Source organism: Rhinolophus ferrumequinum, chromosome 14 (assembly GCF_004115265.2).
Source record: "Rhinolophus ferrumequinum isolate MPI-CBG mRhiFer1 chromosome 14, mRhiFer1_v1.p, whole genome shotgun sequence".
Taxonomy (NCBI): Eukaryota; Metazoa; Chordata; class Mammalia; order Chiroptera; family Rhinolophidae; genus Rhinolophus; species Rhinolophus ferrumequinum.
The window spans coordinates 67,884,969-68,173,326 of NC_046297.1; the positions used below are offsets into that span (position 1 = coordinate 67,884,969).

The 288,358-nt window shown below is 46.2% G+C and overlaps 2 protein-coding genes across 5 annotated transcripts; one reads left to right on the plus strand and one right to left on the minus strand.

Annotated features, from left to right (window-relative positions):
• Nucleotides 1–11,754: 11,754 nt before the first annotated feature.
• Nucleotides 11,755–236,755, minus strand: ZFAT (zinc finger and AT-hook domain containing). 4 transcript variants are annotated; one of them, XM_033126444.1, is made up of 16 exons: nucleotides 236,467–236,755; nucleotides 139,929–140,105; nucleotides 125,830–126,081; nucleotides 114,071–114,256; nucleotides 112,026–112,176; nucleotides 106,193–107,634; nucleotides 105,120–105,352; nucleotides 91,893–91,980; nucleotides 90,047–90,196; nucleotides 88,041–88,214; nucleotides 71,672–71,760; nucleotides 53,076–53,214; nucleotides 42,955–43,073; nucleotides 38,671–38,797; nucleotides 35,845–35,975; nucleotides 11,755–12,693 (listed from the first exon to the last, which is right to left on the minus strand). In XM_033126444.1, exons 2-16 carry the CDS (start codon nucleotides 140,086–140,088, stop codon nucleotides 12,454–12,456), a joined length of 3,681 nt encoding a protein of 1,226 aa, XP_032982335.1. In that variant the 5' UTR covers nucleotides 140,089–140,105; nucleotides 236,467–236,755; the 3' UTR covers nucleotides 11,755–12,453. The 4 variants fall into 4 exon arrangements, with proteins under 4 accessions (XP_032982335.1, XP_032982336.1, XP_032982337.1 ...); XM_033126445.1 differs by lacking the exon at nucleotides 236,467–236,755 and adding an exon at nucleotides 160,708–160,902; XM_033126446.1 differs by lacking the exon at nucleotides 236,467–236,755 and adding an exon at nucleotides 154,118–154,628.
• Nucleotides 159,426–160,961, plus strand: LOC117033927 (uncharacterized). Its single transcript, XM_033126448.1, has 2 exons — nucleotides 159,426–159,579; nucleotides 160,213–160,961. The coding sequence occupies exons 1-2, from the start codon at nucleotides 159,464–159,466 to the stop codon at nucleotides 160,937–160,939; spliced, it is 843 nt and encodes a 280-aa protein (XP_032982339.1). The 5' UTR covers nucleotides 159,426–159,463; the 3' UTR covers nucleotides 160,940–160,961.
• Nucleotides 236,756–288,358: the final 51,603 nt, after the last annotated feature.

Sequence of the window (288,358 nt, forward strand, 5' to 3'; positions counted from 1 at the left end):
CCGCACGGGGCCTCCCCTTTCTCTTCCATCAAACAGGGATTATAATCCTAGCCCCTCCTCCTCTCTCCTCGGGCTGTTATCCGGACTCAGTGGGGTTGGTTGTGCAGGTGGCTTGCTGGTCACAGAGCTAAATGACAGCTCTCACAATGAATGAGCCTATTTTGCTTTTAAAATCACGGAGGGCAGAACATGTTTAGAAGAATATTTTTAAAAGAATTCAAAGCCAGGGTGGGAGCAGGAGAATTCAAACTTGTTCTGATCTTCAAAGCATGTGAATCTGAGTTTTCTGCGTTGGGAACATTTCAAAGCTTCCTGGAATCTATCTTCATTTGGTGCCCAAGCACTGAGGAAAGATGATAAACGGGCCTGCAGCCAGAGTCAATTAACAAGCCATTGGATGTGGAGGACATTTCTCAGAAAACGCAGGGTTCTCCCCTGGTCCTGTGTGTGTGTGTGTGTGTTGTCTGTGTGGTATGTACATGTCTGTGTGTGGTGTATGTGGTGTGTGTGTGTGTGTGGTGTGTGTTTATGATGTGTGTGGTGTGTGCAGTACTTGTGTTGTCGTGTGAGAGACCTCCCTCCCTAGCTGGGAAAGCATGAGGGCCTTTTGGAGCCACTCTATGTTGTCACCTGTTAAATGGAGATGATGTCCATGTGACAATGAGTGACCTCAAGCAGCAGCTGGGTGGCCCTGAGCAGAGCACAGCCTGGGGTCAAAGTTCACATTCATTCCACTCTGATGGGAGCTGGGGGTGGAGGGGCCCCACGGGGGCAGGGGTCAGACTGACGGAGCTCAAGATGAATAACACAGAGCCCGTATTTCAGGAGGACCTTCCTCAGCCCCTCCAGGAGGAGCGGCTGAACCAAATGAACCCCCATCCCAGCTGAGCCAGGAAACAGTAATTGCTTTTGCAAGCTCCAGAAAGATCATCCAACTTAATTAAGATTGGCCCATCCTGGGAACATCCATCATCTGTGGGTGGGGCATGCAGGGGGAGGAGGGACAGAGGCCCAGAGGGGGCGTGGCCACTGCGCAGAGCAAGACCTTCCCCCTCAACCCCCAACCAATGGATCTGCTGTTCCTGGGGGTGAGGCCTCGCGTGTCCAGGGAGCCCAGCAGCCTCTTAATTAATCCACAGAGAGCGCCCTGGCCTCTGCATCACCCTCTGCTGTCAATCACTCAGTCCTAATTTCCCAGCAATTTAATCACCGCAGCTTTCCCTGTACTGTAATGGCTCATTTTCCTCAGAGCAGCCTTTAGAAGGGGCCACTACAGCTGATCTGACTGCCGTAGTTTCCCTATCAGAACAGAAAGGAGCCGATGGGGTGACTCAGACACTGCCCACCCCAATCCCTTACGCACAGCGAGGAATCGAGGCCCAGGGAGAAGACGGCACAGCCTTGGGGTCCGACAGCTACCAAGCCATGCACTTCCAGCCCCCTCCATCACCTCCATCAGGGACTGTCATCTTCAACCAGCGACCCCAGTTTATTCAACGACCCTCGCCCTGCGCACCCAGCCATCTGGCACAGGGGTCAGTAAATTATGGTCTGCCACTCAACTTTGTAAATGAAGTTGTGGCACCGTGACCATACTTCTCCATTATGGACTATCTTTGTTTGCTTTCAGGTGACGGTGGCAGAGTTGAAGCACTGCGACAGGAACCGTGTGGCCCCCAGGCCTGAAATAGCCATCTGTTCTTTACAAGAAACGTGTGCCGACCCCTGCAGAGCTGCGGAAACCCCTTATTCCATCAGGAACACAGAGAGCCCAGGACCACAATCTATCCCAGAGCAAACAGAGCAGTGGCGACTGTCAAGTGCTGAGTACACACTGTGTGACAAGGACACCAGGTGACAGCTTTTAGAATACTGCCACAATTAGTGCTTGCATGCACCCTGCAGGGCTGAGAACACCCCCACTTACGGAGGACCTACCTGAAGCTCAGAGAGCCGAAGGAACTGCCTGAGGCCCCACTCCGCCACCTTCCCTCTGGGTGCCAGGTTCCCCCACACCGAGCTGCTGCCTCCCTTCCCCAGGTGTGTGCCAGAGTTCACGACAGCTGGATGGGACCTCACAGGTCCTCCAGCCCCAACCACCTCATCATAGGGTAGGGAAGCTGAGGCCCAGACAGCACAAAAGACCACCAGGGTCACTCAATCTGTGGCAGGGATGGGGGAAGAGCCCACGGCTCCTGGCTCCCTACAGAATGTTCCGTCCATCCCGGCAGGATGAGCACCTGCTCTGAGCCAGGTGAGGCATTAGGCAGCTAACAGATCACCTCTCCATCTACACGATAGCCATGGGCTGAGTCTCATCATCCCCACTTATCAGAGGGAGATAACTGAGGCACAGAAATAGAAAGGGAGGTATCCCAGGGCACACGCCAATAGCCAAGGTACAAATACTAGTTCTCCTGAATCCGAAGTCTGGTTTCTCCCACTGCCCCAGGCTGCCCAGTGAACTGGAGCTGTCACTAAAGCAGAGAAGGGCCACCCCTCTGCTCTTCAGGGCAGTCAGTGAGTCTTCTGCGCACCTGCACCAACCCCTGGACAGTCAGTACCTTGGGTCACCGGGAGGCTCCTAGCTCCCCCTGCTGGTGCATGGTTGCCACAGCGCCTTTTCTCAGTTTCTCTAGTTAAAAACCTACTCTGGACCCACCACGTTCACTTCCACAGAGGCCCTGCACTTACAGGTTGCAAGGAGACTCCAAAGGCTTCCGCACAATCGCGATGCAGAGATGCATGCAGTGGTAGAGGAAAGCCGGAAAAGGAGGGCTCTGCAGCTCGGCGCACATGCCTTCCAATTCCTGCCTGGCCACCCGGGGCTCTGAACTCCAGCAAAACGTACGTGTTCCTCTCAGAGCAACGTGACCTCTGGGAACCACGATTCCACACTCAGGAAACGGGTGGCCACAGGTCATCTGTGAGCATTGGGTCAAGTATGCAGAGTACCCAGCAGAGTGCTGACTCCATGCAGTTCCAACTGTGCGGAAACAATTCCAGCAGATGTATGACATTTTAGAGACGCTGAAAGCACTGTGTTTATTACCGAAGGAGACCATTAGTGTGGAGTGTGGACCCATCATGAGAAGGAAGTTCCCTGAGGAGGGCAGCCACCTCCGCCCGGCACGTGCTCAGCCCGGTTTAGAAATGGCTCTTTGTTTCCTTTTGTTCATGTGTTGTTTTCCTGATTTCATTTAGTTGACTGTGTTTTCTTCTAGCTCGCTGAGCTTCTTTAAGATGATAATTTCAAATTCATTGTCAAGGAGTCTGTGGGTCTCCATTTCTTTAAGGTCAGTTCCTGGGCTTCATCAGTTCCTTCCGTGGTGCCATGTTCCCCCTCCTTCTCGTTGTTTGTAGCCTTGCGTTGGTGTCTGCATTTGAAGGAGCGGATGTCCTTTCCAGTCTTTACCAACGGGTCTCAGCAGGTACTGACCTTCTCCTGCCTGGTCCCGGGGCCCAGGGGGCCGCCTCCAGAGGCTGGGCAGGGCTGGAGCTGGGACATGGGGCTCCTTCCGGGTCTCCAACCACGTCCACGGTCAGTGGGCCTGTTACCAGAGGCTCTCCCAGGTCCCTCGGCAGATGGGACTGGTAACAGACGAGTCCACAGGGGGACAGGGCTGCTTTCGGGTCTGCAGCCGATCCCACCCCAGCCAGCGGGCCTGCCGCCGAGGCCTGGGCCTGCCTTCTCAGAGCGGCCCCCTGGTCTTGGGTTCCACTGGGGTCTCATGACCTCCTACCTGGGTCCCAAGGCTCCCACAGAGGCACTTCTGTCACGGATGGCTGCCAACTTGTTTCTGTGGAAGGATGAGGGCTGGGGCCCCTGATGCCACCATCTGACTTACATCACTCCCCAGAAACGGCTCTTGTGCCAGCGTTGCCATGCTGCGGGCTGCTCTGTGTCTCTCGTCCTGTCAGTGCGTTTACAGGTATTTCTCATTTTCCGCCCCCTTCCCTAAGAGGTCAGCACTAACCTCCTCGGTTTAGGGACTTACCACCGAAGGGCAGGCAGGGCCACCAGGAAGAACTGAGGGAACAAATGGCTTCCACTTTGCAAACAGTGCGCGAGCAGCTTTACTTACTGCAAACACGGCACTTCAGCCCCCGGCTCGAGGTCTTGGTGGGCCAGGCGCAGACTTGCGCCTCTGCCGTTCCAAGGCTAAGCGTTCCCTCCTTCTACAGGCCGTTGGGTCTCCCAGCGCTGGGGGCACCCGATGTCTGAATCACTGGAGAGAGGACTGAGCGGATGACATGACGTGGACATGACCACTGCTCGCTTCTCCCGGCACCACCCCCCCAACAGAGCCCCACAGTGGGACAGGCTTGTGGCTTTGTAATGACCCATTCACAGGTGTCTCTTCTGCCCCCTTCCGATCAAAGGTCTGGGTGGGAAGGTCATGCAGGGTGTCATGCGGGGTCTCGGCTCCTGCTCCCCGCATTAGAACGCAGGACATGGTGAGGCCAAAAAGGAACACCCATGGAGCCACAGATAGGAGAGTCACACCACTATATTCTCGCTGGCTGCTGGGTTGGAGACACAGGAAGCAGGAGCCACACTATCCGCAACCTGCCGTCCACTTCTCAGTCAACCAACCAACCCCTTGCTAACTGCAATCCGCGCCTGCTAGCTCAGCCCCGGCAGTTATTTCAGTGGCTAATGGCTAATTGGTAACAGCTGATGGCCAACTAGTCACAGCTGATGGCCATCTACTACCCGAGCCAGCACCTTTCCATGTGAACCGAGAGCCTGGAAACTGCTCTCTGGGACTCTGTCCCCACAGGTCAGCAGCAGCCAAGGATGAAGGCTGACATCAGAGGACAGAGCAACAGGGCGACGCTGTCCCCAGAACTGTGGTGAAAATCCAGCCCCTTAGGACACTCACCGCACCCGTGGGGCACAGCACTAGTGTTTCCCAGGCTCACTTGCTCTGTGCGATTGGATGAGTCCCTTCCCCTCCCTGGGTCTCCATTTGCTGTTTGTCTCTGTGAAGCCTCTTCTGCGCTGGGATCCTGGGCCTGGTTTTGTAGTCTCTGCTCTGCACTCACGTCACCCTTTTGCTGTCCCTCCTGATTACTGCACTGGGGACTCACCTCCAACCCCTCTCCACCTCTGGGCCCTTCTGGTAGCAAGCAATCCACCCTCCTCCTCTGCCTTTCACATGTTCAACATGGTTACTTTAGAAAAAACATGACGACGATCATCGTAAGGATTGTAATAATGAACCTCAGTTGGATCCTTGAGCTCTGCCAGAAAATGGACACACTCCTCACCTTCGTCTCATGACGACTCAATGAGGAAGGTGCTATTATGAGCTCCATTGTAGAGATGGAAAAACTGAGGCTCCGGGAGAATGTCACGAACCAGCCAGGAAGTGATGGACCCATGACTCCAACCCAGGATTCTGCCCTCCACACAGCATAGGTTCAGCTGCTCACAATACCCACACTTCGTCACGGAGTGCCAGCTGAAAGGTTTATAGAGAACTCCAGACTGGGCAGACTCTATTGATTATGACAGTCAATATGCTGAGACCTACAAGGGACAGAAACCAGGCAAGCAGCCCTCCCTCTAGAGCCTGCAGAATCTGTCTTTCTAGGCTCATCTCCGTCCAGATGCCTGGGTAGGACACACGTGACAGAAGTACCCATCACAAGGAGTTCTGCCACCAGTCCTTCCCTTATTAGTTTCTCCTGGTCATCACCAGCCCCCTGACGGTTGGGCTGCTGCCTGGGACCTCTCTCCATCACCCTCAGGCCTGGTTCTGGGATGGTCAGAAAAGACATGCTGAATGGAAGGACCAAAGCCGAGCGCCGGGGGAGGCAGCGGATGCCCCGGGCACTTGGGCCTGATGTGGCCTTCTTCTCGATGGACCTGCCTTTTCCCTGTTGTCTGTTTGGTGATAGTTAATATACCAAACCATCACTGCCTTCTTAGCCTGCAGGAAGTGTGACAACTGTTATCTACCACAAACCACCGAAGCCTTAAATTGCAGCAGGAAAGGTGACAGTGATAGATTAGCATTTTTTAAATCAAACCCAAATGTGTCTCAGTCATGGCTAAGAGAAGGGCCGAGTTGACTTGAAAGCAATTTACTTGGAAAATTTTGTGATGCATGGTAAATTAAGTCCCCCTCAGCACAGTTGTTTTTCTTTTCTTTTTTTTCCTCCAGCAAAGTATTAGTCCACTTAATTGATTCCCGACTACTTCCTGCTATGACTTCAAACCATTACCACTGGGAGGAGATTGATGTGAACCTGGATTTCATCCAAGGTCAGGATGGACAGTTCACTTTGAAATTTTAAAAGCGGTGGGATGGGGAGATGGATTTGTAAGCACACAGTCTTTTCTCCAGCCTTGAAAAATGGAACCAAAGAACAAGGGGAAAATCATCAGTGACAACAGCTAATACATTTTAAAAACGTATTACAAGAAAAATTAATTTGCTAAATTGGCCCTATAGATACAGGTTGTGAAATAAGTCACTGTCTCCTCAAAAATGCAAAACTCAGGAGCAACTAAGGCAGCGCACACTGGCCCTGCATGGCCACGTGGAGGGTCACGGCCTCCTTATGGAGACTGTCCCCAGAGGCCAGAGCTGTCCCTCCACCCCTGACACTGTGCCGAGCACATCACAGACGTCATCTTGGTGATTCTCACTACTTCTGGGGCTATTTTATAACCTTGCCAAGGTCTCGTCATCTAGACAACGGGTGAGAGCAGCCACCCCTCCCAGTGCCGTCCTGGGACCAGCGGCAGAAGCCTCGATGACGCAGTAAGCTGTTTATACCTGGCAGTTGCCTTCTCTCATCATTCCCGTCTGTGCCACGGGGAGGTGACATCACTTTCCAAGGTTACACAAGTGCCCAGAGGTGGAGTCAGGCTCGGGTCTGTCTTGCCTCTGCTCCTAATTCAAAGCCTGACCTTCTCATCCTTTGTGAACAGATGGCAGCCTGGGAGGCGAGTCAACGTGGCAGCAAGGCTGGTGTGAGGGCTGTCCACATAACACTAGCCGAAGGGGCACCTGAGGGACGGAGCCTGGGGCCTTCATCAAGGACCAGGCCAGTGAGCGCTGTGCGTGGCTCCCGCCCCAGCCCCACCAGGCTGGTCCCCATCTCTGACCTGGAGCTGGACTCCGTCTTGGACCCTGGGCTGGCCCTGGGTCTGCTGTCTTCCTGCTCACACTTGCTCTTGCCTTGCGGCCACACAGTTCCTAGGCTTTCGCTCCATGGAGTGGAAATCGGCACACTGCTTCTACTCCTTCCACCTCCCTGGAATTTCACCTTGCCCTTGTTCTGCCTTTCTGATGTCAGGGCGGGCAGAGGAGTGGCAGCGCAGCATAGGGAACCGCATGTGGGATTCTAGTCCCAGACAGCACTCTCTGGCCTCAGGTGCCACCCAATGCTAGTTACTCACTGAGCCTGTTTTCTCCGGTGTAAAGGGGGAGAAGAGTTGGCAGAGGACACTTTGGTTATGAGTGCAGATCTTTCTGGGGCTCAAATTCTTGCTCTGCTACTTCCTGTGTGACCTTGAGCGAGCCTCTTAACCTCTCTCTGCTAATGTTCTCCATCGATAAACTCTAATGACAGCACCTAACTTGCTGGGTTGCTGTGAGCATGAAACGAGAACAGTCGTACCCCTGGCACAGAGTAAGCACTACAGAACTGCCAGCGGGCCAATCTTAAGACACAGGTGGACGGGAAGATTAAAGAGCCTCGCCTGGGACCTGGAACGCAGTGGCACGTAGCACACGTTATGAAACAGGAAGGCGGGAGCGCAGTCAGACTTTCAGCACCACCCTCACTTCCAGAACAAAATACAAGGTAGATCAAAAAGAAGCTGAGAAACACGGCCCAGGGGGGGCTAATTGCCCTAATGTACCATGTGGCTCAGAAAAGCCACCCCTCCCCCAGCGGCCCCTGCCAGTTTAGCATTAGCTCCCCAGGAAAAAAACCTTAGAGAACCAGACCCCCTGCCCTGCTCCACCCAAACAACTGCGGGGGGCCTGTAACATGGACAATTTGATTTTCTGTGTTTCCAGTGATTCGGAGGGAGGGGGGTGGGTGTGGGGTGGAATGCAAAAATAAACTGTCTGCTGCACAGCGTTTGCTGTGAGCAAATGGTCCCCAGAAACAATCCCTTCAGGGGACGTGCGAAGGGCGAGATGATTTAATGACTGTGATGGAAACAGTCTGGATATAAAAGAACACTGTGGATGGTATTAAATGGCAAAATTATTTCCCCCGTCTCTCCCTCTCTTCCTTCCTTCCATTTCTAGCACCATCTTAGGTCTCACCATCAGGTGCCATGCCTCCCTCCTCTGGGGCCGTCTCTCCTGGCCAGATACCCCAGGCACCAGAGGGTCCGGCGGCAAGAGTCATGGGTAGGAGTGCAAGTTGCGAAGTCAGACAGCCCGCGTCTCAATTCTGGTTTTACCTCTTACTAGCTGCAGACTCTGGTCAAATTTCTTAACTTCCTGACTGACCCGTTTCCCTCTCAGTTAGATGAGGATAAGCTAGAACTTACCTGCAGGCTTGGCGTGGAAGTCAATGATACGCTGCCTGGGGAGTGTTTAGCACAGTGCTGGGCGCGTCCACATGCATTCTTAGCCTTAATGACTTGTGTTAACCAAAAGGTTGCAGCCAACACAAGTCCCCAATCTGGGGGTGGGGGGCGGTAAAAGGAGAAGCTTTTCTCAGGTAAACAGTTTGCAAACCTGGGAAACACAGATCCCAACTGAAACGAGAAGGTGCGTTCTTCTGAGACAAACGGGAGGCTCACTTATAGAGAGAAAGTGCCTGCCCTGGACCCTGATTGGTCCATTTCTATGCAAATGAGGAATCCCAGTTTGTACAGTTTGATTGGTGCAAATAGCAGTGTTCTGATTGGTCAGAATTGCATGTCCTGCTTGGTCATTATGGAGCCACTTTGATTGGTTGGTAAAGATGCAAATAAGGATATAGCTGTGCGGCTCTGATTGGATGAGGCAAGTCTCAGACCATTGGTCAAAATACGATTCCAGGAACACCTTTATAAGGTTCAGCGCAGCCAGCAGGAACTCAGTGCAGGAGGCTGGGCAGCTCAGTCTGTGGCTTTTCCCTAATAGGCAGTGTGCAAGGGAGTCCTCTGTGAACAATGGCTGCTGGCCTGATTATGAATTTGGGCCATTCACCAGCCGTCCTTCTTGGCACGTATAGTCCTTCTCCAGGTCAACACTTGCCATTTCCTGGAGGTCATGTCAGCTGAAACCGTGTGTCACGCTGCCCCTTTTCTACCTGGCCCCGAGGTGGCGGCATGCCTTCTGCGGGACTCCGTTTGAGATGTGCTAGTGTACCCGCTCTGTGCCGGCAGCCATTTCCACTTGGCCTTCCTTCACAGGTTCAGTCCTCTACCCTGTGACCTGGTGGTGAATTTTTGGAGGCTTGGGACCAGGTTTATGGGTAAGTTGTGTCCCCAGTTCCTAGCCCAGTGTCTGGCCACTGGAGGTAGTGCGTTATTTTTTGCTGCATCAACGAGTGATTGCAAACTAGGCACTGCAATGGGCCCGGAAGTGGGAAGACAGCTGAGGGCAATGCAGTTGCAGGGATCGGCAACACTGGACACACAGGCGAGCAAATGACATACATCCCTGCTCAAGCTACCATTTGTCCTGGGACTCGCCTAGGAACCCACTGTGAATAACAGGAAAGAAAATTAACATGTATTGTGCTCCTGCTATGTGCAATACAGCATGCTGGGTGCTTTGCATATGCCATCATAGTTAATGCTTAAAACAGACTACGCAAATGGGGTGAAATTATTTACCCCATTTTATAGATGAAACTGATATTCATAAAAGAGTCACAGTGAATTATAAATGTGGAATCAGGATTCAAACCGAAGCCCTTCTCACCTCCCAAGCATAAGGCCCTGTGACCTGCTCTGGCACATACAAAGCCACTTCTTCACATCTATGTTCCACTTGAAATGTGCACAGAGATTTCAGATACCTCAGGAAATACCCAGCATGTCCACCATGAACACCAGCCCAGTGCAGTTACCACTCTTCACGGGCACTTTATAAATTAGAACAAGACCTTTTCAGGATTTCAGGGGCACCGATGACGAAAAGAAGAGGCCCATGTTGGATATGCATCTCAAATAATCAGGTCCAGGTTTGGAGGCGATCAGCATGCAGGACTGACCAAGCCCTGAAGTCAGCCAGACTCTAAGCGACAAGGACAGTTGTGCAGACAGTCGAGAACTGCTGGGTGGGCACCTGCTCCTCAGTGTCATGTGACCCCATCAGTTCTGGCCCAAAGCCCAGGGTCAGGGGACCTACAAAGGGCAGGCTGCTGCCCTCCAGCTTCACTCACAGCACTGAGCACGTTCAACAAGTCTTTTCCTATTGTGTGTTCACGTCCTGTCTCTCCCACTAGATAGTGACCTGTTTGAGGGATATTCATGTTTGTGCCCCTCAAGCCTAAGACTACAAACAATAATTGATATTTATAGAATGTGGCTCAGGTACTCTGCTAATGACTTCACGGGCTTGGCTTTTTTATCAGACCCATTTCAGAGATGAGTCAGTTCAGACAGGCATAGTAATTGCCAAAGTGACTCAGAGACGAAGTGACAGATGGGTTTGAGCCCAGGTTCTCTGCTCCATCATCTCAGCACGGCCCACCCTAATGCATGGAGTCACCTTTCTGGAATACTGCTCTGCCCTTCACACCCTGAGTCTATCAAATGGCCACCAATTCCCCAGGGTTTACTGAATACAATCAATGTCCATCATCTCTCATCTCTGTTCTTCCAGATTCTGGCTTCTGGCTCATCTCCCTCTTTCTTCTTAGAGCTACCCACTAGCTAATGGAATGCTCATGGCTCACAGTCCGTCCCCGTACTGTCCTGCACCCAGGGGTCAGCTCCACTGTCACTCTTCTTTGGAATTCCCTTCCCTCTCCCCTGACCCCAACCCCCACAAGTGCCAAGCCTATCTAGTTTACAAAGCAGGATCACAGGCCACCTCCAGCATGAAGCTCTCCCCAACCCATCCCAAGTGGGAAGTATCTTTTCTTCCTGGATTAAGGCAAACAGCTGCTTTCCTCCTTGTATTAGAACAGCTGTCGGGCCCTGCTGGGACGTGGGGCAGGTCAGTAATAGGGAGGGTAAAGGGCATGGGGCTGTGGACCCACCCTCGTCAGCAGGAGCAACTACCACTCTGTGTGTTTGCACTTCTGCCGACATATCTGCGTAAGATTTCATTTGAACAAAGGGTCCCCAGACAAAACAAATCTTGACCTCAGTGAGTCGGATGGTAGGTGACGATGTCAAGTGATCCCAGGACCGGACCAGGTGCAGCAGGACTCCCCTCGATGCCCCCACAGCGCTCTGCACAGAGCAGGGGCTCAACATGGTGTGGTGCTTATCAGGAGACCTGATTGAACCTTAGTCAAACAACAGTGTGTGATGAAGCCTTCTGATTGTCAGTACCAAGGGTAAAAGGGGAAAGGACGAGTGCTGCCACGTCTCAGCTGGCAGCAAATCAAACGCTGGCACAGGAAATGAAAGGTAAGATCACTAATCTCAAACAGGGGCCCCAAAGCAAATCCAAATGCTTTAGAGGGAGAAAAAGCGTCATCACCAGTATTCCATGGGCCTTGGGTCTCAGATGGAGTGGTTCTGGGTGGGACCCAAATCCAAGATCTCGACTCAGGAAGGGGACACGTACACCATCCAACCTAAGAGAGCAACCAAAGTACTCAGGCAAGTACTGATTTTATTCTATCCACCTCACATCCTTAGAACGGGAGGTGAATAGTAAAAAGTGCATTTTTTAAAAAAGCAAAAGAATGCCAAGACTGTAAGCTGAGACCTCACCTCGGATAGGAGTGGAAGAGTCATCACATTGTGGTTACTTCGTGATAAGAAGCGCCCTTGATACCTGAGGCAGGTAGAACTTTGTAGATACAGCCTAGACCCACTCCCGCTTCCCCCAGGAGGTGAGTCAAACACCATAAGGCCACTTCCTCTGTGATGGCTTTCTCCCTTTTACCAGGCTGCACGGCAGTCCCGGATGAAGATTTGGCACCTCCATGGGGTCAAGGCAATGGGGATGTGATTCAGGGAAGATGCTGATGGGGACCAGGGGCTTCTGAATCTTAAAGGGGCAATGGGGTGTGGGCCGTGTTGGAAGAATCGATGCGAACGTCTTTCCAGAAGCAATGATACAGGGGGAGGGTGTGTATATGTTTGTGCTAGGGACGCGGGTCCTGTATTGCTGGTGATGCCAATTGCCTTGCCCACCTGAGGTAGGACAAGGAGAGCCCCCGCTGGGGGCTGGGGCAGTGAGTGCAGAGAAGAGCATCACAGAAAGAGCACCATTCTGCAGCCTCCCAGCCGCGGGACCCTGGGTGCCCTGCAGAGCCTGGCAGCCCTGCCCCAGGGCTCTGTCCCACAGCGCATGTCCTCTAGAGCTCCTGAGCTGGCTGCCCCACGGCCTGCTCCTCCATGGGCTGCATGGCTTCCTGCACGTACACGATGAACTCTGACGCCTCCCCGCCCTGGGTGTACACGGTCACCGTCTCGATGCCCTCCACGTCATCGGAGGACACGACCAAGTGGTGCTGCTCGGCCAGCTCCACGGATGCCTGCTGGAGGGTCTCCTGAATCATGACCGTGTGGTTGGAGCTGGGCTCCTCGTCGGTGACCTGTGGGAGGGCAAGAGAAAGGTCACACAGGTCCTGTTTCTGGGTCCAGCCGTGACAACAGAATCACCACTACTGCCTATAGCGCATCTAGGACATTCCAAGGGCATATAATTCTCTCCACAATGCTCCATGCTCGCTCTCACTCCCAGTTTATAGACGCAGAGAGTGACGCTCAGTGCTGCAAAGCAACACGGCCACGGGGCCCAGCTGTGGCTAACGGTGGAAGCCAAGTTCAAACCCAGAGTCTAAGCTCTTCTCTTGATGCCAGGCTGCCTCCTTGAGGTGCAGAGGTTGACAAGGGTATCGGGTGGGAAGGCATCGCAGGAGTTTAGTGCAACTGTGTTGTCGGTTAGGTGGGGGCTCCCCAAGTTCAGAGCCGGTCCATTCGGTGGTGAGAAAGCGACTAGGTTCATCCTGCGTTATCTGTCTTCACCCCACTGTGCGAGCTCCACTCTCTGTATGAAGATCAACATCACCCAGGGAAGGAGTAGACACCCTGCAGGGCCAACGCCCCCCAGGCTGCTGTACATCAGCACTAATTCCTTAACCCTGGGGGGTGGGGGGGGGCTGCTGAGGGACACTCCCTGCCACAGGGCTGGCTGCAGAGGGCATCTGTTAGCGGAGCAGACCTGCTCAATTCTACAGCCAGGCCTTTCTCTGTAGCTCCAAGCAGGAGCTTGGAGAAAAGTCAAAAGGCCTGGAATTGTTTCCCTAGGGAGTGAGAATCCTTAGATGTATGGCGGATGTCAGAGAGATCCAGACTTCCCAAGGGGAGTCCGAATGCAAAATAGAAAGAACACGTGCTTCGTCCTGCACGAAGCAGGGTTCGAATAGAGGCTCCACCACTATTAGCTGTGAGGCTTAGGCCAGACACTTTCCCTACAACCCTCAGTTTTCTCATCTGTAAGGCAGGGACTAAAACGCGCACTTCAGGAGATGGCTGGGAGAACTGAAGGACATTCTGTATGCACAGCAGGTGCTTAACAACATCACTGCCCTTCCCACGCCTTCAATCACTCAGCAATGCTTTTTCCTACGCGAAAGGTACAGTAGAATGTCAGTTACTCATTCATTCTAGCAAACCTGTGTCATTTCATCAGATCCCAGCAGACTGAGCTCCAGAGCTATGCCAGGCAGGGACCTCACTGTCCTGGATAGCTCTTTTCCCAGAGTCAAGCTGGATGCCTGGCACACAGCACACACTCAATACTTGTTGACTAACGGTCCACTAGGTGCCAGATGCCATGACAGGTGCACAGGGGAAAACCAGAGTCTGGTGGGGCACACACAAGCAGAGGGCACTGCACTGTGAAGAGCTGTGATGTCCCCACAGAGAGGGTGGCAGTGCAGGGAGTCAGCAAAGGCCCCTGGAGGAGGAGTGAGGCTGGGGCTCCCGGCAGAGAGGGCAGGAGGAGCAACAACTCCCAGGAGAGATGGGGGATGCCAGGTCTGCCCAGGCAGCTCCTATGCATGACACTTCTGACTCCTCCCAGCGCGTGTCTGGAGTCAGGGCGTGGGGGGCATTCCTCCTCCCTGCCTGACCTTCTGTGACATGTCATGACTCCATGCTGTCTCTGGGGATGGCCCGACTGGCTCTGAGGGGGTCACACTCTGACGCCATAACTGTACAATTCCTCGTGAGCAGGAAGGGCTGTGTCCGCCGGGAGGCGTCGTGTTTAATTCAGAGAGAAAAATGGAAAACGCATCTCTGGGGTGGACTCTCTACAGAGTTATAGATTGGAAGGAACTTTCAATTTGGCTGACAGAATTCACCAGAAGCTAGAGAGCTATTCTGGTGGAAATTATTAATACGTGTGGCCTGATTTGTTTTTCTAAAGTGAATCGAGACCTCTTCTTTCTTCTTTTACTGCCTGTTTCAATTTCATTTAAATGGGGAAATGTACTGTGAACTAAGACTTTACAAGTAAATATTGATTTATTTCACTCTGAAAGCAAGTCCCTGACACAAGGTTGGGGACTGGGGAGGGAAGACACAGCAAACGCTGTCCTCCTAACTGTCAGTAATTTCCACCCTAAAGAAAACGTGAGGGGACACAGGTGCTTTATGCTGAGGTCCCGGGATGAAACACACCTATTGCACTGCAGGTAAATAGATACTGTGACGAAAATGGTGAGATCAACCACTACATGAGCTTTGAGACGGGCTGTTGGGTATGAGGCCATTATGTGGATGCAGTGACTGCCACCAGAGCTGGAGCCTACAAGGAGGAAGAAGTTACTAACAGAAAATTTCCGCTGGCTACACATCCCTGTCCTTGTATACAACTCTACCACGAGTGCCCGAGTACTGACGAGGGCCCAAACCACTACCCTGGCCCACGCCTTTGATGAGCAGGGGCTGCAGCTTCCTGTTGCCATGACAGCAGAGTTCAGTGCAGGCCCAGGAGGAAACCTGAGGCCCCGAGATGACTGAGACCTGGCCACTGCCTGCAGTTGCGAGGAGGAAGAAGGCGAAAACCAGGAGACGTACCATGCTGAAATAAAGGTGAACGCTGTGCGACTGTACTGCCCTGGGCCTGGGGCTGGCACTCATGCAAGGCAGTGCTGTCTGCAGATGGTGGGGAAAGGCAATGCAGGCAGAGAGAAGACACTGAGCAGAGAGCAGGCGTGTGCCCACAGCCCCGCCCTGCTGGCAGCCAGCCCCCCACCCCCATCAACAGAGTTACATCTTCGCCTTTCCAGAAGGCGCTGTGCTGTCAGACATCGCTGAGCCGGCCTCAGCTTTACTCACTGCTTCAGGAACACCCTACTGGGACCATTTCCGAGCCCTCCCCCAGGGTCCAGGCTTCCCCACTGCTCACTATCGGCCCACCCACTATGCCTGGAGGGCTCCTGGGTCTCTATCCCCGACTTCTTCTCGAGACCCCTCATTTGTACCAAGGCTTTGGCTCTTGGCTGAGCTGCAGACCACACACCGCTCTGCAATGGCACATTCATACGGGATGCCTGCCAAACGTGCCTCAGTCACAGGAGGGAGCGAATGTTGGGGAAGAAGTGGCAGGTGAGGCCTGACATGAAGTTCACAGTCAGATCTTGAGCCTTGATCACTGGCTGAGAGACGGAGACTGGATTTTACAGGGGAAGACACAGAAAGGTTTCAAAGGAGGGCCCTGCGACATCCAATCTGTGGCCCTCCGTGGATGGAAATTTGCCTGACGTGAGAAGTTATGCCTTTCTGAACATTATTACACTTCTCTCACTAACCCTCGAAGTATTTACATTTATTTGCCCATGTTACTTTCCTAAGTAATAAATGTATTTAAACATAATCCTTTCTCCAGTTCTCTTGTCAGATTTCAGCTCCAGCATTCTGTCCACTAGAATCACCGTCAAGTTCATCATCCACTGCTAACGTGGCCCTTTGTGGGTTAGGGGTAGCAGACAGCATTTAGCATACCACAGGAAAGCACAGCCATTGTCATCTCAACTCACAGAACGTCATGAGCACCTAGGAGGGGCAGGGCTTCACGACACCGGGCCTGGGAGACATAATGAATCCAAGGCAGGAGCTCCCCTGAGGAGGCAGCTAGGTGTGCACAAGGTGAGCATGTATGTACGCAGGTGAGTGTGCATCTGTGCATGTATCTGAATGTCTACATGTGTATGTACAGGTATATGGGCACGGGTGTGTGTGCGTGCATACACACAGGTGAACGTATGTGTGTACGTGTACATACATGCAGGAGCCTGGGCACGGGTGTACATGTGTGTGCGTGTGTGTGCATACATGCAGGTGTGAGCCATGAGCATGTGTGTGTACGGGCACGTGGATGGGTATCGTGTGGCTTATGTATGTATCTAAGCTGTGCCTGGACCACTACCTCTTTCTCTGTCCTTCTTGACACTTCCTGTCTGTATTTTGTGATACATGGAAAAACGCTTGTGTTTATATAAGGGAAAGAAAGCAGAACACAACTGCACAAGCCATCCTGTGCGTCTGCCGCACTCAGCGCAAACCCCACTGTGTCCGCGGCCCCTGCCCGCTCCCCATGCTCAGTGCACCCCAAGGCCTCCGTGTTCCTCTCCCATGCTTTCCCACCTTCGGGCTCTTCACGTCACTTCGCCTGCTCAGAGCGCCCAGCCCAAGACGTCACTTTAAAGCTCCTTCATTTCCTCAGGCTCCTGCTTCGGAGTCGCCTCCCCCAAGAGGCCTTCTCAGACCAGACCAGCAGGAACAGCTACCTCGGGCCCCCTCTGGCCCTCTCCTGCTCTCTGCTCCCTTTGCAGCACTGTCACCACCTAAAATTATATCATCTATTTATCTGTGAGCTCGTGAAGGCAGGGACCTGGACCGTTTTTTGCCACTTGATTTCCAATCCCTGTGATGTGACTTGGCGGAGGGGAGTATCTAGCAACAACCTGTTGAACGAATGAAGTTCTGAATCATATCTGCGCTGGAAGAGAGGAACTCAGCACTACCTACTTGGGTTTGTCTACATGGTGTAGAACGTGGGTCTTTTTTTTTTCTTCCTTCTTTCTACTTTTTCTGTTTTCTAAAATGTTTCAATAATATAGTCCTTTAATAATTGGGGAAACTGAAGAGAAAAGACAGGAAAAAGAAATGTGAAGAAGGGAAGTGCAGAGTTAGGGGAAGGGTGCAGTGGGGAGGGGGTGTGTGGGGAGGAAAGGGTCATTTTCAACCGTTCTGGGATGCCTTCTCGGGCCTTCCAAATGCCATGAGAACGAAGGGTGTTTTGGTGGAGAAAACCTTTTCCCTCATAAGCACAGGACAGCTGCCAGCAATGGGCTGGGCATAGAGCAGGTCCTGGAAGCAGTGCTGAGGGAAACTGAACTCTCCAGAAGCAGCCTGCAGGTGGGGAGGTAAGCCGGGGGCTGGCACTCAGCTTAAGCCTCCACAGGAGAGGAGGGAAGAGGGCCAAACCCAGGATTTTCCTTCTGTATTCAGCACCGGCAGGAATAACGGGAAGTCACATTACAGAGCGAATGCAACAAACTCCTCTCGGAACAGCTGCAGACATCGGATCAAGGTCAATTTTCTGAGGAAGACTTCAGGTCTGATTTCTGAAGGCACCTCGCAGCCTCAGACGCTGCGTGCTGGGTCCTCAGCCATGCCCCTAATGAAGGCGCGCACAGGCAGGCTGGTGAAGGTTTACTGGGGCTCACGGTGGCTGAGGAGCCAGAACACGGACAGAAAACACGCTTCAGAACCGGGAACAGATCTGAAGGGCTGGTTCTGGCTCTGGGCTGCTTGACAGGAAAGGTGTCAGGTCCTCAGCTGCAGGGAGGGACGTGCAGTTACAAAACATCAGCACTCGCTTTGCAAGGCAGAGAGTGGCCTCTGCATTGGGGCACCTCTCAATGGCCAGCCATTGATGGAATACGCCATCTCTGACAAACCACCCACTCCCATTGCTCATTCGCTGAGTTCCCATGTACTTCCCATGACTTCTCAGCTCTCTTCTGTGTCCCTGAGAATTTAATACACATCAGACACTCTGGTGGAGGTTGGGAACAGAACTGCGAGCTCCACACCACACACACTCCCTATCCAGAAAGCCTGCTGTCTAGTGCGTAAGGTGGACCCAGACACCTCTGGAAACCCAGGGTGGGATGGGGCGAGTGGGGGACGGGCGATGGTCAGGGACAGTCTCCAGAACATGACCCTGAACACCAGGATTTCCAGGAGTCAGAAAAATGCAAACATTATCTAAGGTCCATTCCAAGGCAGAAATTCTCAGACTCCACGATGTGGTAAGAATTAGTGGGCTGCAGACAAAAACCCAAATACAATCAAACAAGGAGAATGAAAAAGAACACTGCAGTTGATTCTTTCCGGTGAAACAGTCCCCTGTGGGTGATTAAGCTCTGGGGAAGGAGCCTGTTTTTCCAGAAACTAGGGTTTCACTCACTTAAATTATACACAAGCAAGGGCTTCGTCTAGCATCCTCGATGGCAGATCCATTTTACAAAGTTAATAAGCAAGCACGCTGACTTTCATGACGCTAGGTTAGGTGTGGTGTTGTATATGTAGGAAACAAAGGGAAATAGGAAGAGTATTTATTAGAGGAAAGAAAAGGTATAAATAAGTGTAGTTTATAAAAAAAGCATCATAAATCCCCAACTCTAGAAATACATATGTATATGCAGGACCAAAAAAAAAAAAAACGGGAAGAAACTTGTGGGAATATCAAAAGATATTCACAGGCAGGAAGAAACCATTTACGCGTCAATGAAGATTTAAAGCCTTTTAAAAAGGAAAGAACGTGTGGGAAGTGAGGAAGGCTGTGATTCATCTTTCATGGGAAGGAAGGCAGCAGCAGGCCTCCCTTCCACCGTATTTTTCTCTTGGTTGTTAGGACAGCAGATGCTTTTTCTCTTCTGAAACGACTGATCCCTCAAACAGTCCAAAGCCCAACTGCAAAGACCGCTCACTAACCAGTCACTGCCCATCCCATGTGTGCGTCCTGGCTTTCTGAGACACTGCAGGGTCCAGCTGGCCAGCACATGGCAACGCCGGTCTTCCACCCCAGGGCCCCGGGGAGCCCTCCTGCCCAGACTGGACCTGCCCACCAGGTTCCCCGCCTGCAGGGAACAGGCTGTGAGAGGGGCCTGGAGACAGGAAGAGAGGCGCCTCCTACTGGCCCACAGCCGTCCCTGGATGAGGACCAAAGGCTTCCCTGCTGGCCTAACTGGCTCATTAGGCAGATGGGGGTTGGAGACAGACGTCTGGGCAGCAGACAGTGGGTGCACACGGCTAGCTGCTCCTGTTCTTCAGCAGTCTAAGCACAGATTAGCGTGGTCTCCATGATCATCTCACCGAGGGAGAAAAGAATCCTTCGCTTGTAAATTGTCGTAAAATGAGACGGGCGACGTGGTGTCTTAGGGCAAGTGAGAACTATGGTGACGGGGGACCGGGGCCTGGCGCAGGGCGGGTGGTAGCACGTGGTGCCACCCCCTCCAGGGGCAGGTGTCCGATGCCCGTCCCCAGTGCTTAGCACAGTCCCCTCAGGACCACGTCCACAGGCCACCGGGCTTACGGCAGACGCTCAATACACATGTGACGGCTGATTCTAACGCGTACCCAAGAGATATGTGAACACTGAACGCAAACAGCCCCAGGGCGTGTGCACACTGACAGGGGAGGTAGCTCCTTACTGCCTGGGGACACCCTTTGGTATTTAGACAAGTTTCTCGTGCATCATGCTTTGCTTTCTTGACCTTGAAGCACACATATGCGGACTTTTTATTTAGTGCCAGGCATTGCGTGGGGCTCTGCTTCACGGTCCGACACCTGGTCCGGGGGGTAGGCTTCTGCTCGCCAGCGGCACCCCCACCTGGCAGCCCCTCGGTAGACGGGCAGCGCTTTCCCACGTTCTTCTCACTGAAATCCCCCCGCTGTGGTTTGACACCATTGGCCCTACATGCACTCAGGAGAAACCCCCTCCGCCCTCTGGATTTTCACAGAATCCCTGGAAGTAGCCATGCCTGCAGGCTCCAGCCCTTCTCAGTGCCAAGCACTGTCAGCCTGGCAGGCTGGTGCTTGACGAAGACGTGGGGACGGGACGGATCTCTGCCACCCTTGCCTTGCCATCCAGGCACCCCCCTCTTTGCACTGGGGAAGCACTTGGCTTCTTTCCACCCTGATGTAGACTCTTTGCCTCCTGATTCAACAATCTGTCTCCACAGCAGTGCCTCTCCCTGTCGTTCACACTGGAGAGCTGCGGCCTCCACAAGGCCGAGTGACAAGGAAAACAGAGCTGGCAGCAGCCACAGTGTCCCTCCCCAGACCTCTCTAGAGCCATAGCCATCACCCAAGGAAGAAAGGAGCACCGAACTGCCAGGATGGAGCACTTCCAGGCTCTGCTTAAAGCACATTTATCAAATCAAACCATCACCCATTTCAATCACTCATCAAACTTATCCAGTAAGTTTGTCAGCAGCACAGCAGGTCTAAGGCCAGGAAAGGGAAGTGTCCATCCTACTCTCGTGGGTCTGACTCTCGATCCTACTCAGCGCCATCCCAGCCCTGACTTTGCTCCCCTGGCGTGGACGTGCACGGCCTAAGATCCGGAGCTGAAACTCCACGGGGACACCACTGCCTGCTCGTCAGGACCACACGCCCATACTTCTGGGCTGTCTGTACTTCACTCTCACGGTAGGAAGATCTGCCAGCTTTGACTCTGGTGTGTCCTCCCTTTGGCCTGCTCTCAGTGACCCTTCTTACTGAGAGCCACTCACTCAATTGCCCTTTACTTGGGACAAGTGACAAGCATCAGCTCTCCCAACTCAGCCTCCCCAGGGCCTTCTCTAGGGAATTACTCAGAATGCTTCGACAACCCGGGACTGCAGGGTTAAGTCATTTCCAGCCACAAGCATGTCAGTTTATATAATGCAACCATGCGTTTGCCTGTCTGGAACAAGCAAAAAGCTTGTCTGAAACCTGAAAGAGACTGAGAGACTTTAGCCAGCAAGGGGGTACTGCAGAGAAGGGACGGTCAGCTACAACCCTCCTGCCCGGGCCGTGACATGGACCAGGGAATGGGTCCCCAAGCAAACAGCAACACACTCAACAGTATCACAACGCCAATAAAGTGGGGTTCTGCAAGTTGCACCAACCAAGCTGCAGCTTCGTGGGGCATAATAGGAAAAGCAGGGCTTAGAAAAATGAAAAGGAAAGAGAAGCAAAGTGATAGACTAACATCTTCAGTTTAGCTAAACGTATTGTATCTGAAAGAATTCAGAATGGAAGAGGGAAAAATCTTTATTCTCTGTCTTTCAGACCATTCCTTTCTCATAGGCACAGATATATCATGGACCTTATTTTTACTTTTAAAATTTCACAAAGAAATGGAATTTTCATTCACTACTACGGAATAAGAGGGCTCTGAAAGTAATAATAGCTAAGAAAGAGGACGCGATTCTGAACATCAGTCATCAGAAACCATGCCAGAGACAGAAACCTCTGAGAGAAGTTTTAGTTAAGACGAAGAAAAAGAAAAGATTCAAATGGCCAAGGGAGAACTAACGAAAGCTTCCAAAGGACAAGAGTTGGCATTAAGTGACAAAGGAGAGGGACCCATTGCCAAGACCCTGCATGACTTTTTGTCTCCAGATTTATATGCTGAGGTCACCTTCAGTGACAACAGAACAAACGTTCTATAAGGAGTGTGAAGTATGAAAATATTTCAAGACGCTACCTGTGTGTATAATTAGGAGCTTGATATAATTAAAGTTGGCAGGGTCCCAGGATCAAATAAAGGGCACCACCGAGTTCTTTAGGCACGAGCCAAACCTAATTCACCAAAACGTGCAGTTGAAAACCGGTTATCATAGTAACAAGGGCTATGATGAGGGGAAAAATAGCAAAGAAAGGGGTCAGGAGACTTCAGATTTATGGAGAGATCAAAAGGACTGGGCACAGAAAGATAAAAGGTATCTTCTCTGGATTTTAGAAATCCATCCAGTTACTAACGGAGAATGTAGTGTGACATCATCTGAGGGTTAGGAAGCAGGGTGGGTGCATACGCTCTCCTCCCTGCGACAGGCAACGGATTTGCTCGCCTACGAAAGACATATGTGATTCCCTCGCATGGGCCTTCCAAAGGCATTTGAATCCATCATGACTATAATTACGCTATACTGTCAGCCGGCACGGAACGGATGTGACATTCCCTTCACACCATGAGGAATAACAGAAGATACAAGCAGTTATGGAGGCTACAGACTGCAGTTACTATCAATTCTTTAAACATATATACGTTCTTAATCTTGTAGGAAAAATCACAACAACGGCAAAACCACCATAATGGGAAAGCGGAATAAACGACACGACTGACCCTGCTAGGGGTTCATTATGGTGTAAAAGAATAAAGATCTGCTATTGCGATGTCTCACACACTCCCACGCCAAGGATCTGAAGACAAAGGAGGTTCAGAAGGGGAGGGGGGAAGAGAGAGAGAAGTGGGCGTGGCTCTCCGATTCCTTTGAAGTCAGGGAGGTTTGTTTACAGTATGAGTAAACTTCTCTGTGGGGAGAAGAAAAGGACAACTCCACCAACTCACTAGTTACTGGAGCTAAAAGGGATCAGAGCACAGGGAGAGCTTCCCTGCACCCCGTTTGTGGATAGGAGAAGCGGGGGGAGCTCAGCTCAGTTCCGCTTGGGGACAGTGCAGATGCAAGAATCTTCTCTACCATGATCTTAAAAGGATTACAAGAACATCTTCTGTCAGGCCGCTTGTTGTTTAATGACCAATTAATAGAATGGAATAATTGTTATCAAAAAACTAATGAAAATGCATTTTGAAGCCTCACATAAATCCCTTTCTAGATCCCTCTCCCCATTATTTTGCCACAGGTCTCATGAACGTTTAGCTTCTGCCCCCAGTGGGGAGGAAGCTGATTCCGGGCGCTTCCTGTGAATCACAGAGGGCGAGGCCTCTCCAGGGCCAGAGAAGTGCCTTCTGCACAGCGGCTTCTCCCCTCCAGATGCCCTTGTACACACGCATGGTTTGAAAAGGTTGCAGGGGCCAGATTACTCAGGGTCTTAAATTAAAAACAGGACAGGCTGGACCTGGACTTGCTTGCAAATAGACAACTGGTATACCTGGTCGGCCATAAACGTAGACTGCATTGCCTTATAAAAACAATGAACTGCAAATAACACACAGCAACTCCAGTGCTGGCTGGCAACCGCTATCAAATGGCCGCTCAGACTAAGTGCTCCACGCTGAGCCCAGAAGGAGGCTCTGCCTGGCTCCTCTCCCCCGACACGTCCTCAACTTCACCCTCCAGGGCCAGCCACCACAGGGGACCAGCCCCAAGATGGCAAAGGGCTTGGTGAGCAGCTGGGAGAGGCGGGTTTCTTTTGGCAAAGCAGTAATTTCTGTTTGTTTGTTTTGAGGATAGAAAAGGAACACAGTTTAAACCTGACAAGCTCAGGAGACTGAAAACAACCACGTAAGATGGCGTGAGCATAAAAATTCATAACTAAGGAGGGGCATGGCGGGAAGTCACATCTTTAGCCTGAAGCTTCCTTCATAAAGTTAATCTTCACTTTAAGGGGGCCTGTCTATTGTCGTTTTGCACCTAAGGTGACATCCTTGGAATGTCAGTAATCCTTTTTCCGGACCAGAGCAGGAAAGTACAGAATCCCTCGTTAGTATGCTTGTCTCTTGATTACCATTGCTATGTACTGTAAAAAGCGAACTATTAACTATCCTGCACCACCTACGTGTTTCCCCAAGAATAAGACCTAGCCAGACCATCAGCTCTAATGTGTCTTTTGGAGCAAAAATTAATATAAGACCTGGTCTTATGTTAGATAAGACCGGGTCTCATATTATAGTAAAGTAAGACTGGGTCTTATATTAATTTTTGCTGCACAAGATGCATTAGAGCTGATGATCCGCGTAGGTCTTATTTTTGGGGAAACAGGGTATGTAAAAGAAGTACCTGTGTCTCCAATTTACTTTTATCCAATCTCTGAAGACTTCCCCGCTTTGCTTCCTCCCTTCCCCTTAATCTACCACCAATGGATTTCATGTAACCCTCCTCCTTTGATTCTATGTATCAAATAAGCTGCAAACAGTCATTTCACGGAGCATTTTCTCAATCCGTTGAGATTTTGCTTCCAGGCAATTGTCGCCAGTTTGGCTCAAACAAACTCTTAAAAGCTTTCTCATAGACTGGATGTTTTTCGTCGCCAGTTTTAATCATCAGTTACAGCAAGCAGGCAGAGCACTTGGGATCTGGAACAAGATTATGGCAGCATAATTCTGCACCATGCCAAGCCAAGAGTCAGCATGGGAGACGTGGGAAGGTGCCTGCAGGTCTGAGGTTATCCAAATTGCTCCTTCCTGGTGCGCTCCTGCCACTGGGGCACTGGCTGACAGCTTGGAAGCATCCAGTACATGCAGGGAAAACAATGAACAGAAGAGTGACAATCCTAGGGTACACTGCAGAGAACCAAGAATGGGGACACGGATTCAGGCCATGCCGACAGAGTATTGCCAATCATTGTCACTTCTGAAATAGTCAATCCACGGGAGATGGTACAGTAAGAATGACTCCCACCTCTGCCGGGAGCCCTGCACCCACCCAACACCCAGCACCCCTCCAAGATTCTATTTAGGCACCTGGGCATCGAGGAAGCCCTCCCTGCCCAGCACCTGCCCCCACCCCAGGACCAGGTTCAAGGTGGGCCACCCTCTGGTGCTCCCACAGAGCTCTTGGGGCACTCACTGGCTGACCATCCTGAAGCATTCATCACTTCAGTTTGGAACTGCCATTTTGGGTGCGCATTTTTCACACCTCTTGCCTGGTTCTCCTTGTCCTGGTTTTCCATTTCCCCTCTTTACTTCCTTATTTATGATATGTACGCGCATTAGCTATCTCCCTCAATTAGAATGTGGACTCCTCAACTGTACCTCTCTGGGCTCTGTTCACCGCAATATGCCACGTGCCGTTCTCAGCCCCTGGCGGGTAGACCAGCTCAGGGGGTGTTTACTGAGTGAAAGAATAAATCATTTCCCTTGATAGACTATTCGTCTCTTGAGAGCAGGACGTCTCTTAACCCTAAAGCCCAGCTTGGGAGGCAGAAGGATGCCCTCCTGATCCCCAAAGATGTACATTTCCTAATCCCTGAAACCTGAGGATGTTCCATTGCTGACAAGGGGGGCTTTGTCAGTGTGATTACATGGAGCAGATCCTGAGATGGGCGAGCACCCTGGATTCGCCAGGTGGGCGCAGTGGAAGCACGGGGCTCCTTAGCAGAGGGAGGCAAGAGGCTCAGACTCAGAGAAGACCATGTGGCACTAAGAGCAGAGCCCAGACTGCTGGGCTGAGAGAAGAGCTGGGCCTGCAGTTGCTGGCTTTGCAGATGGCGGAAGGGGACTAGGAGTAAAGGAATGTCCGAAGCCTCTGGAAGCTACAGAAGGCAAGAAAGGAATCCTCCCCAAAAGGATTGCAGCTGTCGACGCCTTGATTTTAGCCCAGTGAAATCCACTCAGACTTCTGACCTCCAGAATTGTAAGATAATAAATGTGTGTTGTTTTAAGCCACTAAGTTGGTGGTGATTTGTTGCAGCTGCCATAGGCAACGGATGGTCCTACAGACTGAACAGAGTGCGGTGCAGTGAATGTCTGCTAAATGAATTCTGCAAATTACTAAATAAAATGAGACTTTCACTACCTAAAATAAATTTTAATCCATAAAAACAGCAAAGAGTGATTTCAGCCACGAGCCAATGATTACAGCAGTTGGTATTATTTCCTTTAAGTCTTTCCTTTCCTTTAAATAATAAATTTTGAATCGGAGATGCTTATGAGGTATATCCTATGTTGGTAGGTCTTACATTTAACCTACTTAGGCAGTTTCATTAATCAAATAATACATTTCCTCCTCATAAGAGATTTAACAAAAAGAAAAAATATATATTTAATGAAAACCACCGGGTCTTAACAAACGCATGATTACTCGCATTCAAAGTTCTCATGTGTTTCCTTCAGCCAGGCTGGTGAGGTACATACAAGAGCTCTGCGTTCTGAACATTTCAGAATGCTCCATCCCCACGAACCTCCTTTTAATGCTGACACTTGAGAAAAGAGAGAAGTGACAGGAAATCATTGAGGACACGTTTCTGTGTCCAACTGCAAGTTTAAATGGTCTGAATTCTGAGCCAAATCTTTTCCAGGGCTCATTAGAAAAGAAGAAGAAAACAACCTAAGAAACCGTTTTTTTTTTCTACCCCCTCAGCCTACCCACCAGGTCTGCCATTATTTTCATCCCAGAAACCGAAAACCTGAAAAGACTAGCGATTAATCCCTTTCAAATGTCATTGAAAAACTTTGAAGCTTGAGATTCTTTTCAATGTACATTAATAAATCATGAAAAAATAAAAGTATTAACAGCATACAACTATTTGTTTATTTGGGAAAGAAATCTTGAATTTTTTTTTTAACATCCAGAACCAATTCACGTACAACCTAGAATTTGTTTTTTGTCCTGTGGAAATATGTATTTATCAGGAAACTTTAAAAAGATCTCAACAAGGCTATCCAATTGTAATTTTAAAGTGTTTTCTGCAATACACAGCATGTACTTTCTGACAAGGTGTTCTTGCTTTTTTCTTGACAGAATATAATTTACAGGATATAACTGGGGAATCAAAATAGGAAACCCACAGCATCTTCGACCCTGTTCAATAAACACTGACTCAGCAACCACCATGTGTGACATGTTGAGCTGAGAAAGACAAAGTCCCTGACGTCAAGGGGTTCTCCGCATGGTGAAAGGCAAGGGTTAGTTTCCCCACAAGTGTGCCCAAGTTCCCATTAAGTGACTTCAGCACTCTTATACAGATATAATTCCTCTACTGCAAAACCCTAATCCAGAGTTTAGTTAAAAGGAAAAAAAACAAAACAAAACAGGCAACACATTTTCTCTAATAAAAAACAGCTATGGTTCAATTTCAATAATAGGGCCAGTGAAATCAGAGGCTGTCCTTTCACCCAAGAGAGCCGGACACGTTGCCACAGGTGTGGGCATTGGATGTCTCCCCCGGCGTTCTCCCATCCATCATTTACCAACAGGCTCAGTGAGCGAGGTGCTGGGCCAGGCAGACAGGACAATGTCTAGGCCACACGTTCTCAGGGAACATTTCCAAATACAGTTAATCTCTTAGCCATGTGTTTTCAATGAGCCTGAAGCTTCTCTGAAGGGTTCCACTGTTTTCTGCTACTGCAAACGTGTCGTACGTGTTCACGCTCGTTGCCCCGGATGCGTATCTGCTTTACCCCTTGTCCGCGCTGTCAGTCTAATGCTTTGAAGCACCTCTAAGCTGTACCCTAAACTCGCACCCTCACGTCTCACTGCATTGCCTGCGGTACTCAATAAGCCATGGCCCTCAGTAGCAGCAAATCAATCCAGTTCCTAGAAAGAAGATGCAAATCACAATCGGTAGCACCTTCCTGCGATGCTCAAAAGGATTTGGTGCATCGGGAACATCCAATGCTCTCCTGATACCTTCCCAAGTAGGCCCCGCCTGAAGTGCCAGGTCTAGCTCAGGTGCCACATGTCATGATGCAAAGAAAGAGTTTCAGAAGAGATGGACAAGATAATCTGAAGACTACAATCTAGTGAACACGAAGAAAAGCTGCAAGAGTGTTTAGCTTGGAAGTGGATGAATCTGTCCCAAGCAGAGCGGAACCACGGGCTGTTGCAGACTGAAACATCGAACTCCTACTGTCAGACTTCAGTGCAGGGTCTCCTTCAGAGAAACCATCTAACAGAGGAGGGTTTCTAGGATACACAGTCCAAACATTCATCTAGCTGTGCTAAGTCTTCTCTATGGATCAAGAAATCCGGAGTTGAACCAGAACTCCTCACAGAATTACTTAACCTGAATTTCATGCTCTGCACCGTGCTCTGGGCACACTTAGGGGGACAGTTGTGAAGACAGCACAGGGACGCCTACCTCTGATTCGTCAGAGACAGGTCGATAGGGCCAGACAGATCACTCAGGGGTCTCTATGTGAGAGCCACATTAAGAAACATCTGTATTTGTTACTGCCACGAAGCCTTTTGCTGACAATGATTTCGTGTTTCCTTCTTGTTTTGCTGTAAAATTCAGTACCAAATTTACACTTGAGCTTGGATAGTTCTAATAACACGCACCTCTTGAAGTCTCCGCTCAAACGTCAGAAATCTGTCCCCCAAACCCTTTATAAAATAGCCCCCACCCCTCCCCATTTCCTCCTTTCACTTTTCTCCACTGCACTGGTTCATCATTTGACAATCTTTTTGTCTTACTTGTTTATTTGTGTTTTATCTTTTTCCCCACTAGAGAGTAACAACCTCCATGGCAGATATTAGTTCTCGCCTGGACCCAGGAGACACTGCCTGACAAGAGTAGGTACTTACTAAATACTTACCGACTGAAGGACTAAAATAATGGATAACTATGTAAAACTCTATGATTTAGATTTCAACTTCCTCGATAAACTCAACCTTTATTCTGAATTATATACCCTGGGTCTATCCTGGTTCTGATATGCTTACTATGTTTTTATTCTTTTAAGTATTTGTGTAAGCCAGTCTAAATCTTTTTGTAAAATGAAGGAGGAAATAGGAGAGACATAAGTATAGACAGGGAAAAAAGGATGATCTAATTATCAAACACACTGCATTTTAACAGCTAGTAGAGAATAGAAAAAGAGGAAAGGAACCGAACAGTGTAACAATTGAGTAATCTTTATTCAAACATTGATTATTTTCATCCTTATCAGTTCAGTCATCCCATGTGGATTTGATCAGGGTGACATTTGATATTAAAAGGCCAGGCCACTGGGAACCCTCCCGGCTCCTCTGACTGTGCCCACAGCTCCCAGTGGTCCCACTCACGGGTGCTGTAGGCACCAAGGGTGCTTTTCACCACAGATATGTCCAAATGTGTTCACATCGTGCTCACTGGCACTCTGGGCTCCTTTCAAAGGAAATGAATGAGAAGTGTCCAGAATTTTCAAAACTATATTACAACTCTCCCCTAAAACACACCTCTACATATGGAGCTCTTGAAAATACAATTCTGAACACCTGGATGATGTCATAAAAATGGCGGCGTGAGGTGAGCCTCTGAAAACCTCCTCTGGAATTTACAACAAATCGAACAAGTATAACTCCACAAAGGACTCCCCGCACAGCAGATAGGCAAGAGGAAGAGGCTCATTTCTGAATTCACCTAAAGGTGGGCAAATCCAGCAAGCAGGGGAGGAGGGAAGGGAGAAGTGCGGAGACGGAGCCGTACAGGTCCAGGACACAGACCAGAGGTCCGAGCTCGCTGCATCCCAGAGCCACCGCAGCTGCGGGAGAGGGAAGAACTCGGACTGCTAGGGCTCCGCTTATGGCCCACAGGGCTGAAACGACAGCATATAACACGGCTGAACCCAACGTTCACGGCAGAGACCTCGGAGCAAAGACTGAGGGAAGAAGGCTGAAAACGGTGGTTTAAGCCCTCACTGCCGAGCAGAGAACGGAAGCCTTAGGCACTGAGACTAGCCACCCCCTCCCTATCCTCCCAGAGCTCCCCTGTCCCCACCTGCCCAATGCTAGAAGCGGAACAGTAGCAGTGTCAGATCAAAAGAACAGAATATTTGCAGTTCTGAGAACCATGGGCTGCAGACACAGATTCGCAGCCCAACTAGTTGCAGCAAACGGAGGGAGCTGTGGAAGCAGGACTGGCTGTGGCGGTGGTCGCTGTCATTGCTCTGGGCCACCTCCCACAACCCACCCTGCCCCTGTCCCCACCTATCTGGGCAGATCCCTGCGGGAGTAAACAGAACTGCTGAAACATATGGGCTCTAAATCTGGTGCAGGAAGAGCTTTGGAACTTCAAAAGCTCTGTGCATACCCACACGGACACTACGCCCTGTGACCCAGGAGAACTGTTAACAGAGGAGAAGCCCATCTTCCAGTGAATCCCATTGTGTGAGATGCCGGAATAGAGAAAATATAACACTACAGTGTGAGAAAGAAAAAAAGGCTGCAGTCGGAGAGAAAATAAAACATTCTACCAACATCTACTGGGAAACTAAAGAAAGACCTCTTTCTATCAACCCGTTGCAGAACCCACTCCTATAGATGTCTGGGAAGATAAATAATAAATCAGTAATTGCCATGAATAACCAAGGTAACAAGACAGCTCAGGAAGAAAATGAAAAGTCTCCAGAAAATGAACTTAAAGATATGGAAATATGTGACTTAAATGACAGAGAATTCAAGATTGCAGTTCTCAAAAAACTCAACGAGATGCAAGAAAACACAGACAGGCAGTTTAATGAACTCAGAAACACAATCAAAAAACAAAATGAACATTTTACCAATGAGATTGAAATTTTAAAATAGAACCAAATAGAATTTCTGGAGATTAAGAACTCAATAAAAGAAATGAAGAATGAAATAGCCAGCTTAGGTAGTAGAGTTGACCAGATGGAGGAAAGAATCAGTGACATCAAAGATAGAAATCTGGAAATGACACGGATGGAAGAAGAAAGAGACTTGAGACTTAAAAGAAATGAAAGAACTCTACAAGAACTTTCTAACTCCATCAGAAAGAGCAATATTAAGAATAATGGGCATACCCGAAGGAGAAGAAAGAGACTAGGGAAAAGAGAGTATATTCAAATAGTGGACGAGAACTTCCCAAACTTGTGGAAAGAACTGGATCCCTGAATCTAAGAAGTAAATAGAACACCTAATTACCTCAACCCCAACAGGCCTTCTCCAAGGCACATTGTATTGAAGCTGTCCAAAATTAACGACGAAGAAAGAATCCTCAAGGCAGCCAGGGAAAGAAGACGGTAACCCACAAAGGAAACCCCATTAGAATATCATCAGACTTTTCAGCAGAAACTCTACAAGCCAGGACGGAGTGGACTCAAATATTCAAACTATTGAAAGAGAGAAATTATGAGCCAAGAATAATATATCCAGCAAAGATATCCTTTAGATATGAAGGAGGAATAAAGACCTTTCCAGACACTCAGAAGCTGAGGGAATTTTCTAACATACGACCTGCACTACAAGAAATACTGAACGAGGCTATTCGACCAGCATCAATAGGGATAATCTGCGGCAACCAAAACATAAAAGGGGGGAGAGTAAAGGCCTGAACCAGAATATGAGAATGGAGAAACTAAGCATGCTGAAGAAAATGGAAACTCTATATATGAAACATTCTTTTACATGAACTTAATAGTAACCACTAAAAAAAAAAACCCAGAACTGAAATATATAATGTAATAAAAGAAGAAACAGAGGGAAAAATCATGGAATACCACCACACAGAAATAATAACTGACAACAACAAAAAGGCAAAGAAACAATGGAGACATAGTCTTACCAGAAAACCAAAGATATAATGATAGGAAATCCTCACATATCAATAATCACCCTAAATGTAAATAGACTGAACTCACCAATAAAAAGGCACAGAGTAGCAGATTGGATCAAAAAACTAAACCCAACCATATGCTGCCTCCAAGAGACACACCTCAGCTACAAGGACAAATATAGACTCAAAGTGAAAGGGTGGAAATTGACACTCCAAGCAAATGTTATCCAGAGAAAATCAGGTGTTCCCGTACTGATATCAGAGGAAAGCAGACTTCAGGATAAAAAAGGTAACAAGACATAAAGATGGGCATTTCATAATGATAAAGGAGACTATACAACAAAAAAATATAACAGTCATCAATATTTATGCCCCCAATCAGGGAGCGCAGAAATATACCAAGCAATGACTAACAGAACTAAATGGAGAATTTGATCAAAACACCATTATAGTAGGAGACCTAAATACATCATTGACAGCTATGGATAGATTATCCAAACATAAATAAATAAAGAAATAGCAGCCCTAAATGACACATTAAATAAGATGGACATAATTGACATATATAGAGCACTTCATCCTAAAACATCAGATTACACACTCTTTTCTAGTGTACATGGAACATTCTCAAGGCTAGATCATATATTGGGACGTAAAACTAGCCTTACCAAATTGAAGAAGATTGAAATCATACCAAGCGTATTCTCTGATCACAAAGCTTTGAAATTGGATATCAAATGCAAAAAGAAAGCAGGGGAAACCACAAATATGTGGAGATTACACAACATACTTTTAGAGAATGACCAGGTCAAAGAAGAAATAAGAGGAGAGATCAAAAGATACATAAAACAAATGAGAATGAAAATACATCTTACTAAAATTTTTGGGATGCAGCGAAAGCAGTTTTAAGAGGGAAATTTATATCATTACAGGTCTATCTCAAGAAACAAGAAAAATCCCAGATAAATAAGCATACATTGCACCTTCAAATGAACTAGAAAAAGAACAAATAAAGCCCAAGATCAGCAGAAGAAAGGAAGTAATAAAAATAAGAGCAGAGCTAAATGAAATGGAGAACACAAAGACACTAGAAAAAATTAATGTGACAAATAGCTGGTTCTTTGAAAAGATTAATAAAATTGAGAAACCCTTGGCTAGAGTAAGATAAAAAGAGAAAATACTCTAATAAACAAAATCAGAAATGAAAGAAGGGAAGTTATCACGGATGCCACAGAAATACAAAGGATCATCCAAGAATACTATGAAGGACTATATGCCACCAAATTCGATAACTTAGAAGAAATGGACAAGTTCTTAGAAACATATAGCCTTTCTAGGCTGAATCATGAAGAACTGGAAAATCTAAATAGACCAATCACCAGTAAGGAAATTGAATCAGTCATCCGAAACCTTCCCAAAAGCAAAAGTGTGGGACCAGATGGCTTCACAAGTGAATTCTAGCAAACCTTCAAAGAGGATCTAATACCAATCCTGCTCAAACTCTTCCAAAAAAATGAAAAAGAGACAGTACTCCCTCACTCATTTTATGAGGCCAACATCACCCTGAAAACAAAACCTGGTAAGGACAACACAAAGAAAGAAAACTACAGACCAGTATCTCTGATGAATACAGATGCAAAAATTCTAAACTAAATTCTAGCAAATTGAATGTAACAATGCATTAAAAAGATTATTCATCACGACCAAGTGGGGTTCATCCCCGGGGCACAAGGATGGTTCAACATCCGCAAATCCATCAATGTGATACATCACATAAACAAAATAAACGACAAAAATCATATGATTATATCAACTGATGCAGAAAAAGCATTTGACAAGATACAACATCCATTTATGATTAAAACATTTAATAAAATAGGTATAGAAGGAAAATACCTTAACATAATAAAGGGCATATATGACAAACCCTCAGCTAATCTCATAATTAATGGTGAAAAACTGAAGTCCTTTGTTCTACGTTCAGGAACACGACAGGGCTGTCCCCTATCACCTCTGCTTTTCAACATAGTGTTAGAAGTCCTCACCAGAGCAATCAGGCAAGAGAAAGAAATAAAAGGCATTCAAATTGGGAAGGAAGAAGTTAAACTGTCACTCTTTGCAGATGACATGATGCTATATATAGAAAACCCTAAAGACTCCACCCAAAAGCTGATGGAAACAATAAACGAATAAAGTAAAGTTGCCGGCTACAAAATCAATGTACAAAAGTCCATTGATTTCCTATATACTAACAATGAAATCTCAGAAGAAGAAATTAAAAAAAAACAATTCCTTTTGCAATTGCAACAAAAAGAATAAAATACCTAGGAATAAACTTAACCAAGGATGTGAAAGACCTATATGCTGAAAACTATAAGACATTTTTGAAAGAAATTGAAGAAGACACAAAGAAATGGAAAGACATTCCGTGCTCATGGATTGGAAGAATCAACATAGTTAAAATGGCCATATTACCCAAAGCAATATACAGATTGAATGCAGTCCCCATCAAAATCCCAATGGCATTTTTTAAAGAAATAGAATAATAATTCATTAGATTTGTATGGAACCACGAAAGACCCTGAATAGCCAAAGCAATCCTAAGAAAAAAGAACAAAGCTGGAGGTATCACACTCCCTGACTTTAGCTTGTACTACAGGACAACAATAATCAAAACAGCATAATATTGGCAGAAAAACAGACACACAAACCAATGGAATAGAATTGAGAACCCAGAAATAAAACCACATAAATATGGACAGATAATTTTCGACAAAGAAGCCAAAAACATACAATGGAGAAAAGACCACTTCTTCAATAAATGGTGCTGGGAGAATTGGAAAGCCACATGCAAAAGAATGAAAATAGACTGCTGTCTGTCACCATGTACCAAAATTAATTCAAAATGGATCAAAGACCTAAGCATAAGACATGAAACAATAAACTGCACAGAAAAAAACATAGGTACTAAACTCATGGACCTTGGGTTCAAAGAGCATTTTATGAATTTGACTGCAAAGGCAAGGGAAATAAAAGCTAAAATAAATGAATGGGATTATATCAAACTTAAAAGCTTCTGCACCGCACAAGAAACCATCGACAAAATAAAGAGGCAACAAACTGAATGGGAGAAGATTTTTGCAAACAGTGCCTCCGATAAGGGGCCAATAGCCAAAATATACAAGGAACTCACGCAACTCAACAACAAAAAACAACAACAAACAACCCAATTGAAAAATGAGCAGAAAACCTGAAGAGATGTTTCTCCAAAGAGGACATACAAATGGCAAATAGACATATGAAAAAATGCTCAACATCACTAATCATCAGAGAAATGCAAATAAAAACCACAATGAGATATCAGCTCACCCCAGTCAGAATGGCTATCATCAACAAGACAAATAGTAACAAGTGTCGGAGAGGCTGTGGAGAAAAAGGAACCCTCATACACTGTTGGTGGGAATGCAGACTGGTGCAGCCGCTATGGAAGGCAGTGTGGAGGTTCCTGAAAAAATTACGAATAGAATTACCATATGACCCAGCAATCCCTCTCATGGGTATCTACCCAAAAAATCTGAAAACAGTTATCCATAAAGACACGTGTGCTCCAATGTTCATTGCAGCTTTATTTACGGTGGCCAAGACATGGAAATAACCAAAATGTCCTTCGATAGATGAATGAATAAAGAAGTTGTGGTATATATACACAATGGAATACTATTCGGCAGTAAGAAAAGATGATATAGGAATATTTGTGAAAACATGGATGGATCTTGAGAGTATAATGCTAAGCAAAGTAAGTCAGACAGAAAAAGCAGAGAACCATATGATTTCACTGATATGTGGTATATAAACCAAAAACAACAAAAGAACAAGATAAACAAATGAGAAACAAAAACTCATAGACACAGACAGTAGTTTAGTGGTTACCAGAGGGTAAGGGGGGTGGGGGATGGGAGATGAGGGTAAAGGGGATCAAATATATGGTGATGGAAGGAGAACTGACTCTGGGTGGTGAACACACAATGGGATTTATAGATGATGTAATACAGAATTGTATACCTGAAATCTATGTAACTTCACTAACAATTGTCACCCAGTAAACTTAGAAAAGAAAATACAATTCCACAATAATCAGAGGTAGAATCAGAAACGCACGAGACTAGAACAACTGCATTCCAAATTCTAATTTGGGAGGTAAATTAAAGCCACGGGAGAAGGAGAGAAAGAGGGTGAGTGGCAGTGAGACGAGGTGATATTTAGGGGGTGTGGGGGGTCATTACCTGTTTCACCACGGTCACCGTCCCTGGCGCCATGGCAACCACTGAGGCAACTGCAGCGGCGTCGTGGGTCTCGGCACCCAGCTCAATGATCTGCTGGAGGATGTTTACAGCTGTAGGGTCAAGTCGGTCACCTGACGAGGAAGAAGCAAACAGGAGACCATCAGGGCCACTGGGCTGACGGTCACTAAACGTGAAGCCAGCCCGCAGGAGAGGCCACTCTGGGGTGGCGCCTTCTCAGCCATCACTTATTTCGACATCAGAAATCGTGTGTGCAGTTACTTTATCACTGACAAAGCACTTTCTACAAGAGCAATTCAAAACTCTAAACAACCCTGTGAGATGACACTGTAGTATCATCCGCATTTCACAGATCAGTTAACTCTGCACGTAGATTAGTCTCTTCCACCAAGAGACATGGCTTGGGTCACTGGGTCAGGCACAGCACAAAGCCCGAGCTCAAGCCCAGAGGTTCTGAATCCAAACTTGGTGACACAAGAGTGCCTCTCAGAAGAGAACCCGACAAGTAGCCAACACGTTTAAGCTGCAAAGGGAGCTTCCGTTGGGCACACACGTGGTAGGTGTGCCAATAAATTACACAAGTGATAAGCAAACATCCAACGATGTCTCAATGATCAAATCCAGGGGCTTTCCAATTCCAAACGTGTTAAAGCTTGGGGTTCTATTCTAATCATCTCAGAGGACTGGAACCCATATTATCAGGGCAGCTATTGGCTATTCCCTGCCTGCTCTCACCATCTGCTTGACCATCTGCAAGCCTCCTGAACACGGAACTCTGACCCTGGTCATGCATTCACTAAATGGGAAATGCTAGCATGTTATGAAGTCTCCGCCAGTGTGTGCACCCGCACGGACATGCTTTCTGTGGGCCACATTTCAATGTGAGTCAATTAATAAGAGATGAGAGGAGGCAAACGCAATGTGTTCTACAAAGAAGGTAGGATGTGGCACGTGGCTGAGGGAATGCCATCAGTGACTTGTAAACATTCCCAATGCACCCCCCCAAAAACCCCCCCAATACATATACTCTCTCTCTCTTCATCTCTCTCTTTCTCTGTGTCTCTCTTTCTCTAAAGGGAGGTATTTCAACTGTTCCTTGCAGCCAACCACTCTCAACGTCCAAAGACTGAATAAAACATTTACCTTAAGGACTTACCGAGATAAGGTTTAATCCCTCACCCAGTTACTCCCTCCATGACCAATTTATCAAGCCTAAGCGTCAGCCAGGGACGAGGTTCCCAGTGGGAACAGACAAAGATCTGACACTATCTCCCTCCAGGGCTTGCCGGCTACCAAGATAGATTTGTAAGCAAATTATTTATGGCATCTGGACGGTTCCATATCGGAAAGGCAATTTGGGGGACCCTGTACAAGAGTCAGGTGGGTTCCCGGCAGGTGACATGCAATCTGAATCCTGAATATGAAGAAGAGTCTGCTAGAAAACAATGCTGTGGGAGGAGGTGGGGACAGACCACATCGCAGAGGGCACTGGAGTGTGTACGGGTGGGGAGTACACCCCGTGCTGAGAATGGCAGGGTCTGGTGGGAGAGAGCAGGGCTCAGAGCTGGGGTCGCCCAGGACCCAGAGCCGATGGGCCTGACCGCGCGCGCGCGCATGTGTGTGTGTGTGTGTGTGTGTGTGTGTGTGTGCCGGGATGAATACACACAGGCTGCCTCTGCAGGCCTGAGCAATCCACAAAATCACTGAATGTGATGGAAGGAATGGAATTCAGTCAAGGCCACAGCTCTGGGAACTGCATTCCACAGCCGGGCCTCGACTGTCCCAGCAGCAGAGCCTGCTACCCTGCCGGGCTGCAAAGCAGAGACCCTGCCTCCAGAATTCCCCCAAGTTCAGAGGGCTACGCACAGCCCTGCTCCTTCATCTTCCCTAAAGAGACCGGCCCACAGGAGTTTTCTGCACATGTTTCTTACAAATCTGGGATTTAGGGATTCGAGAACTGGCCCCAAACGGTGATGTCCTAACTGCTATCTCCTGTCACCATTTAATGGTTTCCTCTTTGGCCCCCTTCCCTATCCTCTGCCCCCACCATACTAACAGGGTTGTGGTCCGTTACATTAACTTGGGTTCTGTTCATATTCTGAAAAGAATGTTAAGAAAATGTTTTCTAAGCATAATGCTCGAATCACCAGTAGGCTAGCACAGTGGTTTGTTTTTGAAAATTGATCTGACATTTGAAAATGATGACATTTGACATAAAAATCCTAATGTGGAGCTTTTTAGAAGATGTGGGAGGCAGGCAGTCCTGGGCCCGCGGCTCTGCAAGGTGCCACTGGCTAGGCAAGCAGCTGTGCCGTCAGTCTCGGCCGTGCCACACAGCCTGGCCCCTGCTGACCCTGGAACAAGCCCCCTGGAGTAGAGGACCATGAGGGAGCATGGGGTGGGGACAACGCCACAAGGAAGTCAGGAAACCTAGATGTCAGGACCAGCTCCAACACCCAAAGTGGTGCCTCTCAGCCAAGCACTTCCAATAAAGCGACCTCCTGCGTCTGTGAGAACAGCAAGCCCTGCCGTTCTCAGACTGTTCTGAGGATTGGCCGTGGTGACGTGGGGGCCCTGCCATGAAGCCCTCCTGTGCCGTGGCACGGCTCTGTTTGCTGTGGCTCTGTTTCAAGAGGCACAGGCCTCCACACCTGGCCACAGACCATGTCTGCAGTCTGAACGCCGGGGAAAGAATTTGGAAGTAGATGAACTGAAGGACAACGGATGGATACCCTTCCTTCCCCAAAGCACTCGTTCTGTCACAGACGGTTGGGAGGTGCCAAAGGCAGACAGGACACGCCCTCTCACCACTCTCGGAGGTGTATCTCAGGTCCTGCAGTGCGGCCACGGCTGCCTGTGTCCCCTGAACGTCCTCTTCAGTTTCTGTGACGTGCAGGTACTGGGTGGGAGACTCCTCGGTGGTTTCTGTTGCTGGCTAAGGAAAAACATGATACCTAAGCGACCTTCTGGAAGACCAACTGTTACCCAGATATCCCAGCATGATATAGGAAGACAAAACAAATGCTCACACGCAACGCTTTGCAACATCTCATTTACCTGGCACCCTGAGAAATCAGCTGCTCCAATAAAACCGTATTTCCCAAAGAGAAAACTCATTGCGAATACCCAGCTTTGGTGGAAAGCTTCCTGCTACACATTCTTGCCTTAGGGAACAGCCTATGCTGCTCAGAATTAGGGATTAGACATACTCAGAGAATGTACTCCTCTAATGGCTCCCTGGTCTCCTCTCCCTGCCATCAGCACGGCCTCTAATCTTCCCTGTGCCCGGGGCTCATGCCATGTGGGAGGCAGAGGACAGCATGGCAGTGGTGATAGTGGAAGGAAGAAGATGGGTAGTTACAGAACATACATGACGCTTGTAGCACAGGTCCTGGCACACAGTAAGGGCCCAGTAAATCTTAGCCATTCATGACATTCTTATTTTTATATGAAGAATAGGAGAAACAAGACTGAACACAGGAAACATATCTGTGCAAACTTTCTGATATACAGATAGGATGACTTGTCCCATTTACTCTGAATTTTTAAGGCTTGCGTTTTTTAACCTTTCATTTTGTTTTTATTATTGTCTAACATATTTCCATGGCTTCAGAGTCAAATCTGCACAGCTGGGTATACTAGGAGAAGTTCAGTGTCTATTCTTAGCCCCTCCCTCTTGTTGTCTCCCTACCTTTTCCACATATAATGCCCCCTTTTGTTATAATCGTTTTATTTTGAAATATTTTTAGACTGCCATTTAGTTGCAAAGATAATTCAGAGAACCCCCATATACCTTTCACCCAGCTCACCCTTGTGTTAACATCTGATGCAACCATGGAATAACGCTCTATTACGGTACTATACTATTAACTAAACTACAGGTTTTATCCAGATTCCACTGGTTCTTTCACTGGTGTCTTTTTTCCTTTTCCTTTTCCTTTTCCTTTTCCACTTCAGGATTTAGTCCTCACATCTCTGTAGGCTCCTCCAACCAGTGACAGTTCTTCAGCCTTTCCTTGTTTTTTGTGACCTTGACACTTTTGAGGAGCACTGGTCAGGTATTGGACCACACACATTATGATCGCTAAGTGACCTTCTAGAAGATCAAGTGTTACCCATTTAGATTATGTCTGGTGGTTTCTCAAGATTAGATGGAGGCTGAGGATTTTTTGGAAGCGTACGGTGAGGTGAAGTAACCCTCTCATGATGTCAGGTGGTATGTGACGTCACTATGACTTATTATAGGGAAGGCTGACGTCCAGTCACGTGGTTATAGTGCTGTCTGCCAGGTGCCTCTACTCTACTGTGAGGTTACTACTTTTCCCTCTGTAATTAAAATATTTGGGGAGGACATTTTGAGGCTATATAAATATTCTGTTTCGCCTTAACCTTTTGCCTACTAATTTTAGCATTCATTGATGATCTTGCCTGCTACAATTTTTACCGTGGTGTTCTAGTGTTCATTTTCTAGTCCGCTTGTTCCTTCTACATTTATTAATTAAGGAGAGATCTTCTGTAGGGAAAGCCATGCCTTCCCCTCCATTTATTTATTTATTCGGTCATTTATTTATATCTGTACGGACTCACAGATATTTATTTTATTCTTTGAGTTATAGTCCAACACTATCATTATTTATTTTGTTCTTCAAATTGTTCCAGCTCTGGTCATTGGGAATTCTTTTGGTTGTTTCATGTCTTGTGTATCTTTTTGACATGACTCCAGCTTTTTTTGCTTTTGTTTTTGTTTTTAAGCACGTTGTTACTTTCTAGGACCATAAAATACAACAGGACCATCTTACATATTTTCTGCTTCAGCCCTTGAATCAACCACTTTGCCAAGGGGCCCTGGTTCCTTTTACTGAAGAATCCTATTAGAAACCAAGAACTGGGCATTAGGTGCACTCATTGTCACTGGGGTATCACTGCTTCCAGGCCCTGAGCACAAAAACCTAAGAAATACGTGCAAGTATACTATGCATACATGTGTATCTAGAATTAAATCTGCATCTATCTATTATTGGTGTAGACATAAACACAAACACACACACACACACATAGCCTATCTAGAGACATATAATATGTGCCTTGTGCAGACACTTTTTTTCATTTTTGTCAGTATAACCTTGGGGTACTTTTCTAATGGTGGGATTGTTATGTTAATAAAGAAATGCATATGTAATTTTACTAGTTATTGCTAAATTCCCCTTCATAGAGGTTGCAACATGTTGCATTCCCACCAGCAATGTATGAGAGGGCAGCCTCTCCAAGAGAGATAATGTCAAACGTTTGGATTCTTGCCAGTCTAATAGGTAAGAAATGCTATCTCTGTCTAGTTTTAATTAACATTTATTATGTGTGAGGTTGATCATGCTTACAGATATTCAAGGGCGTTTGCATTTCTCTTTTTACGAACCTTTCTTATCTCTTGCTCATTTTCCTACTGGGCCGTTGAGCTTTTTCATCACTATTTTTAGAAGCCTTTTATAATGTAAAGATATTCATCCTTTTCCCATGATATGACTGAAAATACTTTTTTTTTTTTGTCATTTGTCTCCATAAGCTCTTTTCTATAACACTTCAAAAAATTTTTTCATGTAGTCAATTTATTTCAATCTTTTCTCTTACTGAATCTGGATTTTGAGTTATAGTTAGGCAAGGTCCCCACAGTCTCAATTTATAAACGAATTCACTTATGTCTTCTCTTGGTATTTGTAAAATATCTCTGTTTTTCCATTTAAATCTCTGCTCCTTTTGCTCTAGGCTCTCTATCTAAGCTACTGATTATGGTATATTGATGCTTTGATCTGCTTGTTATTATGTAGAGTTTTTCATTCACTCTTTTGGATTTTGCAAAAACGTGATCCTGTCATCTGCAGATACAGACACTGTATTTCTTCTCTTTCAAATCATATTATGTCTCTAGTTATTTTGCCTTGTCTCACACGCAAGCTGATGCCACCCACGTGACATTCCAGAGCAGCGCCCTGCCTTCTTCCCGATGTCAGTGAGAAACCCTCCAGTGTTGCCCCAGGAAGTAAGATGCTGGCTTTTGGGCTGAGACACATATATTTTGGTTTTCATCTTAAAGATATACTCATCAAATTCCACTTTACTGACTGTTGTTAATCAATGGATGCTGAATTTCATCAAATGCCTTTCTTGCCTCTATGAAGATGGTTGTTTCATTTTTGTCCCTAGTTCTATTATTATGGTGGATCATATCAACAGATTCCCTCCTACTGAGCCACTCTTCCCTTACATTCTGGAACCATCCTCACATTGTCATGAGGTACGATTTTTTTCCAGGTATTGCTGGATTTGTTTCAAAGCCCATACTCTTAACCACTGAATGGTCTGATGGCTCTGAAAGTCTTTAGATAAGTGATTCTCCACTGGGGGTGATTTTGACTCTTGGGGAACACTGTGATATTTCTGGTTTTCACAACTGGGGACACTAGTGGTATCTAGTGGTTAGAGGTCAAGGACCCTACTGAACATCCTAAAGCGCATAGGACAGCCCGCTACCAAAAGGAATCATCCAGAAGATAATTTCAGTGGTGCTCAGGAAGAGATGTCCTGGCTTAGGCAAACTGTAACCACTGGTATTTCAAAAAAGAGATGCTACTGGCTTTTACTATACAGATGTGTTTTCAGCTAGGTGACTGGTCCCAAGGCCGGAGGGAAAAACAAAGATGATAGGTAGGAGCACATGGCTTCAGGGGAGGGAGAACTGGGGCCCTTCCCTGTTGCCCTGGTGAGGACAGATAATACACGCCTGGCCTTGCATTCTTTCAGATACAATATCTGAAACTCCAGATTTGTGGTTAACAGAAGTGAAAATGTCAATGAGACCCATACAGACAGTCACAAAACAGCTCAAACACAACCCAGAGTAAGAAATCGCATGCATGGCCCAGACCTCCCCCCGTCCTACCCCTCAGCTATGACACGTGATTTGGAAAGCTTTCTCAGTTTCCCAACCAGAAAACCCGAAGCTCTGAGGAGCAGCTCCCCGAGACCTGCACCCGGGCATGCCTGCTCTGCGTGCATGTTGAGAAACGTCAAGGGGAACGCCATGCTCTAGAACGTTACCTCCCACTTGGGCTCGCCTTCATTCTCCACCAGCTTCAGGCCGTGTTTGTTCTTCAAGTGCCTATTGAACTCCCACTTGGTGCCATATACGAAGCTGCACACAGGGCACTTCAGGCCCCCTGAAAGCACAGACAGAGGCAGAAAGAAGCGTTGAGAGCACACGGAGGGGCAGCGCTTCCGCCCTCCATCCAAATGCTGCAAATTGAAAGAGCCCATGTTTCACACTCACTCGAACTTACCTTAGGATTGGAACAGAACAGCAATGGTTTCTGTTTTTCAGGGCAGGGATTTTAAAACAATGTATCCCCCCCACACACACACTTACTGAATGAGCATTTGCAGAGAGCTTAATTCTGCCAGCCCTCCACATCCGTGGGTTCCCCATCTGTAGATTCAACCAATCGCAAATTGAAAATATAAAAAAAATAAATAAAGTTACGTTGTTGCTGACATGCGCTATGTCGTTAGGCCCAGGATGTCCGTGTCTGTACTGCACACGAACGCTTCTTTTTCTTGTCATTATTCCCTAAACACTACAACTATTGACACGGCATTTACATTGTATTATTAGGTAGTATAGGCAGTCTAGAGAAGATCTAAGACACATGGGAGGACGTGTGTGGGTGACATGCAAACGCTATGCCATTTTACAGAAAGGACGTGCGAGTCTGCGGATTCTGGTATCCGAGGGGGGTCCTGGAACCACTCCCTGAGGACACCTACAGGTGAGTGCATACACTTCGTATTTTGAGGACCAGAGAGAAACAAGATGAGTCACATAATTCCCTGGGCTGATGGGATAAGTGGAATGCGCTGTGTAATGAACTAACATATATTTTAAACTGAATGCTCAGACACGATTACAGAAGACGTTTTTAAAAAGCCCCTCAAGTTTCCACAGTCTCTCTGGGCACGAGTACCACCCCACTGAGCACCGTGGTCCTGAGGTCTCCACCACCTTCCCACCCTCCTGCTTCCCTGCTCTCCTCGTCGGGCCCTCTGACTCTGTCCCTCTGCTGGCTCCTGGTCAGCCCCAGGCCAGGACCCCCAGTTGGGTGGTCAGCCATTCTGCTCCAGGCTCCTCTTCCTGCGCCCAATTCCTCGGGGACTCATCACACTTTACAGAGCACCTGTAAGCTGGTGACTATCCCATTTGTATCTCCAGTCCAGACCTCTGCCCCGAATTCCAGTCGGAGGTGCCAGTCCCGCAGGTGGTGTGCCCTCCCACGGTCACTCAAACGACCAAACATCCCACTGCCTCCCTCCCATGGCCCACCCAGCCCAGGCCACTGTCACCTTTTGCCCAGTTGGGAGCGACTGGCTCCTAAGCCCATTGGTAGCCACTACTGGTCCTCCGCTGTGGGTCTATTCTCCACCCACTACACAGACTGGTCTTGTAAAATCATAAACTACATCCTATCCTCCCTAGCTGAGTGGCTTTCCATCACACCTAGAATAAAACCCCAGGTCTGTACTATGGCCTGCGGCCCGTGTGACCTGAGCCCTGCCTCCCTCTCGGCCTCTGCCTCTGCCCCCACCCCGTTCTCTCCTTTCTCTGACCAGGCTCACTTCCCTCTCAGGACACCTGCTTAAAACCCTTCCCCCACCATCTCCATTTGCCCCTCTCCTCCTCACTAGGGTCTCAACTCAAGCGTCACCTCTTCAGAAAGCCTTCTCTGACACTCCTAGCTAAGGCAACCCCCCCAAACACACAGAGCCCCCAAACCTCTCTATAGGAGTTACCAATTGTGTATTTGCCATGGCACTGAGCGGTACCTGAAACTGCATGATGTATCATTCGCATAACATTTACTGACTGTCTTCCTTTCTACAATGGCACCTTCACGACAGCGGGGACTTTGCCCAGCTTTTTCACTGCTCAGGTCCCAGCTCCTGCATCTAGTAGGTCTTTAATCAAGTGCCTTGAGTCATTGACTCTGGACCTCAGCAAACCCTCTTCTTTCTGCCAGTCTTTCTCCAGCCAAGCCCCACTCTCCTCTGTATCTCTGCCCTTTCCCTCTGCACTCGCCTTTCCCCTCAGCAAATAAATATGTTCAGTCTCATCCAAGCAGGAAAAACGCCATTTTCCTGTCTAGGTATAGCCCTATCTTTCTGCTTTCCTTTGCAGCCAGGATTCTGGGAAGATGCTCTGTGCCCAAGGGTTCACAAGATACTGGCACCACTCGCTCCTTCTGAGATGGACAACGGGCTGGAAGGCAAGGGGAGGAAGACCAGTTTTCACTAAATAGTCTCCTCAATCTTTTAAATTCTATTCCACGTGGATAGAATTGCCTATTCAAAAAATAGTGAAATGAAGATTATAAATCTAAACCAGAAAAGTAATATGCAGCCATCCCTTCCTTGCCTTTCTTCATTACTTAGGCAGGTGGTTCTCAACCAGGGGTGATTTTGCCACTCAGATGGGCTATTTGGCATTATTTGGAGAAAATTGTGGTGGCCATAACTAGGTAGGGCTGCTGGCCTCTGGTGGATAGAGGCCAGGGACGCTGTAAACCATCCTGTGATGCACAGGGCAGCCCCCCAACAGAATGACATGTCCCTAAATGTAGGTAGAGTTGAGGCTGAGAAACCCTGCAAGCTTACGTCACAGCAAATGGCGTCCTGCTCCCAGCCACTGTCCGGGCCCTGTGCGTGTCAAGACCCACTGACTTCCTCAGGGGTGAATCCAGTGCACACTTGCATTCTATCGACTACTGGTACCAGTACCACCACCACCAACAACAACAACAACAAACACATCTGCCACTTTCGGGCAGCTGCCCCGTATCCGACACCTCACACATTACGTCACGCGTGCTTCATGCGTCACAGCTCTGTGAGAGAGGCATGACCAGCGGTTCACACAGAGGCTCGGGATGGTCAAGGAACCCTTCTGAGGTCACTCAGCAAAGCCCAGAACTGAGTCCCAGTCTGGCTAACTCGAGGGCCTCCATCCTGGACCCCTGTGTGACTTCTGTGCTTTATAGGACAATGCTGACCACATTCTCCAGCCAAATCTCTTCCTCTCAAACTTCTCTTTCCTGGTTTTTCCACCAACCGTCCCTCTGATTCAAATTCCTGTAAAGGCGCCTCGTCCTCTGTCTGGAGCTCCAAAGCCTCATAAATACTCAGGCTCTTCTGTATCCTTGATGTGATATCCAAAAATATCTGTTTTCTCCAACATCACTAAGGAACGTAGACTCAGGCAGTGGAAGAACTGAGCTGAACGCTGAGTGTCGCAGGCTGCCATACTTATTTCTGGCTCGCTGGGGCACGAAGGAGGGAGTACAAAAGTCCTGTCCTGCTCACGAGGTTGTCCTGACAAAGAATGTAAGAACCAGACAAAACTCATGGGGATGCATCACACAATTTAGTGTTCCAGATGCAGTGATGACATGCCCCATATCCTAAATCACTTCCACGTCAGCGTTGTTCCGTAGTTGGGGTTTCTCATCTATCATCTGAGGTGATGGGTGGCTGACTCCCCAAAGAATCACTAGCAGAAATGGAAGCCAAGCCAGATGGTGACAGCACACCCTCTAGTGATTTCAGCCTACTGCTTTACAGCTTCCGGCCCCTGGGAAGGCCCAGGAGAGCACAGGGGGTCTGACAGAGACAGGGGACAGAGTCAGCAGAAAGACTAGCAACAGACACCACATTCTAAATTTCGAGAATATTCTACAGAAAAGGCAGCTCAAATAGATGCTACTTTCAGAAACTTTAACACTCTGCACCCTGTCTTTTAGGCAAAACCAAATAGGCTCGTTCTTTCTTGGCCAGAGGATAATGAGACTTACTTTTCAGCCAGTTTTGCTATTATCTAGTAATCATCTAAAAATGGTGTATTTTCCTAAGATCACCTTTTAAACCCCCCCCAAATGTACGATTCTTTTCTTTTTTCTTTTTTTTTTTTTTTTTTGCTGAAACTGATGCCACTTCAATAAAGAGTGACTATGAGGCAATGAACAAAAGCAAAGTATCTAAGGCTAAACTTAGGCTTCAACATGAAATTAAAGATTCCTTCTCGGGTACTGTCCAATGGAAACTAACTTAGGGAGGACAACATCCTTCTATCATGTTTAAACTAAAATTAATATGCCCCCAACATTAATTAAACCTTCAGCCTTTGCCATAGTGATACTAATTCAAGCACAACAAATGGAAATATGTAATCTAGACCAAATGTATAACTGCCAGTTAACTGACATCCCAGAAATTAATTTTTATTTCAGTTCATTAAATTCAGAGGCAATGCACAGTAAAAGGTCAGGAGGAAACGTGGTGAATTTACTTGCAGCATTGATATGGCATGCACACCTTAAAAACTGCAAACCCCCAAATCGTAATTTCCTCATAAGGAATGATGACCCAGGCCAAGGAACGGAATTTCAGGAGCAATTTAAAAAATCAATCATGACCATCCTTTGCTCTTTTTTGAAATGCAATATATTCTGGAGGAGTTGCAGGCATTAAAGTATTCGCATTCCTTTGTGGTGGCTGACATTCTTGAAAATTCAATTTCATATTCAATAATTTATCTCCCGGAAGAGCACGGAACACTGGATTGAGCCGTCAGAAGGCCTGAACTTGGCGCTTGCTCACGTGACCCAGAACACGTCCTTAAACTCTCAGGTGAAAACGCTAAAGTTCATCAAAACGCACTGCAGTGAGCCGAAGGGGCCACTGAACACGTCCTGATGCCTGCAGCATGAGAATACGTTACCTTACCTGGCAGAAGCAACTTCGAAGATGTGATCCAGTTAAGGATCTGGAGATGGGAGGTTATTCTAGATTATGCGGGTGGTTCCGGTGTAATCACAGGGTCCTTATAAGAAGGAGGCAGGAGAAAAGGTCATGGTGACGGGACGTGAGAAAGAGGCTACTGGCCACTGCTGGCTTTGCAGATGGTGGAAGCAGATCGGGCAAAGGGATATGGACAGCCTCTAGAAACTGGAAAAGGCAAGACAACGGATTCTCCCCTAGAGACTCCAGAAAGAGCACGGATTTGTTAGCAAACTTGACTTGAACCTGTAAAGCCCATCTTGGACTTCACACCTTCGGAACTGAAAGACAATAAATTGGTGGTGTTTTTAAACCGCCATCAAGCTGTGGTCATTTGTTACAGCAGCAATAGGAAACTAGTCCAGGTACTATAGGACAATGGGAACAAAAGTGATGGAATTACCAAAGGAAACAGGATTCAGAGCAAGTTCATTTTACTGTATTGACGACTGAAATACAGTGTGGGCCTCTGTCGGCATTCTCACCTCCTGTGGTCTCTGGTATCAGCTCCTACCCAAGGGTCTGGCCAGAGCATCACCTGAGGACCAGGAAAATGCATTCTGGGTGGTCATCAGGTTGCATCACACGCAAGCACTGAAGGAGAGGGTTCCTGGTGACATGGCACACTCCTAGATCATACCTGGCCATGGGACATGAGACTATCTGAACCCCTGTCTTAAACCCCAGCCCTCCTTCCCACGAGCTCCCCAAGAAAACACAGCGTAAGGGAAAATACAGCAGAGGAAAAACCAAGTGCATTTTGTTATTAGCCAGACTGATGTCCCGAACACCAATGAAGGCAACTTCAACACAGGCTAAACAAGTTCTCCTCCATCCTTCCTGGTCCCCTCACACATCCCCACCAAATCCCGAGGTCTGAGATTCTCTGGACACCCACGGGAAAACACAGGAACGAGATCCTAAAGACAGCCTTGGGTCAGATAAGCCGCTAAACTTGAAGACAAAGAAATAAGAGAAAGTAAACAGCACCTTGAGTGTGTGAGATCTTTCAACGCATTATCACATGACCACTACCGACCTAGAATAGGACCGTGACTCTTTGTCCTCCTCCTCTCTAACAAGTGTGACCTAGAGACAAACTCAGGGACATCAGCCCTTAAGTGGTAAGGAAGCAGACTCCGAATCCAGAACTGGGTCTGGCTGGGGCCCCTGCTCACTCTGTGGCCTGGGCCGGTATTTGTCCTCCCTGCGCTTCCTCATTTTAAAATAGGAATGACGATGCCAACCTCACGGGGCCTTTGTGAGAGAGAAATTAACATCAAACATAACAACCCATAACAAGGCAGCGTGACAGTCCATCACCAGAAGCATCGACCAATAATGCATGGAATCTGGGCCCGAAGAACAATTTTAAAATAAAAATGTCCGAAAATCAAATAGGTGACTTTGGGTTAACTTATAGTTTCTGGATTTTCTTCTATACGATTTTCCCTGAATCTGGTGGGAAAAACTAAAATATGAATATATTATACATTCAAAGTACTTATGTACACATATGTATATGCTTCTAATAACAGTAGCTCGAAGTAACAGAAAGATTTTAGTGGATGCCAAACACTATCTTCTCCTTGACCCACCTCCCTCTCACTGCTTCTCTTTTTACAATTACCTACCCCCATCTCCATGACCCTCTAAAACTGGGGGCCTGAGAGAAAGGTCAACACTTGGGAGAAGCCTCTAAGTCTCCCGTTAAGAACAACATGGGTGCTGCTGGAAGGAAGGCATGCTTTCTGTAACAGAGTCTGAACACGGGGCATGGAGGAGGTGCCCAGCCTTCATCTCCAAGCTAGGCAGTAATAACAATAAATGCCACCAGAGCCTAGGGCCTCGCCAGGAACATCAGGCACTCAAGAGCTATGTGGTGAAGAAGGCATATGGGAATACACGTGGTAGTACATTTGAGCCATTTATCAAGTACTTACTACGTTTACTTAGTAAGTACTTAATAAATGAGATCTTAGAGAATACTGAGAACTTAGAGAATAGCTTCTAGACTTTACAACTAGTCAGACGAATGCCACTCATCTTTAAAGATGGGCAATCTGGCGTTTACGGAAGTGACTGGTCCAAGGGCCACAGTGTTCAGAGACCTCGATTCCAGGCCCATCTGACTCCAACCCAGATCTGGGGCCAATAACCTGGAGTGACCTGGAGGAGTGTTTTGAGGTCACTGGAAAATGACCAGCTTGCTAAGTCCCATCTTTACCCCGCTGTGAGCTTCAGGAGAGAGCTAATAACCTTTGAAGCTTAGCTCCATAGCCTCTTGTTGATTTAGGGACCCTGACCTTGAGCTAGCTTAACCAGGCATATATTAAGGGGAGGAAAGGGACAGGCCCACTGAAGCAATACAAAATGAAAATGTGTTATTAGTGTGCGAAACGCTTCGAATCCATATTAATGAACAAGTGATGGGCCGAGAGGAATAAACAATCTGCCTTCAAATATCTGACGTACAGAATACAAGCAGGGAATAGAACATTTACAAGCATTCAGTACAAGTCTAATTAGCAAAAAGTACCAGCGTTCTGAGAGAACTGGTGCATCCTGAAGGGGCCCGCTGGCGGCCGCTGGCAATGTCACCCCTGTGCCCTCAGGCCAGGAGGTGTGCTAGAGCCGGTTGGAACCAGCTCACGAGCTAGCTGTGCACTTATCTTCCCAGTTCAGTGACATCACGTTGGGAGCTTAAAATTGCCCACTGTGGAAGTATTTACACCACAGAAATTGGCAAATGCTACAAATCAGGCCTCCTACCTCTCCCCGGGACAGCTGGTCAACAGCACACTACAGGTCAGTGCCTGAGCAGCCCCCATTCCGGGGGCCTTCTGGAACATGCTGAAAATACCCCAAATTCTGGAAAACACCATGGTCCCTTCCCTCAGAAACCTACGAAGAACAGAAGTGTCTGACTGGGGAATGTCTCAGCCTTTCAGGCCTTCTTCCCCAGCTCCCACTTCACCCTTCCCAAACCTCTGAGCACAGTGGGCAGGAGATTCTTCTCCAAAAGTTGATGGCTTTGCCTGGGTCACAGCGTGACACCGTTTAAACATAGCTGATGGACACAGAATCCTCGCCCTTGGTTTAAAAAGGCTGTAACACCATTTTGAGAACACCACACTTTACTCGTGGTTTCTTACTATGTTATCATCTGAACATATATTTCTCTATATCATAACAAGAAATTATGAGGTCCTGTGAAGACATTTTTGAGGAATGAGGAGAAGGGGAACATAAAACCAAACGGGGATGGGGAGAATTACCTGAAATTAATCAAGAGAAAATGGAAAGTTCTCATGGTGCCAAATGACCCAGCATTTCCAAACATGGCAATTTTACCCAGTCCTATCTTCTCGCTCCAATCTCCTTCATTCTCCCAGACATAAGAACAGGGTGAGCTACGCGCTCTTGACATTTCTAAGCTGCGCTCATCTTCACCCAGCTACCTGATTTCAGAGACAGTTCTCCCACCAAAACACAATGTCTCTCAAGAGCCAAGAGACACTTAGTTGTTTTTATTTCAACTTAAGATTATATATCTATATATGTACGCATGTGTGCATGTATGTATATTAAAAAGGCCAAATATACCCCTGCAGAGATTAGAAATAAAACCCAGGCCCTGTCAAGAAATGCCAACTGATTATACAGAGTCCTAGAAAATTAACTGGAAACTTAGGGCATGAAACAGTTTGACCTCAGCACATTTTTTTGCAAGGCAACAAGGGAAGTTTGGAGGCACCAAGGAATCAATAATGGTTCATCCATCAGATGCCCACACCTGTCCCAACAGCCACAGTAAACGTCTATTTCCTGTCCATCCAACCCACGGGTGTAGAGGATGTTAAACAAATCTCTAGCTCTCTACTCCAGCTATTTACTGTGACTCTAAAGCATCTGTTCTCTCCTCTCTGACTCTTGGATTGGGAGGGAGGTAGGGGAAAGAGGGTTGTCAAAAACGATGCAATGGCTCTAGAGGTCTTAGGTATTTTCATTAAAAATACACAGAAGAAAGGAATGATAATGTATTGAGTGCCAGACACTCAAGTGTTCTCTCTGTCATCACGTGAGATGGCAGCTGTGAACTCCATCCTTGGGTGAAGGGCCTGAGGCGAACAGGTTCAGTGACCTGTCTAAGTGCACAGCTAAGGGACAACACAGACCCAACCCCACCCCACCGTCCCGCTTCCCAGGGCCACGAAACTGCCACTGAGGCAAACAGGAGGCACACACTCCCTGTTACCCCAGATGGATGGCTTTCAAATTATCCTGGGGTGTTTTTTTTAATGCTGTTCATCCACTTCTGTCCATCAGCCCTGTCACTGGAAGTGCTGAAGGACACAGTCAATTCATTCGTTTTACATTGAGAGACACTTTGTGGTGATTCCAGCAAGCGGAGCTTCACATTGCGTGGGAAAACTGTGCATCCCAGAGTTTGCAACCCCATAGCTTTGTTAACCGAGGGCAGATTTCTAAAAACGTCTTCGGCTTCAAATAGATACAGCATTCAGGAAAAGAGGAGCAACTGACAGTCTGTGTAGTGCAATCATTTGTTAGTTGAGTCACCGAAGTGCAGATATAAATTCGACAGCCTCTCTCTGCATGGCAGTAGCACTTGTGCTAAACCCTCTCCAGTGGGAATACGTGATCACTTATTGCAAAAAAGAAACAAAAATCCCCCAAACTTTTCAATGTTAGAGGTTTTCATCCATTCCTGAGTTTAAATGTTCTAAATGGTTTTTCCTTTTCAGTGTGAATAAGAAATCTGAGCACTCACATAAACATTTTTGGATCATCTAAAGAAGCTCACCTATAAATATGTTTACCATAGCATTATTTATAATTGCAATAAAGAAACATCTGGAAACCCTGCAACATTCAACAACAGGTGGATGGGTAGATAACATGAGGTACTGCCACTGGATACTGCGTTACAAAAAGCCCTGAGAAATTATAATCAGGGAAACAACATGTCATCAATGTTAAGAACAGAAAGTAAGCCACAGACGCCCATGTATGCAAAATGTGCGAGTATGCGTGGACAAAGCACAGAGGGCAATACTGGTAAACGAATGCCCGGGGGAGGGTGGTGAAATCTGTGGGTAAATTAACACTTTTTTCATTTTAGATGTGCATTAAGGTCGCTCTAACATTACCCTAAGACATGCCAAAGGATCACGAGGAGGACGGCATAGCAATGTTGATGAAGACTCAACACTAAACGTTCCGGGATTCGGACTGAACTGTCATACGTCACGGCTCTTCCCACGGGGGACAGGGCCTGGCGGGGAGGGAGCAGGCCCCCAGGGCAGCACGTGGCCTACCTTGCTGCAGGAGCGTGTCAGCTGCCAGCTCCCCGGAGCCCACGTTGGCGTACTCCTCGTTGGGGTGCTTCCTGTTGTAGTGCCGCTTCAGGGAGCCGGATATGTTGCACGAGTAATGGCAGTGGGCGCAGCGGAAAGGCTGCAGGGAAAGGAGGAACGGTTAGGGAAAGGTGAGACAGCGGAGATCAAGCACCCGAGGAAAAGGAAGAGGCACAGCTCCCCCCAAATGTCCTCCTTCACCGCTCTCCCATCTGTGCATGTCGGAAACCCCGGAAGCCCGCGATGGGCAGGTCCATCCCCTTGGGGTTCATTCCCCTTGGGGTTCATTCCCCTTGGGGTACACTCGAAGGAGAATGTGACTTTGGGATGTTGAATCCTGCCTCTGTGGAACCAACCAGTGACTGGGCAAGGTGCGCTCAGACCAGGAGGGGTCTCTGCTAAATTTGGTTGCTTTTCTTCCTTCTTTATTTTTAGTTTTTTGGCCAATCCAGAATTTATATTTCTTGCTTAAGAGTAACAAAAGAGCAAATACCATAATCACTCTTTTTTTTTTAAGTGAGTGCCTTCAAACTAGCTCCTCTTTCAATTAATTCCCTGCTGTACTTGCCTCTTCAACTAAACGATTTCCTCCACAGTATTTACTTGCAAGAACCTGTATATACACAAGTGCCAACCCATCGCTCTGCCCGCTATTAGGGAAAACCGCCTGCTCAAATCCATTTCCAACCCCGACCTGGGCAAGACAAGGCACTTTCAGGATAAGGACACAAAGAGGTCATGCAGCCTTGCGTGTCACCTGGCACTGCTTCGGGGCACTCATAGGAGTGGCTGAGACGAGCCCAGTGAGACCCGGTCAGCGGCTGGGTGATGGACAGACATCCGGGTCCCCGCCGTTTCCCACACTCTTGCTCCGGGTTGGGACAGTATCAAAGCGTCCCCCCGAACCATGCGCTGTACCACTTGACAGCAGAGGGCTACAGAAACCCCAGCTTTGCACTCAGGGCCCGTTGGGTAATACAAGCACCTTCCTGGCCACGGGAATGGGAGAGTGTGGAGCAGCCGGAACAGCGCAGGGGACCCAGATGGGGCAAGTTTAACCAACAGCCGGCACTGGCCGACAACGCACCCTCAGACAGGTGGGGAGGCTTCTCTGAGCCCTGAATTTCTCATCAGTAAAGTGGAGATACTAACACTACCTTGCAAGGTTGTTGTGAGAATTAAGATGCCGCAGAAACTGGCATTGATTGTTTTTATTAGCAATTTTATACAACTCACACTGTGCCTGCGGGTGCTGACATACCACTGTGTCTATTAAGACCTCAAAACCACCTCGACTCTTCAACGGTCCAGTTCCTTAGTCTTTCAGCACTATTACCCAGAAGACCTAAACCAGCAACAGGGGGTCTGCGCAAGTGCCGTGCCCCAAGTAGGGGAAAGGTCTTCTCTCTGAAGCTTTCCTCGGCCCCTCTTGCAATGGCTTCTTCAAGTCTACAGATGTGCTAAAGCCTTCCCATTAAAAGAGGGAGAAACAGGGTGGGGAAGAGGGAAGGAGGGAAGAAACGGGAAGGAAAAAACTTCTACCTCACCGCCCTTGCTGAGGTCACGGCATGGGCCCCAGCCCACCTCACCCTCCGGAAGAGCAGCTCCTGCCCACGGCCCTCCCATTTGCACCTCCCTTTCTCAGGCCTCCCAAATCGCCTAGACACGCCACTCCTACAGGTACAGGCAGCACTCCCTCCTCAGACATCATACCTCCCTCCCCTCTCCTTTAGTTGGCTGCCACCTCCCACTGGCATCTGTGACACGGTGACACTGCTATCGCCAGGTGCTCCTAATGCTCTGAACTTTCTCAGTCTCTTTACTACATCCCCTTCCCAGGCCTAATGGTGAACGCTGGCTTTCTCCACAGTTCTATTCTTGGGCCCGTTTTGTTCTACACACAGTTCTATTCTTGGGCCCGTGGTTCCAGTGAGCCTTTTCACACTGGTGATTGCTGGGTCTACATATGCAGCTACGATTTTTTCTGAACCACAGAAAGAAATGTTCGTCTTCCAGGTAGCTACAGGGAAGTTCTAGAGGCACCTCATAGTAAACACACACAATTTCAGACTCGCTATCTTTCTACAAAATCAGCTAATCACCCAAAGACAAACTTGACTGTCATCCTAGACTTCTTCTTCTCTCTTACTATCCAATGAATTATGGAGTCTGGCCCAGGTGTCCTCAAAAACCTTTCCAGAATTAACCTCTGTGTCGGCTAGTCCAGCACAGAGAAAGATGCTACATTGGCAATGACCCAGAAGGGTAATTCTCAGAGAGAGACACGGGGAAGTTAGTCTGCTGAGCCACCCTGCCCTGAAACGCTCCAGGGACGCCTGCCTAGGTCAGGAGATGCATCGTGCTACAGTGCACGCGCTACACTCGGTCCTTCACCTAAGAGAACACTGTGGTTTTAGCCCACAGAGGTTTATTAAACAAAAGGGCCTGGAACAAAGGCAAAAATCAGTCAGGCTCCCTCATCTAGCCACTGAGCAGAGAATAAGAGGTCTAACATGCCAATATGTGATTATCTGCAAAGTTAAAGGCCAAAACATAGTCATGTTTTCATCTCTAAATAAGCAAATATCATGCATCTATTTTTGGAACGTTAGTATTTGCACAAAAAGAATCAAAAAGAACAACTGAAAATGCTCTACTGCCAGTGCTGAGTGGTGGGGGAGGCGGGCACAGAGTCAGGACGGGACAATTAGAGTGAGAAATTGTCCTACAAACCTAACTTCAGGCTCGAGTGCCACTTTCACCTTCTTGTGGCAAAGCAGATAGATTGCTTCATCAGAGTCTGAACTCCTTTTATTCCCCGTGCCCTCTCCTTGGTAGAATTGCTAATGAGAAGAAAAACTACCAAAACGTGAGCAGAAGCAAAAAATGTTCAGGTGTGCCCAAATGAGAAATCCTTTTCTGAGCTGGCGATTTCTGTGAAAATCTTCAATGCTGCGAGTTGGGAGGGATGCTTTTAAAGACTCACTTTGACCAGCCTTCCTCGCACGAGGAGACGTTTTCCTGTGCCCTCCGACAACCTATGAGCTTAGCCTCTGTCAGGTGCGGGAGGTCAAACCCCCACCGCCCTTGCATTGTTCGACAGCTCTGGGGGTTGGGACCACACGCCTCCTTGGCACTTTCCTTCATTGGCCTTGGCTTCTACCCCTTATGTCAATCATAACCTTTTAGATTAAGTCAATCAGCACCTAACTTCTACTCGGGATCCTCTCTCCATTTACTGTGGTAACCTAGGTAACCTAGGCAGGGAGGGAATTCTGCTGGGGCTGTGGCAGGTGAGGGAGAGCGGACTGCACCCCCACACCCACGGCCAGCTATGAATTCTGACTGCAGGACCGAACTTGCAACTCCTGAGATTTCTTCTCTGAAGCCTGTACTTCCTGATACCCTCCTCCGAGCCAGGCACCGTTCTCTCACCCTGGGGACACAGTGACAGGTGAGAGCGATCTGCGATTCTCTGCATCCTGACGAGTTTCTGGTCTTAGGTATCAAATGCAAAGATTAAATGCTATCTAAGCAAATTAAACCATAAAACTCAGTTTCTAAGTCAGATACTCGCAGAGAGTAAATGACACTTGATCTCAAAAGGGACGTGATTTATTGTGAGCTTTTGGAATTATTAACCAAAGTAATGTGATCTAACATAATAATTACTACTATTCCAGCTAACATTTGCTAATAGCTATGCCAGATAGTTGCAAGTGTCTTATACGGATTAATTCCTGTAAGTCTCCTAACAACCTCATGTGGTAGGTACAATTATTATCCCTATTTTACAGACAAGGAGAATGAGGTACAGAATGGTGAGGGAATTTGCCCAGTCTCCCAGGCTGACCATTTGCACCACATTTGGGGGCCCGGGCCCGGCCAGCAAGAAAGAGATGATTCGACTTCCCTTCACCATTATTTCCTGAGCATCGAGCTCCCCTGGAAGCCCCGCCTCGGGGTGGTTTGGTATTCTTTGATTTCCTAGACTTAAGGCAGCCCAGGTCTAATTATCAACTTCCAAAAATGAGAAACACCACAATGCGCTAGGAGAAATGTCGGCAGATCCTGGACGGCTGAGATGAGGCAGTGACGGGTGGAAGTTGACAAGACGAGGGTGCGTAGCAGCCAGACCACAATGGGACATGTGCTGTGTCAGGAAAGTGACTTTAGGCAATGCCAGTCTCTGGCAGGTGTTGGGCGGCGGGGGGGTGGCACTCCAGTTTCACATTTAGAAATATCGCTCTGGGAATGAATGGAGGGTGGATCTGAAAGGAACAAGACTGAAGGCAGGGAACCCATTACCTAGGTGTTCCGGAGGTATAGACGAGAAATACAGAGGGCCCAAAATGAGAGAGGGGAACAAACAACAGAGAAGGTTTAAGAGAGAGGGAGGAGGTCAAGTCAGCCAGGCTTGATGGCTGAGATGCTGTGGGAGCCTCCAGGACGACTCTGAGCTTTCCGCACAGGTGCCAGACATTCCCCGAGCTGTGCAGGAAGTTCTACGGACAAGGAGAGAGAGGGAGGGCGTGAGGACAGAACTCTGGACACCCAGGAGGGCGGTCCAAAAAGCATGGGAGATGTGAGTGTAAAACTCAGAGGAACATTCTGGGCTTTCGATACAGATGTGAGCACCAGCAACTAGCAGATAAGACGGAACACACCCACTGCAAGAAAACGTGAGTGCCCAGAAAAGCAGCATTAAAACGGCACCCTGGGATATGGGGACAGGGAACGAAGATGAGCTCATGAAGAAGGACAAGAAAGGGTGACAGCAAATAGAAGAATCTGGGTGTCTGAAGTCACAGAATCTAGGGAATAATATCCCTCACGAATGGCAGTCAAGTTCACTAAGAAATCCAATAAGGCCTAACGCGTGTCCATTCAGCCTGGCCATTAGGGAGGTGGACACCAGTTGGCTTACTGAGAAGAGTTTCGGTAACAGGATAAGAACAAAAGCCAGGTCAAGGAGGGAAGGCAAGGGACAGGAGCTGGATTTGGGGGCACATTTCAATGATGTTTCAATAATGCAAAAGATGCATCTTTTTCAAAAGGCGCATCAACGGATCTTTCTCAGAAGACGCAGTGAATGCCGTCAACTCGAGCGGAAAGAAAAGTGCAGTTGAACTTGTTGAGGCTGAATCTTTAAATTCTCAGACTTAGGTCACGAAAATTATAAGTATAAATTATACTTTTTCACAATTTGAGGATTTATTGTCCTGGCTCTTCAAACAAAAAGAAAACAGAAGAGGAAGGAAAGTCCTGTCTCACATGTGAAATGGGGTTCTGTAAAACTTGATTAGAAGACATCTCACTACAGTAAAGAGGGGCTAAGCCAATTTCCTATCAGCATCAAGAAAGGGACTTAGAGCAACGTTTCCAAACAGATGAGAAGCTGGAGATGAGGTAATGATGTCTAAGGTCATGACATTGGTGACCAGTTACAAAGCACAGGATGGCTTTTGGTAGAAAAGAGAGGGTACCCTGCTGCCTCCCATTCACAGCGAGCAGGAAGGCTCTTGCCTGGTAAGACTTGAGTCTCGTGTACAACCAAGTGTGGCCTGATGGCCATGCAGCTACATCCAAAGGCTCAGAGGCCAAAATGGGGGCCTGCCCCTCTGTGTTGGGCCTGCTGCTCTCTGCAGAAGGTAGAAAAGGAACATGACAAGAAAGAAGGTTCTGGATGTCTAGTGACATAAAACCTATGGCCACAGGTCACCATTTCATAACTGTAGTTTAACAGCACAGTTGATGGGGAGAGAGGGAGAGAGAGAAAGAGAGAGAGAGAGAGAGAGAGAGAGAGAGAGAGAAACAGAGAAACAGAGGGAGAGAGAGAGAAGACAAAGCACAAGTCTCATTGATATCCAGGTTGCTTTGGACCCGAAATGCAGGAAAAAGCTAAATGATTGTTACAACCTGTATTACTCATTATACCACACATTCCCGTATATACACAATATTCTGGATGTGCATTCTATCTCACAATAAGAAAAATAAAATAAGAAAAAGATGAGTAAATGGGTAAATATGAGACACAAAAAGCCATCTTCCCAAGGCTCTTATGAGAATTACAGATGACTTAACATAAAATGCCCAGAATGACACATAGCGCCCAACAAGTGGTAGCCATTATCAATAACACGGACCATAACAGGTATACCCTGCCATGCAAAGTGCTCTTTAGGTTTATTTTCTTTCACCTGTGTGATGAATTGACACTGATACTAGGATAGTATTCTAGCATATCTACCATCACGCAAAATGTCCAAAAAGAAGACGGCCGGAGGAGTGGCTCTCTAAAGACCCAGTGACAGGCCTGGAAAAAATATTAACTATAACGCTGGCATAGCCAGACTTAAATCAAGTTACACAGGTGGAGAGACGGTCTGGATTCTGCCAGTGCTTCCCCGGGGCTCTGCCTTAGGACAACTTGTAAGATTTATGACAGCCCCACTGTAGCCCAGAGAACTCAACAGGAAGATGGAGGCTTTTCATGAACGTCTGAGGCAACCATCAATTTCCTAAAACGCAAGCTAGCACCGAGTCACCCTGAGGAGGATGCAGTTGGACTAGGGGGACATGGGACGCCCAATTCCTGAGAACTTCTAACGTGGGGCTCTCCTCCTGCCCAGACTGAATTCAGTTACAGCGGAGACTCAGGAAGCAATTTCGTCGAATCCGGGCCTGGAAAGAACAGGCTGACATGAGTGAGAGTGTAACTGAGGTCTTAGCTGGGTTTTATTTCTAAAAAGAAAACTCAATTAGAACAGCTGCTTCCCACCATCTGCCCCGGGGAGCTCTGTGGCCCAGGACGCTTCTCAGACCTCGGAGTGGCAGTGGTTGCAGGGCTCAGAGGCCTGGGCTCAGTTGGCGTTAGTCCACTGCGTAACAGGTGTGCGACTCTGGCTCGTGTGCTCATTTGATCGTGTGCTCATTTGATCGTGTCTTCATTTTACCACAAGGAGTAGTGACGATGTAGGTGGCGCAGTCTGCAGAGATAATGCCCCTCAGATGATACCGTTGACTGTTGAGCCACAGGAACTCGGGGCAAATCGCCTCATTTAGAAGTAAAGAAAGAATGGTATCCCTCCTTGCCTAAATACTTGCACGTGGGATTTGAGAATGTCCACGTTTCCATTTTCAGCAATAGAGGAAGACCCCCTCAAAGACGGGGACCAGAATGCACCATGCGGGTGACAGTGGTCCCCGAGTTCCCAGGACACGCCTCACAACCGCAGGGAGGAGGTACCAGTTCTCACCTTACAACTTCACAGAAGGGGATGCCAAGGCCCTGGGGGCTAAGAAGCTGGCTGAAGGTCACGCCGTCGGTCACCAGCCACAGCCGGCTGTGAACGAAGGTCTGTCTGACCCCAAAGCCCATGTGCCACTGTCCTCGGCTGCCGGTGCTCTGACCGCAAGGCCCACTGCTGACCAGCACCGCGTCAGCCATGACCCGCTGCTGCTGGATTAGATGGACGATTTCTGCAGTTTTCCTTGCCATGATGCATTTTCGGCTTTGCAAATGACTACGTGTTTCCAATCACAGGATGAACAAGTTGGTACCGCTTTCCTGGTAGTGTTTCCAGCACATAAAGTTTTGGGAGCACAAACTACTCCCTTTTTCTCCCCCTGGCCTCCCTACTCCTTCCTCAGGGACCTGGCTCTGCACAGCCCCCCCAAATCACCCGCGACGTACGGCTACCGCCAAAACCCGATTAGCACTGCTGCCGAACTGAAGGTCCATTGTCCCATGTTTCCATAGGTTTCCAAAGCACACACCGGAAAAAGATTACAAACGCTCACTCTGACAGGGAGGGAAATCTCCACTGAGATTTCCTGAACATTATGTAATAATGAAGCAAGGCTTACTGCACCCGGCATAAGAAAACAACACACTTACAGATATTAAATCTGCTCTTTGTGAAGAGAACAGCTCCCGACGGGCTGCCCTGGGCCTCCCCAGGCTGCAGAGCCCGACTCGCAGCAGCGGTCAACAGCACTGGGTGAGTTTAAAGAATCCCATGACCTTGGGACCAAGCTTCATTGCCCAGGGCCGAACCCCTCACTTCTAAAGCAATTTCATGTGTTTTATCTCGTTCGAACCTCGCTGCCCCTTGCTACTATGAGGGAAGGGGCGCGCTGAGAGCTCAAGGTGAACTGAGGACAGAGTGAGGACCAAGCAGGGCCCGATAACAAAAAGCTGGGGATCCCGCGCCCTTGTGGCTACAAGCTGTCGAAGGAGCTCCGAGTGCCACCTCCACCTAGATGTCTTCCGTGATGACCCTATTACACTAAAGTCCTACAGAATCTATTCACTTACTCATTCGGCCACTCACCAAATTTTTTTTTTTTTTTTTTAATTTTTAGTGGGGAATATTGGAGTATGTTTCTCCAGGGACCATCAGCTCCATGTCGTTGTCCTTCAATCTAGTTGTGAAGGGCGCAGCTCAGCTCCAAGTCCAGTTGCTGTTTTCAATCTTTAGTTGCAGGGGGCGCAGCCCTCCATCCCATGTGGGAATTGAACCGGCACCCTTGTCGTTGAGAGCTCGCGCTCTAACCACCTGAGCCATCCAGCCGCCCGTACCAAATATTTCTTAAGTGCTGCCTATGTACTTAGAATAGGACAAAACTAAAACAAAATGCCGCACACAGCTTATCTTCTAGCATCATAAGCAAGTAAATAATATGTCAGATGTTGTCAAACATCACCCACAAAAAACAAAGCATTTGAACGACGACCAGAAGGAGGTGAGAGATGGCGTGGCTTTCTGGGAGCAGACAGGAGCGAGAGGAGGGAAGCACAGGTGCGAAGCCCCGCGAGGAGAGGGCCCGGATGCGCTGTGCCTGTGGCCGCCGTGCGATGGGAGGACTGAGGGCGAGGCCACGAGGGAGCCAGGCCCAGCGGGCCAGCGGAGAGCCACCTGCAGGGCTGGCCTTTGACCCCGATGCGATCGGACGCCATACGGGTGGCCAGCCTCTGTGGGGTCCATGATGTTGTTGTTTTTCTACTTCTGGATTCTCGGATGACCAATCTTTCCCAAGGTGTTTCACAAAACCCGAGTGTGGGAAGGCACGTGGGGGGAAAGCGAGGAGGGGCGTCTGTGGTCACATGGGGTTAAGGATCACTGCATTCTGTCCCCCCCACACAGCTCCTCCCAGCCTCCCAGGGAACAGTGTCTAAGGGACGATCTGGAACACTGCCGTCTGCCATGCTCCATCACCCCCAGGGAGGAAGACGCGGGCTCCCCGAGTTCAGGCGCCGTGACCAACAGGCTGGCACCGCTGTGGACTTGCCCCTGTGGCTGAGGGAAGACTGGCAACTACAGTCTCACAAAACCAACCACGCAAAAACAAAAGCCCTGATTAGCTGTCTGCCGGCTTAACCTCCGTACGCAGTGGTCAAGGTGGCCATCAGAAAGTTCTTTTCCACTCAGAGAAATGTCATCACATTGCATCTCTGAACTGCCAAGTCCCACTACCCACAGGGTGATCCAGCAAAGCAAAGGGCCCTTTTGAAATGTTCTGGATGATGACGTGGGCTGGTAGACTGAAATGTTTCACAGATACACGGAGCACATCCTCACGGCCTGCTCTGGGAGTCATTCCAGCAGAACCACACGCCGGCCCCTGACCGTGCAACAGGAGAAACACAGGGCAGGTCAACCACTGAAGACCTGATCCCTAGACTGGCAAGGGAGCCTCAAAAAGAAACATCTGCACACTGATAAGAAAAAGGACCAAGACTGTATATTATAAGCAATGCAGCAAAGCACATAAGGGAAATCCCTAAGGAGCAGACGTGTCTGAGATACCGGCTCCCTCACATCCTTCTCCGGTCTGAGCGCAGTGGTAAGTACGAGCTACACACATGTGGAACCGTGCTGGTGGGGGTGCTAAACTGCCCCACGCTGACACACAACAAAGAACCTAACGATGCACAGACAGTCACAGGGAACACACGTGGGGGGAAAGAAACAGAGGCAGAAGCAAAGACACACACCAGAAAGGAAAACACCCATGTCCCAAGGAACGGCAGGGGCAAGTGGACGTCTGTGGGCTCACGTTCCTGAGGGGCAGCCTTTAGCAAGGTCTGTCTGCACCAAAGATTTCAAAGCAATGCTGTCGTGCGAATGTGACAATCACCCCTGCCCTTGTTCCCCCGGCACACAATCCAGGTGGACTGTGCACCCCACACTGTGGTCTGCAATCTGGGTCTCTGTCACAGCCACGCTGCACCGTCTGTGCAGGAGGCTTGCGATTTTTTCGGCCCTATTCAGAATTTATGAGCCTGAGGGCACGAGGTTGGGATGTCGTTCCAGGATCAGCCATGACAGGGACAAAACCAAGACTGGGGCTAAAGATCCAAGAGAAATAGCCTGATCTTCATATCGTTCAACGAGCACAAAGCCATCTCTGTTGTAAAATAAGGCCAGAGACAAATTAAACAATCTGAAAGAATAAAAGTTCTAAAACCATGGGGTACCCCAAGTTCAAATATGGCTGTGTTGAGGCCATTATCTCATCACAATAAATAACAGTACATCAATTCCGTACTAATTGCTTTTCGTGCCAGAGCTCAGAAGACTCTTCAGCGCTCTCTGATTATTGATTTTTTTGTAATCGCTTGTGCTGTCAAAAACGCAATATTTCCAGAGAATATACCGCACACTATTAGACAGACAGGATTTTAATTTAACATGAGTCAATCCAATTCCCCCCATTTTTTCCCCCCAGAAGTGCCTTAAAAATCTAACATACAAGGAAGCTGAATATGGCATAAGAGGTTTTCAGCAAAGATATTTCAAGTTCAAAACAATTTTAGAAATGGTCCCTTTGACCACACCCTCCTGCCACGGCCCTTCTTTCTCCTCACACATGTACATGTGCTTCAAGGAAAACAAAACAAAAGTGTAAACTCAAATACATTACTTTCATGTAAATTAAGAAGTGAAAAGCAAAACAAACATCCCCAACAGAAACCCCACACTTTTCTTTTTACCCCCTTTGCCGACGGTTCAGTGATTTCCACTCAACACAGAAAAATGTTCTGGCCACTCAGTTTACATTCAGTCAGCACTTTGCTTAAAGATTTTGCTTGAGTTTTGATAGCTAAACAATATAACTGCAGGCTTATGTAATGAAAGCACTGAGAGAAAAAAAGGCCAAGGGGACAAAAATGTCCCTCTGCTTGGCTTGGTAATGAGAATGTGATGCACAGAGAGTAGCTTTGTCTCCAAACAAGGATCAAAATCCCAGCCCCACTGCTGACTAACTGCGCCATCCTCGTGTATGTTACTAAACTGGACTCTGGGTCTCATCTTCCTCATCTGTAAAATGGGAAGATCAATACTTTCACGATAGGGTTTTTGAGGGAAAAATAAGGTATCATACCTACAACACCCGCTGTGATGCCTAACAAACACATGGGCATCCTAAAAGGGACCATCCATCAGTCTCCGTTATTCGGACACTAAATACTTTTAAACATCCAACCTTGTGGTGGAATTTTCTGATGGAAAGTGAAAACTATCTCCTGGATAAGAGAAGTTGTAGTAGAAATAAAGCCTTGATGCCATGGAACGATGCCAGATGCCTCAGCATTCTCAGGGGTACTGACAATCTCAGACTGAGGATGAACTTGAACTGTTGATACAAGTGTGGTTCCCAAAATGCTGTGCGTTAGAGAACATTTCCGTCCTTTCAGTCCCTTGCTCACCAAGTTTAGACTGGCGATGAGGACTGAATTCCATGCACAGCCACACCCTGGCTGACCTCATCCAAACACCATCTTTGTCCAGTTTAGCATCTAAGCCCCTGACGTACAGCCTGAGCTCAGCTGCCTGGTGTCGTCGGCATATAACAGTCGTTTCAGCTTCACACGGACACATGGTATGAACGCCCTGGGGACCCGTTGCAGTGTCTGGAATGCAACAAGGGATTACACTAACTCCCCTTGATTTGGGGATATAAGTCAACCAGAGAACTTTCTGGTTACTATAGGTTTTAAAAGCTATAGGATTTACATGATCGGATAATATTATATTAACCCACTTAAAACATGGCTTTTACAAAATGACAGAGTTGAAATAGGTGGTCTGCTGGGATCCAACAGTACGTAGCACATAACTTTCTTGTAACACTTAACATACGTGCTGCTATTTTTATGACTTGTGAGCCTGGCGGAAAAGGCCTGGCTCTATCCCGACATCCCTGCTCCCCCGCCCCCCGCCCTGCGCATGGTGCACACAGGGGGTGCACAGAAAAGGTATGTTGAAGGAATGAGTGAGCATTTCACGTTTTGCATCAAACATGCAGCTGAAAACTTAGTACTTTATTTACACTTACGTTATCTCTTTAAAATCAAAATGTCAAATTGCAGTATCATGTACTCCATACAGAATACTTAGGAAAAGTCTGTCGATAACAAAATCAACGATTGAAATCTCCCTTACTTCCCACTAGTTTTGTGCAAGTACTTCAGCTGAGCAAACTTCAATCTGACAACAGGCGATACACTCCTCAGGCTTCGTGCTATAAATTTCTGAGGATTGGACTGGCTCGAGGCACATATCACACATAAATTAAATTCAACAGTGTCTTTTCAAGATGATGACCTAGCTGGCTCCCCTTTAAGAATGCGCTCTTCTATTCCTACAAGGTTTGTGACTACAGGGCAGAAGACCAGCACTCGCCTTCTGAGAGCTAAGTCTGAGGTATGATCAGAGCTATTTGTTGAACGAGCCCCGGCTTTGTTTCAGAAATAAAGACATAAGAAGGCAGGTTCAGCATTAACTCACTCGGAACAGTCTCCAAAATACACAGATTTTGAAAACTGCTGATTTCAGACTAAATTTTGTGTCTGTTTGTTTTTTGCAGACTTACACAGTCATACACCCAGTTTTTTTCTTGCTTCCCAGAAGTCAGAACCATTTTGGTGCTCTAGGAGCCTCACGGAGCAGAGCCCCAAAAAGCAAACTCCCTCCAGCACTGGGGGCCCTGTGACATGTCTCAAGACTAAGCAGAAAACCGGTGGAAAGCAGTGACAAGGAGAGAACGACATGGGGTCTGGGTCAGCCCCCTCGTACAGGGAAAGGAGATTCTGTGAACGCATGCATGAGCTGGTCTAGCAGTCACTGTTAGAAGAAGGGGGTTCATGAAGAACTGTGTATGGGAAATGTCCCTTGTGAAAGGTTCTCTGTGTTAAGTGACACAGGTATGTGGTCAGGCACACATACCTTTAGAAGAATGTGCCAAATCTGTGGCATTAGGTTTCTATGATTCCTTTAACAAACAGAACATATCACAGACACCGGCCATTTTAAACACAGACATGCTAAAGAGGATGACACTACACAGATATGCCAATCTTTTCATGAAAAGAGAAAGGAAGAAAGTGGGATGGAGTTCGGACAGAACCAACGTTTGAGAACTATGTGCCGAGCCCTCTTCTAGGGACTTACACTCAGAGCCTATATAGTGACAAGAGGTACTGCTTTGTCCTCATGGTACAGAAAAGTCACAGAGGTTACATGACTGGCTCAAGACCACACAGGTAATAAGTGGCCAGGTGGGATTCTAAGGTAGTCTGACCACTGAACCACAGTGTATAGTGTCAGGAAAGGAAGGGTTTGTGCTCTAAGATAAGGGTTCAAGCCACACTGTTATTTCTCTCACTGACACACTTCCAAGGGCCCGTGCATCGCCCAGGCCTTCCCTGCCCTGCCACGAGCAATGCTGCGTGGAGGAAAATCCCACAGAGAGTTGGCAGAGCCCCTGGTGACTCCGTCCACTTAGATCACAGGTGACAGCAGCAGTCGGCTGCCTCACTCACCCTCCTTGCTCCTTACTTCCCGCAAAGTTTCTGAGTGCGTCCGGGGCAGGTGGGAGAGGGTCACACAGGCATTTCCTGGGCCCCCGCTTTGTGCAGACGCTGTGTTAGACACTGCGTGGGATGTTGCATTTAGTCGTGGCGTCTTTGCAGGCTCCTTTTGGATGTGACCGTTTCTCAGACTTTTTGTACTTTCGATGACGTTAGCAGTTTTGAAGAACGCCGATAAGGTATTTTACAGAATGTCCCTCATTTGAGATTCGTTGACTTTTTAACTATAATGGTGGATACATGGCATTATACATTTGTCAAATCCCACAGAACGTCCACCAAGAGTGACCCCTAATGTCCACTATGTGCTTTGGGTGATTATGATGTGCCCATATAGGTTCATCGATGATAACGAATATACCACTTGGGTGGGGGTATTGCAAATACACAAAGTGCTCTATGGGAGGGGTAGGCGGAGGATGGGAACTCTGTGTACTTTCTTCTCAATTTTGCTGTGAACCTAGACTACCTTAAAAATAGTTTACTGATGCGAGAGAGAGAGAGAGAGAGAGAGAGAGAGAGAGAGAGAGAGAGAGAGAGAGGTGAGACTGGTGAAATCCACATAAGGATGTAGTTTATCATTGGGGGAAGGTGGGTGCTAGGTACACAGGACTGCTCTGTGAACTTTTTGTGAGGCACAAATTCTTTTAAAATAAACATTTTAAAAAAATAAAGTCATTTTTATTCCTCTGAAAGAGACTGGTACTGAATCAACCAGCCCTATCACTGAAAACACTTCTGTCAACAGAGTCATGGGTTTCTATGAGCTTCTCAGAGATGAACTTGCTCAGGGTGCTTCCTGCTACTGATCACACTGCCCACCCCACGGTGTGTGGGCTTGTTTAGCAGGAAGGCAAAGAGGGGAACAGCTAGACTGGAAGCAGAGGCCTCGTTTGGCTTGCAGATGCCTGCCTCCTGCCCGAGCATCGTTTCTGGGCTTCTTTAAGGCTGATCCTGTCAGCCCCACTCTGGGGAACGCATTTTAATTACAGCTGCAAGTAGCACCTAGAACACCTTCACTACTTGTGCATTCTCAGTGGTTTGAGGGGCTTCTCCCAGTGTTTTAAAGGCCTTTAGATTTTTTAGGATGACACGGAAATGCTTTCAGCATGAAGATAGCCACGGTAGGGTTACTGATAGCAGCAAAAACTGGGAAGGACCCAAATGCCCAATTACGAAAGGAACGGTTAATTACACTATGATACGCATCACCCGTAAGCAGACACTTAAAGTCCCGTGTTTCCCCAAAAATAAGACCCAGCCGGACAATCAGCTCTAATGCGTCTTTTGGAGCAAAAATTAATATAAGACCCGGTCTTATTTTACTACACCATAACATAACATGACATAACATGACATGACATGACATGACATAACATAACATAACACCGGGTGTTATATTAATTTTTACTCCAAAAAACACATTACAGCTGACTGTCTGGCTAGATCTTATTTTCGGGGAAACACGGTAGCTAAGAAATACATTTTCATGAAATGTGAAAAGGCCTATAAAACAATGATACATAATAAAAGGCAGTATTTATAATGCCTAAAGCACGTGGGCTCTCCAGCCCTGCCTCTGACTGGGAGGTCACTCTGTCGAACTCACAAGTCAAGTATTCTTGGCAAACCATCTGGCCACTCATCTAAACCACATTCTCCAACTGAACTTCAGCAATGGTAATGCTGACATTTTAACCTCCATCAAAAAATGCTCATTTATAGTATGACCACAACCGTTTCTAAAAAAATAATATATCCAAAAATCCTACAAGGAAAGGGACCAAAAAGCATTTGCCAAAACACATTTAGTGAACACATGTTGACTTTATGTTTAAAATATGTAAATACAAACATGTAATTTTAAAAGACAGTCTGAGAGTTTACCCTTATTACAGTGTTTCCTAAAAAAAAAAAATTATATACTATAAATTATACATCTAGATCTAGAAAAGCAAATTGGTTTCATCTTGCAAGCCAACGGAATAGAATAGTAGTGTCGGCCTGAAGATTCTGAGGCCTCATGTAGGATTAGTAAGACAGAGGGTTGATTTCTTAATGATGTCTGTCATTGGTATGAGAAAGGAGTGTAGGAATATACATACATACTATGTATTTTCTGATTTGGATGAAAATTTTCTACCACAGAGTAGATGTGAAAAAGGAAGAAAAAAGAGTGGGGCCATGCAGTAGGCAGAATGATATCCCCCCCCCCCCCCCCAGTGTCCGTGTGCTAATCCCTGGATCGCTCCAGGGCAAAAAGGTGGAATGAAGGTTATCGGTCACGTGACTGCAAGAGAAGGACATGATCCTGGGTTTTCCAAATGGGCCACTGTAATCACAAGAGTCCTGACACATGGGAGAGGGAGGCAGAAGGAAGTGAGAGAAGGAGATAGACGAGGGATGCTATGTGGCTGGCTCTGGAGAAAGAGGAAGGAGCCATGAGGCAAGGAATGCAAGTGGCCTCTAGAAGCTAGAAAAGGCCGGGGAATGGACTTTGTCCTCAAGCCTCCAGAAAGAACACAGCCCTGACTGTAACTCAGAACCCTGTCGGAATTCTGAAGCACAGACTAGAAGACAATAGACTTGTGTTGTTTTAAGCTACTAAGTTGGGGGTAATTCGTTACAGCAGTGATGGAAAACACAGGGTACGGGCAAAGCGAAAAGGAAAAGAGTAATCTGCTGTGAGAATGAAGGTGGTTGGCAGGAATCCACTTCATTTTGCTTTGTCAGCCCCACTACGTAAACTAACTGGTACGAGAAGAGTACCCTAACGTATAGGCTGAGAGGCCACGGTTTGATGTACTGGTTCACACTCAGGCCTGACTCTCCTTCCCAGCCGGGGCACCGCTCAGTAGGGAAGAAGCCTTAAATCCACAGGAGACTGTGGGATCCCAGCCAAGACCCAAGGTCCAGCTTAGCTCAGCAGCACCTGAGGCCCCACAGGGGATGGTGACTGTGTCACGGCAGGAAGAAGTTGAGAACGACACGTGAGAGTGATGCCTGAAACCCAACGCTCCCCAAATCCATTTCCGCTGCCCATAAACCTGATTCCACAAACCTCAGGGAGAAAACAGTGAGGAGTGCAGAGCAGACAGACTGCTCAGCGTGTCTGGTCAGGAAAGGAAAACGTTCCACACTGAAAACCAAGGAACGGATGAGAAAGCAGGTTGTAATCCTGGAATAGAGAGGACGATAATGAACCTAACTAGTCCAGTTTCTCAGTTATAAAGTGAGAACTGACTTCACTCTTTTTCTCTAGCACCACAAATGCACCAGGCTAAGAAAATCTGGGGTCTCCCAAAGAAACATATCTGTCAGTTTGAAATGTGAAAGAAGTGTGAGTATGTACAAAATACGCAAACGCTGAAGAACCTCCCCCATTAAGACACTGCGACACTCCCACGGATGACCTGTGGCTCTTATCTAAGAAACTCATGCTCGGGGCAGATGGTAAAGCAGCTACATAAGCAACAGGTACAACAGCCTCAGTGTTTCCAGCTCCCCCTTTCTGCCCAAATGAATAACTGAGAAGACGTGGGAGGAAGAGGTCAGGCCGAGGGCTCGGAGACAGAGCCCAGGTTCTCTCTCCTTCACTTCCTGGACAGTTAAACACGTAAGCCCGGACCGCCTCTGAGCCCCCTGGTTCCTTAACGACAAGAGGAAAAATCATGAGAACTCATCTATCGCAAGGCTGTTCCGAGCATCAGATGAGCTTGTCAATGAGGACGGTCCTTGTCACCTTAGAAGTGGTGACAACACAGGATGGTCAGTATTACCACATCGACTGAACGCTGTGAATGTGGGATGGCAAAAAGACAAACAGGTGGCCAGTGAACGTCTCTGAGGTTCAGGTTCTTCGTGTGTCCAATAGGGACGGTAAGAGCTTCTCTGGGGGACAGTAGAGGGGTGTGAGGTTCCCGGCACAGTGTGGGCACCTAGCAGATGCTCAATTAACACAACCTCTGAAAGTGACCAGTGGTCCCTTCCACCTTCCACCTTTCTCTGGGAGCTACGGTGGGCATAATTTCAACGAACATTTTAGAGCATCCTGTTTCCATGCCCACGTGCATATGCCAACGGCAGCAGCAGCAGTATCCCCTCGAAGGGTCAGCTTGCCACGTGCTAGGCAGAACTGTTTCTAAAACAAGTTCACTGGACTACAGTTCTTATTGTCAATACCTGCAGCACAAGCAGAGGCCAAGTGGATACTACCCCGTGCATTAAAAAAACACCAACTGGAGGTATTCAAACAACACGAAAGCCACCACCTCCCGTGGGCACTCTGTAAGCACCATGTCCAGCTCTTACCACAGCCTGCCAGGTGGGCACCCTCACACCTGCTGTATCAGGGGACTTACCTGAGGCGCTCGGGATCTGAAAGCACACACCTGTCCTTTCAGCCCGCACTCTCTCTTGCACATCACTCCAGTTTTTGATGGTAAGAGCGTGTCTTCCCCTAGTCTGCATCCTCTCACGCGCTGTTCCCGGACTTGGGTTCCAGAGCACAGAGAAACGCTACCCTCCTCACAGGAGCCCAAGGCGTAGCTCGCATATCCCAAGTGCACTGGCTAAGGGGGCCTGAAGGTGAGCGGGCACCAGCGGCAATGAGGAGATCTCCTTGCCTTCCCTCTGAAAGCCCGTGCACTCCCACACCGCACGCGTGTCCCCTTACCTTGAAGGAGGCGTGCTGCTCCATGTGCCGCAGCAGCTGGGGCTTCTGGGCCGCCGTGTAGTCACACACCGTGCACTTGAACTGCTTCCCTGGAAAGAAGGGGAGTGTTGTCACGCTAACAGCTCCTGCCTGGGAATGCAGTACCAGGCGGGGAGCCAGGTACACGAAAATGCCCCCGCCATCTGGAAGTCCAGAATCTCAGAGGGGAACTGGCAAGTGGGGGGCAGACACAGGGCAGCACACTCGGTCCACCAAGGTGGGAATGGAATGGAGTTCGCCGTGGAGGGAGAGAACAGCCAGCCAGCTCCGACTGGGGAGGTCCCAGGAGCAGTGACACTCAGGCCGGCTCCTAAAGGAAGAGGTCAGGTGTGTCCAGCTGACTAAGGGAGGAGCACAGAGGGCAGGACAGCATGAGTGGGGGCCCCGGAGTGGTCAGGAGAGTGGAGCAGCTGGGTCTTCCTTCTGGTATGTAAAGGATGAGGTCTGCAGAGCGCTGAGAGCTGGCCCCGCAGAGGCCATGGGACCAGAATAGCAAGGACTGGAGCCTCTCACTAGGAGTGTGGGCACTGAGAGCAGGGCCGTCTACATGTGCCATCCGCCTGTGGGCAAGATCCGTGTTTCAGAGCTCCTAACTCAGGTAGGGGTGCAAAAGGCAGATTTGAGGGGATGACAGAACAAAAACTACAGTGAAATGAAAAACATCACTCTTTTAAGAGGATTAATGTCTTAGCAATGTGTAAACAATAGGATGAACAGGTACACGTCAACACAAATTAATGAATATACAGGGAACGTTTCTCACCCTATGATTAGCGTTAAGAAAAACCTCAGCTTGCAATAATACAAACAAGTATAACCCCATATAAATATGACCTACTTTTCACAGCAGGAAGTTGTCCATCAAGCAGCGTCGAATGGTACAAGCCTGCTCAGGGAACCACGACCACAGCCACTGCACGTGGTACCACAGAAACACTGATCCCGTCTGGGGACCTCTCGCAGTTTTCTGTCTCACACAAGCTGGGTGAGAAAGTTGTCTGCCTCTGCAGCCTCCGCTTTCCCTTCCTATGTGCTCTGGAACCCAGAGACATCTGGCCGATGCCACCAGCTCCCCCAGAAACCTGTTCTCACCACAGTAACCAAGGAGCTGCGTGATGCCAAGTCACTGGTGGATTTCAGTGCTTATTTTACTGGACTCTACGGCACCAGGCCATCTGCTCCTCTGAATTCCACCACTACTGCCTCCCAGGGCCTCTCTGACCACTCGTTCTGAGAATCCTCGGGGCGTTCTCTCCCACCGACTGTCCTTTGTTCCAGTCTGCACTCCTCCTCTTCTCCTTCTGCAAGCATCCTTTTATATAACTGACCTGACCCCCGTGGGGCTTTTGCAAACCATTGGTGCCCAATTCTGCATCTTCTGCTCGGATCCCCTCCCTGAACCTGAGACTGGAGTAGCCAACTGTCTGTTGTACTGCCTGTCTCATTGTCCCAAATGTCCTAAATTGGACTCACTGTCTTACCCACCACAGGGGTGCCACCTCCAGCCTCCCCAGTTTGTCTCTTACCTGATCACTCAAGTTAGAGACCTGGTAGCTTTCCTCATCCTTCCATGGCCCTAACTGGACTCAGCTTATTTTGTTCAGCATCTGATTTCCTCTCCTAAATATTTCTCTATGCCTCTCTGTTTCTAATATCGCCACCACTGTCTTAGTTCCTCCTCACTTCTTTCCTGAACAATGGCAAAGACCCCTGAACTGGTTTCCTTGCCTCCAAGTAACCTCCCACCCACCCATCCACCCATCCATCCACCCAAAACACACACAGACACCCACAGACACACACGCACACAGACACCCACAGACACACACATAGACACACACGCACGCTGACGCATAAACTCTTCCACAGCCCTTTCTGAATAGCACACTAATGATTCCAACTGCAGAAGGAAGTCGAGGCTCCAGAGCCCAGCACAGGTGGGATCCAGAACTGGAAGTAACTGTCGTCACCTGACCCCTCCCTCTGACTTCCTGTTGTGTCTTCCTATCCTGACATGAGGCTCCATAACACAGGGTGACACGGATTCTGGGACCATTCTGCTTTGCCTTTGCTGACATCTCCCATCCTGGGTCGAACGACCTCGCAGCATACGAGGTCTGACAATCATCGTAAGTTCGCAAACTTGTTGCACCGATGTTGCTAACTTTTTTTGATATGAGAGGGATTATTCATTACGAATTTGTACCAACTGGACAAACAGTTAACCAAGTTTACCATTTGGAAGTGCTGAAAAGGCTGCGTGAAAAAGTTAGACGACCTCAACTTTTCGCCAACAATTCATGGCTCTTACATCACGACAATGCACCAGCTCACACGACACTGTCTATGAGGGAGTTTTTAGCCAGTAAACAAATAACTGTATTGGAACACCCTCCCTACTCACCTGATCTGGACCCCAATGACTTTTTTCTTTACCTGAAGATAAAGGAAATATTGAAAGGAAGACACTTTGATGACATTCAGGACATCAAGCGTAATACAATGACAGCTCTGATGGACATTCCAGAAAAAGAGTTCCAAAATTGCTTTGAAGGGTGGACTATAACTGGAGTTGGTGCCCAGTTTCCCAAGGGGAGTACTTCGAAGGTGACCATAGTGATATTCAGCAATGAGGTGTGTAGCACTTTTTCTAGGATGACTTTGCGAAGTCAACTGTCGACCTCGTAGAGCCGTTCTTCACTTCAAACCAAACTCAAACTGAACGTCTCCGGGAAACTGGGCTGACAGCCAGACCCTTTGCTTGCTCCCCCACACAATCCCCACACACCTCTGTACATGCATGGTCACTACCTACGCACAGGCCTGGGGGCTGCCGTCGGCAGGGACCATCTTGGCATCCCCAGCAGCTGAGTCCAGGGCACATATTGAACATATTCCATGCATTTTATTAAACTGAACTGAAACAAAAGGGAAATTTTGAACAGCTTACGAGAACGACACTTTTAATAGGAACAGCAAGAAGAAACAACAGTATAAACATATTATACTATAACTGTAACTGTCAGCCCAGGTGAACGAGTCCCCAAATTCTAGGTTTTACTAATTCTGCAAGTCCAAAGTGTGGGGGAAACTTTTTCACATGGAAGGTAGACAGGTCACAATTAGAGAGGAATTACCACTTTTCTTAAATACAGTATCATCTTTTTCCAGACCTAAGGGTATACATTTCTACCCGTCTTCCATATTACCTCAGCCACCCATACGTCTCCACTGATTCATGACTTGCATTAATATATCATTATTGAGCCAGGCAGCCTGAGCCAAACGGTGTCTGAGGTCCCCACCGCCACAGTGCGGGGAGAAAGCTGACAAGACCGTTCTCCGAGTTGATAGCATTTTTACTCATTACCAATACACTTGGATCAAACAGCAAAAGAGTGCAACTGCAAAAAAGACGCTCTGAAATGAATAAATGGAATCGCCTTGTTTGACACCAAGAATCAGCCTTTTATGATTATCTTTCTGAGTCTCTGCAAAAAACAAGGAAAGAAGGCAACTCCTAAAAGCCAACTCTTACTGAGGAATCAAAGCCCAGACAATAAATATTACAAATATTTTCGGGAACCACTGACAGCCCCTACACCAAACAGGCTGGGGAAAGCACCTGACATATTCTTTTGCTGCCTAATTTGAATAATGCAATGTAGATTCATGACTAATCATAAAAGAGCAATGCTTTGAGATGATCAGATGGTTTTCTATCAAGATATTTCTGAGAATTACAGGGAGAGTTGACTGGGAAACCTAGTATTTACTTGATGTTAGAGTAACTTCAAAGGGTTTGCAGATAAACATCAAATGGCTGTATCTGGATGCGAATCATGCAGCATCCCAGGAAAAGAAAAGAATGGTTACAAAGGAAAAGAAGAGGTTGATTTTTGAAACAATTCATTTTCCACACAACACACCTGGCCGGCTCACCTCCTGAGTGACTGGCCATCAGCAGCTATGCTAACACTTGATGTCTGATTTCACCACTGCACCCCAAAGCCTGGGGACGCAGGAGCTGCCCCCCCTCTTACACATGAGATTCTAGCATCACAAATCTGAGCAACTTTCCAAGTTAGGATGTGGCCGGTGGCAGAGCCCATTTGGACCCCAAAGCCCTCGTTCATAGTCACATAACTATTCTTTCAGCTAATAAGGGCACAACACAATTTCCCCAAAGGGAACAAAGAATTTTTACCAGCAATGGGCATATCTGTACCACTCACACATACAGGTTTGTCACACAGCATGGTGGCCCATTAGAAAGGGCCACTCAAGAAGGGTCGGTAGTGGGGGAGTGCATTCCCTTTCTGGGTTTCTCTAGCTCACCCTGAGTGATCCTGGGCTCTTTCTTCTCTGCTACTCAGTGGCCCCATTAGAAAAATGGGGAGGTAACCCCTGCCTGCTACAAGGATGGACTGAGACACTGTGTAGCAAGCATGTGAAAAGTCCCCTGAGAGATGAGACAGGGTATATACGGTGACCTGGCACGGGACCCGTCTCCACCACAGCCACTCGGGAGAGCTGGGCAGTGCCCCCAACTCCCGTCACGCTGACCTCCCTGACACCAGGTGAGACAATCCACGGATAGGCCTAATTAAGCCAGCCTAAGATAATACACCTTAAACAGACAATAAAAACAGACTGAGAGAAACGTTTGTCAATATAATATCAATGAGTTTAAAGAAGGCCCCTCTCGTCCTGCCCCCAGCAACCGCTCTGGCCTTCTCTCTGCCCAGAGCAAAGCTTGGAAACCCTACAGTGGCTGGCAGGACCCTGCGGGGTGAGGCTCCCTGTTACGTCTCTGAGCTCACGCGCTATCTTCCCCCTCCGTTCCACGTACACAGTTCGCCCACCCCACCTCCAGGCCTCCGTGCTTGCTGTTCCCGAGGCCTGGGTTACCCTTCCCACATTCCCCCAGGCTCGCTGGCTCACTTCCCTCAAATCCTCATTCGAATGTCACCTTCTTACTGAATTCTCCCACAACCACCCCATTTAATTTAAAATGACAGTCCCCATCCCACTTTACGGATGCATTTTTGGCATTCCTCGGCTTGTAATATTTTATATTGAAACGGAATCATTTCATGTTCATATTTTGATTTTCCTATCTCAATTTTCTCAATACTTGAGAAATTTTCGTGTCTCATGTATAACACACCACATATTTTCCTGATATACGCGTATCTTGTTTATCATTTAGCTTCACGACAGTGGCTTCACTTTCGTTGCTAGTTCTATTGTCCACCATTGGATCCAAAGTGCCTAACTGTCCACTGGCTCATGGATTCACCTTTGGTTGGTCCATTCGGCACCCTCCCTGGGCTGTGGGTGCTTTGGGGACAGGGACAGCACACTTCCCATTCCACGTCCCGGTGCTTGGAAGTGGCCTCATGTGGGTTATGGGACGAGCGATGAGTTACAGGAGGGCCCCAACCGGATGTCTGCTCGGCCCCGCTTCTTCTCCCTCCCCAGTCACCGCAATCACACAGGGCACCCTGAGCCTTGGTCGTGGTGGACAAGTGACCCAAGCTGAGCCAGGAGCTGAACTTCCTGGGTATGAAGCATGTAGCTCGGAAGCTGCCAGTAATACAGTACTTTCACTCTGTGGAGGTAACAAGTCAAGAAGCCAATCTGCAGGAGAGCCTGGGGGAGAGCACAGCAGAGAGACAGACAGGACATCAGAACAAAGGAAGGAGAAGGACAAAGGTGAGTGACACGGCCGTCACCTGGCTGGCTGGGCTCATTCACGAAGGGCCACTCGCTTGGGGACCACGCTTAACCCCCCAGCACAGGAGGGAACAGATAGCAGAGCCCCTGCCTCATGGAGCGCAGTGCCTAAATGGATAAGAAGCAAGCACACAGTAAACAAGGAGCTACAAAGGAGACCGACGGGGAGCCCTGGAGGAGGATGAGGGGGCTGGCCGGGGCGTGCTCACGGGGCTGGACTGTTCTGGCAGCCTCTGTGAGGAGGTGATGGTCAAGCTAAGATGGACGGATGAGAAGGACCCGGCCACGGGAAGACCATGAGTTTCTACAAGATCTCCTGGCACTTTTATAACAAATGCACCTTTTCTGTTTTGGCGACCTCTCCTGAGTTTCTGTCAGCTACAACCAGAAGAATCCCAACCAAGAGCGCTGCTGCACCAATCACTGAATGTGGGAATGCAACATGCCAAGACGCCAGAAAGCAGACAAATAAACAAAGGACCCAGACAAATAATTCATCAGGAGAGGATTAAACAGAGTTAATTACTAAAAAGAAGTCCAATGTCAGCAAACACTGAAATACAGACCACTACGAACCACTCAAGGTTACGAACGCTCTATGCAGTTAACTCAGGTAAGCCATTTAATCCTTACAATGCTGTTCAATGTGGTGAGTAATCAAATAACTAGATATCCATTACACAAGAAACTGAACATTTTTAATAACGTGAAGTGCAACCAATGAAAGAGTTAAGCTGGAACATTTTCCCACTTCTGCTACAACGTTTTTGAAAAGTAAGCTGGCAGTGCAAAGCACGCTGCAAACCACTGAAACAAAACAGCCATCTCACTCCTGGAAATATGCCCTAAGAAATTAATTCAAAAGAAGGAAAAGTTTATATGCAAGAAAGGGCTTCTGCGACATAAATTATTATAATGGGAAAAGGAAAGAACATAATACATTGTCTAAAAATAAGGGAATGGTTATGTAACTCATGGATTACCACCTTAATGGGACCTTATACAACTCTTAAATGTATCATCCATGGCCTCTAGAGCAACAAAAAACTAATTATAACATTAATTTTTAAGGCTATAAGGATCATATTTATACTTTAATCACAACTAGGTAACCATTCCATACGAACATGAATAAAGATTGAAAAGAGTTTTAAAAAGAATGATTTTTTTTTTTGTTTGGTAATAGAATTGAATTGTGTGCACACTTGAAGGAAGGGGTTAGATTTTTGTGACTGTTGTTTTAATGTTTACTGTGCAGCAGAAAGGCATTTCAGATAAATTAGCATCTGCCTCGGGATGTTTCATCCCATCCGCTATTACACACCGTGCAGAAGACAGCTCTTTCAACACAGGACCATAAAATGATATCAAAGGTTCCTGAGCTTGAAGTTCAAAAGAGTTCATAGTCTTTTAAAAACACCACCTTGGCCTTGACAAGCTGTAGGCTAATTTATGGTGCTTTTTCTGACCAGATATCTTTGCCCCTCTTCTTCAAAAACAAACAATTAGTGGCCTAATTTTGTGGATAATCTCAGGGGTGGTCATTTCTTGTCTTCTGAGGCAGGATTTAACCTTTGTCAATAGTCAGAAGTCATTTTGAGCCAAGTCTTGGCAAGCACAAGGACAAAAGAAAGCTGAGTCATACACTGCTTTCTGGAGAAACACCTTTTGAAGAAAGCGCTCCGAGCTTACTGCAAAAACACAGTGGAAAAGAGTGAAAAAAGCTGATTGCAGGAACAAAGCCTTACCAGTTATAAACTACAGAAATTAGAACCTCAAGTTACTTATGAAATCCTTCTTATTTGCCCCCGAAGCCCAGATGTTCAAGGTCAAAATCATAACCACCTAGGTGAATGTCACACATACAATGCCAACGGAAAGAAGGCAGACACAAAAAAGTACGTACGTATTATATGAATCAGATTACAGGAAGTTCAAAGACAAACAAGGCCAAGATACGGTGTTGGAAGTTTCCGTAGTAGCTGCCTTGAGGAGAGGGGAATCATGGGGAAGGTGGGGGGAGGAGGACGTCTGGGGGGCTGGCAATGTCTGCATCTTGTCCTTGGATGTGGTCCCATGGGTATGCTTCCTTTGCGGTAATCCACTGAGCTGTACTCTTAACAATTACGCAATATTTTGTACGTGTGTGATACTTTAATTTTAAAAAGGTAAGGAAAAAAAAGAAAATGACGCAAGAACAAAACATGAGGCTGCCTTCCCCAGAAGGAGCTTTGGAACTGGCATCCAGTTAGTTCAAGAGAGAAAAGATGTGCCAGGCAGTTCAAAGCTTGAGGATGGCAGGGCAGTGTGCGGATGAGGCTGATGTGGAGATACAGTAAGCGTGATATCACCTCCCCCTGTGATTTCAGTCGGGCACCTTTCGGAGTGCCAGGCTTGCTGGGGAGTTCCACCGCAGATACCAGGGCTGGCTTTAGAAACACAGTATTTCACCGCCAGCTCTCATTTCCCTCAGAACTATGTGATCTGGCACAACTCCCCTTCAAAGATGGGGGTTTGGGGGTGGGGCAGTCATCTCCAGGACTTCTGTTCATCCCTCAAAAGGTGGGGTCCCACCTTTGCAGAGTCTTTCTCCATTTCAAGTGTCCTTTGGAAGAAGACTGTTTGTCTGTCTAATGTGAGCTCTTCAGCCAGCATTTCAAGGACAACCGGCTGATGGAACAAAGCTGACTTCTGACCTGTGACACACGGGCTAGACCTGGCCACAGGATGTTAGCTGAACTCAAGGAAAGGGAAGCACGGAGTGTGGAGTCCGGTCACCGCGAGCTGTGCCCTTTCCCTGGGTCTTACTCAGGTAGAAAAGTACTCCGCTTGTCCTGTTAGGACAGAGGGGGCAGGATTTGAAGGTAGGGAGGAGAAAAGAAGGAGCAGAAATCCTTGTTATTGCGCCGTGGGTTAGACAAAGAGAGGTGCCTCTAAACCAAGAAGGTGTAGAATTTCTTCTGGCTGCAGAGTGGGGGAGGGGGAAAGGTGAATGTGCCAGAGCAGGGAGCCAGTGCCTCACCTGCCAGGCTAAGGCCCCTGTGCCCAGGCAGGAAGTGCTCCTGGGCAGACGGGCAGCCATGGCTTCTCACTTGCTGGCAGCCGTGGGGACTCACTCTCGGGTCCACGAAGCCTCACGCCTGGTGAACAGCGCTGAGAAATTACACAGCCCCTGTTGTTTCCCTTTGTTTCTTGCTACACTGTCGTCTGCTCCATGAGCTCCCCTGACGATGGTTCCAGCTGCTTCCTTACTTTAAACAGAGTTCTATATAGAACTAAGGAGGAATGGAAGGGTCCAAAAATCTTGCACCATCACATGAAAACAAAACCGTCACCTTTGTCTTCCCGTGTTTGGATGTCATCCGAACACACAGAAAATTGATGGAAAATTCCTTCCGATTTAAAGCAACTTGTTGGAAATACCTGTTAAATGAAACTGTTCCCGCCAAATGAAACTTTATGTGTACCTCGAACTTGAAGGAGAACTAACATACTTAGAGAAACAGATTTCCACAAATCCATTATTAGTAATAACATCCAGAGGCATAAAAGTGAAAATGCCTTCTTACGACGGTTTACCTAGTCTCACTGAAAGAGGTGGTGTTTCGCATAAGTAAATTTTTCAGAAAACTGACTCTACCCTTTCCAACTCTGATACTCTTTAAATATTGACTGTTTTACTGTGCCTTCCTGATGAGAGAATATTTGAGTAACGTGATCGTGCCTGAATGACGCAGATGAAGTAGATTCATCACTACAAATCTCCATTCTCATACTGTGTTTTTGCGAGTTTTTGGACCACGAGAACACTGACCGCTGGGAATAGGTACATCTACCCAGCACTTAGAAGGAACCGATACACTTACTCTATGAACCAGATTAATCTTCCCACAAACCCACTGTGTCAGGCCGATAATGCCCTCCACAAAAGATGTCCAGGTGTACTCGCTCAGAATCTGTCAGTGCTACCTTATATGGCAAAAGGGGGTTTGCAGAGATGATCAAATTAAGGATCTTAAGATGGGAAATTATCCTGGATTATTCAGATATCTTTGAGAGAAACAGGCGGGTCAGAGTCAGACAAGAGATGTAATGAAAAAGTACAGGGTCAGAAAGAGATTGGATGACACTAGACTGCTGGTTTTGAGGACGAAGGAAGGGGCTTATAGCCAAAGGACAACGGCAGCCTTACAAAAACATATTGTCCCCTAGGGCCTCCAGGAGGGCACCCCTGCTGACATCTGGATCTTAGACATCTCATCTCCAGAGATGTCGGGAATCAATCTGTGGCAGTCAGTTACAGCAACCACAGGAAATGTCACACATAGAGGTGACAGAGTGCCTGCTCCAGGCTCTACAGGCAGGAAGTGGCTCCAACCTGCATCTGCCCTCCTGAGCCCACAGTTTTACCCATTCTGCCTCTCTGCCTTTCCCTGTAGCCCACATAGAGTGTTGCCACCTGCTGTGCAGGAAGGGCCCTGCAGGAAGCACAGCTGGCACCCTGCAGAACACAAACCTTCCCAGCTCCAGCACCTGGGGGGATTTAGGCAATGGCAAATCAGAACAGAAACAGCTACAGCAACAAAAACACAGTTGAAGAAGCAGCTGTACTTTACAGGCTGAACTGCGAGCGACCGCAGACTTAGAGACTGATGATTGCCTGTGATTTGTACATCAGTTTGGAAACTGCAAGGATTGGATCAGCATGAGACAGGGAAAGAAACAAAAGGCAACACCGAGGCAGGTAAAAAAAACCAGGACAGAGCAGGCATCAGAATTAGATTCCAGAACCCGCGCCCCGTGTTCACAGCTGAGCCCGGGGGTGTTTTACATAACTGAGCTCTATTCAATAGTTCAACCTGTACATTAGTCTAAGCTCACTGTTCCGTAAGCTGAAAGGTTCACTTCACAGCATGGGTTCAGTTATTCCCAGTGGATCTTATGGTTTATAAAAACCTGAGAAAAAGAGCCTCAGGTAGCTGCACAGATAAAAAGGCAGCCTGGGCCCTGACATCTGCCCTCCCCTCTCCTGCCCACCGCCCAGACAACAGCCCGTAAAGATAAGCCATAGAAACCTGCCATGATCACACGGCGGACCCCACTCAGACCCCCAGCCCCTTAACCTTTTCTCCAGGGGAGAGCTGGAGGAAGGATAAGAGACAAGGATGCACAGAGAGACCAGTGTCCCTGAACCCTAGTAAATGAACTTGGTAAGAAGAACCAGCTGGTTGCTCGGGTACCATTTTCTAGTAACTTCCTGGTCCTAGAGGGTATGTTTTTAGAAGCAGAGACCACGGACTACGGGTACTGCTTTACCTTGAGTGATTCTGCTTTCTAGAGGAAAGAAGGAAGAAAAAACTCCACGCTTACTCTCCTAGAATATTTCAATGTGCAGCCATGGGGTCTCTTTCTATAAACTGAAGCGGGGAAAGAAACAGTACTTCAACCACTCAGACCTAATTTATACACTCAGCTCTCTGCTTGTCTAATTATTACACACATAAGGGTGCTTGAAGCTTGGATAATTCCTCTTGGTAAAATTTACCAGAAAACTTCTTATTGCAAGTGTATGAGGGTAGTTACATTATGGGGTGGGGGTACCCGATGGAACTGGCACTGAACTTGAAAGAGCCTTTTATTTCATGATGAGATTGATTATATAACATAAAGCCATGGTACCATTTAACCTTTCCCATTTCTACAGGTGAGCAAAATCAGGTATAAACCTCTAGACCTGCTTTAAAAGTCAAAAAGGGGAAATGTGATATAGAGCACGGTTTTTCGACTTAAATTCTTGCATACGGTCAGCATGCATGCGAAGGGTTTCACTGGGCCCCTTATAGATCGATGTCTCTCTTTGCACGTATTGACTAGCAAAGCTTCTTTAACGGAAACCTTCACCCAACTGACCTACCCCTTCTAAGGCACAGAAATGAGCTCCTTTGGGAAACAGGAGTGAATAAACAGGGGTGCACCCTTTACAGAAGCCAATACGTGTGAAAAATTAGATTCACAAGCAGGTAAAGGAGAGGGTAATTACGCAGTTCCTTTTTATTCCATTAAAAGTTGCCCAAGATTTGTTTAATAGTGAGTTCCTCTACCGCATTTTAAAATATCGAGTTCACAAGCATTTGGTTTACTGTAACTATCTGGGAGATGAGGCGGGTAACATACTTGGCACTTTTTGAGTGCTACTATATCCCAACCACTTTATGCAGCGCACTTTACTTTTTTTTTTCACTCATTCAATCAACTAAAATTCAATCAACAAACACCTTCTATAAATCAAGCACAGTTTTAGGTGCTGGAGATACAAAACAAAGAAAGAAGTCACAAATCCCTGCGTGTGGAGCTTACAGTCTAGTGGAAGATGCAGAAAATCACTAATGAGGAAATTATATTGCACATTAGAGAAAGGTCTAAGGAGAAACAGTAGGGAAATTAGGAGAGAGTATGAAGTAATTGGCGGGGGAGTCCTAACTGCAGAGCCAAAACAGTGATAAATAAGGAAACTATAGAGTATGTGAGAGAAAGATAAGCCCAGAAGGAAAACATAAGAAACACTGGGAGTTTGGGCGATTTGGTGGGTGTGAGATGTTATAACACACAGTCGCGAGGGAAGGCCATCCTGCGGAAGGGACCCTGAGTAAAGATCTGAAGCCATGAACCCAGTGTCCACTAAGGTATCTGGGGGGAGAACATGCCAGGCAGAGGGAGGGCAAGTGCCCTGAGATGGGCCTACACCTGGCAGGTCTGAGGAAAGGCAGGAGACTAATAATGTCTGCAGAGGTGAGAGTCAGGCAGAGTGGGGCGTCAGACAGGTCCCAGGAAGGAGGTGGGCTGGTCCTCTGCCATTTGTGGCCACTGTTTGAGAATGGGCTGTGGGGACAAGGGCAGGGCGTTAGGAGGCTGGAAGCTTGTACAAAAACCATGCTGCCAGGGTGCTGAGAAGGGGCAGAATTCTGGATCACGGTGAAGGGAGAACACACAGGGTTTGCTAATGGCCCACATGTGGGATGAACAAGACAGTCAAGAAGGACCCGAAGTTTTTGACCAGAGCAACTGAAAAGGAGCTGCCACTGACTGAGCTGGGGCACAGAAGGGCGTGGCCAACGACAGCTTATCGGCCAAATCCGGCCTGCTGCCTGCTTTTGTACAGCTAGGAGTTAAGCACAGCTTCCCCAGGTGTGTAAAAACCAAACAAAAACCAACAAAAAAACAAAGAAGAATATGCAGCAGATACCTCATGTGGCACTCAAAACCTGACACGTTTACTCTCTTTTTACAGAGCTTGCCAACCGACCCCTGGTTTGGGGAAAACCAGGAGCTCAGTGCTGCACGTGTGAAGTCTGAGGTGCCTCCTAGACATCCCGGTGCAGACGCTGAGTGGGCAGTGGTAGAAGCAGGGCTTGGAACGTAGGGGAGAGGGCAGGGCTGGGAATAGAAGTGGGGACGCTGTCTGTACAAATGGTGAAAGCTGTGGACTGCAGAGGTCACTTAGGGTGTGAGTCTAGAAAGAACGTCCACACACTGGGCCCTGTAGCCTTCTAAGATGTAGAGCTCAGAGCTAAGAAGGATCCAGAAAGAGTCTGAGAAGGAGCAGCAGAAAGCAGGGGAGCCCAGGTGAGCAGGGGTGCATCTTCTGTCATCCGATCCTCAAATCCATTAGGCCAGGGTAGTGTAATTCTCCCCATTTTACTGATGAGGAAACTGAGGCTCAGCAAAGTAGTCTGACCAAAGACACCCTCCTAGGCGGTGGCAGGCAAGACTCAAACCCAGGCCTCCCTAGTTCTACCTACTGTGGAATAATCTGTTGAATTGTTACTGATACAAAAAATACACTCAAAACCAATCATTTTCAGGATGGCTCTAAAGTAATGTTTGCTTTTAAATAAAGAGCTAATTCTTTGGTTACAGGCTAGAGTTCCCTGAAGGCTATCACTATTGCAGGCACACTTCCCCAATGACGTCAAAGCATGTTTCAGATGTCACATGGCTCACAAGGCCACCCACTGGAGTGGACGAGGGGGTGTATGTCCTTCTTTTATGGAAGGGAAGATATTTTTCTTACCTTGACCAAACAGTTCCAAAGATTATCCAAAGGAATAATAATTAAATGAGAAGAACTAAGAGATGCCCATAAAAACAAAAAGAAAAAAAGAGTAATATATGTGTTATCATAGTACAATTTTAGTTATTAAAACAGTATCTCATAAAACAATGCACTAGAACAAAGATATTAAAACAGACCCAAATCTCAGAAAAGACCCAAGATCTTGAAAACTTCTGGCATTTCAAAAATAAATTGGAAAGGATTGATTTTGCTATAAATATGCTGGGTCAATTGGTGACTGCTTAAAACAAAGATTCCGACCACACACCATACACCAAAATACCTTTCAAGACTATTGCATTTCATAAATGTTATGAAACCATAAAATAAGACTTAAGGAAAATACAAAAGAATTTCCCCTTCAGGTGGGGAAGGTTTCTTTGAATATGGAGAAATCATGGAGGGAAAAAAAAGCAAACAAAAAGATAAATTTATACATGTGAAGATATTTAATTTCTGTACCTAAAAAGATACTGTAAACAAAATGTAAAAGCAAATGGTAAGCTGGAAGAAATATTTGCAAATTACGACAAAGCATTGAGATCCAAAGAGCTTTTAGGAATCAACAAGATAATATATGCATACTATGACAAATGAATAAGAGATGGAACCAAACCTTTGTCAAAGCTTTCTTAAAATTAAAAAGGAAAGAATAGCCGAAAGCTACACAACAGATCATCTGTGGAGTCAGAACAGAACGAGTGGTCTATGATCCAGGACTCCACTTACCAAGTTGGTTTTGAGAAAACATGAGACTCTGCTAAGCGTCGAAGGAGAAATATAAATGAGTCCTAGCAGGGTGGGGAAGAAGTGATCTCAGAGTCGGACCAGATGAAGCCACGTTGGCAGCTCTACTTCCCCTACACCCACGTCTGAGACTCACAGAGTATTAAGACTAAAATAAAAGAGACCCGAGAAATGTTACGACCTCGTGTCCTTCTTTTGCAGCATAACAAAGAAAAAAAAAATCAGTAAGGTTTATTGTTTGCGGAGGTACAGAATCCATAAATAATTCCATGACTCATTGCTTCCATTACTCAGGATATGACTGCTTTACTATCACTGATTTTAACTGTTTTGAATATGGATATTTTTATTATTATTATTATTATTTTTTACAGCATGCTGCTGAAATTTGAAGAGTTACGGCTCTGGTTTCTGCTTGACATTAGTCAAGCCTCGGCTCCTAATTCTGCCGAATCCCCGCTAACCATTCGGCCTCTGCACTGAGCCCTGCGAGGCCCAACCAAATTCTTGCCCAGATCCTTCCAATGCACATACAAAGGACGGACTCCCCAGAACATTCTTAAAACAAAGGGAGGGCCTAAGGGCTTTATCATCCTCTAAGATCTGAAATCAAAAAATCTTTGTAGAAATCATTTGGATATTTATAATGAACTCCAATCCTTGTATCTAATTCTGCTAAAATAACAATATACTTATAAACATAGTTTCTTAATCTCATTACATAGAGAGCGTTCACCAGTTCCTCACACAATCGGCTTTTAGAGGAAAATACAAAATGTTAAAGGTCTTTTATGGTTTAGCTGCCTGTCTTCCTAAAATAAATCTTCCTTCCTTCCCTCTACCCATCCCCCTCAAGGTGACCTTTCTGGCCACCGCGACCTCTGCCTGCAGCCCCTTCCACCCACCTCCCGAGCCCCTGCGCTCCCACCCACGGCAGCACCTATCGTTACCACAGCAGCGTGTCCCTTTCCTCCCAGCAGACTACAAACTCCTGGAAGGCAGGAACTGCTCCTTAGTGACCCTGTACCCCTACAAACTACCTGCACAGCTGGCGCATAGTAAGAACTCAATCACTGGTTCTTAGTAAATGAATGAAATCAAGTCCACTTAAGTACACTTGATCAAGGTCAAATCTGCCCCAACATTGTTTGTATTTTAGACTCAGCCCCATTTTGGACTGAACATGGAAACCCTGACAAAGCTTGGACGACAGGAAACGCTAGGTTAGGTGTGATCAAGGTCCTCAGGCTCACGTGGGGAAGGAGGGTTGAAGAGGATCAAAACTTCTAGAATGAAAAATCAAGGCCTCCTGAGGATGCCTCATTCCCTGAACAATCCCACAGCCACCGCTCATTGTACGCATGTGCGCACACACTCACATACACATATCCACACACTCTCTCATGCACGCTGTCATACACAAACACACTCTCTCACACATACTCTCACACACATTCTCTCTCACACATTCTCTCTCACACTCGCACACACTCTCTCACACACACTCACACACAGTGTTTCCCGAGCGCTGGGGGAGTCGGCCTGGCTCCAGCACTGAGCACAGGGCACTGAGGAAGCAGGAGAGGTATCCACTGCCCTTTCAGAAGAGAACTTCTAAAAGACACACACCCTCTCCTGCCTCCAGGCACATCGGCAGTTTCTGCAGCACTTGGAGTGGACTTCAAACCACACTTTCAGAGGGAAAAACTCACTTCGGAGCCATTTACTCACCATCAGCAGTGTGAAGGAGCTTGTGACTTTTCAACGTCCCTTTTGACTTGAATTTCTTGCCACACATGTCACACAAGTGGGTTTTCTCCGTGCTGTGACGGTTCATGTGAGCCTTCAGATTACTCTTGCTGCGAGTTGCATACTCACACAAAGAACATTTGAAGGGTTTCACACCTACCAGAGGAGAGAAAAACAACATATATAGACACACACACACACACACACACACACACACACACCCATTTTGAATAAAGCAGGGCCCCGGCTCGTCCCTAAATGCACACGCCTGCCCACGCCACGCTCTTACCCAGGCTGTTCCTTCCGACGGAGCTGCCCTCTCCTGGGTCTGCCAGGGCTCCACTCTGCAGCCTGCTCTGACTTTCCCCAGGACATGTCCTGGCTTCCCTACCACGGTGCCCAATCCTGCAAGTCTGCACGAGCTGTGCTGCTCCCAGCACATCACCACAGTGACGTGTGCTCACCGGCCTGTCCCCTCGGGCTGGGACCCTCGCGGGCACAGACCCTCAGCAGTGTACTGGGCAGACGTTCATTCAATTCAACTGAACTGACAAACTGAACAAAATGAAAGGAATCAAGGGCCTTCCCAAAAATCAATGAGCTCAGGCATATTTTACGCATAAAATCAGCAGAGCCTTACAACACTAGTTGTTGTCGGGTAGTGACTAGGATTCGGGGGGCATTTGGCATTCAGCTGCCCTTCCTTCACTCAACAACCATCGCCTGAGGGCCTGCTCCGTACTCAACACCGAGGGCTGGCTTAAAGCTGAGCAGCCTGGGCTCCTGCCTGCTCTGTCCAGAGGGAAATGCAGAGGACCACAAAGGCCACTGCCACCTGGTGTGACCTGCTGTGGGAGGAGGGGGAGTTGTGCCTGAACCTGAGAACAGGGGTGTAACAGACAAATCGTGCTGTGCTGGCATCTTCACTCCTTATGCACACTCCCTAGGACTTTGCAGTCGAGGACGGCAGGCTTGAACAAGGCTGCGGGATGAGCCCAGGGGCACAGAGCTGGGGTGCAAGCGTGCTGGTCCCTGCAAAAGTATCTCTCAGACGTGGCTTTGATCTCAGCTCCGTCTGCCTCGGCTGGGTTCCCACTCCCTCCCACTGTCCTCTTTACTGAACTTAGTCTCTGCCTTCCTAACGGTTCCTTCCCTGGGGCCTAAACATAGGGCATCTTGACCCCATTTGTAGAAAAGCCTCAGTCTTTCCTCCGGCTCTAGGGCCGCCTTGTCTTCCTGCCCCTGGAAGTCCAGGTCCTTAACTTGCAGGAAGGGACCTGTCAGGTGTCTACAAGGGCTCTCCCCAACCCCAAGGGCCCCAAGGCGCAGGGCCTCATCCCCAGGAGAGCCAAGTCCTTCCCTAGAGTGAGAAAACAAACCTGGTGGCCTGCTGTCTCCAACAGTATGCTGACCTCCCACTTCCCAAAGTCCCAGAAACTGCACCCCAACCCTTCCCTTCACAGGCAAGCACCCCAAAAGCACAGATTCCATTCCTCCTTCCACTACTTCATCTGCACACAGCCCTTCCACCTTCTGGATTCTTCCTCCACGAGAATAACTGCGCTCCACACAACCAGTATCAGAGGCCTCTGCCGTCCCCCTCTCCTTCCTTCATTCACACCAACACCTGCTCAGCACCTGCCATGCTCAGTGTACTGTGGCGGGCACCAGCTACTGCCATGACTGACGCGGGGCTGTTTCTATTCTCCTGAAGCTCGCGTTTTAGCACAGGACTCACGGTGATTTATTTCGCTCCAGCTGCAACAAGAGCTATGAAGAATTGCACACCCCCGATCACTGCAATTGCAACTAAATAAGTAATGATTTAAATCACTGAACGTTGCGGGGGGATGGGCACACTTCTCAGTGTGCTGAATAAATTCTAACTGCAGGAGACTTGAAGGCATGCTTCCTCCTACTGCACTGCCACAGGAAGCACGCAAGCACAAAACTCAAAGGGCGCTGCAGTCGGAAAGATGACAACTCACCTTCATGAGCCCAAATATGACGCTGCAGGTCAGAGCCATTCTTCATGAAATAGAAATCACAATACGGGCACTTCATGGCTCTCTTTCCAATTAGCCCTTTCAGCTGAACCCTCCTCCCGAGCACCTCGGAGATGGTACTCATGGAGACCTCTAGAAGACAAGCAGGATGAGCATGAGAAGCAGCCAAAACACCTCGGTTCAAGTTCAATGTTAATGAACCTCATGATAGCACCCGAACGCACTGGTCAATCCTAGAAGCCCAGAGGTGGCAAATCAAGGAGGTGCCTCCTGGTGTCACATGACAGGATTTTTGCCTAAAAAGGTAATCCAGAATCTAAGAGTCTCAGATCTAAATACCCATTTACATAAAATGTGAGGGCTAGAGAAACGGTCTCATGAGGCAATAGTCAGGCAAATGCAGAATGTGAAACCGTTTATAGGAAAAGCAACCGTTTCTCCAATAAATCAATGTCACGGGGGAAAAAAGCCAGGGCAGGGGTGTCCTATGAGAATACAAGAAGCTTAAGCGACATAATAGCTAAAAGCATAACGCTTGGTTGGACCCTGATTCACACAAGCCAACTGTAATAAAAAATCTTGTGTCAATTGGGGAAATTTTAAATGGACTAATATTAGGTTGTAAAAAGGGATTACTGTGAATTCTGTTGGTTTTAATGGTAATATGATGGTTACGAGGACAAAAATCCTTATTAGTTAAAGATGCATTTTGAAGGTTGTTTTTTTTTTTTTTATATGTTGAAATAACATGATGTCTGGGATATACTTTTTAAAAAATATTCTAGAAAACAAAGTTTAGGGGGACTGATACAGGAAACAATTTTGGCAAAATGTAGACAACTGAGGAAGCTGAGTGGTGGATTCATGGGAGTCCCACCCCAAGGACGTTGGGGGGCAGCGGGGAGAGTGCCAATCACTACGCCCCAAGGGGGACCGTGTTGGCCCGAAAGTAAGACCCAGCCGGACCATCAGCTCTACTGCGTCTTTTGGAGCAAAAATTAATATAAGACCCGGTCTTATTTTAATATAAAACCAGGTATAAATATAATATAATATAATATAATATAATATAATATAATATAATATAATATAATACTGGGTCTTATATAATGTAAGACTGGGTCTTATATTAATTTTTGCTCCAAAAGACGCATTAGAGCTGATGGTCCGCCTTAGGTCTTATTTTCGGGGAAACACGGTATGTGTGCCATTATGGGGGCATAGGAGGGGCCCTCCCCCAGACTGGGGCAACCAAAGCTTCCCCAAGGGCAGGGCTCTGAGAGAGAACTTAATAAATAAACAGGAATTAACAGGAAGAATGAAGATGTGCCCCCGGCAGTGAGAACTGAATGTGCCCCACGCAGCTCGAGTCTCACACATCTGAGTGGCATGGGGTTGAAAGACCAAAGGTGATGGTCATGCCAACTCAGTGAGGTTCCTTAGCCTGGGAGCGGGCCCACGGCCCTCATAAACCACCATGCTGGGCAACACAAACTTCTGGAAGGGCCGGCATAGTCACCTGGGGTGGGATCTGTTTCACACCAACACTGGAAGTGGCCCAAGTGCAAGTATTTGAAGTTCAGATTAAAGAGGGGAGGGGACTCATGAGACTGCAGGGAGATGTATTTGAAGACCAGGTAAAAGGATAAAATGAAGTAAATAATTACATAAACGCCCAGCTTTAAATCAACATAATTGTTTCCCTTGAATTGACTGATATCTTCAGCTCTCTTTATTTCCATTAGTGCAGGTGATATGTAAGTCTATCTTTTAAAATAAACATAAGGATGTAAACATTAATATCCCACTCTAAACGTTATAACCTTACCGGGATGGTTCGTCTTGATATGTGACTTTATCAACCGGTCTTCTGAAAAAGACTTTTCACACACAGGACAAGAGTAACTCCTTTTGTCCTTAACAGAAAGAGAGCATAATCAGTTGGCTCCTCTGTTTTAACCCAGGCTCTGTGGACACATCACCACCACCACCATCACCGTCTCCACCACCACCGCCATCACCACCATCCAAGCCAGACGCGCAGTGCACCTTTCCAAGAATGTGACATGCAGCCTGCTCCTGGCCCCACACAGCCTGGCAAGCTCAAGAGTGGGAGGGGAATGGCATCACCGCCATTTCAGAGGGAGGGATGGACATAGAGATTCCGGTCCTGCATCTGGTGCCCGGCTGGTACCCGGCAGGGCTCGGCCGAGTCGGCCGCACAGACCAGCTCTGCTCCCAGCGCATAGCATGTCCTCCAGCACTTAATGCTTGGTGTGCATGGGGCTGATAGAAGATATTCTACTGAGATTCACGAACACTCTCGATGGACAGACATTATTATGCTGATGTTACAGATTAAGAAAATGAGGCCAAGTGCTATGAGCCCTGTTTTTGAGAGGAAGAATGAGTGTTGGAACCAATGTACGGATGCTCACCTGGGCTCCTGGACCACCCCAGGCCGTGTCCCTCACGCTCATTCTGCACAGCCGCTAGGCTCACCAAGCCGGCTAAGGCACAACACTCTCAGTTAGGGACACGCTTCTGTGAATGATCAATGGCCTCTGCTCATCCACCTTTTCTCTCAGAGCTCACTTTAGGGCTGTTTCACATGACAATTTTCCCAGAGGGTGGGTGTCATGGGTTGAACTGTGTCCCCCCCCAATTCCTCTGTGGCAGTCCTAAGCTCTAATGCCTCAGACCTTATTTGGAAACAGGGTCACTGCAGATGTAATTCTTTAAGACGAGGTCATCAGGGCAGGCTCTAATCCAGTATGACTGGTGTGCTCATAAAAAGGGGGAATTTGGACACAGACATGAACCTAGGGAGAGTGCCACGTGAAGACGAAGGCAGAGGGACGGGTGACACATGTACAAACCAAGGAATGCAAAAGACTGCCAGCAAGCAGAGTCCTGGAACACATTCCCCCTCACGGCCCTCAGAAGAAGCCACATTGCCACCATCTTGAACTTGGGACTCCTCGACTCCAGACCCGGGAGACGGTAACTAACTGTTGTGTGAGCCACTCGGCGTGTGGAGCTTTGTTATGGCAGCCTGAGAAGCTAACACAGTGCTTGAGCCGAGGAAGGAAAAAGGACAGCAGCTGGACGCCACCTTGTACTTCAGAAGGTGGAGTGAGAGGCGATCAGTCACCGGACAATAATAGAAGGCTGTGCTTCATTCATTATGGGCTTCATTCTGGCTCTCGACCTCGGCGTCCCCAGCAGGGAAGACAACCCAGTGAGGCGGCATCAGCGCACGCGCGTTGAGCAGAGAAACACCGGCACCCCCACAACAAGCCTCCAAAGTGTGACCGGTACTAACAAGCTTCACACACCCACAGCTTACAGAGCGCCAAAACCCAGTGGTCAGTGAGGACGCTGGGCGTCCCGATGGACCACAGACAAAAGCAAGACATGCAGGAGCCATGACTGCAAGGAAATGTGTTGAGCCGTGTGTGTCCTGGACGATGTAAACACAGTCTATCCCCCTTGGGTTTACAGGGGGACCGATTCCCGCCATTTAAGCCATTTAATGGCATCCACTGTGAGCGCTCCATGACACAAGTGTCTTCCGTGTGTTGGTAAATGAATGCAATCCTCACAGCCACCCCAAGTGCAGCCTATTCACACCACCGATAACAACAACAATAGCCACCATATCTTAAGAAGTCACTGCAAGCACAGCATTGTGCCAAGTACTTCACACGGCCCAACACACGGTGTTTAAGAGATTGCCAAGGTCACAGCACCAGAGAGGAGAGCTGGACATCCAAACGAGACCTCTGAACTCCACAGCACTTGCTCCTTTGAGATAGTGACCAGGACTAGAGACTCGGGGCTCACAGTCCCTGTGTTCAAATCCCGGTTTCACCACTTACCAGCTGGGACAACTTGGGGCAAGTGACTTAACATGTTAGTGTCTTAGTTTCTTCAAAATGGCAATAAAAACTGCCTCCTTGATAGGATTGCTAGGAGGATAAAGGAGACTGAAAACTCGTAAACTAGACATGCAGTTTCCAGTGCGGCATGTAAGAAGTTTGGAAGGCCCCACTCCATCCTAACAACAAATGGAAATTTGAACAAACTAAAAATGTAACAATTCTTCTTAGATCCATAAGAGACGTGGTCATAGGACAAACCACTGTCCCCCAAGTTAGACAGATATACAGGTAAAAACAGAAAACTACAACTTACTGGGGCAAAAATCCACAAGCAGAAACCTCCCTGAGAACCAGTAAAACTGTGAGAGCTAAAAATTCCAGGGGACCCAGTCGTAGGAGGACCCCCAAACTTTTGTGAGTTTTACCTTCAGGAGCTCAACCCTATTTCCACAGTCAATATCAGGGAAAAATTCTCTCTTGTTTCTGGCAGGGAGAGGGGAAAGGAACCATTTTGAAATACACCAGAACATTCTGGTCTTCTTAACAAGGCCTGCCGTCAGGGGAAACAGGAAAACCAGCAAATTGAAATGAATAGAAATCATACAATGTCTCCTGGCAGACCACAACGGATTAAACTAGAAATCAAAAACAGAAAGATAGCTGGAATATCCCAAAACGTACACAGATCAAATACCCCCTTTTTAAATAACACATGAATCAAAGGAAAAAAAAAAAATCCCAAGAAAACTTTTTGAACTAAAAATATTTTGAACTAAATAAAAATGAAAACAACTTATCGAAATCCGTAGAAAGCAATGAAAGCTGTGCTTAGGGGAAATTTATAGGATTGGAGGCATATATTACAAAAGAAAATCTAAAATTGATCATCTAAGCTTCCACCTTCGGAAAGTAGAAAAAGAAGAGTAAATTAAATCCAAAGTAGACAGAAGAAATAAAAATTAGAACAGAAATCAATGAAATTGAAAATAGAAAATCAACAGAACCAAACGCTGGTTCTTTGAAAAGATCGATAAAATGATTAAGACTCTAGCCAGGCTAACTAATTTAAAAAAGGGAAAAAGAAAAAGAGAGAGAGAGAGAGAGAGAGAGAGAGAGAGAGAGAGAGAAAAGAAAGGACACAAGGACACAAATTGATAACACCAAAAATAAAAGGGGGCATACTACAAATGCCATGGACATTGAAAGGATAGTAAAAGAAAACGATGAACAACTCTTTGTCCACAAATTTGACAACGTAGGTTAAACAGACCAATTACTTAACAGACACAGTCTGCCAAAACTCCCACAAAAAGAAATAGACAATGTGAATAGGCCTGTATCTACTAAAGAAATTGAAGCAACAATTAATAACCTTCCAAAATAAACAGCACAACACCCAGATGGGTTCACCAGTGAATTCTACCAAACAATTAAGGAAGAAATTATCCCAGTTCTTTATAAAAGCAAAAGGAACACTTCCTAACTCATTCTATGAGGCCAGCATTACCCTAATACCAAAAACAGACAAAGACATTACAAGAAAAAAAAATTACAGGCCAATATTTCTAATGAACAAAGATGCAAAACTCCTCAACAAAAATATTAGCACATTGAGCCCAACGATGTATACAAAGAACTATACACCACAACCAAGTAGGACTTATCTATCCCAGGTATGCAAGGCTGATTTAGCATTCTAAAATCAATTAATGTAATCCATCACATCAACAGGCTAAAAAAAAAATAAAAACAATAAAAAATAATCACATGATCATATCAATAGAGGCAGAAAAAGAATTTGGCAAAAATCCAACACCAATTCATGATCAACAATTTCAGTAAACTAGGAACAAAGGGGAACTTCCTCAATCTGATAAAGAGTATCTACAAAAATAACTACAAATCACATCATACTTAATGGTGACAAACTAGAAGCTTCCCCACTAAGATTAGAAACAAAGCAGTGTCCCCTCCCCGTACTCATTTTAAACATCACAGTGGCAGTCCTAGCTTATGTAATAAGACAAGAAAACAAAATAAAAGAGATACTGATTGAGAGAGATATAACTGTCTTTGTTTGCAGATGACATGATTATCCATGTAGAAATTCTGACAGAATTAACCACAATACTCCTGGAACTAATAAGTGATTATAGCAAGGTTACAGGAAACAAGATTAATATACAAAAGTCAACTACTGCCTACATACCAGCAATGAATAAGTGGAATTTGAAATTTAAAACACAATGCAATTTACATTAGCACTCCACAAAATAAAATAGGTATAACTCTAACAAAATATGTATAAGCTCTATATGAGAAACACTACAAAACTCTAATGAAAAAAAATCAAATGTGAACTAAATAAGTGGAGAGCTATTCCATGTTCAAAGATAGGAAGACTCAATACTGTCAAGATGTCAGTTCTTCACAATTTGATCTCAGATTCAAGCAATCCCAATCAAAATCCCAGCAAGTTATTTTGTGGGTATTAATTATAAAGTTTACATAGAGAGGCAAAAAAAGAAACCCAGAATAACAAGCACAGTATTGGAGAACAAAGTTAGAGGACTGACACCACTGAACTTCAAGATTTACTATAAAGCTACAGGGAAAACAGTGGGTATTGGTGAAAGAATAGACAAAGAGATCAATAGAACAGAAAAAAAGTCCAGAAATAGACCCACTTAAATACAGTCAACTGATCTTTGACACAGGAGCAAACACTATACAATGGAACAAAAGTAGTTTTCCCAACAAATGGTACCGGAACCACTGGACAGCCACGTGCAAAAAATGAATTTAGACACAGACCTTACACCCTTCATGAATATTAACTCATAATGGATTGTACACCTAAATATAAACTGCAAAAGTATAAAACTCCTAGAACACATCAGAGAAAACCTAGCTGACCTTGAGCATGGTGATGACTTTTTAGATATAACACCAAAGGTGTTATCCACAAAAGAAAAAATTGATAAGTAGGGCTTCACTAAAACTAAAAAGTTATGCTCTGCAAAAGACACTCTCAAGAAAATTGGGGGGGAAAGCCATAGACAGAGAGAAAATGTTTGCAAAAGATATATCTGATAAAGGACTGTTATCCAAAATACACAAAGAACACTTAAAACTCAGTAGGGGGAAAAAAAAAACAAGGAAAAAAAAAACAACTAATATGCCAAAAACCTAAACAGACACCTCACCAAATAAAATAAACAGATGGTAAGTAAGCATGTGAAAAGATGATCCCCATCATGTCATCAGGGAAATGTAAATTCAAATAACAATGAGACACTACTACACACCTATTAGAATGACCCAAACCCAGAAAACTGACACCACCAAATGCTACAGAGGATGTGGAGCAACAGGAACTCTATTCATTGTTGGTGGGAATGCAAAATGGTACAGCCACTTTGGAAGACAGTTTGACAATTTCTCACAAAACTAAACATATCCATATCATTAAATCCAGCAACTGCTCCTTGGTATTTACCCAAATAAATGGAAAACTTATGTCCACAAACAAACAGAAAAACAACTTGCACATAGACGTCTGCAACAGCTTTATTCAGAATTGCCAAAACTTGGAAGCAACTAAAATGCCCTTCAGTAAATGAATAGATACATTGGGTCTATCGAGACAAAGGGATATGATTCAGTACTAAGAAGAAATAAGCTATCAAGTCACAAAAATATGTGGAAAAAACTTAAATACACATTACTAAGGGAAAGCAACCAATCTGAAAAGGCTACATACTATATGATTCCAACTGTATTATATTCTGGAAAGGGCAGAATGATGAAGACAGTAAAAGAATCCATAGTGGCCAGGGTGCAAGGGGGTGGGAGGGATGAACTGGCAGAACACAGAGGATGTTCAGGGCAGTGAAACTACTCAGTGTGATACTATAATGATGGATGCATGTCCTTCACATTTGCCCAGACAATGGACAGCACCAAATAACGGACAACACAATGGGCACCACCAAGAGTGAGGCCTAATGCACACCTGTGGACTCGGGTGTCAGTGGCCATGTCCACGTAGGTGCATCGATCGTGAGTAAGATACCACTGAGGTGTAGGTGTCAACAGTGGGGAGGGTGTGCACGTGTGTGGACAGAGCGTATGTGGGAAATCTCTGTACTCCGTGCTCAATTGCGCAGCAAACCTAAAAGGGCTCTAAAAAATGAAGTTTATTGACAGAAACACACCTAAAGTGCTTGGAAGAGAGTGAGTATGAAATCTGAAAGGCTTTGCTGCTGTGGTCTTAGCACTGTTGTTATACAACTCAGCCTCAGCTAAGACCTCTCTGGGCCAACGCCCCTGGGGACCTCCAAAAGGGCATCTGAATGCACACTCTTTCAGATTCCTATGTGGAGTCCTTGCTGTTACTGTTATAGAATGTCTCCTGAGCCTGGTAGTCCCGAGAGCACTTAGGAAAAGGGTACTTTATATTTAAAAACAGAAACAAAACAGAAGTCCCTCTGCACAACCAAACAGTGCGGATGCGTTTGCCACCAAAAACCTGGGTTCCAAGCAGCGCCTGCCAAGCTCACGTGCCCACGGGGTCCAGGCCCTGTGAAGCTGTCCTGAGCTTTCCACCCAGCCAATGTCCTTATGTCCGCCCAGACTACATCACGGCTCGAGGCTTCTTGGCACGCTCCTGTCACTGTCCTTCCCCTTCCCTTGACCCTTCCAGTCACCCCAGCACTCCCACACCCTTACACAGGAAGCGTGGGCCAGGCGAGCATCCTAGAAGGGAGGTCTGTAACCACCCGCGGCTGTCGCCAGTGCCCTGGTCATCAGAGTTGACGGAGGCTCTCAGAAAGGCTTTGAAAGAGGTTACGGTGATCTCCCTGAGCCGTTGCTATTGGATTTTTTTTTTCTCTTACTCTGATAGCCTGAAAGCAATTTACCTCAGAGCTTATCAGGGCCCCCTACTTCTTGATGCCTTTGAAGACCATCAGAAGGACACAGGCAGTGGGAAGGGTGGTGGGAGAGGGGTGCGCTCTTCGGACTCATTTCTTTCTTTGCCAAAACCTCAGTTTTGTACCGGACATGAAAACCCAAACCGACAAAGCAAACTTAGAAGGAGTGGTGGTTAAAAGCATTGCTGGCAGAGGCACAGAGTGCGAGGTCCACGGAGTTAATGATGGTAACAGAGCCCAGCCCTGGGGGTTTGTTTGCTCCAAGGGAAATGGCCTTCAAAGCAACACAGGATGTGAAAAGAAGGGAGGCCGTGGTCAAGGTTTGGGGGTCAGACACAGCGCCAGGACTGATGCTGAGTCCAGCTTTCCGCTCTGGGCAAACCTTGCCTTGGTCTACACCTCTGTGCCATCAGGTGTATGAACTGTGGGCTAAGTAAGTACACCTGAAACTGTCTGATAGGCACTTAAGCTACAAGGTGGGAGGTTCCACTCTGAACAGTTTCTCAGAAATAAAAGGCCACGCTATCCTCTGTGGGCTCACTCCTTCATTCCTCCAACCTTCCAGGGCCCCAGTTTAGTGCCAGGGTTTGCACTGGGGACAAAAGTGTGAGACACTGGCCCAGCCCTCGAGGGGCTCACGAGCTGGGCCCGAAAGAGAAATGCGAGCACACAGAGTTCAATAAACACTGCGGACATGCGGCAAGTAGGGCAGAGACAGGAGAGATGGCGCTTAGACTGTGACTGATGGAACAGTTAGAAAAGAGTCAGAAACTTTGCTTTCTACTGACAGCAGTTGTGTTTTGCCAGGCCGAGCCCCTGCAGTTCTGGACCTCGGGCTTACTAATGGGATGCTGTTTTGTACACAGGAAGCTCTGGTCACCCAAGGTCTCCGGCGCTGTGGATAAACACCCAACAGGGCAACACAGGAACAAAGTGGTCTGTGATCAAGTAAGAAAAGGCCACGCTCTTGTGGCTCCGGGAAAGGAAAAACCTTACGCGCAACCACTTCAGTTCAATAACATTTCCCTCTACTTTAAAAAAAAATAATACTGACTAAGTCATTTATTTCCAGAAAGATACTTTCTCTGCATTTGGTTGGCAATCTAAGATTTTAGCTTACTTCCAGTCAGTGCACGTAAGATTTTTAGAATATGTGGACCTCTGTCGCCCAAACAGACTATGTCCTTCTCAAAGACAGGAGCCAGCACCGATTTTAAACCTTTGTCGGGAGACCAGCAGAGCCTGGCTGGACACACACCGTTGCTATTCCTCCTCCTCCTCCTACGTTACGTATGTGGCTCCTAAGAAGGGCGAGCGTTGGTGGGCTGGCCTCTCCCCACCTGCCTGGGCCTGTGCCGTGTTGCTGACAAAGGCCACCTCACTGAGTTCCCACCGCAAGCCTGGGGGCGAGGACTGTTATCCCCCTTTACAGATCAGGGGCCAAAGAGCTTAGGTAGTGAAGCCACACCACTGACCGGTGGAGTGGCAGAGTCGGAATGTGACACCGAAACGTGCCCACTGCCCAGCTCGTTCCTGCTACACCGTCCTTCATGCGGGTTCCCTGTGAGGTCTGCTGGGAAGGAACGTAAGCCAGAGGGAAAGGGAACAGACTGACACATCCACCATATGGTCCACTTCCAGGTATTTCAAAAGTCTGTGTCAGGAGAAACTTATTTGAGTAACAAATTCCCAGGTCCCCCCTCAAATCACAATGATAGTATGAGCTCAGGAATATCATCCATAACAATGACTCCCGTGGGATTCTGACTCAGGACGTCACAAATTACATCACCTGGGTCAGTGACTTACAAACTTATTTAATGGGACCCACAGGTCACCTATTTGACATCCCCAGCCAGCACATGCATGTACACACATGGACACATAAGCATACGAAACACGGAAGAAAGGTCTCAGAAAACAATACTTACCCTTGGTATAGGTGAACGAGGCTGATAATTTCTATTTTATTCTGTTCCATTTCGTTTCTAAGATACACTATTAGTTGTAGTCCACTCAACTGATTTTACAACATTCTAATGGATCAAGGGACTAAGAAAACACTCACCTACGTGTCCTATACGTATGTCTAACTTAACCCTAAGAGGTAGGAGAAAGTACGTTATCTGCATTTTACAGATGAAAAAAGTGAGATACCAGAAGGCTAACAAATTTCCCCCAGATCACAGGGGTGGATACAGGGTCTGAACTCCAGCACGCCAGAACCCACAGTCCCCTCTCACTGTACAAATACCGTGTTCTCTCTGGCCTCTCCTTCACAAAGTTTGCACGCTGCTGTAAAAAGTGGGCTTGCTCCGGAAATGTCACTGACAAACTCCCTTGATTAGGTCCCCACATTTCCTTAATTGCAGTACAGCCTTCACTATAAGTCACTCCATCTAGTTGCTGAAGGGGCCGGGGGAGGTGGTGAGAAGAAACTATACTCAGCGGGTACACACTTTCCAACCATTAGGCATTACCTCAGCTAAAAATGGTTTCTCAGGGTCACAGAAATAGGAGCTTAGCTAACTCATCCCAGAGTCCTATCCCCACTGGAATGGACTGGAGGCAGGGCCATTTGGGGTGGGGGGTGGGGGTTTTATTTTAAATTTCCTTAGTTTTGCATTACATGCGACTCCATGTTGAAAACGGGTAAGAGCCCAACCAGACTCAACACTCCGGGCCCCATCTCCCTGCATCACAGGCATGGAAACCAAGCCCCATTCTGGCTCAAGGATTGGCTCCACGTTAGAACAGCACCACTTCCCCTTTCCTGGACGGTGACATCCATATGGCACCTTTCTGTCACAACGCTCATTCACGCTACCTCGCCTCCACCCTGCGGGCTACTATTCATTCCACTATTCCGTGAGAAATGTCCAGGACAGGCAAATCCATTGAGAGAAAGCAGATTAGTGGTTGCCTGAGGCTGGGAGAAAGGGAAAGTAAGCGATGAGAGCTAACGGAAGATCTTGTGTCATCATTTCCTTGGTACCTTTGGCTTCATTATAGAAATAATTTACAGGCTGAAAAGGCAAATGTTTTCTGAACTCAAAACACTGAAACCTGTCTTCATAAATGATGCTATCTACTACACTGGAATTACAGGCCTCCTGCTTCATGGAAAAGGATTAGTTATTCAGCACCCTGATGTAAATATGAAAGGCTTGCTTTGGTTTGTACCCCCTCCTCGGTTGGAAATTTCCTCCCTGCCTCTTCCTTTGGCCAAATCCAATTCATCCAGCTTAGGACTCCTCCTCCAGGCAGCCCCCTTCCCCGTGACCCGGCCAGTGTGTCCAGGTCAGTGTGTCTTTGCCTTGCTCACCCTCCCTCACGGCCATATTGCCATCCCTGTCCACTTGTTTATCCCCAACAAAACAAAGTGCCCCTCGAGGGCAGGACCGGGTCTTAACTCCTGTTGGAAATCCCAACGCCCGGCAGAAATGGATGCCTCGGACCTGTGTCCACGAGCTTCACAAGCAGCAGAAGCACATTCACCTTTAAAAAGTGTTTCAAATGGAAGTACGCACATATCAGCAAGGGAAAAGACAAATTCAACTTTACCAGCGTCGAAGGAAGCGGGAGTGTTGACGGGAATCAGAATAACCTCGTTTGTAAGGTCAACGCAGTCACGCTCCCTTATTCCCGCTCTTCTCTCGCGGTGACTTTCAGACACGTTTATTACTGCAGCGTAAGGCACCACACAGAACGTGTCAACACAGTCCCTGCTCTCAGAGGACAAAGTCTACCCCCGCCGCGCTCCTTTGAGTGACATACAAGTGACCAAGAGACCTGCCAAAAGTAGCGTGGCCGAGATTCGTGACCGACCACCACGAAGTGGGCAGGGTGGGGCCGTGACAAGAGCATGGATCACGGAGAACCCCATGGGCTTGAGTTCCGTCTCTGCCCCTTACCAACGTGTGGCCGGGGGCACCTTCCGATGACTCCCATAGAAGACACCTAATCTGCCCAGTGCGGGAGCAGTGCCCACATCCTAGAAGGGGCACAATTATTCAGTAAGGTCGCACGAGGGCCTGTACCCAGGATGACACCAGCAAAAGCTACTTCCCTTCCCCCAGGACACACTTCCTGGGATGGCTTCTCAAATGTCAGCACTGAAGAGAGGGTCTCTTTGAAGAAGATTCATAACCACAGGAAGTTGAAGAGAAAGGCTTCCTGAAATGCCATTTACCAAGAAAAACAAAAGCATATGAGGCTGGAGCTGACGCTCCCCTGTTGACCCTGAGCCCCATGCATCCCTGAGACACACGATGGGGATGGAAAATACAGGCCGTCCCAGGTCACAAAGCTATTACAGCTTCCTTGCTTGTGTCAGTCTTCAGTCTGTGTTTCCAAATGTCTAACTCCAGAGCAACAAGTCCCAAATGCCAAGCGGAATAATTACTAACAGTAATAATAACAGTCACCAGCATACAAAGCTCACTCCATGCCAGGCACTGTTCTGAGGCATTTGCGCATCTTCCCTCACTTCATCCTCACCTGAGGATGGGTCAACCGAGGCCCAGGGCAGTTAAATGGCTCGTCTTGAGGCTAACTGCATGGTAAACGGGAGGCAGTCTGGTTCCTGGTCTTAACAGCTACACGCCAAGGCTGCCCCGAGAACGAACCCTGGCCTCGCGCTGCCTCACTCCCCCTTGACGTCATGTGAGTTCCCGGCAAAGTCACAGCTGTGAACTTCCGCCACCTCAGGTTTCCCTGCCCTAAGAGAATACTGGAAGCAATGCCCCCCTGACCACAACTCTGTGAGGAAACAGGAACGTGTACTAGGTGGCATCAGAGGCGTGCAATCATGGTACACGGTCAACCTCACCAGCACTGAGCCAAGTTCGTTATCTAGAGCATTCCACTTTAACCTCCCAATAACTCTAGATCCGTGTCCATACACAAATACGTGTGTGTGTATCTGTTCTGTGTTATAGTATACAACATATACTATGGCATATAGTATATAATGTATGTGCACATGTGTACATGTGTGTACTAGACTTACCGAGGGGATCACTTCGTAAATTATATAAATGTTTAACCATTATGCTGTACATGAGAAACTAATATATACTGAATGTCAACTGTAATTGGAAAAAAGTCTATTACAAATATACATGTGTATACATATGTGTATACCTGTCTGTGCATATCTGTGTATGTATGAGTGTGTATGTGTGCGCATAAAACACATACACACTTTTTTATATATATTCGCATTTCTTACAGAAGGCTACCGAGTCTCAGAAAGGACAAGTGACTTGCCCAACGTCACATAGCCTGTATAGTAAGCGCTCAAGCAGGTATTTGAATGCAGATATCTAACCCCAAGTACATGTTCTGACCTTCTCATGAAACCTGAAACATCTTGACCTCACCCCTGGTGACAGACGGCTACGGTGTTAGTGCTTTTCATGCCAGAGAACAGTGGCATAAACTTCCAATGTCTGAAGGCTGTGCTGCCAGTGGCATAAAAAGGAACACAACTGAAACAGAACCACACCTGGGGCCAGCTGTGCCTCCTTGATGACATCAAGAAGTCTTAAGTCCCTCTCAGGTGTCAGCCTCTGCAGTTAGATTAGGATTTGCAAAAATAGACATTCATTCATTGTGTTACCAGACCTACCACCAAAGAATTAAACAAATTTTACCATCGTGAATATTAACAGCACCTTGAACGAACACGTCACTTTTTTTCTTAATAAAAGTGCTTCACAGATAATTCTCACAGCTTCCTACAAATAACACAATTGTTTGACAATCCTGGGTGTCAACATTTACTGTGCTCTTACTGTGAAGCAAACACTGTGCCTAACACGTTACAGGCATTACCTAATTTAACCTGTCAGCAACTTTTAGTGGCAGCTGTCACTATTATTATCCCTGTTATTAATAATTCTTTAAACCATAATCGAAGACACCCTTGTTTTATTTCTATTCTGTACAACATTCTTCTGCAGACTTTCTCTGATGCTGAAAAATTTGCATAGAAAGCCACTTTGTTCAATCTAATTTTTCTTCCAACATCCGTGAGACTCTCCCTGTGAAAGGAACCCCGCGGTGAAGTCTCCTGTAAGGCAAAGAGCCTGTTTTGTGAGAAGACCCCTCCGGTTTCCGGGTTGGACACGCGCACCCTGGATGGACATGAAGCATGGACACCGCCGTCTGCGTAAAAGTGAGAAAGCCATGAGCACCCAGGGGGCACGAGCTGCCATCCGGGCTTCTACTTACCAGCTCTGTGTGAACTTTAAGATGGGCCTGCAGCTTATATTTATCTGGAGTCGAGTAGTCACAGCCGTCAGTGGGACACTTCAGCAAGATGTTACTGTGTTTCTGAATTACATGGCGTTTAAGGCAGTTTTTGGTGATGGAAGAATAATGACACTGGGAGCAATAATACAGATGTTCCCGGGTGTGGGTGCGGACATGCATATCAAAATGCACTTGGTACCAAAAAAGTTTGCCTAAAAAAATATTTTCACGTGAGAACAAGGAAGTTTCTTTTCTATTGAATCTGATTTTTTTCTTTAAATTATTATGACTTTGTAACGACTATATTTATCTCCCTCTACTGCTGGTCCGGGTCACCCTTCACACTTTCCACAACATGTCTGTCTGGAAATTACTTTTCAGAGGTGGGAGACTGCAAATATTAAGGGTGCTACTATTTTTGCCTGATGTCGGAGCTGGGAGAGGAGGAAACAATTGTTTATTGAGGGCCGATCATGGTGTCAAATACTACTATGCACATGCATAAATCAGAGAGTCTCTGAACTCTACTGACACCTGGGACACCGGGCCCAGAGCTGGGCCTCCTGCTTCCTGCGCTGCCAGCTCTCCAGGAGACTCAGAGGCCATGCGTGCACTAGGGCTGGAAGGTTCTATCCGGGGCCTCCCTACAAGGAGCTGCAGCCACTTTGGTAACCTCTCCGCTCACCTAGAACACGGCCACAACTTAAAGCTCTACTTTAAACATGTCATGTGCCAGAAAAGACTGTTCTTGGTTAAAGTTCTGGCAGAGGCCGTGGGCTAAACCTCTGCATGCACGCCCGACCGAGCCCAACGGTCCGCTGTCCCGTCTCCCCAGCTGCCTTTACAAAGACCTCAAATGCTAACATTCAACACGAGCGTCCACCCATAGCTCTCTAAAAATGGAGGCTAGCTCGGTAGCTCGTTTAGAAGCTGTTCTGTGCAAAGAGACATGAGCTCAAATCAAACATGAGGTGACCCAAAGCAAGGCGGGGATGGATGGCCTGTGGGAATGAGGGCCCATCGGCTGCGTGCCCCGTGCTGCCTCTCCTTACCACAGTATTCACACTCCAGGTCTCCATACACCTTCCGGATCCTCTCGCACAAGCCCGTGTCCATTCGCCTCTTCTGTAAACTGTCCAGGATCCTCATGAACGCACTCATGCTGGCCCGGTGCTCGGGGGCAGCTGTGCACGAGTCAGGCTGGTCCAGGGCCACGTCCCTCCCACCGGCTACCGGAGGCAGGTCTGAGGCCTCATCTGGGTTTGACCTGAGACACCCTCTGGGATCTGATCCATCAGACGGCAGGGCAGCCGTCTTCGGCCCTTCCCCTGGGGAACCCTGGGTCTCTTGGTTTGCGCTGGGGCTTCTAGCCTTGGGTAGCAGCAGCTTAACTGCTTCGCCCTGAGTTTGGGCAGAGCCTCCGTGCTGGGTGTCCAGGGTCTTCTCGGGGTCAGCGTGAGTCTCAGCAGAGGAGATATCGTTTCTCATCAGAAGCTCACCAGAAACTACTGCATGCGAATGGGGGTCCGAAGCAACTTCCGCAGCTCCCAGATCACAGGAGGGCAGGGTGGCGCTCTCGGCCTGGGGGGTGGCCACGAGCACCGGCGGGGCAGGCACCGCCACGGGGGCCTCTGGCCCCTTCCGTCCCTCCTCAGACTGGGCCTCCCCAGGGCAGGCCACCTCCTTCCGAGCATTCACCCCCTGGAACACAAATTCCTCTTCCGCCAGCTGTAGCTGGCTCCCCAAGGCTTCTTGCTGGATGTCCCCCCCAGGCTCCAGAAGGCAGAAGCTCTGGTTGATGGAGCTGGTGAAGACCACGGCCTCCTGGGTGGCCCCGTGTGCCTCCTTGATGTGGGAGCGCAGCCTGATGGAGCTGACAAACTTCTTCAGGCATATGGCGCAGACATACACAAATGGGTGCTTCCGGACATGCAGCTCCAGTGCCTGGTACTTGGTGGCCCCGTGACCGCAGAGCTCGCAGGCAAAGGGCCACTTGTCACCGTGAACCAGCATGTGGCGGTCGCGGTCCAGCTCGTTCTTGAACTTGCGCTCACAGATGTGGCAGTCGTAGAGCAGCTGCCGCTTGCCCTCCCTCGTCAGCAGGCGGAGCTCGTCCAGGGCCTCCTGGACCTTCTTGTCCTGTGGGTCGTGCACGTCCCGGATGTGCCTGATGAGGTTCTTGACGTCCGAGTACTTCTTCTTGCAGAAGCGGCAGTGCTGCTTGATCTTCTTGTGCACGCGTTCCACGTGCACCTTCAGGTGGCCCTTGCTCAGGCAGGTGAACGAGCAGTCGTCGCAGCAGAACTTCTCGCCGGTGTGCTTGCGCAGGTGCACGTTCAGGTTGGCCTTGATGGCGCTGGCGTAGCTGCAGTGGGAGCAGGCGTACGGCTTCTCGTTGGTGTGGATCCTCAGGTGAGCCTGCAGGGAGTGCTTGAACTTGAAGACCTTGTTGCAGTACTCGCAGGTGAAGATCTTGAGCTGGGTGGGTCCTAGCCTGGGAACAGAGGACAGCAGCGTTACAGCCGGAGACCGCACGGGCCCAGGGGCCTCACACGCCATCCTACAGGGTCGACACCAAAGGTCCCGACCTCAGCGGAGGGGGACTGAGGACGGATGTGCGCATTCGCTCACTGGCACACAGGACCAGAGGCCCCGGCACGGACCAGCACACACACAGAGGGAAGGGTGGTCCCTGCTCCTCGGGGCCTCACAGTCTGGGGGAGAGAAGGCGGGTCAGCACACAGCTGCGCCGGTGTGCTAAGTGTCGACAGGAGGATGTGAGATCTCGGAAAAGACAGAGACGTCTAACCTGGATTCAGGTGACTGGGAAAACTTGCTGAAGAAGAGACGTCTGATCACAGAACAAGGAAGAGGGAGCAGGAGGAGGAAGGGGGAAGAGGGGTGTGACATTCACCACGTACACGACAGCCACATTCCAAAGCCAACCGGAATGTATTCCGGGGTGTTTTAACGGCACCAGGCTTAATGGAACGCACTCGGTCTGCTCTGTGAGACTATATACAATCTGCTCAGGTTTGCTCCACAGCTTCAGTAATCCAGACTCGCCTATTCATTCAACCAGCCATCAGGGGTGACAGCCTTCCTTTGCCTTTGCTACAAGTTTGCATGTGAGGACCACCCATTAAGTGAAAGACTCTGGGCCTTTCTCCACGGCCTCACTTCTTCCCAGGATAAGTAAATTGACACATCTGATCAATGGGTCTGGAACAGATCCAGCCGTCCCGAGCTGAGCTCGCCTCTCCCTTCCTGGTGAGGAGGCATCTGCCCGTGGACAGCATGTGGCCCGGTAAGCTCTCAGTTAAGTGGGCATCTGTGGGCCTGAACAGCAATGGTGCAGGACTGCGGTGGGCTGCACTACACTCTTTTGTCCCACAGCTCTATCAGTAATAAGAGCTGAAGTTTCAATCTCTGTCTTCCTCCTCCTCCATCACGACTGGTTTTGAACTCAGGCAGGGTAAAGAAGATTGCTGTTCAGGTGCCATTTATTAACCTCATGCATCGTTTATTAATAAATGATCGCTATTTATTAACACTTGCCAAGTGTTTCAGGCACCATGTTAGATTCCGTGTTTGTGATGGAGAATAAAAGCACGGTCTGCCTCATGAACCCTTTCTCTTTCAATGTGGCCGTGGGTATGCTGAATGAGATGGTAGAAATAATAGCTAACAATTATTGAGTACTTAGCATACACCAAGCCCTATTTAATCCCAACTCTATTATTATACCCATTTTACAGATAACAAAACTGAGTATTTGCCCAAGGTCACACAATTAGTAAGTGGGGAAGCCAGATATGAACCCGAGCAGAATGTCTGCCTCCATAGCCTGCACATTCCTCCTCAACCTCTAAATTGCCTGAAACCACTGTTCATAACAACCTCCTCCCCATTGGGACTGTACACATGGAGAAGGCCCCCGGATGGGGCTTCCATTGCTGTTGGAACAGTCACCCCTTGTTTCTAAAATCAATGAATGACACACTGAAGTGCTATGACATGCACTGGAGACAGGAATTGGCAGATGAGCCAAAGAGGCGGGGGAGGCTTCCTCCTGCCCATCACTACTCCCTCTGGACCGTGTGTCAAGTCTCCAAGGAAGTCCTCAGGATAACTACCGACCACATGGTACTGTTAATCAGATACCATTAACCTGTACCCACTATATAACTGCAAAGTCTGTCTTCATGGAACTTTCCATACAACTATGTTTACCACAGGTTGCCTTGTTCTTAAATTAAAAATATTTAAATGGATTGCAGTCCATAAACACTGCAGGGTACAATTCACACAATGTAATTAAAATATTCAAATGTGAAAGTTATGGCTATGCCTGCATGCTACACCCAAGGCTAATTTAAGGAAACTCATTTGGATCTTTCTCAAATGCTGACGCTATCTAGAAGGCGATAAATTGTACTGGCACAAAGGACACCAAAGAAAGAAACCCTGGATTCGTACTGCTCATTTAAAAAACACATCACGGTATTTCCTTCTCTGGTGCAAGATCTCCATGGTCTCAGGAGAATCTTTTGCTGTGGTGTGCGTGTGTGTTATACACAATTACCTGATAAAGGCCTTAGTGCCTTATTTCCATCAAACAGAAGGAATCTGGTGAAGACGCCAAGCAGCCTGTATATGACAAGTGTAACCCACTGACTGGGAACTGGTGCACAGCTGCAAAGTCCCACGATTCCTTTAGATTCTTTTACTCGAATGTTCCCTATTCAGTGAGAGAGGCACTGTCACCCACTGCATTCTAGGAAGCAATCAGGCAATCAGTTTACAAGGCCAGACCCCTTGATTCAGTCATTCCAATTCTGGGACTCTATTTGAAAAAAACGAATACAAAATGTGAATGAAGGTACTCATTGCACAATGTCTCACAACAGCTGAGAGCGGGAAGCTGTCTGAAGTTCCCAACATAGGGACCTACTTGGCACATTTATTATTTTTTTTCACTCATTCATTCATTCAAAAAAGTATTCCAGGCAGTGGGGATATGATAGCGGCAAAAACAAATACAACTCGTGCTCTCTAAAGCACACCTCCTCGAGAAATGATTGGCTAGCGCAATAGCCATAAAAATGAGCAGATAAAGACCATCAGCTCCCCGCTGTGATGGCAAAAGGCAAGGTGCTCTGAGTCCAGGGGACAGGGCAGGCCGCCCTGAGGGCTGGACATTGGAGTCAATGGCAGAAGGATGACCCAACGGAGGGGAGGCAGCCAGGGTGAGGAAGAAGCACCTGCAAGGAGAGATCAAGGAAGTGAAAAGGGCCCAGATGGCTGACGCAGAAGCTGGAGCCCAGAGAACCAGACAGTGTACAGGAGGGAGGTCGAGGGGAGAGCTGGCAGCCCTGAAGGCTCAGTGGCCAAATTCTCCTAAGGACAACGTCAGGCCTTAAAGGGTACAATCAAATGGGTGTTTTACAAAGGTCTCATTGGCTGCAGTGCCCAGAGTCGAGGAGGTTATAGCACATCCTCATGATGTTACAGCATGTAGCTGAAGAACAGGGTGTGTGCGTAACAGCAGGATCAAAGGGAAATTACTATAATGTGGTTAATATGAAAGGCAAGATACAAACTCACACATAAAATATAAACTCAATTTTATAAAATATAGGGACTGAAGAAAGGCTGGAAGGAAATACATTAATAATATCAACAGCGGTTATCTTAGGGCAATGGAATTACAAATGATTTTTTTATAGTTTTTCTGGGCTCCCAAAATTTCTTACAAAATAAATCTGTACCACATTTGTGCGAGAACCTAATTGATATAACCTAATTGACATATTGCTATAACCTAAAAGTTTGAATCTATAGTTTACAAAGCAAAATCGTCATGCAAAGAAGTCTTTCTCGTAACTATTTTATAGCGGATACTGTTATATAGTAATAGAATGCATGACAATAGGAATACAGCCTAGATCTGCTCATTAAACATCAAGCATAGTTATCTGTAATGAGAATAGCATTTAGTTGAACCTGTCCCCAACAGACCCTGAAATACGAAGATAATTAGCTAAGGTCTACAAATCAACTTGAGTTGAGAACAGAACGATCTTCAGATTTAATGCCATTACAGTTTTGCCGAAGGAATCAGTATTTTTACAACTTCATCAATAAATTCAGTTGCTCACATTTGCAAGAAAGAACAGTGGACTGAGGCTACAAATTAATGAAGCAACCCACATGATATTACATTATAGTTTAACAGGAGCACAGCACGCGCCAGACACTTTCCATATCTTTTGACATTTATTCTCACCACTAAACTAAGTCAGATTCTGCTGTACAATCTTGTGCTTGGTATAACAAAGGCCTGGAGGCAAACTCCTGTGTGTCAACTCACAGTAGAGTGACAGCTTCATCCGGGCAGTGGTCCTGTCTGTCCTGTTCTGTCTCATATCCCCAGTGCCTGACACACAACAGGTGTTTAATCTGCCGTGCTGAACGCTAGTAGAACAGTATAGAGTCAAGCCAGGTCTAACTAGCACTAAAGTTTATTCTCTCCCCAAAACACCTCATTTCCCCTCTTCCAGAAACAGAGGGGATCCACTGGTGATGGGTGTTTGCTTTGATTTTCCTCTCAGCTTGGAAGGTGTTTGCAGAGCTCAGGGGATCTGTGCTCATCTAGCTCATCGTGCACATATCATAGCTGAGACAGAACCTGGGGAACGTGTGCAGAACACGCACAGTGGGTCATGAACAGGCCATAATGGAGGGGTTGATTCTTAGGTCAAGAAACCAGTGCCCTTTACAAAGCAGAGTCCTGATAAACGAAGGTGCTGATCCTCACGCCCTCAGGGGTTGGGTCACTGGAGCCCCGTCTCTGTCTGCAGTCACACACAATGGACACTTTACCTGCTGGACTTCATGGGCTGCTCATATGGAGTCTGCTGAATGGCATACTCCTGGTACCCTCTCCGAGGTGCCAGGTCGGCCAAGGTGGCCTCGGGGTTTGCGGCTCCTGTTTCTGGGGGGCCAGCCTCCACTGGAATAATCTTGGTGGCACCTGAGAGGAGGCACAATGCACTGTGTTAGAGGCACCATGAGTGGCCCTGACCCCACCCAGTGGAGGGAGCTGAGCCTGGAAGGTGTACTTCTTTACTGTGTGTCACCCATGCAAGATAGTAGTTTTCTTTCAGTTTGCACATTTAACGTGTGTGTGTGTGTGTGTGTGTGTGTGTGTGTGTACGTGGAAGGGAAGAGGCAAGTTTTCTAATAATCTATCAAAATGTCCCTAGGTTTATCTCTGCTTGATCTATTTATTTTTTTTAAATATCATATAGATACATACATATGTATACCTGCAAGGTTTTACATGGGGCCACATGTATCAAACTTTGCATAAATGTCAAACGGCATCAAGGCAGTGTGCCCTAGTGGGATCCACTAACCAAGGGTGAACAGGCACTGAGCTGCCTGGAGTCCAGTCCCAAATAAGACACGACCCCACCATCTCTGGGCCTCTGCTTCCCACCTAGGAAATGAAGGGTTTGCAGGGGAAGACCCAAGGTCACCTTCACTTGTGCAATTCTATGATGTGAAATGATCAAAGACCTTGTACAGCAGCGGGCACTGCATGCATACGTGTACGTATGTGTGCACATACACACACGTATGTGTCAAGTGCATTAAAGAAGAGGCTCCAATCTGCCCTTTGCTTCCGGAATAGCACAGGAAATTAATTATACTTTTCAACTCCCACTTACAGAAATCTCAAAATACTGCCATCAATTTTTAAGAAATTATTCTAGAAACATCCTCAAAAGATGGCTGAGTACAGGAACCTCTGTTCTGTGACTTTCATTTCCACGAATAATACTACTCTGAAGTAGGTAGGGTAGGGCAGACAAAGTGACTTTCCAGAAAGTTCTCCAGGTCACATAATTATATGTGGATAATTCTCTATGTATGACCTTACTCAGCACTGAAGTATAAAGAGGGATTTATTCAGTGTTTTCACTCCAAATAACGAGTTACTACTGGCATCAAAAATACATGCTTAAAAGACTGTAGCTGGTTGTAAAATCCTAAACTTGATTTTTTAATTTTATTTGAGACCCTTCACCCCAAATGGATGGGGAAAAAATTATTACACTGTGGAATCTATTGTCATAAACTGCTTTTAGTCTAAAGGTTCCCTTCCTGGAAGAGACCTTTTTAAAAAAAGCAGTATAAGATATCCACTTGCTATTTTATATGAAATGAAAGGGAGAGAGAAATTTCCAGCATTACAAATAAATATTTGATGAACCCACTACAAATGCAAAAGAGAAATCAGACAGAGGGAATTTATTAATTAGTGTGGGTCTTGGAGAGGTACCCGACTTAGTCTGTCTGAGTAGGTCTGTCTCACACTTGGGACGGCCCTCCTGAGCGCAGTGAGGGGGACGGAGGGCATCCAGGAGACGGGCTGGGTGAGGGGAGCAAAGGAAAGAAACCCCCTCCCTGGCCGCTGCTCCTGAGTGGCCACTGGAATGGCAGGGGGAGAGGCAGCAGAGGGAGCAGCCCTCCCTACCTCCTCTCTGCACATTATTTCCTGCAGCCCCGGGTAGTAACAGGTCTGCCACAGTCCCAGATTAGTGGGTATATAAATGCAGAGCTCATCAGTGAGCAAGCTGCCTGGATCACGGGGCCCAAGCTGTCAGGCTGCCCCTGGTACAGCCTTGCCAAGAGTCCCATTTTGGGGGCAGCCCGTTAGCTCAGGTGGTTAGAGCGCAGTGCTCTTAACAACAAGGTTACCAATTCGATCCCCACATGCGCCACTGTGAGCTGTGCCCTCCACAACTAGATTGAGACAACTACTCGACTTGGAGGTGATGGGTCCTGGAAAAACACACTTAAAATAAATAAAAAGTTTAAAAAAAGAATCTCATTTGGTCACTTCCCGCTTTTGAGGTCACCTGGAATAGCTTCGTGTGCAGTTAAAACCACACTTATGATGGGTTTCTTCGCTCCGGAAATCTGCCCGGCCTCCTTTCCTGAGATCTTCTGGACTTTCTCTGTTCTCTGTGTCCGCGGTCTCCTCGGGGCCTTGTCTCGATCTTCTTCCTTAAACTTCTTTTCCAGTTCAAGGTCAGATTCGTTACCTGAGAAGCAAATGCCAAGATGTATAAAATACCCTTTTATAGCAGTGACAGACTTGGAGAGCGCACATAACCCTTTTATGGGGCAGTAAAGGAAACGGACAGGTGTGACATGGGCATCGATCCACAGTGCACCACAGGCCACTGCCCTGGCTTGGACAGCGTCTCCGGTTCTTCAGTCTTTCATTCGATTCGGTAAATATTTGTTGCACCCCTTCCACCTAGGCCAACCCCAAGGCACTTGGGACACACTGTTCATAAAGCAGGCATAGCCCCTCGTCTTGTTTTCATGAACCCCACCATTCTTTAGCGTCTTTAATAAACAACACTGCACAGAAGATAAAGTCTCCAAGATTTACAGCCTAAGAGGAAACCATTCATGTACTTGGCTCACAATTAGTAGGCACGGTCCTTGTGCCAGGCATGGTGGACATACAGACTGATAGGCACACACTCAGACTCTGCCCCTGAAAGCCCTGTAGTCTGCTGGCAGACAGACGTGCAAACGGGCATTCAAGGGCAGCCCTTAGTGTGCCGAATGAACCGAGAAGGGCTTTGGGACAATTACAGGAAGGCGTGGACGATTCTACACAAGAGGTCAGAAAACACTTTCCGGGGAGGCAACCCTTCCGTTAACTATAGAAAACAGGCGTTTGTGATGCTGTGGTTGGGAGCTGTGGGGAACAGGTAATGCCAAAGACGCATGGACAGAGGAGCGGGGGTGGTATAAATGGCAGCATTCCATTAGCAGAAAGGACGGCACAGATAAGGAGCACACGTTAGCCAAGTGTCCTGTGCAGCTAACTACACGAAGAAGCAGAGAAGCAGAAATAAATAAAAGCTAGGTCCTAGAGGGCCTGGAACACCATGAGAAGTCTGGAATCTTCCTTTAGATCTTCCTTCGGTGAGTGCCAGGGGTGAAACTCCAGTGCTCATGGAGACCAGTCAAGTAGCACGAGTGAATAATGCTGGCCGAGTGGGGCTCAGATGACAGGGCACAGGCCCCAGCTCCAGGCAGAGCTGCCCTGCCAGCTCATGGAGCACAGCCACCAAATACTTTGACTGTTCAAAGGGAGACTGGAAACCCAGATTTTTACATGAATCTGATTTTTCAGGGTTGACTCTAACCTAAAATTTCTTAAAACTGGGGAGCCAAACAAGACATGTGTGAGGCCACATGTGACCTGCCTGTGCCCTGCTATTCCAAAGGCAGTGGTAAGCCACTGAAGCATTGTGGGTGGTGGGAGAGGGAGGCTAGACTAAATTTGTGTTTTAAATCTGTACCATCCCTGGCAGAATGAATAGGACAGGTTCAAAAGACACACAAACACACTAAAGAATGGATATGTCAGCCACAGAACAACAGCTAACTTCACATGCTGAACTTGGCATTAGCTGCAGGGGTAAGAAGTGTTTTGGTATCAAAGTGAAGACTAAAGGAGCCAGAGCTCTTGGATGCATGCTATTCGAGTCCTAAGCAAGAAGGAAATAAAGGGAAGGAACAGGTCTCTTCCTTAGACTCACAGCCACAGCCCCGACATAACTTGCCCAAGAATCACTTCTTTGGAACTTTATGACGAGTAGACAGGAACCATTCCATGAAGCCCTGTATGAGAGATGTGTGTGAGGTGGGTGGATGGTTGTCAGATGGGCACACAGACAGGTGGACAGTGGGTGCTAGGAAAGAGCTAGAATTATCAGCGAGCTGAAGTCGGAACCACACAGTAATCAGGCAGAAGCCAGAGAAATGGGAGAAACCAAAGGGAGACAGCCTGGGGCAACTGGGTACCTCCATGCTTCCCAATTCCAGTCTGCCGACAGCCAGACCCACACATCAATGTACTAACAGACGCCTGAAGGGGAGAGAAGAAACGGAGTGCACACCTTCCCAGGAAGGCGTGCTGGCTGAAGGAAAGCTCTCTCCAGATGAGGCACGGGACGAACCTATCTAATGCAGACTGGTCAAAACAGACACTCGCATTTTCTATGTTCTGCAAATGAAAGTCCTTTGGTGCTTGTTCCCGTAATCCAGGTGCTTGGAACATTTTTAGACCTGGTGGGAACAGTCTTACAGATTTTTATGAATTGATTAGAAAGGTCCTTAGTCATGTAATTAGTGTCAGTGCTAAACATGTTAATATTGAACTGAAAAGAGATATTAGCGGATGAGCTCATCAGTCAGACAGAACTGTACGTCACTCTCTGTAGCCAAGGGGAAAATGGCAAGGACCGTCATGTTATGCCCATCCCGTAAAGAACATGGTAGCGCCTAAAAAGCTAAAGAATGGGGCCAAACAGTGATCTCCAAAGTAGGCAGCTGTCAGTGCTGCCTACTTTCTGTGATGTTTGATTTGCCTCATGCCTCGTGGCAGTTTTCGTTTCATTTTATTTTATTGTTTAGTGGCTATAATAAAAACGTTTCACAAGGTCTACAAATCGCCTGAGTCACAGAAGCTCTTTGTGTGGCCTACATACTGGGTGATACACATGCACAAATAACTACAGCAGAATCCAATGGATGCTATAAAGAGGTAGGAACAACATATTATGGGACTTCTTTTGCTTTTTAAATGATGCTTCATTTTATAAGGGAATCTGCCACGGGATACAGTTCAATATGTGGGTAACACGGCAGGAATAGAGATGTTCACATAAAAAGAAGACCCGAGAATTACAGCTTGCCATAAGCTGACCCCAGGTTAACAGCATGAATGGACCAAAAGCACACACAACATCAGCTTGCATGAATAAGCAGCTGGAGAGATCACAGTACATTTCTCCCACAGCCTGCATGGGAAGGACTGTATCTAGACTCAGCCTTAGGCATCGTAAGTTAAGAATACACTGCAGAACTGGTGCAAAAGCATGGTGAACCAGAGTGGATGAAGGTTTGGAAGATTAAAAATCAGTAAACAGACATGAGCTGACCTAGGGGAGAAGAGAAGACTGGATGAGAACACAGCCCTCACCCTAACATCACAATAGTTCCTGTTAAGTGTCCTGGCTCCCACCCCACAAAGTCCCAACAAGAATGCTGCTCCAGCCATCAGGGCAGCTGGGGCTACTGGACGCCAGCGTGGCCAACAGGCGTCTGGGGAGAAGTTTGCCGGGGGCTTCTGGGAATGGTTTTCTTCCCTAGTGAGGAAGGAAGTGCCCTTCTTATTCAGCCATGCATTGCTACGTCTACTGTCTGGAACTCAGGCAACCACCAGCTCTGAGAGGCCAAGCAAAAGACCAGGTCAACATCTTGAGGGTCACGAAGGGAAAGATGGATCCTGGGACAGTTGAGGGCACAGCTGTGCCACAGAACCACCATGGAACGGCTGATCCCCACACATCTGGTTCCATGAGAGAATGGATGGACGTTCTCCACTTCAAACTTGTTTTTAAATGGTGCCTCTACTAAAAGTATCTTGACTAACACACTCTCCAAACCATCCTCCATCTTGACCCTAGAATGAATCATTTTACAATCCACCTCTGACCTGGTCACCCCCAGGATTAAAACCCTTCAACGTGTTCCGTCCCACCTCCATTAGTAGAGTGTGCTAGATAAAGTCCCCCAGGATCTACCATAAGTCATCTCTCCCACGACTCCCACATACATGCCAACCTTTGCTTGTCTGCTCAGCCCCACTGGACGCCAACGATGCTGAACGATAAGTTCACCAACCTCCCCAGGCTGTCCACAGCCCCTGGCCTCACACACAGGTCTATATAATGTGCAACACGCCAATTCACGTGCCACACACACACACACACACACACACACGCATGCACACGCACCGATGGACCTGGCTGGTGGGCTGACAAGGGACTTCTGCAAACATCACTCTGCTCTCTCCATGGGGAAAGGTGCTCGGCTTAAAGGTGGTCCATGCACCACGGCACCTGAACCCGCCTCTGAACAACCCCTCGCCTCCTCTCTGATGGGCCATGCACCATCTGTGCTGAAGGCTCAGGGGGGGAAATAAAGGCTGCATTTGCTCCGTGCGCCCTCCGTGGAGTCCCCACAAGTAGCAAGAGGCCAACTGCTTCCTGCGGATGAGCAGTTCCACTCCAGCGCCTTGCCACTTCCCCCTACACACACACACACACACACACACACACACACACACACACACGCACGCACGCGCGTGCACACACGGGCATGCTGAGCAGGCGCGTGCACAGCTGGCAGCCCTGGTCCAAGAGACTGCCGCTCCCCCCAGGTCCAGCCAGGCGTGCAAAGCCCGTACGGCTGTGGATGGCGTGCCCGGTTCTTCCGCTCCGCAGCCATGTTCCTCGCTGTGAAGAGGCCATTCTTGGAAAGCGAGGAAAACCAGAGTTTCAGTTGTGTTCAAACAGGCAGATGCCTATCTTCCGTGCACTAAATTAAACCCTCGGTAGGAAACAAGGCTAAACTAAAGAGGTTCTTCTGAGACGGCAGGATGTAGACAGGGAACCCCAGATGACACCCAGGCTCCCAGGCTGATGCCGGTGGGTGATCTGGGGTAACTGCTTCACCCTCGTTTCGGAGAATGCCCACCTGGCCTACACAGAGTGCGCGATGATGAACGGCCGGCCAGTGACGTCTTTTAGTAAATACATGCAGCGTAGAAAATAAAAAAGCTGATGGGACCTGGGGGAGGGAGAACGCAGGTCATACTCTACCTCTTCTAGACGGTGTTTTCAAGATAAACCATCTCCCAAATAGCCTGCTTCGTGTACATGTGTTAATTATGCAATTAACTTTAAGGTAGTATTTTGTTCTGAAATTGTATTAAATGTGTACAACACCTTCACTGAGGTCTAGAAAAGGCTCTTTATCTGAAAGAAAACAGGATGCCATTTTAGTGAGATCAAGCTGCCATCTGTCTGAGATGCTTCCAAGGCAGAAGAAGAGACTAGAGGCCATCATGCCCGTGAGGCCCGGGTAGGCCAGCCAGGTCACAGGACGGAAGGCGTGTATTGATCCCACCGGCAGCACAGGTTTCAGAATGAAGCATTGGACGTGGTCTGAGCCTGTCTGGTGTGTCTCCCTTAGTCATGACCACGAGAGGCAGATGCACTATGTCACAAAGATAATACTCTCTCTTCTGAGTGGCACGTTACAGTTTGCAAAGCACGTCCGTGAGCACCATCCGCGCCTGGAACATTATTATCTCACGCACAGTGTGCCTTCCTAACCGGTCTTTCTACGTTTCACATCTCTCTCCAAGGCTCTTATAAACGTGCTCTCCCGGCAGTCAAGGCCCTTAGCTGAAGTTTCCTGGTCCATCAAATTCACATCATGCTGACTTGCTGTCTGAATCCAGCTGTGATCGGCACTGCAAGGGGATGGCAGTTTTCACGGGTTTTTTTGTTTTTGTTTTTGTTTTTTTTTTTGCTTTTCTTTCAGCAGCAGAACCTTTTTCAAGTGAACTCTGTAAGCATTTTTAATATAAACAATCAATGAAAGGGCATGACTTCTCTGGTTAAAGCGGGTGGTCCCAGCCAGTCTTCCCCTCGCCACCCCTAAAACGCCCTCCCTACGCCTCCTGTCTCAGCCAAGGGCATCTTTGAAGACCCTAGAAACAGCTTTACAACTACTGATGCCACTGTTCCAGGGACGATGTGGAAATCACTTGAACTGTAATCACTGCTCCAAGCGGCCATGATAGAGCGGAGGGTGTGGGAGCTCACACCCAGGCTTTGCCGTTGAGCCGGATCCACTTGGAACTCACCCCACTCACGGTCTGCCTCTACTAACAGAGTCAGTGTGCGGTTCCGGTGGGGGGACAGTGGCAGCGAGGTCTGGGGCTGGAATTGCTGCTTCCTCATGGCTCCATTTGGCTTGTGTGAAAACAGGTGAGCGGCAGCGGGTGCCCGGCCCACCCCACCCACCCCCAGCCCGGTGTGTCTGCCCGTGACTGGCTTTCTGGGAACTGTAACTTTTCATTTCTTGACATCTGTGCATTATTGCTCTTCAACCCCAGCACATTCACATAATTCTATTTCATTTCCTTTTGAACAGAAAGCATTTAAAAAAGTACTAACGCCACACAATGAGGGAAGCAAGCCCTAGTGTGGAAGCAGATGTTGGCGGGTGGGAGTGCGAGTCCCATGGGGCTGAAACCCCCACTCCCACAGGTGCCTGGCACCTCACACACGGGGAGGTGTTCTGACTACAGAACTGGAGGCACCGTTGCGAAAGGAGCAGAGACCAAGCATGCACCCTGTTTTAAGAGTAATGGGTAAAAATCCAGTTTCCCTAATATTCTAGAAAGTTCCTACTTGCCCCTCCATCTTTCTCCACTCAGATCCCAGACGCTGACCTGTAAGGGTCACATGGGGCTCCCCTGCCCTCTGGCTTCTCGTTGGGTTTGGCCAGTGGTGGTACCAGCAAGAGATAGGAGAGCGTGGAGTGGGGTTCCCTCCCTGCCCAGTCACCCCCGGTTAACTTCACCCTCTACCAAAGGCCAAGCTCTCTCCCTCGCAGTGGTGGTGACTGCTCTCCCATCCTCCTCTATACCCAGGGTGCCAGCAACACCCCGCTGTTCCCAGCGACCCCCAGGACCTAATCCTGCCCACACCTTTACAAATAATCCCTTTAGTACACTCTCAAATTGCCACCTGCTTCCTGCCAGCACCCTGCAGCCTCCACGTGGCCATCCGTTCAGTCATCACAAGATGACTCCGCTTTCTGTCCCCAATTTCATGTTCGTTCCCTCCCCTTTCAAGCATCACCCACTGACACGGCTCCTGCTCGGGTCACCACAAAGCCCAGTCCCAAGACCAACAGACTTTCTATAGCCTCGTGTCATTTAAGCTGCCGGCGTCACTGACATCGCTAACCCCATCCATGTGGACGCCCCCGAGCAGGGTCCTCAGGAGGCCGCCCTGCTGTTTTGTTCTTCTGCTTCCATCCAGTCCCCTGATAACCATCCGCTGAGACCCCCAAGGCCAGGGCTCCAGCCCAGCCCTCCTGCTGGTTCCGTACCCGGGGATGACACCCCTTGGACACCCACAGTCCACAAACCCAACGTGTAACCAGAACTTACTCATCCTCTTGCCTCAATCCTGCTTCCCCCTTGTCTTCTCGAGACTGGCAGGGCCGTCCGCCACCCTAGCCGAAACTCCAGCCAAAACCCAGACAGCCCCCTACTCGCTCCTTCTTGCTTCCCACTCACTCCAACCTCTGCCCAGGTCCTGGGAGTCACACTTCCTCAATGGCTCTAGAATACGTCCCCGTCTTTCCACCCGCACTGCCACTGCTGAATTCAGATACTGTAGAACCTCACTGGACCACCGCCACTGACCACAGGTGACCCGAAGGGATGCAGTTCCCTCGGCCAGTGCTGGCATTCCCCATCGCCTCCCCTCTCCTCCTGCCCTCGCCTCCACTTCCCCGCACTCTTCAGAATATGGGCCCAGCGGCCTTCAAACCTCTGCCCCAGCCCTCCCTGACCGCCATCCTGCTCTCCCAGGCTGCTGCGGCAGCACCTTCTCTGAGCTCCCTGAAGACCCTGGTCACCCTACAGATGCTCATCACGCTTAACCCAAAGCGTTGGTGCCACTGTCCGCCCGGCCCACTGACGTCTGAGCGTCTCTACTGCAGACACTTCTGTCCCCTTGACACCACACGGGCAGCAGCACCACCTGCCTTGTGTACAAACAGTAGGTGCTCAATCAATACTTGTGATCAGTTACTTCATGAACGACCAACAGCAAGGTCAAAAGTATTCCCATTTTCCTCAGCCCCTTACCGACGTGCGCATGTCACACTTGCGCGCACACCAAGCAGGTCACACTTGCATACACACCCTTAACTCGGGTGCACTTCTCTGACCTTGCAAAGAAAAATGAAGGTCATCGGATACAAAATCTCTCAAGTAAGATCCTTTCACCTCAGGCTCTCCCTGCTCTTTTCTCACCATCCCCTCCTGTCCTAGAGCAGTTCATTGGCGGGGATATTGCCCCACTGCCCAACCCCACGCTCTGCAGGTGGGATCTGTGTCTGTGTTTTACCCTTGAATCTCCCACAGGGTTTCCGAGTCCTTACACGTCGTAGCATTCCAACAAGGTTGGCTGAGTGGTAATGGGCAGATGAAGAGTTAACTGTCCACGCAATCATACGCTTGTAGAAATTTGTTCATATGCGTTCATTCATAATTAATACTGCACTAATATTCTAAAGTTCCGATTCCAAATTGGCCAAGAACTAATTAAATCTCAGAACGCCCCAGAGTCAAGTGTTATCAGCCACATTAATAAGGCCCGGAGCAGGTGTCAGAACAGCAGACTGATACGATTATATTCTGGGGCTCTCCACCAATCCAATCCACGCTGCTAATACCACCGTTTAAGAAACGTATTGACCCACAATAATTCTCTCTAACCTGCTGACTACGCGTGGCTCCTCCTCTGCCCTCAGGCTTTCTCACATCTTCCTGTCTCCCTCACTCCAGGAGAGACCAGGTGAGCACCTGCTTCCAGCACAGTGTCCCCACAGAGGGACGACTATGAAAATAAGCAGATGAAGGGCAGGAGGCCTTTGCTTCCCCGTGACCCCCCGCCGCTCTCACTACAGACTACCTGCAGCGAACTACCCAGCCTTCCTCAAAGGTACCTGTCCTCCAGCACCTGCAGGCTTTTGCATGAACTACCATGAAGGAAACACCTATCCCATCTCCTCCCCCACCCCCACCAGGCCAAACATCCTTAGAGACAGAGTTCACAGCCCCCTCCTCAGGAAGTAACCAGGACAGAATATGGGAGGACGATTTATAAGGAGCTGGAGAATGCGTTCAGTACTGAATATGCCATCCAGCTTAAACTGCCTACGGAACACTCCAACTGAAACATAGGAATCAGGCTCAAGAGAAGGTCTGGACAAGGCGCATGTCTGTAGGTCACCAGAGCACAGCTACTGGGCGAATCATGGACAGGAAATCGTCACTAGTGACAGTCATCAACCATTTCCAGTTCTCGCCTGCCCTAGGCACTTCCTGGCCCCATGAAGTCTGGTGGGCCGTGACATCAGTTCTGATCAATGACTTGCATGGGCAGAAATGACAGATGTCACCCTGGGCCAAGGTGAAACCACCCCGGGCTCTCCTTCCCTCTTGCACGGTGACCAGGAGTGCTCAGGACAGTGGCTGCTCTCTCCACCTGGGTCCCTGAGTGAGCAGAGCAATGGACGTGCAGCAGGAACAAGAAAGGAAGCTTGGTTGTGTTAGACCACTGCGATTCGGGGGAGGTTTGTTAGAAGGGCGTAACCTGGCCTTCCCCGACTGATAGTCGGCGACAGTCACGTGAGAAGCAGGGGCAGCAGCAGAGGTAGGAGGACAGTCAGGAGAGAGGGGTCACGGGAACGGAATCTAATTACACAAGGAAAAGTCCCCACAAGCACGCTGAAGAGGGAGTACAGGTGGAGACCACTGAGCTAGATCTCCTCCGGGTTTCCATTCATCTCATCAGTGCAGAGATAAAAGGAGGGTTTACAAGGCAGCGAAGAGAAGCAGATGTCGCCGTTACAGCTCTTTCCACAGAGAAAAGTGTTATATTCAGAGACTGACACTGCACTGCCTTTCCACCTGTGAATTGCAAACACGCCTCGTTCAAAACAGTTTTCAACCATAGCAGCTATTATGAAGTCAGCTGTGTTGCTAATACAGAGATAGTAGAAGACTCTCGAAATACTGTAAAGAATCTTCGTGAAGATTATAAGTGCATCTTAGGTAAAATCTTAAAATAAATGCCTGTCTTCTTTTGGAAGGATTTAACACAAATAAGAGCACCTTTTTACAACTCTCCTTGCACAAAATGACCCCAGAAATAACAAGATTAGAAAGGTTCAGAAGCCAGTCACTTTTATAAACTTGACATATTGATTTCTGTAGGCTACAAAATGTTTTTCAAAAACACCAGCTGTTGCACATCATGGCATTAAAAAAAAAAATCTGTTTTCCTGGCTTCTTTGACTATTCAAATGCAGAATAAAATAAATAAATGTCGAATACATATCAAAAGTGTTATTTTAACTTGCCATGGTTCAGCGCAGGGAAGAAGTTTATTTTGTTTTCCTCTAATTGTTTTAACAAGCTCAAGAGTCAAGGTCAAGCGTTTGAAATGTCACTAAGCTGCTCTTCACAGAGCATGTATTAAAACAATTATGCGAGAATTTTCCGAAGCGTAATATTGTGCTTGGCAAACTACGAAACGTCGGGCGATCACATGAGTGTCAGCCATAAGGCAGCTGGGCAGAAGGTCATTTCCGCATATTTCGGAGGCTTCGCAGCCGTGGCCAGAAAGGGAAAAACACCCAGAGCTCCTACCTTTGCATTTGGTATTTATTCAAGCCCATTTAGGCACTGAAATCAATAGCGCACAAGACCATTTTCTATACAGCTCATTACTGGAGGAAGCTGATCCTATTAGAAAGGACCCTGCCTGTCTGCCATTGCTGGAAACACTGCGTAATTAATTACAGAGTAGAAATAAACCTTGCAACCACACAGAGTGGAATTGTCGTTTCTTGTAAAGCTAGAGAAAAGGCTGAGAGAAGTACACTAAGATGAATACAATCCACATCCGCAAAGCAGAAATGGGACTGGTTAGGACACTGGTGGGCAGAATGGGGCTGCCGGCAGGGTAGGCACCGGAGACGTGGATGGTACTGCAACTTCCCTTCCCGTGACTGTGAGTCTGGATAATCATCACTCTGGACCTCAACTGCCTCAATTATGAAATTATGAAATCGGGTCTGAAAACAAGGTTTTCTAAGCCAATCTTAAAACGTCACATACTGTGGGATTCAGTTGATGTAACAGCCTTGAAATGGGAAAATTACTGGCTAACAGATTGGCAGTTGGGGCGGGTAAAGGGTGGGGCGACTATGATGCAGGACCACGAGGGAGATGTCTGTGGTGACGGAACAGTTCTGTCTCCTGACTGTGGCGGGGGCTGCAAGGAGCTACACGTGTGATTAGTAACAGGACTACACACATGTTCTCTCGCTGCTGATGTCCTGGTTTTGACGTTGTACGATATCAAATGTAAGATGTATTTGACAACTAAGGCATAACGCCTGGGAAGATGGGCGGAAGTTACCCGAGACCTCTCCATACGATCTTTGTAACTTCCTGGGAATCCATCATTATTTTCAACGTACAAAGGGTTTACTTTTTAAAGCGTTTCTCAGACTTTGAGCCAGACTCTTATTATTCCCTCTGTGGACGCTATGATTTGAAACACTGCATCTACCCAACTGCATGTGTTAAGATAATTCCTTTGCCCACATTTATTGATCAAATATCTATAACTTCTTACCTCCTGAAGGGTAGAGGCTGGGTCTACCCTCTTAGACACCCCAAGTCATCTCCTAAAACACCCCCGTGATTTGGAATCTCTGGGCACCAACTACTAGATGACACACTCAACTCAAACAATACTCCCAGACATAGTTCGCAGTCATTACAGAAATTGGCATTGCCCAGAGAAGTGAGCCGCGTGTAAATATGTGCTACTTCCGAGTAACAACGGAAGCAGTAAAAACTGATCTGAGCGGCCAGCTCTTTCAGAAGCCAACAGGTGCAGCCCGGGCAGGTGCGTACCTGCGCCTCCCTCGTCCTCGCCCAGGTCCAGCACGATTATGCAGATGTGCTTGCGGAGCTGCCGCATGTTGGAGAACTTCCGGCCGCACTTGGGGCATTCCAGGCTGCGCGGGGCCAGGCTGCCCCCGTCCCCGAGGGCCAGCGCACTGTCCTCGCCTGGGCTCACGAGGCTCTCTGCCAGCTCCTCGTCAGCGCTGGGCTTCTTGGTGGACCCCTTAGGCCGGCCTCTCTTCCTCTTCATGACTGACAGCTCTGCAGAGGAAACAAGAGGGCACGCGGTAGTCACTCGAGGCGACAGCGAGGGCAGGTACTCACCTTCCAAGGGTGGGAATATGTTCAGTGTCGTGCTTTATTAACAATGAAAAGTCTGGAAAATAAATAAATAAATAAATAAATAAATAAATAAATAAGGAAAAAAAAAAAAAGAACAAAAACAAAAGAATGAAAAGTCTGAGGCAGTTCCAGAAATGAGCAGCTGCAAACAGTACGTTTAGTGCTAATATTGTTGCATCTCTATGCTAATATATAATCTAGTTTGTAATACTGTGACTTAGGAAATCATTTTACCAGAACCTGTGCATACGCTGCTTCTGTAAAGTGGGGCACACCAGCCCTCGGTTCACAAATCAGGCTCTCTGTGAACCACCATCTCCATTTAAATCCAGTTCTCAGAAATGGCTTAAGGGCTTCTTTGCAAAGGGTTTGGGAAGGCTGCTTAGCTTTTCATGCTCTTAATGAGTTACACAACTATTCAGATTATTGCAAGGCATCATGATTATTACAGCCAAATTGCTCTGACGAAAAAGAGAAAAAATAATTACAGTCTAAAACCACAAATTACAAGACTACAGACAATAACATTTTTCAAGTTTCCTAGCGACCTAGTGATTTACATGTCATGATCAGAGCTGCTTTAGAGCAAGTTTCACATCATTGTACAACTTGTATTTCTTCTTAATTAGCATTCATTTTTAAGGCATTCGTCTCTGGGATGAAGGTGGGAATTAAGTGGGGTGAGCGGGGTCAGGGAGCATCACGCTGCTGTGTGAAGGGACAGTGGCATGGTCTTAGGTGATGTGACTGGACAGGCAGGCCGAGTGGCCAGGCAGGAAGCCAGCAGCACCTGGCTGGCATCCCCTCCGCAGAGGTCTGGCATCTGCCTGGCTGAGGCGTGGCCCTTCAGCAGTCCTCTCTGAATCTGCACGTCAGCGCGGAGGAGGAGGTCTTAGGCTCTAACACCACCTCGGGGGAACGGTCATCTGCAGAAGGTCTTCAGGGTCCCTCCCTGCTCCCTCTAAGGCTACAGCCCTACACAGGAAAGCATCAGCCACACTGCCCACAGCTACCACAGCAGGTCACTTCTGGTCCCAAATCGGACAGAGAGGCCACAGGGACAGAGGAGGGCAGGACAGCTCTGCAGCAGAGTCTGCAGGTAAAGAGCAGTGTGAAAATGTGGGCTGTGGACAAAGGAGCAGATTCTGGACAGGGTCCCCAAGAACTCAGAGAGGCTGCGCAGGAGAATGGGAGAGTGGCTGAGATAGGGGTGGGTGGGGGAGGCTGGCAGGAGCAGAGATTCTGCTGGGCTGCGGTACCAAGGGTGTGCCAACCTTGCCCGAGGGAGGTCCACACCAGGGCCTTCCTCGGCCAGGGCAGCCAGCACAGTTACTGTCTTCCCTCCATCTCCCTGGACGTGCTGGGGCCTGGGGGTGGGGGTGGGGGGGGAGAGAGCAGAGGAGGAAAGGCAAATGGAGGGACTGGTAAAAGGAACCAGGGCACAAGACCCTCTGCTCCCTTTGTCCGCACTGGATTTCCCCAGCACAGAGCTGTGCCTACAGGAGGCCCGGCCGACGTGTGAGGGAGGCTGGAGGGGGAGGTAAGGAAAGGAACTGGCCAAGGACAATCGTTTACCTCAGTCCCTTATTCTTTACAACAGCATGAACTTGTGCAACCCACCGAAGCTGCAGTTGATAGAGAAGCAGAATCGGAGAGGCTATAAAACATGCACCGCCTGTGCCGTCATCTTAGCTGCAGAAGAGTTTATGGGGGTCGGTGGCCCAGGCCCAACCCAGTGACAGACTCTGCATCGTGACCGGGTGGATACAAGCTACTCCTCCGAAATGCTGCATGAGGAGAAGGAACTTTACCCAATGCGCAGCCTGGCCTCTGCCCTCGGCTACTGGGATTGACCTCTAGGCATGCCCTGGCTGACGGGGGTGTCAGTTTGCCTGGGGGCTTTGGTCACTGGACAGTCTAACTATATGACTTATGACAGGAACACGTCACATGGGTTCCGCCCTCAGAAGGAAGTAGAGAATAAAGGTATCGGTCTGAACGTCCCTGAGGAAGGGAAGCTGAACAGGCCAGCTACACGGGCAGTTCGTCATCGAGCCCCCATAAAAACTCTGGTAACCAAAGGCTCAGCGAGCGTCCCTGGCTGGCACTGCTCTTGTCATATATGGAATTGTGTCATATGTAGTGGCAGGAGGTAACATATGTAGCATGCAGGACTCCATCGTCGGGGGCAGAAGGATGACCAGAAGCTCCATCAGAAACCCTCCTAGTCCCAGACTTTGCCCAGAATCTCTTCCTTTGGTTGGTTCTAATTTGTACCCTTTTGGTAAAATAAAACTGTAATTGTAAGTGTAGCACTTTTCTGAGTTCTGTGAGTGTTTCTAGCAAATTATAGAACCTGAGGGATTCTGTGGGGACCCCCAAATTTATATCTAGCTGGTCAGAAGTGAGGGTGGCTCTGGGGACCCAAGTGGTGGCTGCTTGTCAGCAGTCTTGGGCAGACAAAGCAGTCTCGTGGAGAACTGTGCACATAGCCTTCTTTGGCAAGCTCATTGCAGCAGGGTACCCAGCATTTTCTCCACAGACAAGTATGTGCCAGGCGTGGGAAAGCAACTACTGTGTGCAAGGCATGCGAGATCTGTGCTCATCACATAGTAGGAGCACAGCACAGTCGGTCCGACACAAGAGTCATCTGTGTATCTCTCTTACCACTGCTCTTTCTCACCCCTGCACCTAACCTGGTTCTGCTCAGCAGGCACTTGATAAATCCTAGTGCATTTCACTGACAGGCAGTGTGCGATGTGGCTGTCAAAGAAGAAATGCCCACTCGGCCGTGAAAGCTTTGGAAAGCCTAACACAACGGTGACAAAACGAATCCTACATCGTCCTACATCCATAATTCAGATCCTCAAGACCAATTAGTTCGCTAAAAATGAAATATTCATAAATGAACTTGGAATAACTACAGCACTGAAAACAAGTTGCTGCTGTCAACTACCCACATTTCTTAGAAGAGCCGAAGCTCTTGGAAATGGGCAAGGAAAATGTTGTCACCTCTAAATCAAAACATTTTAATGGCATCACCTCCAGTTCTCCTGCCTCCTTCCTGAATTCCTTTAGTCAGTCTGTCACTGAACTCTACGGACTTTGTCCTAAAGACAAGACATCTGCCCCGTAAACTCCTTCTCTGTTCTTAGGCACCTTTGTCACCTGGATGCCTGCACACAATCTCTGGGATCCAGCCTTTCTCCAGTCTTTCTCCACCTCCATCCCTTGTCTCAGTACCATTCTCTCGTTCTAGAACCTTCCATTGCTCTTGATGACTTAGCCCCATAATTCTCAGATGTGGCTTTCTAGACCCTTCACTGCGTGGTTCAAACCTGCATGTACATGCGTGTACACACACATACACACGTACACACACCCACAGTGGCCGCCCCCCATGCTCATGCAATGTTCTAGACCTCCCTAAACATGCACAGATAACCCTGTCTCGTTTTACTTATCTGTACTATCGCCCCGTATCTGACCGCCTCCTGCACCCCCAATCAGACCTCAAGCCCAAGTCAAATGCCAACAGTTCAGGCCCAGTTCAGATGACCTTCTCCACCAGGTCGTCCCAGCTATTGAGCAGCTCAGCCTTTGCCCCAGCTCGTCTCAGATTTCCAGTGAGGCACACACGTGGTGTGCCAGCTCCTCTACACCATTTCCTGTGAGCTTCTCTCGCTCTTATTCTTCATCCTGCTAAAGCTTCCTGCCTTCTCCATTTTGGAGCTGTCTGAATGAAGGCGGTCTACTTTGTGAAGTATTAAATACCGTTTGGTTGTAGCACCTAAATTATCTTCATTTTTTTTTTTAAATAGGAAAATAAACATTTGGAACATAAGTCATAACCTATGTCCCAAGTTCCCAACAGGGGTGAGAAAGATGCATCTCAACTCTGTCCCAAATCCATAGTTTGGGGACAATTTCCCATCGTCAGAGAACTGTCCTTGCAGATCCAGGGCCAAGAGCTAGCAAGAGACAGAAAGAATCAGCTAAAGGTTTTCACATTCAATCAAAAGACAATGTGAGCATTATGAAAAAAAGCCCGATATTACCAAAAATCTAATAATGTGAGCCCTTATACATCACTCAAGGAAGCACTTTCCCAGCGATTATCTCATTTTATCCTCATAAAAACCTTAAGAGATAGATGTAGCAAATGTAATTTTCACAATAGGAAATGAAATGAGGTTTCCAAAGGTTCAGTGACTTGGCACGTTTTCCAGAAGTAGCTGTTGCGCTCCCAGAGCTGCGAATGGGTTTCCATTCCCTACTCCCAGGTCTTTCTGCTGAGTCATGTAGCCCTCAGGTCGCTTCTAGATATACAGATAGAGCCCAAATGTGGGGTGCTGAGAACACTGGCTGGGTTCAGCCGACCTGGGTTCAAATACCCACTGCACCTCAGTTTCTAACATGAAAAACAAACACAAACTGAGTCTATTTTGTAGAGTCCCTATTAATAAAAGCAATCTGCCAAAATGCTGAGCATGATACTGAGGGGACTGATGAATGGCAGCTATTTATTACGATGGCCAGTCATTGGTATTCTGACGGGGACTCTCGCTGAAGAAACTAGTCCCTTCCCGGCCAGCCCACTGTTGGAGCCTGTGGTTCCTAGATGTATGCCCATTCTTGTTCATTATGGCACCTTTTCCTTGATTTCTTCACTTTAAAATGTCTCAAACAGCAAGAAAGCCATTACAGAATTAGGGGCCCACAAACTTCATTATGCTTAAGACCATGGATAAAGCCAGCTTTCCAGTCAGTCTCTCACTTTGCAGCTCAATCTCTAATCAAACCAACTAAAGAATTTAGAAAAATCCTGAACACTAACATTGTCAGGCCCTGACAGTCAATCTCCCTTGCATTTATTTCCAACAACCCAGCAAGCGACAGGGAAACGATGAATTATTTACCAGAAACGAGGGAGCATGAGCCTTTCAGGTTTAAGGGGAACACAGCACCCCCTTTGTGGGATGGACGACAGCCGGCCCTGTGTTGCAAATCACTGGGAGGCCGAAGGCATCCTAAGCCTGCTCTGTGGGGTTTTATCAGCAACGATGTGGAAACGCCACGGAAATCACAGCAATGGCTAACAATTAATGATTAAGCACGTACATCTCAGGCACCACAGTGAGCACCTCAAGGGCATTTCTCCATCAAGTCCCTGAGGGAAGCGTCAGTAATATTCCCATTCGACATAGGAGGACACCGAGGCTGAGGAAGATGGAATTAATTTGCCCCAAGACACAGAACTAACATGTGGCAGAGCTAGGATTTGAGCCCAGATCCGTTGGCCTCAGTGTCTGTGAACTTCGTGTCTGTGTCAGCTCAGATTATGGTATCAGAGCCCAGAAATGACACATTTCGACCTCTAAGTTCTACGGAGAAATGACGATGGTGTCACCCAGCCCCACTGTGACCCAACTCCTGAACTGGACAACAGACGGACAGAAGGGGCAGCGGGAGGGCTACTGCTGCACCATGCATTACCACATACGAAAGCACTGCATGCATCTGTCTCAGAGCCTGCTTTACAAAGGGCCGGCATCGTACCTCCCTTTGACAGATGACCAAAGCCACCGGCCTAAACCCCAGCAGGGCCTATCCCCAAGACAGTGGTGTGTGCTGAGCCCTGCGTGAGCACAGCCAAGCGCGGGCAGGGGCCGATGCTCCATGAGCCACGCTGAGCTCTCTGAGGCTGGCTGCAGCCCTCCGAGCACATTTTATGTTTGTTCACTCTGAAGGAAAGCTTGTGACTGACCCATCAAGTCCAGAATGGGGGTACCCTTCTGTAATCCACACAAAGGCACCACATGTGCCAGTTGCAGCCCTGCCAAACACATGATAGCTCCAGGTCTGAAACCTGAGTCTGTCTGAGTCCAAGGTGGGTGCTCTTCCCAGCACCACACGCTGCCTACAAGAGTAACCAGGGCTCGGGTTTCAGTGGTTACAGGAACAGCAGTACAGCGCGCCTGCATACACTCAAAATGACTTTATTTGTGGTAAGTGCCCAGAAGAGACAACACAGAGATTTAAATTTAGATCCCAGCCTCCCTTGGGAAGCCTCCTTTTACCCTCAAACTAGACAATGTGCCCCCCTCTTATCGGCCCATACTCCATCCTAGAAAAGCACTTTCCCCACAGCACTGAAGTTGCCTCTTTGCCTCACTGCCACCCAGCAGCCAGGAGGCAGAACCAACAGGAACAGTGCCTGGTCCGCCCTGGACTCTCAGCACCCAGCACAGCACTCAGGCACATCACAGCTACAATTATTGAATAAAGTAACAGAAGGAGGAAAGAAGGGAAGGAAAAGGTAAAAGAGAGAAGAGAAGAACGCCTATTGAAAGGCTGCCAGGGAGAAGAAGATGGAAGAGCCAAACAAGGCTTTCGGGAGACCCACGTACAAGTAAATTCCTCCTCGAGCAAACCCCTCTGCCCCTGCCTCCATCAGGATGAATGAATTCCCACGCACATGCACACGTGCACACACACACACTCACACTCACACATCGCACAAACTTACTCATATAAACAATCACACACTCACAAATACAGTAACACACACACACACAAAAGGGAGAATGAGCTTGGTCCATTAGGCAATTTTTTCTTCAACAACAACCTGAGATTTGATTAGAAAGAGGGAAGAAAAACAGAAGGTAAGAAGACCACTTCTTACATGAACAAAAAAAAAAATGATTAAAAGGCTATAAAATAAACCAGAGGATTTAGAAATTTTCATTTTATAAAGGGAGACCAAAATAATAAATCAACTGCTACCCAGTTAAAGGTTTAATGAAACCATTTCAAGTATCTCTCAACCTAAAATTAATTGTGAAGGTTAAACCTGAAAAGAAATCATTAAAAACTAAACCTCTACAATCCTCAAATTTTATGGACTTGCACAAATCAAAAAAAGGACTTGAAGTTCTGAATAAAATATTTTTGAAGAAATTTCCTCACCTTCAGAGTCTGAGTTATCAAAGTCTTAAGAAATACTTTTTTAAAAATTAAACAACAGAAGCAACTAATCTTCCAGTATACACAAAGAAGAGAAATGTATTCAAGAACAATTTAAGTCAAAAGTTAGAAAATTATTTATAAAAGTAGCTCAAAAGTAAGAATTTGATTATACCCAACGTACCAAAAGTACATGCAGATACCATCAAACCAGCGGGACCCAAATCCCATTCTCTTACTTACTAACTAGGTAACCTCGAGTGCAGGCGTACCTTGTTTTATTGGGCTTTGCTTTACTGTGCTTCACGGATATTACATTTTTTACAAATTGTAGGTAAGACTCCCCACCAGCAAAACGATTATGACACACTTCACTGCGATAGTCACTTTTATTGCAGTTGTCTCACACCAAACGTGCAATATCTCCCAGGTATATCTGTGTGTTGTTTTAACGCCTCTCGTCTGTGAGCCACATATTCCTTAATTATAAAATCTAAGCATCAGCAAGGAACAGAAGACCTGAACAACAGTGTTGTTAACCACCCAACAACAGCAGAACACAAATGCTTCTCAAGTGCACCTGGAACATTCTCCAGGATGTATTACATAAATATTAGGCCATGAATCAAGTCCCGATTGATTGAAAAGGACTAAAATCATAAAGCATATGTGGACAAAAATTAGAAATGAAAATAAATTATAAAAATTCAAAAATTAATGAATATTAAATGGTGGACTTAAATAGAAAACGGGTCAGGAAAGAAGTCATAAGGAAAATTACAAAATACACTGAGGTGAACAAAACAAATGCACAATATATCAAAACTTACAGGATGCAGTGAAAGCAGTGCTTAGAGGACAATTTATAGCAGTAAATGCCTAATGTTAAATAAAGAAGAAAGATCTCAAGTCAACAGCCTACCCTTCCAACATAAGAAACTAGAAAAACAGAAGTAAACTAAGCACAAAGCAAGCAGAAGGGCAGAAATAATAAAGGTTAGAGTGGAAAGTGATTAAATAGGATACAGAAAAACAATAGAGAAAATAAACAAAATTTACAAACCTTTAGCTAACCTCAGCAAGAAAAAAGAGATTAAGATTCAATTGCTAAAATCAAGAATGAAAGAGGGGACATTACTATTGATCTTACAAAAATCAAAAGAATTCTAAGGAAATACTAAAAACAACTGTATGCCAATAAATTAGATAAATCTGAAGAAACAGAAAATTTCCTGGAAAGATACAAACTACTGAAGCTAAGTCAAGAAAAAATAGAAAAATATGAATACACCTATAACATGAAAAGTAATCAAAAAACTTCCCACCAAAAATAAAAAGCCCACGACTAAATGGCTTCACTGGCAAATTCTATCAAACATTTAAGAAGAATTAACTTCAACACTTTAAAATTCTTCCAAAAAATAGAAGAGAAGGAAATACTTCCCACCTCATTCTATGAGGCTACTATTAAGCTGATTCCAAAACCAAAGACATCAGACAAAAGACGCTGGACCAACATTGCTGCATATAAATATAGAAACCTTCACCAGAATACTAACAAACCAAATCCAGAAGCATATTAAAAGAATTATACAATATGACCAAGTAGGATTTATCCCAGGAATGCAAGGGTGAGTCAATATATGAAAATCTATCCATGTGATACACTATATTAATAGAATGAAGGAAAAAAACAAAAACATGATCATCTCAACAGGCACAGAAAAAACATTTGACAAAATCCAATGACAAAAACACTCAACAAACTAAGAATAGAAGGGAATTTCTTTAACCTGATAAAGGACACCTACAAAACAAACAAACAAACAAACAAACAAACAAACAAACAAACAAAAACACATCTAACATTATACCTAGCAGTGAAAGACATTCTCCTCAAGGTCAGGAACAAGAAAAAGGATGTCTGTTTTTATCACTTCTATTCAACATTGTACTGGAGTTTCTCGCCAGGGCAATTAGGAAAGAAAATCAAATAAAAGGCATCCAGATTGGAAAGGAAGAAGTAAATCTATCTCTATTTGCAGATGACAAGACTTTATATAGATAGATTCCTAGAGAAGCCACAATAAAACTATTAGAGCTAATAAGCAAGTTTAGCAAGTTTGCAGGATAGAAGAGCAATATATGAGTAACAGTCGTATTTGTAAACTAGCAATGAATGATGTGAAAATGAAATTAAGATAGTTATTTCCATTTATAGCAGCATCAAAAGAATAAAATATTTAGGAGTGAAAATAACTAAGGAGGTATAAGGCTAGTGCACTGAAAACTACGAAACATTGCCGAATGAAATTAAAGACTTAAATAAAAAGACATCCCATGTTCATGGATTGGAAGGCTTAATATTGTTAAGATGGGAACAGTCCCCAAGCTGATCTACAGATTCAATGTAGTCTTTATCAAATTCCAGATGCCTTTTTTAAAGAAACAGATAAATAACATATAGAATTACAAGAGACCCTAAACAGCCAAAGCAATCTTGCAAAAGAAGATCAAAGTTAGAGGATTGGCACTTCCCCATTTCAAAATGTGCTACAGTCATCTAAATAGTATTCTACTGGCCTGACAACAGACATGTACCTTAATGGGATAGAACCGAGAATGACGAATTACACCCACACATCTACGGTCAACTGATTTTTGATAAGGGTGTAAAGACCATTCACTGAGGAACTTGGGGGTACGGTTAGGGGTATTCGCCTTCCTCATTTTATATTGTTTTACACTTTTCAGCAAGGTGTTGTTACTTTTGTAATTGAAAAATAAACAAAAAACAAAGTATAAAGGAATAATGTAATTGCTTCGATGGGTTTATCTACACGGTGTTCGGCCCAGGAGAAGCACCAAAGAGGCCTGAGGAATGAAGGAGAACTTTCCACGTATGGGTCCACCTGCAACAGCAGGGAGGAGAAAGGCCTGGGGTCTAGAGTTCCTGTTCGGCCATTACTGGGGCCTGCAGGACCAGAAGAGGAGGAAAAACAGGCCTCACCTGTGAATTCACGCAACCAATGGCACTGCAGAGAAAATAAGAGGGCTTCTGCTAGTCAGAAGGGTTCCTGGGTCTAAAAAGTTTGGGGAGCTCTGGTTTAGATGACGGGGAGCCACTGAAGCTTTCTGGGTGAGAGCCTCAAAAAATTCTCCAACCTACTCGGTTATTTCCCAACCGTAATACACCGTTCTATGCCTCTAATAAACCTATCTCTCAGCCAAAAAACAGACTGGTGACAGGTTGGAGGAAGCCTCTGGAAGACAGAGGGGCAGCAAAGCCAGAGGTAAGAAAACAAACAACAGAAAGCGACGGGTTCAATCGTCACACATGGAAGGGGAAGTGCCCCGACCAGGACCTGAGACAGAGCTGGGACCAAAGAACCGAGGGAGCCCACATCCCTTCCTCAGAGGTCCCCCGAGAAGCCAGAGGAAGGGACAGAGACAATGAAAGCACACGTAGGAAGGGTGGAACGGAGACACATTTATGAGGATGTAGGAGGAGTCCAGACAAGGGCCTCCTAGTCCCTGCAGGCCGAGGGAAGAGCTCCGAGAAGCAACGTCAGGCTGAATGAGCCTTAGAAACATGCAGGGTGAGCCAGGCAAAGCCACCTACAAGGGGCTTCCCAGGCAGAGTGAAGGGCGGGGGGCTGTAGAACGGGGATAAGTGGACATGGTGGGCTGGGTGGGGGAGACAAAGAGGAGGGGGGTCTCCAGGATGAGGAAACAGTTCAGGATGACCTCCCGAGGGGGGTGCTTTCACTAACACCAATACGGAGGGACCGGGTGGAAGTCAGAACGTGTGCACCTTATAAAACACCCGTGCGTGTAATTCCATGTAAAAGTCTATCTGCTTTGTTATCATTTACTCCTTTATTATTTACAAACAAAATGAAAAATTCAGATTATTTTATCTCTTATTCACATTTCATTTTAGTAGGAAGAAAACTGTAATAAGCAAAACTGAATAAAAATAGAATTAAAAGCTCTGTAACAGCCTTTCTCTAAGTTCTTTACATGTTAATCCTTATTACTTTTATCTGCCACATAAATTTTACAAAAGAGATTATCCGTCTTTCTGAGTTTATAGATGTTCAACCCCAGAGGGAGGAATACAAACATTTAAAGTTCTTGACTAAAGCTTTGGTTCCATCTATCTATGAATCTACACACTCGGGAATGCCAAGGTGTCTTAACCGCTGGGCAGGGAGATGGCCATGGGGTCCCCAAGGTTCCTCCAATAAGGTCACAATGGATGAGCCTCACTCACTCCCTGACTGAGTGGCAGAAGGAGGGGTGGCTGAGCTTTGAGGGCCCTGTCACTAGGCAGATTTCCCCCCCAGCTTTACTAAAGCACCTTCGACACTTAAAAATTTAGTATATATTTAAGTTGTACAACATGATTTTTAAGGTGCACAGATGATTTAATATACATATACGCTGTGAAACGCTTCCCACAACCAAGTAAATTGACACATCTATCACTTCATATAGTAGGCATTTCTGATGTGTGATGAGAACACTTAAGATCCACACTGTCTTAGCAAATTTCAAGTAGAAGGCACGGTATTACTAAGAATCACCACACTGCACATTAGGTCCCAGATCTAGTCTGACAGTTTGTACACTTTGATCAACATCACCCCATTTCCCCAACCCCCTGGCCACCAACAGTGTGCTGTCTGCTTCTATGAATTTGGCTATTTTAGGTTCCATACGTAAGTGGAATCATACAGCATTTGTCTTCCTGTGTCTGGCTAATTTCACTCAACATAATGCCCTCCGGGTTCATCCATGTTGTTGCAAATGACAGGATTTCCTTATTTTTTATGGCTGAATAATATTCCTGTGTGTGTGTGTGACATTTTCCGTATCCATTCATCTGTCCACTGATACTTAGGTTGTTTCCATAGCTTGTCTATTGTGAATTACACTGCAATGAACATGGAGGTGCTGGTACCTTTTTGAGATACTGATGTCATTTCGTTTGTGTATATGCCCAGAAGAGGGATCGCTGGATCATATGGTAGTTCTGTCTTTAAATGCTTACGGAACCTCCAAACAATTTTCCATAGTGGTTGCACCAATTTACATTCCCTCCACCAGTGCACCTGGGGTCCTTTTTCTCCAAATCTTTGCCAACACTTAGTGTCTCTTGTCTTGTTGATGACAGCCATGCTGACAGGTGTGAGGTGACAATCTCATGGTAGCATTGATTTTCGGTTCGCTAAGGACTAGTGATATTGACCACCCTTTTATGTACCTGTTGGTCACTGGGCATCTTCTTTGGAAAAACGTCTATGCAGGTCTTTTGCCCGGTTTTTAATCGGGTTATTTGGTAGATTCTTAGTGCCCAGCATAGACCTTTGCCTCGCCCCTTCCTAAAGCAAAGAGAATATCAAGTATGAATGATCAGCTGAGATGTGATTCTGTGTGACTTCCTGCCTTACTCCTGCTTTCTCCAAGCGCGGAGAGGGCAGCTGTGTTTACAGGCCTGGGACGGGGTTGAGGAATGCCACGGACACGTCACTAGTACTAGATGATGGTGACCATGATGCAAATACATGGTCCTCCTTTTACTTAAAGGTGCTGGAGGCTCTTAGTTGTCACCTTCTGCCACTAACAGTAACCAGGAGAGCTTCTCCTGATTTCTCCACACCTTGATGCTCTGTCAGCTCCCCCTCTCTGAGCATCCTGGAACTGGCCAGAGGGAGTCGTTCACCAAAGCACCTTCGGTCTGAAGTCTCTCCTTGTGGACAGACAGATCACCGATAAGCCGGCCTGTTTAGAAACGCGTCTGAATATTCCCAGCAAGAGTATCTGCATTATTAGTGTGACTACTGAATCCTACGATGGGACCCTCACTGCCACAGATGACGCTGGTGCACGGGACACTGGCCGTTGTCTCTCACCATGTAAAACTAGTTATGTGTGGTGGGGAGCTCTCTCCTAACTCTCGTTTGCAGCTGTTCCTCCGGTACCATACATTTTCTTTGTCTTTGGGGACCTAATTACAGCGCCTGGGTGCTTTCTCTAATCCATCCACCTGCTGCAACTGACACCGTTCAGTGGGGGATGTCCGGACACTGCAGGCAAGAAGTACCTCACTTGGCACGTGGACCGAACATGGAAGATTCTGTGCAAATCAAAGCTTCTTGCAACTGAATCCTTGTTCCAAGTGTACATGACCAGCTCAGAAATGCTGCTTTTAAGATGACATATACTCACTTATTTATCACGAATGTGACGATAACAGCTTCCCTTGATGGTCCTCTCTGTGCCAGGTGTCATTCTAGGTGCTACAGGTATGTTCTTTGACTTAATCCTCACAGTCCCCCTGAGGACAGGGATTTGTTTTCATCTTTTTTCAGATAAGCAAAGTGAGGCTTAGAGAAATCATATCATTTGCTTCAGGTAATGTAATGTAGCTCGTAGGAGCTAGAGCTGGGCTAAACTCACACTTCTCTGATGACAAGCTCATGTTTCTATAGTGTTAGATGGTGCCACCTTCATCCATTCATCCATCCACCCATCCATCCATCCACCCACCCACCAGGCACTGGAGAAACCCCTACAGCAGCCAAGCACAGGGAATTCAAAGAAGCAATCTTATTTGAGCAGATCTATAATGAGACACTTATTGTGATTTCTGGGTTGGAAATTTGGATTTTCTAGGTTTCTGTGCCCACCGGACAGAAACCCAGAATCAAAGGAATTGTGAGCAAATTAACATCATCATCACAGACACGCACATCCGTGGCTGTGGTCCTCACCCAGCACCCCGGCCCCCTTACCATCTCCCGTTTTGCTGGGGTTGGGAGGTTCTGGAATACTCAGAGGCCTCAGGGGGATGACGATCTCATCAACGTTAACTCCTTCTTCCCTGTGCTTCTCAGAAACGTGGGAGAGGAGTTCCGACTGATTTGGTGAGAAAAGGTTACAGCATTTACACATGAAGATGGCCGTGTTTTCTGTAAGAAAAAAAAAAAACAATATATATATATGTATATGTGTTATTTCATCTTCACAGAAACAATTACTTCCAACTGCCTAAGAAAAGTATTGAACGCTGCCCCTTTGAGCAATCACCAGCCTCCGACAGGTTATGTCCCGCTCGTGGATACCTGCACAGCTGGGCTGCTCACTTCTAACTTCCGGTGGCCCAGCTCCCAGAAAATTCTTTCTTCAGTATTCAAATCCTCAGTCCTCTGGATAGGGGCTAACATGAACCTCCCTGTTCCCCAAATCTAATCCACAGCCTATAGATTCCAGCATCAACCAGCAAAGTAAAAAACGAACATGGAACTTGAAAAATTATATGTAACCCTCCAATGAATGAACTTTACCCATGGCAATTAAGTATTCTAGCTAGACTCTTAAATTAGGTGCCAGGAAAAATTGATCAAAATAGCATTTCTCAAGAGCCAAGACCCCTTTCACTGGCTGGCACTGGAACTAAGAACACGAAAGAAAGAAAGTTGTTGTGCTTCTAAGCCACTTAATTCCTATTTAAAGCATGATCACCATTCACAAATATTTACTGACAGTCTATTATATTCATCCCGCTGTACGAGGCAGGAAGACATCATGGATAAAAACTGATGTTTGAGTCAGATAAAATAATTATAGGCACATAGAAGAGTATTCAATTTAGGCCCCAACAATCATTAAAAGCTAGATTTTGTTTTTCTTTTCACATTTATAATAAAAGGAAGACTTGGTATGATGGCAAGGACAGTGGCTTTGAAGCAGACAAACCCAGGTTAAATTTCCCACCCCAGCCCCTAATGCTGTAATGCTGGGTGAGCCTGGACAAGCAGGGAGAGTCTCTGGGTGCGGCGGTTTGAATAACAAGTGTCGGGAGCACGCGGACCCCGCAGTGGGAACACAGTAAGCGCTCACTCAGGAAACCACAATCCTGAGTCACCCCGACGCTCTGCACACAGCGTGTCCTCACTCACACAGCTGAACGGCGGGGAAGCTGCACCCACACTGCCTGGTTCCCTTGGACGCTCACCATCACTGGCTCACGGAGACTCTTAAAGCCACACAACAGTCATACAAAGTCTCTAGGCCACTGACTCTCTGTCAAAGGTGAAGAAAGACCTAGCTGTACCTAGCTTCTCCTCTCCCCACACCCCAGCCTCACTTGCAGCTGCTGGCCTGGCTTCCCAGTTCACATGAAGCAGCCAGAAGACAGCCTCTACCCGCTTCCTCGACCACACCTGCTGACCCGCCCACATCCGCACCCATCCACCCAGCCTTGCGCCTGTTGGCATGAGGGTTGGCACAAGCAGCGGCACAGAGCTGTGGTCAGCGGGGAGGTCCACACTGGTGTTCTTATCACTGACATTGTCTGCCACTGGTGGCTCATGGAGAAAAACGGCAGGACCACATTTAACCATTGCTACTGCTTTTAAATTCTCTGAAGACAACGCACCTCAGTGCCTGCCCTTGGGAAGACTGCTTCCGCTGCCCTGACCCTAGAAGGCAGCAGGCATCACTGGACAGAGGGCATCACCATGACCTGTGGACACTGAACCCTAATCCTGACCACCCACTCAACAACACTGTTCCGGCGACATCTGCTTTTTTCTCCAGATCACCAATGCTCCCCTCTCTGTGCTCCCAGCATGCTCTATTTCTCCCATCTTAAAACGAAACAAAAATCTCTCTTGATCTCCATTCCTCACTCTCCTCTACGTAATGTCTCTCCTTCTCTTTACAGCAAAACTCCCCTACCAGCAAGAGGAGACGAGAAAGGCAGTAGGGCATGCCATTGCTACAGCGAGAACAGAACCCCGCCAGTCACTGGGGTCACAGAAAAGAGACCCTCTCTGGATTGAAAGAAAGGGTTTCTCCATGAACAAGCGGGCACAGTGATGGCCTAAGAGAATTCTTTCCTACCAAAAAACATATGAAATAGGAATTTGACAAAGCAGAATAGACGTTCATCGATGAACGTCTCTCATGAATACTGTCAATTGATTTTTCCCCCCAAGAAATGCTTTATTCCTAAGGAACCCAAACTGCTTCCCAAAGAAGTGACTGCAGAAAGACTGGTTCTTTATATGAGGACATGTTGCGTTCACTGTGCTTCCTGCTGATGCTACCATGATCCTGTCATTCAGGCAGAAACAGGTTTGTAATCCTTATTCTACAGGTGAGGAAACTGAGATTGAGGGAGGAGAAGCAGCTTGCCTGAGTCACAGCTGGCAGGAAGCAGAGACCAGACTTCGCTACCTGCTCATGAGATGAGCTATTTGGCTACAGACCATGAGCTGAGTTCCACTGTGTTAAAGCTAAAATAATTTTGCAACCATATCTGAAATGAAAATCATTACAAAGAAGAGCAGAACCCCCAAATCCCTTATCAGTTTGCTTTGTCCGCGGCACCGTCTACTGAGCAGTGGCCACGGCGGTTGGGCGGTCCCACTGCAGGTACCGGGGACACAGAGATGAATCAGGAATAAGGAGGCCGTGCCTCAGAGGCCATTGGTTCATCAGGGAGGCAGACACATCTCAGAACCACCGCATCTTAGGTTTTTAGTGACACTGTTTCCCAACGCACGGGCAAGTATTCTTGATTTCTGTTGTGCTTTCAGAAGACAGGGAATTCTGTGATATTTAACAGAGCAGAACTTCTGGGGACCAGAGTTATTGCAGGAGGTCTTTTAGTTCACAGACACACCAAGCGTTATCTGGAGACTGAATAAATAAAACTGCTTTTGCAGCTATGTGGACAAAGTGTCAGAGACCACTGTGAGCAAACGACTACCCAGTTATTCCATACAACCCAGAGACTGAGCAGCCCAAGGCGGTGCCAGGCTCTGACCATCTGCTATCAGTTAGCACGTTTCCCACAGGTCCGCCGCGTGTCTAGTTCTGTAGGTGTGGAGACTGGATCTGCATTTCCCCAGGTGCAGGCAGAGACAAGCCCACATGACTTAGGACGACGACGACTGTCTCATAAGAGGGCTCAGCCGTGCAATACAGGCTGTGACACGGGGGCGGCACCTGTACGGAAATCATAAAAACCACCAGGAGGGCCGGCCCGGTGGCTCAGGTGGTTGGAGCACCGTCCTCCTAACGCCAAGGTTGCTGGTTCGATTCCCACATGGGCCAGGGAGCTGCGCCCTCTACAGCTAAGATTGTGAACAACGGCTCTCCCTGGAGCTGGGCTGCCGCAGGCTGCTGTGTGCTGCCAGGAGCGGCCGGCGGCCAGCGTGAGTGGCCGTGGGCTGCCGTGTGCTGCCATGAGTGGCCAGCGGCCAGCAAGAGCTTCCGTGAGCTGCTGTGAGCTGCTGTGAGCAGCCAACCGACAACTGGAGACTGAAAGCCTCAGCCGGGGGCAGCACAAGGCTCATCATACCAGTTCATCATACCTGGCTCATGGGCCAGGGAGCTGTGTCCTACACAACTAGACTGAGAAACAACGGCTTGAACCAGAGTGGGGGGTGGGGCGGAGGGGGCGGAAGAAGGGGGGAAAGAAACAAAAACCACCAGGGCTTCGTGTGCAGGGCGGCACATGCCGTAGGAGGGCATAGAAGGTCACCGAGGAGACGGACCAGTGTTTCCCAAGCGTCCACAGCTCTGAGCTGACAGAGCAGTGTCCTTAGTTAATCATCCTCAGAGGCCTGCTGGAAGGTGTCCACAGAGCCTGGTACATCGCCCCAGCCCCACACCACTTGCTTCTGCAACCTGGGCATCAAGAAGGTTTTGGCTGCCACCAGCAAAGGGGACAAGGGCCTCAACGACGCTCACTCGTAATTTCTGACCGGCGGTTCTACTTCCCAAGATCTCGCCTTCCTAATTTCCGACTATGCACAGAGATACTCAGCACGGCGGTCTTTGGGACAGCAAGCTCCAGAAACCACAGCCATGGCCTGCACTGGACAAATCGTGACACATCCCCACAAAGAAACTCGGTACAGGCACTGAAAATCATACTTCCAAAGAATCTTGACTGGCATGAGAAAATGTGCATATGAACCGTAAATGCTAAAGAGCAGGACCCACGAATATTCAGTGTGTCCTTAATTTTGTGACTAATGGATAAACATTATTTATGAATGGATGGATGGAAAAATACCCAGCCAGGCTGAAAGGAAATACACCAAAATCCTAACTGTTGAACTCTCTTTTTTTTTTTTTAATCACTTATGTATTTTCTACAATGAGCCTATGTAAGTTTCAAACATTGAAAAATGGCTGGACCTTCTAAAAAGCAAGGTGATGGACAAATACAGCAGTGAGGACACAGTCCTGAACCATGAGCTCGGAGCTGCTGGGGCAAGGCTAGCGTCGTGTCCAAGGGCGCATCCCCAGCCTGGCACGGGACTGTTTACCGACTGCGTGAGCCAGAGCGTGTGCTGTAGATTGTGAACACTGTAGGGAGAAGGCAGGCGGAGCCATCCTTGACTGAAAGGCTTGGAAGGCTTCTGGGAGGAGGCACTAGACCATTCAAGTGAAAGGCAGCTGGGAGCTGGTCAAGAGGTCCTGGGAAGGTCACTCGGACTGCAGGGGACACCAGACATGGGCGCACGGCCACCCTCCACAGCATCAGCTCACGCGGTGCCCCTCCCCCCGCCAGCCAGGGCTCATTACCCCAGTTCTGCAGGTGCAGGCCTGAAGGTCAGAGGCTGACCTCCCCTCAGCCACACGTGTGGCCAGCAACGTGCATACTCAAGGTGGAACCCAGCTTTACCTGAGCCAGGCCTGGGGTCTCCGCACTGTCACCTTCCAGGGTCAGCACTGGTTGGGAGTACAGCCACACAACAGCCAACAGGACCACAGCCTTCCCCCAAGCAGGGCTACCAATGATGTAATCCCGTATTTAAGAGCAGCCTGTTCCAGAAGGCCAGGCAGAGTACACAGTGTTCCCTCTTGGACATAAGCTGCGAATGACCCTGGGACTGGTGAGGAGGGAAACGGTCGGTGCTCTCCAGAGATGTCCGTAAAGCAGCGTATAAACAGCACAATGTCAACACACACAAGGAAGTGTAGGCTCAGAGTGCATTCCCCAAGTGCTAAGAATTGTTACTCTGCCAAAATAACAAAGGAGCTATTTTCGTTGTTTATAGTGGACTGATATGAAGAAATGTACCGTATACTCTGAAATAGAAGCATAATTATGTTGTCATCACATCGCGATGGAGATGCTATAATTTGGATGCCTTTTTAGCTCCAATTACTGTGCCCTCGTCCTTAACAAAAGGATTCAAAGGGAAAAGCACGTGTTCAGCACAAGAGCAGTCACAGAAGTTTGGGGTTTGAGCATTCGATCTCTAATTATTTGCCAGATTTTAACCGGCTACTCTGTACTATTAAAGAGGAAAATCTTAAAATAGCTGCATCAACAAGTCCTCGTTTCTGAAGTCTGATTCGCAAGCACTCCTGGCCAGGAGCAGCCAGGTCCTGTCTGTGCCCTCTGACCCCACTCCTTCCAGAAGAAGGTCATGAACCGGAATGGCTGGCTCAGAGGTCCCAGGAGGTCGGTTGGGACCCTCCAACTCTGGGCCGGGTCACTGAAGCCTGATAGGTCCCATGCTGTCCTTTGGGCACACACAGCACACGTCAGCGGGAGCAGGCCTGCTCCTGGGGACCCCTGCCCAGATCTCAGGACAGAGTGGTGACGCGGGCCCTGAGAGGCTGGCTGTGTACCCCACACCTTTGTCCAGCACCTTCACACCTTCTATACTCACTCCCTGTAGCCAAAGCCCCACCCGGCCCCACGCCATCTACCCACTGACACTGCTTGGGACACAGTGGGGACTCAGTAAATGTCAGATGAACCAATGGTTACCAATATGCTAACCATTTATCAATAACCACGAGAAGACAAAATGCTACATTCCTAGCCTATTAAATTACTTTATTTAAAAACCACAGCTTTAAAAAATCTCTCCCTTTCTCTCCTTGATTAGTACGGAACATCCTCTCCGCTCTGTAACTATCTTTTACATGGATTGATTAACTTTAAAGAGAGTCCAACAGCCAAAGCTCAGGCCCTGCTAAATCACCTACTTTATGAGAAGACTGGGCGGTGAATTCTCTCAGAGCTGTTTTGGTTTTCTTGTTTCTCTTGTCCTGAACTTAGTAAATTCATGAGAGCTGGCAACTTCCCAACAGAAGTGGAAATATTTTAACAACATAGAGCCAGACTGTTGTCACATCATATCTAATGAGTAGAGTCCCGCATTGTGCAGCTTAGGACAATTTAAAGTACGCTTGCCCTTTATCTCCAGGAAATGCGGCTTGGGTTCAGCCAAAATGCTTTTCTTCCATTTAGTTTATTTCACAGAACTTTTAACCAGCTGTGGATACGCCAGATATCACACCATCGTCACCACCATCACCATCATCATCACACTTACTGAGAACTTGCTGGCAACAAACCAAGGGATTCAAAGAGGAAGAAGTGAAAGAGAAGGAAGCTTAGATCAATTAAACCGTCCCTGAGCTGGCACACGAAGCAAGGCTCACGCTAAGCATGTTTAATCTTCACAACAATCCCATGAAATAAAATAGGTTTCATGATAATATTTCCTCAAATCCAACACAACATCTATCTTAAGAGGCACCGGTATACATACCACATACGCTGATTTACATACCACTGAAAAAGATAAAAACACTGCCAAACAAATGAAGATGCGCTGCTTTCTTAGCATGTAGACTAAAAGATGCCTCCTGATTTTAGAGATGTTAAAAGGTGAGTCTTTGAATCAATGAAATTCAGTAGTATTTCCAGATTTCGATGGAGGTGCTGCATGGTCTCAGGGCCAGAGAGGCTGGACGTGAACTCGGGAAAGCCTGACATCCACCCCCTGCTCTATCCCTATAAGGTCCAGTTTCCCCACTGGGCACCCCCCACACTCAGGCTGGGAGCCCCGTGTTTGGGCCGACGTCTGTTACAGTACTTCACAGCCTTGTTTCAAGAGAGGGAAGGAGACAAACGTTTCTGGGGACCTCGCACTTTCACACTCCTTACCAGGTTTAATCCTGACAGCAGGACCAGTGCTAGCCCAAAATCATCCCTGTGAGAAATGAAAAATTGCACGCCTTCCTTAAGACACTAGCTCCCCCTGTCAGAAAGTGGTCATAATAAACGGATTTTGTTGAAATAAGACACTCTACTACGATTCGCAGAAAACTGTCATAATGAATATACAAATCTATGCTGTGAAATGAGCCCCCTTAGATGAGACGCCCTTGTGCAGTGTGCAACCTGCACAACTGTACACAGTGGCCCTGCTAATAAGTCAGCCATGAAGATGTTATTATTGCCCCATGTTATAGACAAGAAAGCTATAACTTGCCTAAAAAAATCAGATTCAGGCCTCTATGGTTCCAAATCTACTTAGTCAACTTACAAGGAGCTTAAAAATTAGGTGGGAAAGCAAGCTGTGCGTGTGTGTGTGTGCATGTGGGTCTAGATAAGGATATAGCAACCACATGCTTGCCACAGGAGAGCATGTAGAGAACGCAGAAGTCCCCGTGGCTGAGGCACCTGGGATGGCTTCTCAGGGGAGGGGAATTTGAAACGGTCCAGGAGCTGGCAAGATGGCTGGAGGCAGTGCAGATAAGGAGAAGGCAGCTCCTCCAGGCAGGGAGCAGAAGCCAGCCAGCCAGTGGAGGCAGAACTCGGGATGGTCTTGACCCTTAATAGTCCTGGGTGTAGAGAGGAGAGGACAAATTCAAGGTAGGCCGGCAAACACAGGTGCCTCTGAGAGCAGGCAGCAGCCACGGGCGGTCAGAGCAGCCCCGGGTCCTGGGAGACCCAACAAGGGAGGATGCATCCAGGCCTTGAGGAAGGCCTCTAGGCTTCCCCAACAGGAGGCCCATCCTGGAGCAGCCAGGACAAGGCACCTGGGGAGCCTGCCCCCCAGGGAGGGGCAGCTGCCTCCCAGGTCCAGCCAAATGGGCCGAAAGGCTGAATCTGGGTTTGGAATTTCCTCATTTTTAAACAGTGGCAACTAAATGAGATTTTCTCATGGCTGATCGAGGTTGTTTGGTATTTTCTCTTTGAGGCTGACTGGCAGACCAGGATGCTGTGGGCACATTATATCTTCTGCCTCTGGGCATACTTTCTCAGGACACTTAGGTTGATAAACAAGCGTATAGTATTCAGAGGAGGGGGGAAAGAAAAGAAAGGGAGGGAGGGACAGAGGAAAGGACTGAGGGAAAAGAAGGAAGGGAGGGAAAGAGAAAATTGGTTTAACCAGTAGCAAGATAGATTTAGATTTGAATCACGGGGGAAAGGCATTCTTGACACAAGAGGTGGCACTGCAGTGACAATTGGTGGGTGTGTGCAGCGCAGCCCGAGGTGTGGGACTCCAGAGCCGTGAATGGGAACGCGTGCGATTCCAACGTGTGGCCCCACGAGCAGTGGCCCGGCGCAGAGGGCTGTGGGCTAGGGAGCTGGGCAGGCACAGGGCACAGGCACGGAGCGCCCAGAGCTCACGTTCTGGGAGGGTTCCCACGCGTCGGCCATGGCAGGGAGAGGCATCAACTCTTTGTGGCTCAAAGTGGCACCCAACCTCCCCTGCCCACCCCAGCTGCAGAGTGAAATCCACACAGACCTGCACATCTGGGATCACACTTGAGCGTCTGCTGTCCTGTAAAGTAGCAAGTAGACGGTACCATGACCACCACCACCACCACCACCACCATCATCCCTACGTTATGGAGGAGAAAGCTGAGGCTCAGAGAAGTTAGCGAGCTCCCAAGGACCCCCCGCCCCCATCAGACAAATAACAAAGTCAAAACTTGACCAAGACTTTCCAAGTCTGCCCACCCGCCTGGCAGCCAGCACGGTGCAGGAAGACAATGTGTGACCCTATGACAGCGGGTCACTGAGGAAAGCAAGCCTTGGTCCCCAACCCATAGCGAGTGTCGTGGTTAGAGAGACATCTCAAACAATTAAAGTGAAGAAGAACAGATACAGAGAGCTCCTTTCTGTCTGCTAGATAAGATGCTGCTCAAATAGTTGAACAAAGCCAATCAGATCTTCAAAAAACATAAAGAAAGGAGACGACGACTAGAAACAGCAAAAGGGGGACCTTGCTCTCTGTGCGTGTGTTTGTTATAATTTACCACAAGGCGGGTCAATTTCATTTCAGGGGAGCGCTGAGCTGGAAAACGTGAGTGCCAGATGGGGGTGCTGCCAATCACCCTGACCCCACACTTAATAAGCATGCCCGCCGCACAGCGTGACGAAAAGCCCAGGACAGAGGACCACCCCATACAGAGCAGATGGGGTTTTTTTAGCAAAAAACAAAAACATGGGTTGTCAGCAACACACACACCTAAAGCCCCGAGTCCTCATTCACTGAAGGGCGGGTCCCATACACGTGCCAGCACCACCCTCTGGTGGCCCCTCCGGGCACTACACCCTCGCTTCACAGGACGAGCATCACGGAGCCTGAGACCCGCATCAGGAAAAGATGGGCATCATTCAGTGCTTCCTAACTCTGCACAGGAGGCGTGATTTGCCTGCCGAACACTTAACCGTCACACTCATCCAGAGGGAGAGACTACTCCCCCCGTCTAAGATGAGTAACCTGGGCCTAGGGAGGGGATTGCAAACTCACACAGCACGTGGCACAAAGGAGCACAGCCCAGGCCCAGCACCCCTTCTAAATGAGGTGTCACCACTTGACCTTGACGCTCCCCGAGCAGGGGCTGCATCTGTCCTGGCAGCCCAGCCCTGGCCAAGCCAGCAGGTGAACCAGACCCACCTCCGACCACGGATTCCTGTCCTCATCACAATCAGACACTGCTTGGCCAATTCTCAATCCACATACGAGTGCTTCTCAAGTCTCATGGTGCTTTTCCGTTTACACCCATGCTTCTGTGCACCTGAAACAATGCTAAGAAGCCAGACGCGCCTCCATTCACATTCAGTAAAAAGGCATGACTTCTCTGTCCTGTTTGAGCTGGGACACGGACACGGTTACCCTTGGGTAGGGGGCGGGGGGCTTTGGGGGGGCGAGTTCTGGCCGGTCACCTAGCGAATTCACTTTGTGAACACGCATGGCGCTGCCCCTCTCTACACACACTTAGACAGGTGTGTTATATATCAACTGTTTAAAATGGGGACAGTGGATTTTTAAGTAAAAGATATTGGGGGGAAAAGTTGATTGTGATTCACAAGTGATTCTCTTCGCTTAAAACAACACAGGGGGTGAGAGGGAAGGGCAGCCGTGAAGCCCAGACCTGACCACCTTTGCCCCAGCAGCTGTGTGACCGGCACGTGCACTTGGCCTCTGGAGCTTCCGTTTCCTCGTCCGGGAGGGCTGTGGGAGGGCCAGAGGACCCATGAATGCCACGCGCCCAGCCCGGCGACCAGCACCTCCACGCACCGTCCTCATGAAGCAGCACAAAGGGCACCCGAGTCGGGAGCCCCGTCTCCCAGCCCGGCTGGCTCCACGCCTCCGATGGCAGGTACTGAGTAAGTCTCTCCACCTCATCAGGCCTGTGTTCTCACCTGAAAGATGAGGGCTTCAAGCTACAAGTGGCCTTCGACTGCTTTATAGTGGAACCTGGTCTTCAAGCTTCATTGAGAGGCTGATGTATAGAAAGATGGACAGCGCCATGACCGGCAGACAGCCCCACCCATCGCCCGCCTCTCCTGTGGCCTGGAGGACCACCCCCTCCCCGCAAGCACCTGCTCTCCCGCCTCCCATCCCTCCACCTACCATACTCCCCAGGTGCCCTCCCAGCCCTGAGGCTCACGGGGCAGAAGTTCCAATCCATGCCCACCCTAAGCTGTGGTATTACCATCATGCATCTCATCAAATGCCAACTGCTCACAAAGTTTCCATTTTTATTAAATACAAGGGAGAAATCCCACGGGTGTTCCTCTGCTGAAACTGCATTAGCAAAACAACAGGAGAAATGCTGAGCAACAGCCATAGTTTGGGCCGGGCCGACAGCTGCTGTATAATTTTACGCATACACGTTTCCTCCATGTTGAAACTTCGCATAATTTTTTTTCAGTTATTTTTAAGCAGTCGCCAAGTGAGAGCCCCGGGCAAGGGAGAAGATTCAGAATTAACATTAGAGCTAAAGAAGGGCCTCTCCCCAGGAAAGCACCACAAATAAGTTTATGTAAATAGGAGCAGCCGCTGGGGTCTCTAAGTGTCCCCAGCAGGTGTGTGGGGAGCCCGCTGTGCAGATCTCTGACCTCACAGCTCCCCGAGTTACCGAGGTGGCCCCAGAACTTGCATGCCATGCATCTAAAGTGACCTGGTCTCTGGGATCACTTCCCTGTGAAAAACAAAATGTGCAAAGCCCTCTGGCATTTTACAGTGGATCTGACAGGACAGCAGCACCCACAGCCACCACCGCCACCAGGTCTGTGAGTTTCCAGTTTTGTTGTTTTGGTTTATTTTGGTTCCTTTGTGTGGCTGACACATCTTTCTTCTTACTTTTGAAGGTAAACAATTAGAAAACTTAGAAACTGCCAACCAGAGCCCCTGCCCACACTGTTACTGGAGGCAGAAATGTCTACGTGTCTACGTTTTCACTTATTACTGTCGCAGGCTTAGACGTGGGCTGTCTGCTCTGGGCTCCTGGTCATAATCAAAGGAGATAAAATAAAATAACAGCCTGCACGGCACCGAAGGCAGATGTGGGAAACGTGCAAATTCAACATCAAATTTTCAATGTCCACTTTGTTTATCGCGAAAGGCTGAGACGGGCCTCAGTTATAAAGTGTTCTGAACTTGACAATGAATTCTAGGAGAAAGACCTGCCCTTTAATATTCAAACACATCTAAGGTCCTTTCACATTCCAGAAGAGATATTTACAGTTAAGCACGAAGAGCCACTGGGAAAAGAGGAATTGTCCAAGCCCCACTGACCCCCGTCTCCCAGAATGATCAGATCCATTCTTCCTGGTAACTCAGACATGAAATAAACATTAGGTATATTCTCCAAATACCTGCACTATGCTGATTCTATTAGGGAGAAAAAGTAATTTTTAACGTACATTTATTAATCTCATAATTCCACATTTAATGAACGTCTAATACATACCGCATCCCATGCTAGGCACAGTCAGAAATGAGAAAGGCACAGACCCTCCATCAAGAATCACAGATATGCCATTTTGTTCCTGAGAATAATTTAAAGTGTGCTTTGATTTGTGGCCTAAGTGCGTAGATTTTTGCCTTAGAAGGCTGGAGAGATACCGAGTGTGGCACCTCCGGCCCGTGTCTGGGGCAGGGGCCACGCAGGCCTACCCGCCCCTCACCCTCAGTGTTTGGGCGGCTACCACGTATGTTTACAAGGCTGGAACTTTGGAAGGTCAGGCCACCCGCCCTTCTCCCAGGCCCGGCTGCAGCTGGTGCAGCTTCAGGGCGACCTTGGCAAGGCCAGCCCCTCCCACAGCCCCGCGCTGTGCACATCTGAACAGGCCACCTCCCCTGGGTCTCCTGCCCTGCAGGCTGGCATCCTGTCCTTCAGCCATGCTGGACAGGTCCTGGCTCGGGCAGCGCCCGCAGGCCCAGCACGGCTCACGGCCCTCACCTCTGCAGGCAGGGGTGTCTCCCAAGGGACCTGCAGCAGGTCCACTCATGGGCACGTCCTCTCGTGGGCGATAGAGGCCAAAGGAGAACTGGCCTCGGGAGCCAGTTCTGAGCTGCAAGCGGGCAATTCTGCCAATGGGAGGGAACTGGCAGGTGCCTGCTCGCCAGATACTGCACTTGTTTTTCTAATGTAGGCACCAGAGTCCTCAAGTCTCGGCTCCGTGCTCACTTTCTCAGAGACCTTCCTTAGAGGCCCCTCACGTAAGTCAGGGCTCCTTACTTTCTCCTGCCCGTCCCCTCCCGTCCACCTCAGCAGCAACGGCAGCGATCTGTAACCAGGTGTTTAATGGCGTGTGTGTTTAACCTCTGTCTCCCCGAAAAGATGATAAGCTCCAAAAACATCAGTATCACTTAATTCAAAATACAGGTAAGAGCTTAAAGGTTAATACGGATATTTACCTATAAACAGAGACACGCTGCATTTCCTGTGTCCTGAGATCATTTCCAGAGGGTTCACCAGAGAAGCTCTGAGAAATATGTGAACCAAGACACTCGTAGCTCATGTTTCCGGGCAAAACACAGGAGACCGAGTACAGGGGAAGGGGGTCGGCTCAGGGTGGGACAGCTGTCAGCCTGCCCCCACGGAGAGAAAGCACTGAACTTCTCTGTCTTTAAAAAGGGAATAAACGTGGCATCCGGAATGGAGGTTACAAGGAAGAGAAAGCAGACCCAGACAGAGGGCCGGGAGGAGAGATGCCCGGGGAAGGTTAACAGAGCCCAGACGCCAGCAGCGCACCCACAGGGAAGCCGCACCTCAACCCCGTGGTCTTCCCAGGACTTTCCTTCCTGGACACTCACACCCTCGGGTCACCTCTGCCCCTTCCTAGGTCTGTGCTCCCACAGAAAAAGCAAAATTTATTCCTTTCACTAAAACACGAGAAATACACCCACTCCAGAAATTCACATACTTGAAGAAAGTGAAAAAATAAATAAATAAATAGACAAGTATGGAGGGAACCCTAAAATGAAAATATAAACAGAAACAAATAAACGGAATCGTATTTGAAATGGTGCCCATAACTGCACTGAAATAGGAGGAGAGGGGAAGAGGAAGCCAAGTAACTCTGGACGCGGGTGTTCGCCCCCCGTGCTTCAGGCGAAAGGGAAAAAGAGACCTACAGCCGTCCCGCCTCATCCACGGGGCATGTGCTCCGAGGCCCCGATGGACGCCCGAAACTGCAAACAGTACCGAACTCTGTATGTACTGCTTTTCCCTATACATACACACCTATGATAGTTTCACTTATGAATTAGGCACAGTAAGAGATTAACAAAAAAACTAATAACAAATAGAACTATACCACTATACTGTGATCAAAGTTATGTGAACGTGGTCTCTCTCTCTCTCTCTCTCTCTCTCTTAAAATATCTCACTGTATTGCACTCACCCTTCTTCCTGTGATGATGTGAGATGATGAACCGCCAAACCTGTTCCTGAGTCTGTGTAACCGTCCGTCCCTTACTTGCAGTAAGTGGCCTGGTGTCACCCGTTTCGATCCCTTGCTTAAGTCTTCGTACAGGCTCAGTGCTTTTCAGCACAACACACTGCCGTCAATCAGAACACACTTTCCCTTCATGTCTGTCACCCGCAACCGTGATGCCTTTTCCATCTTAACTAAGTGCTTATCACATACTGTGCCCGTAACTTTTGTAGTTTGAGGTGTGATAGCAAAACTAGCACGACACTCTTTTTTCTTCTTCACAGTTTCACAGATAGAAGGTTCTTTCTGACCGTGTATCTTAGCCACCTCAGCATACTTGTATGATATTTCTTTCCTGGTGAGTTGAGAACTTTCACTTTTTCCCATAAAGGAAGCACTTTCCGGCAGCTCTCCGGCATATCCAAATTGCCAGCACCACTACTGTTGTGCTTTGGGGTCATTCTGGAATAAAATCAGGGTGACCTGAACATAAAAACTGCGACACCACGACAGTCTCCAATCTGATCTGATCACCAAGACGGTGACGAAGGGACTAACAGGCAGGGGCGTGGACAGCGTGGAGCCGCTGGACAAAGGGATGAGTCACGTCCTCAGTGGGACAGAGCAGGACAGTGTGAGCTTTCTTCACGCTACTCAGAAAGGTGCACAATGTAAAATTTATTGTTTGTTTTCTGGAATTTTCCATTTAATATTTTAGGCCCATGGTTGACCGTGGGTAATTGAATCCATGGAAAGCAAAACCTCGGATAAGGGGGGACGACTGTAATTAAATATTAAACTCTAGTTAGGAGGTTTCTTTCTCAAAGCGACATGGGGCAGCAATTCTGAAACTGTTTTTTAGTATATTCTCGGACTGAGCAAACAAGTAACTACCGGAAGGCAGTTTTCTCTACCTTGGAGTTATAACTATGGAAAGGGGGAAGGGCAGAATAAACCCTGTGCTGTTGGAGCAACACTGGGAAGGCCCCTAGGAACGCAATGGTTTTGAAGATAGAAACAGACGCAGACATAGGTGAGCGTGGGCAGCAGGAAGTCCCGTGCGTGTCTGCATTGCGTATGTGCTCACACACCGAGTTCCCAGCTCTGCCTGCGGAGAGGAGGAGACGCAAACACTCCAGCGCCCACGAGCTCGCCCCCTTCCCAGATCTCGGTTTCTAAATACCATTCGCCACTAAACAAAATCAGGTCTCCTTGTAGAAACAGCTGATTCCAGAGCTGGACAAGAAACGTCCTGTTGTACAGAAAGTCCGGAAGGGCTGGAGGGAAGGGCGGGCATCCAGCCGGCCAAATACAGGGCAACCTGAGCGGAATCAAATAACGATAAAAGAGTATAAACCACGGACGAAAATTACAACTCGTGAGTTCACAGTAATCTACATAACAGGTAGATGAAGGAACAGAGGAAGTTTTCCGTCACATAGAAAGACAATTAGTAATGCAGAAGAAACAATGGAATTAGAAACTCATCATCTAGCAACCGTGATAATGATAACAGAGGCTAAAACTAATACGTGCAGAGAGTTTGAGTGAAGAACAGCAGGACAGGAACGTTTATCAGAATGTCTCGTCAAGAGACATTTAACTACAAAGGAGAAAAACTGCAACTTTACTGTGAAAGGGTAAACATAGCATCACCCTAGCGGGGCTAATCAAGACTACCTCCCGACATGACGGCTGAATCCAGCGTCCCTTTTGTGTGTTCCTGTCAACACGGCACAATCTGCACGTCCTCATGAGGGAACATCACACATACACGAAGCCCAAACGGGGGACATTCTACAAAACAACTGGCCCATATTCTTCTCCGTTGTTAATGTCAGGGACACAAAGACAGAGGAGCTGCTCCAGATTAAAGGAAAAGGGACGTGACAACTGAGTGCCCTGCGTGACCCACGCTTTCCTTTTGCTTTGTAGAAAATCATTAGAACAACAGAATTGGGACAACAACTGAGGGAAACTGCGCAGCGCGGCTGATGAGCTCTGAACAGCACTGCACCCAGGTTCCTGCGTCAGGCGTGGGTGAGGAGGTGCAGCACGCGGGACCCCCGTCCTGCTGACGGGGTGGAACGTGTGCGACTACTCTCAGAAGCCGTTTGCAAGTTCCTTAGAAAGTGAAATGTAGCTGGTCCCTAGAACCCAGCAATCCCATTCCTTGGTATTTCTTTGACCGACAGAACTGAAAAGCTGTCCACAAAAGGCCTGGTACAAGAATGTTCACCATCACCAAACCCTGGAAACAAGCCCAGGTGTGTATCATATAAACACACTGCGGCACATCCGCACCACGGAACCTGATGAGCAATCAAAGGAACGAAATAAGGAACCTCAAAAACTGCTGAGTGAAAAAAGCCAGACACAAAAGGATTACACAATGTTCCACGAAATGCAAAACTAATCTTCGGTGACAGAACTCAGACTAGCGGTTGCCTGGAGTGAGGGCAGGGACTGGGGGAAGGGAGCAGAGAGAATGCTGTGGGGTGATGAGCGAGTTTCCATGTCGCTGGGGGTGTGGTTACACTGTAAGGGCTCAAACTGTCCTCTTAAGGTCTGTGCATTTCACTGTCTGTAAATGACACCTCAAAAAGACTCTCTTCAGGCAGCTGCTGGCTTTATCCTTCCGTCCTCCAAGTTTTCATAATAAAGTCCCAACAGCTGCCCGCTGCTCTAAAGACCCTCATCACAGACCTCCAGGCCCCACCCCGGCCTCTGGCCTCAGTGCTCACCCAGTCAGAGCACAGCTGTGGGCGAGTACACCTGAGCCTTTGTACCTCTGCCCACCCTGCAAGTTCCAGCTCAGGCACCTTGTCCTTCAGGAAGCCCTCCCAAGTCCCCTAGATGGGGGAAGTGCACCCCCTCTGAAGCCTTCAATTCTCGGGCTTCCTTCCATCGCAGCCCCTGGCACTTTCTCCTAAAGGAATCTTTTTCCACCGCTAGGACGGAGTGAGATCCTCAAGAGGAAACATGTCATGTTCTACTTAGCATCCCTAGTTCTGGGCACAAACACCTATGTGAACCGGAAATCTGCTTGGTAATTTAAAAAAGGGGGAGGAGAAAGGAGACCTGTTTAAGACCTGGAGAGGTGGTGGCCGCTGCAGAGACGTGAAGACAGTGTGTGACAGGAGCCAGGAAGGCCCTACCAGAAGCCTTGGGGCTGACTTACCGGCCTCCAGGAGGCCAGGCGCTCCCCACAAAGCCTCCTGCTCCTTGGCTCCAGGTGTCATGGCTCAGCCAGTCCCCTCATCCCCCAGGGTCCCCAACTAGGCCAGAGACCGCCTCTGAAGCCAGGTCCCTTCCCTGCCCATCCAGCCTTAGCCCAGACCCACTTTGGGGCACCAACGTGCCAGATTCCAGAGTTCAACTGTGTGCAGCTCCATTTGTTACACGATGTAAAAGAACAAAGAAAAGTCTGTTACTCAATTTAAAATTCCTGTTTTCACATTAATATGCCAAGCATAACCTTTTATCAGCAAACTCAATTATTGATATATTTTATGTTCCTTGGGGGAAAAAAGGGGAGGCAACTTCAAACTGTGATGAATGTTTATGTCTATTTGCTTCACTCCCAGATTACTTTTTTTCCCTTTAAAAAAATTAATCAAAGTCTATCCCACCTTTCCATCCACAAATGTTTCCAATAAGCGAGTGGACAACAATGTGCTGAGCGGGGCCAGGGAGAGAGGGGATCCAGGCAGGGAAGGGACCCCAATGCCACAGGGCACCCTGGCCCTTCTGTACTAGGGACAGGACTGTGTCGCCTTCTGCAGGAGGGACGTGGTTCCCAGGGTTACGTGATGTGTCAGGTCAGGCAACTGGTGAGTAGCAGATCTGTTCCTTCCACCGGCCCAAGAGCCCCAGCCCTTAACTCTGACACTTGCCCTTGAGAAATGTCAAAGACAGTGAAAGTTTAACAGGATAAACAGCTGAGAACAAAGGAAAAACTTAACTCCAGGCTAAATTCCTTCTAATAATTAAATCAGCCCATCTAGGTGGTTTTCAGAGGCGGCCTGCATGGAACTATCTATAAAAGGAGATACAATTAAGGAGAGGCTTTTTAATATATCTAATTCTTGACTGCCCTTGCCCGAGGCAGAAACTCGATTCCACTTCAGGATAGCCATCTTTGAAACCTTATGTAAATTATAAGGTACAGGAAGAAAAAAGACAGGAACCGTTTCGCAAGGTAAATGAGACACCAGCTAAGGGACCCGTGCGGTCAAAACAAAATCTCCCATTTACAGACATGAGCATCTCAGCTAGTTCACCACCTAAAATCTGGGCCCCGTAGGCCCTATTCAACCCCATCACGTTACTGTCTGCAGCGCCTCTCCGAAATTAAGCTACCAACCCAGCAAAACAGGAAACGCTTCAGAAATTAGCTGACGGCGATACATTGTAAAATATGATTTTTTTTCTCATTTTTTTTCATAGCTGGAAAATGAAGGGGACTGCAACAAATGCCCAAGTTTCTTTTTAAAAACTGTTAGGTCCATTGCAGAGGAGGTGGGCAGTTCATTCTGTGTGTTGGCAGTGGCTGAACCACTTGGGGGAGGGGAGGCAGCAAATCAAGAAGTCATTCCTTTCAGTGCAGATGAGCACGGGTTCTAGGAAAGGAACCTCACAGGCTGATCTGATCACAAATTCCTAACAGAGCAGGTCACCGTCAGCAGTCACATCCCAGGCATATAACTTCTTTCCTAACAGGCTTGTCTTTGCCTCAAACAAACCCCGTCCCGTGTTTCTGTGCATCTAAGTTAATACACCTTTGAAATGTCCCCTTTGAGACCTCTCCCTTTCAAGCGGGCGCCCTTCTTCAAAGGGTGGCCCACCCTCAAGAGAACACATCATCCTGTTGAGCATCCTGTAATCTGATCCTAGCCTAGCTTTCTCCCACCGTCAAGTAATCTTTAAGTTCTCCTGAATTCCAAGTGCATAAAACAAGCTGCAAACTGTCATTTCTTGGAAGCCGTTTTCTCAGTCTGTTGAGAGCTTGCTTTCCGGACATATCCTCTGTTTGGCTCAAATAAATGATTATAAACATTATCAACATGTGTGGACGTTATTACATCAACATAAGGAAGAATGCCCGACCCGTCCAGGGCTCTGACCCACGACTCTGGCTGGGGTTCTGCTGGGTCCCTCCCTGACACACAAGCCCGAAGCTGACAACTTGGGGACGAGGGCAGGAACGAACCCTGAGCGGCGCTCTCTCCCGGCCTGGCCTGTAGGGGGCGTCATGCAAAGCCGTCGGCTGGAATTGCAGCAGCCAAGGAAGGTGCCCCTGGGCTGTGGGGAATGGCGCCAAACGCCCAGAGGACACAAACTCCGGGTGTCTTCTTGTGGAGACACTACAGCTGTTTCAGTGTCACTCACCAGGCACAGATGACGCTGGAGAGGGGCAACTGTGGAGGGTAAGCCCTGCGGACAGTAAGTGTGCTTTTCAGAAAGGGCCTTGGCTCTGCCCGAAAACCAGGTCGGAAGGAAGGGGCGGGAGGCGGTCAGTCAGCGCAGCGCTGCTTTCAGTCCACAGATACGAACAGAGTCCTGCCGAGGGACAGGGCCCTGGATCGTGTCCCAGATTGGAGGAAGTTGATTTGGAAAGCCCCAGCAATGCCATTTGAAAACCGGAGGAAGTTGACCTCTCGGAACTTTTGTTCCTCATCAGTAAATGACACAGGAGTGAAGAGCCGTTGGGAGAACTAAGGAGCAAAAAGTGTGCGGTCAGTGCTGGAGGGTGGCAGCTATTATTGTTAATTGCCAAGGAAGGGACCCCACGTTCGAGGTTAAAGGGCGTGGACCTGGTGTTAAGGGAAAGGCCCGTCAAGCTACTGCGTCCGGCCTGCTGAGAGGCCGCTTAGGGCCAGAAACCAGGGACGGCTGCCCGGAGGAGGCGGCATTGGAGCGTAACTTTAAAGGGTGAGGAACAAGGAACAAGGCCCCACAGAGCTGAGCTGCAGGTAGAGGGTAGATTATAATTCACCGCAGCAGGCGACACAGTGACCAGTAGCAACGCTAATCCCTCGCGTTTATTGCACCCTCCATAGGACACAAAGAACCTTCCCTTCAGCAGCTCAGCTGAACCCTGGCCAAGTACGTGGGTCTAAAAGAGCTGTCCATTTCACAGAGCAGGACACTGAGGCCAAGCAAGGAGGCACATCCCCTCGGCCGCAGAGTTGGCAGAGCCGGGATTCGAACCTGCCGCCCCGGGGAGGCCCGCGATCCCTCGCTGGCGCGCGCCCCAGCCCTACCCGTCGTCCTAGAAACGGCCCGCGCACGCGCGCGCACGGCCTCCCGTTTTCTGCGAGCACCCTTGTTACTTTTTTTTTTTTTTATAATAAAAACACAAAGCGGCGGGATACTGCCGGCGACAGAGCGTGCTGTCGAAGGACGCCGCTACGTCCGCTCTCCGCCCCCGGCCGCGGATCCCTCCGCCGCGCGGCGGCCTTCGCGCTTCTCGCCGACTCCAAACTCGAGGCGGTTTCCCGCGCGCCGTGCCCCACCCCCACCTCTTCCCCACCCCAACCCCCAGCCCGGCTCACCTGCCGCCCGCGTCTCCATGGCAACGCCCCCACCGAGGAGGAAAAAAAAGCCTCGGGTTCTTCCGGGCCTTCTCCCGTGCCGACCGAGAAAGCAAGGTGCCCCGCGGATGCTTCGCTTTGTATTTTTATTTTTTTAAGAAAAGAGCCGGCGAGGTTATGGCGAATCTGCGGCATCCAACATGGCGGATGGAGTCTTCGTCGTCCTCTTCGCGGGGCGCTGACGCCGGCGTAGCGGACGTCAGCCTAGGGTGACCCTCCCCCCGCGCCGAGCGCGGCCAGGCTGGGTCGGGCTAATGCGCATGCTCCTGTTCAGAAGCCACGCTTTGGATCCCGCTCCGCGATTCCGCCGCTCCGCGTTTTGAACCACTCCTGGGAAGGGGCTATGTGGAGGTCTGGAGTGCGGATCGCAGGATTGGAAGTCTCCCTCGTTCTGCCTGAGACAGCATCTACCTGGCTTCCAGCCCATCCTTGGAGCCGTATGGTATGGAGCCACCGGGCTGGACGTGGAATAGTTTAGGTTTCGTGTTCCAGTTCTGCCCTTTACTAACTAATCTGGGACAGCGATTTAACTTTTCTTGGTCTCAGTTTACCAGTGTGTTAATAGGGATGGTTACAGCCTGCCTCCTCCTTCTCAGGTTGCAGTTTCCCAAAGTGGGATACTTGCCACTGGAGGTACCACACTTGATGTAGTCGGTGCAGACAGAATAAACAACCTAGAACCAAGCCCAGAAAGTGACTGCCTTGTCTGTCCTCTGATTGTCTTGCAGAAAGTCTCAGTTGAGTGTGAGCGCGCCTCTTAACACTTGCTCCTTTCCCTGCTTCTGGCTCACACACAACCTCCTGCAGGCGCCAGTGCAGGATGAGCTTGCATCACATTGAGATGTGATGAGCTTGTTTTGTTTTGGACACTATCCTGGTTAATGCTGCCGCTTCCTTCAGATCTCTGCTCAATGACATCTCCCAGGGGGCCGTCCCTGACCACCCCAGCTAAAAACCCTAAGTCACTTTTTACTTCCTGCTGTCTGTTACTACCTGACACTGATTTATCCCAATTGCTTGCCTGTCCCTCCTAGTCACCCCTTTAGCCCCGGAAACTGGAACTGAGCCTGACAGCTATTTATTGAAAAAAAAAAAAAAAATCAATGAGTTTCGTGTTGCTTGTATTTTTAAGGTTATCCTCTGTTCAAAATAAATGGTGTTTTTTTTCATTTATGGTAGTAATATAAAATTTTCTTTTTAAATACAACTTACGTACATTTTTTAAAATTAGCTTCAAGAAAATAGTACATATGGTGCAGAGAGAGACAAGGCCCTCCCCCAAAAAATAAATAAAAGTGAACCTCAAGTGAGAAGTTTGGGAAACACTGATTTATTTTCATGGTTTTCCTGAAGTGCTAATCTTTGCTTGTTACGTCTTTTCCTGGAATAACCTCCCTTCTGTTGCTGCTCAATTTAAAGAAATTCTCCTTCAGACAGCCCTGAAGTTCAAGCCTGTCTGTTCCCACAGCTCTGCTCACACTTACCTTGCTTTGCTCACACCCTTCGCTTCTGTCTGTTTGCACAGCCCTTTCCTGAGCTCCTCAGCACAGGAGAAATATCATATAGGGGTCTTTTTCATCCTTGTTTTCCCAATGCCCACTGCACAGCAGTATCACTGAGTGAATACACTCATTCTCATTGTGCCTTTGTTTTTCAGTAGTAAAACTCCTATGGACACTGAGCTTCAGGTTGATGCATCTGATTTCTCAGGAGACTTTCTGCCTTTCCTTAATCCTGTTCGTGGGAGAGGAGTCATTATAAGACCCCAGATTTGCCCAGGTCATTAAATATATATTCAGAGATATCTCTTCTCCCCACCCCTCATGTCATCCTCACAATAACTAGGGGGTTAAATTGGACAGATAGGATTATTGTTCTTTTGTAGATTAGAAAAGGATTGTTCAGAGAGGTTATGTGGCTTTCTAAGGTCACACAGCAAGTCAGTGAAGACCCAGGTGTGGAACTGGTCTCTATGCCCGTTGCAGTTCCCACCTGGCCACCAGCCTGATGTGCCCAGACTACCCACCAAACCCCCAAAAGAGCAAATTCCCAGGCCATGGTAGACTTACTGTGACACACCCACCACATCCTCATCACAAGACACATTTTGAGCCGTCTTTCATTTGGAAATGCTCTGCTCAAAAAGCTGCACTGATGAATTTTTCCTTTTAGAATTATAAATATTTACAATAATCTCTATTTTGCTGTGAATCGATTTCTATCAGGAAAGTAGAGTTGTTTCTGAGTTGCTGACAATATTGGTTTTGCGCTGGTTGCCTTTCTTGCAGCAGCATTTAAATGTTATTTATTGATTAGCAGATGGATTGCTCCTGGATGTTGTGACCAAAATGAATTTTGGAAATGAAGCAATTGCAAATTTGTCTCAAAACCCAGTTACCTCAGAATATTATCAAAGTCAAATTTAAAAAAGCAATTTTGGACTGGTCTTGGGCTATTTGGACAGCGATGATTTTCTCCTTTATTCCCACAGCATTTTCTTCCTTCTCTACCCAAGGAAGAGTCACTGAGCTTTGTTGTTACTGAAACCTGTTCTAGCCACAGGCGTACAGAAATGACCAAGTCCCTTTCTAAGGGACCAGATTTGCAAATGGAGAGACCGGTCCACCCTTGGCTAGTCCAGCCCTTTGCTGGGTGATTTGCATAGTTTCAATCAGCAGACATCTGTATTCTTTTCATTTGCCAGTAATATCTCAAAATGCCTTCAATTAATGAAGAGGCATTAGTAGAATTAAACATAAATTGCTCAGAATTATATAATGAATGGCAATCCTGCTTCAGCGATGGTTCCTAGAGGAGATCAGCCTCCCAGCTGGCCCACTGGTGGCACTCAGCCTCTCACAGCCCACACATCAATGAATCTGTGTTGATAAAACTTAGCGACATGAAATGGCTGTTATTATTATTAGTTATATAATCAATAATCAAGTTGCATGATTGAATATATTTTTGTCAATCATTTTACAATTATATCTAACAGCTATATGACAAATACACATTTACATGATACCAGAATAATGTGTACATATGTTTTATAAGATGCTTTCTTGAAAGCAGATTTGGATAAAGGATATGTGGGGGTGACCTCAAAATAACGATCCTTGAGGCACACAGCAATGATAACTAACATCAGAGGTGGGGATAATCGGGCTGAGAGAAGTGTCAAAACCAAACAGCCATGTTGTAGAGAAAAGTCTGTTTAAAATGGTAGGAACGGGTAGAGTAATGTTAGAACAATATGAGCAATCTCACTGTGAACATAATTATAACCTTAGGAAGAACCACCTTTCCTAGTTCTGTCTTCAGTGGCCATGGAGTGCCATCTCGTCACCAGTCCACTGTTCCCTCAGCACCCAAATATTGATCTCAGTAGTATATTTCATTAGCAGTAGCCAGGGCTCCTTCAAAGAAGCTGAGGCCCTTTTTGGAAGCGTGGAGAAAGGCCTGAAACATCTTGCTATTGCCAGAAAACCAGGATGCTGCAAAACAAATGCTGGGTTATTGCTAAAAAGACAAAGGAGTCAGCTGAAAAAGGAAAGGGTTCCCCTCTGGTCAGGTCGTGACAACTGGCATGTCACAAAGTGTAACTGTAGATCAACAGGTGTTGTTCTGTAAGTTTCGCATATGAAAAGCCATGAGTCCTTACTGATTAAAAAGGAAAAGTTAATACTACGTATAGAAAAAGACAAAAAGGTAAATGTGTAATTACAATGCTGGTTGTAGTTCAATGGGTAAAAATGGGTTATTTTAGTAAGTAGGTAAATTTGGCATATATAGAGTTCTGATTCTTGAAGTTCTATGTATCTGTTTATGATATGCTGTATCTGTGTAAGTCGAGAAGAGCAGATAAGCTTACCATGAGTAAGTCAAAGATTTCCAGAAAGATTAGGCACTGTACCAAAACCAGGAAGGTCAGGTCAAAACCAGTGATCTCATAAACACCAGGTTAGAAAGAGGGTTCAGTAATTGGTGTTCCAAGTTAATGGATTCACCAAATGTCCTGGGAGAATGACTACAGATTAAACTGTCATGTGGCCCTGCCCATTAAAATGAAATGCTAATGATGCGTAATGAAGTTAATTGTAAACTGAGGCAGAACATTATGTACCCAAGATTTAATGAACGTGGATGTAAAGATGGCGAGAACTTGCTTATAAGTGCTGTTGACGTATTGGATAAACCTAGTGTGAGAGAGGGAGCTCCGACCAGCACACCTGCTGCCATTTAAGTGACCTTGAAGGATTCTGTGTTCTAACCAAAAATCCATCAGCCAGTGACCCAGAGGCTGTGATTTTGAAGTACCTGGGAAGGAACTTTTCTCTTTTGGGTCTGATATTGCAATCCTGGAAAAGAAAAAGAAAAGAAAAAAGTTTTGTAGATACAGCAAAGAAATTGGTCAAAACAATACTTAAGATTTTTACAAACAGGCTTAGGTATGGGTACAGTAAAAACTTTTGTGTTTTTAGGGTGTTTAAAGCACTCAGGGGAAATTATATTAGACTCATACTGAAAAAAGGATAATTAGACTAAGTGCTGTAATGTTTAAGGCAATTTATTGGTAAGGTTTTACGTTTTGTTTCATCAGTTGTCAGTGTTTAAATAGTTTACAGAAAAGTTAATACATTTATAAGTGTAATAGATTGACTTTAAACCAACTACAAGTAATAGAAACTGGTCCATGAAAAAAAAATGGAGGGGGTGGCCTTGGATCCCAGCAACAAGAACGAAAAAACAGGAGAGCCCACAGTTGTTGAATGAAGGATGAGGAAATGGGGAGAGGGATGAGCACTGGGGGTGAACCCAGTGGGGAGGAAAGGGAACTGTGCACAATTTAACATTTCTCTGGGGCTCTGGTGTTAACATCACTGTTTTAGATGTTCGGAACAGAGAAAGCACAGATTTCGAAAGAGCGTGGGCATCTGGGTGTCCATGACAGGGCTGCTTAAATGGATGGCTCATCCAAACACGGAAATACCAAGCAGCTGCTTCAAAGAGTGAGGCTGCGAGGAACGGCGGTGAGGGTGTGCTCAGAGAGGGCACTGAGGGAAAAGGCTGGGTGCAGCGCGCCCGTGGAGCTCGCGCTGGCCGTGAACCGTTTCCTAGGACATGGGCGAGTCGTGCGGGAAACACTGGAGGTGGCAGTAAGCAGGCATTTTCCTGAAGTCAGTGGTTGCAAAGCCAAGGGTTCTGTCCAGCTCTCAGTGCAATGTGCAGCTGGCAGACCACATCCCTATTTGGGAATACAGTGTATGGGAATATGGGAATATTCCCACAGGGAATATGATCACCAGGAACGGCGACTATGGAAGTGAGCCTTCTTGCTGGGGCCAAACTGGGTGGAAAGGAAACCAAATAAAACAAACAGTGGTGGTAACACAGGCCCAGCCTTCTAGAGCTTTCCCAGCCCTTCCACTGCCATCCTCGGACACAGCCTTCACCGCTGTCCTGTAGGGTAGGGAGGGCGCAATTAGAAGCCTCATTCTAAAGACGATGGAACAGCAAACAAAAGCGGTTAAATGACTTTCCCAGTGTCACACAGACAACTGTAACCTTGGGACGGGCAACAGGGCCTCGTGACATTGAACCCAGGCCTTTCTGCCTCCATCATCACTTCAGGCTCTGGAGTCGTCCAGGGACTAGTGGTGAGAGGCGTCTGGTCGGGAGAGACCAGTTTTCATCTGCGTGCCCGTGGACGGAGTGGGCAGGCCGGGAAGAGCAGCCTGTGTGTGTGTTTAGCGGGAAGTGTGGCGTGCGAGCAACGGTGGGAGAGAAAGCCTCATTAGTAAAAGGTTGCGCCCCGAGCGCCTGGCCCACGTCTTCACGTGAGACGCAGCATTTCCCTCATTCTGCTGGCCTTTGTTCAACCCAGGGCATTCCATGTGTCCCCAGGGTTTCGGCTGTGTGTCTGGTGAGTCTGGGGCTATTGGTGTCACAGCCCCGTTGGAAATGGTCGGCTGCTTTTCTTCTAACGGCGGACTCAAGTTCAAGTGCCAACCGCTGCGTCTGCCTGCTTCCTCCCTTGCCTCCGTCACTGATGCTGGAGCAACAGGAAGGAAGAGACTTCCCATGTTAATAAAATTCTCATACATACCTTTTCAGCCCAAACCAGAGAGCTCACAGGCTGGTGCAAGGGCACAGAGGAGAGGAAACGATGTTCTACCCACTCGTTGTTTCTAGTGCACGATTCTGATTGAGCCAATCAGTCGATCGTCTGCAGGCAGCGCGGCAGACACTTCCCTTAGCCCTAGAGGACCTGCGCTTCCTCCCCATCACACTGCTCTACAGCCCAGGTCCTTAGCGGCAAGAACTAGAGGCCCCAGCCAGAACTAGACAGCACCCTCAAACCCGGCAATTAATGCAAGTTTAATAAAGGGACTCTTTGCAAAGGTATCTCCAGGGTGTAAGAAAATCAAAACGATAATACAGCACTTGAGGTGCCCTCTGCCTCAGGCCTACAGGCGTGGGAGGGATTGCATAATGGAACCCGGAACCAAGAGGGTATGCGGGTCTGGAAAAGTCCACCTTCCCAGAGCTGCGGCCACAGGTAGAGACATACCACCAACCCTCTATATCTTTAGACAAAGAGACTGGACTCAATGCTCAAGCCTTACTCTCTGGCCCTCCTGATCTCCTGCCAGAGTGTCCCATTGGCTGAACCCAGACCAGACACCCCTGACTGCCTGTTCACCGTGCCTAGAGGATAGAGGATCACGGGAGCCTTTGGGAAGGTCATCTCCCTAACCTCATACACAAGGAGCAGTTCCACAAACGCACAGTCCAACCAGTAATAAAGGACAACCAAAACCCCTATCACGAGCACCTTTATACAGTTCCTGTGGCGATGCTGTAGCAGCTGAGAGAAAACTTGTGACCTTGAAAGAAAGCGGCGGTGGAAAATCGCAGATGTTGCCAATTGTGAAAAAGCAGCGTGTGGCGTAGGAGAGGTGGCCGATGAGCCTTAGCGTCCTGCTGCCTCAAGCAGCCCAAGGGATGAGCCCCAGGGCTGCTCCCCAACCCATTTATAACCTGACTGCTCACTTCCGTTCTTAGGAGTGGGGTGGGGCATTTGGTGAGCATGGCCTGCGGTAGAATCCTAGGCTGGTTTCCATCAATAGGCGCAGGCTGCCATCTGCTTAGGTGCTCCAGAGGGAGGACAAGTGAAGAGTGCGGTTGGAGCCGGGTGCCCGTCTCCTGGTACTGAGTAGACAGCTGTGCCAGGGCCAGTAATGAGTAATGCACACGTGAGCGTACCTCCTCTGCATGTACTACTCGTAGTGCCAGTCTACTAAATTGTTTTGAGATTCCAGTGTTATTATTCTTTTGAATTATAAAGTATTTTTCCTGAGGCCAAGGCTAAACCAGCTTCTTTGGGAGCTGCCTGGTTCCCCTTTGGTATATTTGGGCAGCCTCCCACGAGAAGGTATTCATAGGTAGGAAGGTGAGGGTCTGTAAAGCTCCCCTGGCAGTCGCTGCCGGGGGCACGGACACTGAAAGCAAGCTCAGATGGAACTGCAAAAGATTTATAGCAAGCGGACACTCCAGCAGGCACACAAACTCTTCCTGACAGATCATGAGAGGGTCATGCGGAGCAGTGCACCGATAATCGAGCACCAGGGTTTCACGGACCTGCTCCGTGGACTGGAAGTGGAAGCCCCTGCTCTGCGGCAGAAGGGGTCCCAGTCAGGACAGTGCCCTGGCGAGAATGCTGGGCTCACGAGACTCCTACCCCCACCCATGCCAGGCAGCTAGCCCTGCACAACACACCTCCACAAGCCAAGATCTGGAACCACTCCTCTTACCTGTGAAACACGAGCCAACCATCTCATTAAAGGCTTCTGCAGCTCACACGGCACTGCTGAAGTTTGCACGCCTGAGCAAGGCTTTCAAATGTTAAAATTTTAGAGTCTGTATTGAAATCTACCTGCACACACACACATGTCACAATGTCTGTGCTGACATACTATAATGCAAATTATACACAATTCATATATTTCTCTTTTATTGAATCTGATTTTTAAAAATTAATTCCATTTTTTTTCCAGTTCCTTGTTTTGGAATCTTTTTTAATTGGGAGGTAAAATATATGACTTTTATTTTCAATTTTCAACTTGTGGCAATCCTTGGATTTTTATTGATTAATTGTCATAGTCAAAACTTTCAACAATCCTTAAGTATTCTTTTTAGGAGAGTTGTATTCTAAGAAAACATATCTAGTCCATTTAACGGTTCCATCTCAACTAGTAACTTTGTAAATAATGATGACCTCCAGTTTACAGACAGGTACAAACAAATGCAGCAGACAAGCTGACCGCACACAATCTTTCTGTCACAGCAAATTCAGGACATGGGCTTATCCAGGATGTAGGGCACATGGAAAATGAGGAAAAGAGAAGGAAAAGTCTGCCATGTTTCTAAGCTTGTTTGCTTGGAAATGCAATGTACATTGAAGAGTCTGGGGTAAGGATTTGTGTAGATCAGCTCACACATTGGTGGGTAGACAACTTATTTGCATCACATGAAATGGTCACGACAGTAACATTTATTTATTGAACTCTACGTGTGTTTACAGCACTCTGAAACAGAGTGGCCAAAGAACAACTGATCCAATTATCGTTGGCTGCATACAAATGCCTCAACACTCGGTGGCTTAAAGCAACAACCGTTTATTATTATAGTTCCAGGCCTGGAGGCCAGCTGGCGGGTGGGCTCAGCTGGCAAGCTCGTACCTGTGCAGGTTGGATGCAGTCTCTGCTCTAGGCTGGCGCAGCTCTGCTTCATGTGGCTGACATCTTCCTCTTGGGACACCGAGTTATATCCTTCTCATGGTGATGGCAGAAGCCGAACAGGGCAAGGAGAAATGTCAAACGCCTTTTCAAGCATCTCCTGCCATCCCATTGGCCAAAGGAAGTCATATTGCCAAACTCAGAATCAATGGGCCGGGAAACAGTGACATGACAAAGGGCGTGGGGGAAGAATTGGGACTATTAACGCAATCCACCACATAAACCATCAGGTACCCACAGAAACACACCTGTAAAGTGTGTCCCGAGAATTTACTTTCTAAACAGGTGACCAACTACATGCTGGGCTGAATAAAAAAGGAGGGAGACTCCCTCAGTCACGGTTTGGTATACAAAGGTGATCGACTTTCTACTCCGGCTGCCATGGAAGGGTGTGAGTCCCAGGTTGGCCATTTGCCAGCGAGTTGCACTCCCTCCATCTGTGGTGAATGTCCCCTCTGCTGGCCTGCCTCCTCCTGCTGACGCCTCCTGCTGCTTCTCAGGGAAGATCCTTGAGGACACAATTGGTGACACTGTACTTGGCAGCAGTGAGCTCTGGGACCCTGAGGCACTTGGCCCATCAATAAAATTCGGGGAAGGAACCCCCTGGGATTTCATGCAGCTCACCTGTCCAACACCAGTCAGCCAAGCTGCCAGTGAAGTGACCTGCAAGCGAAGTGAAGGCTTCCTTCCAAACACGGAAGGCCCCTCTATTATCCTCGCAGCACGCCACGACTGGGAGCAAGGCCTCTGAAGCTGGCCTGCCTGAGTTTGTAATCCTGGCTCCACCCTTACAAGCTGGTGCCTTGGGCAAATTCGACAACTTTGTGTCTCGGTGTCCCCATTTCTAAAACAAGGATGATAATATCTACTGCACAGGCGTGTTGCGAGGCTTACATGAAGTGACACACAATAGCTAGATTTTCTTTTAAAATCGTCAAGGCGGTGTTCCTGTTAGACTCTGTGGAATTTGACATCTCAGAAATCTAATTAGTATTTTCACTTTCTCCACCCTGCTTTGCGTTCTGACAGTGTTTGAGTCAGCTAATTTAGGCTGGCATCTGCAAGACTGAACTATCGCAGGGTCTGGCCATCGAGATTTAATGACTGGTCCTTTTGCCCTTACACACGGCGGACACTTACGTCACGGAGAAAGCAGAAGGAGAAGTCTGGGCTGGGAATGCCTCGCAGCAAACGGAGTAAATCCTGAGAATGTGGAGGGTGAAAGCGGCACTTGCCCATCTCCCGGTGCCGGGGCACAGGTGAGTGTCAGCTCCTCCCCTGCCCGTCACCCTCCACTGTCGGCTAATGCTCATCAGTGTCCACGTTTCCCACGACTCTTGCCTTTTTAAAATGCACGTGGCACAGTTACAACCTCCCATGGACAGCACTGGGTCCCCCAGGCACACGACCCACAGGAGAGAACTGGATCGGGTTATCATCCTGAAAACCTGAGACATCCTTGGAACTCAAGAGAAATTGAAGGAGTAGATGTCTCCATTTTCTACTATCAGCACATAAACGTTAACAGGGACATTTGGGGGAGGGAGGACCCCTGTCTAGACACGCATGTGGGCATCTCTGCAAGAGTTCCCAAGATAATGTTTAACAGGGTGTTGGGGTTAAAATGACTTTAAAGATCTTTTTATCAAAGCCAATCATTTAGCAGATGGGGAAACCGAAACCCAGAGAAGCTGAACATGTTCACCGGGCCAGCAGGATGCCAGGGACATGCAAATCCATGTTTTCCAAACAACTTCAGAAAAGCCTGATTTTTTTTTTTTTCTTTTCTTGGAGAAGACAGCATTAAGCAGGAACAGGAGCATTGACTTTTAAGTACGAGGTGTGATCACAAAATACGGTGAGTGTTTAAATAAATAAAAAATATTACAGTAAAAGACACATTGCCATTAATCCCCTCAAAATACTTTCCTTCGCTTTGAACACACTTATCCCATCGTTCTTGCCACTTTCTGAAGCAGTTCTGGAAGTCCTCTTTCGTGAGTGTCTTTTGTTGCGCTGTCATAGCTGCCTCAATGTCTTGAATCATTTTGACTTTGGGGAAGAGCCAGAAGTCACACGGTGCCAGATCCGGTGAATAAGGTGGATGAGGACACACCGTAATATTTTTATTTGATAGAAATTGCCATATCAGAAGCGATGTGTGACACAGAGTGCTATCATGATGGAGGATGAAGTCACTCACAAAAGAGGACTTCCAGAACTGCTTCAGAAAGTGGCAAAAAGGATGGGATAAGTGTATTCGAAGTGAGGGGACATATTTTGAGGGGGATTAATGGCAACGTGTCTTTTGCTGTAATTTTTTTTATTTAAACATTCACCGTATGTGTTGATCACACCTCATATCCAGGGGACACTATTTGAAGAAGAGCTTCTTAAAAGACCAACAGTAGTCCCTGGAACACAGTGGTTGCTCTACGGCTGGAGGTGTCCAAGCACAAACTGAGCAATAACTTCTAGAGAGAAGAGTAGCATCAAAATGGGGGCAGGAAACATGGCGAAAATGATAAAAACAGAAAATGCCAAGGGTTGAGAGGCTATGGAGCAACTGGAACTCTCAGGCACTGCCTGTGGGAGCGGTAATGGGGCAGCCACTCCGGAGAAAAGGTGGGCAGTTTTTCGTAAGGTTACATATGCATCTACCCGATGCCCCAACAAACTCACTCCCAGGAACAGACTCAATAGACTCTAAATGCGGATGCCTATTTCACCAACAGACACACATGAGAGGTTCACAGCAGACTATTCGCAATAGCCCTCAATTGGAAACTGCAACTGCTCATTGACAGTCAAACGAATGAACTTTAGCAGAGTCCCACAGTGGAATACTACCCAGAAGGAGTCATAAAGCTCTTCTGTAAAGATGACAGGCGATATTTTCAGCTTTGCAGACCGTATGGTCTCCAGGTCAACTTTTGTCACTGCAGCGCCAAAGTAGCCATAGACTCGGAAATGGATGGGCATGATTGTGTTTATGAACAAAAACTTTACAAAAACGGGAGGGGAGGCTGAACTTGGCTTGCGGGCCCTGCAACACAGGAATGACAATGAACAATCTACAGTCCCGCCCCACACGGATGAACGTCACAGGCCTGACGTTGGGCACAGGTAGCCAGACCCAGAGCACACACTGTGTGATTCCGGGGACACAGCGCACAAACGCGGGCAGAGCTGCTGTCCAGGGTGTTGGAAGTCAGAGCGGTGCCGCATGTTTGAAGGCCAGTGAAGGAAAGGGGAAGGAGTGGCTTCTGTGGTGCTACTTATCTGGACCCTGAGTGCGTAGTGTGTCCAGCTCTTGAAAATTCATCAAGGTGCACCGTCATGGTATGTGTGCTTCCTTATATAAGATGATTTTCAATAAAGAAGGTTTTCAATAAAAAGTTTAAAAATAAATAGGAGCAGGGCAGCTGTGGACCTGTGAGTCTCTGTCTCTGATCCTATCACGAGTCCCTGGTCACAAAGTTAGATAATAACAAAACTGGGGTGGAGACACAGGTCTCTCGCTCCCAATAAAGAAAAGGAATTGATTCTCAGTGAACATTTCCTGTGTGCAAGCCACATACAACATGCAATCCTCATAATAGCTCTCAGAGAAGGAATTATCACTCTCATTTTTGCAAATGAGAAAACTGGGGCCCAAAGAGGGTATGAACTTAGGTAGGAGCAAGCAGCTAGTCAGTGGCCGCAAAAGTATCAGAACGCAGGCCTGCCAGATTCTAACCCCATGTTCTTACGTTGCTCCAAGGGCTTTCACTGCAAACATGGTGCTTCTTATATGAGCACTGCACGAGTATAAAAATAAACAGTAAGCCGCACGCTGAGAAATATTATCCAGTTATCACTGGCTTCCACTGTCCGCAGCCAGAGCTGCTAAATCCTGTTCGGGGTGGCTGTGCTGGCTGTTTCTGGGCAAGCGCTGGCCACGGGCCCAGCTGGGCCAGATCGGACCTGCAGGGACTTTTCACTGTGGTTTCTCTCTCTCAAGCAAGTGGAGGGGGTGGCAGTGGGGGAAGGAGGACAGAGTGAGAACAGGGCGAGGTGCTGGGGCAGGTGGGCAGGTGGGGCGGGTACACTGCAGGTGAAGGCGTTTATCACAAGCAGAGTGATCGCTCAGCCACCAGAAACCAGGCTCGCTTCAGGACCCATCACGTCTGATTCTACTTCTGAAATGTTTCTGCCCCTCGTCCCCACCCCTGGCTTCCCATACTGGTGGTAAAAAGCAAGAGAAAGACGCCCCCTCATCCAACTCGAGAATGGGATGAAGGTCTGCCTTTCAGTGTTTTGTGACAATTTCAATTAATTCTCAATAGTTAAAAATTAGGAGTTACATGAACAAACCTTAAATGCTAAGTGAAAGAAGCCAATCGGAAAAGACTGCATACTGTACGGTTCCAACTATATGACATTCTGGAAAAGACCAGATACAGTAAAAAGATGAGTGGCTGCCAGAAGTTAGGGGGAGATGTCGGGTGAAGAGGACGAACAGGCAGAGCACAGAGGACGTGCAGGGTCGTGACACTGTACAGTATGACGCTGTACTAGGGGGTACATGCCATTTATTAGACATTTGTCAAAACACGTAGAACAATACAGGGGTAAACCCTACTATACACTATGAACTTTCATTAGTCATAATGTACCAACACTGGGTCATTTGTAACCGCTGTACCACCCTGACAAGGTGAGATATCAATAACGGCAAACTGGGGCGGGGGAAAGGAGTATATGGGAACTCTGTATTTTCCATTCAATTTTTGTATAACCTAAAGCTGCTCTAAAGAATAAAGTCTACTCATTTTATTTTGCCTTCTTTAGTGTGTTTATGAAAATACCTGAATTTCTTGCTTCATTGGAAAACTCTGATCTGGGAACATGGACCCCATCTTCCGAGGTCTGCCAGAGTTTAGCAACAACCACTCCTGTGAAAGAAGCCTGGCTTCTCTGGCCACCCTCTATGAGAACACCCCAACTCTGCCACAGCCCAAACGAGCCAGTGTCACCCTTTATGTTGCCCGTCTGGACTTTGAGGTCATTGCAGTTTGAGATTCCTAGGGGAAGACCAGCAATTTCATGCCACGGTTTTCAAACTGGGTTCCCCAGGGACCCTCCTGCTTCCGGGGGAGTTGGGGCTGGGGAGCAGCTGGGGTGTGTGGTGTGTGGGCTCTGAGCCCCTGGCTGCTGCTCCTCCTTTGTCTGCTGGACCTACTGGGCTTCTGAATAGGATCCACTCCAACAAAGAAGTCTGTGGGTAAAAATGTATGTGTAAACAAACCACTGGGCTAGTCCCGGGCCTTCCTTTGGCAGAGAGGTAAACTGAGGCTCAAAAGAGCCACGACGAGCTAAGATGGTTGCTCAGAGGCAGGGATGCTGTTCTGTCTCAATTGTCCCTCTGCAGTTCCTTCTATTAGACACCCCAGTTTCCATGTGTGTCTCATCGCTGACAGTTCATCCTGGCCTCCCCCATTTCTGATGTGACTCAGTTTGACTGTTTCCTGCTCATGAAACACCCACTTCCAGTCTGCCCGGGACTGCCACGTTTAACGGGCAGGCTTCGTCCTCCTGCCATCCCACTCGTCCCAGACCCTCTCAATTCAGGGGTAAGGCCCAGAAGTTAAACTAAAAGACAATAAAAGCCTGTAGTCCCAATAAACCTTAGGTCTATGGGGTGTATTTGGCAAATGAGACTTCTACGTGAAAGCCTTAAACTCTCAAAGTGCTCATTCCTGTTACAGAGTGTGGGGAAGGCAGCTGGAGCTCCTCGGGCACCTTCCTGCTTCAGGAGGCCATTCAGAGACCGTGCCACGAGCTGCTTTTGGGGTTCAGGCGCCATGCTCACGGAACCCCAGCCGCCAAGTGTACCTTCTGTGTCCTGCTTTGGGCTGCTCCCATCACACTGCTCCCCTCACTTCAGGCTGCGCCCACATCCTCACGACCAGTCTGTTTCTAGGAAACACGTCTTCATGAACTTGGTGCCTGTCTCCTGCATATGTCCTATGTCATATCAGTCCCTTTCTCTCAGGAGTCATAGCACCTCATAAACATTTATAAAGCAATGTTCTGTGCCAGACACCATGCAGGGGGCTGGTCTTTGTCCCCCGGAAGCTCTCCTCTGGGTGGAGAGGTGATCACGAGAAGAAGTAACTGTGGGACAGTGTGGGACAGCACATCAAAAGGGTGGGCATGGGGCCAGGCGAGCACAGGAGGGGGGCGCTAAACCCACCCCCAGAATTAGGGGTACAGCTCCGGAGCTGACACCTGAGCCAAGTCCTGAAGAGCAAGTGGGTACTTGACAGGGGGCGGGGCATTCCCAGCAAAGGGCAAAGCATGGGCAAAGGTGTGAAAGTACATCCTGTATTCAGGGGGGGAAAGCTGGTGGCGCGGGGGTGCTGGCAGGAAGAACTGCTTGGACAGGGTCAGTTTCCGACCGAGAAAGAGCGAGCTCACGCAGCTGTTAGTCCGGGTGCGAGGGAGGGTGGAGGGAAGCCGAAACCTAATCCTCTTATCAGATCACCGTGGGCCCAGTCCTGCCGCCACTCCTGTCTGCTCCGTCCTTCTCCAGTTTGTCAGCAGTTCACCATCCGGGGCGTGGGAACCACGCCTGCGGTCTGTTCCATGCCGGAGTGTGCTGGGAGAAGTGAGGTCACATGGGTACAGACGGCTGCTTATCACCTGTCCCACTCTAGGATTTACGAGGGAAGCTGCGTAGCCTGTGGTGGTCGTCTTCCAGGGTCAGTGCTGGGGACACTTCAGAGCAGGAGATTGTATCCGGGCCCAATGCTTTGGGGGGTATCGGAGCATTCTCCAGTCACATGCAAAGTCTGCTAGCATGGGCCTTTTCCCCAGGGGAAGGCTCCCGATCTTTCCTCAGAGCCTTAAAGGTGCTGAGGCCCTTGACAGTGGAGTGACCCCCACACAAAAGGTCCCAAGAGGCTCAGAAACACGGCGAGGAAAAGCCTGGGACCAGCACTGAGACGAGGCAGTGGGTGCAGCTGATCCCACGTGCAGTCAAATCAATGTTTCCCTCAAAAACGACTTTTAGTTACTAAAATTCAAAATATAACAAAAACCGTGATCTCTGGCAATACTAGACTAATTTATCCACAATAGCCGCTGTTTTAAATGGCTCTTTCTTAAGTATCTGTGTGTATGTTTATATTTTATTCCCTTTTTATATTTTATTTCCTCTGATAACCCTAATCTGTAAATGAAATACCAAGACAGTCCTGCAACCTGAGGGTGGGGGTTTCTGTTTGTTTGTCATAAAATAGTTCCTCACTCAAGAGCCCTCTAGTAGAGACTAAATGCAGACCACTAACAGTGGACACTTCACTATGACGTTATTAAGCCATTACCTTTAAAGTAAAGGTGACCCTTTGATTCCCAAGAGGTTAAAACATGTTTTTCACTGGTTCCAGGATTATGCAAAATAAAACACGAGTCAGGATTTTTAAAGAGTAAAAATAGCACCTAAAATAATGTCGAACGTTACTGAATGTCAAGTGTAAGGTCATCCCTGACACATGCACTTCATGACCATTTCAGGAGGCAGGACAATGGGTCCAAGGAGGTGAGCGGGCAAGGCTAAGAACCAGCTGCCTGTCCTAGCAGGAAACCAGGGTCTTGGGTGACCCTAAGAGCAGGCTGAGGAGCAGGAGCCCAGGGTCCACTGATGCCAGATGTTAGAACTCAAGTCCATTAACTGGGAGATGGGGCTGAGGGTGGTGAAGACTCATTGTTACGAGGGGAATATCTTAGGCAGCAAAGCAGGGGTGGGGGTTGTAAAGCCATGAAAATGCCCACGCTCCAGCAGCCTGCTGCTGGCGGCCTTGCTGGTGTATTCTCGCACGGCTGATGGGTTCTTTCTGGACGAGCTCTACACTGAGCCTCATGACCACTCTTCACGCACAAGTAGACACGCTCCCATATCAGAGGCTTGGGGGTGACAGACAAACAGTTCAGGGAATGACATGGTGCCCCTGCCTGCCATCTGACAGCTCCGTCCCAACAGAGTTGACATCTTTGTTATACAAACATTGCAGCACATGGAATGAAGTGATTATTCGAGAGGGGTCGCTTGCCCACTGCTCCCTAGAGCTCCATTTGGGAGGGGAGGGCTCCACGGCCCCCTGAAAACCGCCAACACCAGCAGTTCTGCCCTCATCGGCCTCTGTATGATGTTCCTGCAAGATGTCATTGGAAGAAAAGGTTTTGCTGTTGGAAAAACTTCTTTTTGAATTTAAAAATAAAATATAGTTCTATTGCACTTTCAAGAGTTAGTCTTTTATGAAAGCTACGGCACTCATAATAAGGTGGTCAACGCAGTGCTTGTTAGAGCAAATAGGGGCGCTCTTGGACTTGAGTCAGGGCTCCCTGTGTGTTCAATCATGGGGGAAACAAAGTTCAACAGATATGAAAACGGGGGTGGGGGGTTCCAAGATTGTGTCTACAAAGTAATGAGTGATCAGGGAATAAAGCCTCCTTTCTAACATCTGATTTTGCGGGCACATCTTTAGGGCCCTATTGCATATAAACGTCCTGCCTTGGGGACCTGAGCAGAACAGCGATGAGCTGAGGCTGATGAGTTCACTTAAACGTCAAGTCCGACTGGGTCTGGGATTTGCCCAGGGATGGCGGTGGCGTAAGGAGGGGCGCACACTGCCTACCACACCTAGCGCCTGTCTCTTAACTCCTCTCCTGGTAACTGTCTGCCAGCAGTGGGTTTTCCGTCCTGCTTATTTATATGCCATTGATCCTCCAAGCAAATCACGTCACTTCCTCCAGACAGGGACAGCAGGCTCCGGTGTGTGCCAGGAGATGGCTGCGCCCTGCGTGGCTGCTCAGGTCCCGTAGTGATTGCCAACAGGCGGTGTCCCACTTCATTCCCTGACAGGACATGCCAAGGGTGAGAGTCACCTGTCATCTCCACTCCTCTAGCCTCAAGTTTCTTCTCTCCCAGTTTCTTATCAACAGAGAACTAAATCATTTTGGGAGCATCCACAAGGCAGACAAACACGTACAACTTAAGTTGCCCTTAACGGACTCCACCCTGCCTCTTCCCATGGCACTGAGCTGGGGGTGGAAACCAGGCAGCTCCCAGTGGCAAAGCTGACGCTGACGTCTTCCAAAGCTGTGTGGCCTCGGGCAAGCCCCCATCCTCTGAGTTTCTGCCTCCTTATCTATAAAATGAGATGAATAATGCTTATCTTGGGAGGAGCCTATGAAGGTGAGCTTTTTATTTGATCATTAATCCATTCACACGTTCCAAATATTTGAGCACTAACTACGTGCTGGAGATGAAGTGCTGAGCAAAGCCAGACACTGCCCCCTTCTCAGGGCACTTACAGTCTAAGAGGGGAGGCTGTCCTGACCCAAAGGAATCCACTAAACAGTGTACACTTCCAAACTGGAATAACGGCCAAGAAGGAAGTAGCACGGTCCCCGGCGAGTGGGTAAGAGCTCGCTCAGGGGTGGGGGTGGGGTGGCCTCCACAGAACCTGCCGAGGCTGCTGACGTTCACCTGAGATCAGCAACACCTTCAGGAGATCGGGGTGAGTCTGACTCCTGCTGACAGCGTGAGGGGATAGAGCTGAACCCACTCTCCTTCCCCTCCTTTTGTACTGGTACGTCCCTCTGGGGCCACTCTGAACCACCCAGGAGGGACAACTCCACAGGACGTGGCCAGGTTTGCAACATGTAAATCTCCATCAGAGGGATGCTCTCAGCTTTTCACCATCTCACCTTGACATCAGTCAAAAAAGGAAGGGAGGGAGGAAAGAACGAAAGAGAGAGACAGAAAGGGAGGGAGGGAGGGAAGGGGGGAGGGAGGAAGGAAGGAAGGAGAGGAAGAAAGAATCTTCAGATTGGGAGGCAAGGGTGTGCTGTGTGTGCTGTGTGTGTAAGGAACGGAGACGAGAGTTGTAGGCAGCTGTGATGAGAGGGGAAGAACCTGGGTCTACAACCGGGAGATGCCAGTCTGCCTCTAGTTGGCTGCATAACCAGCTTCCCAAGGACTCGGACGCCTGTACTGCTCTCAGGAGGGCTGGGGGCCACCTCCGCACTGCCTCTGAATCAGCCTTGGCACAGCCACCCCACAAGCTCCAGGAAGCCAATTAGTAGAACAACCTCTCGAAGACGGAGGACCAAAAATCATCACATGAAAGGGGTTATGGAATTTATCCACCAAATCCAATTTCTTAGCACAACTTTGAGTATATTGCTAAGAAGAGGCTGGAAAGTCATTAAACTTGAAATGCAACCTTTCTCTCTCCTCTCCCCACGACAACCAACATAGCCAGGGGCCTTCCATATAGTAGGTGCTCAAGAAAATTTTAAGGGCATAAGTGAAAATATATCATGATCCATATTTTGAACCCAGAGCCTCTCCACCTGTATTGACTCCTTCCCATCAGAATGCAAACCCAAGTTCTCACCCCTCACAGAACAAAACCTCCACTTGTCCTCTTCTCTCTCCCTCACCCCTCAGAGACAAAGCTCTTGAACGAATGATCCTCTATCCTTACTTTGTATCATCTATCCTTAGTTTGTATTGCATTTACCGTCAAATCACCTCACTCTGGCTTCTGTCCCAATATCCTGAGACGGCTCTCTGGCCAAGGTCTCCCCAACCCTCCCGACCTCACACGCAATAAACCCTCAGAGCCGGGTGTATTTGCTTCCCTGCCACGTGTGGTGCCGACTCCCTCCTTCTCCCTTGTTTCTTACCTCTCGTGACATCACACTCTCCCATCTCTCTCCTACCCCTGGAGAGCTCCACCTCAGCTGGCTCTGTCAGTCTCCCTTTTCTGGCTGTTTCTTCAGTGTGGGTGTTTTCCAGGATTCTTTCCCATGTCTCCTGTTCTCACTATACACACTCTTCCTGGGTGATGGAAACATTTACCATCGCTTCAGTTACCATCTGTATGCTGAGGCCTCCTAAAGCCATACCCCAGTCCAGACCTCTCTTCTGAGCTCTAGACCCAGAAGCTTCCAGGTCTGGAGCAGTAGGCAGGGCACATGCTTCTCAGAGCCTCCGAGCCTGCTGTTCCTCCTGGACGGCCCTCTGCACGACGGTGATGAAAACGGAACCCACTTATCCACTTCTCTCTCCTGGCCAGGTACCTGAGTCTGCCCAAATTACGACTGTCTTTCCTCTCTGGGCAAAGCCAGATGTTGGGTTTTACGGCAGTGTGACAGAAAATGCAGGCTATCAAGACACAGGGGCAGGGATGGGCCAAAGGGTTCCTGGCTCCTGCATTGGTTTTCTATTGCTGCATATTACTACAGACTCAGTGACTTACAGCAACACAAACTTATTACCTCACACTTTCCAGGGGTCAGAAGTCTGGGTATGGGATAACTGGGTTCTCTAGTTGGAGTCTCACCCGGCTAAAATCAAGGTGTCAGCTGGGCGGTTTCCATCTGAGGCTCAGGGTGTTATGCTAAAGCTCACTGGCTGGCAGAATTTGTTTCCTGTGATTGTGTGACTGAGGACCCCACTTTCTTGCTGGCTATTGGCCGGGGCCACTCTCACCTCCTAGAGGTCTACAGTTCTTTTTCATAACGCTCCCTCCGCAGTCTGCTCACATGGCAGCTCCTTCAAAGCCAGCAGGAGAATCTCTTGTCCCTTTAAAGGGCTCACCTGATTTGGTTGGGCCCACCCCAGATAATGTCCCTTTTGATTAACTCAAAAGTCCACTGCTTTGGGACCTTAATTATGTCTGGGAATCCCTTATCCTTCTACCTGACTATCTGAATACAACCCAGCACGCTCACAGTCCCTCCCACCAACACTCAAGCAGACTGTACAAGGATGTATTCTCGGAGTCGAGAACCTTGGGGACCATCTGGAATTCAGCCTACCATGTTTCCTCATTTTAATCCTTAGGACATGCAGTATTACACCGTATTTGGGTGTCACCTGCATTGCCCTCGACCTCTGCTGGGTGGGATTCTGCAATAGTTATAACAGTCCTGGATCCTAAAGCTGACCTCGCTTGCTTGGCTATGGGAGTGGATGCAGAAAGGTTCTGCCCTGAGTATATAGCTGGGCAAATAGTCTAGTAAGGAGAGGGAGAAGTGAGTATGACAGGTGGCATCGAAACTTACTACTTTCTCCACGGCAGAAATGGAGAAAATGAGGGCTGCTGATGGCATGAAATTATGACTTTCTTTTGCCTAAACTGGTTAGTAAGAGTGCCATGCACTCCTGATTTTTAGAGAAGCGTAGGTAAATGTGACTTCTAGGCAAAGGAGATTTCAGCAGGGGGCAGAAAGCCAAGGTTCCCCTTCCTTGCTGGCTTGCAGTTTCGAGATGTAAAATCTCACCAAAAGGATTTCCTCAAGGGTTACCAATAACAGCATTACTTTATTTAATTACCAAAAAAGCCCGGTGGAAAGAGTCTATTACCATTATTATTCCCATTTTAGAAATAGGGAAGCCAAAGCTCAGAGAGGTTAAGTAACTTGCTCAAAGTCACAGAGTTATTCCATAGAGAGAGGTAGGACTGGTGACAGGTCTGTCTGGCTCCAAAGCCTTTCCCTGTTACCATTTATGAAGTATTACTTTCTCACCTCAGCCCCTTCACTTGTGCTTTTCCTTCTTTTTTTTCTTTTTTTTTCTTTTTTCTCCGTGCTTTTCCTTCTTGGGGATTCCTATACCTAATACTTTATAAGGAAGCCTCTTCCATGTTTCACTGGCCCTGATGGTAGAAATTCTTTCATTTGAAATCTGCCATTTTAAGAATTTCATCTTAATTCTAGGCTTTGCAGCACACTGGAAAAGCAAGCATCCAACAACCAATAAAAAAACTTCCTCCTTCTGATAGCCATTCAAATATCTAGATGGCTCTCCTGTTCACTCTAAGACCAAATCTTCCCAGATCTTCTCACATGGCTTCATCCAGATCATTCATCATCCCACGGCCCTCTGCGCAATCTCTGGGTTATCACTTCCCTCTCAAAATGAGGTGCCCCGGATTGAAGAGCATTCCTGCCATGTCTGACAAAGACGTGACACTGTGAGACCATCACAACTTGTGTCAACGCACACTCAAGGCACGTTGGCTTTGGAACTGGCCACTGCACATTGGTGGCTCAGATTCAGATTGCACTAGGCTACAACTTTGGGTCCTTTTCAACTCTGCTGACATCGAACCAGCTCCTCTCAACCCTGAACTTGCGTTGCTGACCTTTCCTTGGCCACTCTTTCCCATCTTATCTCAGTCCTCTTTGGAAACATGCTCCAACCCTCTTATGTGTGTCTGCAGTGCAATGTGTACATTTTTCTAGTTCTGGGTCATGAGCACAGCTGATAATATGTCTTCTACCTCTTTATCAGATATTAACAGTGTTATAATGGACAGGCTGAAGAATTGAGTTCTTTGTGGTTTGCAAGACAATTTCAGTAACGTGACAGGTCTAAAAAAAATAGGAACTTCTTAATTGAACTATTCATTACATTACTATGATCACAGACCATCTGCTAAGAATTATAACCTAGTATTTTTCAGATATTGATGCTATTATCATTTGTTCCTGGAATATACCTTTTCCACCTTTCTAAAGACCTTTAGAGCGTTTGGAAACCTGTTTAAGCATCCTTTCTGAACTCTAATTTTTGTATATAATCAGCTTACATGAATATTTTTCCTCATAGATTTTCTACAGAATTTAACACTTCTGCAAAACACCAAATCAGCAAGGTCCTAACAATGTTTCTAACTATTATTAACTCACATTTCTCTAAGCGACAGCTAAATATACCAAGCTTGTGAAATACACTTATGGAGTTTGTAATTGTGAAGAACGTACTCCGGTAAGTCATGACCTTCAGGCCAGCAGTGATGGAATCTAGTCCACTTGTTTGTCTTCTTATTTTGAGATAATCTTTTCCTCACTTTTTCTGACACCCTAGAATTGTGAGCTTTTAATTCCTTTTTTATCTTAAGGAAGGCATCATCATTATGTGAAGGTCTGAGCAGACCTAAGGAGATGTAAACGAACCTGAAGGATCTCTGGTCTCAGGTGCTGGTTGAAAGCAACCTGGGTTTTGTTCTTGATGAAGCTCAGAATTAATGAAATGTAGATAACAGGAATCAAAGCTTATTCCTAAGAATAAATGTGCACAGTATGTTTGGATAGTTAAACCTGTTCATTTCATTATAATATCAAATATTCATTGTATCTTAGAACTATCTTGGTTTGGGGTTGTGTTTTAAAAGCATTTTTTCAATTTAAAATCTATGATGTAGACAGGCACATAAAATCTTTATGTACCCTTTAACAAAGGGTTGTAAAGTGAACACCCAGGCCAAAATACGCCACAGAAAGTCCCTCTGTGCTCTTTACTAGTCACAACCCCCACCCTGCTCTCCAGGGGTAACCACTTTCCTTTCATAGGAATATTTTCCTTGCTTTTCTCTGCAGTTTTATTCCTCTTGGCTGCACCCCTAAACCATATATATTAGTTTTACCTGATTCTAAACTATTTAAAAATGGAGCTATGTTGTATTATTGTTGATTTTTTTTCTTTTTGCTCAACATGGTATATTCATCGTATTGTTGCATACACCTAAAATATTTTCTTGCTGTATAATGGTGGAGTACGAATATACCATATACATAACCCCGTTCTACCCTTCCTGTCCTAGCTTCTTCAATGAAGTCATTTAAAAGATGTATTGAATGCCTGCCTATTTCGAGTCACCCACTGTGGCTACACAACGTCTTTAGACAGCCTTTTCCTAACTTCCTTCTAGTGACTGTCCTATCTCTTTCCCTTTATGGACAATTGCTTTTGCAAGGGTGGATGACAGCCTCACGCTCCCTTCCTTGACCTTCATTTACCTCATGGTCCACTGCGGAAAGGGCGCTCACCGATTGTAAGCAAAACCAGACTGCACGTGGAGTTCACCTCGACATCCAGCCCTCTCCCCTTAGGCCCCGCGCCTGATTCTCCATCCAGGGGCTCAGCTTGTTTGCTATTTCCAACTGCCCCTTTCCTGCCCAAACTTCTGGGAGGCTGAAGTTCACACCGTTCTCTTATAAATGGGATGTAGAGTTTGGGGATAATTCTGGGTTCTCAAAGCAAAGTTTCAAAAGTTCTTTCTCCCTCGCCACCTCAATGAGCTCCCAAATTCAAACAAAAACTACAGAACTCAAGCATCTTGCCTTCTCTGTTTCCTGGGCCAGAGTCTAAGGTGGATGAAATGTATGGAGAATCGATTTAGACAGTTTGGCCTTGTGGACGGCAGCAAAGAGACACTTCTATCTCATTGTAGCCAGTGTTAACAGAGGTTACCTTGGGTTACAAAATAAACTGGGAAGTAATAGAAAGTTCACCAAGATGGGGGATTCCGAGGGCTGTGCAAATCTGACTCCCAGAGAAGCACCATGGTCCAAAAAGAATAATGACTCAGCCAGCACCATGGGTGTAACGCAGGCAAGTTTCCTATGGACTGTAAGCCTCCGTTCCCATAGCTATAAAGTAGAAGTAACACTCCTTAACTCAAGAGGTTCTTGGAGGGGTACCTGCCATAATAGAGACTGGAAGTAGGAAAAAACACAACGGCCGTGTAAGCTCTCCTAGGCCCTGCTCCGCGGAAAATTCACATGTGCTCTCCTGGGCCCCTGGCCTTTGTGCTGGACTAGAAAAGTCCAGAAAACAGGACCAGCTTTCATCGGCAGGGCTCAGATTCGCTGCCAGAAACGACCAGAAGTAAAAAGTGAAGTGAACAGGGAAGGAGGACCAGAGCCAACGGGATGGGTTTCACAGGAGAGCTTGGGGGAGTTTGGAGAGAGAAGACAGAGAGTTCTTAAGTGACACCTGCCATACAGTGTCAACAATGAGAGAGAAATGGGGAAAGAAGGATTGCCGCCCTTACCGAGCCGTGCCCCTTAGGTAGAAACTGCTTTTGATTGTCCTCTGATGTTGGCCTTGTCTGTTCTGAGGCGACATGTTACATCTCACGAGACCAGGTAAACCACTGGCATTAGGTAGATACATGCTGATTATCCAGAATCAGGCTCCCAAATTCAAATCCCAGCCCCACCATGTAACACCAGCGTGACTGTGGTCTTCTCTTGCTAAACCAAAACACCCACCCGCAGGTTTCTGTAAAAATTAAATGAAATAACACAAATGCAAAGTGCTTTGCAGGATCATAATAATGCTTCTTTCTGTTTTTATTCCTTCCATGGAAATCTTGACCAGAGACACAAAATGAGGGCTGTGTCACCAAGACCTTCCACTGAAGAATGGAGGAAATGACGTGGCCGAAGGGAAGGACAATGAGTCATGGGATATGCACCCAGGTTTTGTTCTCATCGGGAAGAAGGATCTTGGGATAAAACGTTGTTAATTCATTAATCCAGTTATGGTGGAGGTAAAACATTTTTAAAAGAGAAATGAGTATTTATGGATTCAGCTATCTCCAGGAGAGCCTTATTTTTCTTAATGTTATCACATAACATAACAATGTCAGATTGTTCTCACGAGAGTTAGATGATTGGCTTGCCTGTTGAGAGTCTGTACACCGACCAACCGACACATTAGTAAACCCAGATGGTCGCCAACATACCCGCGAAGAGTAGCCTGGGTGGATGGACGCAGGAAGCTCTCCTGAGCCTTGGCAACAATTCCTAGTACCCTGACCTCAAAGCAGCTGCTCGGTAGCACTTCATCTGTAAATACACATCTCCCTCAGTGGACAAGGTGCGAATGTGCCCGTTGCACACCAGCAAATCTATCTCCAGTACCTAGCTCACAGTGCCTGGCTCACGGTGGACTCAATAAATGTTTGCTGAATACACTACTGAACTAGCTAGAGTGCCCGGGACAAGTTTCTCTCTCTGGTCTCCATTGGTTCATCTATAAAGTGAGGGAGTTAAGGGGTGTCCCTAACTTTGTCATCCTCCATGCCTAGTGTTTTATCACCCCTCACTTCTTGCAAGTCTCCTAGATGGGACCCCAGCTTCCAGCCTGCTCCACTTGCCAACTGCTCTCAGAACTCACTCTAACATGTTCATCTGACCATGTTACTTCTCTGCTACAACCTCTCAAACCCCAGCTTCCACTGGCCAAATGCCAAACCCCTGGACCTGGCAGACAAGGCCCTTCATACTCTAGCCGCTCTCAGCCCAGGGTCCTCTCATTCAGTTCCTTTCCTTACCCTTAGCCATCCTGAAACAGTTACGTGGCTATCATGGTGAGATGTGGAAATACAATCAATTCTAAATGATCTATTCAGACATTATTAACATTATTAACATAATTATTAACATTAAAAATGTTAGGTTGATGGATCCTGAGTGTATCGGTCTGCTTGGATTACCACAACAAAATACCATAAACTGTGTGGCTTATACAACAGACATTTCCTCACCGTTCTAAGATCAAAGGGCTGGCCAACGAAGTTCCAGAGACGGCCTCTTCCTGGCTTGGAGATGGCCATCTTGCTGTGTCCTCACGTGGCAGACGCATAGACACACCCGCAAAGCTCTCCACTCCCTTCTTATAAAGATAGGAATCCCATCATGAGGTCCCCAGCCTCATCACCTCGTCTAAACCCCCTCACCTCCCAAAGGGCCCACCTCCAAACACCACCACATTGGGGGTTAGGTTTTCAACATGAATTTTGGGGGACACAATTCAGTCCACAGCACTGAGCAAAGGAAAAAGGTTCATAATGGCCGTTTGGCCACTTTTCCAGCATTCTGCTCCAGGACAGCACCTATGGTAGCAGGGATTTCATGTTCAAAACAAGGTATCCTGTACATCAAAAACAATTTACGTGTCGTTTGGGTGGAAGTGAGGGAAATGGAAAGTTGGGGTCTGCTGAAAAATGAGGGGAGAGACGGACAAAAGCCGGTCGTGGAAGGGGCCTGTATTTACAAAGAAGTGCAGATCTTATCCACGGAAAGACGAGGATCATGAGAGAACAGACTGAACGATACATTCACACATGGTTGGCTGTTAGCTTTAAGAGTCTTAAAAATGCTCATCTTGATGATCCCACTTTGGGGAATTTATTCTAAGAAGATAATCCAAAGGATCAAGAGAGGTATGCGTACCAAGATATTTATTACATTATTTACAATAATAAAAACTGGGAGAAACCCACAGAGGAATACTTAAGTAGTTATCAAATAAATGCTGGTTGAAGGAACCAACAAATGCTGAATATAAAGTGGCAATTAAAACAGTCAAGCCCAGGTTAACAGCATGGAACAATCTTCAAAGTAAGCAAAACAAACAAAATATAACATTATAACGACATAATACTATCACTCTATAAATACGGCGACAAAAGATGGACAAAACTAGAGGTAAAGTACAGATAAAAATGACAACAGACTATTCGTTAGGTCGGTGCAATCATGGGCCACCAACATGTTTACAAAAGACACTGCCGTTTTACAAATAAAAAAGCACCAGTCCTGTAAAAGGTGATCTGGCCAGTTGGTCTGCAGTCACAGCCTCACAAAGTAGGCTTTGTTTGTAGCCAGCCCGAATAAACACTTGGCTTTCAGTGACACGAGTGAACTGATGAAATATTTGAGGTCAATGCAGGGGAAGGAGTATTTGTGTTCTAAAGAAGCACAGTGAAATGGTAACTGGGGGAAGCGGGGTTAAGGAGGAAGAGGATTTGAACTGTTAAATGAACTACAAGCTCAGGCCAAAGCATCCATTATCTGCCACGTGCAGGATGAGAAATAGGGCCCTTGTGTATAAATAAGCCAAAGAGAACCGAAACAGTATGATGATGGCTGAGTAGAACTGTGCTTATTCTCACTCGAAACAAATGCTGGAAAGAAAGAGAACCAGATACTTGGCAGTAATTACGACATTACTGGATTTTGCCATTCCATAATGGTAATATGTTTCCTCAATGGTGATATATTTCACCTGGTAGTGTTTCCTCAAGGTCAAGTTGTAGGCTGTCAGAGCCACGTGAGGGACAAAGGTGACAAGGGATTAGGTGATTCAGCCAAGGTCACACAGCTGCTGTATAGCATCAGAATAGAAACATGAGCTTCAGAGTCACAGGACCAAATTTCAAACTCTAGGACGACGTCTTTCTAGCTATGTGTCAATCGTGCACTCCCTCAGAGAACTATGAAGAGTGGGCATCCTTGGGCGAGTCACTCAGTCTCGCCCCGTACCAGCGTTCTCACTTCTATGACACAGTGAAGGCCCTGAGGTGGTCAGCTGTGGTCTTGCTACCCAGCATTTGCTCACTTTACCGTTCTTCACAACGGCACCCGCCTGGAGAACCATGTGTGCCCCAGCTCTGCCACATGCTCTGTGTAGGCGCTGGGTCCATGAGCACAGCATGTGTTCCTGGACATGGGCGCTGGGTCGGGGAGGGTGTGCGACCCAACGAGGGTGCTGAGGGGAGAGACTGAGGCAGGAAAAGAGGATGAAGTAGAGAGGTCCTCGTCCCCCGTGGATCTTAGGCTGAGAGAAAGGCTTGAGGGGCCACCATCTGGGTCAACGCCAACGCACTGCGAGCAAAGCCAGATCAGTGGGAGGCAGGGCCGGGAGACGGAAAACCAGTCAGACCGTGGAGACTCCACTGAGGTCCCAGAATCGAGTTGTTCCTGAAGCCAGCCCTTCCTTTTAGTTGTTGAGCCCATACATTCCTTTTGTGTTTGTTTTGCTTGAGCTAGTTCGAGTTCTGTTTTACTTAAGATAGTTTTACTTGGATTTTCTTTCACTTGCAACCCAAAGTCTCCTAAGAGAACAGCCTCTCTTACGGCGAGAATGTCGGTACAGGGCCAAGCACAACACGTGGCACGGAGTAGTTGTTTAGCAAATGCTGGCTTCACTCTCGGCTCTTTCCCCCATTGACATGCCATCTCTTCTTTCTTCTTGCTTTCCCTTCCTCCCCAAGTTTCCTCTTTCCTCCATGGCCCTGTCCCTGAGTTCTGGTTTGCTGACAGGTCAGGGACAAGCTGCTCTTCCCGCTCTTTGAAAACCTCAGTCGCCTACCACGCTGGCACAACCCACAGTGACCTCATCAGGCCTGTTGTGCACTGCTGACGTCAGACCACCGTAACAATAACCCCGCGCACCGGACGGTGTTTCATCAGGCCTCTCACGGCCAGATTCCCATTGAACTTCAGCTGTGCACAGCGGCTGGGCAAAGAGTTCTTAGGATCACATCCATTTCTCAAATGAGGAATCAAAAGTTGAGACAGGGGAAGTGACTGGAACAGTCCCCCGGTGGGGAAGGACAGGAAGCAGACACACACACACACCCATCGCAGTGCCAAGCCCCGTCTTCCCGCTCCGCAGCACAGTGCCGTTTCCTTTAGAGTAAAATGCCCCTGTGTGTGCATCCTGTGATGCTCCCCCAGGGCCCCTCCAGGCCCCACCCCCATGCTGGGCTGACGGGCTGCAGATGTGCACAGCTGTGGCCCTCAGTGGGCACTGCTAGCAGCAGCACGGGCTGCCCCACTCAAGGTGACACTCCTGCCTTGGGGACAGCCCTGGCCAATGACTGGCTTCCTTGCTTCAACCCGGAACAAGTGGAAGGCCACTCACTACAGTTCCAGCGTTCCCTGCAGGATCTAGAAAAGCTGCCAGGCTTGAGAGGGCCAGAGTGAGACGCAGTGCTGTGCAAGCAGCTCCTCCACTTGGGCCACACAGGCCAGTGGACCTGAAGGTGCTGAAAGCATCTCTGGCAGGTCGGGGTGCTATCCGGATGGGCCTAGGGGTCGGCGCCTCAATTATAACCACATCACAGCTCAGCTTCTCCCTCTACCCACTCCTGCGTCCCTTACTTCCTTAGAGGTGCATCTCCTGGGACACTCCCCAGTAAACGTTCTGCATGCAATGCTCCAGTTCAGAGTCTACTTGCAGCACCTCTGCTGAGGCAGTGGGTACTGAAAGCGGTCCTAGGAAGTGGGCTCTAAAATGAGATTTGAGAGACAGACCACTTGCTGGCGGGCTGGCAGTGGGGACTCCCTAACTGGTGATGGGTGTACTGACAGCCCCTGGCATGTCGTGGTGGTGCAATTGTGAAACCTGTCCCTGGCAGTGAGCTGGGATGGGGTATCACTGACAGGAGACATACTCCAGGTGTAGCATCTCTGGTACTAGAGAAGTCTGAGGGAAATGGTAGCTACAAAGACAGTGGAATGGTGGCTGTTGCAGAACACGACTGATGTGAGGGAAAGAGAAAGTAGACTCAGGACGAGATAAGGAGGGCTTCTGTGGGGCGAGCTGTAGCAGATGTCATGGGGCTGGAGCTGCAGTGGCAGTGGCTGATTCCTCATTATGCGGTTCCTCCTTAACTGGGACAGTGGTACCAGCAGCTCCCTTGACAGCTCAGGTCAGCAGTGTGGCTTTTGCCACTGTTCCTGGAAGTTCAACCCAGATCTAGTTCTTCAGCAATCCCAATGGTTCTGCAACTGAACGCTGGTCAGTTACCACCCAAGTCTGTCTGATTTCAAAACCCATGTTCTGTCGTCAACACCACGTGGTGACTAGGAGAAACGAGGTCCCATTACCTAAAATGAACTAAATCAAGGGAAGAACAAATAGTTGGAGAGAAGTGGAGGGAGAAATGAATTCAATTTTAGGCACGAGGAACTTGAACTACTAGTAACACAGCCAGTGGGGCCACCCAGCAGAAATCTTATTAGAGAGCCTGGGCCTAGAAATACATATTTTGAATGCCCTTCAAGAGGTGATCATTGAAAGTACGATCCTGGGTTATCACTGTCTAGGAAGAGTGTGGGAAGAAAAGAGGGCTGAGAAAATGGCTGTGGGTAATGAAAGGGAGGCAGTGACACAAGCTAAAAGCAGCCATTTGGGAATAAAACACCTGGGTTCACATCTCTGCTCTCCCTCATACTAGCTGTGTAATGCTGGGCAAGTTACTTAACCTCTGTGCTTGATTTAGGAGTGAGCTCGAAGCATCTCCCTTTCCTGGCTCCAAGCTTTGTTTCTGTTTGGAGAAGAGCAGAGAAGTTGCTTTTCATCCCTCAGCTTGTTGCCTCATGTTTGCAAAATGGCTTTTCACAGCTGGCCTTGGTGTCCTCACAAAACCTTGTTCAAGCCAGGAAGAGACTGAGCGGAAAAGGGGGCGCTCTTTTTACGAGGAGGTAACTTTCCTTCAGACACTCTTCAGCAAATGTGTTCTTACATCTCATTGGCCAGCACTGGGTTACATGGTCACCCTGGTGACCTGGGTTGCAACAAGGCCAAGTTTATTACTACCTTGAAGCTTTTCTCTTGCTAGTCTCTCTCTTCTTAAAATATTCTTCCTCCAGACTGGATGGCTTGCTCCCTCGTTTCATTTAAGCCTCTGCTCAACTCTTATGCTTGACCTCCCTAACTAACACGCATCCTTCTCCATCACTCTCAATATCCTTATTCTGCCTTATTATTCTTTTTACAGAGCTCAATATTAACATGTTTATTTAGCTACTTGAATATAAGTTTACTAGAAAGTAAGCCCCAGAAGTGCAGGGGTTTTGATACACACACAACTATACGTTGTGTTTACGATAGTGCCTGGCACACGGAAGTTGCCTCTATAAACATTTGTTGAATAAAGGCATCAATGTATGAATGATCTTTGCAATAGTCGTATGAGTCATGAGCCATATGAGGTATTATCCCCTTTAATGATGCGGGAAACAGTGGCCTGGGACTGTCTGGCAGCGTGTCCAAGGTCTATAGCTAGCTAGTAGTCCTGTAGGTGTCTAGGATTTCCCATCTATCTGATTCTATTAAACCACACTGGCCTAAGAGGAGGAAACCAGGCTTCCTGCCCTGGCTACGTGGAGGGTTTTCATGTGACCTTGGGCAAATGAGAAAACTTGAGTTTTCTAAGCTAGTTATTCTAATCAGGTAAATAAAAGGCAAGGGGTGTTGTAAAACGTCCAAGTTCCCTATCAGCTTTAAATTCACACTTGTAAGCTAATCACGGCCATAATATTTGCTTCCTGCCTTAGAACAAAAAAACGCAGCAATCAAGATGTAGGTGTACAGCGCAATGCCTCGCACGGGCCGAGCAAAGGTCACCACCCTTTCCTTTCCCTGCGCAGTACCAGGTAACGCGCGCACTTGGTAGGCAGCTGCTGCCCTTGTCCTTGCTAATTCTCTCATTTGGGCAAAGCATGCGGCTTCTCTAAGCTTCAGTTCTGTTTTGTGAGGATTAAGTGAGACAATATACCGTGTTTCCCTGAAAGTAAGACCTAGCCAGACAATCAGCTCTAATGCGTCTTTTGGAGCAAAAATTAATATAAGACCGGGTCTTATTTTGCCATAAGGTTTATAGTAAAATAAGACCGGGTCTTATATAAGGTTCAGTGAACCCCTGCCCTCCACAGGCAACCATTCAAATGTGTTTGATGTGCATTTATTGATTTGTATGTTCGAAAACAAAAGTCTACTGTTTTATATGCATCTGAATGAATAGGATCACAGTCTGCATCTTACCCTGCTTTTACTTTTTATCACTAAGTACAGCACTTAGAAGATCGGTCCATGTTCCAGGACAGACGCCGAGCTGTTGCTTCAAACGCTGCACAGTATTGCAATGTCCACCCACATCTCACTTCTCCCTGGCTGAGGGACCCTGGCAGGGGCTGTGGACCCTCAGGACGCTGGGGGGGCCCTCCAGAGAATAATCCGGCCGTACACTTGATGACTTCCGAGTCACACATCCTATGACATGGGTATACATCATGGAGACAGCTACTCATTCCAGTGTTGGTTACGAAACCCAAGAGCTAGGGATGGATAGTGTGTGCTGGAAACTGGTATGTACAGCTCACGAGGGACAACCATTGAAATTTCAGGAATTTGGTGAGCTGGTTTCTACATCCAGCCATTACTAAAGATCAAATTACATATGTTAATATATTACATATATATTAAATTTAAAAAGTAAAGTAATACATACTTAGCACTTCCACTTCCTATTTCACTGTTTTACTAGTATCTAGGCTCTAGAGGTCACGGCCTGAGGTCACTCCACCCTGCTGCAGGGCGGAAATGCTACGTACTTGCAGCACCACTGCACCTCTTCTGCCCTCCACGTTCAAGGGCATCACGTTGGCAGCTTGAAACGGACCAAGGTGAGAGTAATTACACCATGGAAATCAGCAAACACTACAAAACTCAGGGTTTTTTCTTCATTTTGGGATTTTGTTTTTCTTTTTTTTTTGATGTCCTGAGAGCCAACTGTAAAATATTTACCAGTTCACTGGAGAATCTTCTTTACAAATGAGGAAAATGAGGCACAGACAGGTTATGAAACTTGCCTCAAATCTATATATCTTTCAAGTAGAAGAAACGGGATTCGGACTCAGGTTTGTCTCAGACCTCTACTTCGATGAAAATCAGAAGTGAGTTATACCAATTAGCCATAAAGTTCTCCTGAGCTTACCAGCACCAACACACTTATGTTTTTTGCTTAAAAAAAAAAAAAAATCTATTGGCTGCCAGCACCTGGGTACAGTGTGAAATCAAGAAAAGCAGTTTTGAGAGACATCTGCTTCCCCACTGAGTTCATTAACTCGTCACGTGAGAGCTGTCCAGAGCCGCAGGTGCTGCGCTTATGGGATGTAGGAAAAATAACCCAGTTCCTCTCTCCAGCCAGTGTCGTGAGGCGACATACACTAATCATTACACATGCTGGCTAAGGTCTTTTAGCTACTGTTTAACTTTATGACATTTGTTAATAAATAATGCTATCTGCACACTGGAGGTCTTGACCCTGCCTCTGCCTGTGTTGCCAACCTTGGTGTGTTGTTCCACAGAATTTACTTCCTAAAAATTTTCCTTGGACAGCGACTTGATATTCAGCCACATTTTCATCTTATTTTCAAATATCTATTTTCTCAGTCAGTCATCCATTTAGTCAGCAAAGAGCATTTGCAAAGCCACTATCACGTACAAGGCACAGGGAAACAAGAATGAGTATGTCCCTGACCTTCAGAAGCTAACAGTCTAGCATGAGAAACATACACTGGAAACATGCACCTCTGGTCGAGGCCCACAGTCAGGCCTGTGCAAAGGCTATGGGAACGTCTTAGTCCAGTCAGGCTGCTGTAACGAAATACCAGGCTGGGTGTTTTGAGTTCCACAGGCTGCTTAGCAACAACCGAATGTATTCCTCACACAGTTTTGGAAGCTGCAAGTTCAAGACCAAGGTTCCCGTGGGTATAGTAAGGTTCTGGTGAAGGTTCCCTTCAGGACTGTGGATTGTCAACTTCTCACTGTGTCCTCACATGCTAGAAGAGGCAAGCAAACTCTCTAGGCCTCTTTTTTAGGGCACTAATCCCATTCATTCATAAGGGCTCTGCCCTCATGGCCTAATCACCTCCCAAAGGCCCTACTTTCTAATACCATCACATTGGGGATTAGGATTTCAACACAGGAAGTGGGTGGGGAAGGGGGCAGCGGGGGACACACACAAACACTCAGACCAGAGCATGAGATAACTAATTTCATAGTTTAAACTGAACTTCAGGGCAGTGATGGGTCTCTTTCACCAAGGAAATGGTAACTTGGGCCCCATAGTATAGAAACTATAGAAACATCTAACTTGAATGAGATTATTTTGGCAGAGACCACACTATCAATTACGCAAGGGAAGAAAAACAACTCAATGAATATCAGAAGACACTGATATCCATTGTTCTGCCTGTGTTGTTTCCTTGAGCAAGAAGTCATTTCTCCTATCTGGGACTCAAAACTCATCTTGTATATTGGTTAAAGCAAGGGCTAGACTACTAAAACAAAAGGTTTTCTACCAAAAGGTAGGTCCAAGAAAATGGACATTTATTTCTCCCTTCATTAGTCTGACTGGTCTAGTTGGAGTAATTCTGCTCCATGAGGTCATTCAGGGACACCGATTCCTTCCGTCTTGCTGTTCTAACATTTCCTAGGGTGTTGCCATACTTGCATCGTTGAAGATGGGCTGCAGCATGCCCAGGTTCAGCCCCCTGGAAGCTCTGCACACCCTTTCTGCTTACATTCTATTGATCACATGGCCATGCCTGCCTGCAAGGGATCCTGGGGAATCTAGTCTTTGGTTGGGCTGTTCTAGGCCCAAGGAAAAGGAAAGAAAGGACTTTGAGAACCAGCAACGAGCCGCAGCTTGAGATCAGAGTTGGACAAAAATTACTTCTATGACTTAGTTCAAATATTTTATGAATCAAATGTTCTCTAAAATGTGGACATGACGTGAACATTATTATCATTACATCAGTTTTTGACCTTCCAGACAATTGAAAGGTCAAGTACCAAGGTGAACTACAGTGAGAGCATATAAATATGAAACGATTGGATTTCCTAGGCCAAAATTATTTTTAAAAAGCTTTTTCAATTAGGAAAATTGCAAATGTACACAAAAGTAGAGAAAATAGTATAACAAATCCCCGTGTACTTACGACTAAGCTTCAAACATTTTTGACTCATAGCCGACAGTCATGTGTCACACGTGCCCCCGGATATCAGGGCATTTCATATACTCAATTTCTACCTATACACTGTGTACCACATACGATTCCACAGAGCTAGCAGGCATCCCAGTGATGTGCAACCCGTGTGACAGCTTCTTGCCACCATTCAGTTTGTAAGTTAAACCACTTGCTCTTCCAACAATCCTATGAGGTTGGTTGCTAGCATTCTGCAAATGAAGGAACCTGAAGCAGAGCTTAAGTAACTTGTCCAGCAGTGTCACGTCCAGCACGACAAGAGTTGTGGGGAGTGAGGAGGGCAGCAGAAGGTTAAGAAAGACAGTAGACGAGAGTAGTGTGCCAACAGGGCCAAGGGACTCGAGTCTCAAGGACTGAGCCCCAAATTGGGCCAACGCATGGCTTTTATTATTTAGGTGTGGAAGTAAAAGAAGTAAAGCTTGTCAATGTCAAGATCTGTGAATCCCATACACCATAATGGGAAACTGATTTAAGCCAATCACTCTTGCCTGCAGGCAGCAGGCAGGATAAGTACTTCAGCAAGGGATAAAGCCTTTATGCATATGAAGAGAGAGCACATCATTGAGCCACTTCCCCTGCAGGTTGTGGGAAGGAATGCAGTCACAGAGGCACAGGCTCTCCTTAGTCAGGGGAAGGTGGGGGGCTGTGCCCACCTCTATGGACCCCATGAGTTCCCCAGATGGTTCCCACACGGCTGTGTCTAGGTTGGGTTGCCCCCCACCCCTTGGGGAGTCATACCCGTCTTGACTAGCCAGCCATCTTTCTGGAGCCAAACAGAGAGACATAAGGTGTAAACACAAAGGTGAAGCAGTGTCCCTGAAAGGATCCATCTCAGACTCTCCTTTCTTTAGGGGCAGGTACGAGGAGACAGATGGGTAGGCTGTTGCATGGCAACACAGCAGCACCCAGTAAGCTGAGCACCAGAGCTGGGATTCAAACCCAGGTGGTGTGGTGGCAGAGGCTATGTGACACCACAAAGTGTGCACCTACATAGGAACTCACTTTGTCCACTGAACTGCTTTTCCAGAGCTTCTGCATTAAGACTGTTCCTGACACGCTGTTCCCAAGATCAACGGGTAGACATGTACGTTCACTGAAACATAATTCAGGTAGTCCACCCTCCTCCAGACAAAACAACAATTTCCTCGAAGCCATATTCTAACATGTTTGTCATTTTGAAATGTCAGGTTCCTTTCCTTTTTTTACTCATGCCCTTTTCACAAATCTTAGAACTGAGTTTCTCCTAGGGCACACTATTAAAACAATTTAAAAGCATTCTAAACAAGATTATAACTTTTAAAACATTGTTTACATGTATCCAACTTTATCCTGATTAATCTGTGTGAAGTGTCTATAATACAGTGCTCAGCAGAGTTCGTTGTTAAGTAATTTCTTCATTTACTCTAATAACCAGATAAAGTAGGTTTGAGAGGTGGTATTAATCAGATTTGACAAATGAGCAACTGAAATACAAAGCGGTCCCATTTCCTCAGCTGATCCTTAAGATGGACCTACTCATGAGGGCTCCTGCTGCACGTTAGTTCATATTACCAAATCTTACCATTCTTCAAGTGTATAGAATATTTCTTCCCAGCGAAGGCTTTGGATTGCCCAGCGTGGGCTGTGCCTGCCCTGACTCAGTTAGTCTGGAGGAAATAAGGGAGGTAGAGGCAGATCTTAGGACAAGCATCCCCTTGTGAGGGTCCTGCCTCTCGCGGTGTCTGCAGTGTCTGCAGGCAAGAGGACTGCTCTCTTCTGGGAGGGGAGGACGCTGCTTTTCCTGGTGTTCAAAGGAATGTGCAATTCAAGGTTCTCAGGTGTGCCCACTCAGATATCCCTATCCCATGTCTCCGGGTCTACTGTTTCCTTATCAGGGCCCTGACACTGACATCAGAGGCTGTTAAGACTGTATTTGTTCTCCTTGATAACTGTGCTGCACTCACAATTAAACCCGGGGATTGAATGTCAGCAGTTGTCCTGGGCTGTGGAAAGGGGGTGAGGGGACCTCTGTGCTGCCGTGGAAGCATTCTGACTTACACAGCATTCCTAGCGGTTGACAGCTGGCTAACTGAGCCTGCCATTTTCTTTTCCTTTTACAAGACTAGTTCTAAAGACCATAACCAGTCAGCTAGTTCTGCATTCCTTATAATTAACATTGACCGTGTGTTTTTTGTCACCACTAGCACATAAACCAATGAAATGCTTCCTCTTCTACCTTCGCCACTCCAATTCAGCACTGGTGGAAATCTCAGGAATTGTGATGCTACTTGCTGCCTGCCAGGGGCTAACGTCACCCCACTTACCGACATTAATGGGAGCCCGATCACCACCTGATTAGTCCAATACCAGAAGCCACCTGGAAAGACTGTTTGTAGGGCTGCTGGTGGCAACCACGCACCTTGGCCTGGGTTCCCAAAGTAGCCGAGTTGAGAGAAGTAATTGCATGCAAGTTTATTTTGGGATCTGATCCCAAGGAAAAAGAATGGCGACTGCCAAGAGTGAAACAGGGAAGGAGCACAACCCAATTCAAGGGTGTTTTACTGCTGAGAGTAATTGGGGCATTATTTTGCTGGGGATTCTCTGAGGAGTCAAGTAGAATCAGCCACTTGAGGGGGGATGAACCTTTTCTACGGCTTTCATCCCTTAGTGGGTAAGGGCTGCCCATGGGATTTTAATGTGTTAAAATCTCTCTTTCTGATTGTGGATTTATGTATTATATTGCTCCTTGTACATATACCTATTTTTGCTTCATGTTTTGAAATCATTATTATGATAGATAAAAATCTAGAAGTATATTTTGCTGGTGATTTGTAATTTTTGTCATTACAAATTGACCTTCTTTAGTCTTGGTAATGCTTTTTGCCTTAAATTCTATTTTATGTGATAATACCATGGTATAACTTAATTCCATTACTTTCAAACTATTGGTATTCACACTTTTTAAAAAAAGTTTTATTTATTTGTGTTTTTCCAGGACCCATCAGCTCCAAGTCAAGTAGTTGTTTCAATCTAGTTGTGGAGCGCGCAGCTCACAGTGGCCCATGTGGGGATCGAACCAGCAACCCTGGTGTTCTGAGCACCGTGCTCTAACCAACTGAGCTAACCGGCCGCCCCAGTATTCACACGTTTTCAATGTGTCTCTTGTAAGTAGAATACAATTGGATTTTTTAACAAAAATCAGTCTTGCAATCCTTGTCTTTTAACTGGCACATTTATTCCATTTACATTTGATATTAATTATGTATTTAGATTTAAATCTACTCATATTAAAAGTGTTTATTTGTCGTGCGTATGTCCAAACACCCTCTAGATTTTTGGCCTTCCTTTTTAATCATTCTATTTTGGATTCACTTAGTTGGAAGTAATACATTTTTATCCTTTTAGTGGTCACGTGAATTAAAACATGCATTGTGACTTACCAGAGTGTATTGGTACTTCTTCTCTTCTCAAACAACGTAAGGAAGTTAGAATGCTTTGACTTCATTTACCTGCTTCCTGATTTACATGCTAGTGCTGTGTGTTTTAGTTCTCTCTAAATATCATTCATTACGGCATTACTAGTTTTTGATCAGCTTGATTATCACTAGAATTTCCTTTGTGCAGCTTTATTGGTGACAAACTGATTCTATCATCTGAAAATGTCTGTTTCTCCTTTGTCCTGTAAGGGTATTTTCAGTGCTGAATTCTGGTTTGCGATTAATTTCTTTTAGCCCGTTCCATCAGTCTTTTAGCTTCTCTTATTGCTATTGAGAAATCTATTTCTCACTTTTTTTTTTAAAGGTAAGCTCTTCCCTTTTTTTGTCTGCCTTTAAGATTTTCTCATTATCTTTAGTTTTGTACAATTTCACTTTTTATTTATCTTGTTTGATATTTGTATGGGCTCTTGAATCTGTGAACAAATGCCTTTCGCCATTTCTGGAAATTTCTCAGGTATTACCCCATACAAAATCGACTCCACCCAATTCTTCTCTCCTTCTGGGACTCCAATTAAACATATAGTAGATCTTTATAATGTATTTTTTTAAGACTCTTATTCTCTCTTGTGTTTGTTACTCACCACCCATGTTTTTGTCTTTCCTTCTTTATTCTGTATAATTTTTTCTAATCTATCCTCTCATTCACTCTCTTTAACTGTGTTTAACATGCTGCTGAACACTTCCAATGAATTCTAGAAATATATTTAGATCATAGTTCACTTGATTTTCAGTGCTTGATAATACTAATATATGAAGTCCCTGTTGGTCTGTTTTTGTTGTTTCTCACTAATGTTGTACTGTCACCGTAAGGCCTGATGATCTCCAATTGTGTGCAGAATACTATAGTTGAAAACTCATTTGTAGAAATAATATGAAGCATAAGAGAATTTTTGGTTTGCATCTTGTAGACACCTGGTGGTGCTTACAAATTTCAAGATTTTGTCTTATCAATCACCCATCTGACATGAAGCCTGGTTAAACAGATTGGTGACTGTTTAACGAATCACCAATTCTAGGTTCCTTCTTGTTCCTAGAATATTAACCTTTTTAGGTCCCAGACCAAAGTGGGACATTTACAAAAAGGTACACACCTTGGTAAGATCTAAACACTGACTTTGTACCTATAGACCTAGAATGTCATGAATATGCAGCTTTGACTTTTAGCTTCCTCTTTAGTTTGGCAAATTCTTTCTCAAGATAAAAGTGTTTGTGAATGCTGGGCTTATCATTCCAGGTTTGTAACTTTTCCTGTATCTCAGATGGCAATTCCTCACTATCTGACTGCCTGTTTTTTAATTAAAAAATTACCTTGGTCCAGGTTTTCTGGTTATCTTCTGTGGGAAGATTTGTCTAAATTATTGAGTGTTCCACTACCATAAGGAGAAAATCCCTCTATTATCATTTCCTTGAAGAGCACATAATGATTAAAAATTTATAGACTAAAGAAAGAACTGTTCTCTATACTAATAAAGGTATTTAACTATACACCAAAGCATGCATGTTCCATATTGAGGGGAACAAAGGGAAATGAAAGGATCAATGGCCAAGAAGAAAGGAAATGCTAGATTTCAGATTCATCTTGTTTTGCCATCTTTATTATCACCAAACAGCAAAAGCTGTAACTTGAAGAAAGCATTACGGTTAAGAACTATTTTCCAATCAAAATGGCAATGTTGAGGATCTTTCAACCAAACCCGCAGTCATTACCCTTCTCCCCTTCTTTGCTGTGATGAGATCACACTTCTTGGTCTTCTGTATGTACTGTTTCCAGCTCCTTTTCCAATCACTCCCCTTAAGCCGTCTTACACACAAGCACAAGTTCATCTGTCCGCAGGTCTTCTGATTTCACATGCTCAACAACGCTGTGCTGTATTATCACACTCATTTTATAGACACGGAAAGTAAGCCTTAAAGGAGACTGTTCTAATACCAACTTCCCAATCCAATGAATTCCCATTCTGCCATTTTACTCATTTACTTTGGGCAAATTGTTTCAAGGCCACCACTCCTCCCCTTGCTCAATTTTCTTAAAGTAAATTGAGAAGATGAGACCACACAACCAGTATGGTTCCACCTCCTGTTCTGACATCCTCTGGAAGAGACAGACCTGCTTAGCTGATGGACTTTTGTAGATGTGATACAAGAAGCCACAGGAAGAAAACTGGGCTGGAAGCTCTCCTCCGGTGGGCGGAATTCTAAGCCTCTTTTCTCCACTGTGCTGGGCCACCCTCAGATCATTTGGAATAAAAAAACGGTTTAACTATTTGCATGTGTTCCCCTACGCCCATTTGTGGAATGTTTTGATGTTTTTCAATGAAGAGTGGTATCTGCACATCCAGATAATTACCACAGGATATGGAGAGGCTTGTGAGTGAGTACCTAATAAATTTCATGCCTTGGAAGGATAAGCTTTTTTAAAGATAAGAAACAGATGAAGCTCTGGAGAGTGAAATCCTCTTCATCCTTAGAGAAATATCACACATGTTCTCACTTGAGAATGTAGTAGAAAGAGTATCTGAAATCAGGAATTATGGATTTAGTTAAAATTCCTCCGCTATTAATTAGCTATGCAACTTTGGGTAAATCTATTTGGATTTTAATTTTCTCCTTTGTAAATGAGGATGGAATGAGATGTTGCAAACGCTTTGTAAACTCTTAAGTTACTATTGAAATGTCAATTATCTTCATTTTCATGACATCTATCTGGGCAATTTGAATAGAATAGTGAAAGGGGAAGAAAGGATGCAGGTTTGTTCATCTTCTCCAAAGGAGAAAGAATGAAAGAACTAAGGGGTAGGAAACTAACATTTTAGGAGCATTTCTCTTTGCTCCCTATATTTACCTCTGTAACAAGGTTTCTTACTGCATGGTCGCTGGAACACAGTAAGAAACAAAAAGACAAATCAGATGGACCTGGTCTAAACCCTATCCAAGCCACATGAAAAAACTGTCTAGTCTCTCCAAGACTAAGTCTTTATCTATAAAAATGGGATAGCCTTTTAGGGTAACTGAAGATTTCCTGAGATACCTCATGAAAAAGTGCCTAACAGTGTTTGGGACATGGCAGATGCTCAATAAATGCAAGTTCCAGCCTCTCTTTTATACAAAATTAAACTCATGCTGCATTCATTAATTTCATTTTGTTAACCATTTATTGAGATTTAATTGAGACCCATCAGTAGAATTACATATGGAAAAGAAAAACTCAAGTGAAAACCTCCATAGAACTTTTTGCTCTGTGATAATTATCTGAAAGAAGTAATGTGCTAGTTAGGCAATAAGGACAAATAAGCTAAAATATTTTCTAATAGTGACTTTGAAAACTGTTGTTATACAGAATATATATATATATATATATATATATATATATATATACACATATAGTAACAGCTTTGAATTCATTCCATTCTGTGTTTTATTGACTCTCACTATCCTGTAGCACTTAAATGTAAAACTCTTCCATTCAAGGGATAGGTTTGCTGTTTAAAGGGAAAAGAAACGAGCCAAACCCAGTGTCTCTGGTCCTCTTCCTCCAGCTTTTAAACCGCCCCCACTGAACCCCAGAAGGGCAAGCAAAGAGCAGCATCATTGAAGTTTCAGCTTAAGTGTTTCTATAGCTTTCCAGCTGAATTGTCATCCATAAGCCTTTTAAAAATTAATTATTAAAACCATTTCCATTAGTCTTTTGTTTGGCCTTCATGCAACCATTTTTCTTTTGCTGTTTAACAAGTGAAAACCCACTAGCATAAGCTATAAATACACGGCACCAGATATGTGAAGAAGGCATATGACTCATGCTGGACGTTCCCTAGGGCTAACTTAACATTCTGGGAAGTGGTGTCAGGTCCACTCTTAATCTACAGGCAAATTCCACAACAGGCGGCCACACGAACAGAATTCTCTTCTTTGTCAGTTCTTTAGACTACTCTCCTTGGTTCAAGGTATTGGGGCACTTCATTCACTTGGTCTGTTGGTGAATCACTTCTTCTGTCTATCCATCCAGCAAACATTATTTTTATTACCAACCATGTGCCCAATACTGGAGGAAGAATATCAAAGAAGTGTTCCTGTCCTCAGAAAGAACACAACTGAAGTGTGTGCAAGTCCAACACACACATTAACTATCATAATTTAGTAATTCTACTCCAGATGAATACAATGAAGGGTCTGGAAGCCCAGACAAGGGTATCAGGGAAGAGTTCTAGGAAAAGATCATATTAAAGACAATTACATGCCATTTAAATAAAGGGTCAGGAGGATGGGGGAGCATTCCCACTAGAAGAACCGCATATGCAAAAGCATGGGATTGCAAAACAGAAGGACTTTCTGGAGAACTAAATATGGTTAGGAATGGCTCGACTGGAGAGTTCTTTGAGGCTAGTGACCAAAGATGAGGAGTAAAGAAGGTAGGCTCACTTGTGCCTTGCATATTGGGCTCTGGTGAAAAGAATTCTTTTTAAAGAGTAAGTTCCACTATAAATAATATTTGAAAAACACTCGTCTAGATAATTGGCTAATTACCTAAGTTGGGGATAATTCTCCTCTGACTGACTGAGAGAGACTCTCTTGTTTTTGCCTCCTTCTCCACAGGACAGTGAGACTCAATAGGTGACAGTTTAGATCACGAAAAACCTGTGTACTGCTCTAACAATACAAACTGGAAGAAACAAAATGTGGCCAAACGGGCTGGTGGAATGTGGGTTAAAATGTTGCAAAACACTGCTGTCCAGGTAAACCAAGTGGGGGATACACCGGTAACCAGCAGGGAAGGAGCAGGCGGGGGCAATTTACCATCTCTACTGTTATTTATCTTGTCATTGGAAACAGGAAAGTCCAACAGTTACAACACTCGCAGTGCCTTATGTCCAAAACGAGGTTTCCCTTGGCTCCAGTTACCACTTTTATCAGGAAAGTCTGGCTGCAAGGACATGACTTAGTTCTCTTAAAAAATCATTGCCAACACACACAAAAAAATATATAAATACCTATTTAAGAGCCTTTTAAGGTTGGGGGAAAGCCTTTAGAACTGTATTAGAGCACATGTTATAATATAAACTCCTTATTACAATCTTTGCCGTTAGTAACGATGTCAGTGCTGCTTTAAAATGAAACTTGTCATTTGCACCAATCTTTACCTTTTTTGAAGTATTTTTGTATTGATTCTTTTATACCCCTAACCCCAGAGGTAGGACAAATGTGGTGACTGGGGCTCAATACAGTCACATAAACGCATATAATCCGTGAATCATGTAAAGGGACAAGCAGAATCCAGGTCTACTGAATCCTACCCTAGGATTTCCAAACCCCAACCTGTCATCCCATCTTAATAATTACTCTAAACAGGATTTTAAAAAATCAGTTGCCATCCACGAAATGTTTAAGTAGTTCTCTGATACGGTGTGTTTACAAAAGTATGAATTTTACATCAGTGGATTGGGCCTTATTCTTGAGTTCTGGAAATAAGTAGAATCTTCCATCATTTCCTGGCTGCTTCTTCACTTCTCTACGTTGTCTCAGAAACTCCCCCATTCACACACTCGTTTCTTGTCCAGGAACCAGATGACTGCCAGAGAGCACAGCCAGTGTGAGTGTTCATCTCCGAAACACACAGTTTGGCTCAAGGAAGTAGGGAACCCAGGAAAAAGCCGCCATAGCTATCACTCCCCCCGCCCGCCCCCTCGGACAATGTTTGTTCTTCCTCACCCACCAGGTTCTGGCCATCCCCTCAGGGTCTCCTTCAAGTCCCACCTGTTTCAAAAAGCCCCCTCAACTGGTCCCGCCCACACACGTCTTCTTTCACTCATTTCCTGTATTATTATTTCTCTTTACCAGATGTAACTCCCAGAATGAATGTAGGGAAGGTGTCACTAGATTTTATATACTAGAAATCTGAGTTCAGTGTGGTTAGTATTAGTACCCCTTTTTACCTAATTTACAGTTTACAAAACATTTTAAAAACTTTCTTATTTCATTACTTAAGATCCTAAAAGTACTTAAATTTTAATACCTTTAAAATCATCTAGATATCTAAATATCTATCAATGGACACTAAACATGATCTCTATGAGTGCCACAAAGAACGACGATTTTTTTTTAAAGAAAATACAAATTAAGTACATTCCTTCCATTGTAAACCTACAATGAAGTTAGTGATCCCCCAGAATAAAGGAAATTAACTCCTGAGAAGGCAATGCTTTGCTATTTGGAAAAGACCTAGCTGTATGAATTCCTAGAAAGTTTCTCTTTTTTCCTTACTAACTTCTCATGTTCTTTAATTTAGAGATTCACAAAATGGAAAGAGAACTGGATATGTCTCTGGAACGTGTAACACAGCCCTTATGTCTTTATGTTTAAACAAATCAGCTTTCAAGTTTCCACAGTTCCAAGTAACTAAACCTGCCAGCACAACCACCCGTCCTGCAGATGGCCTCTTTAAACAAACAGGAATTCAGCATGACCTTGGGCAATTCACCTACCAAGGCCTGTTACTTAACTTAGAGCACCGGGAGTTTGAAGAAACTAAGGTCTTTAGCACAATCATTCTGTAATCCTGAGCTAAGATGATTTAAGGAAATAAGTGAAAAATATTAGTAAAATAAAACCACCTTTTCATTTGTTTTACAAGGTCTGAAGCCCCCCACCCCAGTCTCTTTTTTAAAATGATATGACAAATTAAGTCTCAACCTTTCATTTCATTTTTCCCCCCAGAGCTTACAACTATCCTAAAGTTCAAGGATATCCTTCCTATAGGATTTTTTATGTTTTACATGTACATTTACTTATACTAGCTTAAGCTACATAAATAGTATCACAATGTATTATCCTTCTGTTAACTTTTTTTTTACTTAAAACAGTTTGAACAACTCAACCAGTTCTCTGAGTTTGCCCTCACTTTACTCTCAAGTGTGTACTTTTGTTTTAAATAAATTGATTTAGCTTTCCTGAAAAAAAAAAACAAAACAGTTTGAGATTTATTTATATCAATATTCATCTTTTTAAGTGTTATGATTTTAATGTATGAAATTACATAGGTGCTTTATTTGCTACATTTCTGCATGAGTTGGCAACAGTTTTCTGTAAAGGGCCATTGAGCAAATAATTTAGGCTTCACAAGACACATGGGTCTCTACTGCATATATATATAAATTTTAAATAATCCTTTGTGTTGGGGTCCCCAAGACCACCCTCTAGTTCAGTGACTCACAGAACTCAGAAAAATGGTTATGCTGACAAGTTACAATTTATTAGAGCAAAAAAAATAGTTTACAATCAGCCAAAGCAAATAGGGAAGAGACCAGGAGCTAAGGTGCAAGCTTCCAGTTGTCCTTTCTCCGAGAAGTTGCATGGAGAGCATTTCATTCTTCTGAATATGATGTGGAGCCACACACATGGAATTCTATCAACCAGGGACACTCACCTGAGACCTCCTGTCCAGGGGTTTTATTGGGGGTCAGTCTCTCAGGCATGGAGCACCCTCACCGCTAAACTTATCCAGCTCCCAGCTCCTCTGGATTCTGATTGGTGCAAAGCCCCCACCATGACTCACTGTTAGCATGAACTATCTGGTGTATTTCAAGGCCCCAAGTACACAAAGGCACTCATATGAGGCAGAATATTCCAACAGCTTAGAGGTTATCTGTCAGGAGCTGGTCAAGGGCCAGACTTATCTTTGGAATGTGCAGGATTTGAATAAGCCAGACCTGCTAAGTCAATCCTTCAAGACACACGTCAAAACCATTCTTAGTTCAAGGTCTATAGACTGGATTTGACGGGAGACTCTAGTGCTAAGGTCCTATAACTCACATTTTCCCCCTATTATTTTAAACACTGCTGTAAGAAGCATCCCTGTACATGTCTTGCTGTACATAAACAATATATCGTGGGAACAATGACACGTACCATCCTTCAGAAATAAAAATAAGAAATCGGAAATATATACAATATGCGACTCTTTCTAAATCAATCTATAATGCTAATCACTAGGACTTAAAATTTATTTAGATGCAGGACTATAAAATCTCAATAAGGAAACTGAATTTATGATCTAGCAGACTACATATAAAATCTGTGTTAGATACTAACAGATTAAAGCAAGTCACAAGAAATATTACATTTAAGTAGCATATGTATTTTATCATAAGCAACAAATTGCTCTGTTGTGTTTTTCTGCTACTATATATAAAGAGAAAGGAACAGCTTTGTCAAATTGTTTTATTACACATATTTTCTCCTAATCTGAACTGTAACCTTTGAATAAATGTCACGGTTATGAAATAAGTCTTTGATAATTGTGGAAATTCAAAACATGACCAATGTAGGAGACAGCTTAGGTCACAAACTGTATTTATTGTTAATATCTTCAAAAGTAGCTGAATTTAAAACAAAATATTGAACTGTTTTTTATTTAGAGCTAAGACTTTGTTTCTAGCTTGTTCCTTCTGTCATTTTGAAAACTATCTTCAAGTGTGTCTGATATATCCATTAGTAAAATTGTCCCCAGTGACCTGAGAAAGAGGCCCAAAGGGCAGAAACTTTTGAGCTCTATGTATTGCTTTACTACCAGCACCTTCTTTTGCCCAGCAAGTTCAGGAGGTGCTCACACTGACTTTGTTATGCACGGATGGGTGAGAGCAAGACTCACCTCTCCCATGGACCTGCCCGCTCCCTCCTGTGCAGCCCCCTGCCCGCCCAGGTGAACCACTTCCTAGGCTGCTGGCATCCTGTGGGGCTCTCAGCCTGGCCTCCCTGCATGTCGTCAGGCCAGGGCTCTCGCTGCCAAGGTCCCCGAGACAACTGGTGACACTCGGCCAACAGCATCACCCCCTGCTCAGAGCAGCTTTCAGCCCCTGGACAACAGAACCATCCAGATACAGTAAGACCAGGCATGTGAACTGAGCTTTGAGGAAGGGGACATGTCCTGAGTGCTCAGTGCGTGCCAGGAAGTGCGCTAAGGGATTCATCTGCATCATCTCCTTAAAGCCTCATTACAGTTTAGCACCAGGAGCCCCGGGTGATTTAGCTTGCACTCACTCTGCTGAAGACCCTACTGCCACACGCATACAATATAATAAAGATGAGCGCACAGTGAACTAGGCCGTAGGATGGAGTCACAGAGGCAAAGGGACTTTGAAGACTATACTGTTCTCACTTACATAAAGGAGCATGAGGTCAGCATGCTTCAGGAATTAGCCAGAGGTCACATAATAAAGACAGAGCTATGTCCTTTACTTTCTCAAGGGCCTGTCTGTTGTGTGATCCCCTTTCCCTGACAAAGTGATTCTCTTCCTGCTCTTCCCTGTAACTCCTTCAAACGCTCCCCTGGCACTGACCGGTGTCTCCAATCACATGTCAACTCACCAGGGAGTGCAGTGATTAAGAATGAGGACAGCACACGGACACACCATTTAATAGGGTTAGCCTCTACTTAAAACCAGATATTTACTATAAATATCCGTGTTTTATAAGCAAGGATCTGAAAAGACTGAGAAACAAGTCTAACAGGTTTGCCAATTTTTCGGAACCCTGCCCCTCCCATGCCCAGCCTATCACATACAGAAGTAAATGCCGCATGGTTCCGGTCCCAGGGGCTCCCACAGAACTTGAGGAAAGGCCTGTGCTCTGCTCTGCCCAGAGCACCATCTCTAACCCTAACCCTTAGTTACAGTACCACCCTGCACGGCACGGCCACGTGACGTTTTCTAAGCATTCTGATCGGTTTCCTAATGTCAGCCCCTGGGAGTCTTCTGTCTGCCCTGTCTCAGCTGCCTGACATATGTTCGATCATTTTTTATACATAAGCAAACTGTACAAAGTGTTTATCTTGTTTGTTCAATTTGAAGCCAAAAGTTTGAATCTTATGTACAAAAAAAAGTTTGAGTGACTTCCTTAGGGTCATAACAGAAAAGCTATCATCCTTATGGCACACGCAGTTTTAAAAACATACTTTCCTTTAAAGGCTCACGGTGGACAAGTTGTTCCTACAGACCAGGACACTCTAATGCAGATAACCTGGCACCAGGCTAGTGTGCGACTGACTATACTCTCCTGCTCTGCTTTAGGTTTAACATATAAATGGAGAGAATGGGGACAGAGTTCTGTTGATATCACAGCACTTATTTCTCACCTTAAACTGGAGACCAATTATAAATCTTATTGCTTCTAGAACTGTAACAAGAGGAGCCCAAAAATATCAGCAAACTTATCAATGAGATAGGGACAAAAGCACACATTTACTTGGAAGCAAAGCATACACTGGTTCTGAAAAGGTATGAAAATCTTAGCCACACATTTGATCATGTACTTTTTAAAAATTATAGATGCCCCATTCTAGATTAACTGTATATAGGGGTAGACTTCTTCCATGCATTTATTTTTTTAATCTCCACAAATGACTCAGACCCACCTGCTGAATATGAACCACGGAAGGTGCCCAGGGCACTACCGGTGAAGTCAGGGACCTCCATCACGTTAACTGCTCCGTGATTACAAGTAACTAATCTTTTCTGAGTCCTAGTTTCCTCAACTGGAAAATGTACTAATAACAGTTACCCTAACGAGTTGCTGCAAGGATTTGATGGGAACATACACGAAAGTACCTAGATAAGGATCTGTACCATAATAACTGGTTCATATACACTGTGGTATTTATGGATCCTCAGAGAGTAATAGTGAAAGATGTATTTAAATGAGTGACAAATTCAGAGGAACACCTGAAGACTAAAGATTGCTAATGAAAAGATAAAGAATTCATAGAACAGACTTTCCTTTCTACCTAAGTTTTGTGATTTAAAAAAATTTGGTCTGAAAAAATGTCTTAAACAGACCTTTCAGTAACTATAAAATAAAATTTGAAATGGTGAGAAAGCACTCTGTTTCTCAAGATTTTTGTTGTTCTTCAGTATGTAAAATACTGGTGTCATATAATCAATGGCATTTATTAGTTTTGATGAAATACAGTTTTAAAAGATTAAAAGATAATGTATTCATAATGTTGAGGGTAGAAAGGACCTTTCTAAAAAAGACAATAAAACTCAGAAGTCACAAAAGATTACATAACAGTGTAAATAAAGTTAAAAAACAGAAAACAGATTTGGAGAAAATATTTGCAAAACATCTAACATAGACAGAAAAAACTATCCAAAGTATAGAATAAGAACAATTAACCAACCAAAAGAAATATGGGCAAAGGACATAAACATGCAATTCAAAAAATAACAATGAAAGAAGGAAGCCAATAAAGATAGGAAAAGATGTTAACTTCACCTTTAGACAAGAGAATGCAATAAAAAAGATATACTACTTTGCAACCATCAGATCAGCAAAACTTGAGTAAGACTGAAAATGCCCTGGCAAGGAGGTGAAAAAAATCCACTCTCTTATACTGTTAATGAAAGTATAAACTGGCGCAGACACTGTGACGGTCACGTTAGCAGTATCTGTATATATATATATATATATTTTTTTTTTTAATAGAACAATTTACACTATACTTCAATTCAGGTTATATGAATGTGGTTGCTCTCTGTTTTTTTATTAGTTTCATGTGTACAAAACACTGTAACAGTTAGACATTTATCATTTATACCCTTCACAAACTGAGAACCCCTCTCCCCCAATCTACTACCCCTCTGACATCGCATACAGCCGTTACATTTCCACTGTCTGTATTCCTTATGCTGCACCTGTATGTATTTTAAAGACATGTTCCTTGAGACAGCAATTACACCTTTATAACTGGTCCTGTACAAATAGTCACATCTGTGCCTCGAAATACTTTGATTTTGCAGGACTGCCTATAATAGTGAAATATTAGAGCAACTATGGGCTTGCCAATAGGGAAGTAAATACGTTATGGTACATTTATATATGGAATTTTAAAAGTGCGACACATAGATATGGAAAATTCTCCAAAATGCCTGAAAAAAGTACAAGATATATAGAGTATGATTTCATATTAAAAACCTCACTCATATCATTCAGGTATATGTGTGTAAAAACACAAGAAGAGTTTGGAAGAATTATCACTGTTAACAATTTAGTGTAACAGTAAGAAGGGCTGTGGTATGTGAAGAGAATAAAGGGGCACCCGCACTTTTTACTCTAAATATTACAGAACGAATGACCAAACATTTAGAGAGATACCCGAAAATGAAGGATTTGTCAATGCCCAGTCCCCAGAATCTGTTTCTCACTCATACTTTTACTCGAAAGTAACTCAATATTCTTGTTAATATGGAATATTTTTGTGCTACTGACTACACAGAGAAGATACTTTTAAGCAAGTGACTGTTAAACATAAACAGGATACCCAAAACAAACATTTTCACAGATAACCTATAGAATAAGGTAAACATATAATGTCAAAATTAAGTCAACTGTATATCTTTAAGGATTTTCATACTTTTTCAATCAAAGAAATCTTACAAAAATCCCCCCTTTTTTTCCTGGGGAATTTGAGCTCTTATAAATTTGCATGGAGAACAAACAACGAAAGAACTTTCTCAAACTACTTGTAAAATATAAACAGTCCAGACCCTGTTTTTAAATATCTTTAGACAGTAGGACAAATACTGAACACATAGCTTGATAGTCTTTAAAGAATCGCTTTGAATTAAGCAAGGAAAGGTCAGAACTTTTAAACCAGTTATAATTGCATCTGCTTGGTCCCAGGACAGTTAAGTAGCAGAACAGGTTCTACTGCTAAGATTTTGATTCATGCAAGTTTTACTTGCCTCACAGGAGTAATGTATATTTGTGTATTAAATCATAAAAAATACCTTTGGGACTAGTTCTTTTCCATAAAATTAAAGGAAGGCTAATAAAAAAGTAATCCTAATTTATATACATATAAAAATGCTAAATGTGAAACTGCTGTTGGTTTCACAATGTTCTGGTAGCTTTGTGAAGAATTGAAAAAAAAAAATAATATTTCATTTTAATCCAGAATTTGATTAGCTTTTAAAAATCTTAAAGCAATCATATAGTTGATTATAATTTTGTATAATATTTTGCACTGAAAAACACTTTGACCTTTATCAAAAAGTAGAATCATTTTTTAAAAAAAAACGAAATAAACAGAACTAAAAGGTAAATTCTCGTGTATCACAGATTCCCCATGTTACCCAACATTTTCAATTACTGAAGTCTATAGGAGACATTTGTTTGGAACCATAAAATTCTACTATTGGGAAACAATGAAATGAGAAAGATATAATGAAACAGAGAGAGGTTAAATAATTTATGCCAAATGCTTAGTAAATAATGATAAGGATATCAAATCTTTAAATGACAGAAAATCATTTAATTTCAGAATATATCCAAATGTTATCAAAGAAATTCAACTTTATATTACGCTCTTCATCAATTAATTACCAAAAGCGCGATTGGGAGAAATGGGGACATTTTAACATTTACCGAGATTCTGTAACATTTAAAACTGATAAATGCATGTTCATCAGAAAATAAATTTCTTTTACATTTCTAATAAATGTACAGTTTTTAAAGAAATCAAGGTATGTATTTTCCTATAGAGGTGCGGGAGAGCTCAGTATAACTTAGAATGTTTCACTGTATTAATGAAAGAAGATAAATACACAAATTTTCACTTAACTACAACTCAACTTTCATGTAGAACTTTTTCTAAATTGACAGAGTTAGGCAAAGCTGATAACCCACATGATCAAAAGCCCTATTATATTATCAGGAAAAGTATGTAACATAAAGATATAAACACATGACCATTAAACAAAAGAAAAAAGAACGATGAGTTAAAAAATACTAGAATTAGGAATTTAATCTATAGGCCACTTAGTAGCCTAAACCACACGATATGTTAAATACGCATTTTTTTTTTAATCCAAGAATATGAAAGAAAAATTCGGTATTTTATTCACTGAGATTCAAAGGTAAAATGATAGGACTCCCAAATATGCTTAATTTGAAAAGTAGGTTTCATAAAACTACCTTTAGATTATATGATGCTTCCATAATGTACTGCGATATTTTTCTTGGAGTAAAAATTGTAAAAGAATTTAAGTATTTGGCAAGTTTCAAATGAACATGTGGAACTCACTGAAATATAGGTTTTACATCCAAGAACATAATAGAATAGCTTACACTTAATGACAAAGAAAATGAAAATTAGTTTACTGAGTAAGACATAATTAGAAAGATAGCACTCTCCTTTTTAAGAACAAGTCTCCATGCCTTCATTTCATATTGTTATTTAATTGTGAATTTCTCATACCATGTAGACATCAAATGTGAATTCTAATTCTGGATTTAGGCACAGATAAGAGATTACAGACACTTTACAGGCTGCCAGAATAATGTGTATTTCCTGAATAATTTTGGTTTTATGGTTGTTGTTTTGTTTTCTATCTACACAGAATGTGGCTATTTTACCAAAAAATGCAAAGGGTAAAGCTGATTTAATGAAATTGAAAAAACAGAGTTAGAAAAAATTATTTTCAACAAAAGCATGAAATATGAAAGTATCATTTAAACCAAAAAACACTTATCTAGAACTAATTATCAGGTATTATCTTTAAATTATTTAGAAGTATACGGCACAAGTATACTCTGGGAAAAAATAATGGATGACAAACATGATTTTAAACTAACAATAATAGCTCCCACTTATCAAGAGCTTAGTGTGTACCAGGAATTAATTCTAACACTTTACTGGTATTAAATCATTTACAATATATTAACTGATTTACTCTCCTAACAATCCTATTAATTACTGTTATAATCCCAATTTAGCAGATTGAGGAAACTGAGGCAGGGGGAGATTAATTTTATAACTTCCCCAAAATAACACAGTAGTAAGTGTCAGAATCAGGATATGAGTTTACAAAGCTGGGCTCCAAAACTCTACCACTAAATTACAGCGGTAGCCACAATTCAAACCATTTCTATTAAACCAGAAAGTTGGCATCATTTTTACTGCTAAAATATTAATAAAAACAAGTTATGTCTACATGAAATGAAACCACAATTATTTATTGAACACCTAAATTTTGCTTTGTACAGCATCAGGCATCGTGGCAAGCACGAATCACAGCAGCTTTTAGCAAGTACTTAGTGTGAGGGCACTGACTAATGAACTACTTTACAGTCATCATAGGTCAAGCTTTTGTAACAATCCTGTGAAGTAGGTACTGTACCTATTTTGCAAATGAGAAAAGCACCAAGGTGTGAAACAGTTCCTTTTCCGGCTCCAAAGCACTCAGCAAAATCACTGGGAGAGCCCAGCTGGCTGCAGATGCATGACGTCAAAGCCCATGCTTGTTAGAGCACACTGCCATGCTTACAAATCTGACCCAAGTACCAAATAAGGACATTTCTTTTGTCCCTATATGCAGAGTCTTATGTCATGTTAGACACAGAATAACACAACTGAAAAGATGCGGCAGTAATCTAAATTTATAATAATTACAATAAAAAAATCAAGCCTCTGTATACTCTTCTTGCCAAATCCCATATCAGCGTCAATGGTCGATATTCCAAGACAGATGAAGTAAACATCCACCTCCCAGCCAATCCACATATTACAGCTGAGTGTAGGATGTTTACATGAACTGAACTTGGTTTAAAGCAGGACTTACAAAATCCTTTACTGTTTATAATGAATGGTCTTCTACATGAGACTCAAATTTATATAAGGTACATACGATGATTATATTTTAGACAGATAACTATAGAATCTGCTTAAAAAAAAAGAACAGTTACTGTGATTTACATAAATGAGGCAAGAGTCAACTTGAAAGGTATTTTGAGACAAAGTTGAGAATCCAAGGAAAAGGCAGAAGTGACATTCTTTTCACTGTAGTAATTTATGACAATATATGCAGACATTCTGTAAATGTTCCAGATCTCAATGTGGCTGATTTTACAGCTTCTCAACTGCCTATATCCCTCTCTTCAGGACAACTGAACGTGCATTTGCCGGAACCCATTTCATGGCCAGTAGGGTACACTGACCACCCATTCTTCCTCAGTACGGAGATTCTTGTTTGGGGTAAGAGACTAAGTTCATCAAATACCTCTGAGGAGATCAAAGCTTAGCTGTGGCCTTTCGTTTCCTCATTTCTCTCCCGTCCGCCACCTCGCCCCCCTCCCTGCCACACTCATAATTCAGACAATTTCACCTCTGGGACACCTCCCCACACTCTGACCTCTTTCCACATCCACTACCCCAGTGTCCTTTCGGTCCTTGCAGAAGCCTCCTTCTTCTCTGCATTCCTCTGATTTAAAACATATTACCATAAAGGCCTCTACCAAGCATTAACAGTGGCCCTAGCAAGACACTTGTGTCAGACAGGAAATCCTCAAATTCGTAAGTAAAATTAAATATAAGAACCATTGCCAGAAAACTCTAAAAATCTTTGGAATTTCACAGGCATCCTGCCTCAGGAACCTCCTAATTCTCTACCTGGCCTCTCATGGACCCTTCAGGCTACTTTTCCTGAAGCCTCAGTTCTCCAGATTAAACACACACACACACACACCCATACGCCTTTGTCCCCTTCTCTGAGTATACTGTTTTTCTGTTTCAATTACCACAATACTTTTTTCTTCTGCTTTTCTTTGCAAATATATTCAAATAGTTTTTTGTGCGCTAGACAATATGATACTTTCTCTGGGAGAAAAATGGGTCTCAGGTTTCCAACAAACCTTTTTAAAATCAAACTTTTGGATTACTACACGTTTTTAATTTATTTATTTACTTATTTATTTATTAGTTTGTTTGTTTGTAAAGAGGGTGCAGATCACAGAGGCCCACGCGGGGATCAAACCGGCAACCTTGGTGTTATTAGCACCACGCTCTAACCAACTGAGCTAACCGGCCACCCCACTTACACATTCTTAAATTGAAGATGTTCTGTATTGTTCTCCAGTCACTAACTGGGCATAATGCGTAGGAAGCAGGGAAAACATGTCGGATGAGCCCCGTGGCTTTGAAAGCATGGCTCCAGGACAGCAGCAGCAAACTTGGGAGCTTAGGGGCAAACACATTTTCAAGCCCTACTCCAGACCTACTGAGTCAGAAACTCTTGCAGGGCCCAGCAACCTGTGTTTTAATAAGTAAGCCCTCCGAGGAATTCTGACACTCACTAATACCTGAAAACCAGTGGGCTAATTGTTTCACCACACATGTTGAAAGCCAAAGCAATGACAGTTCAATTATTAGAAAGGTTGTAATTTGTTAAGAGTTTTTTAAAAGGCAACATATGTCCACCCATAATTAACCAGGCTGGGGGAACTGTGGCAGAGACAATCTGAACCAGCAGAATTTGAAAAAGTAATTAAGTTGAGAATGACATTCAAACTTAACTCCCCCCCTGAAAACACACAACAAATAAAAGCATATGCATTCAGTGAATGAAGTTTTAGCCAGAGGAGTGAAAGGTAGAGTCAGAATGCATTCTGTGCAATGAGGGAGGCATGCTGGGATTTAGAGTTCTGTCCACTTCTGATCACCCCAGGCCTCTGATTACGTAGAAAGGACTCAGGTACTGACCAATAAGGACCCATCCAACAATGTAATTTGAATCAAGAATATTTGTACACAAGCATAATTGGAATGAACTTGAAGACACAATTTTATAGTTGTTTCCTTAAAAAAGTAACCCCTAAGTAATCCCAAAGCAGATATTAAGGAAAAGACCTTCTGATTTTCAGAACGGTGTTCAGTAACTAAAAACAATTTACTTTTAATATTAATTTAAAATTTTAAAATCTCCTTAAATAGTAAAGAATTTGAGCTTTCTATACTTGTCAATAAAGACCACACACTTCTCCCTAAATACTAAATTAAAGGATGGAGAAACAAGTTGTTAGAGGTTTACTGGCAAATGATGATCTAACATTTTAAGGCATTTGCTCTAAATAATTACTAAATGTGTCAGCCACTGGGAAGTTTGTGATTCTTCACAATTAAAACATTCGTTAAGTCATCTCAAATGACTACAAGGCTGTACTCGAGTACAATGGAGCAAGGGCATCCAGAATTAAAGCTGACATGGTCTCCGATCCACCTCATCAGGGCAGAATAGAGAACAAGTGTTACATAACACAGATTGTTCTATGAACGCTGCAGCATCCAGGGGTCACTGGACTAGCTGGGCAGAGTGTAACAGCTTTATGCCCCATATCTACCTCATTTGTAGCTTAGATGTGGGCTATCATTTTGGAAAAAAATTCAAATTTAGCTGTGCAAATTATTAAACTAGGCAGCTTCCATCCATCTTACTGATTTCTAAAGCTATATAACCAACTTTTTCATAGGAAATAAACAATGTCACCTATGACCAGAGAACTCTTTGCCAGGGACATTTTCTTGGTTCTCAGAAATGGCTCTATCCAATTCATTGGCTGGAATCTGGAACCTGAGGGTTCCAATATGCTAACACACAGGGTCACAGCTTATACAATAGATCTGCTTTCTTAAGAGTTCAGCAGGAAGGGAGGTTTGATGCTCGCTAATCATCAAGCTCGCAAATCATACTTACAGGTTGCAAAGCTACCTGCGACTGAAACAACTAACTACCCTCCTACCCTCCACTCTTGGCCAACTAAGTCTTGTAAACTAGCACTCTAACGAAGGAGTGTTTAGAAACCAATGCTGTAGCCAACAAAAAGTTGTACTAGCTACATTATGATACAAACTGTCATTTGCTTATCTGGATAAAAGACAAAAGGATATAGTAGACATTGCTGCAATAAAATAAAATCAGTGTTAAGAGTCCTGCAAGGTGCTTTACTTGTGTTCATGTCCTCAGAAAGCTTGTAAGCTAATCAAAGAAGATAATGCAGGTAAAAAATTAGGTTAGCAAAAGCTTTACCTTTTGGTTTAACTATGCCCTGAACCGAACACAGTATGATGTTTTGCACTTTAATAATAATAAATTATAATAATATCGATGCTTTACTGAACAGAAAAATTTCAATAAAACAAAAATGTTGCCCAATGTCTAAAGACAAACAGAAAAGGCAGCAAGTGAAATTCTCTATGAAAACAAACGTTTTAAACGCAGGAAAACAGTAGCTGTAAAATTATCCATCATCCGTTAAGTCCACACTGAATGCCATCTACGAGAAAAGCTGTGTTATCCAGGTCTGTGGAGAAAAATGAAAAAGCAGGCAGGGTGCACCTGCTCACAAGGCATCCATCCTCTAATGAGGAAGAGAAAAGGCAAGCGATAACACGAAAATACTTAGGAAAATATACTTAATAAACTAAGACACATCTACCCCATTTAAATGTCGTAAATAGGCTCGGTGGTTTGAAACAGCACAATTTTTTAGAGAGGAGAGTTCTGATTAGGAGCTGTGATATCCTTCAGGGTGGGAGAACCGGAAGTTGGGGGTTGAGAGGAGGAAGAAAAAGTCTACAAGCATTTCTTCTCTGCAGAAAAAACCGAAATTTCTCAGTCATATACTGCTGGGTGGTACATTTATTCTACAAAACTTCTAGGGAATTTCTAAAAGAGGAAATCAGTCTCCAGAACTGATGGAAAGTTAAACTCCAGCTTACTAGGAAAAGCAATAGAGAATCCAATGTCTACTCATAGGGCAACACCAGAAACAAGAACCCCCAGTGCAAAAAACACATTTAATGCTCTAAGGCCCAGCAGCAGCACCCGAAGTCTGGGAAGCTCGGTTGGCATCTCCCACAGGGTACCCTGTTCTTTGGGCAGCATTCTATACCGAACCCTGTCGTAACACATGCGCTCTCACAGAGCAGGAAAGGAAGGAATCTCAAGGTTTCTGGTGTTTTCCCACACACTCTACAGTCTCCCCAAATCCACCTCTCAGATATAACTACACCAAACTGATGTCTATGAAAAGCCGGTAGCAGCAAACATCTGACTGAAAGCTTAGCTGTGTCTTACAGCTTCCAGTCGGGGATGTTTACAACAACAGACTTTCTGAACAGCAAATTAATAGAAGGAAAAGAAACAAATGTTACCAGTCACCATTTTTATCTAATGATTTAAAAATACTTTAGTGCATGATATCTGTGGCATCTTGGAACAAAAATGATAAAGTCAATGCCAGTAACCGTCAAGAGAATAAGTGGTTCAATTATAATTGTTCCTAAATAATCTAATTAAAAAGAAGATATATAGTATAAATTTATCTTGGCAGATATGCAGCATTAAAGTATTATCCAGTTATCCTACATGAAGATACATTTTTCTATTTGATACATGCAAAAATGAGTTTTTCTCTCTTTAAACCTAGAGTTTCAAAGTAATAAACAACACACTAGAATGACAACCCTAATGATTACAGGGGCCATTCATCTGCCCAAAAAAGCCCCAATTCATGCCTGTTGTCCTCATGTTATTAAAAGTGACTCCCTCATTAACAAAAATATCCTAGTTTAGATTGCTAATATAGTGGGTTTTCCTGGCAGTCGATCTATACTGAGTAGAAATCTAATATTTTCTTCCCCTACCGCCAGTTGATTTAGGTTAGGGATGCACAGCGCTTGGAAATGAACAAAGCAGGTAATAAGAGGAACACACTCGCGACCTTGGCTTTGTGTCTAAAGTGGAATACTGAAACCATTTTGTTTCACACACACCACTTTTCTGAAAGACAGAAAGACAACTGGGCGAAATACAGTAAGTCTCCACTCCACTAAAACCAAGATTTGTTTTAACAAATTACTGTTCCTTAAAAACAAACAAAAAATAACTATTAAAACAATTAAAAGCTACTATTAAGTCACAGTGACTTCCAAGAAATGAACACACATACATACATACATGAGCATACACAGAGGGTGCCAAAAATTGTACACACATTTTAAGAAAGGAAAAAAACTGTATTAATCGTACTACTCAATATATAGCGATAACAAAAGATGCATACACGTCATGTTTGACGTCTGCAGTTACAACAGGTGCTCAAAGTGGTTCCCATCAGCGTCCAGACACTTCTGATGACGGCGAACTACTGCTTGAGCGACACTGACCCAAGTGTCCACTTGTATGCATTGTTTTGGCACCCCCGTTATGTATACATACACCCAATAAGGTAACTACTAAAAACACCAACATACACAGTTTTCTAATAGCAATTTTTTGAGAAACTATGGAGTAAGGGATTTCAGTCACTGCTATTTACCCTGTGATAATATTTAAAAGTTGCTTTTTGAAATACATTTTTTTGGTGTAAATGTTATAAATAACTCTACCCATTATAGAAATAATGCTGGAAATAATGAGGAAAGTACATGTGGTCTCTATGGATACAAGATGACCCTCATTGTTTCTGAAGACAAATATTAAAAAAAAAAAAATCAGTGGCTATTTACAACAAAGACTATTCAGGCTGTTCTACAATTGAAAATTTCCAGATTCAAATTAGAGGGAAAGAAAGTGATATCATGCCAAGACAGGCACATGATACTTGACTGATTAGGATGCTGCATGCTAAGTTGCAATGAACCAGGTATTACAACTCTCTCCTTCAGACAATTTCCCTCTCTGTTCTCAGTTTAATTTTATTAAAGGTTGATCAGAGCTTCTATACTTAACTCACACATATACTACATGGACTCTTCAGTGTTATTAGGGAATTCTGTCAAGTGCTATATCTTTGTATATGATGTATTCTTGAAGATAGTTGAAAATTAAATGAATAGCAATTGAGTAAGTATATATAAGAAAATCAATTATAAAATACCTTACATAATTACAAATACTTCCTAGACATAATCTTTAATTATAATATATAATCTATATTTCTTAAGTGTTCTTTAATTTTGTTCTTTTATTCATAATCAAATATACAGCAAGCAGGTCAAATCTAATGAGGGTGTCGCTGAGGCTAAAGATTCACCATTTTTGGCATGGTTAATTATTTCTATCTTTGGCACAGATGTATTACATATTTAAGTTACCCTTCTTACTACTAGTGTTAGCACTTTTTCGTTTACAAATTTTTATAAAAATAGGCAAAATATGCATTACATATATATAAACAATCTGCTGTCCAGACAGAAATGGATTATCATTGAACTGCTGGCTGGAACTGTGCTACCGTGCAGCAACTGGAAATGTCTGTCAACTCAATCTGTCAAAGGCATTTCATGAGTATCCACACATAATGTATGCCACGCCACGTTTTGCCACAGATTCTGTCATATCACAGATCTCTCAAGTACAATGCTGAAAACAAGTTAGATACCTAAAAATCTCTCTTTCAATGTGACAACCCATAATGCAGACATTACCCCCTAAAAGTAATGTAAGGAAGTCTTACTGGGTTTAGGAAATTTTACTAGGACACAAAAAAAAACAGTTAACAAGACTCATCATTTTGTAACTTAGTAAGATAAACATGTTGGAAAAAAAACCACATCAAGTAAAATTCTCAATTGGCCTAGATTTTGCATACTCTAAAAGAAATCTATTAATTTGTTGAAATTCAGTGGTGCCTAGGGACTCTCACAGAAATGGCATGCCACAATTTTGACCCTGAACTCTGAAATAGGCAGGTGAGCTGCAAGGGTAAGTTCCAGGAGCAGTAGTAGTACGGTGATGACGTCAAGTGGTGACAGGGAGAAAGACTTGGCAGAAGGCAAGAATTCACAGTGGAAAATAGGTAATGGAGAAGAAAACGTCCACATTAAAACAAAACAAAACAAAAGCAAAAAACAGATACCCACCCAAAACATTCTGTTCTTATTTTCAACTCATTCAGTAACACTCACCACCATTCTGGATGTACTTCATGTAAAAGAAACAGCAGAGACAAAAGAAAGAAAAGGAGGTCTAAATCAATCGACTCAATTCATTTGAAAAATGTATAAAGTAGCAAAATGCTTAGGATAGACTGATGAAAAGAACAAGCTTCTGATATTCGAGGCTTATTTACTCCCTATTACTAATTGCCATTCCTACCAAAGGCTTCAAAGTGTTTTCATAGTTTCTCATCTTCGCCTTGTAACAACATAGTGTTGAGATTAGCAGAGCAGCAGGTGTTACTTCTACTCTACAGCTGAGAGAGCAGGTACAAACTGGAGAAGGGATCTGACCAAGCTCACTGCTCAAGGACTATGGGCCACTAGGAACCATCTACCTGGTGGTGACTTTGGGAGAGTGACTTTATTTTCCTGAAGCTACTGTCCCATCTGTAAAACAAAATAACTCGCAGGGTTACTGTGAGGACTGAATAAGAGAGTATATGCTCATCAAATGCTGAGCTCAGTGGTAGGAACACAGCGAGAATGTAATAAATGGAAGCAGCAATGAAAACAAGATTCTTTACCTCCTCTTTGAAAATGGGAAAAGCTGTGAGAGCAAAGTTGGAATTTCATTTTTATAAGTCCTTTTCATCCTTCAAGACCCAGTTCCAATGTCAAATTCTCTATGAAAACTTCACCAATAAAACCAGCCACTTGAAATGTATTACAACGCGCATCAATAATAGGAATAATTAACACTGACCTGGGATTTACGACGTTCGCGGCAGCGTTCTAAGTGCCTCACATACATTCACTCACTTAACCCTCGCCACAGGCCTGTTGGGTAGTACTAGTATTATCCCCTTCTTGTAAGTGAGGAGCCTGAGAGAAAGCAGTGTGCCTAGAGCCACGCAGAAGCTGGTGGCCGGGGCTCTGACCCAGCAGCCTGGCTCCAGCCTGCTCTCACCTGTGCTATTAGGTTGATGCAAAAGTAATTGCGGTTTCTGCAGTTATTTTTAACCTTTTAAACCGCAATTATTTTTGCACCAACCTGATGCAAACCTGACATACCGCTGCTGTCAACTGAGAAGGTTGAGCAATTATTGCAGACACCTTCGGAGACATGACAGTGTTCAATTTAGTAGCGCGGCAGAGATCTTCTATGTAAGCTAAAACATTCACTACGGGCAGCTTATTCACATTTCATAGAAATACTTCTTCTCATATTCTAGTTCCCTTTCTCATAAGACCGAGGAAATGGATAATTTTATCCTCATATGACCCAAGAGATGGAGAATGCCAGATCACCTACTACATTAGACTGTCAAAACCAGTTGTCATCTAAAACTCTGCAAATATAATACAGTCATCTGGAACTAATCATCTAATATTCTCAACAATGTACGCCATATTTGTGGGCTTTGATTTTACACACACACATAATGTCAAAGATACTCCTTGTAGAAAAGATATTGATATTATTCTTCAAAGTAAGGCAGGCTAAGTGATTTCGAATTGAGTCTTAACCAAAAAAATACAAATATGAACATTCTCTGTGTGGGAGAGAGAAAAGTTAGTATCTTCACTGTCTAACCAAACTTCATAACACAGAATCAAGAGCAAGAATAAAACATACCTGCCCAAGGAATAATGTTTGGGTTATATAGAAAATTATAAGCTCTTGAGAGGCTTAAAAAGAAACTATTGTTTCTCCATAATTAGAGCCATGCTACTGTATCTATCTGTTCTCTGAATGCATTTTTGGTGCCTTATTTTAAGATTCAGAACATGTTATAACATCAACAATGAACTTCATGTGATGGTTTTCTTAGAAATGGCCACACCCCAAAAAAAATATATAAGGCAAATGAGCCAAAATAAATAAAAAATCTGTTTTACAGTTTCCTTTAAGAATCTTTCAAAAATTAAGAATTAATAAAATCTGAATGGATTGATTCTTAAAATGAGTGTAAATGTGTTTCTATTTAAAATAAGACATGCTGCCACCAAGGTGGCCATGGGTAGATACTGAAGTCTCGGGGCTCTCCAGTGGCAGGAGCAGAGGGCTGGCAAGACAAGTTTTGCTGGTGAGATACGGACTGCTCAGATACAGCTTCATGGAGGGGCTTCAAACTCGCTCATGTTTAGCCCAGGGCTATGGCTGGGAGGCAGAAGGGCACAAAAAAGGCCAAATACCTAAGGTAAAATAACGCCTACTTCACTGAAATAAGGAGCCATGCACACCCAACTCAGCTATACTCTAGGACGTGCCAACTAATGTAAAGAAAACAAAGAGTGGTTCCTAGAGAATAAAGTGGGGGTGCCGGGGGGATTGCCAAGAGACACTGGAAAACTGTGTGTGTGTGTGTGTGGGGGGGATTATACATATATTCAGTATCTTGACTATGGTAATGCTTTTATGGATGTACACATACGTCAAAGCTTATATTGTACATTTTCAGTATGTGCAGTTTACTGTGTATAACAATTATATCTCAATACAGTTGTTTTTTTTTAAAAGAAGTAGAAATCTGTCAGAAGAGTTAAGGAAAAATTTACAAAGACTTAAAAATGCCTTCTCAACAAGAATAATAAAGGCCAGCTTCCTTATTTGGAATCAACTGTCAGCAGATAACCTAAAGAACTGTTTCACTCCTACCTTAAGTCAGCTTTGTTAAACAAGAATGTTATTTAATCTGGGAAGGGTAATTATGAATTAAGGGGGGGGGGGAAGAAATTAAAGCCCAAGATAGGAAGGAGACAGGAAAAGCAGAAGGAATTGCTTTAAATTCGTATTTATAGATCAAGAAAAATCATATTCTAAGACATTAAATGTTTCTGCAAATACGGTAATTTCCAAGGAATGAGAAAGAGGGACCATGAGAATGGATGCAGAATCCATGCAAAATTCTAGAAGAGCTTTTAGAATCTGATTAACGTGGAACTGGCCTCTATACCATTACATATGCTCCTGGTCCTAGACCTTTCCATTGTTCCTTCTCAGTTTCTTTCTGGGTTCTTGCTCCACCTGCCCCCTACGCATGCGTGCTCCCAGCTCCTCATTCTTCTAGTCTCACTTTACAACAGGGTTGTAAGCTTCCAGGGGACTCATAATTTCCTTTGATAATATAATGAAAGCTACAGCCCAAAACAATGTATATTTACATACAACTTTACATGTAAATTATTTCAACGGTCTCCAGAGCTCCCTTGAACTTTGGCCATGTATTCCTTAGCTTCTCAGGGTAAGAACATTCCTTGCATGATTCCACCCTGGGGTTTGTCTCCAAAAACGCCACGCAGAGTGAGACATACACACAGCAGCAGCGATGGGAAATATGAATACTCACAAATAAAATTCACATAGGTCCTAGGATCTCATAATATTTTTCCAGATATGTTGGCAAAATAGTTCAACCAGGCAGACTCGTAGGTTACCTCGTGAATACTGAGTAATAGATTTATGAAGAGAGTTTCTGCTGACTATTCTGTAAAAGCCCATTCTCTTAAACATGTGCTTTAAAAAAGGACATAGAAAACATGCTTATCAAATTTTGGATAGAAGTTGTGACAGTGAGTAGCTGGACCATAGACCCAGGATTTAAAACATATTGACTAATTCAGCCTAGGGGTGACGTAAAGGTCGGGAAAGATCCTCAAATTCAAGGACATTTTCCTACATCTCCCCTCCTCTTCCCCAACTATCAATAACTGGTGGAAATTTAATGCATCCACCAAGACCGCAAGCTCCTTGAGGACAGGCCTGCGTCTTATTTATCTTCACGTAACACCTTCAGTGTTGTCAGTTTCACACTCTTTTTGGGCTATATTGGGCCCAAAAGGCTCCAAAATCATGGTGCCTACAACGCAAGCATTTATTTCTCATTTACATAAAATGTCTACCTGGATTGGCTTCAGCTAGGCTCCGTCATTCTGGGACCAGCCTAGACTAAAGGATGCTGGTTCTGTGAAAGAAGGAAAAGAGCCACCGGCAGAACCACAAGGTGGAATTTCAAACATCTGTTCAAAGGTGGGACGTGTCACTTCCTCTAACATTTTATTGGTCAAGGAAAGCCAAGTGTTCAAACTTGATGTCAACAGAGTAGGAAATACAATCCTCCTACAGAGAGGACCCTGATAGAGAGAGGCAACAAATATTTTGAACGATAATACAATTTCCCACAGTGCCTTCCCAAAAGAAAGTGGGCAGTAACTGGCAGCAACTATATATATGGCAAGCAATTAATACCAAAGGGCAGAGACTGTCATCTGTCTCTGCTTAATGCTTACAAAGTGAATACGTTGTGGTAAGATGAGCAAGGGATCTGGAATCAAAAACCTACGACAAAATACTGTCTGCCAATTCCTGACTTAGTGGAAAGTTGTTTTCCTCTTTTGACTCTTCGATAGTTGTTGTCAAGATCAAATTTAAATATATGTGAAAGCACCATGAAAACTGTGCTGTCTTACACAAATGTTAGCTCATATCTCCATTTAGTCAAATGGGATGAAACTTGATGAAGATAAATTCATTTAAACTTTTATGGTAATGCTATATATAATATTCTGCATTTACTTTCAAAGCATCAACTAACAAGTAAAGAATGAGAAAGATTAGACTTAAAACAGTTCACATGAAAAAGAGACAAGGTTTTAGTTGACCATAAGCTCAATATGATCAAAGGATAATGTGGCTGCCAAAAAATGACATGCAAATTTCAGGCTACATTAATAGAAGTACAGTATCCAGATAACAGCTTCATTGTATTCGGCAATCGTCTGACCACATCTGAAGCAGTCAGTTCAGTTCTAGCCACTGTATTTTAAGAGGTATACTGACAAAACAGACTTTGTCATGAGTTGAGCGATGTGGATGGAGGAAGGTCTGTAACCCATGTCATGTGCATATGGTTTGACAATTAGGACTTCTTTCCTTTAGGGTAGAAAAAGACTTCAGGAAGATTTAACAGTCGCTCTCAAATACTTTTTAAGAGTTAGTGTGTGTCAGAAGACTAAGTGTCACATATTTCACATAGCCCTAGATTGCCAAGGACCAGTAACTGAAAGTTAGAGGGGAAATAGATCTAGTTGAAAGGGAGTTATCTCTAACAACTAGAAATCTTCTAAAAGAAGGAAGGGTAGATGACAACATGGAAGAAGTGCTATTGAAGAGAAGGAACTTGGTTATGAGTCGTACAAACCTAACTCACTGCTCTATGTAAGCAAACATTTTGGAGGCACTTGAAAATGCCCAAACAGTATTTCTCTTTTCTGATTAAATAATAATAATATTAATACTAACAACAATAAGGAACAAGAACTGACGTAAGAAGTAAAACAAGAAGTCGTTTGGCCTACCAAACACAGAAAAGCATGCTGTTGAAGGGAAATGAAATTTCAAGCTAGATAACATTAGACATGGACATAGTGTCTTGGTTTGTACAGAGGAAATAGGCTTAATCAAAACTGTATTTATTTTAGAAGTTGTTTTGCCCAGTATGACCTAACTCCTACAATTTCCAAGGAGGTGCAAAAAATATTTTCAAGTGCCTACAATGGCATTTGAGCAAAAAACCCTAATATTAAACTAAGTGTTCCAAGTACAAGACAATACTAGTGTATCCATCAACTTGTAAGCATTCAAATTTCCCACGGCATTTAAAAAAGGTCCCTCACTAATGTCTTGTTTCCTTCCTCTATTCAAAATCCAGCACTTTTCCATTCTCATTTCTAGCTTTCAATCCTCATGAATTCTCTGCACACTCTGGTCTCCCAGTAGTAGTAGGTCATAAGTGTAAAGATAAAAACCCTGACGTATCTCTACATCCCAGACCCTCATGTTCAAATCACTCAACACAGTAAACTCAAAATTGTTTGTTAAACTCCCTCCTTTAATGAAATATTTTTTAAAAATTATGTACTAACTTCTCATTATATTTTAATTGTTACACAGGAGTAAACCAAACTAGGCTATAAAGAGACACTGGGTATTACTTGTTATAAGAAATGAATTAATACTCTTTACAAAATATTTTGTAATAAAAACTCCTTCCTTTTAATTCTTCTTTGCATTCTAAATGAGCATACTTCACAGATTTTCACTGTACTGTCACAGATTACTAACGCCCTACTTGTTTCCCTCATTCAGGAACATATACAAAAGATGAGCTTAAAAAAACAGGTTCATTGATTGAAATGTGTACGTGCCTTTCTAAAATGAATGTGAATTCAGAGTTTCAAAAATCTATTCCTCCAAGCCAAAAAAGTATAGGAAAATGTAAAACGGGGACCAAAAAAAAGAGCTGAACACCTATCCTCTCCTGAGGAGCATTAAGTGTAGGACTTAATCTGGTACAGGTTAAGGCTTGTTTAACTCGTCACTGGATTCCAGTACTTGCTATTTGTCTCCCTGCTCCCTTGTGGGCACCACCAAGAACTGCACAGGCCATGGGAACACCGTGCTCTGCTGCAGAATCAGGAGAGCACAGTTTCAGATCTCCCAGGTCAACCCGCCTGACAGAAACTGTCTATATTCCACTGGGAGAAGGAGAGATGGCGTCAGGAAGGAGGCAAAACAGTTGCCAGTTTAAAGATAGTAAGTAACTAAAAATGTAAAGCAATTATTTTTAAACAGGGAAATGATGCACAATAAACATTTATTTTGTTTAAATAAGAAGACACTAGAAATTAATGATAGCTTGAACATGTATTTAGTGTTTTCTGTGTGTTAGGCATTCTTTTAAGTGCTGTAAACACATTTACTCATGTATACCCTTCATCAGAGCCATGTAAAGTAGTATGGTCCATAATATCCTTGTTTTGCGGATAAGGAAAAGGAAGCACAGAATGATTTAAACTACTGTAGGGATATGAACTCAGGCAAGACAGTTCCAGGACCCAACCTTTAACCTTTATGGGTGGGTGTCACTACATTATGTTCTTTGACATTTGAATGTCTTTTTGAGTCTATTAGCTTTACTCACATATGAAGAAATTTTTTCACGGGCAGTCAATATTATAGAATTATTATTAAAATGCTTTCACAACCAACTTTTAAGATCAGACGACTGACTCCAATACATCATTTCATTTAAGCCACTAGTACCTAATCGAATCTAATCTTTCCATATAATATATCTTCTGGCTTTATCACTTCATGATAAGTACAATGGGTGCCTGTTATACGTAGTGTAATGCCTGACACTGTCACTAAAATATTTTGCACAGGCTAGATCCGGGATGTTTTATTCACATGAGTGTGCATTAAAGTAATTCTACTACTTCTCAAACTCTAAATGTAATTATTCAACAGACATTTGAATACTTAATGAACACCAAGTAGTATAGATACAAAGATAAATTAGATGGTCTCTGCTCTCAAGGGAGGCCATGGTTACACAACAATGAAGTAAGTGCTTTTATGGAGCTATGACCAAGGTTCCAAGGGAACACAGTTCGGCCTAGCATGACATGAATGATGGCAGTTCCGTGTACAATAGCATGGCGATGTAACATTTTCCTCTTAGGGAATATCAAGCAATTTAAGTAAAACTAGAATGCATGGTATACATGAAAAGCAAGGGAAACAGTGATAATAAATGAATGAAGCTGGAGCTAGATAAAGAAAAGTCTTATAAGTCATCATTAAAAGACCCAATCATTACAAGGATTTAAGCAGATGTGATGAGATCAAATATTCTACCAACAATGTCTATCACACTTTTTATTTTAAACAACAGAATCCTGATCTCAAATGAAATCTTATGCAAACTTCCACACTTAAAATTGATCCAAGTAAAACCGCACTGGTTGAAATGGGAATGAGCCTGCATGACTTCTTCTACAACCCTTTACAAAATGTTTCAAAACCACTGCTTTAGAAAGAAAAATTAATGTATCTACACCACTGTGCTCTATATATTCATGCTCCTCCCAATGTGATTCTCATTTCTCAGGTGTAAGGATTCATTCTCACAGTTTCTCTTCAATTACTGAACTAGGCGCATATAAAACAAAGTAGTCCTAGGCCTTCAAAATTAATGACACAAAGTAGTGATACAGAAAAAGGAAGATAAACATTATCAAGTTTTCCACACGTGGGTTAAACTATAATTTAAGTGACCACATTTTCTAACCTAAAAGTTAGGGCTTATGGTTGAACAAAAATGGCCACAGAATATCCAAAACTGGTAGTGTTCAAAAATATAGGACATGTAAGTGGTATGATATTTTTCAAGATTGGCAAACTTGAATTTTCTTAATAGTAACTTTGTATCTGAAAATCCTTTCCCCCATCACTTGAGCACGTGTTCTCCCACCCTGTAAAATCTGGAGTTCTAAATGTGATCACTGAAAAAGACCATCAGTGTGGAACGGCTTACCTTTCTCATAGCCATCCGATACCTGTTACCAGCAGTAACATGTAACACTGAGTACAGTTATGCATATGCCTTTCCCAGCAATTTACTACTCTTGACTCTTCACAGTGAGAAGCACTAATAAAAAAGCAAGGTTACAACCGTAGAGAAAAGGTACATAATGATTAATTCAACGTTTATATCAAAATAATTATATTCACTTCATACAATCTCATCTAATGCCTACAACCTTCTCTAAGTTTACCCTCCCCTGCTCCTTGCACTAACAGTTTGGGGGAACATAACCACTTAAACATTCTCAAGAATTTTTAAAGTGTCATCTCCTTTAAAAATAAATTAATTGAAAACAAATTCTCAAAACAATATTTAACACATATTAAGAGTTACAGAACAATCTCACTTTTCTCCATCAGGTAAGACACTAGGAAAAAACCAACAACCACCCTGGGCCACTCTATCATGCATTAAAAGTTCTCTCTCAGTATATGGCTAAATGCCAATTATTGACAGAGAGAGAAGCATAGGATATAAATTAAATCCTTCAATAAATACATCATTTGACCAACATGTACAATATATTCACTTACACTCATGTTTAAGAAATGGTACTTAACAGAAACAACATAAATGTCATTATAAAGGAAAACGTCATTTCCATATGACACTGTAAATTCAGTTCAACACTTAGCGTTCAATGGATCATTTCTGGACATACTCTATACTCCCTAAATTTTCAAAAATAGCCAACTATTCTGCCATAAATTGGGGGGAGACAAAGATAACTCTCTACATTATACAAAAATATATTATACCACATGTTCCAACCAACTTAGTGCACATTTTAGGGAAAGACCTTAATAAATTATTAATTTCCACTTCTTTCAAATATAAAAGTCTGAGGACTACCAAATAATCATTAAGAATAACATAACTTTTTTTTAATTTATAAAGTAATCCTACAAATTAATACAAATCCTACATAAATACACAAAAAATCACCATAAGTAAAATAACAATCAAAACAATACCCAATATCATTTAACTATATACATTTAACTGTACATTCAATTAGAAGGTTTCAGAGTAAAATTTCCATCTCTTGCCCAATTATTTGAAAATAATTCAAATATCATTTAACTATATACATTTAACTGTATATTCAATTAGAAGGTTTCAGAGTAAAATTTCCATCTCTTGCCCAATTATTTGAAAAATATTGCAAGTTATTTGAAAAATATTACACAGATAGATACTTTTAAGAGAATGTACAACTATGTTGATTTTTAACAAAAGTCGAAATTAACTCAGAACAAATGCTAGTAAGTTAAAAATATCAAATTATACACACTGTGTTTAATTGTCCCTGCAGTAATACAAAATGTTCGTGAATTCTCTTAAAATAAATTTGTATTTCCCCCAGTTTGTGAAAATTGTAATAACCTTTCTACTTAGAATAACTTCTGGTTAAGCCACATTCAATAACTGAAATTCAAACAATCTCCCAGATGGAACAGCTGGGAAAAAATAAAGAGGACAGTTTTTGTAATTCTGAGCTTTCTATTGATGCTCTAGGTAAGATTACCCAACATTAAAAACTAGGATGACTGAAGTCTCGAAAATATAAATATGTCATAGAGAAAAAAAATTCTTTCAGAAGAATGAGGAAAATGCAATTTACAGGATCATCTATGACTAAAACTCTGAACTCAGCCTTTCTTATTTTTAAAACTTGCCCAAATTTCTGTAGATTGTGAAGTCTAAACGTCTTAAAACCCTACATAGTGGGTATACACATACATATTAGTATTAGGTAATAGTTTATGCTTAATAAGTCTAGCAAATATTACCTGAAAACCCAATTTACATAAAGTATGCTGCACTACTGATTGCATTTTATGGAAAAGAAAAACGGGAACAGAAAAATTAAGTGACGTTGGGTTAAACAATGAAATTGAGAACATAAATCAAAATCAGACTTAAGTTCCAATTAAAATTTCTAATCATTACCTCTATTCTCACAGATGTTGGCACGAATATTTTTAAAATTCAGTAGTCTATTTTTTTTTGCATGCACTTAATTTTTTTAATTACATGCCCTCATTAATCTAAATCCAAGTAATAAACTTATTTACCTCACCATACTCTAAAATTAGCAATCCTTTGCGACAGTCTCTTGAGATTTAAAACAAAATTAAATATTTCTCTTAATATCACTTCTTCAATCGTCATTTTTACTCATTTGTTCAATAGAGGAATTAAGAGCCTGTACTCAAAATCAGTGGCATCAGTCAAGCTCTTTCCTCCATTTTTATAATATTCAATTACACTAAAGGGAATAAAACTGTGTCCATTATGCCAAAGTTGAGCTCTCAACCCATAGTCAGCATGACAATAATTTCTTCCTTTCTGTCTAATGCATAAAAACGAAACAAGAAACTGTTAAGGCTCTCAAAAGATACTTTGAACACTAATATGCCTGCATCTTAGCTCTAATCCTTTAAATCTCTTCTCTAAGAAGACCTCTCAAAGTGGGGAGAGAAGGAGTATCATTCTCACGAAGCCAGGTATGAAGAGTATAAAGCAAATTTGATTAATTATCCTTAATAAAGTCTGTGTCTAGTTTCTCCCTTTCTCCTTTAACCCAACATAAGTACTGAACTAATCCATAAGTGAGGTTCTACTCATATTAACTCACATTCCTTTTTCTTTTTTACATCACCAAAGCAAAATGATTTCAGAATGAAAACTCCCCAAGTACTTAATTCAGTATCTTCTGTGATTCCAAATAAACTCAATTGTACTAACAAAAAGAAAAAAAAAATTATCTTGAAAGTTTAGAGTGTATGTAGTTGTTCTTGTATCAAAATAGAAATTTTCACAATTGACCCAAATAGAACTGCAGCTTAGAAAAATCAAGCCTTTAATTCTGGATAACAATTTGTACCCAGGGAAAAATTCAAAGTAATGGTTTTCATTGCATGTGGACTTTAGACCAACTTATTTATTTTGATTTTGCTGAAGTCTGGGTATAACCACTGGTGGTCTTTGCTGTAGGACCACTGTTCTAGTTCGAGTATCTTATAACAAGGTTCTTTTGATACCTCAGTAACTGAACTACCTTGGATGGGGTTCCAGACAAACCTGACCATAAAATTCTGGCATTTTAATTAGGTTTCAATGTTCTCCTTAAATGGTACAGCACAAATCAGATGACAAATTTTCCATTCAGCTAAAACATTAGTAGGCAGCACATAAGTGACACAACTCCGAATTTAAGAAGCCTTTACAGAATAACTTTGCCTCAAAACAATTTTGGAAAAGAGATAATTCACGGAACACGCTAATAAATCTTGCATTAAGCTAAAAATCTGTTCCTAAATTGTTGTATGCCGATTGATTTTTCATAAATCAAATCACATTTTATAAGTTCCATAAAAAAGGCATTCATTATTTGAAAACACCTTTTAGTGAACCCTTTTTGTAAAATATAGAATTGTCATATAACATAACTAACCACTATTTAATTTGTTTGGTAATCTTATACTTGAAAATATCAAATTTCTTAAAGTGAGCACAGCTGCTTTCATAGGCCAAATTCATCCCAGCATTACAGTCCTTCTCCCTATTTCCCACGTTTTTAAAATGTCACCCAAAATAACAGCTGTTCATCTGTGGTAGAATATACAAGCAATACTAGAAAAGTTGAAAAAAAAATTAAGTGATTATTTTTTAATGTAAAATAGAAATGTATGTATTCCCAGAAAGAGGTCAATGAATTCTTTTTGACAATGATCACAATAAATGTCCAATAAAAATTTTTTAAAAATCAATCAAGATATCCATATGTCAGATCACTTTCCCATGGGCCTTTATCACCTGGAGGAAACAAGAACTGTTTATGTCCATGAACACATGACCTCCAGGATGCCACCAAGGTCAATGAGACCTACAGGAGGGGGATATGCTGAGTAAGTGCTGATTTGCCCAATTCTATGGTTCCCTTTAAAAATGGAGAACAAAATAAATAAAAATGTATTTATCTGTTACAGGAAATGATGTTTAGGTTGTAACATTCAAGTACCCCATCACGGGATTGTGTATAGACACATGTCAGCAATAGCCAATAGGAGCAAGATGTAAAAGGGGCATCACGCACAGAACCAGATACAAAAACTGCTGCACATAAAGAATTAACAAGACCCGGAACTGAATAATCCTCCCTTACATCTTGTAAAAAATCTTTAGTACCCTGGCTACATGCCGCAACGACTCGATTTCAAAACGAGGATTCTCTGTTGACAGAACTTTTTGAAAATCACAAATAAGCAAAGATCCATAATCAACAGAAGCAATACTAGAAACTATCACGAAGGGTTAGGAAAGGAATAAGTTTGTATATGCTGAACCTACCAATTAATATCAAATTCACCAGGTAGGGTGTCCTGGCTGTTCTCTTAGCCTTCACCAAAGACTCCTTCAGGCATTTCCTCAGCTGTCACAATCGTGCACCTTTCACAAACCAGACATTTTCTTGAATGAGATTTAAATTTTAAAACAGATTACCCACTTGATATAATCTGTTTAAACTAGACTTATAGTTAAAAAACAAAACAAACTTATCAATTTGGAACTATTTGAAATTTCCACATAACTTTCCAGTATGAAAAAAAGACACGTCAGAGCTAGCACTTGGTCATTTAAAAGTGACTCAGTGGAGAATAGTTAACTATGGATAACTCATTCTAACGTTTGGTTAATAGGTAGCATGCACTATAAGAGTGGAAAATTAAAGAGTAAAACATAAATCAGCAGAAGCACTGGTTAGTCACAACCAGCAGAGTACTGGGCTGGTAGCTTTCTTCCAAGTTACTTTCAGGGAAGCTCCTGATTGGTGGGTGGCACTGGGTCAATACGATTATTTAACCCTGGCAGTCATAACTAAATTCCCCTTTGATGGGCTTCAAAGCTTGTGATAAAAAGGCGACTGCTAGAGCCTATCAAGTACTTCGCTGCCCTTCTATTTTTCTCCCACGGAACACAGAGCCTGACACCTGAAACTCATCAGACAAACATTACCTTGTTTCAGGGCTTTAGAGTTTTGTATTTATTATTTTTGAAGTCCACTGGGCATAGGTTCAGTTGGGGGTGGTGGTGTGAAAGATTAACCCATTTCCTGCATAAACAGGGAAGGACTTAAGACCATTCAAGCAGTACCCTCTCTTCCAAGTAACTTTTTTTTTTTTTTTTTTTTTTGGTAATCATTTAGTCCAAAAATAACCATAAGCAACAAACATCAAACATTGGCATGGCAACGTCCACACATCTTGCCCTCGTGCTACCCACAGGCGGATTCGTTCATCTCTGGTCCCCATCCAGACGGGTCCTCCCGGTCTCTCTCCCTTCCGTTCTGTCCTGCCTGCTTCCCGAGTTCTGCTGTACAATTCGCCACTTTCGCTGGCCGGGGCAAAAGCAAGGCGCCTGTTCCAAGGGCAGAGTTGCTCCTAACTGCCCAACAAACATTTCCTGAAAGCTTCCTGCGGGCCCCCGCGAGCACCTTGTCCGGCCCCTCGGTCCCTCCCCGCACTTTACCAAGCCCCGGAGAGGGGCCCACCTGCCTCCCGTCGCCTGTCCCACGCCTGGGCCACCCTGCCAACTCCTGCCCGGCGGCCGCACTGTCCCTGTCCCAAGACTCCACCACTCCGGGGCCCAACCCCCAGGGGCAGGGACGCCAAAATAGGCCCCGCGACAGGCTGACCCCGCGACGCCCCCCAGAGGCCGGGTCCCGAGCGCCTGTCAGTGCGCCCCCGGAAGGGGTCAGGCGGGGGGCTGAGCTCTCCGGTCCCCTCTTCTCCTGACATCCTTTCCCCACCGACCGCACTCACCTGACGGGCTCCCGCCGAGGGGCTGGGCGACTGGGTCGGGGGTCGCGCGAGGAGGCCGCTCGCCGGTCCGCCTCGGCCCCCACCCTCTGGCGCCCGCGCCCGCGCCCGGCCAGCGCGTGCCCCGCGTCCGACGCGCGCCAGGAGCGCCGGGGGGGTGGCGGGGAAGGGGACGCGTGAACGCGCGAGCGTCAGGGAGAAGGGGCACAGGGAGAGGGGACACAGGGTGGGTGCAGGGGGCGCGGCGAGAGCAGCGTGTCGGCGGCGTCGGCGGAGAGAAAGGAGCCTCGGCCGCGTCCGTCATGGCGCGCGGCGGCGGCTCCTCCAGCCTCCCCGCTCCCTCGCCTTTAGTTTGACCTTTCCCTCCAGTGTGTCTGAGGGAGAGCCGCGGTGCGCGCGCGTGTGCATGTCTGTGTGTGTGCGCGCGCGCGCGCGTGGGGTGAGGGCCGGGTTTGCTCCCTGACGCCTGACGTCACTGTCATGGCAACGGCCGCCCCTCCCCTCGCCTCCCATTTCCTGCCCCCGCCCCCTGTGCACGTTCCGGGGCCTCACGTGCTCACTCACACGCACGCACGCACGCACGCTGGGAGCGCGTGCGCCCAGGGCGCTGGGGAGGGGGGTTGGGAGGGCCTCTGGGCCTTCTCGCCGCTTCCCTGAATTGGACCAGTCTAATAAACAGAAGCGCCGTGAGTGGGGCGCGAGCTGCGTGAAAAATTTCCCGGGGCAGAGCGAAAGCCTTTTCCTGCGAGACTGAGCAGGATGCTAGGTGGTGAAAGGGGTGCGTTGCCCGGGAGTTTAGGGAGGAGGAGGGAGCGGAGGAGGGGGAGGTCGCGTAGTTAAGAAAAGGGAACCCCGGGCCCCAGTTCAGGGGAGGTGAACCGGTTTCAAACTGGGGCCGCGTAGTCTGGCAACCTCGCATTGGATGCCCCCCCACACACTAATGCTTTGTGACCTTGGAGATGTCACTTAAACACTCTGAACTGAATGTCTGGAGGAAAATGGGATTTAGTAAAATTGATGGTGGTTGTGAGGATTGAAAGAGAAGGTGGAAAACGCCTCACCTGACACGTGGTAAACCCTAAATAAATCCGTAGTTCCTAACGTGGAGCCCACTATCCTTATTTTATAAATGGGGACACAGGACGCAGATTTAAAAGATGAAATGACTTGTTCAGTGCGGGGTATGGCAGAGACCCAGACCTCAGGTTCCGTACTCTGTTCTGCCTGCTCTCTTCTTAGGGAGAGGGAAGACATCCAGGAAAACCGTCAAGAGCATATACTGCTATCGATGGGTCTTTTCTTAGTCCTTACCCACCCGCTTCCCATCACCGCAAACGTTTACTTAGAACTTTGGTTATAAGGGCTGGACAGCCTTGCTGCAACTTTTGGAGGGTAGTTAATTTGGCTTCTCTATTTGCACCTGAACAAGGAACAGAATGGTGCTTTTCTAAGTTCCTTCGGGGCACCTAGGTTTCTTAAGTTTTGTTTCAAGTTAAAACTTGACAAGGAGCGCCAGGTCCAGTGTGATTTCTAGCTACTGAGGAAAGATTAACTCAGTGAAACAACATTTTACCCAGCGTCCACCACGTGGGCGACAATGCCCTTCCAGAAGGAGCCTGTGACCTCAAGGCTGTGCAGGTACCTTTGGATTCAGACACACTGGTGACCTGTGCTTAGAGCGCTTTCCTTTAACTTCGCTCTTAATCACTGACCGCCTCCCGACATTTCGTGAATGTTGCAGTACTGTTTAACTCTAGACTTACAGTTAAGAGTTAACTTTTTAAAAAGTACCATGTGTCTGTTTGCTTGTTTTGTAGCCGTAAACGTACACCTGATCTTTAAAGGACTTCACTCAGTTCCTCAAACATGCCCTTACGTTTCCTACCTTCTTTCAAGGTATTCATTCACTTGACCCTTCCAAGGTCCACCTAACATGTAGTGTCTTCCAAAAAGCCTGGCTGGATCTACTCAGTTGCAGTGAAATAGTCCTTTGTCCCGAGTGCTGGGTATATACCTTGCTTGGGCCACTGTTCCTAAGTAGACTTTGTGTTCCGTGATTTATGCACGTCACCTGCAGAAAGCTGCTCTGCACGTCCTTGTATAGGCTGGCTGTTCCTGTTCCTTGCTCCTGTGGCATCTTAAAGGTCTAATATATCACTTGTTACCCATTCCTTTAAGGCCTGATTTATTTGCCTTGCCCAGACTATAAAACTCTTTAGTAGCAGGAATCATGTCTAGTTCCACTTTGCATTTCCAGCACCTTCTTCGGTACCACAACACTGCTGAACAACAGCTCTTCAATGGCTAAATGGCTCCTTGCCTATTTCATAAAATTGTTAGGGGCAGACTTTACCATGTTTATATTTATATCTCAGAACCAAAGATTTACCTGGGAAGTTATATGAGTACCCCATAAATCTTGGACTACTCAAAAACGCACTAGAAATTTCATGGTCACACTCATACAAAAAAAAAAAAAAAAACGTGTTGGCAGTAGCCTGAGATACTGAACAGAGCCAGAAGCAGGAGATCCACCGGAGAAGAGGTAGCCATTTCTTTATAACTGCTGCTGGGGACCTAGAATGAGATTTTCAGATGTTCAGGATGAGATAATAGGCACTGATACACCTGGGAGTCATTTGCCCCTGGAGTCTGGGTGGGGGCTCCAGCAGAGTTACAAGCACACCCTTGACTGGAAGGCACTCTCCCCTGTTGGGAAGGTCAACATCTCTGAGCAGAATGGAAACTTGTAGAGGGAGGTGGTGAATGAAGAGCCGGTGGGGAAATGAGAGGCCACAGCCACCTGGTTAGCCAGACCGGTCACCCTGCGTGAACATATGTAGCAGTCCTGAGTGACATGTACAAGGCCAATCTCTGTCTACTTTGGCAATTTACATGATCCTGATTATACCTTTGATAATACAAATCAATATTTATTGAATGCTTACCAGTTATCATCTGAAACACTTCAGTGAATTTTATTGTACAAAGTTTGATCTAAAGATTTGATAGACACTTATCCACTAAAACCTGGAGGTGGCATCTGGTTCATCCATTTCAAACAATTCAACATATCATGAAACACCAGTGAATATAAAGCTTTTTATATACCCCCGCCCCTTTTTTTTGCCCTCCCAGCTTTATCAAGAGATCTGCCAGAAAGTTAAGTTGGCTGCCTGACGTGTCCCCTGGGAGTGCCGGGGAAGCCATCTTTAGTAGAGTGAGTGACATCCTGCACATGACTCCATTGTCCAGGAAGAGTATAATTAGGCTTGGATCCCTGGATCACTCTGTGGAGGAAAGCTGATCTCCATGCAGAAACATTTGATTTGGCCTATTATATGGGCAAGAAATAAATGAAAATTTGGGAGGTTATTTGTCATAGAAGCAAGCTTTACTCAGTGGATTAACTGGAAAAGTAAATAACATGACCATATTTTCACCCCATATTTGTGGAGCTGCTCACACAAGTAGGGTTAAATTCTTAATTTTGTAACACCCAATTAAGTGAGCCTCTGCTTCTAGTAATCTTTATTATAGTGCTTCCAAGTCTTCAATGGCCGTACTATACACATAGTAAGTCACTGTCATTACTGGAAAATTGTGTGCACTTCCAGAAGCTGACAATCAGTTCAAAAAAAAAAACAGGAAAAGCCACCCAGGAGGAACCCATACATACATACGTACATACATACATAGCCTCTCTCTCTCTCTCTCTCTCTCACACACACCCGACAAAATAGCAGGATACAGAGTCAAGCAGCTTTCATCATTTTTACTATTATCAGCATCAGTATCTTCTTCATCATTACATTTTTTTTTTTATTGGGGAAGGGGAACAGGACTTTATTGGGGAACAGTGTGTACTTCCAGGACTTTTTTTTTCCAAGTCAAGTTGTCCTTTCAATCTTAGTTGTGGAGGGTGCCATTCAGCTTCAAGTTGTTGTCGTTCAGTCTTAGTTGTGGGGGGGTGCAGCTCAGCTCCAGGTCCAGTTGCCGTTGCTAGTTGCAGGGGGCACAGCCCACCATCCCTTGCAGGAGTCGAACTGGCAACCTTGTGGTTGAGAGCCCACGCTCTAACCAACTGAGCCATCTGGGAGCTCAGCAGCAGCTCAGCTCAACGTGCCGTGTTCAATCTTAGTTGCAGGGGGCACCGCCCACCATCCCTTGCGGGACTCCAGGAATTGAACTGGCAACCTTGTGGTTGAGAGCCCACTGGCCCATGTGGGAATCGAACCGGCAGCCTTCGGAGTTAGGAGCATGGAGCTCTAACCTCCTGAGCCACCGGGCCGGCCCCATCATTACATTTTAAGTTAAGACGCTTAAAGAAGTCTGAGATAATAATCTTGATTATTCTCAGGACCTCAGGAAGAATGAATGAGTGGTCCCCAGGAAGGTGGTGGGCTGTTTTTTTCTGCCATCACAGTCTCTCTGTGATGTTTGTCCTATGACTTCATGTGGCATGCAGTGTTACGCCAGGCATCTGTGTTTGAATGACCCTCCAGCTCCTGTGGAGATGGAATTTCCTCTTGATATTTTACGTGATAACCCGTGTGAGGGACTGCAGCATGGTTGAGAGAGCTTTCCATTCTCCCTGAGGATGGGGTTCAGGGCCCATCCCCTGCAGGCTAAGATTTCGCCCTGGGGCAAACCATCCAGTCTGTTGGACTGACAATTTGGACCAAGCTAGAGGCTAACAGCCATAGTGCATTAACAACGAGAGAGGTGAGTTTTGTTAAATTACAATAACATCCATGCTTCCAGGGGAGCTGCAGAACTCATTCCTGTCAGATGTTCTCAAAATCAACAGCCAAGGCCGGCCCTGTGGCTCAGGCGGTTGGAGCTCTTTGCTCCTAACTCCGAAGGCTGCCGGTTCGATTCCCACATGGGCCAGTGGGCTCTCAACCACAAGGTTGCCAGTTCGATTTCCCACAAGGGATGGTGGGCAGTGCCCCCTCCAACTAAGATTGAACACAGCACCTTGAGCTGAGCTGCCGCTGAGCTCCCGGATGGCTCAGTTGGTTGAAGCGCATCCTCTCAACCACAAGATTACCGGTTCAACTCCCGCAAGGGATGGTGGGCTGTGCCCCCTGCAACTAATGGCGGCTGGACCTGGAGCTGAGCTGTGCCCTCCACAACTAAGACTGAAAGGACAACAACTTGAAGCTGAACGGCATCCTCCATAACTAAGATTGAAAGGACAACTTGGAAAAAATCCTGGAAAAATATGCACTGTTCCCCAATGAAGTCCTGTTCCCCTTCCCCAATAAAATCTTTAAAAAAAAAAAAAAATCAACAGTCAAATTATTCCTGCCCTGTACTCTGAGGCTACTGAGTAAAGCCCTGCACTATTTTATGGAGTAATGCAAACCCTCTAGTCCTATGTCTCCATAATAATCGTGAAAGTTCTTGTCGGAATCCTCAGTAATGCAGGACAATGAGTATTTATTGAGTAACTGCCATGTCCCAGGTACTTTTCTAGATGCTTCATATAGGCCAGATATTTAAGCTCATAACAGCCTTTCAAGGTTATAAGGACTAGAAAGCAATAAAGAAGTGTCATCCCAATCTATAGATGAGGAAACAGATTCAGGCAACGTAAGCAACTTGCTCAGTGTCACTACAGCAGTGATGGCAGTGTGCTTAAAGAGTGTTCTTGGAAAAGAAAAATAGCTTAAGATTTAGCATATGTAAGCGCTAATTCCATGACCATGGATATTTTAAGCAAACTTTTTAGTGGGAAAAAAGTTAATATGGCAAACATATTAAAAAATAGGTATACTTATCGAGCAACTCCCTTTGTGAATAATTGGGAATTAAAGGGTTTTGAATGAGCTCTACCTTATTTTTCTTGGAGGAGAGCCAGGTCTTTAATAAGAATTTCTGCAAAGGAGGGACCTGGGGCTGAATCTTATTTATAGAGGCAAAGATGATTTTTATTTCAATCTCACATTCTTATACTCCACTTGAATTTGCCAGTTAATACAGGAATAGCAAATAATGTGAAGACTTAATTTTGAGTTGCCTAAGTCCTCCTCATCCCTTCTGCCAATCCTGGTTTAGGCTTAAGGCAGGTTGATGCTGAGTCAAACCTAATAATATTCTTCCTTCCGTAGTCCACAGCAAGATTTCACATTCACATCGTGGAACAAGTATCACTCAATTTATGTTCAGTGATTGATTTAAAATGGGATGAATTCAGTGCTGTGCTGTGGCCTGCTCACACTGGCTCCCAAGGGCTGACTGTACACATCTCTGCTTAATTCTGCATTCCGTGACATCTGACTGCTGCCTTGAAATTGGCCATTGTGGGAGTATTTACACCATGGAAATTGGCAAATGCTACGTATCAGGACATTTATTCCCCAAGAGGCAGTTGTTAAACATTTATCAGCACACAACTGCATACATTGTATTATTTGCTCAAAATATCTGCTGCCTTCACTGTGGGTCTCTAGGCTTCCCTTCCCTGTTGGAAGAGGAGATTTTTCACCCATCGAAGTCAGGCTTGACCATGTGACTGACTGTGGTCAGTGGGATGTGACCGGAAGTGCATGTGCCATTTCTAAGCAGAAGCAAATGTGCCCAGATCTTTTTTTTCTTTCCCTTTTGCCACAAGCTGGCATGTCCCAGATAGTGTCGGCATCTTCAATCTGAGTCCTTGACTAAAGGGGACATGAAGCAAAATCACAGCCAACCTATAAAGGCCATGGACATAAGAAAAAAATATTTCCTGTTGGAAAGATGTGGGGCTTGTTTGTTGTTACTCCAGCATTACTTAGGCTAAGTTGATTGATACAGCAATTGGGACTTATAATTGAGGTGCTGCCATAACAGAAAACTTAAATGATGGGGCCTTAACTTGGGGGCTTGGGAGTGGGAAGCAAAAAATATGTTATCAAAGGATGGAAAAGTGGCAACCCATGGTATCTAGTGGTGATGCATTTTTGTAAAACTTTTACCTATGATCACTGGGGAGATAGGGACTGAGCTTGTGTTTTTAGGCAAAGAGGTTATGAAACAGTATGTTGCTCAAGTGCCTGAGGTGGTATGGTCTGTACATAATGAGGTGCTGTAAGAGAAGGCTGAGTTTAGGAAAGAATTGTCCATTTTGGAGCTGTCGTACAGAGTAGAAATGTCCAGAAATTTGAGGATTCAGAGGACTAGAGGATGTAATTGATTCTGATTTCCAAATAATAAAAGATAAAACTTAGGTCTTTAAGTGACAAAGCCTGGTTAAAATTCAGCCTTGCGGCAAGGACCAACGGAATGTATGGTCCCTCTATTAAAACCTCTGAATTGATTAAGGTGACACCGAATAAATCTTTTAAATTGGACAAAATGGCTCAAGGAAAAGAGATGTACAGTGTTTTCCCATTGAAGCCAGATAAATTCAAGATACCTGCAATTAATTCTAGACAGAGTCATAGCTGGAAAAGAATTGTGGATGTGGCCATTGGCACATGATGAATTTGGGATTCTATCACTAGCAACTAAAAGCATTCTCCATGATAAACTGCATCACAGGCTTATTGGCAGAATACACTGAGATTGTACGTATAGAACATTGAGCAAAGTTCTTGGCACAGAGTAAGTGTTCAATAAATACAATTTTTTAAAATAAAATCTGTTATAAGCTGAGAGTAATTGTCACAACTAACCCAGGCCAGAGGGCAGATGAGAAGTAGCCAAGAAACCGCAGTTAAAAAGTTCACTGCCTAACAGTGGCAACTGGACCTGGAGCTGAGCTGCACCCTCCACAACTAATAGTGAAAGGACAACAACTTGATTTTGGAAAAGTCCAGGAGGTACACACTGTTCCCCAATAAAGTCCTGTTCCCCTTCCCCAATAAAAATCTGAAAAAAAAAATTTCACTGCTAATAATTTAAGCAAACGGAAACAATCCTGGATGGGGCCAGTGTGGTGTGGTGGAAAGAACTTGGGATGTAGAATCAGATAGACTTGAGTTGGAAATTCACCTCTGCCACCTGACAAGCTAAATGACATTGAGCAAATTGCACAACAGTTCTGGGCCTTGGCTCTCATCTACAAAGTGGGGATCGTATTATCTCCTTGTAATTGTTAAAATAAATCAATAAAGCATGACACATCATTCTAGGCATCTAGACAGTCAATAAATGCCGGCCACCTCCCCCCTCCTAAAGCACCTGCTACTATACCACTGTAGGCTGGTCACTCCTTACAGAAGGTCATTTTCAGTCAAAGGAAAGCATGAGGGTTACTGCCCCAAAGTGCCACCCCCTGTGCTTCCTCAGACAGTTAGGAAGGCTGTTGAAGAGTCGGGAAGAGACGTTTGTTGGTTTATACCCAAAGAATATTTTATGATTTTCTCCATCTTTATTATTGTGCCAGGATTCACACAAATGAGGAGACTTGATTTGCTTTAAGAAGAAACGAGAGAGCGAATCACAAATGATAGTGGAGCCCATTTGTCCTGGGTACCACAAAACCCTAATTAGGTGACCCCATCCTTGATTCCAGGTTTAGGGGCTGAGGAACCTGTCACAGGTAACTTGTAGCATTTCCGTGGATGACACTTATTGTCCAAGAATTGTCATTTGCCTAAAGTGTTACCAGAAAACTGGATTAAAGAATATGTATTTCAGAATAGTCGATGTTTGGGGTGACAACTTCTCTCCGTTACTAGCGCAGAAGGAGAAGCCTCTGGACTGTTGGCTGCCATCTTGGAACTATGAGCAGATCCAGCCTTAGGATGAAACCAGATGCTGAGAACAGTATCTCCCAGGAATGGAAAGCGCTTGTACCTGTGATGACATCTTTGAGCTGATAATCCTGCTACACCTGGATCCCGCCCTACCTCTGGACACAGTTATATGAGGTAATGGCTTTCCTTATTTTTATGCCAGGCTTTCAATCAGTAGAAACTGATCAGTCACCAGAGTGAGGCAGCACCAAAGGGCCCTGAATGCTAGCCACCCAGGTTCATGTCCTGCTTCTTTGTTTTAGCTCTGTGGCCTTGGGAAACGTATTCAGCTTCTCTGTGCTTCAGTTTTTGTGTCTGAGAAACAATGATAATAATAGATCTTACCTCATAAAATTCCTGAGAGGCTAAATTTACATAACACACACAGCCCAGTGCCTGGCACAGAGTGGGTTTCAGTGTCATCTGACTCGTTATGACTATGTCCGGTTTTGCAGAGCATTTTAGCATCTTAGTATCTACAGATTGATCCTGAACTGGGGCCTCACTTCTCTTCTGTTCCACCCTTGACTCTATTTCTTTATTACTTTGGGTTTTGCTTTCATTCCCTTTCCTGATCTTCTTTCCTTCTGTCGTTCCTTTCACTAGCCATAATTGGCATTGATTTATAGCGTTATTTGCTGTACTTTAAAATATGTAATTTTATATTTCTTTTTAATTTAAGAAGTCAAAGAGTAGAACATCTTATATTTCCTTCAATAAAAAAAGAACATTTTGATTTGCTTTTTACATATTCCAATTACATTTATCTGCGTGGCTCTGGTCCAGTGTTCCATTCTGTCAGAATCATTTTAAAGTTTGACACTGTCATTTATTGGCTTTGCCATCCTTCCTGGCTTTGTCTCCCCTGCCAAGTCCTGGATAACATCTACAATTTCAGACGACTCTATCAGTTATCAGGTTAGACGGATGTGGTGGAAATCTTTACATCAATGCCTCTCAAGCTTTAGTGGGCATAGGAATCACCTGGAGAGCTTGTTGAAACAGATTCCTTGGCCCCAGAGACTGGTGTAGGGGGTCTGTGGTGGGGACTGAGAATTTGCATTTCTAACAAGTTCCCAAGTAGTACTGAGTAGGGCTGCCCTAAATAACAGTGGCTTAATTTAGTAATTTTTCTCTTATGTTATAGAAGTGCATTGCCAGGTGGTCCAGGGCTGGTACCAAGGTGTCAGAACCTAAGCTCCTTCTGTTTCCTTTCTGTTGTATGTGGCATGTGATTTCCTATTTCAAAATGGTTGCTTGATCTCCAACCATTACATCCACATTCTAGCCAGTAAGAATGAGGAAGGGGAGGAAGGATGCCCTCTCTCTTTTTAAGGACATGTCCCAGAAGTATATGTGGCGCTTTCATTTATATCTTCTTGGGCATAACTTTGTCATATAGCCAAATCACACTAGCTGCAAAGAAATCTGGGAAACACAGTTTTTATTTTGGGTGTCATGTGCCCAGCTAAGAAATCACATCAGAGGAGAATGCATTTCTGACATTACTGATTTTCAGTGTAGTTCTAGCCTGTTTCCAACTCTCCAGGTAGAGATTTATAATCTCAACCCCACTATGTGCTAGGCAGTTAATATAAAATTCTGAATTTCTCTGTTTTAGTCTGTTCAGGCTGCTATAACCAAACACCACAGGCTGGGTGGCTTAACAACAGAAATTTATTTCTCACAATTTTGGAGAAATCTGTGAAGATTAGCAATTGCAGGCAGCCTCCTTCTCCCTGTGTCCTCACATAGTGGCTGGGGTGAGGGGAGGGAAGGGAGAAAAGGGGGGGAGGGGGGAGAGAGAGAGAGAGAGGAGAGAGAAGAGAGAGAGAGAGAGAGAGAGAGAGAAGAGAGAGAGGAGAGAAGAGAGAGAGAAGGGGAGAGAGAGAAGCGAAGGCGAGGGAGAGAGTGCAGACAGAGATGGAGAGCACTTTGGTTCTCTTATAAGAACCCCAATCCTATGGGATCAGGGCCCCACTCTTATGACCTCATTTAAGCATAATCACCTCTTTATAGTCCCCATCTCCAAATGCAGGCACACTGAGGGGGTTAGGGCTTCAGTTTTTTTTGGGGGGGTCATAATTCAGTCCATAGTATCTCCCTATAGGTAAATATTTTTACTTCCATTTCAGAATTCAAGGAACCGTGTCTCGGAGAGTTTTAATGATTTTCCTGAGGTCTTCATGTAACTAAATGCCCAAACCAAGATTCAGATTAACTCTGTCAAAGCTCAGGGTCTTTCTAGTGCATAATTCTGAATCACAGGAATTGTACATCTGTTTGTAGGCTGTGCCTTGAATCAGCCACCTACTGTTGCATAATGTGCAACCACAAACGTTTTAGCAATGGGCATCTGTTTCACTCCTGTGTCTATGCATCAGCTGGGGACCCGCTGATCTCGACTGGGCAGGACTAGGTGCCTCTGAGCTGCAGCCTGGGTCGGAGTCTGCTGCACGAGTCTCTCATTCTACTTGGACCCATGAACTTGTCAGGGTACCGTCTTCTCATGCTGAAGGCAGAGCATGCCCAACTGAGCAAGTGCATTTCAATCTCTGCTTGCAGTGGGTCTGCTTCTGTTCCAAGGCCAAAGTAGGTCGTGTGTCAAAGACCAGGGAAAGCCATATACTCGTCCCAGGAGGGAGTAAATATTTCTGACTATGTACTAATCTACCCCAAGGCCTTAGGCAGATGGATTGGAGTGGAAAGAGCACTAGACTGAGAATCAGGAGTCCTGAGATCTGGTCCCACATCTGCCATTAATGACCTGCGTGACCTTGGACATATTACTAATCCTTTCTGGATTTCTAAGGTCTCCTTCAGGTTTTGCCTTAAGAAGTTATGGCTTGAAAAAGCACATCAGGGCCTCTCAAACTTCTAATCTGCTCTGAATGTAGCTTAGTCTTTCCTAATTCCGAGCAGAAATACACACATAGCCCTAGAGCCCCTTTAGAACTGCTGGGCTGCTGTTCATGACTGTTCATGATCAAGCTGGAGCAGCTGGTCCCGCTGGTCACAGAATGGCTCAGAGAGCAGTGGAGCCATTGGGAAGCCATGGGCGCCGTGACCTTCTGTTCCCAGGGCCAGGGTGCAGGCTGTGCCTCTGCTCAGACAGGTGAGCTTCACTTTTGGTGATTTACGATAATGCCTCTGCGTGTGCGGGTAAACATGCTAAGGTTTATTTTGCAGAATTAATGAAGTCTGATTCATCTCCCAGTCCCCAGCAGATTCTGTTCTGAGAAGCAGAGCGAGACTGCCAGGCTTCTGTGTGAAGTGCACAGGGAGCTTCCATGGCGTGGGAATCCCCTGGAATTCCCACCGCTTCAGTTTTCTAATCCTGTGGCTCTTCAGGTGGATTCTTTGCCATTAGACTGGATGACTAGGCAGAGACCCTTCTAACAACACAGTATGGGATACAATAACAGCAGCTGAAGTTCGTTAAGCTGTTGCCACGTGTCAGGCGCTCTGCTTGGTCCTTCCTACGCACTGTCCCAATTATTGGAAAGAGCACACTTTTCACTTGGATAGATACCAGTTCAAATCCTGCCCGCAGTTCCCAAGCTGTGTGACCTTGGATGTGGAGAGTGGGCACCCCTTGTGTCCCTCACCATATATTCCACCCCTAACTTCTCTGCCTTTCAAAGTTCTGCACCGTGGACTGTGCCGCCATGTTGACCGCTCACATTTTGGTAAGAGAAAGAAATATGTAAGCAATGAATTATATTGAAAATAAAACCCATCGTGGCCTTAAGCTGCAGACTGAAAAACTCAATTTATCCACATCATGGGGGTTAAATCCCTCTTAAGAAGAGCTGGGTTATAGAGACTCACTTCAGAATTAGGGTTGCTATTATTGAAATTCACAAATGAGGTGGAAGAGGTTACGGTGTGGTGGAAAAAGCATTGAGTTTGAGTCTTGATTCTGCTGAATCAGGATGTGTGATTTTGGGGCCAAGTCACTAAACATTTCGAGTCTCAGTTTCCTCACTTGTAAAGTGGGGGATGATAATGCCTGTCCGGCCTGTTGCACAGACTTCTTGCAGAGATCCTAGACATGAAAGCTGTCAGTGGCGAGCAGCTCCATTTTACAGATGGAGAAACCGAGGACACAGGTATAAGATGTGGAACAGAAGAGACACAGGCCTTTGGCATTTCTCCATCCTCATTTTGTTCTGCTGATTCCCCCACTCACTCAGCTCCAACCACACTCGCGTTTGGTCCTTCCCTGGAATAAGCCGAGCTCATTCCTCCCTCACAGACCTTGCTGTGTCGTCTTCCAAGAATGTTCTTCCCCTATATCTTGATGTTCTTCAGGAAGGGGTTGGCTCCTTCTTGTCGTTCAGGTCTCAGCTCTACCATCGCTTCCTCAGAGATGCGTTCCATAGACACCCATCGAAGGTGGTCCCTCTCCTGGCTCCCTTTAGCACATTGCCGTGTTGTATCTTTACATAGCATTTATCACTTCCTGTGGTTATCTTATTTATTTGTTGGCTTGTCAATGCTCTTCCACTACTCTTTCTCCTTGAGAAGAGAGACCATACATATCTCACGTTCTGCTACGTCTCCAGTGCCAACAACAGGATTTGGCACATGGTGGACACAAAATAAATGGTTTTTGTTTTTTTTTAATGAAAGAATTAGCATGTATAGATTTAACTTATTTTTGACAGCTTCATAATATGTCATATGGATCTACCATAATTCACTTAATCAGGCCTTTAGAGATGAATACTCAAATTTTTTTCCTTCCTTCCTTCCTTCTTTCCTTCCTTCCTTCCTTCCCTGTAACAAACAAATGAGTATAATCTGTGTATCCTTATGAGATTCTATCCATAGAGCATATGTTTAGCAATGGGACTGCTGGATCAAAGGCCATGTACATTTACAAAGTGTGATATGTGTTGACAACTTTCCCTACCAGATGTTGCCATCAGTTCACACTCCCATCAGTTGTGTATGACGACACACAGGATTCCCTCTACCTTCCTGCCCATAACACATTCTTGCTGAGAAGCCTTTGCTGCCTTTCCACATGCTCTCCAGATTGCTCCATGTACTTTACTCATTACCCAGGGAGAGGCTGTGAGTGCTGCACCACTGCTCTATTTCTCTGCCATTTGTCTGCTCTAAATGTGTTTCTGCCTCTTTATTTGGGTTGCATTCTCCAGTTAGCAAAAGAAGGGGCATTTTAAATATGTGTTAATGTCTGTAGAGATTATTTATTGTTCAGCAAATATTCACTCCCTTCCCCCTGCCCCCATGAGAGGAAAGAAATGTCCCCACTCCCTGACTTTGGTCTTGGCCATGTGATTAGCTTTAGCCAATAGAATGTTAGCAGATGTGCTATGTTCAGAACCTTCAAATCTGCCTGTGTGGTTGGGCTTGCTCTCTAGTGCCACTGCTTTTTGCCACGAGAATAACATGCCTTGGGAAGCTCCTACACCAAGTCACACACCTGGATCCAACTTGCACTTCGAGCTCCAACTAAACGAGCTCAGCTTTGATCAATGAAATTTCAGCTGTCTTGAGGATGTATCTGTTTACTGTCATATGACACTGAGATTTTTTTTGTTATTTGTTACACAGCAAAAACTGACTGATACAAAGTCCAACTGATACAAAGTGAAGCTCCCATTTTGCAGCACCTTGACACTTCTATGTCAAATACTAAACATCACCTAGGGCAATGCCAGCAGAGAAATCTTTAAACTATTCATATTCACTTTGTGTGGGTGTCGGTGGTCCTTGAAGAAAGCATAGGGCTAAAGAGTCCTAGGTGGGGTGAGGAAGCAGTATGAAGAAGGAATGTGCCAGGCCTGTTCTAGTACTAGTGAACAGGCTAGAGTGTAGACCACTTGTTGGAGTGTATGGGGAGGACGCAAAAAACCCAAAGGTATTTGAATTAGAACATAAAGAATTAAGGAAGGTAGATTTACCTTTTACTCTTTAGTTCTTGGCTCCAGCAAAGAAACATAAATTACAGGGCACCCTGGATGCTAATTGTATGTCACCTATGGACTGTAAGTCGTTGACATTCAGAGGTCAACAGCATAATGAAGACAGGTAAAGGCCTAAGATTAGTCTGGCTGTGCCAAGTAGAAAAGGCCAACTGTATTCATAGTTTTATTGTCTCCATTTAGAACATTATTAAGCTGTGGTTAACATAGTGCCAACCCACATATTTGCTCCTTCAATAGGGTGTGAATATGGCTTTGTCTTCACAGAAAACAGACATCAATTGTAGCACTCAGAAGTCATCTTGAATTGAGGCCTCCTACGTATCGGCTTTTTAGTAGAATTCAATTTTAAATAATTGTTTTGTGAGTCGTTTTTGGTATTTAAGCAAATCAATTACAGTAGCATGCACTCATCCATTTTTAAATATTTAGCATCATGAAAAGTCATGTCGATGGGAGTTTGAATTCCACATCTAGCACTCACTGGTTGTGTAACCTTGAACAAATTACTTGACCTTGATGAGACTCAGTTGCTTCATCTGAAAAACATGGTGAATAAAACCTATCACCTAAGGTTGCTGTAATGCTTAAATGAGGTAATGCATGTGGCACCCATAGCATTGTCCCTGGTCCACGGTAGGGCTCAATAAATGACATCTGTCATCCAGTTAAATATTTATTGAGAAACAAAAGGAAACTGTGAGACAGACTCTGTGCTGGGCACAGTGGAGGAAATAGGATCCTTGTCCTTGAAAGTCTCAGAGACCAGGAACAAGCAAGTCAAGATTGGCTAAACAAAGTGAGAAGTGAAATGAAGGATATCCCGTCAGTGTCATGGATCCCTGCCTTTCTCTCTGCCTGCTGTAGTGGAACGTCCATTGGAGTAGTCATACTCCAATCACACAGCCACCCCCTTGGCTGCCATATTCGTACAACCTCCATTAGAATGAGTGATCCAGGGGTGGGCACCTGACCCTACCTGGGTCAATCAGTCCTTCTCTGGGATCTCATACTTATTGTGGATAGTACGTGGACTTTCTCCAGGCTATGAATCACTCCTTACCAAAAAAAAAAAAAAAAAAAGGTGGTTTTTTCGTTTGCTTGTTTGTTTGTTTAATAGGAGTCTCATATGCCTACCGTGAAAGCAGGCAGGATCTTTGCTCCTATATCCCCGATCTGTTGACCTTGAGGGGGTGATACGCATTTTTTGGTCAGAGCCTGAAGCCCCCATTAGGCTGGGCTTCATCACCAGGAAGGTTCACTGTGTGTTGAATGGTGTAGACTGGTTTTCCCGTCTCTCTTTCCTGCTTTTTGCCCCTCATCCCAGGGCTGGTGGAGCCCTGCCTGACCCTGAGACAGACCACTCCTCTCGCTGTTGTCCTCTGGCTTCCTCCACAGTCAGTTGTGCTGGGGAACTTTCTGCACAGGCACTGTCCAATGTGGCGGCCACTGATGGGACGGGAAGGGAGTGGAGGGAGGATGGGACGACTCACAGAAGATGGTGTGACACAGAAGATGTAGTGAAAGTGAGCAGGAGTCGCTAGGAAAAGGATGGGAAGGAGACGAGCTCATCTATAGACGACATTCATGAAAGGGAATCAAAAACATAAGTGTTTTCCTGCTTTATTGCGATATAATTGACGTATAATATTGTGTCAGTTTAAAATACACCATGTGTTGATTTGACACACATATTTTGTTATATCTTCATGATGAATTGACCCCTTTATCATTATATACTGACCTTTTTTTATCTCTTGTTATGTCACTGTTTTCAGCTTAAAGTCTATTTTATGATACAACAATAGCTATCCCTGCTCTGTTTTGATTTCTACATGCACCCAGTATCTTCTTCCATCCCTTCACTTTGAGCCTGTATGTATCCTAAAGCTGAAGTGAGTCTCTCACAGGCAGCGTAGAGTTGGGTCTTGTTTTTTTAACCCATCCAGACATTCTGTGTCCTTTGATTGAAGAATTCAATTTATTTACATTCAGAGTAATTATCGATAGATAAGGACTTCCTAATACCGTCTTATTGTTTTCTACTTCCCTTGTCCTTTCTTCCTCTCTTGCTGCCTTCCTTTGTGAATTGATGATTTTCTGTAGTGGTATGCTTTGATTCCCTTTTCTTTATTGTTATATTTTGTGAATCTACTGTAGATTTTTGCTTTGTGGTTACCATGAGGCTTACAGAAAGCATCTTGTTGATATAGCAGTCTATTTTATGCTGACAGCAATTTAACTTCAATCACACAAAAACTACCCTTGAAGAGAATTTTTGTAAATATACTCAAATGCCATACATTCCCTAAATAGGACTGTTCAAACAGATGCAAACACTCAACTGTATCTTCTAAAGGAAATGTTTACTGAATTTGAAAGACCAAGAGGGAGTTAGGTGGCTGAGAGTTTGAACGCAGAGCTGCCAAGAATTCTATCCTTCTGTGGATGAAAAGTAACCCTTTTTTTTGATGGATGGTTTTTAACTTTCTTTTACACAAGAGGTGAAGTGTTTTTCAGGGCAGGTCCTATGTCTTTTACAGTTTTGCACCTCAACACCTAGCACAGTGCCTGGGTGGAGTAAGATACTCAATTTTATGTTAGTCAGATGTTTATTTAATGTTTATTGATAAATATTGGACAGATTGGATTGTGTGTGTTTCTTCATCATTGTTTTCATGTTGGAAGGCAGGGGTACTCGTCCTAATTGCACAATAGAATCCTCCAGGGATCTTTTTACACTATCAGTGCTGCAATCCTCACCCCTTGACATTCTGACTGACTTGGTCTAGGGGAGAGCCTGCAACTCCCTGGTGATTCTGAGTGGCCAGAGGTGGGCTCCACTGGTGAGGAGGGAGACATAGGGTTAGGAGGAGGCAGCACGACTGCGTTCTGGTTCATGTTCTGTCATCAGCTGTTGGTTGGCCAATTGGCCCTGTACGCAGAGGGTAAGGAGAGACCGTAGACAGGCAGGTCGCTCCAGATGGGTAGGTGGCAGCTTTAAAAAGCGAGGGGACTTTCTTACAAGGCTTGTCTTGGGAAGCCGCAAGATGGATAGATCTCCACACTTGCTCCCTCACCAGAATCTTCGACGTTTATATAGAGAGGCCTTAATCGGGTTTAGTCACATCTGCCATCCAGCTGGTCTCAGCTACACCTTACTGTCTCAAGGTTGTGTCCTTGGGGAGCTTTTGGTATGGGGAAGGCAAGTGGTATGCACATTCCAAGACGGGGTGGGTGGTGGTTAGGAGCCTCCAGCTGCCCAGGTCCAGCTTGTGGGTCAACCCATGGTCATTTCCTGCCAGTGACCTCCTCTAGCACCAACTTGCTGTGTGACCGGAGGGAAGGGACTCTCCTGGGTCTTGGGTCTTGGCTTTCTCATCTGTAAAATGTGAGCATTACATTAGAATGGTCAGTTTTAATCTTTTTAGTTCAGGAACCCTTTAATAATGCTGATCCTCTCACTGGGAAAATATGCCTGTGCATATTTACACAAAATGTACATACTTTTTCAAGGAACTCGTGAAGTCTCTTATATTGGTCAGGACTTTTTTGTGGTCACAAATGGTAGGGACTCAGCTCATATCGGCACACACCATGGCAATGTTATGGCTCACGGTCTTCACAGGTTCGGAGGGAGCGATAGCTTTCGGCCTCGCTGGATCCAGGAGCCCCAAGGATACCATCAGGAGCCTGTCTCTTGCCTCTGTTTTCTGAGTTGTTGGCTTTCTTTCCAGGAAGGGTCTCCCCAAGTGATTGCAAACATGTCCATCAATGCAGGCTGACATTCCACCAGTCCAGCAACCCCAACATAAAGAGCACAGCCCTCGCGGGTCTGTTAAAAGTCCAGCCCAGGCCTGATGCCATCCCGCAGGTGGTGGGATGGACACTGGATTGGCCATGTGTCTGTCACTGTAACACGGAGTGGGCTGGCTCTACCTGAACCCTGTGGAGCGTGGAATGGGGGTGGTTTCCCGAAAGCAAATTACGGTATTGTTACCATGAGATGGGGCAGTGGGTAGTGGGAAGGCAGAGACTACGGACATCCATCTCACCTGTGAAGGCTGTGTGTCTGTGGGACCTCCACGTTCTAGGCTCGTGAGCTTTGAGGTCCCTCTCAGCACTAACAGTCTATGACAGGTAACACGGTGCTCTTATGAGTCCTATATCTGAAAGATCTATCTGTCTATCGAAGAAGGGCTATTGATTTTGTTTTTCCTTCTGTATTTAATTTGGTATTCCGCTCACATTTTCTGGAGCGCCAGTTATGTGCTATATCTGTTAGTCGCATTTTTGTTGTTGTTGTTGTTGGCAATAATGAAGCTTAAGGTGGCTTGGGAACTTGTAAAAGGCCCACAGAGGAAATCTAACAGCTTGGGATTTGAATCCTGGCGTCCCAAATCCAAACACAATGCCATTTCTATGAAAATACTATCTGATGTCTTGCCATGGATATATATATAGATGTATACACACACACACACACACACACACACACACACACACACACATATCTGTTTTTTGTTTTTGTTTTCTATTTTGAAAGATTTGCCCCCTGTGGTACCAGTTAACTCTAGTGACTAGTTCCCCCTCGATCATTTAGGTGGAATTGTTTACCTGGAGTCAAGGGCTTGCACCTCAGCATCTCATGAAACAGGGTAGTTTTTGTTTATAGCAGACCCCTTTATTTAAGAGAATAATACATCCAGTTATGAGACTGAAGTGAGTCTCAGTCCCAGGGACCTGTCTGCCCTCAGGGAGTCTGACAATTAGGTTTGGCACCGGGAGCATCTTGGGATTCCTCAAGTCCAGGATAAATGCCCTATCTTTTTTTTTAAAGATTTTATTGGGGAAGGGGAACACGACTTTATTGGGGAACAGTGTGTACTTCCAGGCCTGTTTTCCAAGTCAAGTTGTTGTCCTTTCAGTCTTAGTTGTGTCGGGCGCAGCTCAGCTCCAGGTCCAGTTGCTAGTTGCAGGGGGGACAGCCCACCATCCCTTGCGGGAGTTGAACCGGCAACCTTGTGGTTGAAAGGATGCGCTCCAACCAACTGAGCCATTCGGGAGCTCAGTGGCAGCTCAGCTCAAGGTGCCCTGTTCAATCTTAGTTGCAGGGGGTGGAGCCCACCATCCCTTGCGGGACTTGAGGAATTGAACTGGCAACCTTGTGGTTGAGAGCCCACTGGCCCATGTGGGAATCGAACCAGCAGCCTTCAGAGTTAGGAGCATGGAGCTCTAACTGCCTGAGCCACCGGGCCGGCCCCGCCCTATCTTTTTTAAAGAGAGTATAATTTCAAAGGCAATGGTCCAGCCCAGAGAAAAAGGACACGATTTTTGTCTGAACTATCAAGTCATTTAGCTATTTAATAATCTAGGACCACTAATGATAATGTAATGAGATAAATAAAAATTTTCACTGCTTAAGGTACCAAAGATTTATTGCTTAGCTTTCACAGGTATTTGGAGGATGAGTCTGAAGGATGAACAAAACATGCCTTCTTAACGTGTGTAGAAATTGTGCTGAAGGAAAGCAATAAAGCGAATGACGAAAAAAAACACATTAACTTAACTTTATTCGATTATAATCCATTGTAAAGTACATGGCAGATAAGTGATGACTTCTCTAAATAGGTTCTCTCTGCCCACATCACAATTCCAATACTCTTTTGTCTTTGAACTCTTCAAAGTACTCGACCTTTATTATCACATGCTGTTTCTCTAACAACTCGCCCACCATCTCACCACCCAGGGACCTGGGTTGGAGCCCCAGCTTAGGCATGTAGTCGGCTGAGTCAATTAACCACTGTTCACATCTTGCAATGTTTCCTTCTCATCTTTGTCTTACGTGTTTTTTAATTATTGAGATGTTATTGCATAATTTTATCTCCTGCCTTTCTCACCCAACATAAGCTCTTCATTTCCCTGTGTTCTTGAAAGCTCCTCTTTATATATTATTTTTTTTATTCTTTTTACATTTTATTTTAGTTTTCAATTTATACATCATTTTCAATGACTGCAGATTTTACCATGATTTTCATGTCTGTTCCTTTGCTATCAGAGGAGTTTCACCCAGAGAGTGACATGGTTAGACTTATGTTGGGAGCTGTCTGGAGGGTGGGTGTGGCTGGGGAAGGGGAGAGGTTGGGCGGGACCAGGGTGGAGAACTATTTTTATAAATGATTCTCATAGGTACATTCAGAGCAGCAATACCCAAGAAGAGGAGCCAGGTCTTTTAGTTCAATGTCCTCATTTTATGGTTGAAGAATTGGAGACTTCAGCAGGGTCTTCCAGTCTCACCTGAGGCTCTCTCTGTCAGTCAAGTGCTCTTTCTCTTCTAGTCCAACCTCTAATCACAGCCATGTGGTGCCTGAACCTCAGCGCAAACCCCCTCCCAGGAGAATGTCTCAGGAAATGGAGATCTGGTCCCGAAATATACATTTGGCAGTTCATTTGTTACAAATTGTCAGTGTGATTAGTGATTACTGGCTGCTGGCTGCAAATAATTTCCTGCCTACCCAAACAAAGCAAATTAAGGGGAACAAATGATGTAACCCTGTTCAGAAGGAGAAAAAAAAAGCCATTGAAATGTTTCCCAAAGAGAGGAAGCTATTATTATCCCAGACTTATAAATGGGAAGATGAGAATAGAGAGACTGGGCATCTAGTCCAAAGTAATCAGCCCAAATTAGAAGTCAGAATTCCTGATGACCACCCAAGGGCAAGAACTCTGCTGGCAGCTGATTTTGCCGGGACAGGGAGGGCCAACTTCAACAGGACTTAATTAGGGATCAAATTCCCAGGCTTTCTCCTGCTCTGTGACCCCCCTGACCACAAAGCTCTTGGCTGATGTATCAACCGTCTGACCCTCATGCGGTCAGTAAGATGACGCAGTAACAACTGGGAGTGGTCGACTTCCGCTGCTTCCTAGCCCTGCCGCACTGGGCAAGTGGTGTCACCTCTCCAACCTCAGATGTCCCACCTGGAAAGATGGGGGAGAGCTAACTGCTTGCTCGGCTCAGTGACCCAAACTGTAAAGTGATAAGTACATTTTGGTGGATGGTGATAAAATGCCAGTTCAAAAGAGGTTAGTCACCTTCTCCTGCAAAAGTTAGGGTCCTAATAATACAAGACAATAAGACCACTTGCTTGCAGTCCCTGGTAGACAGGGAGTCTGAGCCTTGTATGACACATCTCAGTAAATCCTTGCCCAGTTTTGGCAACTTTGTGTGATACCGGGCAAACCGGAGCCAGAGGACCAGGGTGCCATCAGGCAGAACCGGAGGGCCTCTCTCTCTGGCTCCAGAGACAGAGTCCAGGTCTCCATGCTTTTCTACCTTCTGGAGTTGAGAAAGGAGAAACCCAGGCATTTTGTAAAGCACTTGAATCCTGGCATTGTGACAGTTCTTTGAGGGGGGTATAAGTATCCCCAACGGGCAGCTGAGAAAAGCAAGGCTGCCTCTACGAGGGAAACGCGTTTGTCCAATCCTAGGAGTTTGGGTTTATAGGAGTAGGTGCATTGTTTCTTTCCTTGTGGTTTGGTGCAAAGCCAGTCGGCAGGTGAAGGTGTCCAAGACTGCGAAGAAAGCAGCTTGACGTTGGTTGACTGACGCTGAAGATGGGGCCACTCCGGAGCTGAGTGCATCGAGATGAATCAATAAGTAACTGGAAGTTTTCGGAGTCCCCGCTGTGGGTGGTCCTGTGCTCATCAGTGACTCTTCTCTCTGAGACGATTATTTTTCCATTTTACAGATGAGGAAATCAAGGCCCAGAGAGGTTAAGTCATTGAGTTTGTAAATGGCAGACAGAGTTTGAACCCACAAATGTCAAATTCTAGATTTAGGACATTTTCCATTGGTCTTTGGTGATTTCATTTGGAATGAGCACCAAAAGCTTTCTAGGCCCCTGGTTGATGAGAGCAAAACAAACCACAGAAATGCTTCATGTCCCCCTGCATTACAGAATGTCAGGGCGGTTCAAGACCAGGACCTTGAGTGGTCCTTGAGATTTTTTTGTTTCTGTTTTTTTTTTCCCCTGGGAGGGAGGGGGTTTCAAAATCTGTTGATGCTTTTTCCCAAAAAAATGCATATAGCACAAATACACAAAGTGTTGCTTAAGAGTCTGAGGAGAAATGACCCTTCCCCTCGTTTTCCTGTGACCTCACATCAAATGTGAGTTTAGTATGATGACAGGAAGTTGTATGAAAGCCAGTATATTTCCCCTGAGAGTAAGAGTTCCTGTGTTAGTCACGGTTCTCTACAGAAACAGAACCAATAGGGTGTGTGTGTGTGAGAGAGAGAGAGACAGAGAGACAGAGACAGAGACAGAGACAGAGAGAGAGGTATTTTAAGAAATCGACTCGTGATGGTGTGAGCTGGCAAGTCCAATATCTGCAGGACAGGCTGGCCGGCTGGGGACGAGGGAAGAACTCATGTTGCAGCTTGGGTGCAAAGGTGGTCCAGAAGCAGTTTTCTCTCCCTCCAGGGATCTCAGTCTTTTCTCTGAAAGCCTTCAACAGATTGGACAAAGCCAACCCACACTCTAGAGGGACATCTACTTTACTCAAAGCCCACTGATTTAAATGTTAGTCACATTTAAAAAATACCTTCACAGAAACACCTAGACTGGTGTTTGACCAAATATCTAGGCACCATGGTCAAGCCAACTTGACACGTAAAATGGACTGTCACAGCTTCTCCAACAGAGACTGGGTCTGAGTTGACTCATGTCCCCAAGGTTCAATGTTGTGCCCTGTGCAGTGAGTGCTCAGGACAAGTAGGTGAATGAATGAGTCAAAATCGCAAGCTCCCAGAATGACCTTGGCGGAAGCACATCAGAAGGGAAAGAACATTATGCTCTGCCCAGAATATCGGACATGAGTCCAAGAAGCAATCAGGAATCATTGAAGAGTCGCGGGTTACTGAGGTGAACATGGCAGTGACTTGCAGGGACACTGGCAAAGGCGTGGCCTCCCCATGACCTTGCAAACGTCTCATCAGACTATCTCTGGTGCCTGGTGGGTATCCCCACACCACCAAGAAGCAATTATCTGGACACTAACTGGGTGTCCAGTTCAACTCAATTCTGACACCTGTCTATCCAGAGAGTGTCAGATCCTACAGGTTAAGGGCTCAGTGTTACAAGACTGTCCCCTCGGCCCCCTCCCTCAGACCCCAGTCGCAAGCCCAGGTTGTCCCCTGTGCTTTTGACTGACTAGACACAGACTGGAGGTTCCGAAGACCCCCTCCCTGGACTTCAGGTGCTGATTGCAAGCCCAGGTTGTCACTTGTACTTCTGACCAACTGCCTACAAACCCCAGCTTCCCACTACCCCCTCCTTGGTTTCGATTAATTTCCTAAGAGGCTCGCAGAACTCAGGAAAAACATTTGACTTGCTCGACGACCGCTTTATTATAACAAGCTGTAACTAACGGCCAGATGGAGGAGATGCCTGGGGCAGGGTGTGCGGCAAGGGCACGGGGCTTCCAAGCCCTCTCCAGGGGTCATTCTCCCAGCACCTCCAGGCGGTCACCAACCAGAAGCGCTCTGAATCCTGTCTTTTGGGGTCTTAAGGGAGGCTTCATTACATAGTCACGCTTGATGAAATCATTGGCCACTGGTGATGGATTCAACCTCCAGCCCCTCTCCCCTCCCTGGAGTGGGGGGTACAGAAAGTTCCAACTATCTAGTCGCAAGATAGGTTCTCCTGGCAACCAGCCTCCATCCTGAGGTGTTTTCCACAAGTCATCTCATTCACATAACAAAAGACTTTTATCCTCTTGTTACTTTGGAAATGCCAGGAGGTTTAGGAGTCTGTGCCAGAAACAGATGAAGACCAAATACATACCAAATACATATTTCTTATTCTAAATCACAATATCACACCTGGTGACAGCTGGGCAGACAGGGCCACAGCTGTCCCCTGTGTTGGACAAAATTCTTGGGCTGTCCACCCTTAGGCTCCCCCATTCTCTCCTTGGTCTCCCCAACACGGAAGCTGGAGTCAGCCATCCATCAGCCCTGAGCTTGCATGGCTATTGTTCATGTTTCTGCACACCGCCCAGGCCTCTGCAGGCCTTGGGGTCAATGCTCTTTGCCCGAGATGCTCCAAGATCTTTACGTCATGCCAATACGTGCTCTGATTGGCCCCACTGTGTGTCAAGCACCCAGGTGGGCAGTTCATGAGCATCGCAGAAGCAACACTCCAAGATTCTTCACTGAAGTGCTCAACAGCTCTGTCTGGAGCATGCACAGGGGTGGGCCTGCAAAGGGGAGGGAGGGCGGAGGGAGGAGCCAGAGGAACAACCTCTCCTGGCTCATTGGATGGCTCACAGTTGGAATGGCACTGAAGTAATTTTCTCTGATTGTCCGGCTACCCTGGGAGTTCTTATGCAATATGCTTTTTAAATATACATCTCGACACCTTATCTAAAAGCTTTTGGGAAAATTTCATGTATTTCCCCAAATCATTCAAATGCCTGTGGTTGGAAATGTGCAGACACGTAGTCACAGCCAGTCCCTATGTATGAGGATGCCCACTGTTTCTCCTTATTACCTGCTGCAGGTGACCTTTTTGAGGCCCACTCTCACTCAAATAGCTACGATGGTACAGTGAGAAATAAATTCCCAAACTGTATTTTCTAGGATTCTTGGTGGCAAGTGACAAAAACCCAATTTGAAATAGATCAGGCACAAATTTTATTGGAAGGAGCTTTGCTCATATCTGATGGCAAATACTTTGGGGGACATAGAATTGTAAGTTAAAGTCAATGGTTTCAAGGAACATAGGCTGTTTCCCAATGTCAAGAAAAAAATTGCATTTAAATGTTGCGTGGAGAGCATATGGGATTTGGAGCCTAGCAGCCCTGGGCACTAGCTTAGCGAATAGTGTAAAAGTCTCAGTTTCCTCATCTTTAATTTAAAGCAGGAACACCTTCCTTCCTTGCAGCATTGTTTTGAGAATTAGAACAATGTATACAAAGTATCTACCATGTTCCTAGCACACAGTAAGAGCTTCATAAATGGCAGCTGTTATTATTCTAATAGCCAGTAGGGGGTTCTAGAATTGCTGAGACGCCCCCCCCCCCCCCCCGCCCCCCCCCCCTCCCACCCCCCCCCCCCCCCCCCACCCCCGTCTGGGGGTGGTGTCTGTGGAAGTTTCAGAAAGAAGAGAAAGAAGACAGGGCTTCCGCCTTGGAGGCTGGGGGAAGGGGGTGGGCTGTCAGCAGGGTGGAGTGCATGCATCTCAGGGATGCAGGGTGTGTACACTGTGGGAGGGGGCCAGAAGTAAGCACTGTGTGTTCAGGGGATGGGTAGACTGGCCTGGCTGGAGAGGAGGGTTCACACAGGGGCAACTGATTCGAACAATACTCCGCCCTTGTGACAGCTGGTTAGAATTGCTCTGTAATCCTCTCTGAAATGCCTGCCCCCCTGCCAAGTGGAAATTGGCATCCTCTGCTCTGGCCAGGGACTCTTTCTAACCTTGCCTGCCTACATGTAGGCTCGGGCAGTGGAGCCAATGAATTGTCCTCAACCTCTGCCAAGTACCCAATTAAGAGATTGCATACCTGGCATTTCTGTGGAGCTGGCCTTAGGAGTGCGTCCCGGAAGTGGGTCAGCCAGGTTCACGCAGGGCACTGTCCAGTGACTGGAAGGCTGGAGACCCTCTGACTTGGGTCGGCTGCTTCCAGGCTTTTGTCCCCTTCTCTATGCAGACATAAGGGAGTGGAATATCGAAGAAAAAACTTTCACCCTGGTACCTAGAAGTTTTTGCTTGGAAGAGCCCAGAAAAGTCCTCCAGTGCCCACCTCTGCTGTCCCAGGAGGTGGTTGCAGCTCCTGTTTGCAAACCTCCAATGCAGGGGAGGTGACCTTTCCCCTCGTGAAAGCTTTAGCAGTTGGCAAGCTTTTCCTTACATTGAATTATGTACCAGCACGTCCTGTTTTCTTGTACTTATTTTTGTTTCATTTTTATTTATTGCACTGTTACAAGGAGGGAGGAACATAATCTTAAGAGCTCTTAAGAGAGTCTAGAATCTAGGAGGGGAGACAGGTAAATAAACAGCACAATGGAGGGGGCTGGGAGGGGAAGGGAGTGGGGGAAGTTCTGGCTGAGAACAGAGCCCGGACCTTCTGGAGGTTCCAAATCCGACACTTGTCTTCAGGGGTCCCTCTGAAGCGAGGCCAAGAGGGAAAAGACACTCGAGTCTTAGGACACGAGGGCAGGCTTGCTGAAGATGCTTTTCTTAGGGTCCCCCCTCCCCATAAGGACCACCCTGTTAATTTTTACTCTCTGGAGCTAAACTCAAGTGCACGCCCCCTTTTCCCGCTCCATCCATGACAGTTCTTCCTTCCTTCCCTGGGCTGAACACGACACAGGCCATTTCCTAAGGAGCTCACAGTCTAGCTGGGAAGAAAGATCGGGAAAGAAAAGTGTGCTGAGAGTACCACACCCTGGGATGGCGTGTGCATGGGTGCTAAGAGAAGGAAGACAGGGCCCTGATCCACTCTGAGGGGCGTGGCTTCCCACCCTCCACTCCCTCTGGTTGTCTCCCGTGCTGTGTGGATAGGATCGCTGGTCACTTTTATCTTTCTCGTTTCTAGCTATTCCGGTCAGTAGTACTTCACTGAATACTCAGCGTGCTGGGTTCTGTGCAAAGTGCTTTGCACAGGTTATTTCAGTTAACCACCCATTGAGGAAAGGCCTGCTCTGATCCTCCCTTCATGACTGAAGGAACGGAGGAAAGCTCCCTGCACTCACCTGCCCAGGGCACCACCAGAAAGGGGCAGAGCCAGAACTGGAATCGCAGTCACTTAATCACACAGCCTCCGCTGCTACCCTCTGTACCACATGACCTCTGCACTCCACATACCTCAACAAGTTTCGGGAAGAAACCAGTTAGGGCTGGTTGGAGGCGGTTATTCCAAAGGAGATGAGACTAGAAACATACACACAGAGATTGGAGTTAAGTTGTGAAAAGCCTTGTATTTCATGGCTGGCATTTGGATTCAGTGCTGCAGGCATCAGGGACGCATGGCAGTGTTTTGAAGAGAGCAGGGATCTTGGATTTGTGCTTAGGGCCTGTGTTTCCGCAAGTGGTGTGGGGGAATCCACCGCACAGAGGAGAGAGGAGGCACAGAAACCGTGGGCGGCTGTTCAGGTTTCCCAGGTGAGACAGGGTGCCAGGGACAGCATGGACACTGCTGTGTGAGTGAGGCAGGGGTGCCAGCAGCGTTTGTCAATTTTGGCTGTCCACGTCATTACCAGGTGAGCTTTATGTCAGTGCTGTCCACATGTGGTCTCCAACCAGCAGCCTCAGCCTCCCTGGGGACTGGTATAGAAATGCAGATTCTCCAGTTCCACCTCATGCCAACTGAATGAGAAACTCTGGGCATGGGTCCCAGCAATTTCTCTTTTAACAAACCTAGGGGGTGATGGATCTGAGCCCCAGTTTGAGAACCACTGGATTAGCAGCTGGGTTATCTTCTCTGACCTGGAGATTAGGTCACATGGTTCTACCTCCACCTGCCATGTAAAATGGTCAAATAGAGTTTTAAAAGCCCCTTTGCATCCTTCTCCCCCCTGGTCCTCATTCCCATCTTGTGAAGCAGGGCTCGCTAATATTATCAGGGGCACTGAGGCCCAGGCAGCTCAGACCACACCTCCAAGGTCCGGCAAGGAGTGGAGCCAGAACTTGACTCCAAGTCCCCTGCCACTGCTTGTCCTTCCAAATCCAGGATCCACCTTGATTTGTAAAGCTGAGCTTACTATGCACTCTGTTACAGGCATTGTAAAGCCTATGCTTTAAAGAATATATTCCTTGGAAATAAAAAGGCAACAGTTAGAACTTCTTTGTAAGTCCCCGTGATAAGTTCCAAAAGGAAGAAGAAATCTCAATGAAATAGGATTATTGTATGAGGCTTCCAGTACCCAAGGGAATTTACTGTGAACATGATATTGCTTCCTGTTTATTTCTTGTTTTTCTCTCCGTGACATGTTATTGGTTGTATGTTTGACAGCAACTTTTTTAGTTGTGTATTTTTCTACATGTCTTGTATTTATAAGCATTTTGAAGTGCATGAAAAAAAAAGTGTGTTTATTCGCGTATCAGGAAATAGAGTTTCTACTTGAGTATTCTGTTGGAATGACTATAATCTTTACATTGATTAACCATTTAAAAACGGAATAATGTGACAAACACCTATATAGTATTTACAAGGTCCCAGGCCATATTCTAAGTGTCTTAGGTGTATTAACTTACATATTTGACACAACAACCCTATGATAGTATTATTATCTTTTTGTCATTGGTGTCTTTAAGGCATGGGGCGGTTATGTAACTTGTCCAGAGTCACACAGCTGATAAGTTTTGTAGCCAGGACTTGAACCCATGATACCGGGCTCCAGAATTCTTGCCCTTGTCCATCCAGTGCACTGACACTATTTCTAAGCTCACTCCTTTTTTGAATCTGCAGTTATGGAGCATATGCGATCATGGTGGTGCCAAGTTACTTTGACAAAGTGCCGCCAGCATTGGCCAGCCCCACTGGTGCTTGGGAAGTGTGCTGGATGAAACGCATTAGTGGCCCCAATTGCCCTGCCTCTCTATATCGGACCCTGTGGGGATGCTCTGCCATGCTGACTCTGGGATCGGCTATGTGACGTGTTGTGTTCACTTCCCACGTGGCATAACAAATCACTACCATCTCAGCAGCCAAAAGCAGCATCCGTGTATTACCTCCCAGTTTCTGAGGGACAGGTCTCTGGGCGTGGCTCAGGTAGGCCCTGTACTTAGGAGCTTACAAGCCTGTGCTCAAGGCATCAGCTGGGCTGTCTTCCTTTCTGTAGCTCGGCTTCCTCTTCCACGCTCTAAGGTGATTGGCAGAATTCACTTCTTCCAGTTGTAGGACTGATGTCCCTGTTTTCTTGCTGGTTGTCAACCGGGGGCCACTCTCAGCTTTCAGGGAACATTCATGGCTCCTTCCCATGTGGCCCTCTGACGACATGACAGCTCACTTCTTCAAGGCCAGAAAGAGAAACTCCCATTCCGTCTGCTAAGATGTAGTCTTATAAAATATAGTGGAATCCTGAGTGACATCTGCCTGTGTCGTACGCTACTGACCAGAAGCAGGTCACAGTTTCCATCCAAGAGTAGGAGATGACATAAGGGTCTGCGTCCCTCGAGGCTCATCGTAGAATACTGCCCACCACAATTGGGTAGGCCCGTGGGACAAAGCGGAAGCTTGGCAGTGTGCCTGCATGTTTCTGCTGGGCCCCTGGCATTATTCGGAGGCCATGCCTGGGCTCACCTACTGGAGGGACGTGAGGTATGTGAAGAAGAACTGAGTTGTCTCAGCTAAAGCTTAGATCAGTCTAGAGCCAGTCTAGCTCCAAACATGTGAATGAGCCCAGCCCAAATCAGTCGAGTTGCCTGTCCAACCTGCAGCTGGTACAGGAGTGAACATAGTCAAGACCAGAACCGTCAGCTGGCCCATAAGTCCATGAGCGATACTAAATGGTGGTGGTTTTAAGCCGCTGAGTTTAGGTGATTCGTTATGCAGCGCTGTTGTGTCACTAGATAACAGACCTCCCGTCTATTGCATACCTACTCTGCCATGTCTGTTTTCTCATATTTGTTTTTCCATGTCTGTTTTCTCATTTTATTCTCAAAATAGCCCTACAGGGGAGCTGGGCTCTAGTCAGTATTTTCATTGTTGATGTGGGTAAGGATATCAAGATTATGATTACCAGTGGCCAATCAGCACATGAGAAGATGCTCAACATCACTAGTCATTAGAGAAATGGGTATCAAAACCACGAGACACCACCTTGCACCCATCAGGATGACTACTATTAGAACAACAGAAAATAGCAAATGTTGGCAAGGACGAGCAGAAAGCGGAGCCCTTGTGCACTGTTGGTGGGAATATAAAATGGTACAGCTATTGTGTAAAACTGTGTGGTGATTCTCCCAAAAATGAAACAGAATTACCTTATGACCCAACAATTCCACTTCTGGGTATATTCCAAAAAGAACTGAAAGCAGGGTCTTGAAGAGATATCTGTACACCCTTGGTCATAGTGGCATTATTCACAATAGCCAAAAGGTGGAAATGACTCATTTATCGCTGGATGAATAGATAAACAAAATGAGGTACAATGGATAGCCGGCCTTAAAAAGGAAGAGCATTCTGACACTTGCTAAATTCTGGTTACACAGACTCAAATATTCTGACACATGCTACAACGTGATCGACCCATGAAGGCAATCCGCTAAGTGAAATAAGCCAGACACTAAAGGACCAATACTGTATAATTCTACTTGTATGAGGTACCTAGAGTAATCAACTTCATAGAGACAGAATGTAGAATGGTGGTTGACAGGGGCTGGGTTCAGGCGGTTAGTGTTGAATGGGAACAGAGTTTCAATTTGGAAAGACACAAAGTTCAATGGTGGTTGACAGGGGCTGGGTTCAGGCGGTTAGTGTTGAATGGGAACAGAGTTTCAATTTGGAAAGACACAAAGTTCTGGAGATGGATGGTGGTAATGGTTGCACAATAATGTGAAGGTACTTAATGCCACTGAAATGCACATTTCAGAAATTTACAATGGCCAATTTTATGTTCTACGTATTTTACCACAATTTTAAAAAAGATGATGATGACTGTCTCATCCGTTTGCAGTGCAGCTCTTCCTGTCAAGGGCACATGATGCATGGAAACCATACGGAGTCCCTCAGCTCGCAGGCTCTGACAATGCACCAGCTAGGTTCAGATACGGACTCTGCCAGTGGAGTCGTGTGATCTCGGCCATGTTACGTAATCTCCCTGAGCTGCAGTGGCCTCATTTGCAAAATCAAGGCAATAATAGTACCTACCTTGTAGTGTTGCCGGGAGGATTGGTGATTGCACACATAGAAAATGCCGGGCCCGATGTCTGGCAAGAAGGAAGCACCCAGTAAATGTCAGCTGTTGTTGGTACCTGATAACAGATAACACCTACCTAGTGATCCTAAAAAAACACAATAGATACTCATCATTATGCAGAACATAAAGAATTTAATTAAGAATCTTGGCAACTGCACACGTAGCATATGGTTTCATACCTACTGTGTGATCATAAGAACAAATGACTTGTTCTTTTCCTTTGAGTAAGTATTCAAAACGAAGGGAAAATTGCCCACAATCAAGTCTGGGCATGACAAAAATGGGTCACAGTACAAAGCCGTCCACCGTCAAATGATTCCATTGGTGTTGGAACAGCCACACCACAGCCCTGAATCCTTTGTCTTGCTCCCCCCAGCTCACAGACATCTCTCCCCTCGGAAGCCCCCAGCCCATCTTGAAGGGTTTGGTATGTGATGTCTCATGTCATCTACGTGGCACAGGCCTTATCTGGCTCAAACCAGTGAGCTCTTTGAGGGATGAGCTGCGTCTGAGTTCTACTCCAGTATTTCACTATGCTTGATACGAAGAAGGCTGTCACGAGTACCCACAGGATTGAATCCTTGTTGTCGGGGGACACAGTTAGTTGTTCCCTGAGAACTTGGAAATAAGTTTACACTTTGAGAATTCAACTTTAATTTCCACACATAATGGATCACAGAAGAGATGCCACACGTGGCCATTTAAGCATGAAGGCACCCAGGCTGCCTCAGACCTCAGTATTATCCTGTAAAGTAAACGTGTGTTCATCGGAAGGTGGTCTTGGCAGTTGGTGTCAGTGGTGGTGACTCAGCCTTGGGGGAATGGAAGAGGGCATCACAGAGGCAGCTGTTTTCAGGACTAGCCCAGTTCTCATCAGGGAAAGAATCATACTGGCTTCTGGGTCCATTGGTCACGTCATGTCCATGTTGGAGGTAGACATGTTGGACTGTGTAATCCTGACACCGTTGGGTTCCTGTTCTATGTACTAAGCCTGTTGGGGAGACCTGCCTACAGGGAAATAGCATATTGGTTCTGTGGACTCGGGTACTCTTGTTCCCATAGGCCGTAGGTGGAATAATGACCCCCCCAAAAAAAAACAAAGGAAAATGTCCATGTCCTAGTGCTGGGAACCCGTGACTATGTTGTATTACATGGTAAAGGCATATTAAGGTTTCTAATCAGCTGACCTTAAAATAGGGAGGTTACCTTGGATTCTCTGGGTGGGCCCAATGTAATCACAAGGGTCCTTAAAAGTGCAAGAGGTGGGCAGAAGAAGAGGGCAGTACGAGTGAGGAGATGTGAGGCTTCCACCCATTGCTGCTGGCGTTGCAGATGGAGGAAGGCAGCAAGCCAAAGAATGCAGCAAGCCAAAGAATGCAGCCGCCTCGCGGAGCTGTAACAGGCAAGGGAACAGATTCTCTCGGAGAGCCTCCAGCAGGAACGCAGCTGCCGACAGCTTGCTTTGAGCCCAGTGAGACACGTGCCAGACTTCTGGCCTACTGAACTGTGAGATAATAAATCTGTGGTGTTTCAAGCCACTAAGTTCATTCATGGTGATTTGTTACAGCAGCAAAAGCAAACTAATACACATGACAGTGATTTTTCAATGTAAATTAATGAGGCGGCATTTTTATTTATGTTTCAGTTTCAGCGTATGTGGTTTCAGCTCTCCAGGGGCTGACAAAATCAGATTTCTGACTCTGCAAAGCTGAGCAGACTGAGCCCCTCCACTAACAGACTGTGAGAATAATGAGCATATATGAAGAACGTCTATGTGTTGAGTGCTTTGGGTATATTACCTAGAATTCTTTCGGCAGTCCTACGAGCTAGGTATGGTCATGTCCATTTTCTAGATGAGATAACTGTGGTTCAACATGAACCACACAACTTCACATGACGGGATCTGATCGATCCTGGTCTGGGTGTCCTCAGCACTCACGCTCTGGTACCCCTGGCTGCCTCATCACAGTGTTGTCTCGGGGAAGGCGCCATCTCTCAGAGAACAATCCCTCTGGTCATGTTGCATAAAGAAAAGGAGCTGGACAGGAGCAAGGCAGCAAGTTCTTCACGCTCAGCTGGGGCCGTCCCATTCGTTCCCTAGGGAGAAGGTGCGGGAGTGAATCACCCCCCCAGACACTCTCCGTTGCTGAACGTTGGCTAAACACTTCTGAAAACGCTCTGTGTAAGCCATTGTAGAAACCGTGTGCGGTTCATTACACCGTGTTCCGTTATTCTCAAGGATTTTTTTTTTTTTTTGGTCTTAAATATTTCTGAGTGAAAGAGCTCCTTTAGTTAACCTGCAGCAGGTGCTCCTCAGACACGCAGGACAAGTGACAAATGCTCAGAGGAAGCAGGCTGGGGAAGCCACATCCTATGTAGCAGAGGGTCTCCTTTTCCCCACATAGATCCCTTGGAATACTCATACCTATGAAATCAGCACCAGCAAAACCACTTCATTTCTCCTGCTACCTCCAGGAACATGGTTGGACCGCAGAACAGAGTTGAGGACAGACGTTGTTTGACTATGATATGTTCCAGGGGGGTCCATACGACGTAGAACAAGTGATCGCCAATCCCAAAATCTTCCCCACTCACTTAGTCACAGAGGGAACTCGCCCCGAGGGTTGGCGTGCTGGGCCCAAGGTCATGCAACTTCAAGGTGGCAGGGCTGCAGTTCACACCTGGACCCCAGGCTCCAGGCGCGTGCCCTTCCAGCTGTCCCCCAGCCTCTTCTTGTTCCCCCACAGTGCATAGCCCAGGGCCTTCTTTGTATGAGGAGCCCCAAAACCTCCCGAATGAAGCCGAGGTCGTGCACAGGAGAACCGAGACTACTGCTCTTTGTCTTCCAGCCCCTGTGCTGGGTGACGCAGGAAGCAGCTTGCTTTCATCATCTATCAGTTGAGGATATTCATCTCTAAAAGTCACTTGATCTTAGCCAGCTCAAGAGGTGACCTGCAAGGGCCTTGCCGCTTTGCTCTCAATTTTCCATCCAGCCAACCACGTAAGTGGAGAGGCCCCTGATTCCAGCCAAACCCCAAATTACTGCTCTCTTTCCCAAAGGAAAGGTAGAACATGTGTCCCACGCTGGAGCTGGGCTGCCGGAACACTCCCAGTGCTAGAGGGAATACGCTGATTGCTTTGGGGAGCAGAATCTTTCTGGGCTTCATCTTTTCCTTTTTCGGCCAGTCTTAAGGAGACTCAGGGTTTATGGCTTATTAGAAGCCCCAGGAGAGGGGAGTTTGGCCTTCCCACCTTCCCTTTCATAGTAGGTCCAGTGAATTCAGTTCAGTCGCAGAAACTCGAATTACGTGTATGTCGTGTGAGAGCCCTGAGTCAGACAGCAGGAATACAGAGATGAGTGAGGGAGCGTCTTCTCCCGGGGAGGGCACACTGTCTGGCCCAGGGGAAGGGCTGAGGAAGGGCCGGCTGAGTGGCCTGACATAAACAGGGAAAACATGCTCATGAACTCATAAGGTGTGAGACTTTGTGTCTGAGGCTGGATGCTCTCTGTGAGCTCTCCACACCCTCCTAGGCAAACCTCGTGGCGTGGCGGCGACATTCTTCCTACCGCACAGACATTGAAGAGGGATTGAGGGGAGGTCTGAGAACCTCACCACCTCCTACCCTCCCTGTGCCCTTGGGCACTTTTCTCAGCCTCAATAAGTCTTAGCTTAGTCATTTGTAAAGTAAAGGCAAATGGCTGTGTGGCTCAGTGAGAAACGCAGGCTGTGAAACTGCCTATCTTCAATGGCCACAAAGACCAGGAAATCCCGTGAGTGGCAGAGCTCAGGTGGTGCTTCCCACTGCCTCCTAGTTTCGAGAGTAACAGAGTCGCCCCAGAGGAAATGCCTGATGGATTCTGTTGGAATGTGTTTAGCGGTCGTGTTCTTCATTATTATCTTCCCGGAGGGGATGGCTGCCATGCCCACCTCTGGCAGGATTGGAACTGAGGGATGAGAGGGGAGGGCAGACCAGCCAGGATGGTCTCCCTGCAGGGGCTGCCCCACTCTGGCTGTGGGGACAGCCACCCACGCAGCTGTGGTCACGTGGCCTTCCAAGCTCCCACTGGCTTACCACTCCCATTTCCCAATCGGGAGGAGGTGGTTGGAAAGCTCATTTGCCAGGCCTCCAGGACACTGTCTGGCTCTGGATTCAGTGAAGGAGGCAAAGGCCTGCCTGGGGGGTATCTGTTGATTCAGGTGGTTCCTCTTTTTCTTCCTTGTGTCTCGTTTTTGTCTTCCAGCAGTGGGCTTTCTTTCCTCTGCCGACGAGAAGACCCTCGGGAGTGGCTGGCTCGGGGTCTTCCTCACTGATGCACGTCTGGCTCCGAGCTGCTTTGATGGATAGAGGCAATTTTCTTTGGAAATCGGCTGTGATATTGGCAGTTCTGCGGAACATACATTTCATTCCTCTCTGCGAGAGCTTTTCCATGGGGCCCCAGGAGGGAGTGGTGGTGTTCACAGGGGGTGGGGGGAGCAGAAATAACCTGAAAGGAAAGACATCTGTTTTGATTGTTTTTGCATAGCTGCATCTACTGCCGCATGGGTCCAGCCCACTCTTGTGAAGTGGCTCCTTTGAAAAACAAGGGAACTTGCAAACATCTTGTTAAGGTAAGTGGATGAAAAGGAGAGGAAACAGCAGCAGGCCCAAGCAGACCGGAGCACCTTCCAGCTGGAGGGGGCTCAGAGGCCCCCAAATCGAAAATCTCCTGGTTTTCCTGGTTTTCCGCTGAGGCGAGCGACCTCACTGATCATCCATCCATCATAGGATGTGCCGTGCACTGTGGAAGGTGCTGGGTGCCGGGGAGGAGGGGCCAGTCACCATCCCCGCCCTCAGAGCTGACTGCTCTGCTAGAGAGACACACACACTGTCTTCTTGATTTGATCAAACAAGTTTTCATGGTAACAGCTAACAGGTGTGGGGTGCTTGTTGTCTGCCAGGACTTGAAAAGCCTGTGATGTCTAGCCTTGTGAGGTAGATGGTATGATTAGTAACCCTCTTTTACAGAGGAGTAAACTGAGGCATGGGGCGGTGAAGTTACTTGTCCAAGGTCATCTCTAGTAAGTGGGGGAGCTGGGATTCAAATCCAGGCCCTCTAGATCCCACACCCATGCTCTTGACTGCTGTGTTTCTCTCTGTCATTGTGGCTGAAAGGCGGGGTCTGGAGTCAGCAGGGTGAATGCTGGGACAGCAGAGGCTCTGGCCCAGGGACAGCGGTGGTCTTCATCCCAGAAGCTTTCGGTCAGCACACAGGCTCCTGCTCTGGGACGGGCGTGGCACTGGGCACTAGGATACCCCTGGTTTCCTGGATCTTGTCGTGTAGTCGGGGCACCAGACAATAAACACATCACCATGGAGAAACCCAGGTGCACGCTAGACAGAGCATTAACAATGGTTCACGTGATCAACAGTGATGGGTGTCCATTTTAGTTGGGTGACAGGTAAGGCCTCTCAGAGACGTGACATTGAAACTGAGATCCGAATAGCAAAATGGAGGCAGCTGTGGGATAATGAGGAGGAAAGGGTTCCAGGGAGAGGAGCCTGCCTGTGCCACAGCCCCCCGAGTGGGTGGGATGGATGTGTGTGGACGGAGGCTGTGTGGGAGTTTGACAGGTGAGGGGTGTAGCAGGAGGTAAGGTGGGGAAGGAGCCCAGGTGATCCCGCAGGGACTGAGGTCCCAGCGAGGAGGTAGGCTTCCATTTGGAGTGCGTTAGGAAGCCATGGAGGCTGGAGCGGGGGACAGACGTGTCATTTCCCTGACACCGGCCCCTTTGCTGTGGCGCGAGCCATTCCACCATCTGTGAGCCCCAAAGGCCAGAGGGTGTGGCCTGACACTGAGAGCCCTGGTCATACGAGCGAAGTAGCTCTTGCAGTTATTCACCTGTTCCTCAGCCAGCAAACATTTTGGGGGCACTGACCAGGTGCTAAGCGCTTTGCGAGGCATCGAGGGTACAACGGTGTGGGGTACATCCCCGACTCAAGCAGTCCCCGTGCCATGGGGAGACCAGGAAACTACTGACCGAGAGCCAGCCAGCAGAGCGAGCATGGCTCCCCAGGGGACGGGACACAGGAAAATCCGCGTCCTCTGGTCTTTCACGAAGTCCACCTAAGGCAAATTAGAGAAGAAGAGTCATTTTCTGACTGCTAAGAACTCTTAAAAGAACACAAATAATTAGAACACAAAGTCGTAAATATGAACAGAACCTCTAAATTTGTCTGTAGGGGGGGGAGGCTCAGACAGAAGGTAGTTCTGGAGGAGAATGGGGTTAGGAGAGGGAATCTCTGGGGAGGAAACAGATTGCTTGACCTGGCTGTCCGGACCCTCTTGCTGGAAGCACGGAGGGACGGAAGGGAGGGTAATCAAGTCAAATTCGGAACAAGCTCTTCTGTCATCCCTCCACAGAAAGGTTGCCGCCTCCTCCAGCCAGGACCCTTTTATGTGCAGAGGCTTCAGGAATGCTGAGAACTAGCCAAGTCCCCAGAAGCTAGAGACTTAAAAGACCTTGCTGAGCAGTGGGCCTGGGAAAGACAAAACTTGACCAAAACCAACTTTGTTTTCCTAAATACCGGGACGTGATATACTGCCCTCTGGTGGTTAAATGTGAAATGACAGGCCCACAGTCCCAAACAAAACGGTCCATCACCCTCTACTGTGCGTTTCCTTAGTAATAAACATGCCTATTGTGCCTCACGTCATGTACCTTCCATTCAGGGACCTGGCAGACATCATCTCTTCCATGATGTCCTCCTACATTTCCATCCCCAGATACCTCTGCCTCCGCGGTTATTACTCATCCCTCCATCTTTCACTTACTTCCCGAGAGACTCCTGTATGCGGGGCTTTTCAATGCCTGCCTTGCATCTGAGGTATCTATAAGTGTTTCCCTGTCTTCCCAGGTGTGCTGTGAGGTTCTGGAGGGCAGAAAATCAGACCGATTTCCTTCTGTGTTTCACAGAGGGGGGAGAATGTTAATTAGGACAAAACCAAAGGTGGTCACTTGTACCTTCAGAAGGGGGTGTGTGTGGCACAGTTCACACAAAAGGGCACTTCAGTGTCTATTCTGAGCTTTTCCTTTTGCTGAGCTTAGTGGGAGGAGAAATTGTGACAAGGGAGGTTGGTGCTGCTCCCGTGGATGCAGAGCCAGCTAACATAACAGGTGCAGAGGACTGAACCTCAATGCTTAGCCTTCCTGCGCCTCTGCGTCCTCACCCGTCAGATGGAGAGGATGGCGTTTATTGCACGGACAGGTATGCGAGGGTTAGCTGGTTAAGAACAGCCCTGGGCATGACCAGCTCTGCCACACACTGAGACGTTGGCTTACGGGAATATGATATAATAAGGACCATCTCATCCGTTTGCTGTGAGGATTAGTATGGTGTAAATATGATGTAAAGTCCTAGAACGTGGCCTGCCATCATGAGAATGCAACCAGCCCAGCTGAGTTAGTGGGAAAAGAGGAAGGGCGAACGGTTACAGGATAAGAGACTTGAGAGATGCATCAGCCCTCGGTAATGTGTGGGCCTTCGATCTGGATTTGAACACACTGGCTGTGGAAGCACATTTTGAGACCCTGGGGTTAATTGAACACAGCCTGGGCATTCGATGATATTGAGAAAGAGCATAGCAGCTGCTGACCCCCAGCAGCCGGCCTGGTGCTGCCAGCCTGTGATCATCCGTTCTTTGTCATTCCTGGCCACTGAAGTCTCTCCTCGGTTAGCTTCGCTGTCAGTTAATAATGGGAAGGTTATTTCCTGAAATGCCCAGGACGAGGATGTCTCCCAGACTGTGCCACAGGGCTGTCTGTGTGTTGGGGTGCACCTTCAACACCCATTCACACAGTGTACAACTCTGCCTTAGCCTTCACTTCCTGCTTGCACAAACCTCAAGGTCAGCCAAAGGTGAGTGCCTAGGGCGCTCTCGGGTCTTTCCTGGGCGTGAGCACAGCCCTGTCATGTGGGTGGGCTTCCAGATTCCTAGGGGTGTGTCAGAACTTTTCAAAGCCACCCCCCTGCTTTTCCTTTGAAGTTATGTGCTCAGCTTGCTGCCCCCACCCCTTGCAGCTGTTACCATCGCCTCAGGCAGCTGTCATGTTGAACAATCTCCACTGAATGTTTCTCACAAATGCCCCAGGAAAAGCCTCTCTTCCCACTGGCAAACTCTGAAGATTCTTGCTGGTACAATGGACACCAGCTCAAGGACATCTCCTTTGAGGAAGGAGCTCATGTGGCTTAGAGCAGAAGAAGAAAGAAAAAGGAACTCAGACTCTAATTCAGTGGCCATTTACTGGTCACCTGATGGTGTAGGTCCTCTCCTGTCCTTATCATCTCCTGTCCATCCATCTTGGCAGAGGACTTTTGACCCTAGCTCCATCCTTTTACGTATTGTTGGGACATTATAGAGTTAACTCAACAATTTACATTAAAATGATTAATTCAGGACTACCGTGTGTCGGCGAGCTAGGGATTGGGATTCAAGGATGAACAGGACAAACACAGTCCCTCTTCCCCTGGACTTGCAGTCTAGTGTGAAGACAAGTGAACACCATGTTGGTTCTAAGTGCTGTAACAGTCAGAGAAGTCTTCCGGGAGGAAGTGTTACCTCAGCTGGGTCCTAAAGAATGAGTGACAGTTAATCAAGAGAAGAGGTGGAGAGTGACAGGATAAGCATTCTAGGCAGAAGGAACAGAAGATGCAAAGGGCTGAAGGCAAGAGAGAAAGAAAAGACACACAACCCTCTTTTCTTTGCTTAAAATCCTTCAGTGACTCCTTGTGTCCTCACAATTTGGTTCAAGTTCTTGAGCCTGTTCCCTGGGGTGGCTCACCCCCAAGAGGAAGAAAGGAGGACCTGCCCTGCTGATAAATGCCAGGGAGAAAGGGAACTGGAGAATCTGATGAATCCACGGTGGGGGCCGTGGCATTTGGCCGCATTGCTTCTGCCCCCACCGCCAGTGGGTCCCACAGAGTCTGGCACATTCTTGTCCGTTTCTCCAGAAGTTTCTTTGGGAATCCAGATCCCTGTGGGGGCACAGTGGTTTCACAGTGTAGACGACCCCCTCACCAGCTCTGGGCTTCCCCCGAGCTTGTTCTTCCTGCGGGCCCCCTAACTTGCTTTTGCCCGTTCTCTCACGTGTTCTTAAAGACGCCCTTCCAGGCAAAGGGTGGACCTGTAGCCTCTTCAGACGCCTCCCAGCATCAGCTCGCTCAGTCCAGGAGAGCCCCTGGACCTTGGAGTTGAACACTCTGGTTCTCTTGTTGGCCTTTCCTGCCAGGAGATCCCTCTGTGACCACCTCAGTTTATCAGAGAAGCTCCATTGATACTGAGCATCTCAAAGAATGGCATGAAGACGGCTGCTCCCTTTTCTCCTAGGAGGCCTCTTTGTCCCTAAGCCAATGTACCCCTTTCCTCCCTAGCCTGTGTGCAGGGGAGGGATACTTGGAGGGACAACCTTTGTGAGGTCACAACACAGTCCTGGATCCTCCTCCTGGGACACCTGTGCATTACAAAGCGGGGACCACACAAGTGACTGACTGTCTGCAGAACTGGATTCGCTTCAAGCTGGTTTTCATTCTGCCCAGACCAGGAGGCAAGGCGACTTTTTAAAGGCTTGCCCCTCTTTCTCCCAGATCTCCTGTAGGGTGTCTCAAACTTGACAGTGTGGGGATGGCCTGGGGACCTCGCTCAGTGGCCGAGACTGAGTCAGGTGATCTGAGCAGGGGCTTGAGATCCTGCATTTCTAACAAGCTCCTGGGTGATGCTTTTGCTGCCTGTCCTTGGACCAAACTTGGAAAGCCAGGGTCTGGCTACACAGCCAGGCATCAGGCCACATCTGTGTCCCCAGTATTTAGTATTTGTTACCTGGTAAACAGTAGGTGATGGGTAAATTTTCACTGGATGGCTTAAAGAATTAATTCATCCTAATGATAATATTGACAATACAAAGCCAACGATTGAGCTCTTGCGATCTGTCGGGCACTGTGATTTATATTCGTTTTAACTGGCACCCTGTGAGAGGCATAATCATCGCTCCCATTTGGCAGATGGGAAAACCGAGGCTCAGAGAGGTTGAATTGAGTGATTGTCCTGAGGATGAAGCCAGCATGTGAACCCAAAGCCTGGGCCCTGAACACGTGTGGTATCCAGAGTAAGGAAGGGGGCTCAGGGTAGACTTCTGTGTCCTTGTCACCTTGTAGAGGAGATGATTTTGAGTACATACATTGTGGGTACCCGGTAATTTCTCATCCTTCATCGATGATTGCACTTATCTTTAAGTCAATGACATAGTTTCCTCAAGGAGAAAGAGTTACCATTTTGCTCTTGTTGACGTAGGAAACATCCAAACCTGTAGAGAATTTTTATGACTTTATTTGAGCCAAACTGATGACAATTGCCGGGAAGCAAAATCTCAACAGATTGAGAAAATGTTCCAGAGAACGGCAGTTTTGCAGCTTATTTTGTACATTAGAATCAAAGGAGGAGACGTGAAATCCATGGTTGATAGATTAAGAAGGCGGGAGAAAGCAAAGCGGGGAATCTCTGGGATTGGATAAAAAGGCAAAATGGAGAGACACATACTTCTTTTATATGAGTTGGTACAGGGTAGTTAATGATTAACATTTACAGCACGTAGAGATGGTATGTGGGGAGCAAAACTACGATGAGGGGTTCTGTGCTCTCCTGCTCTGGTGACAGCAGTTGTGCCTTGAGCGGACTGAAAAAGAAGATTACTCTGACATTTCAAAGGTATGTTATCTTAGATACACAAAGACAATAGACAAGCTCACTAAGGTAAAGACTGACCTTTGTCAAGGAAGCTACAGGCCCAGGACGTGACTACACACCATAACTTCCTTTTAGTTAGGAATTTTTACATTCAGACCCTCCTACCTGGTTGCTTTCGGTCTCTGAGTTTGTAGGGCTTGCCATGCTGGCCTCCCCTGAGCTTGTCAGGTGTAGCATGTGGCCCCTTTTTCATTTACACACTTTGAAGTCTAGAATTCCAAGTCATCAGGAAGGAAAGAGCCTCAAGACCAGAGACTCTAGTTGGGTGTTTGGAAGAGCGTCATGGAGTCTGGAAAACTCTTGAATGAAATTGTAGGCAGCGTGTTGCTGCATATAACATAGGTGAATTTTCTGGTGAATTCACAGATTTCACCAGGCTCTCAGAGGGCTTGGGACCTCAGAAGCGCTAAGAGCACCTGCTTCAGACAATTAAAATGGTCCCTATCACAGATTGTCCCAATGGCCATAATTTACTCTTCAGAACTGCCAAAGGTTTTGATCCGGTTACAAACCGCTGAGTATCTCGCACACTGTGGCAACTCTCTTCCGGTCTCTATGAGATCCTGCTAGAATCCTTTGTGTCAGATCTCTCTTACCTATGGGCAGGGGCCGTGCTCTATTCATCATGGATTCTGTGAAGCACAGTTCAGTGCCTGGCACATAGCAGGGCTATGAAAATGTTAGTGGAATTGTAACAATTCCAAAGACCTTTCTCCAGAATTCCATTTCCCACCTAAAGGCAGTGGGCCTCATGCCTTCCAAGCCTGTGATGATGGGGAAATGAAGTTGTCATCTTTCAGTTTGCCACTAGGCGGCGCTATTGGTCTGCAGTCGGGTTCCTCCGTGCCTCCATCTGGTCTGTGACAATGCATTATTCAAAAGGATGATTGCTATCAACAGTTAGACTTAAAATGCATAACGTCACTTAAAAAACGGTCAGCCGTGAATGGGATGGGGCCCTCGATCAGCTGCATCCCAACTCCCTCACACCTGCTTTTGCAAGGGTGGTACCTGCAGGACTGACCCCCCCTGCCGGCAGGCTCTGTCTGAAAGATGCAGACTCCTCATGAAAACCCACAGGTCGCCACCGGCTATTTCAAAGGGATGTGCCTTCCTCACTCCATATGCTCATGACTAGCCGTTGGAAAACGATCCCTCTCCTGCAAGCCACGCCTATTTCCGGGCTAGATTTTAGTTTGGCAACATTAGAGTGTAACTTACAAGAGTCCCCTGGAGGGATGTTCCGGAGTTAAGTGCCTGGGCAGCAACAGGAGGCAGAGCCCAAGCCACCTCAGAGGCTGGGAAGTAGGTGAAAGTTGCTTGGGAAGCTGCTGCCAGCATTCTGCCCCCTGGCCTCCCCACCTCCATGGTCCTGCCTTCCTGCCTAGACAAAGCCTGCCCTCCCTGAGTCCTCTGGCTCGGATGTATGCCCCTACGGGCAGCATGGCATCATGGAAAGCACTCTGGAACCTGGGCAGGGCACTGGGGTTCTAGCTAGTGCTGGTTTTGCCTAGAACTTCCACTGTGGGATTTGGAGCAAATTGCATCCTATCCTCCCTACGGCCTCTGTTTTCTCCTCTGGAAAGTGGGGATGTTAATACCTGCTCTATCAGGGCATGTGAAGACTTCAGATACTGTGATGTGCTGTTGCAGTGGGAGGCATTTAGACAGTTAGGGACACCCAGTTCTAGGCCTTAATTTGCTGTGTGGTGTTGGGCAACTCTCTTAACCTCTCTGGGCCTGAAATAGCTGATCCTTGAAAGACAAGGTTGGGGCCAGTGATGCTTCCGGTCTTTTCCATTCTGCAGTTCAACCTTTTATGAAACATACCTATCCTGTGTCCTACACATTTGCAGCCTTGACCTGGAAAATGATGAGGTATGACCTCTTGCTAATTCATCTTTTACCAGGGAATGCACACATCCATGACACCTGCTTTGCCTGGTCTGCTGGTCTCACTGTTGCAGCTCAGAGACCCTCATCCTCAAGCCTTCTCTGCTGTCCCCATGCAATGTCAAGTATTTTTGACTCTGTGCTTGCTCACTACACTTCAAAACACAAACATTATATTGTTCACGCGTTAGTCTTTGAATTGAGTCTTATTTTTTCCCGTTGTTCTTGCTCTTATAGCCTGTATAACTAGAAAGAGAACACTTCCTGTTGTGATTACCTGTGCGCGCCTGTCTCACTCTGTCTGTAAAGCAGGTATCTGTAAAGGGGCTGCCAATCATTTCTGCATGCTCTGCAGCTAGCACAGTGCCTGGCACATGGCAGTCCGTTGAAAAGGGATTTTTTGGTGAATGAATGAGTGAAGAGAGTAGATGAAAGAGAGAACGGATGAATGAATGAATGAGTGACATTTCTAATAATGGGGTTCCAGTCTCCAGGGAAGCATTGTGGATAAGGACAGATTTTGGGGAACCATGTGATGCATTGGGCTGCCTCCTTTACCAAAAGAGATGAAAATAATCCTCCTTATCTTGCCCAAACAGTTGATAGTAAGATCATACGTTTGCAATCTCAAGCTCAGTCTTCTTCTTCCTCTTCTTCTTCTTCTTTTTCTTCTTCTTCTTTTTTTTTTTTTGTATTCTGTGTGTTCAAGTACAGACTTCATGTTTTCTTTTATTTTCCTTGAAGGTTAAACTTTTGCTTTTTTCATCTATAAAGACGTTTTAAAATCCTATCTTGAAGCTTTAAAGATTTTTCTTCCAGCAGCTAGCTATAGATATATAAAATCCACCCACCTTACAAAATGAAAATGATTGATACACATCAAAAAAGTGACCTGCGTCGGATAATAAAACCCAGCTCAGGTCTCTCTTTAAAAGCTTACTCCGGGAATTGAACTGAAAAGACAGACTCAGTGGTGGGGAATTTAGGAGTGAGGAGAGTTCCAGGTGGAAAGAGGAACTCACCCTGATACGAGAGACGGCCTGAGCACTTCATATGGGACACAGCATGCAGGTCTCTCAAAGCAGGCAGTTAACATTGCCTGTGTTTGCAGAGAAAGGAAAGGAAACCCAGGCGCTGCTGTGTTCAGCAACTTGTCCAGAGTTGTACATGTCAGCTGGTCGTACGGGGCTCCATTTGGTTTCTGAACATGCTGACTGCCCCTCCCCCCACAGTGTGATTTTACTGTCTGATTCCATCAGGAAAAGAGACATTAGCAGGAATGTAATTTTATGCAAAAACTGAGTGTATCTTGTGGTCTCAGACCTCCTTTGATCCCTTCTGGCCTAAGACTGAGTCCTGGTATAACGGTATCGTCCACGGAGTTAAGAATGAGGCTGGAAAGTCAGGCAGACACAGGTTCAGATCCCACCAGCTCCTCCACTTAGTTGTATAGCTTTGAACTAATTAACGAATTCTTGTTTTCCTCATCGGTAAAATGGGGATTATAATGCTCCCTACTTCAAAGGATTGTTTTGAAGATTAAGTACATAATGAATGTGAAGCACTTAGAAATATGCCTGGACATAGTAGGTGCTCAGTAAATGTTCACAAGATGCCATATTGACAAATCAGTAGTGTTTTGACTTTCTCCCTTAGCTTTCTGGTAGACTCCTCTCAGCCCCACGTCTAGCTCAAGAGAAAGTCCTCTCCTGTAAGGCCCTTTATTGCAGTCTTCTAGGAATGGTACTACTAAGTATTTAAATCTGTGACTGTTCGCATGAATGGCACCTCCTAGATTAACACAGTGGACCACCTAGACAACAGTTCCTGTGACACTGGATCTCTTCTGTGGAGAAAACAAAAGAAAACATTATCCTTTTCCTACAAGGAAGGGGAGGACTATAGTCTTTGAGGGATGAACTCCCTTGCAGCAGAGTGAAATTGGTTAGTGGATGGACACTCAGCCCTTTCCTGGTGGGGGTGGGAGTGGAGGTGGATTCTCCAGCAGGAAAAAGGACAGGGAGGGCCACAATCCCAGAGAAAGATAACAGAAACCCCTGGGCCACCAAAAAGAAGGGATGAGGGGGTTACCAAGGCCGCAGAACCTTCAGCTGGGGAACAGGTGGACGGTGCTGGGTGGACTGAGCCTCCAGTTCCCCTGTGTTTCTGCCATGGCTGTCTCCAGGGTGCCGAAGGAGTGATGGTCACCAACAGAGCCCTTCCTTCCCTTCGAACGGACCTCACAGGGCTTGACAAGGAGGTCCGGGAGCAGTTGCCATGGCGGTGGGAAGACCAGAGACCCCTCTCCAGGTTTTTGACTCCAAAAGCCTCATGTGAGATACATTGTATGGTAGCAGTTAGAGACACACATCTCTAAATCCATCGGTGCCTAGTTGTATGATCTCGGGCACATTACTCAGCTTCCTTGTCAGTAACATGGAGGTGCTAACAGTATCGAACCCCAAATGTGTGAAGATTAAAGACTTAGTGCATACATAGGAACTGCTTGGAACAGCATCTGGCATATAGTAAGTGCTCAATAAAACGTTAACTACCTACATCATTTTAGAGCCTCAGGGGAGATGGGAGGCCTCTCCCCTTACCCCATTCTTCTTCCAAATTACTTGAGAATGAGTGTCTTGCCAATGCTGATGAGGCAGAGATGGATTTAATTTGCTTTGACAATTACAAAAATATGACATGTCTTGGCCCAGAGTGTTAGTGAAGTACTTGCTCTCTTGTTGCAACTCTTGTCATTATCATTGGTGTGGGGGCCATGTGTGCAGCCCAGGACCCCAGCTTCGGTCCTGATTGAATCACCATCGAGGTGTCCTACAATTAGGTGTCCTCTTCTCTCCCACCCTGATTTGAGGACACAGTCCCTTCAGCTGTCTCTCCCTTCCCTGCTACCCCACACTGTGGGTCTGTAGGTGCTTTTCATGTCACAGGTTTTACTGCTCATCTCTGTGGGAGACGAGACATTGCAGAGATGAGTAAACGAACAAGTTCCCAGCACCTGTCATTGCCGTGGTTCGTAGTTCCTGATTCCCTTTCTGTGCTGGTCAGAGCCCTGTCAAATTTCTGCCTCTTTTTCTTACTCCTGAGCACAGGGTTCAGCAAACCTCCCCTCGGTCCACAGACACCTCTTCCCCGGGAGCCCACGTTTCTCGCAGACCCACCAAGGCTCCTCCTGAGGTGTCTTAGCCCTAGAACACAGAGCCTGAGGCAAAGGTTGTGTGATGTGCAAACCCAGGGCAGCAAGAGTGCGGGCAGAAGGGAGCGAGGCAGACAGGGAGAGGCTGCAAAGGCACACATCGTGAGAGAACACATCCAGCTGCTTGGCTTGGCAGGGCGTCTGTAGTGTCCCACACCTCGGAACAACCCGTGGAGGGTCAGAAGGGGCAGGACGCCTCTGTCGCTGCTTCTCGCCGCCCATCTCGCATTGGTCATTTTGCTCCAGGAGGGTTGACTTCTCTGCACTTTGTAGATGTGGTTTGCAGCCCGGGGCTGAAGGAGCTGTCACATCCATGTCGCATAGCTCCACCCGCGTCTAGGAGCACTGGGGGCCAGGGCCTGGGTCCCTTCTGGTTGGATCTGAGCGCTGGAGCCGCTCCGGCTGCTGAGGGTGTGATGGAGGCTGCCCTGAGCCCAGCCCTCCCTGCAGGGAGGCTGGGACGCCTCTGCTCTACTTTCTTGTATCTTTGAAGCACACAAGTCCCACCAGCCCCCAGTATCTTCCAAAGAAAGGATGAATAGACGACTCTGCAAATATCTGCAAATGTGTTTCGCTCCTTCCGTTGAAAACAGTGTGATGGTGTTCTGATTCGAGTTCCTTTTTTTCCCTTTCCTGTCTGGAGGTTGGTAGGATGTTATAACATGTCTTAGTGTGGGTCTGTTTCCTTTACTGTCCTGGGCCTTTACAGCCCTCTTCCATCTGAAGATTTAAAAGTTAGGAGACGATGAAAGATGAAGTCAGTCTCCTTCCCAAACCTGGCTGCTGGCTGTGCACTGTCTCTCCCCGGAGGCATCGCCGTTCCCAGGTCTGCATGTACCTTCTGGGATGGGCCATGATGCCTGGGCAGCTTTGTGTCCACGATGCCCGAGTACCTTTGTGCCCACGATGCCTGGGTACCTTTGTGTCCACGATGCCCGAGTACCTTTGTGCCCACGATGCCCGGGTACCTTTGTGCCCACGATGCCCGGGTACCTTTGTGTCCACGATGCCCAAGTACCTTTGTGCCCACGATGCCCGAGTACCTTTGTGCCCACAATGCCTGGGTAGCTTTGTACCCTGACATTACATTCACATTGTTAACATTTCCTCCGTCCTTTACAAGTCTCTGAAAGCATCCTTTTAATAGCATTCCAGTACTATTAGCAAGCATTAGAAAAAACACGAGTATTCTAATACATGGATACACCGTAAAACTGATCTAACCAATTCGCTCTTGCAAAGTTTTAGGCTGTGTTTACTTTTTACACTGTAAACAGTGACATGCTAAGTGTGTCCATAAATCTTTGTGTACATCTCAAACTATTTCCTTATATTCTGTTTTCTGAAGTGTGTGCATATGCAGGATCTCAGTTTTGGGGTACAGTGGACATGGTCTCATGTGATTTGATTATCTTTTCTCCCCTGGATGGTTGAAGACGAGTCCCCATTTTACGGGTAACGAAGTACAAATGCCAGGGAACATTTGGTCATCCACTGCCCACAGGCAGAGCACAGAAATTCCTTTCCTGCAAATCACTTTCCGCCAAAGGGAAGCTTTCTCACTCATGCCAGATGATTTCAGCTCCAGGCCCAGCTGTCCACAGAAACTCAAAGCTGTGAGCTTTGGAAGTCACGATTTCCCAATCTCTCTTTGAACCTCTAACACAACCACAACAAAAAATCACACACCTTTTTCTTCTTCTCCACAAGTTGTGAACGCTTGGAGAGTTGACATGCTTTCAGAATCCTGCCCCCAGTGAAGTCTGCTGCATGCAGGCTAAGCACCCCCTTACGTTGGCTGGATGGTTTTCCTCTTTAAAGCATCTTGATGTCTGGAAACACATCAGATGCCCTCTCCATTTCTGCAAGGTCTCAGAGCCAAGATTGAGGTGCTTCCCTGATGATTAAATTGTCTCCTAGTGGGTCAAAGTGATTTCGGGGCAGATCTGGGTCTTGATCCCTGGCCTTTCAAGCCAACCTAGAGCTGAATCCACTGGGCAACATAACTAGGGTGTTTTTACAGAACAGAAAGAACCATCAGAGAATCAGAGAGACAGGTGACTGGTGACAAGAGTTAGGAGCTGTGGAGTCGGGAGGACCTGGGTGTGCATCCTGGAAACTTTCTCGTCCTCTCTGAGTCTCGAGTTCCTCTTCTGCAAAACGGGAACGATGCTACCTACTGAGCGTGTTAATGAGCATTAAAACATGTGCGTGGAAACATCGCCTCCAGTGCCTGTGGTACAGTGAGGTTCCACTTACACGAATGGAATCACTGTTCGAGTGATTTGAAATGCAAGTGAAAAGACTAGTCAAACACGTTAGAATCAGGGACGGCTATAGTTAGAAGGGACCTCCAGTACGACAGTCAGACCCAGTGAAAAGGACGGGACGGACCTGTTAGGGGCAGCAGCGAGGCTAGAACCAAGAGTCCATCTCCTGGACTGTTGTCCTTTTCACCACTCCACCAGACGGCTCAACAAGTCCTCCAGGACCCGCTTCTGGCCGAATCCAGTACGCACGACCACCCTTCTCTGGTCTGGTTCCTGCAGCATGTGACGCTCATGCCTGAATCTAGCTTTTTGTGATGCTGTCTTCCTTGGACATCTGTGAGTCTGCGTTCTTTTGGTTTTCTTCCTGCCACCCTGGTTGCTCAATTCAATCTTCATTGGATCTCCTGTCCTCATGAAATGTTGCTTTCCTCGGGGCCGCCAGAGTCCCCTGCAAGTCTCTGCTCTTCTCAGCCCAGGTGCTCTCCCCAGATGAGCCCCCCACATGCCTGGCTCTGTGGCTTTTGCCCCAGCTCTTCCCGCGGCTGGGTCTACTCTTCACGTCTCACCGTAATGGCCGTCTCCCCGAGAGGCTGTCCCTCACCCCCCTATTGTACGGAGGTTCCACCTGGCCACCTTCTTCCTTTCCTCTGTAGTGCTTTGCACAATCTGATCGTGTTGATTTCTTTGGCTACGCTCTTTTTTGGTGCCTCCCTGACTAGAGGGTAAAGTGAGAGCGCAGAGGCCTTCTCTGGCCGGTTTCCCAGGGCCTAGCAGAGTCCAGGATCAGGGTCCAGATTCCAGCACCGTGTGCGCTGCCCCAGCCTCAAGTCCGGTTCTCCTGTCGGTCCTGTCCCAGGGACTGGCATCCTCTGCCATGTCGCCTAAATCAGAAATGTGGCAGCACTTTGTACTTCTTAATCCTCCTCATTCACCAAGCCTTTGTCATGCTAGTAGTGCTCCCAACTGGCGGGAGACAGTGCTACCAGCTGGGGAACCTTTGGAAATGTGGAAAGGGTTTTATTGGTTGTCACAGAAGCTGGGGAGTGAAACCAGCAATTGGTGGGCAGGGGTCAGTGATGTGAAATGCCCCCTGATGTGTGGGACAGCCCTACCCCCCGCTGCCAGGAGTTCTCCCACCAGGGACAGCGTGAGGGGCTAGCTCATCCCTGTCTCCTGAGTGAGCCCCCGTCTTTCCCCTCTTGTTGCCATGAAAATAGTCTGGTTTGGAATGTACAACTGCTGAGGTGCAGAAGGAATGAGGGCAGAGAGAAGAATCAAAGGCCCTGGGTTGGTTTCAGGGCGCACCCAAAATACGCATGCGGAGGAGAGTGGTGGGTCAGTGAGGGCAGATTTGGAAGAAGACAGAGGGGAAACCGACATTTTTGAGCGTGGCGTTGCGGGCCCCAGTGGGGCGATGCACGTGAAAGTTCTACGATAAACTGTAAAACGTGTGCCTAGTGCACAGATCATCACTGACGTGATTGCTAGCTCACTGTTAGAGCAGTGCTTGCTGTTCCAGGTAGTATGGTTGGGTAACGAGTCACCTGGAAATTGAAAACAACAATACGCATTTCTTAATCTCTCATGCTCTCTGTGGGTCTGGGATTCAGCAGCGGCTCAGCCGGGCGGTTCTGCACTGAGACAGTGGCTGGGGCTGCGGGCATCTCAGAGGTTTCCACACTCACATGACCGGTGCCTGGGCTGGCAAGACTCAGTGAGCTGGGGCTTCTTGGACTTCTCTGTTTCCATGTCATCTTTCCATGTGATTTATCCAGCACAGTGGCTCAGGGCTCCAATGGCCTGTGTCCCAAGAGAGTGAGCTCCAGCCATGTTGTCTTTTATATCCTGGTCTTGGAAATTAGGCAGCATCACTTTTACCATTTTTTTTTATTGGTTGGGGCAGTTACAGAAGTCTACCTGCGTTCACGGGGAGAGAACGTAGGGAGTGTCATCCTGTCAGAAAAGTATGCACCATGGGACTTACATTGGTGCAGCTCCCTCTGGAAAACACACTGTGCCACGCTACCATTTGCTGCTCTAGGCTCCTATACCGGCACATTCTGTAATGATTGTTGTCACGGAGGCACTGTAGTTGTCCGCGCAGAAGCCACTCTTTTTCCTTCTGGCAACGGGA

Excerpts from the sequence above, each read along its gene's own strand:
- ZFAT (XM_033126445.1), bottom strand. Across the intron at positions 126,082-139,928 it reads CCCCAGCAAAACGGGAGATG|AGCTGTCAGTCATGAAGAGG; the intron begins GTAAGGGGGCCG and ends TTTCCTCTGCAG. Across the intron at positions 107,635-112,025 it reads CAGCCCATGAAGTCCAGCAG|GCTAGGACCCACCCAGCTCA; the intron begins GTAAAGTGTCCA and ends CTCTGTTCCCAG.
- LOC117033927 (XM_033126448.1), top strand. The coding sequence starts at position 159,464 with ATGGCGCCAAACGCCCAGAGGACACAAACTCCGGGTGTCTTCTTGTGG. Across the intron at positions 159,580-160,212 it reads GAGAGGGGCAACTGTGGAGG|GACACAAAGAACCTTCCCTT; the intron begins GTAAGCCCTGCG and ends CACCCTCCATAG.